This window comes from Sturnus vulgaris, chromosome Z, assembly GCF_052056855.1.
Source record: "Sturnus vulgaris isolate bStuVul1 chromosome Z, bStuVul1.hap1, whole genome shotgun sequence".
Lineage (NCBI taxonomy): Eukaryota > Metazoa > Chordata > Aves > Passeriformes > Sturnidae > Sturnus > Sturnus vulgaris.
In genome coordinates, this window is record NC_142283.1 from 56,450,490 (window position 1) to 56,738,847 (window position 288,358).

The following is a 288,358-nucleotide window of genomic DNA, read 5'->3' on the forward strand; positions in this document are numbered from 1 at the left end:
CTGTATTCTTTATACACTGCATTGCTCATTGCTAAGAGGTGTGGGGGAAGGAGGAAAACTGGGAAGATAGTGATAATGAGCAGGAGGAGGCCTGATGAAGGAGAGCTGACAGGCGATAATGACAGGTACCATCAGAGTATGGATGAGGGAAGAGGAAGGAAATGAGGGAGCGTCTGGAGATGGTCTGACACTTCTGCAGCAGCTGGGTGTGTGGAGTGATGCTGGTGTTTGTAGCTTGCAAACAAGGAGGCCGCAAGGGGCCACAGCATTCACTGCTGGTCTGGAGGGCAGGCGGCCTCAGGGGAGGAGGAAAGTGGCTGAGCTCTGCAATGCCCTTGGCCCAAGGTTCCAGCAGGGAGGGTTCTCTTTTCCAGACTTCTCACTGTCTGCTGAGCTTTCCTCAGGCCTGCTGGTTTGATCTTTCTCCTGGTGGTATTTCTGTTTACTGCCTGTGCTTGTTCCTGGCATGTTGAGCCTTGTGCCTCTTCTTGTGCTGCATAGAGGGTAGCAGCCTGCTCCAGGGATCCAGCTCTCTTCAGGCTGGTTCCTGGCACTGTCAACAGGGCAGACTGGGGAGGCTGTGCCGTGGGAGCACCGTGGTGTGCCCAGCCTCTCTCACAGCCTTCCCCAGGCACCCGTGCTGGCCTCCCTAAGAGGTGTGTTACATCACCTGGAAGGGACATCCGCAGCTGCTGTTGTCATGATTTTTAAGTAGGCCATAGGAATTAACTGAGTTATTCCTACCTCAAGAGCTTAACTCATGACACATCTTCAAAGGAAAAAAAAAAGGGAGTTTTGATATAAAACATTGAAGAGAGAACATTGGCCTAGAAAATGGCTGTATTGGTTACTGTTTTTTAAGCAGGAGAGGGTTTTTACTGTGAGTTCAGCTTCTTCTGCTTCTAGCCATTTGATCTTGTAAAGCCCCAGCCTGCTGAAGGGCTCTCTGTTCTTAGTAATTACCTGCCCATGCAGCATTTCCTGGACAGGGAGCAAGTTGCCTCTCAGCCTTGGCTGAATTGACTAGACTGTGCTTCTTCAGTAAATGGATTCTCCTGGACTTCCTGTCATTCTCCTTGTTTTGCTCTGACCTCTTTTCAATGCTGTAATGTGTCCATCACAGTGGCTTCCAGCAGAGGTGTGGGATTCCATGGTTTCTGTACAAATGCCACATACAGCTTTGAAATAACACATCCCTACTTCTTCTGCTAATAGTTCTGTGCTTATTGCTTGTTTTGTGAGGTATACTGGCAGGGCAGGGTCAGTGAGCTAACCTGCTTGACTTTGAACCTTTTTGAATCCTGTGTTTCCAAACTATTCCTGTATTTGTGTGTCCTAGCCCCTTCAATCTGAGATGCTATGCAATATGTTAGTATGAAATTGTCTTACTACTGCAATACAGAACTGACAGTAGACCTCATCTCTTTACCAGCCCACCCATTCTGCTTCAACTTCCAACTTTTCCAGCTGTATGTTTGTCATCATCTAAATGAAAATACATCAAATCATTGGACTGTGAACAGACTCCTTTGGCCCATCGGAAATGCCTCCATTTATCATCTGTCATTGCAACTTCAAGGTTTAACAGCAGGCAGACATCCGAATACGAATCTGCCAATCTGATACACAAAAGTATCTACAGACCAAATTTATATTGGTGGGTAGGGATCCAGGATCTGTGTACTTCTTAATTCATTCCAGTCTTCAGACCCTGGCCAGTTGGCTGTGGTTGATTAACAGTAATTTTCCAGGAGTGAAACAATGAAATATGTCATGGAGGCATTATTAAAAAGAAAAAAAAGAAAAAAAAAAGGAAGAAAAAACAAAAAAGGCAGTATCTGTGTTGGGTTTGGGAAAAACAGCGTAAGAGCTGTGGTGACTCTAAGCAAGGTGTGAAGACAGAAATGCTACCTTCCTAGGCTTTTATCTCTGTGCAAGACAGAGACACAGTTTAGGCCAGCTGGTCAGATGCCCTACTGATCAGAGCTCCTTGCCCAGCTCCTTGCATGGCTCACCCCAGATATCTGAGACCAGCAGTGGTGGTTAGTTCTGTCCCCTCTGCCCTCCAGCTCCTCCATATGGGCATGAAGGACCCACCCTGGCCCCAGGAATGCTTCTCCCTCTGCCTGCTACTTTCTGCACTGTGCACAGAGGGTGCAGAGGGCAACCTGCAACTTTGGGTGGAAGTAAAGGTTTGGTAGCTCTTGCAGAACTAAGCAGGTAAAAGTTTGCTTTGATGTAAGAAGGACAGGTGGCATATTGGAGAGTCTGAGGATGAAGAGGGGCTGGAAAAGATAAACAAGCAGCAATAGACATGGTGACAGTACTCTTTGAGGACTAGCAAAGATGCTTGAGCCTGTGTTGTGGAGCAGTAGGGCATGAGGCTGGGGGAGCAGGCTGGATTGGTGGAACAGGTTGTTTTGAGCTGTAGTGTTGAAGGAGTGGAAAACAACCAGAGAATCTCATTAAATAATCCTGTACTGCTGAATACGTAATTCTTTATTCATGCAAATGTCCCAAGAAACACTTGACAAAAAAAAAGGCTTTCACTGTGGGAAAAGAGGGAGCCCAGACAGTATACCAGAAACTTCTGACAAAAGTCCTCCATTGCTCTCAGTGAAAAGAAATAAAAGAAAAAACAATTTGGGAACTGAGAGGTGAAAATTTGAGCAAAGGCGAAGTTCAGTGGGTTTGTGCTATTGAATGATTTATATCTTCTCAGATCTGGTGAAAATAATAAAATAGAAATAGGTCACCATGGATTACAGAGAAATGATCACTCGAAGGTTACGTTTACTGTATTTTTCTTAATGTATTTACAGAGAGCTTCACTGACAGAAGGGATTTTGCACATATTGGTGCTTTTTATGATATTTTACCTTTTATGTGACAGCTCAATTACCTATAAAGTCAATGCAAACAGTCAGTGCTTCTTTTTTCTCTGTAGATACTGAGTTTTGAATTACTGGCCACCAAACTGGGAACGGCTGGACTTCTATGCACATGCTTTCTTCACTTCTCCTTCCCAATGAGCTGTGTGTACACAGCTATTTTTGTAGTCAGTTTTACTATACCTATCCTTCAACGTGAGCTCTTCCACAGTGATAAGATGTTGCTCCTAAAAGTGAAACAGACTGAAATGACTGTAATTTTCTCACTTGTGGAAATCAATTTCCAAATAAACCCTACCCTTGTACTCCATTCAATGGTGGAAAAGCAATCCTAAAGAAATAATAATAATTTTTTTGAAAAGCAACAAAAAACCAAAACAAAAGCCAATCAAACAAAAAACCCGAACAAAAAAAACAAAAACAGAAACGAGAAAAAAACAACAACAAAAAAATAACCAAACCCACACACCCACACACAACAAAGCCCATCTATTTGTTGTACAGTATATTCTAAAGGCAGGAAGTAAATACATATTTCTTATTAAAAGATATTCTGTGTCTCAGAAGCAACACAAACAGCCATATGATGTGGTAGTTTCTATAGTGACGGCTTGCTTTCCTTTGAAAGTTTGCTAAGCAGTCAGACAAAGCCAGAGCAACTGGCTGTGCTGCTGCGTAATTATTTCCCCTCATCATCCCCCAAAAATACTGAATACACAGCTTTCCTACCCTTGAATTGGAAAAGCCCCTCCCTGTAGAGCAGCCTTTGTTGCCCGAGAGAAAGGAGGGGGAGGTGTCAGAAGCAGCTCAGCGCTGCTGCGGGGAGCAGAAAATCGCTCATGTTGCTGAACTGCCTTCTGGCTCCTGGGGCGGCATGTGGCTGGCTCCAGCGGGACCCTCGGTGCGAGCGCTGCCCGGCAGGCATGCCATCCCTTCCCACCCCTTCCCATCCCTTCCCAAGCCTTCCCTGCCTTCCCAGGGGCAGCGCAGCCGTCTCCGCCGCGGGCAGCGCCGACAGCAGCGCCGTGCTGCGCTCGGGCTTCCTCCGCACTGCACTCCGCGCTCTTACAGGCCCTGAGAGACAGACACCTTCTGGTGCTTCCAAAGAAAAATAAATGATGGTAGTTTTTGTTCTGTTTTGGTGGGTTTTTTTTGTTTTTGTTTTTGTTTGGTTTTTTGTTTGGGGTTTTTTTTAATTTTTTTTTTTCCTCTAAGCCCTTTGTTCTCTTCCAGCATGTTTGCCCTAGTTTAATTTGATAGGTGTTTAACAGTGACACTTTTCTGCTTTGTGATATGAAGTGAAATCAAATTCTTGACTCCTTCTGTAAGTTTTCAGCTGACTTTTATGAATGCCTGGTGGAACACTAATTCCTAGAGAACAGAGAACCAGAGCCAGGCTCAGCAGAAGTTTAATTCTTTTTTCCCCCACAACGGCTGCTCCTTTATTCGTAGAGTTCCCCTTGATGTTGTCATTCTACATTTCAAAACCCACCAGACAATTCCCTGTGGCTGATTGACAAGAAATGAATATAAGCACTTAAGTCATCAGGAAAAGACTCAAACTACTTGGTCTCCAAAGAAATATTACTCACCTAACAGCAAAGACTGCAACAGCACTGAGTTTACCCTCCCTTTGAAAGCAATACTGTTCCAAATATGTCCTGGGTAGTAGAGTAAATAATTCAGCAGTGCACGATTTATTTTATTTCTTTCAGTGCTCCTTCTTCTTCCAGAATGGTAGTGACACAATCCTTATTTCCTATCCTTGAGCTTCTCAGTTAAACTTCCCCCTTCTTCCTGAACTCTGGATTTATGGCAAATATTTTCAGAATTCAGTGCTTAAGACAGAGACCTGTTGACTAGACCATCAAACATGTGGCCCTATTCTATTGTGTTTAGGGCTTCATGGCTTTTCTGGATGACTATAGTTCATGATGAAAAGCTTGGGAGATGCTTTCGTTTGGAGGAGGGTGCTTTGGGTATCAAACCTGTGAATTTGACATTTATTCTCTTCAAGTACAATAAAAACAAAATAAAATTGCACCAACAGTCAGAGAAAATTTGCACAAAGGTAAAGAGTATACTCCAAGGAACATTCAGAGAAAAATATCTGTAGTAGTGGTACTTTAAAAAATAAGTTGGCACACTGACTGTAAACTGTTATTATGACAATTAGTTTTATTTTTGCTGAATAATGCTCGGATACTAAAGCAGAGTACAATTATGCTGTGACTTTGGAAGGGCACTCATGGTGTTGATGTATTAATATTCTAATACTGAGTAAGACAAAAGCTTTGAAAAGGAAAAAGGGTTATTGCAGGATGAGTTTTTGGCAAGAGAAATATCACCAAAATTGTTCTTAACACACACTGAACTCAGATAATGTTTTAATTAAAAGAAAAAAACATGTGCTAGCAAAATAGATCTTAATTGCCTTTAAACTGAGGAGATTGAGTTGTGAATGAGATTATGGTCTCAGTAATTCATATTCAATCTGATGTGATATTTTGCTTCTGCACCTGTGACAAATCCAGCTGTTCTAGACACGCTTCATAAAGAGACACCATAAATGAACATGGTCCACACATAAATACTGAAGATATAAATACTGAAGAATCAGTGACGAGCTGATAATAATGGTGGTCCAGAAATTAGGAAAGCAGATTTTAATATGTCACTCTGCCATAGACTGTCTCTGACACCTTGAACAGGCCCTTTAAGCTGGGTCAACATGAAGTGATCTGTGGTACATGGTCTGAGCTGCAACACTCTCACTGATGAAGCCATCCATAGGACAGGGTGCAAAGTTGGTCTGGTCTAAGGTAATTTATATTTGAATGGCTTATTGCCTTCTCAGTGAGGAATATACCTTATGGGTAAGAACAATAATGTTCAAGGCTGAGATTCTCAGTATTTGCCAAAGCTGAACTCATTTCCTTCTCTGGGGTCAGAATCAAAGTAATACAAGCTGGCTTTGAAAGTCTAACCTTACAATGTTATTTGAACATTACTCCTAGCATCAACTGGTTTGTTTGCAACAGCAAAAGAAAATGCAGTACACAATATTTCTGTGATTTCTATAATGTCATTGTAAGAATGTTGGGAGAATAGAAATAAATAATTTCATAGAAAATTTTATTGGTTTACTACCTGGCAGGTTTTGTTTACAGACTGTAAGTGGATATGCTAAAGAAGTCGGCCTTGCGATTTATTGAAAAGTTTATCACCTCATCTGACTTCCCCTGAGCACAGACAGGTTTGTGAGATTTACATGCAGGCTAGAGAGGAGCTTGGACAAATCTTGTTTGGTTTTTTTTAATGCACAGGCAGGGTTTTGTGTGAAACAGCATGTTTGTTTCAGAGATCCCCTTCCTGATACATATCCAGTCTTCTCAGGAGACAAGAGCAGTGACAGACTTTGCTGCTGTGACTCATGTGACAGCTTTGTAACCCCATGCTTTCTACAACCTGGGAGCGAGCTGTCACTCCAGCATTTTCTGTGCTTGAAAGGAGTTGGGTTTCCTGGCTTCTTTCCTCCCAGGTTGCAGCCTGAGTCCCTCTCATGTAGTATAGTATTGTCACCTACTAGTCCCAGGCAAATGGTGGATTGTGTTCATTTTTCTCTTGCTATTTCACCCTGGCTGTGCTGATTACAAATGCAACTACTTATTTCTAACATATAAGGGAAGAGCATATCCCAAGGTCAAGGGTCTGTTTCATTCCACCCGAGGGTAATGACTCTTCCATTACATTTTCACATCTTTCATGCTTCATTTTGCACATACAAGTGCTCACTTTCAGTGAAAGCTCAGTTACTTCCCTGTTGTAGAATTTGATTTTAAATTCTCTGCAAGATTTTTTCATCATGTGAAATTAGAAGAAAGAAAAATTACAACAAGATTTTTCAACTTATTAAATACACCTCTGCATGTCACCCAGTGCAAATATGGCCTTTCACCACGGGCAATAAGTTTGCAGCAACCTTACCAGAAGGTCACATGGGATGCAAAACAGGCGGCACTTGCTTCAGGCAAGGGCAGATGAAGGTTTTATACACTCTCTTGACTGATTTATATCTGGCATCAGGGAGCAGGATTCATTATAAGAGTGCTTTCCTGAGATGCAGGTGAGCTGTTGGGGCCTCTCTGAGGTAATTGGTGTACCATGTTGTATGTCACTAGAAGAAGCCTGAGGGCTAAGAGTCATCAAATGATAAACTGGTAAGAGATAGGAGGCACAGTCACTGCTATGAATGTGTAGGTTGTAGGATATGGGACCAGCCTGCAGGTACAAATACCCAAAGGTATCATGTCTCAGAGCTCTCTTTCCTGAAGTATCACAAGAAAATCTGACACACCTGTTATTAAAGAGACAGCCAAGATGATAAGATACTCTGTGTGCAATGACATTTTCCTCATGCAAGTGGTTAAAATGCCCCAACCAGAAAAAAAAAATTCTTAGCATCAGAAAAAAGGAAAGCAGAAATAATTTTCTTAGATTAGATGGCAAGGTGCAACTGAAAATATCCTGGTAACATAAGAGGAAGTTCCCAAATTCTTGACAAGGTATTATTTGTCTCAGATGATAATACTGCCAAAAACTGTTAACACGTTGAATTAGCGAGAGTATTTTATAGCTAACTGTTGGTCTCTGTTGATACCTAAATTTTTTTAACAATGATGCAATACTGTTAGGTGTTGTTGGAGACATTAAAAATTCACCTGGACATGCTTCAGGCCAACATGCTGCCCCTGATCCTGCTGGGATCAGGACTAGAAGACCTCCAGAAGTTCCAGCCAGTCCATAGAATTTTGTGATTCCTTTTTGCCTGGTGCTAAAGCTGCTATTAATTACTCCTGTTCCCCTCCTTTCCTTGTCCCCCCTTCCCAAAATAAAGATTTGATAGTCACATCTGTCTTCTGGGTTTAGTGAGCAATTATAAATTAAACAGAAATTTTGAAGAGGGATAAGTAGCATCTCAAAAATATCGGGCCTGGGAAGAAAACCAAGGCTGAAAACAGTAAGTTAAAGCAAAAAGACACAAAAAGAGATTATTTATGCTTTGTAAAATGCATTAGAAAATTTGAACTCTAAGTCAGGGGAAAATGAGACAGCCCAGGATGGGCCTGGTTGGTAAAGCAGAGGTTTGGATTTTTTAAAGAAAGGCAATGTCCCCATGTGGACAGAGGGCATCCCACAGAGCCCCAGCCAGCTGCTTTGTTTTTTACTAGCCGGCCTCTGACATACTGACCTAAGTGCTTTGTTCTTTCTCATCAACTTGTCAGACTGGCCACATCCAGGTATGGGGAAAATGGCATGGCATCAGGGTTCCAGGGGAGGTTGACCTGGTTGGTCCTTGAATCAACAAAACTGCTGTTGGATGCAGGGATCTTCCCTCCAGTAAAGGCATAGTTGGGATGGCTGGAGAAAGAAAAGGTGAGTCCCACCATACCATCCATTAATGTGAGTTAACTGCATTGCTGCTCTGTTCAGTGCTGCTGCCAATGTTGGTTAGTATTTGTTGCAACTGTATTATGCCAGATCTTAGCCCATGTGATAAAGGCAACCAAGAGTAAAATCAAACATTGCCTTTAATTCAGCATTTTCAGCTGTCAAAAAAAATGCTGATTATAGGACTTGCAAAGGAATAGATTGCACAGGATTTCCAAGGAATTTCCTGATTGGTAGAGAGGCAAATTCTCATGGAACCACTTCTGAAGTTACTGAGACCAAAGTAGCTGGGGTTAAATGCTTAACTTCTTGTTAATGGTATACTGGTAATATGCGAGATTTGTCATTTTCTTGTGCTAAGAATAAAATACAAGTGGCTTTAACACTTTAACAATCTTGATTGAAATCCCACCCAGAAGCAAGTTCAGACATTTGTGATTTCTCCCTCTGCAATCTCTCTGAAAAGGCACTTGTTCTTTTATAATTTTTCAGTTTTCCAGCATATTTTGGCTGTGTTGGCCAAATGAGAAATACCTTTGCATGAATCTTCTGTATACTGAAAAGAGGCAGAACTGAAGTAGCTGTAATAACTGTAAGAAAACTTAATCTCCACTCATTGGAAATAAATCCATGACCTGGAATAAATTCTGCATAGAATAAAATTTCTGTGATAAACTCTCCACAGCAAAACAGACAGCAACAAGTCTAATATGGGATCATTCCTTGCAATGAGATTTTGCTGTGACCAGATGTCCACGCTAATGATTTTACAAGGAAGAATATGCAGGAAGAGGATAAAAATTAAAATGGCATTCTGTTATTCTTGATATTTACAAGATATTTGCAAGGAAAAAGTTATTTGTGGGAATTAAAATAGGAAACACTGAAACACATCATTAAATTTTAAAAATCAACACTAATAAATAGAGGAATGCTAAAAGGGATCACACGAGTGATTAATGCAGGCCTGGCACACCTCAGTTCTACTCAGATAGCAAGATGACTGGTAGACCTGAAACATGCTGCCAACACCACTTTAATTAATGTGCCAAATCCAGCCCTTCTCTTGCTCTGGCATCTGTGCCTACTCCAGTAGCCAGAGAGTGGATGCTGCTGCCATGGGAAGAACAGCACTGGAGGGTACTTTGAGGACTTAGTTTGTGATCATTCCTCCTGCACTGCAAAAGTCCTGCTTCTCTCTGAAGGGGTGGCTGGAAAGTGACGGGGGGGGGGGGGGGGGGGGAGAAATGAAAACCTCCATCTGTTCTGATAGCAAGATTTCTTGATTCTTGAGAATATTGAATTTTACAGGGATTTGCCTTTTCCAGTTAATACAACTTGAATCTGAACCTGGAAAATTTATGATGCTTTTTTAGATCAACACAAGCCTGCCCAGAAGTTTATCATTTATGCAGTGACCAAAAAATTGAGAAAACACAAGTTATGTATTTCGACTGCAGAGCAAGGAATAATAAATATGATTTGGAGATGAAGCCTGATTTTGCTATGGAGTGACCCAACTGTTTGAGACATCAAGAAGAGATCACAAAATATGCTGTAGCCTGCAAGAATTCCTGTGTAACTGCAGACAAAAATTTTGAATGAGAACAACACTGAAAAACAATCCTTAATAAAAAAATCAACGTCATTCCTAAGCAAGCGTTGGTCCTAATAACACAGCTGAGTCCTGAGAAAGAAATTTCAACATAAACATAAAATTTTCCCCACAAAACACATTTTAGAAATCCTGTTTTCTATTTATACCTTAATTGTTCTTTGCCAGTGGGCCAGTGTAGGTCACTTGCCTGGTCTCTGTCATGCCTCTCTTCATGCTCAAGGCTGTAGCTCAGGATCTACAGAGAGGTAAGGATACTTGTCCCTTCAAGGCAAGTTTTATCATAATTGTCTATTATGTCTTGCAGTGTTTTCTTTTTTCAGTGAGTGGGGTTTAGATGAGAGCATTGCCTGAGATGTCTTGCAAATTGTGTGCAGTGTTAGTCACCACAATATAAGAAAGACATGAAGCTGTTAGAGAACATCCAAAGGAACGTCATGAGGATGGTGAAGAGGTGAAGTTGTATGAGGAGCAGCTGAGGCAATCTGGCTTGTTCAATCTGGAGGAGACTGAGAGGAGACCTCACTGCAGACTACATCCTCTCCTTTTGAGGGGAAGAGGAGGGGCAGGCACTGATTCTTCTCTGTGGTGACAGTGACAGAACCTGAGGGAAGGGACTGAATTTGTGGCAGGGAAGGTTTAGGTTGGACATCAGGAAAAGGTTCTTCACCCAGAGGGTGGCTGAGCACTGGAAGAGACTCCCTAGGGTAGTGGACCCAGCACCAAACTCAAGAAGCATTTGGACAATGCTCTCAGCACATGGTGTGATTCTTGGGAATGGTGTTGTGCAGCACCAGGAGTTGGACTCAACAATCCTTGTGGGCTCCTTCCAATTCAGCATAATCTGTGATTCTGTTAAGAATTGTGTAGATGCAGCCCTTCAGTACTTAAAATAGTTTTATAAAAAAGATGGAGATTCCTTTTTTCTACATGGGCAGACAGTGATAAGACAAAGAGGAATTATTTTAAACTAAAAGAATGGAGATTTGGATTAGATGTTAGGGGGAAATTCTTTACTTTGAATATGGTGAAGCATGGTAATAGGTTGCCCTGAGACATTGTGAATGCTGGATCCCTGGCAGTGTTAAAGGCCAGGCTGGATGGAGCTCTGATCTACTTGAAGGTGACTCTGCCTGTTGCAGGGGAATTGGAATTAGATGATCTTTAAGGTCCACTCTAACCCAAACCATTCTAAAAATCCCAAGGGCTCCATATTTTTCTTTGAGTTCAATTCTTTTATTTCAGCAGGGTTTCCTCTGTCTCCCCACCCCTGCTTAACCTTGATCAGCTGGGTTGCTTGGGGCCTCTAATAAACTCTGATAAGCATGAATTACATGTTTTCCTAGAGTGAAAACTTAACTCTTAATTGCATGGGTGACAAACAAATGCCACTGTCATTTCCTTCACTGTGGTTCTCGACTTTTTTCTCCAGAAATATGTTCCAAACATACTGTCAAGCCCTAAAAGCCCTCTAACTTCAGGTTCAATAAAGATGCTGTTGTTCTGACTGGTGCCAAGATCATTAGAACTTGTGTGAATCGACAGTAATTGGCATACAGCTTGCATACAACCTAAGTACCATTTCAGTAGCCAGGTATATATAATAAGGCCTGTGCCCATTCTTCGTGTTTCAGCCCTTTGCCAGTCTTGAAAACTGTGCCCATTTAGGGGAAGCCACCACAAGGTTCCAATTCTGCTGCACCCAGAGGAATGAAGCTATCCATCTGTGGTCTGTGATGGGGCAACTGCACATGACCTTGCCACTGCACGCTTGCAGAGCATTACCAGTGGGGTAGTGGGTACTAGGCAGAAGATTTGCTTAACTGTGGTTGCCTTCCACAAATTACTTAATCCAGTTTCAGGTTCCACTTAAAACCTTGAAAAACTGTGAAGTGCCCTAAGTGGTGCTCTCAGCTCTTAGCTCCAAGTCTGGGTGTAAAGAAGTCCTCTTAGGAATATCTGCAGCAATATCTGCAGCAACAGCATATAAGTAGTATCATGTTCATCCCATCCTCCTCCTGATAAGTCATTCCCTTTGTCAGAGGCACTGGTGCAAAGCTCATCCTGCTCCTCTCCGAACACAAGATGCATGTATTTTTTAGACTATGGCATTCTTTAGGCTGCTAGTAAAAAATGCTGGTGTAAGATTCTGATTGGCTAGTGTTTAATGAACTGTTGAAATTAAAGCAAAATAGGTTTTTGCCTCTGCTTTGTAACATGCCATGTCCCAGCATTGCAGTGTGGACCTTTGTTGTGGTTTGGGTTCTTGTTGATGTGAAACAGGTGAAGAAACAGGAATGGCCTTTGCATGGGTTGTACAGGGATGTTTATTTCAGCCACACGTGTGCACAGTCCCGGAGTTCAGAGGCAAAGGCAAAGGCAATGGTCTGGGGCTTTGGGTTAGCTACATGGGGGTCTCACAAGGGTGGGGTTAGGATGTAGGGGCCAACAGGGAACCAGGCTGGGAGTGACCAAATGGCTGATAGACAGGGAGAGAGCAGAGGGCTGTCCTAAAGAACAGAAGAAGGGTTGTCTTGACCTGATAGAACATTATTTGTTATCAAAAGGAGATGACTGAGGCTTCTCCTATCTTTCTAACTGGGAGTGCCTTTCAAGGTCTCCACAGACCTTGCTGCCAAACACTGCTGAGTTCTGGAACTCGCCCAGTCCCCATCTGGATTCTGAAGCATTTCATACAAGTACCTAGGGCTCACTGAGGAGAACTGTGAGATACTAAGAGCAGTAAAGATATGAAAATAATTACAGAAATGTTTATAGAAGAGACAACAAGAAAATGTATTAGGAAAGCATTAAGAGAGTCATTCCTAACAGGCCTGTTTTTTCTCACTTTGGTGAGTGAAATGTGCTTGGCAATCCATAGGCAAATTAGGGTCTTCCAGAATAAACTTCTCATCTCAGGAATTTTATAGTTTTCCATCACTGCTTTCCCAATACAGATTGCAAAGCATTTCACAGATGCCAAGCCCCTGTGATTCAACCCTTTTGCCTGATATTCTGCAAACAAATGGTTCATTTTCAATAAAGGTCATAAGTTAAAGGGAAGCAGGAGAGCTATAAAATGAAAATGTATGCTATCTGAAACACTGTGACAGAAGCAATATAGTTCAGATATTGGTAATGCAATGTAAGCATTGGATGTAAGTCCAGTAACAAATCTAGAAAAACAGCATTTCAGCCATCAAAACCCTGAAAGAAGAACTGGAAATCTGAAAAGGGGTTTTAAGCTTGTCAGCCTCTGTTTTGCCCCAATGGTTTGAAATTGCAGCAGCGGGGGTTCTTGTTTACAAAGGACATCTTTCATCTCCATGCTGCCAGAGACAGTGAAAGGCACAACACACTCATTTTTTTTCATGGGCACTTTGAACAGTGAGGCAAATCAGAAGGGAAGGTGTAGCAAGGGCCTTTGTGAAAGTAAGGGTGAAATGCTATGGGATAATAGGTAGTGAGCTGAAAATGAGCTTGCAGGCCACTCTTCACAGAGCCAGACCTGCTGCATTTGTTGCTGCTTTGTGATGGAGTGGCATTTCCCCAGGGAATATCACATGTATGTGTATGCATGTGTGCGCCCTTGCTTTTCTTATTCAGCTTTCTCAGGAGTAGCCCACTGATGACAGCTGAAAGGCCCTGGTGAAGATCCTGATTAGTGTCCCAATTTTAATTGGGGATGCTCATTTGCCAAGGCTAGAGTTTATTAAAAATTTGATTGAGAGGTTACTTGCTGTTTATTAGAAGTTATTTGCTGTTGTTTAAAGGTTAGACACTATGAAATGTGCATTTAGACTCAGCTGAAAAAGTTTAGTATAGAATTATCAGTTGTCCTTGTTTTGTAAAAGAATGTTGGCAAATCTTCAGTTTTAGTTCTCCAAATGAATGCTAATTGTGTTTGCTGTGTTTCAGTTGGGATTAGTAATACTTTGTGTTTTCATCCCAAATCAATCTGAATTAGCTTCAGTCTCTCAGTGATTAAACAATTGCCTCATTTCAATAGTGTCATTTATTGCTTATAGATGGGATGAAAACAGAGACTCCTCTTATTATTATTTTTGCACATTTCTGCCTTTGAGTCTGAACTGGTGAGTGGAAAAGGTCAAAATGCCAGCAAGATTCAAACTAGTATTTGAGTTCACATGTACATATGCTCAACCCTCCTGTATATCTGCTTTCAGAATTAGGACTCCTGTATGTATGCAAAGGCCAACTAGGAAATGTCTAACAATGAATGTATGAATTTGAATGAATGAATGTATGAATGAATGAATACTCACTTGAATGCAAAAAAACAAGTCTGTATGTGAAACATACAGTTTTAGAGGAAGGAGTTTAAAAACTAGTAGTGGGAATAGAACTTCAAGGTAGGTGGAAGTAGCAAGAGGATCACAACTTAATGTGATGACTAAAAAGAACTGCAGAACTGTCATGAAACAATATCCATGGTACAAAATCTGACTTGCATAAAGGTGAGTGATAGAAAAATTACCACGGGTGGTTCAGTGTGTAATGAATTTCAGGTTTTTAATGCCGTGTCAGTGATGGAGTACATTATTACACGGGCAAAGAAGGTTGATAGGGTTGAACACTTATTAAGTCTTATGACCCTTCAAGCAAATTCAGTATTAGAACTGCAATGTGCCAAATCTGTCACTGAGTGTTACGCTAATCTCCCATTGACTTTTGTGGCAGTTTCCTTTTCAAAGTGATGGCAAAAGGCCAAGGGCTCTGAGGAAGGTGGCAATGTCCCAAAAAACAGTGTAAATGGAAAAATAAGGAAATTTTGTTATCAATGAACTTTAGGCATGTTGGGATTCAAACTGTTCTGCTATTGTTTAGTGTGTCTTTGTGAAGCATGCTCTCAGAAATATTCCAGTTGTAAGACTCTCCAACAGTGGAAAGTGAGCAAATCAAAGATTTTGGGAGATGACAAAAAATATATTGATGGAAAAAGAAATTAGAACACCAAAAGTTAAGCACAGTGCTTCTGAAGTGAGAGGGAGGAGCTCTGAGAAAACTTTAGAGGGTAGGGCAGGAAATAGGAATAATTGTCGTGTTGCTGTGTCCAGGCACTGAGTGAAAACTGCCTGGGCAATGTCTGCTCTGATCCCTTACCTTGGAAAATGCTGCAGCATCATCCTTAAGATTCTCCCACTTCATTATTTCATTTTTGTAGCTTGTGCTGAGATACTAGTTATCTGTTGGTTTTGTTTCATGCAAGTAGGGCCTCCATTATCTTGATCAGCTGATTCAGTAGATGTCGGGATTATTATGGCTTTATACCTTCAAAGGCAAGAGCAGTTGTTGTTTGCTGTATGTCTGTTTATTGTAAAGGCACATCAGTCTCAAAAGACAAAGAGTCACAAGTATTAAAGTCCATGCTAAAATCTTTCTGGTATAGAGTCTCGAATAGAAGCAACTCCCTGGTATAAAGTCCTGGGCAGAGGCAGGACCAGCAGCCTTCTGGTACAGATTCCTGAGCAGAGGCAGAAGCACCCTGGTCTTTCTTCTTCTGTTCTTTTCTTCTGGTTATTCCTCTTCTCCTCTCGTATGGTGGTAGTGATGATGATGATTGATGATGGAGGAAGAGAGAGAGAGCTCTCACTCCAATACACGGATTTTTATTTACAAATTACCCAATGAGCTAAAAACACAAATCTGAAGCATTTCTTCTAAACCTATTAGAATTCTAGTTTATAATACAAAAGTTTACACATAACTTGCACATATAGCCTATCTGTTCTATCTGAAGAATGTAAGCAATATTCTTACTATGTTTTTATTATGCCTAGAACTATGTTTTTGAGCTCTCACTGAAGCTTGTTTTTGAAGCTTTTTTTTTACATTAGATTCTAAGGCTTTTGCTTTTAAGGCAATTAAAACATATTTTTACTTACTTAAACTTACTTACGTACTTAAAACTTAAGCTTACACCTCTATTTCATGTATGAGTGGCTTAATATACTTTAATTTCTCTAAAGGTTTTTAATTTAGCTCCTGCATTCTGTTCTCTCTCTGAGGGACTTGGAGAGGCTTCTGTTTTCACGCTCCACCAAGTAGAGTTCAGGTGCTCCCCTCACACATCGTGCTTTGGTAGAGGGCATTGTTTCATTACAGCTCCGCTGTGACTGACTTCCGATTTCCTATTTTCTTGCACTTCTTCTGAGGACTGTGTAGCTGATTATTTAAGTGCCCTCTTATTAGCAAACATTATTTAGTGTTTTAAGCAAACAGACTTTATTAGATATAAATTGCTTTATAAGTTTTGGTAATTAGAAAGCCATTAGAAAGCATAGATAGAAAAAAAGTGTCTTAAAAAGCTCATTTAGCAAAATGGGAATATTATAATAATCATTACAAAATGAGGAGAAGAGTTTTGATCAATTTTGAAAGTCCCTGACAGACTAAAAACTAATGTTTTTTGCTCACATTCTCCCTAGAGTAAACATGCAAAGAAATAGATAGTAGTTGGAAATTATGGTGAAGACACTTAAAAGCGTCTAGTTAGGAAAGTGAACAGAGGGAAGAGAGGAACATGGTGCTGAGAGGATATGAAAGATAGATTGAACAAAATGTAAAAATCAAACACAGAAGAAAACAGCAGAGGTGAGGAAGATGGCACTTATAACACCTGAGGCTTTCCTGCAGGCAGAGACAATCTAGGAGGCTGCTGGAGCAGAGGGGGTGGTCCCTGCAATACATCACAGAGCTCACCTACTTATTTATATGCAAGTGATGAATTCTGCTCCTCTCTGTTGTTCAGTGATGAACAAGGGGACCAGCTCTCACCTGAAACCCACACAGGCCTGTGCAGATATTTTGTCTCCTGTAGTCTTTCAGATCTTAATATTTTTCCCACCCAGGATTTTAAATTAGATTTTTTTCAACGCGGGTGAATACCTTAGGGAATTAATAGTGTCAGGGGCAGGACACCTTTGATTGCTTATAACAAAAAAATTTGAAGCAGTATCTTTGTGACCTTATGTTTTGTGGGACCTTTGTGGACCTCCGCAAAAGGATTCTTGCGGAGTATAAATTAGCAGGGAAACATACAGATGGGAACGTTTCTGAAATGCAATAAAATAGGGGGCCTGAATTATTCAGCTCTGTGTTTTGCTTTTGAAGCTCATTTCAAAGCATCATGTTTGTTTATGAAAACCCTAAAGCTATAGAAGTGCAAATACAGAACTGAGATATCACATGTTCTTGAAGACCACTCATTTTCACTGCTGATCAGCTTATGCAATTGGAAACAAATCTGGGCTACCAAGTTTGGTTATCTGCAGGTCCGAGAGATCCTAACATGCTTGTGATCCTTCCAGCTCATTAATGTTTTAGGGTTTACAGGATGCTTCTCTGTGCTTGGAAACGAATAGCCTTTATAAAAGCTTGGAGAGGTGATAGAGACGTGGGTTGGCAGAGGGCAAACTGACTCTTCAGGGTAGGAAAAGCCCTTTCCTCTGGAAGCCAGCTGCCCAAGAAGCCAGGGGCCTAGCTCCTCCTGGAGTGTAGTGTGAGTCCAGTTCTGAAGTCTGAAAACAGGAGCTGTAGCAGTAAGAGAAAAAATGGCATAATCTGTTACATTTTTAGTCATCATTTTATTTTAAGCAGCTACTAGCAAATATAATCTGAGGGCTTAGTCAATGTATTTGTTTTCTTCTAATACAAATCCAAATAAGTAACTCATGCATTAAATATGTTAAGAATTTTAAATGAATCTTGTGAAAATTCTGTTTTCTTATAGACAAGCTGTTTATTGTAATAATTAATAACAAAGGTGCTGAAACCTGAGATTGGGTTTATATTGCTCCCTTTCTCTCATGAATGTCTAGATACACACTTTTAATATAGCTCTCAAATACTGTTATTCCTATGAAACTTTTACATGTAGATGAATGCATTAGAAAAACGTATAGTGTGTGTGTACACTTGTGCACACACATAAAGATAGTACATGAATGCTGATACACATATTGGTTTTTCAATGTAGCACATATATAAAAATATACATAAAGAACCACAGTGCAAGTGTACAGTGTTTATTTTTAGCATGGCTAAAACAAAGGCACCCTGATGAGACAGAAAGAGAACTGTGAACCAACCACTGTACAGGAAGCAGCAATTTCATCCACACACATCAGGAAAATTCTCACTCCTTTGTGAAACACAGTACTGTCTTGAACATGCAGGTTAGGAGGAGATAGATGGCCAGTTAAAGTGAGATTAAACACAGCTAATCTACATGAACACCCTCTCAGGTTACCCTTGCTTTATTCTCTTCCTCCTGCATCTATTTGGGACAATTGTTTAATTTGATTATTGGTGGAAATATGTTGGCCTATGTAACACCTTGAATACTGCACAGCTCATGCTTTTGTAGGAAGAGCCAGGACCAAGCCAGAGAAGAACATTTTCATCTGTGCGAAGTATTTGCTGGCTTTTTTGGTTCAGCTTTTTGCCACATCCACCACCAAATTGTTCACCCTGGAAGTGAGCTAATGGATAATGAAACAACACAAATGAATAATGATAGCAATCATAAAGTATACCTGAGTGTAAATGAAGCAAAACTGAATAATTCAACAAGAATGTGTTTTTTTCCCAAGGATGGTACATGCTTCTAGCCAGGTGGAAAGTAAACAAACGCTTGTGACCTCTGTATGAGAGTTTCCCTGCTCTATATAGCACAATGTGCTTGTTTCTTACATTAGTAAAACATATTTTCTTTATCCTGGCAAACTTCCTTGAAGACTGGGAAATTTAGAGGTTTATGATTTTTGGTTGGCTATGAACACAGACCGAATTTCACAAAAAATTTTTATTCCCAGTTCTTTTGCAATAGATGTATTCTCTGAACTTTCCCAGATCATGGGGTGGGCAGCATCCCCACAAATATAAACATTAGACTAGGAACTGTCCTCATGCCCTCAAAAAAAACCAGGAAACACTGCCTGGAAATGTTAGACTTCCAAATTCCCACTGACCCCTGGGCGCACAACCCAGGGAGTCTGCAATATATGATGTATCAGGCATCACCTCATGTCATGCCTGGCACTCTGTTTTTCACACTGTTGGAGCTTCAGCATGGGTCATGGTGGGGGGAAAAAAGGACGTTGTCCAGCCTGCCTGCAGCTGCAGGATGAGTACAAGGGGGATGGACAAGGGGCTGCACAGCCACTGGGTCTCCCGTGCTCCCAGACATGCCTGGGGTTGTGTGTGTGGATGTGTGGTAACACAGAGCATGTTTCCATACCTTCCCCTCCTCAGTCTGTACAACAAAGCACAAGCCTGACTTCAGACACATAGCAACTCAGAGGGTGGGGGAAAAGGGATAATCTTGAAAGGCTGTAGAGTAAAATGGATGTGCAGTGGGAAAAAAGTGAATATAGGACTGCCATTTTTTAATCTTTAGAATCACACTGGAACTGTTATAAGTGGGTATACTGTGTATAAGATGCAGACAAATTATCTCAATTCTGAAGGGGTTTTTTGTTTGTTTTGTGGTTTTTTTTGTAAATGAGATGGTTTCTGTGCTATAGAAGCCCCTTTGAAGTTAATCAAACTGCATATAAAAGGCTGGCACACTTTTCATTTCAATATGTTAAGCTATTCTGTATTTACAACACTTCCTATATAGCAGGCAGGATGCTGATCTCTTCTCTACCTGGACACATCCAGAATAAGTTCAGCAGCTTTGATGCCAATACATGGCAATGGCTATCTGACTGTGCAGTGCACTCATTTATTTACTAGCCATCACCTACGAATGCTTGGCTGCTTCTAAAATACTGTTTAGCCTTAAGAGCAGCAGGGCCATTCTAGTCAGTTCTGTGTCCTTGGGCCCAGGCTTTGCATATGTGCAGTGTTGTACAGCCCCGATGGGACCTCTGTGCCTCCACAGAGCTGCTCTGCCACCTTCCCAGGGAGAGCTGCTTCTGTGCTCTGCCTCAGCCTGAGCTGCTCTACCCATACCAGGCTCCTGGCCCCGCCTGCTCTGCGAGATGCAGCCATCATCAAAGCAAAAACTAAGCACATGCTGTAGTGCAACCTCCAGACTGTTGGGCGGAGGTTTTTTTGGGGGAAGGGTATGCACGGAAATAAGATGGTATGGAGTAGAAGAGGCTCCTTACCAAAGAAGAAGAGATTTTAACATAGCAGACAGCTAAATGCATATTATCTTGGTTCAAAAGGCCATTATTATCTGATGCCCTTAAATTCTGAAAAGCAGAGATCAATCACCTCTTCCGAAATCTCGGTTCAGAGCCTGCAAGACCCCCTTTTAAAAAATTCTGGCAGATGGATTTTCTCTGCCCTGTATACTAGATTTTTCTGAACCTCTTCTGGCAGCTCAGTGTAGTCTCAGAATAGCATCACGAAGTGGAAACTCAGCACTGTTTCTTATTTCATGAATAAAGATTTGACAAGTGATCTAGATATTAAGATCAAATCCAGTCTCATCATGATTCTTTCATGAATTTTCTGACCTGACTGCTACTAAACTTTGAGTATGCAATTAAATAATGTCTGCTCAAGGAATGGGATTAGTAAATAAGTATATATCAGTGCAATTAAAAAATAAAAAAGCAGTGGCCAGTCTCACACTGATGTGATTGGCTGTGGACAATAAGACAGTGGCAGTGGTTTTTTCTGGGAAAAGAAAGACTGCTCTGTAAATTGGTTTCATTCTAGTGCATCCAAATGCTCCCTGCCTCCTCTTGCATACATTGTAAAGCAAGTTCTTTATATAACTCAATAAATAAAAGATCTGGCCAGTATTTTGGAATCCAAACATTTCATTTATTTTCTATTACTTTAATCCAAACACACGTCACAGAAGCTGTAGTTGCAGTGAATCAGTGTGTTACTACTGAGACATGAAGCATATGTGCCTGTGCCTTGAAAGAAAGCACCACTCCTTTGTAGATGTTCTAGTTTTGCGAGTTAAAGCATAAAAAAAAAATGTATTAAATCTAAAAGGTAAACACCATTTATCAGTAAAACACATATGATCCTCCATTTTGACAGCCGGGTGATATCTCTTATTTATAGGAGGATCACTGTATGCATCCAACCTCTTTTTTTATTATTGCATTTCCAGCTTTGCCAGCTGAGGCAGGAATGTGAAAACCAGGGAAATTAAGACCTCTGAGTTTTGGCAAACTACATGAAAGGCTTTACTACATTGGTACTGAATAATGACTCATACCACTGAAGAGTCCATTAATGGGCTCCTTTTCAGTGAAAAAAACCAAGCCCGTAAGATAATGATTAAAGAAATAAGGAAAAAGGACAAATATTATGGTCTCATAATGGTTCAAATTTATAATGAAAAATGAACAAATAGTCTTTCTTCTTTCTTAAAAGGAAAGGAACAAAGGTACCCGTAAAGGCAGGAGTATAAAAATGTTCCTTTCCAGGACCTCAGTTCATAAGAGTATGACTGCTGGGTATAAAAATCAAAATTGCAAGGAGCGTTATGCCACAAACAAGAATTTCCATCATCAGCCTCCTGGGATATCATTACACTGATGGAGGACAAAATCAAAATGGTCTGGATAGTTTTTTACAGGGTTGTACTCGTGGCATCCATCCAACAGCTCCAGCATTACCCAGGATGCAAATGAAAGGGGACTGTCAAATATCTTATGGAATCTTAAATCATTGTTTTGTGTTAAAAGTCTATAACTATACAAAGTACACTGTATCTCACTTTATTTTTTTTAATGTTGTACACATATGTCAAGCATGCAGACAGCCTTAAACCATATTTTAGCTAGCTCATCCATCACCAGCATTTAAAAAGTTTGTTTGTTTGTTTGTTTGTTTTGCGCAGGGATGGGGTTTGGTCAGTTGAAAAAAAGGAAAAACAATTATGAAGGATTTAAGTGAAAGCAAAATGATGTCCATGGCATATGGCCCTTGTTCATAATAAAAGAAGGAACAGAATATTTCTCCTATATTTATATTGTTACTGTAACATAAATTCTATATTCTCTTCTATAAATGCTTTAACAGAAAAAGGGTTAAGGAGAATCTCCATCCTTTTTTGGATGTGGGGGAAAAGAGTTACAGCTTGAATCCTGTGTTCAGCTTTGGGCCATTCACTAGAAGAAAAGAGGTGCTGGATCATGTCCAGAGAAGGGCAGTGAAGCTGGGGAAAAGTCTGGAAAAGTCCTGTGAGGAGCAGCTGAGGAGGCTGGGAGTGTTTAGCCTGGAGAACAGGAGGCTCTGGGTTGGGGTGGGGTGTGAAATGTGACTTACCACACTCTACAACTACCTAAAAGCAGGTTGCAGGGACATGAGGGTCAGTCTCTTCTCCTAAGCAACAAGCGATAGGACAAGAGGAAATGGCATCAAGTTTCATCGGGGGAGGTTTAGATTGTACACTAGGAAGAACTAACTGAAAGGACTGTCAAGCATTGGAACAGGCTCCCCAGGGTGGGGGATGAGTCACCATCCCTGGAGGTATTTAAGATGTGTAGATGTGGCACTTAGAGAGGGATTTGGTTTGGCTGAGGACTTTGCAGAATTGGACTTAATCCTTCTAAAGGTCTTTTTCAACCTAACTTTCTACGATCATTCTATGTATTTTCCAGTTTCAGGTGTATATTTCACCAATTAGATGTAGACTACTAAACTGCTATTCTGCACATCGTGTGTCCTGACTACCAAATACTATGCTTGAACATATGCTTGGATTATGATTTACTGGATTACAGATTACACTGGAAAATACAAGTGACCAAACATGCATTTAAAACAATACAGAAACCATCTCCATCATTTATCTAATTAAAAAAAAAATCAGTTAATGACCCTTTGCAATGTCTCTGCCAAGCCATTTCAATCTGAAGCAAAATAATTGTATTGATCACCATGGCATCACTCATATTCTCTAATGGACCTGGAAATAGCTCTGGTCCTCATTTACAGATGTGCTTACCCAAGCCTGCAGTAACTGTTTCAGAAACTCAAATCTGTTATTTCATCAAACCTGATTCTTTGTCTAAAGTTAATGCATGAAAGAGATTGCTATGCTTTGATTAGGAAAATATAATACCTAGTAACTGAAATAATCCAGGATAAGAGATCAGAGATAGAGATATTATTCCTTCTCTTTTGGGGATGAAAGGGTCCATGACAGTACAAAACAAAGAAGCTGTATGGCTATTACTTTCTTTAATGTCTTGCCTCTTTTTCCTGATAATTTTGGTGGAATTTGGAATGCAGTTATCTTTTAAGTTCAAGATGCTACAAGAATATTACCTAAAAGAGATATATGCCCCAAACAGAATACTCCCAAGTGAAGGTCTGGGGCGTTATGCCTTTATTTTTTGGTTGGGAGCGCACAGATTTGACTTTTCTTAGCATGTTGGGGGAATTGCATGTAACCCAGGGCTTTGTCTGGAATATTAATCATTACAGAATGATTGGGTTTGGAAAAGATCTTAATGATCAAACTTAGTTCCAACCCTTGTACTATGGGCAGAGACACCTTTTGCTAGACCAGTTTGCTCAAAGCCCCATCCAGCCTGGCTGTGAACACTTCTTGAACACATATTTTTATTGCTGCTGATTAGCAATGCAGTCATGCCATGTCAAAGATGTGCCATGCCTCCTTAGGTATAGAGTGAGGGTCGCATCCTCTTGTGGGGCTGTTCCATTCCAAGACCAATTATATTGTTGCACACACTGTACAGGCTGTGTGCTTCACCAAGGAGGTGTTGTAATGATTCTTTCTGTCCTAGCTGCAATAATCCAAACTAAAGCATTCAGTCTAAAAGTGGGTGAAGATGCATGATATTGGGTTTCAGGGAGTAATATAAGAGTATTGGGCTAGAAATTCTAATTCTAACTGAGGACTGTTTAAAATTACAGGGTAAACTATTGTCAGCGTGCAGTAGATTACGAGAAGTGTTCTAGCTATAAAGAAAACAAGGAACAAACGACTATCAGGTTCTGTGTATGATCTTCGCGTCTTTGAATGTTCTTTGTCAGAACTCATGGTTTGAATTACCAGGTAAGACCCTTTTTATGGTGACCTTGATGTCAGGATTGCTTTGATTTTTCATAGGTGTTGAAATAAACAGATAATATTCTTTTCTGCTAGTAACGAAAGGGAAGTTCTTAGCTCCTTGTATCAGGCTTCTTAAAATCCCTTTGTCTAAGTTCTGACATAGAAAGATGACACTGAATTTAAAAAAATAAAGAAAAAAGGTAATTTTAATTTGGTAATCTTTACTCTTTCCTGAAAAATTATGCGAATTATTTGGCTTTTATTATTTGTTCACCACTCTGAATAGAGTATTTCTGTTCTCAGTTTATTGGTGACCTTACCCTTAGTCTGATTTCTATTTTGCCAGTCTGACACTGCTATGTTCAGAAGCAACTGTAGCTACTCTCCAATCTTAGATCCATACTCTGCTGGAGCCAATAAAATTTACCACTGTTGTAGCACTTCTAGAAGTTTTTTTACCAATGTTGAATTCAACTAATAGCACTGAAAAGTTATGACATTTGAAAAATCCAAGGGAAATTGCTAAAGAAATTGGCTCTTGCAGGAGAAAATCTATAACTCATGGCAAAGTCTTTTTGTCATCTGAAGTACAGGATAATAGGATTTAAATTATCATCTGGGGTACACCTAGATGCATTCACTTTAACAATTAATTTCACAGGGTTATATGATCTTTGTATGGACACGGATTTTAAGTTGGTTCCTGTGTGAAAAATACAGTGCAGAAAACTGATTGGGAGACAATGACAGTCTGTAGCTCATCAAATATTTATATTTTTCAGAACTACAAAACCAGTGATTCACCCTGTGGTACATCAGAAAAGAGCTGGGGCTCGGCTTGTAACACCTTCCAGGCAGTAAGTGGATGCCGACAGTAATCGGCAGTCGGTAGGGATCTTCTGAGCATGCCTGGTGCAGAGGCTTATTGTTTTCAAAGCCCAGTTTCTATCTTGAGAGAAGGAGGTAGCTGAGTTGTGCTGCATCACTGTCCTTGCAATCTGTTCTGGCACAACTCCCTGTGTGTGTGAGGGAGTTCAGCCATCCTCCAACACTGCCTTCGGATAAGAGATGGGACTAATGGAGTCTGAGGACTCAAAGCACTACAGCAGAATAAAGTGAAAATACAGATGAGTTTTTAGGTGTTGAATAAATGGAATTTTGTAATAGATAGTGTTCTGCTTTGTACAAGACTGATGCTGGAATGCAATACTAACCTATTTTCATAACAAGATATGCATTAGAAGTCTCAAGGCCCCCCATTTCTCTGGTCCAGGTAAAATGCAAGAAAAATGAACAAAGCAAAGGAAATCTTGCATGCTGCTTTTTGAGAAAAGCAATTTTCCTTACCTATATCAAAAAGACTACTCTCTGTCTAGCTGAGCTGATTGTTAGCTTTGCTTTATCATCACTGCTGAGGCTTCAGTTGGACGGAGTCCTAGTGCTAAAAGCCTGAAACTTCCAGAGAAGGAGCACATTTGGCAGCAGTTGCTGATGGTATAGCACCTTTCAAGGCAACTTGCTTATAATCAATCAAAGTGGAAATTTCTTCAGAGCCAGGTGGTACAGACTGTGCTTGTCATCTGCAGCCACCTGCAGAGCTCTGGTTTTAAACCAGCTCTTAAGCCCATCACACCACCAAGGAGAGTGGCACAGCAGGAATATCGTCATTTGTCTTTTTTTTTTCCCAACCCATTCTCGTATTATGTTTCATGGAAAACTTCATGGATAGCATTTCCCCTTAGGGTAACAGTAGCAAATTAAAACTTAAAGCAGGGAGTTTTGTCTGTCTCTCCACTGTTACACATTGTGGCAAACGTTTTGATAACAAAGAGAAGTCACATTGGGCTGGCAACAGTGTAGTTAGAGGCTGCATTTCTTTTAAGCTGTCAGGGAAGCAAAGAAGCAGTATAGCTATTCATGACAGGTCTAGAGCTGCGAAAAGGAGAGTTGTGAAAGCTCCACTTATCTTGTCCAGCTCTGCTCTTGGGAACACAGATCATAAGCCTCTGGTGATGGTGTTTCTACAGACATGATACCCTTTGCCATTTGCCCTTTCACTTGGCTGTCAGCAACTTCCAGGAATGAAGTTTGCCCTAAGATTTCTGCTTAGTGTTTTCTTCAAGCCAAGATGGAGAGTTTATATGGCATTTAAATATACATTCAGACACACTTCTTACCAATCATTACACAGAAGTTTTCCAGATTTACGATTTCCCAAACACCTTCTACAAGTTTTCTCTCACACAATTGATTTAAATAAGAGGTTAATACTGTACACCTCCAAGCTGCGTACAGGCTCACAAACTCTATGCCTGCAGCACTTACCTATTTTTCTTGCAACCCGGATATTGATCCACTATCTAAATTTTTTCATTTTAAAAATTTTATGACAGACCTTATGGTCACAGGTGAGAAATCAAATAGCACCTTCTGTCACCACGTGGTCCCTCTGCTGTAATCCACCAGACCAAGTCTTGTGCAAGAGAAAGCCATTGTTAGACAGCACCTAACCAGCCTACCAGTCAGCCAGGCAACTGAAATTACAACTGCATGTTACAAATTCCCTTTTGTGTTATAGAAAATGGCAAAGACTTGTGGAATTTGAGCTCTCCTTCCAGATGGGTTTCAAAGAGTGTGGGACTGTCAAGATCACACTGTCTGTCTGAATTTTGTGTTAACACATTTTCTGAATTTTCATTCTGGAATGTTGAGAATGTAGTACCAAATGATGTTCCAGAGGCAACACTTAAGGCAAAACTGCTTAAAGGCCCATCACTTACTAAGAACAGAGAATTGATTCTCCTTCAAACACCTTGTTGGACAGTTAAGTTTAGATGAAACTCAGCAATAAAACGACTGAACAAGTGACAAAGTGTTCATGCTCTTCAGTTACTGTCCTAGTTCCAGCCAGGACAGGGTTAATTTTTGCAGTAGCCAGGAGGGCACACGTCTAGGACTTGGGGGTTATTCCACACCACTTCACATCATTGCCAGGGGTGGGGGAAAGGAATTCTCTTCTGAGAAGGAGGAGGGGTTCTTTGCTGACAAGGAAGCATGGCAGAGGAGCAGTGGGGTAATGCTGGCTCCAAGCCACAGGAAGTAGTTGAGTGGCACTGGCTAAGAGTGGGATGGGACAGTCAAGTTGGTGTGGCTGTGCTCAGGTCAAGCTCTGCAATCAGCTTTTGTACAGTTTTGTTATTAATATTGTTGCTGTCAGTGTTTGTTTTCTTGTCTCATTGCTGTTTCCAGTAAGTTGCTCTTAGCTCAACCCTTTACCTTTTTTTGCCTTCAATTCTTCTCTCCATCCAGTGCAGGAGAGATGGAGGAGGAAGGGGAGCAAGCAAGAAGCAACATGGTTTGGAGCATCTCATGGCAGCACTAAACTAGGGAATATTATTCCTAAATCATGAAATGCACCAATGACACTCAGTATCTTCTAAGAAGCAATGAGTTATCATCAGCTGATCAACCAAAACGACTTCAGCCTTCATACAAAACTAGTAACTCAGTTGCTTTCCATATACAACACATAATTTACTGTGATAAGCTTAATTCTTTTTTCAAGTAACTTTTTTTTTTTTTTTTGGCATCTTATTTAGTGTCCTGAATGATTCAGCACCCTCAATTCCCACTATAACAAGTGGAGGAAAAGGGATGCTCCTGTGCTGGGCTTCTCACAGGACAGTTAGGCTTTTTGCTCTGAATACCATCTTCTTCTCTCCTGACAATACGGGGAACAGAACTTAGGAAGAATTTATTAGGAGTATATAAAAAAATTCCTTCCTTATTAGAAACCCACGTTTACTGTCTCTCTTAGAGAACATAACAATTCCCAATACTCATGGTGCAATTTCAAAGTTAAGCTGTCATGGCTATTGTTGGGAAATCATAGCATGTTTGTTACCTAATGTACCTGTATGCAATGTTAAATAGCAATACAAAAGGACTGATCATTGTGTTCTTAAGGTTGCAGTGAAGATAAGAAATTAAGTTGTTGTGGTCTGGACTAGAGAAATACTACCAATTTTAACCTGGCAGTATCTTGAAGCTGCAAAACACAAGAATTATCATTCCAGTAAAATAACTGTGATTTTTGCTGACTTTTGTGACTTCATCATGCTACAGGTTAGTCCCAGTGTGAGCAAAGGCTTGGAAAGGTACACAAATAAATTTGAAACTCAAGGTAATAATTGATTAAACTGGACATCAGAGGATGAAATATCTCTTTTTCTGGAAATGTAACCTTTTAAGATAGTTTAAGTAATTTGAATGAAAAAAAAGTGTTAAAATAAAGATTAGAAGCTACTCAGATAAATTTACACATATTTGCAGCTATGAAATGTTAAGAAAATTTACAACGTGTGATTCATACACACCTTATTCCTTAGGCATATCCTACGGCTATACAAAGATACTGCTTTTTTTTCCTCTTCCTTCTGAAACCTGAAACACCTGCAGCCAGTCTTAGCTTAAAACAACACCCACAGCTGCATCTGGGGCTCTGCCTGCTGACTAAGGACCTGTCGTTAAGCCTTGGGCCATGTGTTTAGCTCCATCAGTCATTAAGGCAGCAGCAATATTCACCCCTGGTCATTATCACTTAACTCAATATCAGTTTAGTGACTCAGGAGATGAAATCTTACCAGGTGATTAGTGTGTGATAACAGCAGATCTGCAAGCCCATCAGATCATTCCCTAACACTATCCACTATAGGTGTAAAAATAATTTTGCCAGGTGGTTCAAAGCAGTTGGCTGTGTGCCTAACAACTCAACTGAGGCATTGTGGAATTGCATAATGAAGTACTACTTGTCATGTAGTATTTTAATTATTGTTATCAGCTTCCAGAATTTCCGTAAACTGGGTGTACTGCATAATGACTTTATACTAAGCCAGAGGCATTGTATCACCAGTAAAAAGAGAGCTATGCTGCTGTATTTTACTGGATATACTATTATACCAACAGAGTAAACTTTTTACTCTCTCAGGAAAAAATAAAAAACCTGAGTTTAAGGTAGACTTTTCTTCAGCATGCCTGGACCTTAAAGTCTGTGCAAATAACAAACTCTCAATATGATAAACTCATTTTGTTACTATTATCACAGCCTGCTCTAGAATTTATCTGGAGAGTAGGTAAGATGACCTCTGAGGTTAGGAAACCGCAAAAGGAGGATGATCATGCTCTCATGTTACATAATTTCACCTTCACTCCCTTGCATATGGACATCTCCCAGCTTTGTCAATCAATGACATAAAGAGCATAAATGCTTAAGGTAAAACCCTCAAACAATTGAGTCATGTTAGCAGAAAATTCCTTAAAATCAAGATACACATGAAGGAAATTGAGCAGAAAAAAATAATGTAAACAAAAACCCAGAGAAGAAATACTTCTTTGCTGTTCTTGAGGAATTTATATCCGCCTTTTCAAACAGCTTTCCAAAGCCAAGAAAATCTGTGGTTTATAAATGAGAAAACAGAAGAACAATGAAAGCCAACTATATGATTTAATATAAATACATCTTTGTGACAAAGGTAAAATACATGGTTTCCCTTGGCAGGTGGGCTCCTTTAATTCTTTAAGAATTATTTAAGCATACATTGCACACTAAAATAATATTTTATTAATTTTTACTGCCAATAACAGCAGAGGGCAAATTCAGTTCTTGGAAGATCAGCTGGTTTTATTCTGGTTTATTTATCATTAAAAGAACTGTTAATTAAATACTCAGTGCAAAATATCACTATAGACGCATCAACCCAAAATAGCCCAGGTTGGCTTTCAGTATTTATTAGATTCTAGTATATCTTTTCCTGCTCATGCTCAGAAAAAAAACAAACAACTCAACCAAAACAGAACAAAACAGAACAAAAACCCTAGGAAAAACTTCTAAATAGGAATTTATGCTGTAGACACTGAAAACCAATTCTCATGGAATGAAAATATTAGTGGCTGCCCTGGTCAGACAGCAAGGCAGCACTAATTTGGAGATATGTTAGACACCAGTCATTAGTGCTTCTGCACTTGCTGCTGTGGCAATAGTAGATGTACAGGCTAAACCACCAGTGCCACAATGCAGAGATAGAGGGAGGCAGGGGTCTGCAAGCGATTTTGAGACATTTCTCCCCAAAGACATGCAATTCATGAAGATCACAGTGCACTCCAGAATCCAGAAATGCTTACTCACAAGAGCATCCCCATTAGCTTTTGGCCTTGGATCCAGAGCACATTGGCACTGCTTGAGGAGAAGCTGACGGGCAGCATGCTATACAGCAATCCTGCAACACGATGCTGTGCCCTTGCTTCAGACAACCAGTTCTGCTGGTTACAGCAAGGGCTCCTGACTCCTTTGTAGGTGCATGGGAATCTTCAGGTGCCCTCTCAGTGCTGGCTGCATGGCCAGTGCTTTGCTCCATGGGGAACACAGACAACCATGGCTGCAAGAAATCATTCTACTTGTTGGAGAGGATGCCAGTGCATGCAGGCCACTAGGGGATCCGTGGAGGTCCATTGCTTTGACCTGGAAAGCCACAACTTTTCCATAGAGAGGAATCCATCGAGGGACAGCCTTCCAAGGGGGTCTTCTGGCAGGTCTCCTAGCCGCCAGATAAACCTCAGTAAGCTGTGGCCAAGTGATCAGCTCTGCTCAGTGATTCCAGCTCTGCTTGTAAGGTCATTCCAGGCCGACTCAGGGACAGAGAGACAGAGGCGTCATATGCAGATTCCACAGAGGCAGCCTTTATCATCCTGCAGCTCTGTGAAGGGAGCCAGAGACAACAGCTCCCTGGAGAACTGGGGGTAAAACTGGGGGTTTTGTGGAGGAAAGCACGGGGGAAAGACCAATGGGTTACAAAGGATTACCATGGGTACTAGGGCATGGTGAGATCACTGAAGCCTTTGGGATAGCTCCCTATGATAAGGGAGAATGTGCCCACCTAAGGGACATCCCTCCAGGGCAGGGCTGTGGGCAGAGCTGTGGCAGGCCCATCAGCCTCCACAAGGGCACACCTTGACTCACCCTTTGTGCAATGCTCTGGGTTTTGCAGGGCTGAAGGGGAAATGTGCCAGAACCAACCTTCTTCCTCTTCTTCCCCAAATGATGAATTCCTATGCTAAAAAGAATGCATGCAAAGAGAAGTGACCATATTTAGTGTTTGTTTCAATGCCTACTGTATCTGTCCAAGTCTCTTCCTATACCATCTCATCCTTTATTTTTGTAATTACTTTCCAATTTCAATTGACAATATCATGGCCCTCTTGCTAGTCCTCTTTGCTCGTATTCTACTTTACCTCCAGTGCTGACAGCCTGAAAGGAGGTACTAATATATGTTTTAACATTAGACTGAGCAGAATCTGGGGCATCTTTTTCAGCCAAAATAAACATGACTCTTTCTTGATTTCATGTTGTTCTTATTCAGAAACTTTTTCCTCTAAAATATTTCACAGCCTGGATATTTACCCCTTTTATGTGCTGAATGCTAGCAGAACATGGGCTTACCCTGCCAGCAATTCCTTTTGGAGCCAGACTGCCATGCTAGCCTACTAACTAGCAAAGCCAATGGCAAAAAAATCTTACTATCATCCAACTCTGATTGTCCTTAAAAAAACCCCGAAAACCAAGGGCATTAAACCAAAACCTAGACTTCAGAAAATTATTCTGAGGAAGAAAATAACTCCCTGTCCATTTTGTTATAATTTCATCAGTGTTCTTAGCACTTCATCTCTGTCAGGTTTCACCCCAGCTGGCAACAAAGGCCCACACACCTGCTCATTCACTTGCTCACCAGCATGATGGGGGAGAGAATTGGAAGGGTAAAAGCAAGGAAACTCGTGCCCTGAGATAAAGACAATTTAATAGGTACAGCAAAAGCCTCAAGAACAAACAAAGCAAACCAAGCAATTAATTCACTGCTTTCCATGGGCACAGTGTCTTCAAGAAAAGCAGGGCTCCATCACGCATAAACAGTGACTTGGGAAGACAAATGCCATGATTTTGAACATCCCCCCATTCCTTCGTCTTCCCCCAGCTTTATATACTGAGCATGATGTCATATGGTCTGGGATATCCTTGTGGTCAGTTGGGGTCAGCTATTCCAGCTGTGTCCCCTCCCAACTCCTTGTACACCCCAGCCCTCTAACTGGTGGAGTGGTGTGAGGAGCAGAAAAGGCTTTGGCTGAAAGCATTGCTCAGCAATAATGAAAATATCTCTATGTTGTCAACACCGTTTTCAGCACAAATCCAAAACACAGCCCCATGGAAGCTACTGTGGAAAAAGAAAATAATTCTATCCCTGCCAAAACCAGCACAGTCTCCCAGTCTTTCCTTCCATTAATTCCTCTTCTCAGTACTTTGCACCGTAAGGGGGTAGCTTTAGCAGTTTTCTTCTAGATGGACATTTACTGATCCTTCTACCACAGCTTTTACTTAGTTTTCTACAAAAATGGCCATGGACGGCTGCTTTATGCACTCTACTGAGTTTGTTACTATCAAATCAGACTGAGACTTTAACTGAACCCAAGGAAAATGATGTGACTAAACTGGAAAACTGAGCCTATAGCTTGAGACGTCGAAAAAGCAAGAGGTAATCAGAGACTCCTCTGGAGATAAACCAACATTTTCATTGAATGAATCATCTATAATGACTTTAGTGATGTTAAACATACATATATAAGTGCAGGAATATAGCAATCAACAACTTCGTGACCCACTGGTCATGGGGATTTGTTTGAGTGCTTTCTCTCAGTGATGACAAAATTTACTGTGACTGTCTACTCAACACAAATCCTCCAAAGAAAACATGCAGAGCTTGTGGTAATGATACCCAGATAAATAAAATTGTTCTCTCAATTTATTAGTAAACCTATTTCCTTTTACAGACTTGACACACTGTGGTTTGTGGAACCAGGATTTTCTCAGGGAAATAGGAAAAAACAGTTCTGATCATGTATTGCCAAAATGCAGTATCTTTATATTACTCAAAAACGGAGACTACATTCTATCTATGCAATATATATCAATGACCTTGCCTTGAAAGGATATTCATTCATGCCTTTTCACAAAATTGAGTGCAATGGCACTTTGTGTTATCCCAAGAATAGCAGTATTTCTGTGCTGCTGTGGAAGAAGATATTCCTGCATGTAAAAAGTAGTATTTCCAGTATTACTAGGAAGAGGAAGAGGAAGAGGTTTTTTTGTGGATCTTTTAGGTGATATACACAAGTATATACTATTTTTCCACCTAATGACAATATAATAGCTACTATCTCATAAGTATGCCTGCAGGGTGACTGCAGTAAAATAAGTCAGGCTAACACAATCTTGCCTTCCTTGAGCTTTGAAGAATTGTGCCTTTCAAGTTTGGAATTCAAAATGGTTTTGGAACCAGCATAAGCAGAAGTTGGGAAAAAACCCACAATTAAAGAAGTTCAAGCTATCTTAGGGAAAACTGAATGGAATTTTTAATAGAATCATAGGATAACCTAACTTGGAAAAGACCCACAAGAATCATTGAATCCAACTCCTGACCCTGCACAGGACAACCCCAAAAAACAGACTATGAATATTTGGAAAAGAACATTTTAAAAAATGCTTTTTTTTCCTGCATTTTGTAATGTACTTGGTCATGAATCTATATTCGTGCATTGGAAATCATACTTTTCAGCAATGATTCTAACATTGTTGCTCTACTGCCTTTGCAAATAATGAGAAAGAACAAAATTTCTCTGTATTTCAGAAATACAACACCATTCTAGAATTAACCAAAGAGATTATAATGCAACTTCTAGCAAGAAAGATGCATTACAACCTGGATAATTCAGGATAATTTTTAGGAGGAATAATGGCAGACCCTGTCTATCCCATAGCATGGTTCCAGCTCCACAAGGACTCTTAGAGCACTGTCATGGCAGGACCAAAAGATGCACCCTTGGGCACAAAGCAAACACTGATGGTGAACCTTTATATCAGAATGCTCAGTGGTGGTGGTCTCTGCCAACTCTCGAAACTGGAGGCCTTTAGCAAAATTCTCAGCTCACTGAGCTCTCTGGGCACCCTTGCTGTACCCCTCCACTCAGGCCTCTCAGTAAATTCTGCAGTGCAACTCTTAGTCAGCACATCCCAACCTACTGCAAAATGCCAATGACTAGAATGACTTATTAATTGAAAGAGCACCCTTAAATCATCTTTACTTTGTGTCAGCCTATTGGAGTGCCTGGGGCAGACAAATAAATAAAAACAGAAAACAAAGGGAAACAAACAAACAAACAAGCCAAAATGATGCTGCAAAATCATACAAATGCTAATACTGTTATTAAGCCAAAATACCAAAGCGCACAAAAGGAGAAAGGAACCAGATGGTCGGTCATGTAGGTGGTCTGAGTGAACAACTCTGGAATTTGTTTTGCGATACATATAAAATTAAGTTAACAGTTTCTACTATTTATGCTGTTTGAGTATCAAGTTCTATTGAAAAAATTATGAGGCTTTGTGGTAGTTGAAACACTTAAAGAATGGGATGATTGTAACAGTAAGACTAAATGCTACATCAGTAGAATGGCTAAAAACTGTTTAGGCGGTATCAGAGTCACAAACTATTCTTTCAGAAACAGGACTCATTGTAACTTTCGACATAGTAAGAACGCTAGAATGAAAGGCTACATCAAGATCCTTGCCTGCACACAAACTCCTGGGCAAGAGTTCAAAATGATGTGCTATGCTGGTTGCAGCTATGCAATACATGAAATTGCTGTAGCCTTGAAGAGTTGTGATGCTTGCAGTGCAGGACCAGGGTCTGTTGGACCTTTCCAGTAGGAAGATGGAGCATTTCCCCAGATTCTGTGCTCAGAAGCCTGTCAGCTCACTGTATGAAATGATGCTTGCCTAGATTTCTTGTTTCCTTTTCTCTATGCAGTAGCAATTTGCTATTTCTATTGTAGTGTGCTTGAGAGAACAGGACTCCAGTAAAATAATAAGCAATTCTAAATCCTACAGAACTACCAGAGCTAGCAGGTAACCTCTAAAAAGTATTGTAATGCACATCTTAAAACTACATGACAATACTACGTAAAATATCTACTTGCTGTTTGGTTCCCAGAGGCAGCTTTAGACAATTCAGCTTGGAGAGAAAACAACAAAAACAACCAACCCACCCTTTTCTTTAGAGCACTTCCAAGTGCTTTTGCCACCTGAGTATCAGCATGTGGCCAACAGCCCATTGGTATTTCTCTCCTTTGTGCCTGTAGTGAGTTAACTAACACCTTGGCTGGTGGTACTCCTGATGAGCATGGACAGGGTATACTGCCAGGGCAGACAGGTCAGGTTTTGGGCAGCCTGTGGCCAGGCTGAACACGGGTGCCACAGCAGTCAAGAGACCAGTGCAGGAACTCCCAGCTTTCAGCTGCCCCCAAACTAGGCAGATGATAGTGTACTTACTCACTCTAAACCCATGGCTTGATCTCTTAAGTCAAGACTGAGCTCAAAAACCGGCTTGAAAGGAAGTACATGCGGGACTCTAGACCATAGGGTTCTTCAGGCTGGTGGGATAGGAGATAAATTGTATTTTACCCCTAACACCCAAATGAAATTCTGTAGTTTGCAGTCCTTCAATGAGAATTAAAACCCTGACAAACTCATGTCCTGAAACCCTAACTATATCCTACATCAACAGACTTTTCTGTCTCTTGTTCAGAAGGGTTGACAACTGAGCCCTGAGCTCAAAGGATGCTCAAAACTACTGCCTGATGCCAACCACTTTATCTTACCATTGTTTTTGCAGCTGATGATGTTTTAATTATCCACACAGCTTTGTGGTACAATGGGTACCATTGCCTTCAATGCTTTTATTATCATTTATTGCTGAATTTTAAGCATCATCCTAATTAGTAAACATGATCTAATTACTTAAAACTGCTGTATTTTCCCTCCAACAGTGGAGAAGCAATCATCTTATTTTCATGAAAAGCTACATGTTCTTTTCATAGCAAATGTCAGGATAAAATTATGCAAAATAATGATTTTTTAATTTGTCTCTTTTTAATAGTCCAGTGGAAAAATCTTTTTCTTTTCATTTAATTCTCATTGCAGTTAAATAAAGTACTTTTTTCTGTTTTTACTTCTACTTTTTTCCACTAAAGAAAAAGAGGGAAATTACTCTGCTAAAAAACAATTAGTGTTTTCACTGGGAACTATGGCAAAATGTTACTTGGTGTTATTTTACTCTCACCTCAAGACAAAAAGCTAAAAGTGAGAGAAAAATGTTATTTTTACAAGCAATAGTGTTGTTTTCTTCACTTTTTGTTGTTGTTGTTGTTAAATTTAACTTCTTTCTGTGGAGAAAGTGGAAGGAGTGAGGAACAGATGAAATACCAATTGAAGTGGATATTTCACCATAAGCAAATAAAAGCTTTATCTCCTTTGCAATTTAAAAAGTAATCATTAAAACTGAACTAATAGATTTAAAATACCTGAAATGAATGTTGGTCAAATAATTTTTATTTTCCCTGTAGTTAAAGATGAAGACTGCCATCGTAAAATGTAAAGTATTTCCCCAGAGTCTCTCACGAAGTCCAAGTCTCTGTCTGCTCATGCTGGTACAGTTCTCTCTGGTGACTCTGGCTATTGCCATTTCACTGCTGCAGGAGGAGCTCCTCTGGCAGTGCCAGCCCGAGGATGTTAGAGATGAAGATGCTTCTCTGCCTAAAAAGTGGGTGAAGGCAGGAGGAGTTGTCTTCATGAACCACACACCTGAGTGCTGGCAGGGAAGGGCTCATTACTAATCACACCACGTACAGCAGCTGCAGGGTGGCACTTCTGCTCTGCAGGGGTCAGGGTGACATGCTGACTGTCCCTCTGCACCTGTGCTGCTGCTGCTGCATGCTCTGCAAGCTGCCCCAAAGGAACAATGCACTGAGGAGACTCTGGGAGGTAAAGGCTGGACCACATGGGGATGGTAGAGCTTCTGATTGCAGGAAATGGGGGGTGAGAGGGAGTGGGGGTATTGAGAATGATGGTCACATTGAGAAGGCATCAGGTATGGTAGAAAATGTTATAGGTATTATCCGCTATAGTACTGGTTGTGCATTCTTGACTCCATATGCATCAGAATGGCAGTGTTCTCTATCCATGGAGATACTCAAACCCCGCTGAACACAGCTCTCAGAAACCTACTCTAGGTGGCTCTGCCTGAGAAGGGGAATTAGACAAAATTACTTTCAGAGGCTCCTTCCAACCAGTCATTCTGTGAATCTGTGACCTCAGGTCTAGGCTGGCAAATCTCCATTCTAGAACTTAGGCCTTCCTGCCTCTCCTTAAGAAATGCTACCCACCTGAGGAATGCTCTTCATGACATGTTGTGCAATCCTCAGAATGGCATTTCTCTGAATGAAGACAGCCTTCTGAGACACTTTAGTTTCAGTAAAGTTCTAATTTAAAAAATCACAGCATATCCTGAGTTTGAAGGGATTCAAGGGGATCATTGAAATTCAAATCTTGGCCCTGCACAGGACACCCCAAGAATCACACCATATGCCTGAGAGCATTGTCCAAATGCATCTTGAACTCTGTCAGGCTTGGTGCTGTCACTGCTTCCCTTGGGAGCCTCTTCCAATGCTCAGCCACCCTCTGGGTGAAGAACCTTTTCCTGATGTCCAACCTAAACCTCCCCTGACATAAATTCAGTCCCTTCCCTCAGGTTCTGTCACTGTCACCACAGAGAAGAATCAGTGTCTGCCCCTCCTCTTCCCCTCACAAGGAGAGGATGTAGTCTGCAGTGAGGTTTCCTCTCGGTCTCCTCCAGGCTGAGCAGACCAAGTGACCTCAGCCTCTCCTCATACAGCTTCCCCTCAAGGCCCTTCAGCATCCTCATTGCTCTCCTCTGGGCATCCTCCAATAGTTTTATATCTCTCTTTTATTGTAGCACCCAGAACCGCCCCCAGTACTCGAGGTAAGTGCAATCTGAAGCAATCCACATGGATAGGTATTTCTTTAATGCTAGGGATAACACTTGACTTGAGACAAAGGGCCAACCTAAAGGCTTGTACATCACTGAAACTTCACTTAAAATTTGTAGTTTGGACTTGAATGAAGCTTGAATATTAGTAGATAACAAACAGCATGTACTATCAAGAAACATGTTTTAAACGTCAAGCACTTTATTTAAACTGCCTCTTTATAAAATACAACACCTAACAAATACAGCTCTACATATAGTATTTGACCATATTAAACTGTGGGGCTCAAACTGAACATAATAAAACTACAAAATCAAACCAAAACAATCAAAAGCCAGATGGGTGTGGGTCTCAATCACTGTCACTTTGAAACAGTAAGTAATTCCACAGTCCAACAGTAATTCCATAGTCCATGAATGTTGCTGTTTCTTCTACTGAAGAGGCATATCTATGTGATAAAGCTGCAGACAGGCAGGTGGTATCACTCTCAAACAGTGAGGGTCTTAGGACATTAAGTCAGTTTTATGCAGCATATCTCCACATTTTACTCAGTAGTAGACCTGATGCTCCATATTGCAGAATATAAATTAGTTTCCAGATAGGGAAAGATGATGAAAAATCTACCTGACTGAGATACTGACAGAGCAAGTCACAGTGTGAACAGTGGCTATAGAGCTAAGACCCTGCAGCTTCCTCAGTGGTATGTTCAGGAGGATAAAGCACCTTTCTTGTCTACCTTCTATCTCAGATGATGCTTGTGAATAGACAAGGCCAGAGGTCTGCATCCTTTGAAGAGTTTAGCACAAAACCATTTTTTTCCAAAGAAAACCTCTTGTCCTTAGGGTTTTAATGTGTGACACATCTCCCATCACAAGACATTTTGACTGTAACCGCTAATCTTTTATCATACCATGTTCTAACTGCATGTTGTTTTACAGTGCAGTATAAAACAGAGGACTACCTGAGCAGGCTATTTCAAATGAAATTGTATTACCTACCTGTATGTAAGCATTTTATTCTCTGATAAAATGCATTCTTTTCAGCTCTTACTTTTCAAATTCATAGGCATCTTTTCAACTATGGATGTTTCCACTTTTCCTTAAACTAAGAAGTGCTTAAAAGCACATAGAGTGATTTTTGAGTACTGGTGTGCATGTCTCTGACTATCACATTTAACCTGCTGTGCTTGTGAGGCAAGTAATTGTTTTACCTTTATGTCCAGGAACCAGTATCTGTCTATTCTGCAAACAGTTGGCAAGTCCCCTTGACAAGTGCCTTCCATGCTTGAAAGACTAGCTGCTCTTGTTATGATTGAGATAAAGGCATATCCAAAACTATAGACTGCAATGATGGAAGCCTGAAGCTGGCTTTCTCCAGTGGGCACCACGTGGCAAGTCTTGAAGGTATCTGTAATCATATAATAAATTATTAGGAAGAGGATCATATAGAAAAAGGCCACAGGGGACGGACATTACTTCTAAGTAGGCACCTTCTTTATCCCTTGGAAACTGACAGGATTAGCAAGGAAACAGCAAAGTGGGGCCCAGATTAACAGGAGAATCCAAAAAGCAACACACTGCACCTTTGAATACTTTGCAAACCTTAAAACTGCTGCTAGTTCTTCTGCATCATGCCATTGTGTTTGTTCTCTCAGCAGTGTCAGCTCTAGTGAAGCATGAGCACTGCTGCCCTTTACCTCTGTGTCATCTCAGCCACCCGACATGGATGTGAAAACTCTTGCCTACACTCTATAACCTTCAGAATAACGGCAGTTCAGAAAATGTCTGCTTTGGATGCAACATCCAAACACAACACACTACGTAGGCCAAAAATCTAAGTGCTGTATTTATGAAGAGGAACTATTCATATCAAAACCACTGGGTGCTATAGACAGATACAACACTACGGATCGGCACTTATAATGATCCTGTTCTAACCTTTGTGAGTTTAAACTGTAGCCTCTAGGCTAATAAGACAAAAAATACTTAGTAGTGACAAGCTGAAATGCCTGCGAATTAGTCCACTGTGCCTTGGAACAAAATACAAAGAAGACAAGGCTTATGCATTGGTTCATCCAGGCAAGCACTCTGTTCCTTAGCAGTAAGCACAGAATTTGCACACCCAGCACTGTAAGAAGCTGCAGACAGAGGAAATCTCTTCTCAGTCAGGGACAAGAGATTATCTCAAAAACCAAGCTGTAAAAGTTCATATCTTTTCCTATGTCACATTGAAATTTATCCCACATCACTTGAGCCATATAAACAAGAAGCTTAGTGGAAACGAGTAGCTTGCTTATGTCAGTAAAGTGAGAGGAACATCTCACACATATTTAACTTCTCTATTGCACATTAGGAGAGAGTAATACACTTTCCAGAGGTGGTTATCACTGAGTATCGGGGTATAGATACTAACATCTATGACAAGAGAAATTAAACCTTTGGTTCATTGCATAAGTTTTCTGCTGTGATTGCTCCCTGCAGTTGCTTGAGCCTGGTCAACATTACTTACCAAAGCCCTTTGAACTTCAGCTTTGAATAAGCTAAGAACATGGGTTTCAGCATGTTGTCCAAAAACAGTATTTTTCTGGTGTTGTAAATCCATGGGGATTGAATATGTGCAGAAAGGCTATGTGTGAAGTTACATCTTATTAGATGAACTGCTTTAAAATTTAAAAAATTAGCAAGAATATTTATATTGCTGGGTGAGGGTGTGCGTTTAAGTATGACTCAAATTTTGCTGCAGTGCTACAGCAAGATGTAGGAGAGGACAACTGACTTTGGGCAGTGTCACTGCTTCTTGATCCGCGTCTGGAGTGCTGCTAGAGCCCCGATGCCGGCTTTCCCACATGAGCTCCCCATGTCTGCCAGGCCATCGTCACCTGCGGCTCCTCATGGCCCCGTTTCACGGCTGGGACCCGTGACGGGCCCCGGGGTGACCGGCCGGCAGTGTGACGCCCCGCACGGGCACGGGGCACAAGGGACGCGAGGGGCGCGGGGGTCCCCGGCCGGGGCGGGAGGCAGGCGCGGGGCGCGCTCCTCGGCGTCCCCTCGGGGCGTTGTTCGCCCCCCGCGTCCTTCCTGCTTCCGGGGGCCGCCGCGGGGAGGATTTGCCGCAGATGACATCAGCTGTGGATGCTGGAAAGGCGGCGGCGGCGCGGAGGATGCGCCGGCTCCCCCCCTTCCTCCTCCTCCTCCTCACCAGGTCCCTGCCCTGCACCGTCTCCGTATAAAAGCGCCGCCGCCTCCCCACCCGCCCTCACTCCCTCCCTGCCGCCTGCGGAGCCGTCGCCGAGCGGCCCCTCTGCGCTCAGCGCCCCGGAGCCGCGGGGCGGAGGCGATGGCCACCGTAGTGGTGGAAGTGGATTCGGAGCCCTCCTGCAGCATCCCCAACCCGACCTCCACTTCGCCCAGTCTCTCCCACCGCTTCCTAGACAGCAAGTTTTACCTGCTGGTGGTCATCGGCGAGCTGGTGACTGAGGAGCACCTGCGGCGGGCCATCGCCAATATCGAGCGAGGTGAGGCGGCGGGAGCCGGGGCGCCGCAAGCAGCGCCGCGACACCCCCCGCCGGCGCCCTGCCCCTCCTGGGCGCGGCCGGGAGCCGGGATTGCCCCCCACACCCATCCCGCCGAGCCGCGGTCTTCGGCTCTCTATTCCCCGGGGGGTCCCGCCGCAATCGCCCGCCCGCTGACCTTCCCCCGCGGGGTGCGGGCGCTGCGGAGCGGGGCTGCGGAGAGCCGCAGCGAGCCCCCTCCCCGCCATGGCTGGGCGGAGGGGCCGCGCCGGGAGCGCAGCGCCCGCCGCCGAGCCCGTCTGCCCGGAGACACCGGCGGGTGGGCGTGGCACGGTCCGCACTGCGGTCCCGATGGCAGCCCGGGGCGGACAAAGGGCGGCTGGCGATGGGGTGGATGGGCTGGGCTGGGGCTGCGGGGCGGCTGCCGCCTGCAGTCCCCCGTCCCCACCGCCGCGCCAAGCCGGCGGGGCTCGGGGCGTTTTCCCTCCGGGCGGCAGAGGCTGCGCGGGCGGGAGCGCAGCCGCGCCTTTGTGTCTAACTTTGGGCGCTGGGACTTCTCTGTCGTCTGGACAATTTTCAGGACTCAAGTTCTATATACGTGTATATATGTTCCAATAAAGAAAACCCATACGAGTAACAAGGCTGTTAGCCGAGTGCTCGCCCTCGTTATTGTCCGACTGCGGGCTGCTCTGACTCGGCGTTTATTTGTTCTTTTCTTAAGACGGCGATGCAGGCTGGTATTGCAAGTGAAATGACAGTTTTATAAGTTTTCGTTGTGATTTCTGATACAATAGATTGCAGTGTATATGCGGAGAGGGGGGAAAAAAAAGAAAAAAAGCCAAGCTGTTGCGGTATTAGTGGAATAAAGCATGAAGAAAAATTCTTGTCGGACCTTACAATTAGTTAAACTCAGTTGATACCTGATTTTATAACATGTATTTTTTGTTCTGGGCTGGTGAAAACAAAGATTTCAGGAACTGCCATTGTTAAGTGGAGAAGAGATCCTGGAATGGGGAATTGGTAGCAGCCTTGTCATGTAGGTGTGGTTCAGCAGACCAGCTAGGACTTCGTCTGTCTCTATTGTTGATTTCTCAACCGTTGTTGCTTTGGTTGCTTATTTCTCTGAATTCTTTTTCATCACTGCTTGAGGTAAAAGGCATTCTTATCTCAGCTAACCAGTTTCATCATAACCTGTTCATCTTTGTTGCTACCATTGTCTCTTGGGGAGAGCTACTGAGGCAGGTGCTTTGTCATTCAGAGCTTCTTCAGCATTGCACTTCCTTAACTATCTAATTTGTTGTGTTAGAAGAAAACTGGCTGCATTTTAATTAAAATGTCAAAGATTATAAAGCAAATTGGTAAAATTTCTTCCCTTAAGACAGCTAATACCCTTCCTCTGAAGAAAGGCTCTTCAGTCTCTTCTTGAATCTCCTATTGTACAGTTACTGCTGCATAGCTCAGTTGCTGCTATCTCCTGCCACTAAACATAACACCCACTTACAGTTTTAGGTGTTCAGAGGGAATGTTTTGCCCTTTTAATTCATCATTTTGGATTAGAAGTCACCTTGCTGCTTCTAGTGTCAGACCATCTGATTGAGATTTTTGCCTGCTAAGAAAACTCCTTGGTGAAATTTTGAGGTGCATTGTTCTGGATTAACACAGTGGGAGTCTGACGCTCTATCTACGTGAGGCAATTATGGGCTCAGCCTAATATTCTTCTCTTTGGAAAGTCTCTTGTAGTCTGGAAAAAAACACTTCTTGCTGTCTTTATTCTCAATAGAGCTTTAAATGCATTTTGGTTCTTGATAACTCTGCCTCAGTGTCTTCTCTGGTACACATCTCCTGAGTACCATCACTGAAAGCTGTGGATTCATGCGCCAAACTGCAGAGCAACGTGTCAAAGAAAACATCTGCTGATAACACATCAGTGGCGTGATGCTACGCAACCTGGTGGAATGCAGAGTCATTTCTTAATATATCATGGGGAGGGAATGGCGTGGCAAGACGCATTTTCGGTAATTACATTTTGGATGTGGCTTTGCTAAGGGGGCAATCCTCCAACCCACCGTCCACCAAAAGTGAAGAGGAGAGTGAAGAGAAAGCTTCAAGATTTTTCCACTGATGAAGCAGATGCTACTGGGTGTGCCCTGCCTGCTGTCTGATTAGTCCTGTGTCTAGTGGCATTGCACTCTTAAGACTGCAGAAAGAAAGAAATAGCTCCAGTTCAGCCATGTTTACAGCAGTTACGTGCACACTGCCAATCCATCATTGGATTGACCTTGGATTTTAGTTCCACGTTTACCTTTGTTCTGCCCAAAACCTGATTTAGTGATATCATTTATTTAATACATTTTGCTCCGCTGTAATACGCATGCATAATTTTTGCATCCAGATTGCTGAATCATGCAGTTACAAATTTTGGATAGTCTACCTAAATTCCAGCTTCAGCTTCTAGAACCACTGTGTACATAGAGCATCTAGGCTTTTTTTCCCCTTGGCTTTGTCGGCTTTTTTTTCCTATTTATTTTGTGTTGAGCCCTGCATTTTGGACATTGCCTGGCTCAATCAGGCGATGATTGAGCGATCTTGACTACATCTAATCAGAATTCTATCCATACAGTGAATTAGGATCACGTCTAAGGCAGCTAGGGATGGTGGAGGAGTCCTGCCATTAGCAGCATTGATGAATCTTAGGCCATGTTGTTTAGCTGGCCTCCAGAAACCGTTGCAGTTTCTCCACCCAGTTTCTCCACCCAGTTTGGTGTCGCAGGCTAGGGGAGCTGTTTATCTTCAAGCTTCTTGAAGTTCAGCACTCATTCATTCAGTGTACTTCAGCTTTGTGATCAACGTCAGTTTCATAGTTATTGTTTTCATATGTGCTCTGTGTGTATGGTATTATATCATCTTGGTGTTCTTGCTCTCAAATATTCCAACACCTGGAAGATATTAAAGCCTTTTTAGATGTGTTTGTCTGCCAAATCTTGTCCCAAAAATTTACCATATGGCCAAGAGCTTTCTGAGAAAACAAAGTAAGGAGACTTGCAGAAGAGTCTTGCTGCTTATGCCTCTGAACAATGATGCGTCAGTCAGGAAGTGGAGGTGGCTGGTTATAGCTCAGTTATTTTTCTCAAGTGGTTATGGAACACACAGGCAATTTCAAATTTTTCTAGAGATTCAAATGACAGCTACTTAATTGTTGGTAGCATGTTGCAGTAAGCTTGCTACTACCTTTACTTGGATGCTGACAAGGAAAAGCCTTGGATGCATTCTTCTTGCAGAGGCTTCAGGCTCTTTAAATGCAGATGTTCATATTTGCATGGAGAACCTACTCAGAGCTGGAATGAGAGACTGGCACTGCAGATCTGGTTTCACTGCTACTCCCTCTTCTCCTCATGCTTCATCCCTGCAACATGGCTTCTACCAGTCTACATTCTGATGTTTCTGCTGCCTTGGAACAGAAAATACATGTAGCATGGGAAGTGGCATTGACAGTAACATCTACAGCCTGAAACCCTGACAGAGTTAACAGAAGTGTTAATTCTAGACTCATTCTGAGGGGTTGGACACACACCTCTTCAGGCATCTTGTTGTCAAACCCCAAAGTGGTCTAACCCAATAATTCCATGCAAAGGCATGGCCATGTGGGGAGGGGCCGCCAGCAATCCATTTTATGTTTGCCAGTTCATTTGTGTACATGCAATCATGGCTTTTTAAGACCAAAAAAATGAGTGCAGTTTTGATTTTCAAAACTGCAGCAGTGCGTGGACTGACTTGTAGTGTTACTGCCTGCTCATTATATAAAAACCAGAAGATTTTCAAGAAAAATTTCAAAACAAAATTATAGAAAAATCTGAAGTATGTTTTATCTTTTTTTCTTTTATTTTAAATCTTATGGAAGAAAACTAGAAACTTGTCTTTTGTCTGCAATGACTTTTTTTTTCCCCCGGTCAAATTTCAGTCCTTAAAAATCTAATTTGGAATAATATTTTTTGTCACATGTCTCACTTTTTAAGTAGCTGAGGGGAAAACAGTAGGGAACAGAGATGCGTGGTTTGGTTTTTTAAAAAAAGATCAATTACAGCATTTTCAAATCTCAAAACTAGGGTTCTGACACTTCATAAATAAAAGATCACTTAAATTTTATTTTAAAATATGGTACCTTCAAAGATACATAATGAATAAGTCAGCAATGTAATGCTTTGTATTTAAATATTAATGAGCAACATGCTAGGTAATGCTGCCTTTTTCTTCTCAAAAGGGCAACATGACTGAAGTGTCCTCTGGGTGGTTCACTCTTCCATTTTTTGTAAAACTCTAAATTGCAATTTTAAAATCATGTCAGGGACATTGGTAACTTATTGTGAAGTGTCTCCTACTGCAATTCTAAGCTGGGGCCTTAAAGAATGGTCACCCTTTGGAAAGGCAGATTGTCTTTTTCTGATTCCTGTCAGGATCCTTCCAAAGGCATTTTTAAATACAGCTGTGTGCCTTGGAAGGAAGGAAGGCTGGGCTTGGAATTTAGAAATATGCAAATAGCTTGAATGCAAATAGAATAATACTTGGTTAAAACTTCCAGTGCTGATGTGTCAAGCTAGATGTGTTTTGTATTTTGAATTTTAGGAATCCGATCATGGGACACAAACTTGGTCGAATGCAACTTGGATCAAGAACTGAAACTTTTTGTGTCTCGCCATTCAGCTCGATTCTCTCCTGAAGTTCGAGGTGAGTTTAAGAGCAGAACTGCTAAATTACACTCTGAAATTGCTTGGCCCATTAGTTTTAGGGCCTTTTTAGAGTTAAGAAAACTCACTTTTTGATTGGTGCTACATGAAGAAACTGTTCAGTATAGTAGTCCAGTGACGGAAGCTTATTGTGGTAGGTAGACTACATACAAAACAGTAACTGGAAAGTTGTCTTTACTGGTATGAGAAACTGAGTTATGCTGAGTCTGCCTTCGCTCAGGAACTTTCTTTGGCTTATATGAGGAAACCAGAAATAGGGCTAATAAGACTAAATCTCTTTTGCTGCCTGCTTTTCAAGTCCATTCTTCCTTAAGAGGATTCATTCAATAAAGTGAAACATTTATTTACCAGTTGTGAAGTGAAAAATTTGGCTTTGTTCTGGTTTCTTGAGAATCAAGTGTTTGGTAAGTTTACTTAGATCTCATTATTTTTAATAGCATTGCTGAATGCGTATTGATGAATTTAATCAGGTTTCTCATGTGAACATATATGTGGACCTTTTCAAAGTAGTAGAAGTTTCTGTCATTGGTGGAGTCATTGTGGCCCTGTGCATGTTTAGTGCTGTCAAACAATACAGCCTAGTACTGACGAGTGTTGGAAATTCCAGCTTCTGGAACATCTCTCATGTGTGGTGTAAAAAGGCTATGAAATTTTGTATCATGCTACTAAATCAACTTCCTGAGATCAGTAGCTATACATTGTTGACAGAGACCCTGACGCCTTGTTAGCATGACAGCATTGACCCAATGGTTTGAATATACAAAAAAAGTCTTGTGTAACTATTTTTTTTTCTTCTTGCAGCATATGTTAAAGCAGTTTTTGCTGTATCTCCCTGTATCTTGAGAGAGTAAAGCACTGCCAGAGTTAAGAAAATATTATATACTTCTATCATTTGTCCTCTGATTTGAAAACCAATATAACTAATAAAACAATACATAGCATGAAGATTTATGTAAATAATACATAAAGTAAAGACATATAGCCTCTTATTTATGTGGATATAAACTGGGGCCTAGAATACTTGTCTTTCATTTCATTTTAATGCCATGAAGCCAATTCAGCTTCTCAGTGGCATTTGTTGATTTGCTTTACAGAGAGGGAATTTATGTTAAAGAAATGCAAAATGCAATGTATCTCATTTTTGACATATGTGTTTTACTTTGAAACGTAAAGATCCTATGTTACTCCTATAGCAAAAATATTACAGCATGAGTAGTATTTTTACTATCTCTTTTAGATGATGTGTTCTAATACCACTGCATGAATTAAAATAAAACAAATACTCTACTTCCATATTTTAAAGAAGATTGTGCATCCCTTTTGCAGCAGAAAGAATGTAGTATTGTTTAGGAATTTTTCTCTGGGAATTGCATTTTGGATTGATTTTTTTTTTTTTTCCCCCTTGTTTGTCTAGACTTTGCTGTTTAATCTATCATTGTGTTGAATTCCAGCTTAATTGCATGTGACTGGAATTCATCAACATCTCTGACAAGCAGAAATGAATGTGTTTTTCACTACTGCTCAATCATTGAACAATAAACTGCCAAAATCTCTGTTTTAAAGAGCATTAAGGGAGCCTGAAACTTGAATAAAGGCAATATTGAGGGATAAAGCTATCCATTTTGACCAACTTCTTGTTTAAATTTTATGGAGAAGTGCGTTTGTACCGCCAGAATCCCACTGTACAGATCAAAGAATTATTTTCTTTCTGTTTTTCTCTGATGTTGAATTCTGCATGAGGCTCCTTTGTATCCTCTCTGCTGTTTGGCAGAGGGAAGGCTTTTTTGTTGCCACATTCTAAGATTTCAGCATGCTTAGTTTCTGTTACAGCACTCAAATATTAAATTTTGGGTGTTGAGCCACTGAAACGGTCAACTTTGATACTAAAGAGATTATTGTAAGTATGTATTCCTTTATGGTCCTAAACTCAGAAATGGAATTTAGGTAACTAGGTGACCTTTGTCCAAGGGAAGTATTCATCCAAGGTGATGGGGTTGCCTGTGGAATGTAATTAAACAACCTTCTTTTTTCCAGCCCTTTGAATCTGAAGTCTCTGTACAGCTCACATATAGGGACAGTTTACTCTTGAGGAAAGCTCCTGTTTTTTTCGGGTCTGACTGCTGACTGGCTGGAGCCTATTTGATTATCGTGTTTAATTATGGTAATTTCAGTACATGTTTGTGTGCTTCTCAGAAGCTTGAAAGCTTGGAGGAAATGGGGCCAAATCCTGTCCCCATGCCAATACGCCTACTATGTCTAAGGAGAGATGTGCAAGAGATTGTCTGTCAAAGCATTTGTGTGTTTTCACTCAAAGTATTTAAGGTCTGATTCCCCTCCCTGTGTAGTGAATAGCAATGCATGTACTAATATTGCAGGGAGCGTGATTAGATCCCAAGACTTTTTTTTTGTGCTGTTTTCAAGGGGATGGGTTCTCACAGTGGTTTTTGTGCACATTGTCTTCAGCTGTTGGGCAATTTGAGTTCTTTATGATTCCTGAAAATTATTCAGAATGGAAATGCCAGCAGATCTTTTCTGCTACCTTGTAAAGCAGCTGAGTTAGCAGACTCCTTAATAATAACAGACCTTGGAGCAGTGATGTTGCCAGGTGCTGTTGAAAAATGAGTAACACAACTAATTAAGTGGTTGCCACAACAACAGGCAACATGAGTTTAAAGGGGTACTCCAGTGGTGCCTCTGTTTTCTTTGTCATGTACTGATAACTTCCATCTTATGGTAATATGAAAAGGACAAAAAAAATGCAAACAATGTACAAGCTGGAAAAGGAAATGTGCATCTGGCAGTGATGCAGAACAAGTGGAGAGTCTTGGAAAAAGCTCATTTGAAATTGCAGCTGTACCTACCAATCTTTGCTTAATTAACAAGAAAGTTTCAGCTGCGTAAAGCAGCTTCACAAAAGACCATGTTTTTGGATGGGGGAGGGTGAAGCTGTTGAGAACCCTTCTGTAAGACTTGTACACTCGTATTTTATCCCTCAGTTTCCATCTGGGCACACTAAACTGTTGCACTGGTTCATATTCAAGCCCTTGTCTAGATAAAATCCATTTTATTTAAACAGTTGTTCACCTCCAGCTTTCTAATAAATACTGCTCAAGCTATGTAATGTGGCTTCTTTTTACTTTGTCCTGGGGTTAAGAACATATATATGTATTTGCTGTCTGAATGGTACCAGGAGGCCTCCCATTGCCCATTAGCCAGTGCAGACAGCAATTGTTGACTTGAGTCCTTCCGTACCTGTGCCTAAGACTTTTTTTATTGCCAGCCTGCCTGCAGCCAGAGGGGAATCTTGGCCAACTGCAAGACATGTTATATTTCCTCTTGGCAGCCACCTGCATCAGCAGCAGCAGTGGGCTTGCCTCTTTCAGGCCTCCTAAAAAGTCTCTGCTCTATGATACTGTCATTAACCGTAACAACTTCCCTTCTCACAGTTACCATTTCAAAAGTTACTGTTCAGGACTGCTCATATCTTGTGGAGAATTTTTGGATCTGGGAATTTTGGTCATCAGTGTGCACAGCTCCATACTTCCACAAAGTGGTGTATAGTCCCATTTCCTTTGTCAAAGCAGACCTAAAACCAGTTATAACATCACACCTAGTAGCTTGCCATGTGAGCTCGTGGAGTCACTAATAAAATCCTGAACAGCATGGGTTTTGTGCTGATTTACTAGAAAACTGCAGTTCATCAAAATTCCTCAAGTCAGGACATAGATACTTGAGCTAAACCTGTAATTTGAAATGAAAGAAAGGGAAAAGAGACAAGAAGCCAAGACCAGATTTTTCAGGCGCTATTAGAGTGCCATAACTGCCTAGGAATTAATTTTGCTTAAGATCTCAGGTAGCCTGGTATGCCGATTAAGGGACATGCTACAAATATGATTCTTCAGATATTTTGAGACTGTGATGATAGCTGGAGTAGCTATTGAATGGAATCATTTTAGCTCATATGTTTGGAGAAGTTAATTTTAGTTGGCTACTAGACTTGTTTTGTGTCTCAAAGTATTTGCGCATTGAAAGAAAGAAAATGGAGGCAGACTTGAAAAGATAATTGAGCTGACTCACGCTGCAGTGGCTGCGAATGGTGTCCCTGCAGGGTGACCTGCAGCTGCCACTGGTCCAGGGCTGCAGCCGTGGAGCTGCCTAGCAGCACAAAGCCAGGAGCCCCTGGGTCCTGCTGGAGGATGCTGATGGGAGCATAGGCACTGGACTGCTCCCGAGCTTTTGTGGGGAGATGCTAGGATTTTGGTGGTGCAGAAGAGGATTACAGCCTGCAGTCTAATAGCCTACAATGTAATGTGTTTGGATACAAGAATTGTCAAAGGCTTCTTTTCTTAGTACTATTTAAAATTCCAGAGATCAGCTAATAAGTCTCTTTATCATCTCTTTTACAATGAGTAAGGTGTTGCACTTATGTGACAATCATTCTGGCACTGGCTTCCATTTTTGCTTTTTTTAGGAAAGATCTCAAAGAAAATTAGCATGCATTTGCATTGGTGCCAAAACACTGGTACCTGCTAATGCTAAGCTGTTAGTATGAATCAGCAACATTAGCGAGAGGTTATTTTTAAATGCCTTGTATCAAAATTAAATGCAAGTTCAATTAAGTTCAATTATTAAGTTCAATTATTCTAGAATAGCCCATGTTTTATGGGAACAGGTTTTGGCCTGTGTGAGGCAGCTACCAGAGGCACGGGATTAAGTTAGTTATGAATAATGATAGAATTTTAACCACATTATGAAATTTGAATCCTCATTCCTCTTTAATAGAATGAAAACAAAGCATACCTAATGGTATATTCACAAAGGTTACGTTGTTATGGGTTGTCTGATAGAATTATAATTCTTAATATGTTGCTTGAGAGATTCTTCATTGTTTTTCATAGTATTTTCTCTGTGTGGGATTTCTAAAACTGAAAACTTCAACAATATTTTATTTCTCACCTCTGCCCAGTATCATTTACAGATGACCTACTTCTTATCTCTTCCATCATGGATTTATGATAAATGTGTAAGCAGAATATCATTGCCAGTTTTTAAATCTTAATTTCTTTTTGTCATGTGCAACATTTTTGTCAGATGTCTGTTTTTCTTAATTTTGTTAAGACTTATGTACTTTACTTCTGTGGAATTTGTTACTTTCTCATCTAATTTATCAGTTACTCGAGAGAAACATTAAAGGTTTTAATTGGACTTTATAATGAGAAGAGACCTGATCCAAAGACCTATGAAATAATTGGATTGGATTTTGGATTAGAGAGAGTACTATCTATTATTTTGAAGTTAGAACAAAGACAAAAATACCCCATAATTCGCAAAAAAAGTGAACATTTTATCTTCCTTCTTGAAAGACAAAACGATTACTTCATTTGAGATTAATTGCCTACCACTATAATCAGCAGTAGAACCAGACCCAAGTAAGAAGAGTTGATACACTCCCTTTCTCCAGACTGGGTGGAATGGGGAGCTCATGTTTATTCCCACACTCTTCTGTAGAATGAGAGTTCCCACTCTGGCTACTGATACCAACCTTGCAGGAGCATGAAGTGCTCCAGCTGTCATCTGCCTTGTAGAGACAGGTACAAGAGGTGCTGGCTGCAAATCCATGTGATCCTGACTGCCAGGAGCATCCCACAGTGCCTCACACTCCCTATGAGTAGGGGAGTTAAGCACTGCTGTCAGTAATAGTCACAAATAGGAAGCTGGATAGTTCTGTAACAAAGGTGCATGTTTTGGCATCAACCCCCACAGGTGGTCCCACCAAAAAGACAAGATGGTTAGTTTGGGGTTGCAGTTGCTATTGGTAATCTGTTCCTTGAGCTGAGAAGAAGAGCAGTGCTCTTGGTGACCTGGATTTGTAGATTTTAATTTGTTTATGATTCAAAACCAGTTGCCGGTAAAATGAAAAACTGAGTGTAAAAATTATATTAAAATAATAACCAATTCATAAACAAACTTATGTGAATTTCAGTATTGTTTTGTTGTTGCAATTTTGTGTATTTTAGTATTTGAAATCTTGTCTGTAATGGTGAGATGAGTCACCATCCTGTGTCCCTCTGCCCCTGTCTCAAGTATAGCTTGGTGTGGGACATTATGCATTATGGGACTTGAAGTTTTATTTAAAACAAGCCATCAACCCTTCGAAAAACCCCACCAAAGTAAAACAAAATAAAACCTCTTGCAAAAGATTAGCCACGTTCTTAGACTTTTTAATCTCTAAGATTGTATAATCTAAGGAACCATGCAGACTTCCACTGGGAAATGTACTCCCTTCCATCAAAGGCTGCCTTTGGAAGCTGGACCAGTATTATGGCAGCTGTAGCTCTTCTGAAGAACAGACTGATCTCAGCTTTGGCTCCCATGTCCTGAGTCCAGCTACAGGGGTCTTGCTTCTGATCTTAAGATTTGGAAGTAGCACACATCCTGTCCTGAGTGTTATGGGCCTCCTGCATGCTTTCTTCACCTCAGACTGTCCTGTAGTTTTCCTGGTCTTCTAAAACTTGCACAGCACTTAGACAAAGTTTAAAAAAAAATTTGTATGTGGCCAGTACTTCAAATAGAAAGCAAGCCTTCAAGAGTATCTTGGGATAGGATTTCATGCTTGTCTCAAACTAATAATTTAATGGCATTGCTCATAGTAATTTATATAGTGCTACTGATTTTTTCAAACCTATTACTAGCTGCAAAGCTCAAATTCTAAAAGTTCATTAGACATGGAAGATTTAAATATTTTTCAATACTTATTAGGCTTTTGTACATTTATAATTTCTTAGCAACTTTACATATTTTAATCTTCCTGTCGACTGTTTCAATAACTCCATTATTTTTATGTTTCAATCTGCTATCCTAGCTAGCTAGCTAGCTAAAACCTGCTTGAACTTGTATGGGGTGGTTTTTTATTATGTCCTGCACTGTGAATTGCTGAATCAGATAAAAAACATGTCACCTTTCAACATAACACATGAAAGACATCAAAGTTACTGAAAAGAAATCTAAATGGAGATGGCATATTACTTAAGCGACCCCTTAAAATGTAGGGATGGGCATCTTTGATCATAGCACCATCTCAATGGCTTAAATAGTTGGCTGCACCAATTGTACTCTTGAAGTGAGAATACTTGCTCTGCACCTATCAACCCTCTGTACCTATTAAAGCCTGTAATTATAACAAGAATCACATTTTGTCTTCAGCTTTGGTGGGATAGTGTCATTGTATGTCAAGCAGTGGATTACCATGTGAAAGGAGACTTTGCCAACATACTCATTTTGTGATGAATAGCAGGATCAGATAGTATTAATCTGTTAGGAGCTGTTGAGTGGGGGAAGGCCATTTACTGGGTTGTGCTAATGGGTGTGGGTCATAGGCTCTCCACAGCTATTTGTAGACAGTAATCAGAGGAAGGAGACCAAGGATACCAAGCCAGCAGATTTCCTTAAACGTTATAGACTTACTATTCAGCCCCTTGAACAGTATAATACAACCATTCATTAAACCCCTGCAAACCTAAAAAGGTATTGTTTTCATTTCTGGACTGTTATATGGGCTGTATGCTCCATTTTTAATTAAATTGCTTTAAATTGAAAGTATATTCTGGGCCAAGGAATCAGCTTCTTGGAGAGAATCTGGAAAACACATAGATTCACTTTATTTTATGCATCTCTGCTTTTTTGAGTTTCACACAGCATATTACATACGTGAAGAGTCGATGCTCCTCTGACGTTCATTCCTAACTGGAGTATGTTTTCATGCAGTGTTGGAGACAGCTGGGCATCTATGTGTCCTCATGCATTCCTAGAGTGTTCTAAGAATCAAATGAGCTTTAACACAGTGCCTGCTGCTCTCCAGGGTAGCAGTAGCGTATTGTATTTAGTGTGTAATATTCAAGGCAATATTCCAATCCTGGCAGATTTAGCACTTTTTACCTTCTTGTCTTGATTTTTAGTCACAAAAAAACCCTAAGGATGATGTAAAAAGAAGGGGCCACCCTAAAATCTTTCCTTCACAGTTGGAAGTGAAAGAGTGGCATGCAGGGCAGTCCTGTGTAGAGCTAGCCTGACAGCCACAGATGAGCTGCAGCCCCAGACTTCAGTCCCTTGGAGAAGAATGATCTTACCGGCCTCTCAGAAGACCCATCAGGAGAGTCTCACCCCACCAACATTTACCTTCACCACAGCTCTGAGTTAACAGGGCTCTACTACCTTTTTTCAGAGACAGCTTTGGTATCCCTGCAAGGGCAGTTTTTGCATGGACACAGCATAGATCAAAGGCTTTATTCTGTGACACTAACATTTAAAACTACTTTTCCTATTTTCCTTATTTTTTTCATTTCTTGAGCTTATTTTAAACTTTGTATCCTGTTCCCTTCTTTCCTGAAATGGGTGAAATGCTGTTTTCAAATTAGCAGATGTTTTCAAAATTTGAGAGAAGCTTGTGTTCATCCAAGATGACACTTTTCTTCCTTCACCCATGCTCTTCCTCCTGGAGCCTTCCTATATGTCAGAATAAGTCATTGTAATTTAGTGGTAAAATGTGAACGGCATCTTGTCAGTATTGGATCTTCTAGGTGTGCTGCCTTTCTTGGAGCCACACCACAGTTGATAATAAATAAATAAGTATTTTCTAAGAGAGGAGTTTAAGAAAAGCTATGGTCAGGGATGACCTCTGCTCACAAATTATGTTTTGTAGTTTTTTCTTTTGTTTCTGCCTTCCCTCTCCTTTTAAATATGTTGGAGTTGACATCTGGCACTTCCAACTTTTTTGTTGGTCTTACTTTTCAGCAGATGGACATCTTATTGTCAATGATTTTTAACTTAGTCTAAGCAATAATCAAATTATATTTAGACCAAAGTCCTTGCTGAGCCCCACTAAATATTACTCCCATGTACTGTCTCATGTTTCTGACTGGTTTGCAAAGATGGGACACTCTCAGAAAACACTAGGGCAATATTAGACCAGTTGTTTTTTGTTAGATAATTTAGGTAACTTGGTTGGTTGTTGGCTGTGGAACTGGACACAATTAAACACCTCATCAATAATCACTGAGAAGAAGAAAAAGAGAAAGAAAAGAGCTTTGAACGCGGTATAGACAGTTCTGAAACCAGCAGAGATGTGGCTTCTGTGGATCTGCCTTGCTGTAGTCCTTTTTGTAAATGTGAGTGACCAGACAAGTATTGTCCACAATTTGTGGTCAAATCACAAACAGGCAGCAGAAAGCTAGCAATCACAGTTGTGCTAGATGATGGCACAATAACAAACAGATTGACTGCTGAGTTTGATTTTTTTTTTCTTCAGTTTTTACTGTAGAGATTTAGACTTTGAATGTTCCCACCAAATAGTTACTAAAATCCTGAGAATTACTTTAGAGATCTGTGAAATAGGAGAATCACAGAATCATAGAACTTCATGAGTTGGAAGGGAGCTACAAGGATCACCAAGTCCAGCTCCTGGCCCTGCACAGGACACCCAAGGAATCACACACTCCAGGTGTCTGAGAGCATTGTCCAAGCACTTTTTGAACTCTGTCATGCTTGGTGCTGTGACCATTTCCCTGAGGAGTGTGGTGGACACTGACCAACCACAGCCTGGGTGAAGAACCTTTTCCTGGCATCCAGCCTAAACCTTCCCTGACTCAGCTTCGTGCTGGTACCTCAAGTCCTGTCACTGGTCATGAGAGTGAAGAGATCAAGGCCCGCCCCTCTGCTTCCCCTCTGACGCTGCTGCAGACTGCAGTGAGGTTTCTCCTCAGTTTCCTCTGCTCCAGGCTGAACAAACCAAGTGACCTCAGCTGCTCCTCATACAGCTTCCCCTCCAGGAGAACAAGAAAGTACAAGCAATCTCAGTCTTTCAACTCTATTCATATTTCCTAGTTATGTGTGTCTTTTAAATTGTTGCTGTTTTCAAAACTTAGTCTCTCAGTGCAAAATAAAGGTGTTGTACTCTTCTTCTGGTTCAAAATCCACTCCCACCAAAGTTTCTATGTAAAATTCATCATATTATGCAGATACAGCTCCTTTATTAAAAAAACTTCACTACTACAATTTATTGAAAAAATTAGCAGTTAAAACTAACTAACTAACTAATTAACAAACACAAACCAAACAACTGACAATCCACATCATGTTTCTTAGCCTTTCCCATTTTCAGAAGTTGCCTTACAAGGAATTGTGCTCCCTCATGCTGCTTTTACCAGCAGATGGCATTCTCAATGCCCATGTTCACTGCTGTGCAGTAAATAATCACATTCTAAAGTCAGTATGAATACTTACGTAATGTTTTTAGGTCTTAGTTCTTAATGTGAGACATATGTTTCTATTTTTCTCTGAGATCTTGCTTGGAGTTTAAATTTCAGAGACTTCAGCTCTCTTGGCTGTGGAAGACGAATCCCTCAGTGTGAAATGAGCTCGGCAAACTTCAGTCCTCTCACTGTCAATAAAGGAAAAGCTCATTCAGGTCCAGAACTTTCTCAGGTTGCAGACCACAGATAGTGATCATTTTATGAAAATGCTTAACATTAACTCAGCAGAGCTAGTAGGGAAAAAAGCAATTACACAAGCTAGATTTGTGTATAAATTAACACATATCTAGATCCAGATAAGAAAATCAGCCTGACAGATCATGTGTTTTCTGTATTTTCTGGATATCTCCAGTGGGCCTCGGCTTCTCCTGTTTAGAAGCTGCAATATAAACCACAGTAAGACCTGGAGTAGTGCCTCTCTCTCTGTCTCAGAGCATAACATGGAATAAAAGATTTGAGACCTAAGGGAGTAGGGTCTGACTCACTTGTCAGGTTTAGAAAAATCTCAGGTTTTTCCTTTTCTCAGTCTGTGCTATGACTGTATGTTAGGATATAGGATATATATATTAGAATAAAGGAGTACAGTAGCAGGTAGTTTGACAAAAAAACCAGTATTACCTGTCTAAAAATACTTGTGTCTATACAAGTTAAGTCCCAGTGTGACATTTCTCCTTTCTCAGAGATGGCAAAAAAAAAAAAAAAAAAAATCACAGCCTTCTTTGTGACTATAGAACACATAGTATATCATAAATCAAGAGGCCTGAAGTTTACTTCTTAATTTTCCCTCTGAACTATGTAAAGTATAACTGTGGCAGTCATACTCAGATGCTGTGGACAATCCACGATTTGGATTATTCAATTGCAGTAGTGTAATGACATTTAATTCTTTTTGTCTTGCTTCAGCTTTCCATCAAGTATGCCAGTAGGGAATCTAATGTCAGTGATTTACGGAGTGTGGTTTTCAAAATTGAATTTAAAATTCAAAATGATGCCACCAACTCTCTTCAAGTAAACTGGTAAGATACTAGCCAGATGTTAATGTAAACACTAAAGGGATCACTCAAATTGATTTGAAAATAACAATAACAGAGATGAAAAGCTGAGATTAGCCATTCATGAAATTGTGTAACTCCTTCAGATTTCTGAGTTGTATTTAAAAAAAGAACATGTGAGGACTTTTTTGTGAAATGACACCTGCATACATCTGCATGGGCAAAATCTTTTCACATATGCAAATACTGGTAAATGGACAATCAAATACTTTTCATCTCATTTAACTGTGGTGGAGTAGCAGGGCTCTTGATGCTTACTGAAACCAGTTCTTTGTTACCACTCATTAAAAAAAAACCACAACTCAAACAACAAATAAAAAACCAGAAAATGCCCCAAACCATAGACAGCAGTTTGTCTTATTGTGATTACTAGAAAACGCTTCAAAAAATTCTGCTTTGAATGAGTGTAAATTACAAAGTATTTTACTGAAAACAGACAGGTCTCTCCAGATCTATCCTGTCATATGTTATACATTGGAGTGCTGTTGAAGAATTGTAGTTTGTAGATCCTAAGAATGCAGGTGAAGAACTGCAATTTGTAGATCCCATCTCTAGAGAGTTTGAGGGAAATGGCTGTGAGAACTCTGGTTTGTAATGGGTTTCTACATACAGTAATATGCAACACTGCTGGGTTGCTGTGACACCACTTGAAATAAAGTATAGCAGTTCTGTGGTATTCTTGCAAGTCTGCATGGTGCTGGAGCTAGAAATAAATGGACTTCTATTAGACTTCAACCTCTCTAGGAAGCTGAGTGTCTCAACACAAAAGTGTGAGCCAAGCTGGTGAAATACTGCCTGCCATCTTTAACAAAGCTCCTTGTCAAGTGGGAGTGAAATGCTTTTAAGTGCTGCCACGTGGCTGTGGAAGTGTGTGTTTTGTGATTGCTAGAACATTTTTGCCAGTCCTAAATCCAGGAGTGCCTATAAGGTAAGAGTTAAAATGTCATGGGGAAATTAGGTAAATGACATTTTGATTACCCCTGTGGGTTTTGCTTAATGATTGACACAACCTTCAAATCCCGAGGAGAGAGAAGTGGCAAGGAGTAGTCTTTTGCCTTTTGTCACTTCAGTTGAGCCATCCCCCTCCCTCTCTGCATGGCTGCTTATCTCATGGCTGTGGGTTAATTAGAAGAATTTGAGGCTGAGGATGTGGAATGGAATTTAAATTGCATCTGTATGGATTATTATCTGGTGGAGTTCATTAGCATGCAGGCACAGTTCCTGTGCCTTTCTGCCTCTCTGCCCGGAGCTTGCAACTTCCAGGCATTTCCACCCTCGCTCAGATCAGTTGTGCCTTATGGGCCTGGCCCGCATTTTCATATTAGCACAGTTTAATTAGGCAAGGAGAGATTGCTGTGACTCCAGAATGATCTAGGGTTATGATAGATCAATATTTATTACAGAGATTTTTTTCAAATAAATGCCTGCTCTGTTGGACAGATTTGCTCATTCAGAGGCCCTAGAGCCTTTTAGGAAACAATTAAATCCTCTCTGGTGTGATGTGGAATATTAAAAAGGATTAACACTGACATGTATTCTTTCTAGTTTCATCTGCATTCCTCTGCTTTGCTATCCTCATCTGATATGTAGGTTTGATAGAGGGAGCTGGGTTCAGGCACTGATGCCCTTTCCTTGCAGCAGTGCAGAGCCTAGTGCAAGGACCTCAAATGGGTCAAGACATTGGCTAAAAATTGTAAAGATCAAATGTAAAGCTGTAGAGTAATTTTCAAGCACTGTGCAGGGAAGAAATTTGTATAGCATAATTCCATTAAATTTATTCTGATTATCCAAATTTGATGTGAAAGGTAAGTGTGACGTAGTCTAGTATTCCAAACACTTAATGTGAGTGGCTGGGTTTATGGAGGCCATCCAATAAATGCCAAATGAAGAGAGCTTGCATGACCAGGTCATTCTTCTTTTTTTTTTTTCATTATTTTCTTCTCAAATTAATTTTGATGTTTCTACAAGAGAAGAAATTTTCCCTTTTGGGAACATGTTAGAACCATATGCAAATTCTGCTCATTTATGAACATTCATAAAGATCTTGAAACAGAAACCATAAATCAAAACTTTTTAGTAGAAAAAGTTAAAGACTTAAAGTTTAATGCATTTTCCTTATGTATGGCTTTATTTAATGTATGTTTATAATATGGTATATTGTAAATATTTCTATTTCTAAATTTTCATTTCTCAGATTAATGAGTTATGAACTGCACAGTAATGTAGCTTTGTGGATGTGTAGCCATTTCCAAAAAATACAGTAAAGATCGTAATCATAAAGTTAAAAAGGACGCTCAAACTGGCAGATACATCTGATTTAACTAGTACACCATACATTAATCTCTTCTTTGCTGGAGCCTTCAAATATGAACTGAATTTGTAGCAAGTGTGTAAAATATTTCCTTTTGGAAATCAGTCAGAAATTTGCACTTAATCCCAATGAAGGCAAGGTCAACCCTTCCGTTGTTTATTTCTCTTCTCCATAGGTGAGTAACTTTGTCGTAAGCTAAGAAAGAATACTTACAACTTGGAACTATCATCAGTCATAGGTCCATTCGTTGACATCTACTAAGAATTCTCCTTTTAAGTGTAATTCCCTTAGAAAATTAAGTGTGTCAGACTTAAAATGTATCATGGTTCATATGGAAAAAATTTAAAAACTGTAACTCTGCCTATAATACACAAAAGCAGAAGCTTCCAGTGAACTAATGGCAACATTTATATTACTTTAGTCAAGAGAAAATATTAAAAGTAATGAGATTTCTACTGCCCAAGAAAGAGAGAATAAATACTGCACTATTTAATTAATATTTGGGGGTGGGGGGGGGAAATGCAACTATGTTGTTACCGTGTTCCTTAAGCATGCCCCTGTGTTGTTCTTTTTTCAAATGATGGTGGTGATTCTAAAAGTGTACTTGAATTGTATTTATTTAATACTGAGAGGGTTAAATGTCTCACCAGTGCCAACACTTTGTCATTATAATGAAGTACAATTCACAAGTGCCTGTAATTACACAGCCCTGTGCAATCAGCAAGATTTCTAAAGGAAGTCCATCACATCTAAAATAATGCTTTCTCCATTTGACAGTCTTAATTTCACCTGACATTTTGCCAGCCAGGGCACAAACTTTCTACAGAAAGCAGAACAGTATCCCTGGTCATCGTTAGACTAAAGAAGGTGGAAAATTAAGTTATTATAAAACTGCTTCTAATTATGTTAATGAATTATTACATCGTGTAGATGAACCTGATGTAGATCTTAGCTATTTCTTTTGTTGTTTTAGCTATTTGCTGTATTTGTTGTGCATGAAAAATGTTTTTGATAACCCATGTTGATCATACTTGCTAATGAACCAATGCCTACAATTACTGCACTTAAGAATATATCTTCAGAACATACAATGTTAGATGGTTCCTAATTAGCTCAATGGTAAGACACTAATTAATTTGATCAGGGTTATTTTGCCTGCCAAAGTAGAAGGATGGATGCTGCCACTGGAAAATGCTTGAGCATTTATCCTGTGGCTGTGTTTTTAAGGAAGAAAATTGGTTGTCAGTCTGTTTCAGAACGACTGGTAATGCAAAATGTTTTCTTAGTTATAAAGGCAGTAGATATTTAGTAGCTTACTCAGATCAATTTATTATGAAGCACCATGACACTTTGTGCTGTGAATCTTAATAATGCCCAGAGGCTTCACATGGAAATTGCTAATTTAATTTTCTCTGGATTACTTTTTTCATTTAAACAGCAATAATAATGTAAAGTGAAGTATAGAGCTCAAACAACTTACAAGAGTCCTTTCCCAGTATTCTTAACCTAATTTTGAAATATTTATATTTTTGAAATGCAGCTTCACATTTCAAAGATAAATTTAATTTTATTTTTTGTGGGCCTTATGTGGAAAGCTGATTGTTATTAGTTCTCTTAGTCCAGCCAGAGCAGTATCCTTACCACCAAAGTATGTAGGATGTTATTTAAAGGAAAACTTCTGTCAATCCAGCAGCTTGAAAGAAAGAGGACAATAAACACAACTTGCACTATGTCAGTGATATGCAATGTGAAAAAAAAGGGACCCAGAATAACACTTAGGTCTATGTGGTTGGAAACCAGACATGTAAAAGATGTACTTTGTCATTGAGATGGATATTGCTAATGGAGTTGCCTGTGTTGTTGCCAGATAATGAATGGATGAGCTCTAGCACAGCCTCTCAGGCTGCAGACACCATCCTCTCAGGCAGAGTAGGAGTGATGTGTTAGTGACAGCAGTTCTCAGGGGAGGAAAACGACAGAGGCTGAGGAATATATCAAGGGGGAGATCAGTGGTTAACAGACAGACTAGATGGCCTTTACTCACCTTCTTTGCAATCTCTGGATGTCCCCTCTGGCTATAAAAGAATAAAATGGCAGAAACTTGCTGTCATATCATTCACTTCTACATGGGCTGAAAGAATGTCCTTAAGTTCCTTAAGGTTTAATTATGTCCAGTTTTTGTGGCTGCTGATGGAAGAAAGAAGGAGAGGGAGGGAGGCAGGCATGTTTTTCCTTTTTCCCGTTAATTTTCTGCCCGTTAGTGTGCTCCTCCCATCAAAATGCATCCAGGCACCAATCCATGGGGCTGGAGCTGTGGTCAGGCCTCTTGTGGTACCTGCTCATTCCTTCTGACAGGCTCAAGCATTGAATGAGGATGGCCAACCTCCTAAGATGGGGATGGCCAGAAATTCCCTCAGTTTTCACAGCTACTAGCTGCTGTCTTGCTCTCTCAATTATAAATACAGAACACAGAAGCCAAAGTAGACACAGGCATTAAAATGAGAGCCAATTTTGCCCACTACTTTTTTTTATTTACTGATTGAAAATCATCAAAGTAAGACTGCAAGAAAAGAGCTCCAGAATCACTCTGGATGTTGCAAAAAAGGCTTGGACTTGTTCTTGTGCAACTTTGTTTTCAAATTACTTTTAAAACAAGACCAGCCCAAAGTGGTGGACTTCGTACATCCATCCACCTTAGCCAGCCCTAGAAGAGAAGGTGTCTAATGCTGCCTGAGAGGAGGAGAAGCAGGTGATGTAGGAGACTAGAGGAAACTTTCTTTTCCCTGATATTACTCAAAGGTTCACTGGGCTTTATTCATTACTAACAAAAGTGGTTTATTGGTTATATCGAAGTGCAGTGTAACTAGTATTGCCTTAATTTTACCTTTTCTTTAATTATTATTTAAATTTTTTTAAGCCAGTAAAAAAATTCAATCTAGACTTTGAAAAAGCCCATTATTTTCTTATATCAGCCCAAAGGAAATCTTGCTATCTCCAAAGTAGTATATTTTTTCCCTTGAAGATAATTCTTATTAATACCCTGTGCTGAAATTCGGACTTGAAAACAGCTTTTGTGTTCCCATGAAAAGAAAAAAGTGCATTATATACTTCATGTTACATGTGCTCTTCACACATAATTTTGAGGTTAATCACTGCTAAAGGAGACTTCTTGCAAAGCTTGAACTTTTAAAATGTTGCCAGGTGAGTAGCTCCTCACTAGTCAACCTGTTCAGATCAGTCATCAGCATAAAAATATTTGAGGATAGAGAGGTTCATCATTGTGTTTCTTTATAGTTGGGTTTGGGGTTATTTTTGTTGTCTCATTCCTTTGTTAACAGCTCCCTTCTACAGTATGTACCTGATAACAGAGGATAAATTGCAGCAAATCTTAACATGGTCACATACTTCAGAACACTAATTAGTCTGTTAAATTACAAAGATATCTGCATTTGTAAACAAAGTAATAAAATGCACAAATACGAAATCAGTCCCCAAGTGGCAGACCACGTGTGCACAGGAATGCTTAGTCTGCATAAATAGTTACCAGTTTTGATGTGTATGTATAATTTGCATAAATGATATAGAGGCCAGAGTTGACACAAGACCCTTGTGAAAAATAATTTTGGTATTAAATTTTCTTCCTTTTTAATGGAACATAGAGGATGGGAAGCCATGCCTCTGTGCTTTATATTAACAGATTTCTATTCTGAATTTCTGTAGAAAGAAAGCTGAGAAAATTTTCATTAGTATCAGAGGAACTCATATAGTCCATATATTATCAAATATGACTAATCAGTGCTGCTGCAAGCCATTACATCTAAAGGTAATTCTGCTGCTGCCACATTGATTATATGGTCCATATGGTTATGTGGAGCACAGTGTAGTGCACACTAACAGAAATGAAGGCATAGACGGGAGCTAACTTCCTCCATGAGCATCCAGGTAAGCCCTTGTTCTGGATACATGGGATGCAGGGAGTCAGAGCTCCTGGTGTATGTTTAACCTGCTGGAAACCCTTGTTCCCTTTGTCACACTTGCTTGGACTTGCTCATGTGTTTCTTATGGCACTCCACATCTCTTGAAGGTTTCCCATCTAGTTAGACTCTAAGCCCATCAGCATAGGAAATACATAATTGTCGTAGAAGACCACTGGATTACTGTAAAGGCGAGAAATAGATGATTCTCAGGAAAATTTTAAGCTGAGAAGGGTAATTTTAAATGAGACTTTGTGGTTTATTGTGTTTATAGAAGAAACAAAAGCAATTTGAGCACTAGAAATGTAACTGAAAACCATTATTTTTGTGAACTTCAATTATTAGTTTCGAAATGGTACTATAGAATTTTAACTTCCCATACTTTTTTCCTAAAGGAAGCAAATTAATATAGTCAAATTATAAAATACTCAGAACAAGCTTATGAATAAAACCCTGAAAATATCTTATTTGTGTCAGAACTCCTGGGCCATTCCCATTATATGGTTATGACCTAGCTTTGACAGGTGTGCTGCAAATGATCTTAGAATGTCAGATGAACTCTGATTAGAATTTCCAGGAGGAAATAAAAGAAAACAATTTTTTGTCAGGATATTATATCATTTTTGTATCCATTCTGTTGATTTCCATTGCTAGACCACTTCACCTATATTGCCATGGACCCAGATGTTGTCTTATAGTTAGTTGTTCCTGCTCCACATAGAAAGCAGAGATGGCAGCTACATGCAAGCCTACGTACAAGCCTTACTCAAACTATCAAATGTATTGTTATAGAAGATAGCCAGGATTTTTTTAGAAGAATCTGGCAGAAATTTGATACTGAGTGAACATGAGATAACAACGTAGGAACCTCAGCTACTTCTCATCAGATTTGAGCTCCAAACCCTTCACCAGCTCTGTTGCCCTTCTCTGGATCTGCACCAGCACCTCAGTGTCTTTCTTATTGTGAAGGGTCCAGATGTGAACACAGGATTTGAGCTGTGGCCTCACCAGTGCTGAGTACAGGGGGACAATCCCTGCCCTGCTCCTGCTGGCCACACTATTGCTGGAACAGGCCAGAATGCCATTGGCCTTCTTGGCCACCTGGGCACTGCTGGCTCATGTTCAGTCACTGTCATCAGCACTCCCAGGTCCTTTCCCTGTCATTCTGCCCCAGCCTGTTGTGCTTCCTGCAGCTGTTGTGACTGAAAAAGAATGTCTGGCAATTTGTCTTGTTGAGCTTAACACCACTGGTCTCATCACATCAATCCAGACTGCCAGATATGTTCATAGAGCTTTCACACCCTCCAGGGGGGCAAAACTCCCATCCAACCTGGTGTCATCCACAAACTGACTGAGGGCGTACTCCATCCCCTTGTCCAGATCAGTTATAAAGGTATTAAACAGACCTGGCCCCAGTACTGGGCCCTGGGGAACACCACTGGTCACTGGCCACCAGCTGGATGTAACTCCATGCAGCACCAATTTCTGGGCCTGGTTCTTTACCCAGTGAACATTGCACTCATCCAAGGCACGAGCAGACAGTTTCTCCAGAAGAATTCTGTGGGAAATGGTGTCAGAAGTTTTTCTGACGTCTGGGTAGACGACATCCATGGCCTTTCCCTCATCCACTAAGTGGGATGGTTTGTCACAGAAGGAGATCAAGTTAGACAAGCACATTCCTTGGGGCACATTCCTTGGTTGGCTCCCTCACCCCCTGTGCCAGAACATTACTTTCCACACACTCCAGGAACCTCCGAGGCTGTTTTGTCTCTGCTGTGTTGAATTTCCAGCAGACATCCATTAATTTGATGTTCCCCGCAAGAGCAAGGGTCAGTGATTCTCCTAGCTGCCTATAAAGTATTTTGTCTTCTTAATCCTGGCTGGGTGTTCTATAACAGATTCTCACCAGAATATCTGCTGTGTTGGCCTTCCCCCTGATTCCTACCCATAAACACTCAACCCTACTGTGACCATTATTAAGCTCAGGATAATCAAAACACTTTGCTACTTGTAGGGCTACCCAAAAGCTTCTCCTCCCTTGCCTGTCCCTTCTGAAGTGTTTATAGCCATCCTTTGCAGCATTCCAGTTTTGCAAGTTGATTTTGAGGTAACCTGTAGGACTTGTCGCCTTTTTTTCTCTGTTGACCCTCAAAGTGTCTGAGAACTAGACTAATCACTGGTTGCCAGTAGCACTTGAGATGGTATTGCAAGAACTTGAGAGATGTCAGAAGCAACAGTATTCACCCTTAGGGATAAGAGTAGAAGTCTGACCAGGCAGCATCTTTATATTTAGCAAATCCCTTTGTCTGGTCTTGTAAAATATTTGTTATGCATTTATTTTTGTGTCAGTTGATAACCTCTGTGTGGTACAAAGGGAGATCACAAAAGACAGGCATGAATAAAATCAGACATGCTAGGAGGTAAGAGAGGGAAGTGAAATAACTTTGCTTTTCATCTTTCACTTGTCCTTAAGTCGTCACTGGATAAGTATCTGATATGATTGGATTTGTCTTCAGCAGCAGAGGAGAGCACAGACTAGAAGGTAGTGTTCATGGACCAAAGAAGGATGTAAATCTGGGTTCTGATTTGCACATACAATTAGAGAAATAAGCTGTGAGCGGTTAGGGTAGTGTTTTAAAATAATTAGCACCTTCACAAACATTTTTCCTTAAAATGCATTTTCAACAGTAACCTAAGGCACAATAAAATGCTAATACATGGGATGAATAGGTATGAAATCAAGAAATTGTCTTCTTAAAATCTTATAATAACTTTCTTATTGTAAAAATTGTAACCTTAGTAAAGTTCTACTACTACATGGTTGGATCTACTTCTGAACTTCTTAGGTGACTCATTCCATTGAAATTTGGCTGGATCCTTTGAAGATGTAAGCACTTGTTTGTATTTTCATGTTTGGTTGGGTTTGTTTTACAGAGATATAAAAGATAGCTCTTTTAAGTGTGCGGTTTTTTAGACTTCCCCTCTGCCTTCCAGTTTGTCTTCCTAGTCTGATTTTGTTGAGAGGAACTTGAAAGAGATGGTTAAAAAGGGCACACACATCAGCAGGTGCCTGGACCTAAATTAGTAGAATTAGACCTAGGCCTTTAATTTAACTTGGCTTTAAGCATTCTACTGAAATACTGTTTTTTCTTTCAGCTGTTTGCAACTGCTCTTAATCCATCTGGTACTACAACCAGAGAGGTTATTCTGGGACCACCACTGTACACAGAGGTCGTAGAACCCAGTCCACAGGCTGTTTAGTTTTTAAAGACATTCTTGAGCAGAATTTTTGGGGCCTCTTGCTAAGTGCAAGCTAAACATAGGATGTGAACCTACTGTTGCTGTGCCAATTTACATGAGATGGAATCTGTGCATGAGGACAATTTCCATGTAACTTGCAATGGGATATAGAAGTATATGAGAAAGGATTAATAATTTATGTCTGAATTCACAATATTAGACCAAGAACAAAATGACATTTAACTTATTCTTCAAATCAGAAGAAAATTCACACTGTGGTGCACAGTGAATATATAAATTCATCTTAACATCTGTCACCATTAAGTTTCTTTGGGCTTGCTAAGGAGCAAGTTAAAATACTTTCGGCAGAGTGAAAGTCCTGTATTTTTATCTTGTAAGACACATTTTCTAGACTGTTGTTTTTAATTAATCCAGTGAGTTTGTCCACTTCACTGAAGTCACTGTTGTCTAAAGGCCAGTTGGATCTGCCTTCATTCTGCAATTTAGGATGTTTCTTTGGTTTCTGGCATGATAGATGGTACATGAGAAATGTACACAGTCAAATTATTTCTGTATAAATATTGAAGGAGGAGATTGTGCCCCTCTACTCCACTCTGGTGAGATCCCATGTGGAGTATTGCATCCAGCTCTGAGGTCCTCCTTACAAGGGCATTTCTTGACGATTTTTACTGGAACAGCCTTTTGGGAGCAAGTCCAGAGGAGGTCACCAGGGTGGCCTCCTATCAGAGGGATGTCCTCCCTCCTGTCAGAGGGATAGAGCACCTCTCCTGTGAGGAAGGGTTGAGTAAATTGGGTTTGTTCAGCCTGGAAAAGGGAAGGCTTGGGGTTGACCTAACTGAGGCCTCCCAGTACCTGCAATAAAGATGGAGAGGGACTTTTTCACAGGAGCATGGAAAGTGCAAGAGCACAAGACAGTGAGGAGTGGGTTCAAACTAAGAGAGAATAGGTTTAGATTACATATTGGCATGAAGTTCTTTGCTGTGAGAGTGGAACAGGTTGCCCAGAAAAGTTGTGGATGCCACATCCTTGGAGGTGTTCGAGGTTGGACTGGATGGAGCCCTGAGCACCTGATCTAACAAAAGGTGTCCCTGCCCATGGCAGAGGGTTTGGGAAGAAGTGATCCCTAAGGTCCCTTCCAACCCAAACCATTCTATGATTGTCTAATCTTTCATTCTTTGATGATTATATAATCTTCTCTTTGTAGTACTTCCGTTATTTTTATTGCAAATCATGTACAGTAGCTATAACTGGAGTAAATATCCAGTTGCATAGGAAGTTATAAAATGCAAGTATTTCCTAAATACTCATTAATCAACTTTACTAACAGAAATCTAAACAGTAAACAGACGTTACCTTATTTGAAGAGAAACTGTTTGACAACTTTCATCAGAGCACTCAGAAAGTTATAACAAAAACGAGCAAATATATTAGCCAGGGAGATTTTAAGTAGGCAGAAGACAAATTGCTTCTGGATGGGAATTAATTCGTGACACAAAAATCTTCTGCAAGATGTCGAGATGCTATGTGGACAGAAGCTTGATTTTATGTCTCACAGAGTCACCACAGTCCCAAGTGCATCTTTATGAGACATCTGTAAAGAGATGACATGAGTAACTGCAGGATCTAGTGGTCCTTTGAACTTTTGCTATCAATAACTGGAAGGTAAAATAGCAATCTGCCACTTTCTGCAAAGATTATTTATCTAGCGCTATGTCAGCTCTGAAGAGGCGGAAAAAAAGGGAAGGAATCAAGGGAAGGACTAATGTTGAGCTGTTTGTACTAAGGTTGTGCTGTAGAACCCAGAGGTCCATTAAGAAACAAAGTACTCGTGCTATTAGTGTCCCAGCCATCAGCTTTAGAGGTCTGATGTCACACCCATAGGATCAGTGTGGCCAATTCAAATCCCAGTGTTCCTTCACTGCTCTGCTCACCACGGAATAGTGGTGGTTTGTGGTTTTTTGTCAGAAATGTTCTTCAGTATTTAGACATGATATATATCATTTGGAGGTACAGCAGGACATGGATGACAGTGCTGCTTGGATGTAGGGGAGAATGAACAGGATTAAATGTTAGACACTTGAGACTGTTATGGAGTGTTCCCTTAGACTTTTCCTGCCTTTTTCATTTCCCTGCAGAACCTGGATTTATAATTGCCTGCAGTTTCTCCATTATATCTGACACTAGCCTGCTAAGCAAGTTTTCAAATTGTGGATTGATGCAAGTGAGAAATAACCTAAAGGATATGGAAGTAGGGTTGAGATGGGTATTAGTCTGGGAACTGCAAATCAAACTTCCAGGCAGGAAATGCAGATTTTAATAATATGTGAAAAGCAGCATAAGATACTGGGGGAAGAAGGTGGAAAGAGTTATTTAGCCTCAATTTCTTTTCTATTATACTATTTTTGGAATCATAATTTAAAGTATTTAAGCTAGGCTTTAATCACATAGGTGATTACCTATTTAAAACTAGGTTACCATCAACTGTAGAAGTTTTTAAATTACAGTTTTTGACATATAAGTACTGTTGGTCTCGCCTGATAGAGTACTCAGTATTAGGGACTGTGCAGTCTTACCAAGTTTTCAGTCACTCAGTATTCCAGTGGCTGATTCAGGAAAAAAAAGGCACTCCTTTTCTCTGTAGAACTTTAGTTTGTTTTGTAGTTCATTGCTTCCATTGATTCTGTTGGAAATGCAAATAATGACAGAAAGGATAGGCCGGCAGCTGCAGCTGTGAGACATTCACTCCAAATGTAAATGTGGCACATACTGGGACTAGCCTCCTGTCCTTGTGGCCTGGAGGGGTTTTGTCCGAAATAATGCAAGCAAGTGCTCCCAGGAGCTCAGGGAGTGAGCTGGAAGGCACACTTGAAGGAAACCAAAAGTAAAATTTTGACCTTTGTTACTGAAAATAAAGATTACAAAGATGCTCAGAGGTTTTAGCTAAACACATTTAAATTGAAAATGCCCTTTCAATAGAATTCACATTTTGATAAAATGACCTATTTTTCTTCATGTGCAGGATTTTTCAGGTGCAAGCAAACATGTAAAATTTTACCTCTATTTTGTTTCCCCCACAATTTCAAAATTGAAATGGTGTAAAAAATTAATTCCTTTTAGAAGGTCTTCTCACCAGAAAGGCATTGTTTTCCGTCTAATGTCAGACTGGCTTTATCAGGAACATTTTCACAAAAGTCTCCTTTCCCATAGTGTATTTCAGAGTGGGGTAGAAGGAGGGTCTCCACAGCTAAGGCACGAGCACTTATGCTGGCCACAAGTTCTAGTGAGAGCCTGATGTGCTGATACTGCCCATGTCCACTCCACTGGGGGACGTGGAGACACAGAATGTCCTGACTGTCTCCTTAGCCTCAACACACCTAATGCATGCTGGGCTCATGGGCAGCTCATGCTGCTTTTGTGCTGCTTGTTTTTATTGCGTGTTTGTATCTGTCCATTTACCTCTCATGTGAGTTTTTGCCCCTGAAAATTTCAATTTGGACAGAAAGGAGGCAAGGATCAAGAAGAGAAAGGAATGAGCAAAGAAATGAGGGCAGTTTTGTAATTAATCAGCACAAACATATTCAACATTTTGTGATGCTGGTGGTGCAAAGGAGATAAAATTCCATGGTTTAAAGTCATCCTCATCGTAAGGTCAGAGAGCCAAACCTTCCCAGGCGATCTGCTTTCCTATTTCCTTCCAAGTCACCAGGGCTGCATGTATCCAGCAATAAATTTTGCCAAGCAAGCCATCATTTGCAAGCCATCAGACTGTACCTCAATGCTGCAATTTATGTGACCAGTGTTCACATCTTGGGTTTATGAACAAGAAATTTAAACACTGGAATTGAGTTGCTCAGAGCCAGAATTAAGATCTTTTGTGATTCAGAAGGGTTTAGAATTTACTGCCACACAAACTATGGAGCAGTACTGCAATTCATAATTAAAATTTAAATGAACCTATTGTTTAATATTTGATGGTGAGATAAGAAATGAATGTTTTTCTTGGAGATGAAAATAATAGAAGGGCACTGTAGAAACTGTAAGCATGCATATGGATGAAGAATGGCATATACAGTAAGTCTGATAATAGTGGAGTAGATAGTACCCAGATACTTGGAATGGGTAGAAAAAATCTGAGCATAATAATGTTGGCACAGATCAACATTCACAGAAAATGAGAGTGAAGACCATCTCACAGGTATGTTAATACATAGGAATGTTAATATACAGAAGTCAAATGAGGGAAAAGAAGCTGCATCAGTGTAAAAAAATTAAACATAAGGTCAGACCTACTAATTGATTTTTTGCTCATGAATATATCCTTCCCATGCACTTGGTGTGCATGTACAATTCATGTGACTTGAAAACTGACATAGGCTCTGGGGATAAAAATGAGCCCTTAATATTTTAAGAACTCTCATCTGACTCAGTTGAATATAATAAGGTGTTTCTGAGAGTTTCTTGCATTAAACGAAACATTGCAATTCCACTTGAATTCTCAGTATCCCTGACTAAATGAAAGCAATTAATAGAATTCAAAGGACAGTTGCATGGGATGTTTTGTAAATATTTTTAAATAGGAGCAAACATACTGTGTCTTGATGATATAAAGTATAAGTCCCCATGCTTTCCCCTTGGTGAACAGCAGGGGTTTGTTTAAAGTTGCAGATCAAGATCTAATACTCACAAACAGCAAATAGATTAAATCTATAAACAGTGAGAGTTATGCCAAAGAACACATGGTTTTGTTTTATAACAACCAGTCCAAGGACAATTTGCAAATAAGTGTGCCAGTTTTCTGGAGATTCTTTCATATTATTTTTTTATTCTTTGGCATATAAAAGAGGAACCTTTCCCTCAGTTGCAAATATCATTATGAGGTTGGTTTTTTTTTTTTGATGAACAAATCAAATATTAGTGTCAGGGGCTAATACTCATACCAGACAATATATTTGCTTAGAATTTGATTTGATTCTACCCCATGCTTCATTGTCACCTAAATTAAAAACAAAAGCACAGGCACTCTCTCACATTATTTGCAAAAAAGAAGTCAAAGAAGAACCTGTTGTAAATCCAGCAAACTTTCTGAGACCCTCAAAGTGTGAATTAAGGGATGCTAGGAAGGTGGTCAGAGACATTGTTTTGAAATCTAGATCAGATTTATTCTTACTCTGTTAGTGATTTCCTAAAGCGCTTGAAAGCATGGGTCTGGTCCACCAGGTTTTTCCTAGAAGCAATGGGGAGGTAAAATCACCTCAGCAAATCTGCTGATTGTCACAGAGGATGGGTCCCAAAACTGCATGTAACCTCCCCGTGGGTTCCCACTGTGAACTATCCTGAGAGTTCCAAAGCCCTCTCTTGTCTGGGCAGTACCTGCTCTTATCAAGGGTGATATTAATGTGTTTCTAAAATCCTCGTGACATGCAGATGAGTAAATGGGTCTTCTTCTGCCTCTGTCCTTTTAACTGTATACAAGCAGCTTTAGGATAAGCACTGAATGTTTCCAGCACTGCAGTCCTAGTGAAAGGATAAACATATATATTTTTTTCATTTTACCTTTCTTAGCTTTGTGCAGAGAATATATAAACCTCTTTATGGAAATATATAATCTCCTACCCCTTGCCTACCAGCAGTCATATACAGTTTTAACTTTAGCATTCATAAAAAATGAATGAAATTTTGCTCAATGACCTATTAAAAACTGAGTAGCAGCATATGGGATTTAGCCCCATGGCTAGGCTTATGTGGGGACAGCCACTGTAACCAATGGCTCTTTTTATAATCACTGGGGATTTACTTTTTCTGGGTGTTTAAAAATCAGCTGTTTCAGTGCCAGTTCTTTTGCAAATGAGGAAGGTACAGGTTATCTGGGTTGGGTGAGGTTTTCAGCCTAGGTAGGACTGCAGAGTAGTGACAGGAGTGGGATATGGAGCACATCCTGTGACAGAGTGTGAGCTAGAAGCTGAGTGACAGTAATTTTATGTATCAGCAAAGGAAAAAACAAAACCCAAATAAGAACCTATGCAGTGACTATTCTTTGAAGAAGAGGTCTCCAGAAATGGCCTTTAGCTTAAGAAATGCAGTCAATATAGAATACTCAGATAACACAGTGAAATCCCACCCTTTGAGCAAAGGTGATGTTTCCTTGTACCCTGCCACCTGTGCAGACCCCGTGCATACTCCTCACTGTAAGACAGAGTTTGAGGCACATTCATTCTGAATTTGTACAGTACGTGACTGCTCTGATGCTACTTTTAGACTTGACTTCTTTTATTTACTGTGTATACATCTATTCTTGGACAATACACAATGGTACATCATCACATCTGTATCAGGAAGATTTTTTCTCTTGCTTTTCCGAGAGATCTCTTTCAAAGTATGTTGAAATGGACCTCCTTTTATGCATACCTGTCTAAGGGCACACTATTAAAGCCTCTTAATATCCTGATGGCGTCTTGCCAAATGCTACGAAATTCCAGTTTTGCCACTTTAGATTCTGCAGAATTTTTGAAGGGAAAACCTGCAGGAATTTTTGAAACTTAGATAAATCAAAATGTAGATATTGGTTATTGATAGATAATTTATACTTTAAATTTTTCCACGAAACTACCATTTATCTACTGAATTTACCACAGTCCCTCATTCTCAACTCTGTGAGAGCAGAGCATTTTTTCAATGTTATCTGGATTTTCTCCTTGAAATAACTCCCAAGACCTGTTCTTTTGTCTGGCTCTTGTGTTCCCCATTTTATTTTTTTAATCAGGAGAGATAAAGCATCAAGATGATTTCAACAGTATGACCCTTGGGGCTCCAGGTGAGAGTCTCCAGACATCAGAACTTCAAGAGCAAATTTCCAGGCACAGTCTATGCACAAAGGCAAAGCCTGAAGCTTGCTGGGGAGAGGGGCCAAAAACTGTTCTAAATCCTCTGATTTAAATAGAACCTTTATATCTCTAGTATCCACTCTGTATTGCTCAAGAGATACCACTTAATTAAATTGTCAGTATCCTTATGAAATCCCTAGGTGGAATATGGATACCAGACATCTTTTAAAACACACAAAATGAAAGAACTATATTTTAATTGCAGTCCTCATTGCTGTATGCCTGTATCAGCACACCAGCTCTATTAAAAATACATTCCCAACACATTTATAGATTTCAGTTTTGACACTTAGAAATGTGTCATCTTGGCAGTCCTTTGCTGGAGGCTACTTGGTATCAATTGCCAGATGTAATTAGAAATCTGAAATTTGTTTAAAAGGTTGGTGATCACCATTATTTGTGCTTTAACCCTAAGATTTTTTAGGTTTCAGATACAGAAACAAATTGCCAGAGGTAATTTTTTTGACAGCATGATGTGTCATTTGTATGATGAAACCGGCTTTAATAATTCAGTGGGTGCCTGCAAACAGTTGTTTAGTGATTGTGTCCTTTCTGTTCAAATCTGCAGTAGAAAACTCATTTGTGTGCTAGGCCACTAGCTGTTTTGTCAGCGTGACTCTGCTGATTTAATTGGTATACACTGAGAAGACCTAGTTAAAAATACCTTTGTAAATTTAATACTTATCTTTTATGATAAATACAGACAAGACAATGCTGACCAATAAAAGAGACATCTCATGTGTTTTTCAGTATCCTAGTTTCTCTTTTACAGATGTCTTTATTTTCACTGATGGTTCTCCTGAAGAGTACTTAAAATCAGCCCTGAGGCAGCTTTACTTTTGGAAAGGACTAGGTGAAGCTGATCATGTAATGATGTGGTAACTCAAGAAGAAAAGCATACATAAAGTTTACCCTGGAAAGCATCACAATATATTAATTCATAACTAAAAATCCTTGTATTTGAAGCCGTGATTCTTTAAAAAAATCCCCACTGTTTTCACAAAGCTCTGTTGTTCACTTAAAAATGTTCAAACTGAAAATAAAAACACATGTTCTTCTCAGTGGGAGAGAAAGTGTCAGGAGACCAGAGCCATAGCAGCTTACAGATTAGTCTCCCAAGAAGAGCCTGGTCTGTGCATGTGTTATGGAAGAAGCTTTTTAGTCAGGAGGCACCAGGTGGTCACCTACGGTTGATCTAAGAAGCAAACACTGCCACAAATGCTATTAGTAATGTGTAATGAGATTAACTCCCCACAGTATTTGCAATATCCTTGAGGGGTTTTTTTCACTGAAGCAGCACAGGGCCGATAGCACCCCTTAGACAATGAAAGAGTTTAATCTTTCATTGTTGTATGCACGCAATTCTCATCGGCATTAACAGGAGTTAAGCATGCACAAAAAGGGAAGAATAAAGCTTGGAAATTTAAGCAATCGTAGTATGCTAGAGGTTTCCAAGAGTTTCACAAAGGACCAGGCCAAAATTGTATGGCTATTCCTACTGAGTGGTGTTAAATATTTTCAGAAATGTGCCAGTTTTTGCTGTCACACTTGCTGGTTCATTGATTTCTGGTTTCCAAGTCCTCTGACTTGTGTTGGTGGATATTTTTTACTTGTATCAGTGGATGTGGGCTATCACTGTTTCTTGTTTATGCACTGCTTTTTGTTGTTCCAGTTTCAACCACTGATAAAGGTAATTGGTTTGTGAAGTTTTAGAGATTAGGTATTCAAAGACATTGCCTTTGCAACATAATGTTTGAATATGGGTTTGTATTTCCTGAAGATAAGTGCTGGCTTTTTCCCCTCTCCCTGTTTTTGATAATCTAATTAGAGGATAGTATTGTCTTTTTCTGCTGTATAATGTAGTTCAATTGGTTGTACTTAAGCACATCATCCAAAAATTAAAGACCAAAGACTGGAGGAACTACTTTATGGCTTATTTTAATTGCAGAAATGAAGCCCAGAAGAATGTTCCCTTTGTGCTGAAACTGGTGTGCCCTCTCATTTTCTTCTCTGTAAAATCTAGCATTAATTAATAGTATTTGCCTATATTGTACACAATAGAGGCAATTGATTTCATATTACATTTGCAGTTTGTATGAAACCATCAGAGTGAAGAATTGCACACATGCAGTAAAGAATCAGCGGAGGAAGGTATTTGGAGGCTTTTAAGAGGCTCTGCCTTGGGGAGGAACAGTTGCTCTGCTCTTTCAGACCAAGAAAGCGGTTGCTGCTAGAAAGGGACAGTGAATTTAATCCAGAAATTGATTAGCAACACTGTTTATATGTAAAGCAGAATAAAAGCTTTGGGCAGGTTTTGCTATGGAGCCGGGTGGTTGCTGGGGGAAAAGCTTATACCTGGTTCTCATTAAGGGTTTACAAACAGCATCTTGTTATATTTCGTAGTGCTTCCAGAGACTCAGGGATATTCCACAGCTGGTGAATTAGTTGATACTAATACTACATTCAGTAGAATGCCAGTTTCCTAATATGCACAAAAAATAAACCCAAGTATTAAATAATATAACTTTTCCACTCTAATAGAGCTGTGATGATTCTATGATTTTTTTCAGGGAATAGCAATAAAGCTGTGATGTTACTTGAGAAAGAAGAACTTCACAGTTCTTCAAAGAGCACCACTAGGTAAATTATGTTGAGATACTTTGACAAACAACAAAGGGATTTTCTGGTATAAAACATTAGTGTACAGGGATCAAGAGTGGATTATTAACTGTGGGGTTTTTCCCCCAAGAAAATATGCTAATTGCCAGACTAAAGAAAGATTCAAACATAAGTAATTTTAAAATGCTGCAAAGTAAAGTGTCTGATCTGCAGTGCCAAGCTCCTGGAACAGTCTTAGTGCTTGCAAACATATCTGTCATTCATTATTCGTGAGCTGCCAAGGTGAGGAAATCCTCTCTGATTTGAACTAGGAGGAAGAACAAAAATTGTATCTAAACTGAGAAATTTTAATCAATACATGGCAAAGAAAATGTGCTTTAGGGAAAGAATGGATTTCCTATGTGTGAAGCCCTTATAGGTTGTATTGACTTGTCATATTTTCAACAGGAATGGCAGATGAACTTGAAACTTAATTGCATGTAAGGTAATGATACCAAGACCAGAAATATCCTCCAGAGGATTTTAATTGGAGCTTTGGTTTTGGCTTCAGCTGCCATAGTGATGAAAATCCATTAGTAAGAAGGCTGCAGCAATTTAGAAACATTAACAGAAACCTTCTGAAGTGATCAAAATTCAGATATTTCTCCCTAAGGACATATAAAAGACTAAAAATGTATTCAGGTAGAGATGTCTGAGAAGAGGAAAAGCAAACTTCTGAAATTATTTTTTTCTGAAATACTCCTTTCAGTATTTATCCCTTTGCACCACATTTTAAATCTACGTCATCATTTCCCTGATGCTGCTGTGCTCCATTTTCCTTATGAAAGTGGGAGTTGCAGTGAAGTGCAAGAAGCATCTGCAGAGTGTGCTGCAGAGGAAAGGAAAAAAACTTCCCTCCCCAGGCAGTCAGGATGTTGTGGGCTGAACAGCACAACCAGGCACTGCAGCACAGGGAGGTAAAGTGAATTGATGTTAAAAAAAAAAGGTTTTAGCAATGGCAACTTTTGTAAGAAAATAAAATAAATTTAACTGAGGTTGTTTGGTATTCTTTTGAAATACAGGAAGGGTCTTGGCAACTTGGTTAAATACCATTAGGGAGAACCATAATAGCTGATGTTTCCTATCTTGATTTCAAAAGCAGATCTTGATAATCAAAGAACCTTTTCCATTCTTCATTGACCTCAGTGGCAATATCCCTATGGAGTACACTTGGATTTGAGGTACATGCTAAGCCAGTTAATGGAGATTGGCACGATCATACTTCGTTAAGAAGTAGTTAAAAGAAATCCAGTAGTTTGGTTGGTTTTGGTTTGGTTTTTCCCCATAAAAAGCAGCCCTTGGAAAAAGCATGTTTGGTGCAAAAATCTGCTTAGCATCTTTAACAGTAAACAGTTTTGTCTGTAATGTGAATATACTGGTCACTTGGTATAACAAAAGAACGCTTAAGTTTCTGGCCAGTCCTGTGAATTTTGAAATGTGATGTGTTTGATTAACCATGAAGTATGAGATAGGGGTATTGAGAAAGAAGCAGCATTTTTCCCAAATAAGATTTTATTTGGTTATTTGACAGTTGAGATGTGAGAGATATCTTTTCTAAATAACTGACTGAAGTTCAAATATCACATTGCAAAAACTATTTTAAATAAATTATACTGGGAAGTGGTCTGCTCTGTCCAGGATTATTTTAATTCCTGGGTCCAAGATGTTTTCCAGAAGTAAAAGAAGACGTTTTCCTTCTTTCTAGACAGAGAGGGTCGTGGAAGCGGTCTGATGTTGTGCAGCTCTCCCTCTCTCCCTGGTTAGTAACCTTCCCAAATGCAGTTTCAGTTGAGGACTTTTATTGACCTTCGGGATTCGTGAGTCAGCTCTGCATTACTGCAGTCTCCCATGGCGGTGTGTGCTGGCTGCCAGTTTCTATGCAGTACTAGGACACTGTGCTGTGCTGCTGAAAAATAAATTCCCAGGTCTGCGGACCAGTTCTGCAGTGCATCCTAGAACAGGGCATTTTCTATGTAATTAAGATTTAAGGATAGGAGAGAGATTAATGAGAGACAATGAAAAAGTCTAAAAATACATAGCTGACCATGGTGTATATGCCATTAGTTTACTATCTTGCTCTTAAGAGCTTCTTAAGATTATTACTTCTGTAATCTAGAGATGTAACTCAAGACAAATGCTTGCAGAGAATCTCACATTTACCTACCTGCTTGCCTCAGTTTCGTGACATGCAGAATCTGTGAGGGGAAAAGATGGAATTGCTTGGCTTTTGCCTAGATAGTCCCAGACAAATTCCTCGCAAAATTCAGTGGATTTTGTTTTCTGTTGCAATTTTAAGCTAGGGTTTCAAGATCTGCAGTGGTTAAATAATATCAATATCTTAACAGTCAGGGAAGTAGTTCATGGAAGAATTTCAGCTCTGGGAAGTAGCCAACAGGGTCCAGTAAAAAAAAAAATCCATTATGTTTAACTTAGCTTCAGTATTCTCTAAAACACAAAATTGTGATGTACTTGCAGAACCGAAAGGGTTGTCTAGCTACAGCACTCCAGTGGGCTTCTAAAAGCTCATGTTTCTGTTTCCATATGACCTTGGAAATTGTTTCCATATATGTATTTTATGGGATTAAAATTCTGTCACACTTACCAGACCTGTTCTAAAGATAAAATAAATTGTGAATGTAGTTGTTTAGAGATCGCGGTGTCTGTAGAGTTTTATCTACAAAACCAGTATGTGGAAATATTCTACAGCATGATTAAGATGCATATTTCAGGAAGCCACTCTGAAACTGTGAATATTTTGGAGGAAGATCTTAAATTTTAATTATCTGGAGCATTAATACGTGCTATATGTTGCCTTGAAAACAATGGAAAATGCTATATAATACATGTGGAAAGGGCAAACGAGTTGATGGATCAAGCAGTCCTCTAGCATCTCTGAAACTGGCTTCAGGTAAATGAATTGCTGGTGAAAGCCCATGTCAGACACTGGAGTTGGAAAGAGGTGTTGTCTTCTCAAAGCTACACTGACTGCAGCCAGGATGTTGGTTAGGGCAGTTCTCATGACTAGGAACATTGCATAGCCCTCTAATAAACACCAATCGCTCTTCTCTTTCTGCCCTGATGTTAAACTACTCTGTTCTTTAAACACTTTTTTTTTCCCTCTTTCTGATCTTCTTCACAGAAGATCGTTTATCATATGAGTAGGATCATAAAGAAGCACTTTCCCTTTGGAGCTGCACTTTCCTTTTGGAAAGCGTAATTCCAGCTGCTCCAGTTCAGATTTATGTCCTGTGCTTGCCATCCTCTTGCTGAGATCACAGCGCTGCTAAATCCTGGTTTACAAAGCTTCTGGGATTTAAGCTTTACTTGTCATGTGAATTGTAAATGGCACAGGTCAATGGAAGAACAGAAATGACAGAGTTCAGAGGCAGCCATGCAAGGGTGTGGCATCATATGAGAAAGCAAAGACTGTTGCCAGGGATCTGTTGTCTCTACAACTGGCTAGGATATTGTGTCATTTCCCCAGAAGGATGGAATCTTATGTATTGGTAATAATTGTTTGTCATAGGATGGATCGGGAATGTTTGATTTCCTAATCCAGGAAGGACTCCAGCAATCAAAGACTGTCACTTATTTCACAAAGAGGCTGGTCTTTTTTCCCATTGGTATTCAATTTTATGCTCCACAGCCATAACTTGTACTGAACTTGTTGAACAAATTGATGCTGTTGACTGACTATTATTGACTTAAGCAAAGTCAAGGGTGAACCCATTTATTGAGAGCATTGGATTGCACTACTGTTGCAAGTTCAGCATCTAAACACCATGTGGAGGTTTTTGGGGTTTTTTTTCACTCTGATTTTATTGAGGTCTTCAGAAGCATTGGTTTAAAATTTCATTTCTGTCCAGAGACGTGGTGAATCAATAATGAAATCCCTAAGCTCCTTGGTTCAGTTTTTGTAGTATATTCCCTCTTTTGGGAGATAGATGTATTTTAGTAGACATTAAAATTATAATATGTAAACTTATCTTGTTATTTTACTTTAGACTGATTTGCTTCAGCTTTTCTTTTCAGGGTAGTCTTTGATTTTTAATGCTTTAGGAGTCCTTCATAGTGTCCTGAAATTGTAAAGTATCGAGAATTATGTGAAAATTACCATTTTCTGAAGGTGAGGAATGAGAGTTGAGAGTACTAATTTGCCCGACACTAACAGATGGGAATGAAAGGGCAGCAGTTTGCTTCTACTTGATAAATGGCTGTATTTTGACAGCAGATTAGATGGCACACAAAGTTGGCAAACACACAAGAGATCAATATTTAGTGTGAAAAGACGACAAAATTAGTCTTTTGATCAACAGGGTGTGAAAAAGGTGATGTAATGTCTTAAATTAACTTCAGGATGTTTCAGGGCGAATGGTCACGGAACAGTGAGGTCCCTGCAATCACTTGTAGTTCTTGCAACAGCTCCTAGCACAGCTGAGTTCATAAGTCTCCAAGTATTAGAGATTAAAATTTGAGGCAGAAAATATGAATCCAACTATGAAAATCAGTACAAACAGGTTGACTTGCCTTCTCTCACTGCTGTCCAAGAGTCCTGAACAAGGAGTGGTGAACTGGGTTCATGTACTGTAACTGGAGGCTTAATCTTGCTGTCACTGTTCAGGCTGCGTAATCATTGTCTGTCTAGCCTCCCACTTTCAGGCTTTGTTATTATCTGGAGGTAAAAACCCAAATGAGTTCTGACAGATAAGGACTTACACAAAAACAAAAATTAAATTGTATGCAATGGGTTTTATTTCATTATATAGTTGTGAGCTTAAAATGAAAAAATACAGAACAGGAGGATGCAGGACATTGCCTCTCAGGACTTTTATTTAATAAATTGTTCAAAATCAGATGTGGGTAGGAAAAACGTTTAACTACCACCAGGCTGCAGCTGAACCAAATTAAACTCAAATATCAATCCTATTTATTTGGGAAGAGGGAGACAATAGAGATTTATGCTTTCTGGAGAGTCACAACACAGTTCAGTATTCCAGCTGATCAGATGCAAGAAAAATTAACCGAACTTTGCAGAGATAACACATAATTCCCTATAAAAACCATGTAACATTAGATATGAATATGAATCTACCATCAGCAGGTTTAAATGATGGCAAGAAGAACTCTCACACTTTGCAGTTAGTGTCATTCTTCCACATCTTTGTCTCCATCAGAGGACTCAACAACTGTGAACTCATTATTAGATTTGTTCATAGCTGTCACATCAGCTTGGCATCCTAGAAGGATTTTATTTTCACCTAGAAATGTATAAAATACTCTGATATTCGTACATATATAGGAGTTATTGCTGGAAAAAAATTATTATAACTTCCTTGCAGACAGTGAAAATTTAGGAAGCCATTGGGCTGAATTGAGCCCTAGAGGCAGTGAATCCATCTTCTTTGGCATAAATTAAATTATGCCTGTGTTATGCACGCCCCATTGTGTCAGCTAGTTACAAGACTGAATGATTACCCTCCACAGTCCCTGGCATGACCTGCAGGGCTTTCAGACTTTTCCTGAATGGCGTTTTCTGAAGTCCTGTTCTTGTAGTCCAGTGCCTGGATTTTAGACAACCATTTCTCCATCAGGTCTGCAAATCTCTTTCTTCTTACTTGCAGTTACAGAACTCTGCAGTTTTACAATATCAGAATTTCAGTGACTCTGTAAAATCACTACCTTGCTCAGTGCTGGACACTTAACCTACTTCTCCAGCTTGCAGTTTAGTTCAGCAGGAAGCTTAGCATGCTTTAGTATCCCTTTCTCAACAAAGAAGTTGAAGAGGATGGAGTGCTCCATATAATTTATGCAAGATTTCTTCAGATAATTGATAGACTGCTATAAAAGGGGATCGTGTTTCTTTCTCTGTGGTCTGGAATTGTTGTTGCAATGTGGTGCCTCCAGGCAGACAGGATATTTGGGCTGATCACAACTGCAGTATTATTTGACAATTTATACCCATTGATCTTTGTATTGAAAACAAGGAAAAATATATTTATTCAGTTAGTACAACACATAGCAACCATCAGACCAGTTGTCCAGACTCTGAGTACTCTGTGGATAATATAGGACAACCATGAAGAACCCAAAGTTAACACATCTGGTTTTGAAGGACAAGTAAGTCCACACTAGAAATAGCAGATGAAATAGTGAGCAGTTTGAAGTTACTTAAAATGTATGAGATATTAGATTACTGTTGGCTATGCAAAGAGCTCTTTTTTTCCAAAGAAATTTATTGCTTCTAATGTATCATGTGCAAGGGATATGATAACATTCCAATAACCTTCATCAGACATGGTAAATCTGAAACAGATTGTAGTTGAGATAATTCTTGAACATCAGTTATTGCTTCCCAGCACAATGGCTCCAATACTCCAATGCTGTCTTTAAAGAGTCTAAGCGTCCCTTACAACTTTAGGGATGGATGTTTTACGGTTCATTTTGGAGGATTTCTTCCCTCGGTGTCTGGAAATTCCTCTAAAAGACGTGAGGCAGCTAGGGGGACCTAGGGGCAGCTAGGGCATTGAATCTACTTACAAGTGCAGAGCACTGGAGGTTCCTAGCTGCAGAGGGGTCATTGCATATTCATGGTGTGTGGGAAGTTTCATTAGCCAGCCCTGCAAGCTGTGCCATCTGTTAATACCACCCAGCAGGGTGGCTGACGTAACACAGCCCTCACGTCTCCTGGCGGTGAAATGCGACTTTGAAGTTCTTTACCACGAAAAATGAGAGATGTTTGAAGTTGCCAGAGAAATGTGTTTGAATACCAGATCAGTGTCAAACAGTTACCATCTTCAGGGAGAAGGCATACTTCCAGAGAGAATACTCCTTTCACCCTTTCTGCTGAAAATGACCACAGGAAGGATTTGCCTGCTTCCTCTCTGTTTATTTTGTGTAGGAATTGCATTGATAGGAAGCACATGAATGTTGATGTCTTCCTGGAGTGACAGAAGAAGCTGGTGGAAACCCCTCTATTGAGTCGCCTGTTACAGCAGGCACACCCATGGGCTGGGTTGCCCAGGCATGCCCAGGAAAAGGTGTGTCAGTAGTGATGCTTGGCTAAACAAACCTTGAATGACAACTTGATTCCTTTCCCTTGCCATTCATTTGCATTTTGTGTTTGCACAAATTTAACATAGTCACTGTCAAAAGTGTCCCTTATGTTCATGCTGCTTGATCGGCCTGAAAAAATTGACTGTATAAGTTAAGAAAACTGTTCTGTCACTTTTCTAGGAAATGTGACTAACACCATCCCCTCAATAACCACACAATAAATTTCATTGATATTTGGATGAGTAGGGGGGCATTAAGATCCTATGGCCATAGAAACTGGGTTGATGAGTGCAATTTTAAGCAATTTTCACATGCTATTTACTTCTCTCTGTTCTTATTCTGAATCAAACATCTGCCAGACTATTTGCTCGTATCAGTTTTTAATTTAAAGCTTTAATTAATAAAGTCAAAAGATGAGCAGATACTTGGATTTCTTCCAAACATAAATAATATTTATGTATTAAAAAGGGGCTTTGACTTGTTTCCTATAAGCAGGTAAAATCTATCCACCCAATCACTTCAATACAATGTGGAAGTTTATTCCTTTCTTCCTCTGTCAAACCACAGAAATGATTTGTCATGTGTAAAGAGAGGCTGCAAAAATCCAGTAAAGCAGCCCCAGATGTACACAAGTCTCAGGTTCTCCCACTCCCTTCTGTAATAAAATTAAAAATTTTAAAAACTCTGGCTGTAAGTCACAGTCTCTTGCCAATTTATGAGGTGCTGTTGCTGCTTTCTGCTCCCACACTATGACAGTTAATTTCTGTCTGTTGAAACTATTCCCATGGGAGACTTTCCTTCATTCCAGCTGAGCATCTCAGGATACCAATCTGGGCAGCAAGCCTGCATTACTCTTACACAATTGCAAATAGTTTTTCAAAGTCTTTCATATTTCTCAAGCGGTGACATGGGACCATGTTACCGTCATCAGCAAGGAGCTGCAAACTTCCCAGGTGTTCCATGGGATGGGAGCCCTCATAGTGACTCACACCCTGGCAGTGCTGGGTCCCCGCCCTGCCTGGTAATCTGTAACATGTTTATGCCGAGGGGTTGAAGAGGGAGACAGTCACAAATGCATCTCTGAGTGGACACCGTGTACATGGTGCCTGCCTCTGGAGATCAGTCTCGGGGCCCGTGAGCCCGCACAAGCACTGGAGCAGGGTGTCTGGTAGGATGTGAGTAGCCACCACTGGTGTTGGTCAGCAGGAGCTGTGACTCCTCAGGTCAAATCCTTCCCAGCTACACAGACAGGACTTGGAGCAGCTTCAGTTCAGTCCAAAGTATGCCTTGAGCCCGATGAAAGCTAAGCATCTTTGTCTGACTTTGCATGTGGCTAATTGCATTTCTTTTCTACCTGTGTTTAATGTGTTCATGTCTAATGATATATGAGCCTTAGTCTAGCCTGAAGCAAAGTATGTGCTCAGTGTCACCAACTATTAAACAAGAGATTTCAGTGTCAGCTAAAGGGTGATGATTCCTTTCATTTCCTTAACAATAAGATTCAATAAACTCCACCTAATCTCTTGATTTAAGGGAAATCTGACAAACAACTAAAATATCAGAGCACAGAACATCTTCTGAAGGAGTCTGTGGTAACAGAGCTATCTGGATGTTTTATTGACCGTAGCTTTATATGTATATTTCTGATAGGCAAGGAAGCAAAACTGTAAAAATAAATTGAATTGCAAAGGGTAATAGCAGAACTGGATGTTACAGAGGGAGTGAGACCTTCACTCTTCCACTTCTGTAATATATAATCTGTACCCTTCTTCCAAGGAAGTATAGCAGAAAGAATATATGTTAAGAAAACTAGGTTTCTTCAAACTAAGCAGATATTATCCATAAGTTTCTAGGCACTGTCATGCACGAGAGAACGGTCTACAACCCTATCTCACATTTTACTTGAGAGCACTATTTTCCTTCTCCATCACTTTCCATCATTTGGTTGTAAGCTCACATGCTTATAAATGTAGAGGTTCCCCAGAGCAACAGCAACAGATGGAGCACGGTGGGAGCTCAGGGGGCAAGGAGGAGGAGGAAGGCAGGACTGGTGCAGCAGGGCAGTGAGGAAGGAAGAGGGCATTGCTGGGGCAGGTTGGGCAGCACGGAGCCTGCCCCAGCCAGGGACACTGCGGGAATGGCTGGCTGCCCTTCCTCTCACACCGTGCTCTCAGGCATGTGGAGCTCCTTTCAGCCTGACTGTCCTCAGCCTTGCTAATCTACGTCTCTTTACAGGAGACGTTTTCTAAGTTGGCAAATAGGTCTGTGTCCCGTACTCCCTTTTAAGCCTAATTAATTATTTTAATTGATTAATATTGCGCCAAGCAGTTTGCTCAGAAGAGATAGCTCTTCTGGTTTTTTAGACTAATTACCAGTCTGGATTTCTGAATGACAATCCAATGCTAATTAATTTCACTGCAGTTCTCACAGAAAGAGACCCTGATAAGAACTTGCCAATTAACATAAGGGGGGGAAAAATCAACAGTCCTGTTTTGTTTTCCTGGCATTCACTCCCAGTCAGATGAATATCATTATTAAATACAGAGACAGACTAACAATGAAAGCCAGTAGGCTGCAAGGCTGCTCCAAACTTGCCCAGACTTTAATATTTCAGGATCTAGATGTTTTTGTATGACCTGTCATTCTTATTGCTTGACATTGCTTGCTACAGCTTTTGTAAGCAGGAGTGAGATAAAGTAGGGCAACATGGCAAGTGTCTAACCATCCCCATAGGGAACTTTTTGCAGTGTCTCAGTGTTAATCAATACCAGTGGAAGGCTGAAGGGAGCACTGTGGCAGTGTGGGTTCTAGTTTTCACTTGGTTTGTCAGGGCCAGATGCTCAGCTGATGGTGCTCCCTTACCTGCACTGGCTCTGTGGCACCAAGGTGAGTTACGGGTTCTCCTTCAGACAGGTGAGCCAGAGGATTGTCACACAATGAGACACAGCAAACTCATGGAAAGTCCTGGTTTATACTGTGATGGTTGAATTTAATTTTTCTTTTTTCCTCTCTGCACTTGCAGGTCAGAAGATTCTTCACCACAGAAGTGATGTCTTAGAAACTGTAGTCCTCATCAATCCCTCAGATGAAGCAGTTAGTACTGAGGTAAGTAAGAAATACTTTGTTGGACATGTCATAAAAGCTCCATTAAGTGGACATGATGAGGGCACTGAAGCAGATGTAGTTGAGGTGATTATGGAGCATCAGTCACTGCCTGCCAGCTTAGAGACTGACAAACCAAATACTATTTTTCAAAGCCTTAGCAGACACTGAGAGCAGGTCCTGACTGTGAATAAGAGTATATTTGGAATAAATATAATGAAAAATGTCACTCATCCCTTGATCTGTTCCCTGGTTTCCCAGACTCCTGACAAATTGTCAAAAGCATAGGACAGAAACATGCCTGTGATCCCAACATTCCTTTTCTCATAATGCATCTAGTTCTCTTCTTGATAGAGTGGAGGCAGCTCTAGGTAAGCTGCCTCTGCTTTTCTTTTTCTTTGCCATTGTTTGGTAGCTCTAGATGCCTCTTTCACATATGAAGAAAGTGTCTGAAGGCGCCCAGGGACAAATTTGGGTCTGGGAGGAATTACCAGCTATGTGGTGGTGACTCTAGGTTGATCTATCTGTCCTTCATAAAGTACATTACATGATTAGTGAACCCTGGAGAGCGCCTATGAGAGGACTGCCAATTCCTTATGAACTCAGTAGAGTCAAAGAACTGATTGTGTAGCTCAAACACAAAATTGATTTATTTAGTGAGTGAGACTGAAGGTTGAAATAATAGGGATAATTGCATTGCTGGTCTGTGCTGGGAAGGACTGCCGCAGTCTCATTTCTTCTGGGAGATAAAACAGTTCTGCTGGTGGTTACTGGTGAAAATCTATTTTGCTGTCAATTGTTAAATCATGTTGAATACAAATAGAAGAAAGGACTCCAAAACAAATGAAATTTCTGAACCTATAGAAGTTTAAAAGCCCCCTTAGTCAATGGGAACTTATTAAAATACGATGCATGAAAATCTCTTACAAGCCATTAGAGGTGCTTGGTAAGGATAAGGGGGTCACCAGGATAGCAGCTCTATGCATTAATTCTGAGTAAAAAGCCATCAAGTGTGTGCATGTGTGAAGGGGTGGAAGAGATGAAAAACTGCCAAAAGGAGGGAAATGCTATTTCTGTTACTGTTGCTTGTCATTCCTTTGATGGATGACTACATGGAAGAACATGATCTGACACCCATTAATGGATTTCTGAACCTTGGGCTTACTCCTTTGGCTGAGGGAATGTTTGGCTATGTTACTGTAAATTTCATCTCACAAGACTATGGGAGGCGATCTTTACTTTGCTTTAATTCTGCCAAACTGGTCGCAGTCAGACAAATGAGATTTAACTTGGCTGGCTAAGCAAGGCTCTGAATAGACACAGTTCAGGAAGAGATGATGAAAAAAAGTGGCAGAATTAAATCAGAGGGTGGAGCAGACATTCTCTGTTCGCTATGGCAAATAGAAAACTTAATTTCATATATCAGAGATTTCCAGAGTGCATCTGTGGGAGACAGAGATATACCATGAAGCTCTGACTTCACCAAAAGAGGAACTGGAATTTATTCACTCAGGAAAAAACCAAAACACTCAAAGAAACAAAAAACAAACCAAAGTAAAACAACAGGTAAAAAAAGAAAACCAAACGAAAGAAAGAAAGAAACAAACAAACAAAATAGAAAGAAATACAATATACCTGGTAACCTGACTGTTAATAGCATTGCCTGCTAGTAGTCTACACATGATTGTGCCTGAAACTCCTGTCACGTTCTGTCAAATGCCAAACACATCCCTTAAGAAGGAGGCCCAAAAGGAGAGAGATTGTTTTTTTCCTGAAGAAAACCCCAATGAACATTTACTTCCTTTTTAGGAAGTCCCCACTCTGTTGCTTTAATGTTCCTGTGACTGTGCCATAGTTTGGGCAAGCACCGATCTGCTGATGTGCCAGTCTCTGTTCACACTCCCTCTTGAACTCTGGTTTAACTGAGCCTACATCTTGCTGTGCACTTCCTTCAACCAATTTTGAACTTTAACCAACAGTTAAACTGAATGGAATCATCGCCTTGCAGTATTTCTTCTAAAATTGAGTGGTCTTGAAATCAGGAGACACATTTCTGATAGTCCTTCAAAAAACCTTATTGGTGCCCAGACACAGAATTTATGTGTCTCGTAAGGTCTTCAATGTGTACACATTATGATCTGTAATCTGCAAATAATTATTTACTTATTTTCCTGGCGTAGTTTGCTAACTCTGCACAGTGTACTTTATTGTCAATTAATAAAATAGGTTGAAGAGGAATTATATGACAGTCACATACCAGTGATTCACAAGTCAGGAAGTAGTTTTACTTTTGGAAAACCTGATGAGTTTACGCAAAAGCTGATGAGCACTGCTGGCAGCAACAAAAGAAAACTTAGAAGAGGAAGCCAGTTTAGATACAGTTTTTTTATGTTTTTTAGTGAAAACAAGGAAGATTTGAGTAATGCACATCAGACAAATGCTTGCACTTATCTATATTTTTGTCTGAAATAGAAATAGATACACTTAATCCATACATGATATTTCTGAATTTTTAATTATTTAGTGCAATTAATGGCAGGCCAGCATTAGTCCTACATTTAGTTAAAGGAACTTTCTGCCGCTCAGTATCAGGGTCACTTATTTAATAAAATAACAGTGGAGACATCACAGAGTCAGAATAATCTTTGAGACACATACTTTCCAGTGTGTGTTTTTGAGTTGTACTGAAAACGTGAGTTGTTCAGCAGAGATTTGGGTTATCCTTCCTGGCTCAGCCTCCCAACATTTGCAAGAGTTATTTAGAAAAATTGATTGCTTAACAATCAATATAAACCTTGGAAAGAATATCTTGCTAGGAGAGCTGAGTTGATTGTGTCATCTCCATGGAGATGGAGCTCAGATGCAGTATCATGTGGAGTTGTCCCAGATGGACTCTGCTCATTTCTCAATTAGTTTAATATGTGGATAGCCTTGTTCTGAAATCACTGTTCTGGTTTGATTTAATTCTTCCTTAATAGAGGAATTAGTGCACTTGAAATTCATAGCTTACCATAAACTGAATTGTTTTTTCAGTGTTTGGTAAGATTTTTAAGTATTTGCAAAGCATTTACTCAACAGTATAGAATCTTACATAGGTTTTGTTTAGTTTAGTTCCTAAATTTAGAATGTATGGCTTTCTCTTAGCGTGCACGTAAGTCTCCTCCTTGGGAGTGGTGAACAAGAAGAATTAATAGCTGTAGTGAAGGTCAAGTAAAGTAACAAGCATGTGCTGTTAAACAGTTTACTAATGTTGTCCTGATACAATTCTGTAAAAGTATACCAAGAACTATACCACGAATAAGTTTGCTGTTAAAAAAAATATTTCTTCATTCAAGTTGTATTCTCTTCTGCTCCTTGCTGTTTTTTCCATGTCATTAATTTGGTTTGTTCTTCAGACCTTCTTTTTAACTTCATCTTGCCCCTCCTTTTTTTTAACTCACGTTTTCCCCTTTCTGATTGTCTATTGTAAACAGCACTATAATTCCATAATGTGTTGGGAGTCCTGTTCCAGAGACTGGTTTTAAATTAGGAGAGATAAACTGTGTGTTCTCAGTGGACTATTGATACATGTGGTTACTTCCATTCTTGATGTATTTCTCTTCTTCACTCTAGGTGCGCTTAATGATCACAGATGCTGCAAGGCACAAGCTCCTTGTTCTAACTGGCCAGTGCTTTGAAAACACAGGAGAGCTTATTCTTCAGTCAGGGTCCTTCTCCTTCCAGAACTTCATTGAGATCTTCACAGATCAAGAGGTATGTTTAGAAAAGTGTCTTCCATGCATTGTTATGTGCTGACAAGGATTCGTAGAAGACTAAAAATGGCTCCCTGTCTTGGTAGAGTTACCAACAGGCAGCCTGGTGCTGCTGCTCTTTTACTCTTCATGATAGGCTTTCTTGTTTCATTTTTTAATCTTACTTTAGATTTCACTGCCTAACAAAATAATTTGTTATTAATTTGAGAAATTAAATTACAACTTTCAGAAAGATAAAATCAAGGAACCTTCGACAATGGAAGGAGATAGTGTTGTGTTTAAAACACCCAGGTTGTTAATCCAAGGTGCACATATGAAGCAGTTGAATAGAACATGACACCAGGTTCTTGCCTGCAGCTAATTAGCAAGTGGCATTAATAAAACAGAGGGTGGCTGTTAGAATAACTGTATTTTTTTTGCACCATCTGCCTGCTTAACTTTTTTATAGTAGTGGCTAAAATATGGCCAGTGAACCTGTAAAACTTGTGGTTTTTACATGCCAAAAAGATAAGCATGAAATATACCCGTATTTAATGCCATTTGTTTCATGACTTGTTACCTTGCTCTCTTCCTTAATGTACTGTGTCTGAAAGCTCCCGTAGGGCAGGAATCCATAGTAAACAAGCTGTCATACTTAATTTAGCTGCCATGTAAAGTATATATTTAAATAAACTGTATGGCTGTATCCATACGAATTTAGTTCCTACTATTAGTTAGGAGCATGTCACTAGACTGAGATTTGAAAGTTCAGTGCTGAAATAGCATAGTTTGCATGAGCTCTAGTTTGACCTTATTGTATCCATATGAACTATTCTCATATTGTATCCATATGAACTATTCTCAAAGCCTCTTTGTTCAGCAAATGGCTGGGGAAAGAGCTGGATTCCCTCTCTCTGGCACCTAAAATTCACTGGCCCTTCTCAGAGTTACTTTTCTATGAAATTACAAACTCAAGTTTCATATGTCTCTGTCTAATTAACGACATGCAATTACTTTATGACTACATGCAAAACTAGGGGCAAATGCTGCCATTACCATTAGGAAACAAAATTATTGCTTGGAAAGTGAAAGGATGGGGGTTGGCCGTGAGTTGCAGATGCTGTGGGATTGCTGCAGTAGTGGGTGTTCAGTGCACACTCCCATGGGCTGTAAGTGAGGCTCATTTGGCTCATCTCTTGGGCTGGCAGTGTGCTCACCAACCAGCTGGCATAGCTCTTGGCAAGTGTTGGCTTCCAGCCTATTGTTTCTGAAGTCTCGGGGTCTCAGTGTGTCTGCAGGCTTTCACAAAACCAAAGAAAGATCATGTTTGCCATGCTGCAGTTCATGTGTGCAACAATTTTTAAAAACTGAAAATAATAATTAGAAAAGAAGGTCTAGAAAAAGTGGTTAGTGGTTTTCTATGTGGTGATGAGATGAAAGAATTACTGTGCTGTCATGGTGCTAGTGGACTTGGCAGTGCCAGATTTACAGTTGTACTCAATGGTCTCTGGCACCCTAAACAATTCTGTGATTCTATAACCATGTAAGGTGGGAGTGTTTATGGCCTCTGCCTATTTTTACTTCACTGGGCCAAACCTGAACTAAGGTCAAGGAATGTGCTTGCAAATAAGTAAATACATTTTGGGAGATACTTATATAAAGTCTAATTCAGAAATCCATCTCTAGCACACAGAATTCTCTTCAGGCAAAGTCTGAAAGCAGGATTTTCAATTTCTCCTATGTGGGAAGGTATAAAATGTCCCATTCCCCTGCTCCTGCAACAACAAATAGAATAGGAAAATCCTTCTTTGCACCTTTGTGATTCAGGGTAGGAAGTAATAATTGCATGTTCTCTGAGCAGCCAACTTACTGTTTGTCCTCACTAGCTGTGATACCTTTAAAACTTAAGTATTCCTCAGCAGATGTCTTGCAATGTTTACAAAGACATTCAGGTTTACAGGTTTAAAAAGACATTCAGGTTTATTTATTTGCTCACACAATGGTTTTGAATTTGGAGAAGGACAAAACATGATGTTTGGCTACATCTTTTTGTTACTGTCTATTCCAATGGTGTCACCATTTGAAATTCAAATCCATTGATACTTTTTTCTGAGGCATGACTGAATTTGCTATTCCTAGCGGGTACAATCTGTGCCTGGAATAAACTTTCTTTAATTTTTCATTAGCCTGGGCTTCCAGTGGCTTAACACTGTCTGCATTATGCATGCTGACTTTAAGGAAGAAATAAGTCAGAATTTAGAAGTATGAAGCAAAAGTCCAAATATGGTACAATATAAACTGAAGAGGACTCACCCCAAACCTTGACACAGTATATTCATTAGCCCAGTATGCTACCATATGATTTTTTTTTTGTCCTGGCAGAAAATCAGCCCTTTATGAGAAACAGTCTGTACTCCAGTTTTATTTCCTTATGTATGCAACAGACTTGGATTTGTTTATTCAGAGGAAATGATTTTTTATTACATTTGGCACTCCCTAATAATGTGTTTTCAACCCTGATCAGGGACATATCATAAGGAGTACTCTTGAGATTCTAAATCTATTTCAAAGCTGTCATCCATGCTGTCCCTCTTTTCTTAATTCTGCAATAAACAATAGCGATGGTTCCCCTATTGTCCTTATCAGCATTTTCAGCCTTTTCTCCATTTATTCCTTCTGCTTTGTTTTTTCATTTGCTATTATTCAGACAGGGCCATGTCTGACATATGGGTGAGATTTATTTATACTCCTGTGAAATGGTTTAGGTACTCAGTAACAATGATATAGGAAGATAGAAAATATTTATTTTGGGCTTTATTTATCTTTTGGTTGGAATTTTTTTTAGTAACAGCTTCTGCGTCTCTGTTGAGTTCTATGTTTGGTAAATGCTAAAAATAAGATACATAACACAAAGAAAAGAGTGAGATCTACACACAAAGAGGTCTAAAGAGATCTAACACAATCAAACATCATTAATCTTTTATATATTAATTTCCTCTGTTGATACAGCTTATAGTCCAAGAATTTCTAATTATTCAGCTGTAGTGTTATCTATATCAGCCTTATGAAAACTGTTCTTAAAGCTTGATCTGACAACTGAGTCCCTCTAAAGAAGGTTAGGGTATTCTGCATGATGATGTGCTGGCAGGTTTTCCACTGACATTTTATATCTGAATTACTTCTTTATAGAAGTTTTTTGGTCTCTTTGTTAAGGGCAAGTAGAACAGAAATGAGCTACATTTAACTGAATTGTCAGTTTAAAAAAGTCAAATGAAGGTATCTGTGGAACTTAGATAAGGTAAAATATGTCATACTTTTTAAGTTTGTCTAGTTATCTGGGACCATCAAATACTGGTTTTTGGTTTTTGTACTAGAATGTTAACTAATACTGTCAAAATAATGGAGTTACTCTAGATTTCAAATTTTATGGTCCATGAATATCATGAATGACAAGAGCATTTTTAACCCTGTTTTTTTCCCTTGATCTTTCTTTGACTCTAGACTTTAGAAACTCAGAAGTACCAAACTTAGAATCATAGATTCATAGAATTGTTCAGGTTGGAAAAGACAGATTCACAGAATTGTTTGGGTTGGAAAAGATCTCGAAGATCATCAAGTCCAACTCTTATCCAACACTACCAAATTAAACACTGAACTATGCCCCCAGGCACCACCACATCTACACATCTTAAATACCTGCAAGGATAGTGACTCAACCACTTTCCTGGGCAGCCTGATTCAGTGTTTGACAATGCATTTGGGGAAGAAATTTTCCATCATACCCAATCTTAACTTCCCCTGGTGCAATTTGAGGTCATTTCTTGTCATCCTGTCATTTGTTACTTGTGAGAAGAGACCAAGCCCCCACCTGGCTACACCTTCCTTTCAGGCAGTTGCAGAGAGCAGTAAGTTCCCCCCTCCCCACCTCCTTTTTTCCAGGATAAACAACCTCAGCTCACTCAGCCACTCCTGGCCAGACTTGTGCTCCAGGCCCTTCACCAGCTCTCTTGCCTTTCTCTTGACATGCTCAAGTACCTCAGCGTCTTCCTTGGAGAGAGGGGCCCAAAAACCTACAGCTGTTTCCATTTCTGAAGTATTAACTCATTTCTCAACCACAGATTCACAGAATCTTTAGGGTTGGAAGGGATGTCTGGGGATTATCCAGTCCAAACCCCCTGCCAGGGCAAGGTCACCCAGAGCAGGTGACACAGGAACATGTCCAAGTAGATTTTGAAAATCTCCAGAGAAAGGCACTCCACAGCCTCCCTGGGCAGCCTGTTCCAGTGCTCTGCCAGCCTCAACATAAAGAAGTTATCCCTCATTTTGAAGTGGAACTTGTGATTTAGCTTTTGGCCATTGCTCCTTGTCCTGTCACTGGCCACCACCGAAAAGAATCTGGTACCATCCTCTTGACACTTGCCTTTGAGATATTTAGTATGTATTCCCAAGAACCCCTCTCAGACTTCTCTGGACTAAACAGGCCCAGCTCCCACATTCTCACCTCCTAAGAGAGATGTTCCAGTCCCCTCATCTGTATCTCATCAGGGAATATTATGTGTTGACATTAATTGTCATTAAAAACTGAATTTGTATGCATCTTCTTGTGTTTTTGTTTTATAACTCTAGATTGGTGAACTGTTGAGCACCACACACCCTGCGAACAAAGCCAGCCTAACTCTTTTCTGCCCTGAGGAAGGGGACTGGAAAAATTCCAACCTTGATAGACACAACCTTCAAGACTTTATTAACATTAAACTCAACTCAGCTTCCATATTGCCTGAGATGGAAGGACTCTCTGAATTCACAGAATATCTGTCAGAATCAGTAGAAGTGCCATCACCTTTTGACATTTTGGAACCTCCAACCTCAGGAGGTTTCTTGAAGCTCTCCAAGCCCTGCTGTTACATTTTCCCAGGGGGAAGAGGAGACTCTGCATTGTTCGCAGTGAATGGATTCAATATGCTTATCAATGGAGGATCTGAAAGAAAATCTTGTTTTTGGAAACTTATCCGGCACTTGGACAGGGTAGATTCCATTCTGCTCACTCACATCGGAGATGACAATCTGCCAGGAATCAATAGCATGCTTCAGCGAAAGATAGCTGAACTAGAAGAGGAACAGTCTCAAGGGTCTACTACCAACAGTGACTGGATGAAAAATCTGATCTCACCTGATTTAGGAGTTGTGTTCCTTAATGTACCTGAGAACCTGAAGAACCTGGATCCTAATCTTAGAGTTAAAAGGAGTGTAGAAGAAGCTTGTTTTACTCTCCAGTATTTAAATAAATTGTCTATGAAACCAGAACCTCTTTTCAGAAACACAGGAAATACCATTGACCCTATAATTTTATTTCAGAAAATGGGAGTTGGCAAACTTGAGATGTATGTGCTTAATCCTGTCAAAAACAGCAAAGAGATGCAATATTTTATGCAGCAGTGGAGCGGTAGTAACAAAGATAAAGCTGAATTCCTGCTACCAAATGGCCAAGAACTAGACATTCCATTATCCTACTTCACCTCAGTCTCATCCCTGATTGTGTGGCATCCAGCTAATCCTGCAGAAAAAATAATCCGAGTTCTCTTTCCTGGAAACAGCACCCAGTATAATATTCTAGAGGGACTAGAAAAACTCAAACACTTAGACTTCCTTAAACAACCAATGGTTACACAAAAAGACCTAACTGGGAACATTGCTAGTCCGGCTGTGAAACAAGCAAAATTGAAACAGCGAACAGATAGCAAGGAGAGTCTGAAGCCTGCTGCAAAGACACCACCAAATAAGCCTGTCAGAAAGGAATCTAAAGAAGAAACACCAGAGCCTGTGAAGCCTAGTCCAGTACCAGAAAAGCCTCAGAAGCTAGAAAGCAAAGAAAAAGTTCCAGCTAAAAAAGAAAAGCCAGCAAAAGTAGAGACCAAACCAATAGTGGTGGAAAAAGACATTGCAAGTAAGGAAGAACAACCAGTGAAATCTGAAATTCCTGAAAAACAAAGTACAGATGTAAAACCAAAATTGTCAAAGGAGAAGACAGTGAAAAAGGAAGTCAAATCAAAACCTGAAGAAAAGAAGGAGGACAAAGAAAAGCCAAAGAAAGAGGTTTCTAAAAAAGAGGAGAAAACACCCATCAAAAAAGAGGAAAAACCAAAAAAAGAAGAGATCAAGAAAGAAGTTAAAAAAGAGGTGAAAAAGGAAGAGAAGAAGGAAACAAAGAAGGAAATAAAGAAAGAAGCTTCAACAAAAGACGTGAAAAAAGAAACTAAAAAAGAAGAGAAGAAGGAAATCAAGAAGGAAGACAAAGAAGCCAAAAAGGACATCAAGAAGGTTCCTAAAGAAACAAAGAAGACAGCTACTCCTTCAAATGATGCAAAAAAGCCAGCAGCAAAGCCTAAACCACAAAAGAAGGAGGAACCTGCTAAAAAAGAAGCAGTACCTGCTGGAAAGCCAAAGGAAAAAGGAAAAGTTAAGAGTGTGAAGAAGGATCTCAAAGTCAGTGGAGCACAAGCTGCCCTTGCAGCAGTTGGAGCCACAACTCTAGCAGCTGCAGAAATTACAGCTGGTGGAAAGGAGCTTGAAGCAGAGAGATCCCTTATGTCTTCACCAGAGGATTTAACAAAGGATTTTGAGGAATTAAAAGCTGAAGAGGTAGAAACAATAAAAGAAACTAAATCTCAAGTTGCACTTACAAAGGATGATCTGAAACTCACTGGCACCGTACAAAAAGATGCCTTTGAAATACAAAAAGAAAAATTGGATAATGAAGGACCTGCTGAGTCATCTGATGAAGGCATAACTACCACAGAGGCTGAGGGTGAGTGTGAGCAGACACCGGAAGAATTGGAACCTGTGGAAAAACACAAGGTTGATGACAATGAAAAGTTTGAAGATGAGGGAACTGGTTTGGAAGAATCATCTGAAGCAGATTATGAAGAAAAGGCAGAGACAGAAGAAGCTGAAGAACGAGATGAAAGTGAAGGAGAAAAAACACGACTGGATGCCACAAAAACATATATGGAAGAATCAAGAAAAATTGAAGGTGGCTCAGAAAAAGTAATGACTCAAGCAGATGTTAACATTAAAGATGAAAAGTATATTGAAAAGGCAGATTATGAGGCATCTGATGAACGAGCTGAAGAAGACAGGGAAGAAGCAATAGAAAAGGCAGAAACTGAAGAAACTGAAGAAGATGAGGAAGACAAAGCAGAAGACATCAGAGATGAAGAGGAAACTGAAAAAACAGAAGCTGAAGAAGATTATGTGATGGCTGTGGTAGACAAAGCTGCAGAATCTGGGGAAGCCGAGGATAAATATGGATTACTCATAATTACACCCACTAAACGCTCAGAGTCTCAGTCTCCAGTGATTGAACCAGCTTCTTCCATCCATGATGAGACACTACCTGGTGGTTCAGAAAGTGAAGCCACCGTTTCCGATGAAGAAAATAGAGAAGATCAACCTGAGGAATTCACTGCTACTTCAGGTTACACACAGTCCACCATTGAAATATCCAGTGAACCAACTCCAATGGATGAAATGTCAACACCCCGAGATGTCATGAGTGATGAAACTAACAATGAGGAAAGCGAGTCACCCTCTCAGGAATATGTGAACATTACCAAGTATGAGACATCACTGTACTCTCAAGAGTTCAGCAGAGCTAAACTTTCTCCACTTCCAGATGCTTTTAATGGGTTATCTGAAGGATCCAAAACAGAGGCCACAGAAGGTAAGGATTATAATGCCTCAGCTTCCACCATCTCACCACCCTCTTCACTAGAGGAAGACAAATTCTGCAAATCTGCATTCCAAGATGTATACCGGCAAAGAGAAAGTGAAATCCAAGGCACTGACAAATTAGAAATTAAAGAACCCTATCAAGAAGATGGTGGAAAGGATAGTTCAGCCAAGAGTCCAGCTGACAGTTTGTCCCCTCCATCGCCTGTTGCCAGAACACCACTGAGTGAACGTAGTGTGAACTTTTCACTCACTCCCAATGAGATCAAGGTTCCTTCTGAGTCTGTCCCCACTGCTAAATTGCCTGATGTACACCAAGAAGTTGCTGAAGAGCACTGTGTAAGCCCTGAAGATAAAACATTAGAAGTAGCATCTCCTTCACAGTCTGCTGCTGGTAGTGCTGGCCACACACCTTATTATCAGTCTCCCACTGATGAAAAGTCCAGTCAGCTTCCCTCTGAAACCAGTGAAAAGTCAACAGAAGCTCCTGTTAGCTTTGAGTTCAGTGAAGTCAAAGATGAGTCTGCAAAATGCAGAATAAGCCCTATGGATGAGCCTGTGCCAGATTCAGAATCTCCTATTGAAAAGGTTCTCTCTCCTCTGCGAAGTCCGCCACTGATAGGTTCAGAGACCCCTTATGATACATTTTTGAGTGCTGATTTAAAGTCTCCCACCAGAGATTACGGAAGTCCTTCTGAGGGGAAACCTGAAAAAGACAAATCACCTGCTCAGATGAGCCCAGCTTCTGAAGCAAGCTCTGTGGGCCTCTTCCAAGATAAACAAGATGAAAAAAGCATGGAATTTATGGTAATTAAGGAAAGCTTCAGCCTGGAAAGGAAAATGGAGGATACAGAACCCAGCAGCTCTCAGTCTTCACTGGTCTTGGATGAGCGGAAGTTAGCAGGTGATCTCTCACCGACTCAAATAGATATCAGTCAGTTTGGTTCTTTAAAAGAAGATACCAAAATGTCAATTTCTGAAGGCACTGTCTCTGACAAGTCTGCAACTCCTGTTGATGAGGTTGTTGCAGAAGACACCTATTCCCATATAGAAGGAGTAGCTTCTGTCTCTACAGCATCTGTTGCTACTAGTTCATTTCCAGAACCAACGACTGATGATGTATCTCCTTCTTTGCATGCTGAGGTTGGTTCTCCCCACTCTACTGAAGTTGATGATTCCCTCTCAGTCTCAGTTGTACAAACACCAACAACTTTTCAGGAAACAGAAATGTCTCCATCAAAAGAAGAGTGTCCAAGGCCTATGTCAATTTCTCCACCAGATTTTTCACCTAAAACTGCAAAATCAAGAACACCGGTGCTTGATCACAGATCTCCTGAGCAGTCAGCTATGTCAGTAGAATATGGTCGGGAGTCACCTGAGCAGTCTTTAGCAATGGATTTTAGTAGGCAGTCTCCTGAATATCCTGCTGTAGGCACTAGTGTACACCATATATCTGAAAATGGACCAACGGAAGTAGATTACAGCCCTTCAGATGTACAGGAGTCTCCTTTTGCACGGAAGATTTCACCTGTGGAACAGTCATATTACTCTCAAGAGAAAGATATTTCAGAAATTATTTCAGTTTCTCAAATTGAAGCTTCATCCTCAACTTCATCAGCTCATACGCCTTCCCAGGTAGCTTCACCACTGCCAGAGGAAACCTATTCAGGTGGTGTTCCACCCAGAGAGATGTCACTGCATTCTTCTTTTACCTCAGAAAAGGTGCAGAGCCTAGGAGAAAAGCTGTCACCAAAATCTGACCTATCTCCATTAACTCCAAGGGAATCTTCTCCCCTGTACTCACCTACTTTTCCAGATTCACCTCCTGCAGTCACAGAGGCAGTGTCAGCTAGTCACACACCGTTGTTGTCACAGCGAATGTCTTCTGTCAAAGCCTTTGGTTATCAGGAGCCCCTATCAAAGCACAGTCCAGAACCTTTACTCAGCCCAGATAAAGAAGATTCAGAGAAAAGCAGCAGGTCACCAGAAGAACTTAGTTATTCATATGAGGCCAGAGAGAAAACTACTAGGTCCCCAGAGAATATTAGTTATTCCTATGAGGCAGTAGGAAAATCTACTAGGTCACCTCAAGACATGGATTATTCCTATGAGACAAGCAGAAAAACTACTAGGTCTCCTGAGACCACAGATTATTCCTATGAGATAACCAGGAACAGTACTAGGTCACCCGAGGATACAGACTATTCATATGAGATAATTGCAAAAAATATGAGGTCATCTGAAGTCACAGATTATTCTTATCAGATAACAGGGAAAACCACCATGTCACCAGGGGCCACAGATTATTCCTATGAGACAGCTGGGAAAACCACCAAATCACCTGAAGCCACAGATTATTCCTATGAGTTAACTGGGAAAGCTACCAGATCACCTGATACTATGGATTACTCCTATGAGACAAGGAAAACTTCTAAGTCACCAGAAGCTGTTGGCTACTGCTATGAGACAATTGGGAGTACCACCAGGTCATCAGAGGCCATGACTTACTCTTATGAGACAACTGGGAAAGCCTCCAGTTCACCTGAAGCCACAGACTACTCATTCGAGACAACTGGGAGAGCCAGCACTGGGAGGTCGCCCGAAGCTACCAGCTATTCCTATGAAGCAAGTGCACCTTTTACTCCAAGTAAATCGCTAGCAGAATCCCGTCAAGATGTTGACTTATGCCTTGTGTCCTCTTGTGAATATAAACATCCCAAAACTGAACTCTCACCCTCATTTATCAACCCAAATCCCCTTGAGTGGTTTGCAAGTGAAGAACAGTCTCAAGACCAAGAGAAGCCACTAACTCAGGCTGGGGGAGCTCAGCCTCCTTCGGGGGGAAAGCAGCAAGGGCGGCAGTGTGATGAGACCCCTCCCACATCTGTGAGCGAGTCTGCCCCGTCTCAGACCGATTCGGATGTTCCCCCGGAGACTGAGGAATGCCCTTCCATCACTGCAGATGCTAACATTGACTCAGAAGATGAGTCGGAAACCATTCCAACGGACAAGACAATTACATACAAACACATTGACCCACCGCCTGTCCCAATGCAGGATCGCAGCCCTTCCCCCAGGCATCCTGATGTTACCATGGTTGATCCAGAGGCTCTGCCGGTTGAACAGAATTTAGGTAAAGCTTTGAAGAAGGACCTTAAAGAAAAGACAAAGACGAAAAAGCAGGGCACAAAGACCAAGTCATCTTCTCCTGTTAAAAAAAGTGATGGTAAATCAAAACAAGTGGCCTCACCAAAGCCAGCTACGAAAGAATCTTTAGAAAAAATTTCCAGAACAGCTTCTCCAAAAAAGAAGGAATCTGTGGAGAAGGCAACCAAAAATATCTCTAATCCAGAGGTAAAGTCTCGAGCGGAAGAGAAAGATAAGGATACCAAGAATGCAGCAAATACAACAACATCCAAGTCGGCAAAGACTGCAACCACAGGTAAGGACGAATAGCAGTGCCCTAGTGTTACGATTTTCTTAGTTGTTGCAGTGTAATTAGTTTGCCATTATATCAGCTGAGTGTGGTTTGTGGCATATCCTCAAAGAAAGTTCAGGTTTGAGGTATAAATCCAGCATGTAAATGCCACATTTAAATGCATTAAATTCACTAGTTTTACTTCTATAATTTGAGAAAATTGATGTCAGTTTGCCCAGAGAGTACGTAAAATAGAAATAATTTAATACAAGCTGTCTAAGCAGTTAACCACCTAATAGAATTGAAAATACGACTTTAGTAGGTGAAGTAAAATCAGTAGCAAAGTGAAACCCTTTATTCATTGTGAGAAATAAGTAGATACAATTCTCTTCAGCATAAATTAATACAATTTAATATTCTGGGAGGCAAAGTCACTATCTCTTTGGATGCTCCTATTACTTTGCTGGATTGATTTTAAAAGCAGCATTTTAAAAAATTTAACATTACTAAAAGCATTTTGACTGAACTAAGCATGTAGGTCACGTAATATGGTCTTACGCCATCAGTGATGACTAAACATACAGAAAGTTAATGTAATTTTGAATGCCTGTTGTCCATTCTAAATAGCAATAAAAATATGAATTAGATTACTGAAGGAAGTATTGTGCTAATCTGTTGTTTCCGGCAGACCTTGTTAGGAACTATTTGGAGGATACTTTGATTTTTCTTCTGTGAGGACTGGTGTTCCATTGAAAGCTTCTTTACAAGGAGCTTTACTAGGATTCAGCACAAACAAACCAACATTCAGCTGTCCTTAGCTTCCCCGTTTTTGGCAGTCCACTGTTCCTTTCTCACACTATCGTTTGAGTCTCTCTGTTAGAAGATACATTTTAAAGCAGCAATGTAGTTATTCCTGCTGTGCATTTCTGCAGCACTTCAGCTCTACATTAAAGTCATTAGGCATACTTCTCAGGTATGTGCTGGAATAATTAGTCATTACATACAATTGTAAAAATGTAGCAACAATTATCTTAATCAGTGTTGGTATGCCCAACTAAAACAGACATCAGAGATCTTTCTATCATCAAAAATGCTAAAATATTTTGTAAGAAAACCAATAGAAAAACTCTCTAAATCGGGAAATCTTACCACTTCATTTGGCATTTTGCCCTATGGTGACAGTCAGGACATGCTAGACAACTCTAAGGCAGTTTGTTGACCCTTACACTGTTTGACCCTAAATTGATCGTATTGCTTAGATAATTGTTTACCAATCTTAATCAACATGAGAAAGTTAATAAGCCATAAATGTTGATCATCTGGGTAAAATTACTGGCTGAAGCCCAGTTTTTAGTTTACACCATGATTCAGTTTAGAGAAAAAGATGCATTATTTTGTGTAATATTTTTAATGTGTTTACATGTTGCACTTCATTTTGACTGAAGCTCTTAGAACAAGTACTATATATAAACTATGTACAGCAGCAAAGAAACGCTTCCCCCTACTTTTTGTGATAAGTGGCTAATTTCTGTGTGCAAAAAAGGATACAGGAGCCAGACAAATACTTCACTCTGTTCCTCGAATTGCTTTGCAGCTTTCTCCTTCCAAGTTCCTCCTTGACCCTCTTTGTGTTTACATGTAGTAGCCTCCTGCTACATCTCTAAGGCAGCCTGAGCATATCAATTGCTATCATGTCTCACTATGTGCCTCAGATTTTAGGACTGCTTCAAATTTTCATGGCTTCCTGTGTGATACTAGATTTTATAATCATTCATACCCTAGACTTTCAAAAAGCTGCAGTTCTTCATCAGGAAAATAATACCACAATTTACTGAATGGTAATTCACTAATCACAGCCCTGCATAGTAATTGCTGGGTAGTAGTGGTATATTTCTGGAAAAAGTTCAGACAACTTTTTGTTACATGATAGTGATTTCTTATTGTATTATATAGCTCCAGTTTTTCGGGTTTTTCCTCCCGTTACAATCATAATTGGAGTATAATAAAACTGTAACTTTCGTTATATGTAGGAGGGTAATTCCATAATTGGACACATCTCACCTCAGTGGTTATAACAGCAATTAACAGAGCATGCTTTTAACCAGCCTGTGATATATTCTTTTGTTGTTTGGTTTCCAAAGGACCTGGGAATACTAAGGTGGCAAAATCTACAGCAGTGCCTCCAGGACCTCCAGTGTATTTGGATCTGGTGTACATTCCCAACCACAGCAATAGCAAGAATGTTGATGTTGAGTTTTTCAAGAGGGTGCGGTCATCCTACTATGTGGTGAGCGGGAATGATGCTGCGGCTGAGGAGCCAAGCAGGGCTGTTCTGGACTCCCTGCTGGAGGGCAAGGCGCAGTGGGAGAGTAACATGCAGGTAGGCTCTTCCCTCCTATCTCAACCTGGAAATCTAACCTTTCTCAGCTATGAGAAACTAGAGCACCTCTGGAGTGGATAGCAGCTGCCAGAGGATGGAGCCCTGTCTTGGTTTGACAGACAGGTGTTTGCCAAGGAAGGCAGGAACCTCCTTTGGAATGGAGAATGTGAGGAAGGAAAGAGAGAGCTGGGACCTGCACCTAACACCTTTTTCCCAGACCAATTCTCCCGGTATCTCTGCCCTTCCCAGAGAAACCCCCAGGTAAAAAGAAAGGATAGCTAGGCACTCCTCCTCTGAGGTAGGGCAACTTCTTTTGCCTCTCCTAAGTCCCCGGTCGTTATTGTCTCCTAGCAACATATATGGGAGAAATTTCCGTGAGAGAAAGAAACAGAAGGAAGAATCCTAAACCCCAGCAGGGCCCCAGGCTGAGCACCAGTGAAACCATTGATGATATGTGAAGCACAGAGCTGCACTGCCCTCAGCTGCTCCCACATCTCTGACCCTTCACGCCAGTTCCTGGTTTTTAAAACAGCTGAGAACTGGCTTATATGACCAGTTGGCTGTTTCATAATTTTACTACACCACTCACGTGATCTTGGCATATTTGAGTTTGGCATTGTTGCAGTATTAAGTAGGGAAGACATGCTTCACACTTTATTGAGTAATTACATGCATTTGGAAACTTAATGTGCCTTTCCATTATGATGAATAACTAAACAAAACATTTGTCTATAATCTGAAGAGTTACCAGTGTAGATTACAATCTGAAGCTTTTCTAGAAAGCTGCATCTCAGCAGCTTAAAAAAACAACATTTTATTTTGATAAAGTACTTATTTGCAGTCATTCTACTTTACCTACATGTTGATTTCCTTTTATCCATCTATTTATCCAAGTATGTATTGCATAAAAATCCACTCTTTCCTAAAGGGAAACATACTTGTTGGCTGGAGCTTCTTAAAAAGGCATTTTGCATAACAGCTGTTTCTGTGGTCCATTCCAACAGGACTTTCATTTTGTGTTGCAGGTGACTTTAATCCCAACCCATGACTCAGAAGTGATGAGGGAATGGTATCAAGAGACACATGAGAAACAGCAGGATCTTAACATCATGGTTTTGGCAAGCAGCAGCACTGTTGTTATGCAAGATGAATCTTTTCCTGCATGCAAGATTGAACTGTAAGAACAAGATCGTGCATTACAAGACGAAACTTTGTTTCCAGAAATCCGTCAGTTTGAAAACACCTTATCTGAAAATTCAACTCATCTATTTCAACTGCTGAACTATATACCTGCCAAATGCTATACTGTGTCACAGTGATGCAAGTCACTAATATTTTTCAGTCTTTGTTGGTTGCTAAGGGAAATAACAGTCTTCCCATAGTAGAGTACAAATTACTGCGAAAATACAGATCCAGTTGCATCTCCACTGAACATTTTGAAACCATGCACTAGCAACCCTAAATGACTTTTGCCAGGTAGAGGCATTTGCCCTCTAAAGAAACACAAAGAGAGAAAGAGAGAGGGGTAGGAGGAGAAAGTAGTAAATTATTAGGTCTGCATTAGTCTCATGGCAATAGATGTATCGCTTACTACAGCCTGCTTATGTTCTCACATGTGAAGAAAGTTTTAAATTTTTATCAAATATGAGCTATCACTATGGGGATCCTTTTTTTAAAGAATTAAGTTAGCTCAAAAATATAAATAAAGAGAACATGGCTAGGAAGGGATGTATGACCTAATCACTCATCAGCAGCTTTCCACTTTAATTTGAACTCTGCATACTGACACACTGTAACAATCATAGGCCAAATATGCATGTAGTCTGCACCCCATCCAGAAGTCTAAAACCTTTCTTACAACATGCAGAATTATTGGTCTAAGGCATGCTTCCAGTGAAAGCCCACTCACTCCAGCCAGAACTGACCAGTCCACATGCTTGAACACCCATGTCCACTGTCGATTACCTGAAGCAAAATACCAAAGCGGTCGGGAGTACATACAGTAGACAATTTGCCTTAGAAAGTGACTTGAATGTACAAAGAAACTTGATGCACTTATTTTTTAATGCTGCGACAGCAATTTATAAAACATCTCTGTAGGATCATAGTTACACCAGTAAAGAAGTGTGAGTGTACACGTGTGGTATTAGGAACTTACCTGACTGGTCAAATGGTTTGGTGCTATGAATTACGTATATTAGCTATGTGAACGCTTCATTGATGCACCCGGACAGCTCAACAAGGCAAGATGAGCTTTTTTCTGAAGGCTCCTTTTGTACTGTGGAAGCAAGATTGAAGTGGTGTCCAGTATCAGAGTTACAAAACTTAGCGAAACATTCAGAATGATGGAAAAGGTTACCTGTGAGCCTGTACAGAGTTCAACCTTCCTTTGTCTTACCTGATTTTATTTGTTTAATTTAAGAGTGAACCTGGGAACAAATGTACAGAAGTCTTTCTCTTTAGTGCTGTGTGAACTTTTAATACATGATTTGTAACTAACATTTTCATTTACAGGTAAATGCAAAGAAGATTTTTCAGGTGAAGGCATTCTTTTTAGTAGTTTTGCAAGATAAATGAGTAGTGTTGTTTAAGATTCTAGTGAGAATGGATATTGAGGTAAAATTTATTGAAAATAGTCAACTGTCAATACCTTTTTGGGGAGAGGGGTATGGAAGGATACCCTCGTAGTAAAATTATTCTGTTGATGATGACAGAAAATGGGATTTGAGAAGTTGATTGCTCAATACTTAAAAGGTTGTAACCCACATTCTCAACCCTCACAAGATCTTGAAAAAGGATAGAACAAGCAATAAGCTAAAATAAGTCCCTTATCTTCCCTTTTCCTTCCTTTCCCTTCTCTTCTCCTTTCCTTTCCTCTTTTCTCAATTCTTTCATTTCCTTCTTTCCTTCTCTTTCCTTTACTCCTCTCTCCTTCTCTCATTTCCTCTTTCACTTCCTTTCCTCTTCCTTTTCCTTGCCTCTTCCTTTACTGTTCTCTTTTTCTTCCTTTCCTTTTCTTCTTCTCTCCCTTCTTTTCATTCTCTAGACTGCTTGCAGATGAACAACATTACTGCTCTGAGATTTGGATTTTTTAGTCTCAGAAGTTTTATCCCAATTTTTAAAATCTTGTTGCATTGCAGAAGGTCTGCAAATCTCAATTTAAGAAGGTGTAAAGGCCTCCAGCACGGAGTTATGTGCTGGTTGTATGAATCACCATTATGGCTGGTATCAAGATTTACAATGTAGTGAACTATGACCTCATTTTATTTTCTTTACTTATAATTTATTTCAATTTTACATTGTTAGGATATTTTTGTTTAATAGGTGTATGTTTGCACTCCTAATTTTTATGAGGGTTTTTAAATTCTGGTTTAGAGTCTTGTAAATGTGGGCTTCTCATGCCCATTTAATGCTGTGAATTACTGTTTGTCAGTGGTTGGGGTTTTGATTTATTTTTAATGTCTTCTTCTCTTTTTCTAGGTTTCTCTAGCAATGCTGTTTTATTTATTGCTATACCTTTTAAGTAGTTAAGAATAACTCAGAGTGACTATGGCACAAAAGGCAGATGGAAATGTATTGTGAAAACAAGCATGTTTGCTGGGCTCATGTCATTCACTTAAAAATGCTTTTGTAATACATATCCTACAAAGATATGGGCAAAATTTTTGGCAGAATAGTTGTACTATTTCTATAATTCTTTCTGATTTGTCTACTTTATTATATAGGTCAGAATTCAAACGTTTTGAGTGGGTGGGAACAGATTTTCTGCTTTTCTGACAACACCTGAAATGGTTTGTATCTCTGCTTTGGTAGAAAATTGTGTTAAGTACAGCAGTGGTCTTGTGACTAATCTCACTTATGCCACTTACTCCTGTGAATCAGGAGCAATTTCACTACTGTCAGGGAAGTTACAGTCATCTGATCCTACTGTAAATTAAATTGGAATCAAGCCTTAAATATGCCCAAGCAAGTTTATGATGGCTGAAGCATTTGTTTTACTTCTGAAATAATAATGATAATTAGACAGTTACAGTTAACCTTAACATGTACATTTGCTTTTTTTGCTGCTACAAGAATATTAAAACCCTGGTCTGGCTATTCTGAGGTATTTTAATGCCTATTCCATCAACCCCCTTCCAAATAGCAATGGCACCTAGATTCAACACAGCAATGAGCTCCTCCATTAGCTCCTCTTGCCCTTAATGACTTTCCTGCCTGTAGAACTAATCTACCTGTGCTAATCCTAGTACTACACAACTAGTTTAGTGTAACAGTCATCAAAATGTACTGTGTACATTAACGATGAGTGCTGTTGATCAGCATAGATTTCTAGGAGCATGGTTTGTTATTGATTACTCTAATTGTAAAGATTCAATATCTGAGTGCTAAAAACACTCCATTTCAATGATGGTATTACCCATAACAGCATTCCCAGTCATGATCTTTATGCTATTAATATAATGCTTCATATAATTCAATGAAGAATTAACTTTGGGGATCCCATCCCACTCTTGTACTTGGACAGGGCTTCTCTTGCATGCCTTTTCAAAGTCCTGTGGTGGGCCTGACTCATTGACCTCTATTTTCACCCCATCTTTCATAGAAATCACTTTTGATTTTTTTTTTACTTATTTTACATACGTGGTGAATGGAGATAACTGTGTATATGAATGTTGGGGTTTTTTTAATTGTCTATGATAGCTTATGCATTTTAGAAGAGTTCTGGTACTCTTTTACTAAGATTTAATAAATTTGTTAATTGAATTTTCAATCCCTCCCAACACAAGCAAATGAGCTCCAAAGAGCACTTGCTGTGCAATTTGGAACATTTCTGTCATGCGCTTCTCTTTGTTCATCTGTCGCCAGAGGTTCTTGCTCAGTAATGATGTTTTTGAGAGAAATAGTAATTTTCTTGGTCTGGATTTACTAGAATATGAAAAAATACAATGTTTACATTTGAAAGAAAAGCTTTCATCTTGTCACTTAATAATTGAACAAAAGACTAAAATCAACTAGAGGTGAGCATTTCTTAGAAGGCAATTATATTATTCACCTGGTTTAAAAATGTTTACTATTTAAAATTTTAAAAAATAAAAACCTCTTGTTTGTTGTGACTTTACAAAAAGAAAAAATTAGAAACTAAATAAAACTGGCATAAAATATAGAAAGAAAAAAATTTAAGAAGCAGCTTCTCTCTACTAGGCTAACTAAGAGCTCCAGATGGCAGGAGCTAACCTCTTCAAGACTGGGCTGTAATCTCAATGTAAAAGGCAAAATCTGAAATATGCTTTCACGCATTTGCATGCAGCCATTATCTTCCAAACTATGGAAAGAAAGTCTTGTGGCTGGCTGAGAAGCACCTCACACACCTCCTCTCTCTTGTTCTGAATGGTGTTTGTGTCAGTCTGCAGCTGTGTATGGTATTATGTCTTATAATCCTGCATCACTTCTATTCTATCCAGTCATATCTAATGTAGAAAATTAGTTTCCAGTGAAAGTAATATGTAGTGCTTTTATGATATTTGTGTGCAATATCCCCTCTTCCATTGAGGATATTTGATGTAAAGGAATCAAACTCAGTTCCACAATAAAATACAAAAGTGATAAAGTGGTGTTGACATGTTTCTTGTCTTTGTGTATGTATGTATTTTTAAGTTCTCCTTTTCTCTTAGTCATGATTACCTAGTATATGAGGGGTTTTTTCTGAAGACCAGTGATTATTTGATTGCCAGACAAACCCCAGTCTCTCTTTAGAAACTTGAAAATAAATGTGGAAGAATACTTTTATCTTGTGGTGCAAAACATAACCATGATGTACCATGACATGGCTTCCCTTTGTTGTTCTCATTTCTGTACTCCTCAGCAGAATGAGAAAACACCTCATTTTCAGTAAGTACACAGACATAGATGATGCCAAATAAAGTTACATCAAACTGAGCCCACCCTGAGGTCTTTTCCAAAGTTGTAGCAGTTCAGCAAGAGTGCAGCTTGTCTCCAGTGCTTACGGACCCTTCCTGACCATCACTACCCATTCATCTTGGTGAGTAGAGAGGACAGGGCATTTGGGGAAGCTGAGCCCTCAGTTCAGATTTTTAGTCTGTAAACGTTAGAATTCCCCTTCTGCTGTTGAGGGATGCTGTGAGATAAAGGCTTTCTGCCTTTGTCGTTCTTGCAGCTGCAATGCCTGCTGTACTAATGTGCAGAAGTCAATGATGATGGCATGAAAGCAGGTTAAGGCTGGGGCAGCAAAATGCAAGGCGTGCTCACTCCCAGGAGAAGCAGAGGTTCTGTGGGATTTCTTTCACCCTCAAACAGCAGTCTTCGTTTGCAGGCCTTTATTAATTTCCAAAGTCCAAGGGCTTATTTGTAGCTTATGACAATAAAAAATTCTGTACTTGTTTTGAATTGGGCTAAGCATGGTGAAATAGAGAAAAATTATGACTAGATGAGGGAAGTCAAGTGCTGCAAATCCTAAGTATAATTCTGCATATGTGTGCATCAAGGTTTTCGAAGCTTTTGAGGTAGACTCACTAACGTTACTTAAAATATATCAAAATGAGTGTACAAAGGAGACCATGTCAAGCTTCAGTCCCAGTCATTTACTTGCAGCTGCATAGCAAAGTTATGCATTTGCATAAGTGTAATGGGGGCCAAGCCAGCCTGGTGTGTGGTGTTTGGCTTGCTGCTGCTAGATGCCACATGAAAGCTCCTTTCTTCAACATAGCTTAACAAATTCAGCTTGTGAGGTCAGATTCCGTTGGAACATGAAGGTTCCTCAGACCTTTTCAGTCTATCAAAAATGGGGGATCTGTCTTGTGGCATCCTAGACCAGTAGACTGTTCATTCTTGATTTCTAGTGTTCTGTGGATGGGGGAAATTTTAGCTTTTCATTGTACTCAGGATGAGGCAAAAAAGAGGTGTTGAGAGGTCTCTGATTAACAGCTACAGTGACATGCTATAGATCCAGCTTACACTCAACTTTGCAACAAAACTCCTTGGCTTTCTAAAGCATCTCTGGGACCATAAGCATTGCCCATGTCCTTCATTCAGCAAGCAGTTCTTGACCACTGCCTGCTATTGTAGTCACTACTCATTTTTCACAGACGCGACTAGTCAGCACTAGCGTGCACCATCCTCTGTTCTGCTGTGTGCCTCCTTTGACACCATCTCCCATAGCACACTCCTGGAAAAGCTGGCAGGCTGCAGCTTGGACAGGTGCACCCTTTGCTAAGAACTGGCTGGATGCCAGGGCCAGAGAGTGGTGGTGAACTGTGCTGCATCCAGTTGTGCTCTAGTGGTATCCCACAGGGATCAGTGTTGGGCACAGCTCTGTTTAGTATTTTTATTGATGATCTTGATGAGGAGTCCGAGTGCACCATGAACAAATTTGCAGATGATACCAAGCTGGGAGCGAGTGTCAATCAGCTGGAGGGTAGGAGAGCTCTGCAGAAGGACCTGGACAGGCTGGATTGATGGGCAGGAGCCAACAATATGAGGTTTAACAAGACCAAGTTCTGGGTCCAGCACTTTGGCCACAACCCCAGGCAGAGCTCCAGACTGGGGACAGAGTGGTTGGACAGTGGCCAGGCAGAAAGGAACCTGGGGATACAGACTGACAACAGCTGAACATGAGCCAGCAGTGCCCAGGTGGCCAAGAAAGCCAATGGCATCCTGGCCTGTTCCAGCACTAGTGTGGCCAGCAGGAGCAGGGCAGGGATTGTCCCCCTGTACCGATTGAGTACCCGCTGGAGAGGCCATACCACCAGTTCTATGTCCATTTCTGGGTCCCTCACTCCAAGAAGGACATTGAGGTGCTGGAGCATGTCCAGAGAAGGGCAGTGGAGCTGGGTCTGGAGCTCAGGTCCCAATAGGAGCAGCTGAGGGAGCTGGGATTGTTTAGCCTGGAGAAGAGGAGGCTCAGGGGTGAGCTGATCACTTTCTACAACTCCTTGAAGGGAAGGTGTAGCCGAATGGGGGTTGGGCTCTTTTCCCAGGCAACCAGTGACAGGCAAGAGGACACAGTCCTAAGCTGCATCAGGGGAGGTTCAGGTTGGACATTAAAAGGCATTCCTTCACAGAAAGGGTGAATGGGCATTGAAATGCCCAGGAGGTGGTGGAGTTGCTGTCTCTGGAGGTGTTTAAAAAAAGACTGGATGGGGTACATAGTGCCATTGTCTAGTGGACATAGTGGTGTTAGGTCATCATTGGACTTGCTATTCTCAAAGCCTTTTTGTCAAATCTTTTCCAGCCTAGTTAGTTCTGTGATTCTGTGCTTCAGATTCAGCCCAAAACTACCAGAGGCTGCATAAGGCTGACTGCCCTCATGATAGCAGGAGATTTGCTGGTTTTTGACTGTTAGGTTCAGCATAGTTTCCACAAGATACGAAATGCAGAGGAAAACTACAGAACTAAATCAGCAGACACTATAGTCTACACAAGCATTTTCACTGGTCCTCACAGATCCTTACCACCTGATGTAGCTGCTTCTCTGCACTTAAACAATTCCAGCATTACCAGCCCCAGTATGAATTGCTGGCAAGGTGGAGGTTGACTGTACATCTTTTGCCAGCTTCACTGCCAAAACAATTGCATGCCATGATTTACACATTATACTGCAATTGGTTCATCACCTGGTCTTGTAAATCATACAGAAAAGATTATTGAAATACCTGGACCTTATGGCCTAATACAAACAATGTTAAACATACATAGCAATGCCTATATGCACTCGAGTTGCATCCTCTATACCTGTTAAGGTCCAGGAAATAATTTTGATTGAGCTTTTACAAACCTCATGTAATTTTACCTCAGCTCACCAGTGTTACTTACTTAACAGCTGAAGGTAAACTGAACCACAGATCCAATTAAATAATATGAACCCTCCTGAAGTCAGTATACCCAGAGTTTACAGTTTCCAAAGATGAAATTATACCAGCAGTTACCCTGTGTAATGATCAGAACAGGCTTGAAAATTTCTTTGCCCAAATCACATAAGGGAGGAATTGTCAAGATTTGCAATAAGCAAGATATACTGAGAGCTGAATTTTGTCCTGTGCTTGTCACTGGGGCTCTAATTCTAAGGCTATTTCTGTGCCTGGGACATTTGCAATTTGGAATGTGTAGAGTGGACTTGAGTTCATCAGAAAGGCTTAAGAGTAGCAAGACAGTACTATGCAATTGCTAGCTGAGTTCAGTGACAACTTTGATTTCTGTGGGGGATACTGATCTAGAGTAGGCAACACAGTTTTCTACCACATTAAGCATCTAACGTTACTTTTTAATTAATGCTTTGTCACTAATTTTTGACTTATACTTCATTCTCCACAGTTTTATTTTGAAAGAGTCACTGTCCCAAGTTCAGTTTGTCAGCAGTATAGCAGTAGCTTCTCTTCTACAGTTGAAGTCTTTTCCTCATCTCAGCATTTCCTATCATTAAATTATCAATACATTTCTGGAAAGGTAACTTTAACTTTACTCTCCACAGATGTGCTCAAACATTCAAATATATTTTGCAGGGCTGAATTGTAGTTTGTACATAAACCCAGGAACCTCAGCAAAAGTGGATGCTCTTTAGCAGACCACATCTTGCATCCATCTAAATCAGTGGTGCAACTCCCTTTTTTAACTGTTGACTCCAGCTTCCTGAAGAGGCAGGAGAGGACACTTGCTAACCTGTGCCCCAGGCTGTCTTCTGTCTGTCTCAACAGCACTGTGATGATGACTGCTCAAGTCAGGAATCCCCTTGTACAGGCCAACCTTCCCCCGAAGCTGGCAAGCGTCATCGTCCTGGTCCTATAGTTTAAGGGTGACCAGAGAACCCTGGGATGGGCAGGCAAGCAGCTGGGACAAGCCACTTAGAGAGGGAACAGGTGCTTGACACCAGCACTGTGTGTAGGACACAGCATATGACCAGGTCTGAAAGCATCTTGAAACCTTATCTTGGCAAGGTCAGGTGTTACCATAAATAGGGCCCATCTGTGCAAGGCTTCTGGCAACATTTATTTGAGCTGCAAGGGTATAAATATGTAATTTTCTTCTTGTGAATAATGGATAATGACCTCCAGTCCATTGCTGGAACTGTTCTGCCAGTAACACTCAAGGGAGGCAGAGTTACATATTTGCTTGCCTCAGCAGCAGCATATTTGGTGTCTGTCATGGGTTTGAATTGGGATTTTTTTCTCTTAAGAGCAGCCAAATTCTTACCAACATACTAAGTGGGCTTTGCATTTGTATTGGCTTCTGTTTCTTTTGGTTAGCATTGTTGAAGGGTCTCTCCCAGACTTGGGAAAACATGGGAGAGCTGTTAAAACTCTTCGGCATGTACAAGTCTGGCAATGCTGTACCACACACACTACCACAGTCAGGTATTATTTGGGCTGCTTGCCACAGCTCAGCGACTATGCATGCCAGCATACTACTGCTTACAGAAACGGGAGATTTTCCCCTGCCTTTAGCTATAAAAACACCAGAAGAATAAGTAGGGAAATTATTCAAAAACTAAGATGCACTCCTGTGATTTAGAAATATACTGACAAGTGAGAAACTACAATAGCTTTAATCCAAATCGCAGCTGTAGTCCAACAAAAACAGGATGTGAAAGAACATTTCTAGGAGAGATGTTCCAAAAATATGAGCTAGTGTTACTACGAAGAAAGATTTTGGTCTGTCCCCTCAAGGAAATATTCAGCCAGTCCTATTTATGTATAGAAAGGTCTAGACAGCTGTCTGGAACAGGATAGCAAGAACCAGAAATGTTTCAAAAAGCTTGAGAGCATCCTAGTGAGAAAGTGCTTATTGGGTTGTGAGCTTGCATCAAACATCAAGTACCAGGGAGCAGAGCTGGATGAAGTCAGAGCTTTTTGTGTTTGTAGAGCACACATATATGCATATATATATGTAAGCATGTATTTTTTATATGCATATATACATGCCTCCACATTCTTTCCTTAGCATCAGAGCTCACACTTAAGCAGGAGCAGATCAAAAGCAGCTGTATGACTGCCCTGCCCCTCCTCCTTCTAAATGTGGACAGCTGCATCACAGCAGGCAAGCACAGCACACATGGCTGCAGGCATCTGGACAGAAGGGCTTTTGACTACTTGGGGCCCAGTTTCACTCCAAGGTGCTGCTTCAAACTTCTTTTTTGAGAGTAATTCAGCAAGCAGGTAAAAAGTAAGTTCTACGTGCAACATGATTTATACGAGGGGGCAAATAATCAAGTCTTAGATATCTTGGAGTGGGAAGGAGAAAAACAGGTAAGTTAAGCCTAGTTAGCTGACACGGTGTTGATTTTTCATGATGTTGCATTCGGTACAGAGCTACTGTATGGTCTTCCTAGGGAAGATGAGCATATGTCTGAACAGCATTGGTCTCTGAATTAGTGTGTCTCACCATTTGTCTGTCTTACCATTGACCTTGTTCAAAGCAAGCAGGAAGAAGAGAGCACCAAAGAGGAGAGTAACTTCCCTCCCCTCCCTCAAGCTTCATTTGCTAATAAATAACTGTTTTGAGCATCTTAAGATTCAGCTGTATCCAATGGTCCTCAAACCTCAGGGTACCCAAGCACTTGGTACGCTAAGCTGCTTATAGCACTGAGATGCGGATGCAGGGCAGAGACATGGCTAGCCTCCTTGGAGAACAAATAAATGTGAGGTGGTACACAGGAGGAACTTGAAGGGAATCGCAGGCAAGACCAAAAAGGAAGCAGCAATGAGGATTGCTGGAGAATTCAGGAGGGTGCAGGTACACTTATTGGACATGTAAGGATTTGCTAGATGTGAAAAGTTTGGCTAGACAAAACATGAGAAACTGGTTGCTGTTGAGACCATGGTGAAACGTGGTGGGGAGGAGCAGAACAGCAGCTACTAGACCGTGGAGAAATACTTAGCTGGGGTCTAAATGGTAGAAGATCCCTGGTGTGCAGTTGGTCCAGCTGGTCAAAGTGTCAGAAGTGGCTTCTCATTCAGGGTGATACCAAGGCGACAGATCAATGAGAGGGCTTGGCTTTTGGTTTATGTCACAAATAATCTGGATCCTCTGCTGCAGGTCTTGGTTTTGGTGTCCTTCATCTGGCCCCATCAATATGATTTTCTGCCTGCAAAGCATTTTGCAAATAAATTGCCTTCTCCCCAGGGGAGAGGGTGATATGGGAGGAGACTGGGCAAAAAGACAGAGAAAGGCTATATTTAATGGTTTAAGTTTATGCTTTGAATTGTGTTTAAAGGATTCCAACCCACATGTCTGGAGTAAAACAAAGAGGTAATCTATAATATTCATTAGCAGGCTACTCAGCTCACAGGAGGATTTTTTTTCTCCTATTGGTGTAATAGTTAAGTCTAAATAAATGGAAAAGGGAGGGGTGGGGGTAGTTGTGGGGGAAGTGAAGCCAACCCTGTGAGACAGCGGGGACACAGCAGCTGGCAGCTTGCTGGAGCTCAATTAGCATTAGCAGCCTGGTGTATCTACCAGCAGGCTGAGGGAGGGAGGGAGGGACAGAGGGAGGGTAGAGGTGCCCCCAGAACCAGGCTCCTTGTGCTGCCAAGAGACCAACAATAACCAAGGAGAAATTTGTAAAATTGTAGTGTAGTGAAGATCACAAGAGTATCTTGCCTGTAGAGAGAAATTCATAGAGAATTTGGATGAAGGAGTATCATGAAACTTTTGGAGCTATAGCCCATGTCCTGAAACTAAAGAACTGAAGTAAGTGGTCAGGTAAGGGACACTACATTTTCCAGTGCCTCAATCAGGAGTGACTATGACCTCTTTAAAGCCACTAGTTTTAAGGAAATTGTTCTTAGCAGCATATTTGGCCTTCTACCCTTCCTTATGGCTCCCTAACTTCTCCTAGTAATCAAAAAGCATTTAGAACAAAAAAGAGAAAAAAAATTACAGGAGACTTTTCTCAAAAGTCCAGGAAACTCCACTGCTAGACAAACCACAAAATCATCCACTTATCCAGCTGGAGACAGCACTCTCTTATTGTTCTATGGGAGAAACTACAGGACTTGCTGACAAGATGGGGTCAAGGACCTTAGTATCAAGTTTCTTGGACATGAAAGAGCAATCAAGCTCCGAGTGTATTTGGTGGGAATTCTTAGAAAGGTATCTGGTGTATCACGTATGTTTTCTTACACTTAAAACAAGTTCACAGGTCTGCAGCATGTTCTCCCTGGATTTACAGTAAATTTGTGGTGGATTTGAGTTTTATCACTGCAAAACTAGACACACACACAAAAAAACTTGAAATGCTTATTTAGACCCTGTGGTAAAGTACAGTAAGAGAACAGTGCTGTTGCCTTTAACAAACTGCAATTACAGCAAGGCTGTTGCTCAGGTCTCTCTGTTTTAAAGGACCTTGCCCCACTATGCAGTCCAAAAAGTTTCTGTCTGCAGCTGACAAGATTCAGTGGCAATGTATAAATGGATGGATGCTGATGCATCACAGCCAAAATCAATGCACTACGATTCTTTCGTCCCTTGCCATTTCCTTGTGGTCTTGTGAATAGTTACATTGTTTTACTGACCTGAAGAATGGGGCATGGGACCGTGAAAGGAATTAGGTCAAAAACCTCATGAAACGGTGCCCAGAATAGAAAAGGAAAGTGCACCGCAGTATGAGGCTTCTTGGTGTGTGCTGAGGTGACTGCGTGTTTCTCTAGTGACTAGAAACAAAGCAAAGCAGCACCAGTAAATGCAGAAATTTCTAACGTCCTTGCAGTAAAGACATATCCGAATGCATGTACAAGTGATAACTCACTAGGCTGAAAGTCTTGTAGTTTTAAAAATAGCCTTAAGTTAGGCCTCCAGTTCCATGCATAGTAGCTTGAATTTTCCAAATGAGTTGGGAAAAAGAAAAAAATGCAATCAATATACGTTAATCCTCTTAGTGCCTGCAGTTCAGAATAGCAAAGGCATTCTTTCCTGTGAGAAACCCTACTGAAACTACTTGTGTTTGAAATTCTCTTTTCTTTCATTCCTTCCACCCTCTAGATCTTTCATTCCCAGGCAAGCTACTCCTTATGCCTTTGTTTCTTTGTGTTGTCTATATCCTATCTCTTGCTTGGCTGATGGTATAAGGAAAACACATCATATACAGGACAAAGATTTCTAAACCACATGTGCTTTACTTCAAGAAACAGACAAAATGGGATGTTTAATTTGCATACAGCAGTCACACCTGCAGCATGATTGAAGTGAAATAATAATAATAATAATGGTGAGCACTTCAGTTCACTGACGGAGGAGTGCATACCACTGCATTCCTAGTTCCAGTACTAAGCAGATGCTTTAGCTAGCTTCCTAGCTTCCATTTCCTGCTTAGCCTGTTCTCTCATCTCTCTTTCTCTCTCAATGAGAAGTACTTGTAGTTCTTCCCACTTCTTCAGGTTCTGCTCGTGTTTTGCAATGTCCTCTGCTTCACATTCTGGCAGTTTTTCCTTGACAAGCTGGGTGGTCAGAGTTAGCAGGCTTTCAGATTCAACTTTGCCAAGTGAATGCAGTTTGGAGTACAGCTCCTGTCAGAAAAAGAGATTTGGTAGGGTGTGTCAAGGAGAATGCCAATCAATCACAAAACAATCAACACAAAATACTTCTCTACAATCAATATATTACTGAATAATAGTAATTATTATTATTATTATTGCTGCTGCTATACAGGCCAGGTAACTATCACAGAAAAGTGTTTCAACTGTGGTAGTTGCTACCATTTCTTGAAATGCTAACCTCTAGAGTATTTGTCTTTTTTAGCAAAATCCTGAATCAATGACATTTCATTTTCGTTAACTACTCAAATTCTCTTCTTTTTCCAACTTCAGTTATCTGGTATTAGCAAAGTTCAGCTGACCAGTCAACCACAATAAATATAATTTAAACATTTTGGTTTTGTGTCTTGCCTCAAAACCAACTGCATTATTTCATCCACACTGCCTGTATCAGCATTCCTCCCAACAGGTGCACATCATTTCAAATGTTCTCTAACAGCATAGTAAGTAACTCCCATAATTTTTCTTCCCAACTTACTGTGTCTGGGGTGTGACTACACTTACACAGATTATACAACACTGCTAAAGCAAGGGATAGTTTTTCAGGGATATTCTACACCGGAACAGAGCAAAGCCTCAGTGAGGAACTCTGGTTTTCTTTCTTAAGCTTTACTTATCTAGATTTCCTGCAGCATAAAATGTTAACTCACTTAAGATGATGAATCATCCAGTGATACTATTTCTGGCTTTCTGTAATCTTTAGCCTGATGGCTCCTTAACATTCTGATTAATTGCCTTGAAAGTGCAGATACACAACCAAGGAGATGATACAGTACTGGAAAACTCTTTATCCCTTGTTCACTCATTAAGTAAAAACACATTTTCCCAATTCTTCTTTTCAATAAAACATTTTACTCAGCCCAGCACTTGCAAAAATGTTTAAAGTATCTGTTCTAATGAAAGGTACATCTATATTTTCTTCATTTGAATGAAACTTGTTTTGCATTGTAGTATAATGGAAAGAAGATGTGGGATCATTCTCCTCCAAACAAAATGGCAGCTCTAGAGCCATGCAGATATCCAGACTTCTAGTTATCACTGAAAGTTTATGCACTGTGCAGCTGGTCCACAGTGTTCCTCTTACCTGAGCTCACACTGGCAATAATTTGCAAATGCACGCACCCTCAGCTCCCATCTGGGGGCTCTGCCTTGTCCTTAGGCAGGAAACTACTATGTCCCCTCTGAGGCTTCTCCACTTCTCTCTCCCTTAGCCAACACAACTGCAGGTTTTATTGTGTCTTACCTTGGAGGTCTGAGCTGGACAGACTGCAGATTAAAGACTCATGCTAGACATGCAGGTCTGAGGACTTGCATAATTTGGTTCTGTCTCTTTTTTGATTTTATGAAAAAGAATGAAGACAAAGACAATGTATTCAAAGCTAATGGACTAAACCCAAACTCAATACATAGCTAGGTGTACTAGTCTCTATTTTGTTTGAGATGTCAGTACGAACACAAGGCATCAGTGAGAAAACTGAAGAGACGGTATAGCTTGGGTTTGGGGAAGAAACTTGACAACTATGCTCATAAATACAGAATTTAAATGTAACTAGTTTAGACCATTCACATTCCTCCTGTTAAACTCTATCAAAGATGTGCTGAAAAGGGGCTTAAACACAGGAAACTGAATTACAGAAAGGCAATAAACTGTAAACTAGCAGGTCTTGTCTCCTAAGCCAGTACTGGTTTCACTGGTATATTGGAATACTCCTCTCCTCTCCATTAGTAATACTTATTCAGGAAAGCAGCAGGCTGTATGTCCCACAGGTACCAAAAGGGCACATTCTTAAATGGGTAATCATGATTTTTTATAAGCAGTCTCCACGGCTCTGCATGCAGACAAGTTAGGGAAGAAGGTGCATAGCTTTTGAAGACGGTGTTCCCAGCATTTATGTGATAAAATGCTTGTCACCTACTGATCATTGATACAGATGGAAAGCATTGCCTGAAGAACACTACAGTGACCCATGAGCCTCAGCATACAGGATCTGAAAATAAGTAATTACAAAACAAATGAGTGTCAGAGTCTAGATTACAGCTCTAACAGCTTTTTCTGGAAAGAGCCAAATGCCCTCAGGTCCTCTTTGTTTTAGTGGAAGGAAAGGAGAAGTATCTATATCTGTTAGACTTCCGTGCCTTTTTCTGGCACTTTACAAACGGTTGTTCTGAAGGTTGGTATGAGACACAGAGGCCATTCCATGGAGTATCATGGAGGAGCATATGTATATCTGGAGCAAATCCATATGCTTTTCCTTACATTCTGAGGTGTATGATTTGTGAAACAGAATTGGGTGTGCAGGAGGCAGAAGCAGTTGGTTTTGAGCTCAAGAAGAAAGACTGGGACATACTGGCTAATTAATGCAGGGCTGGACAAAGTGCAACTGAATTGTTCTCAGTAGCAGAAGTGCAAACAGTCTGCTGGGGTTACACAGAAGGGGGAGATGATTTGTGCTGGGATAGCAGCTGCGAATGCACACATCACCAGGCTGACTCAGAGCTGTCACCTTCCCTCATTCTTGTATGAATTTCTAGTGCACTACTCTGTCCTGTGAACTACACCTGTAAGTGTCCCAGGGCTCAACTGGCAACAGCTGCTATTGCTGGCCTAATGGATTTGAGAGAAGGATCTAGGAACTCCTTCATGCTTAGCTGAAATGGCATTATAACTCAAGAGCTCCTTTTCTCATTTACACAACCGGGAATTTTGGCTTACTACAGTGGGAAGCCTAGATATCAGATGGTGGCTATGTCTTTCTTATATTCAGAGTCTTCTGATCAGATTTTAAACATTGGGACTACTTTTTTGGTCAAAAGTCACTCACTTCCACACCAGGGAATGCCTAATTGGGATTAATTATGGAATTTGTGGAAAGGTTGAGCTGAGAATAAAACTATGTTCTTGGCACTAGTTTGACACTCAGACCTCATTTTGAGCACTCTGCATTATTTTCTTCAAGGCTAGACAATAGACAGACAGTAAGAGACACATAAAAACGTCTCACTCCCTCCTTCAAAGGACGCTTGTGTTTACCTAATTCACTGTAATTCATCCAGGCATTAATTACCATACACTGAGCATCCACTGATTCCCGAACACTTCAATTAAAAAGTTTTAACAACACAATTTTAAAGATTAGTGGCAAAGCTATGTAAGTAAAAATTAAAGCAAGAAAAAGTGTGTGTGTGTGCGTGTATGTGAGCTGAAATCATAGCATACTAGTCTTTTAACTTTTGAAATTTCTTTCGAAGAGTCTGTATCCAGAACAACTGTCCAAAGTCACAGCCTTCCAGCAGAAACATTGGAAACTGATGGGCTACGGAAAAGCACTGCTCCCGGAATTGTAAGCCAGGCAAGTTTCAACCTGAAGTACTCGATTTTTACCACAGCACAAATCAGAGATGATAAAATAAAATTAGCTCATTTTGCTAATTTATAGCTACGAGATGATCAAATAAAATACACTTATTATATAGATGTGCCCTAAAGAACAACTTTCTGTGTTTCTTAATTATATCATCATGCTGATGATAACAAGATAAAAGGAAGCTAATATGAACCTGACTTAAATCTCCAGTCTGAAAGTACAAGATACAACATTCCTACAAAATTATAATGTACACAAATGGACAATATATTCAGAGTAGTCTCACACCCATTACAATTTATTTTAATGAGCAAGAGCCCACACAAGGTCAGAAAATGGGTCTCTAATGACATACCACTTTCACAAACAGGACTGGAGTTATCAGTTTGATGTATGAAAAGTGAAGATAAAATTCCAGTAGACAGACTAAAGACAAGTGGCCCTTGAGCAATTATATCTTTATAGGCTGCTGCTTCCTGTTTGGAGAAGTGAAAATGTAAGGTGACATTATTTTCAAAAATGCCAAACAGAACTCCTGATGCACTGAAGGGGTGTCAGTCTACCAGCCATAGCAAGTCAGCATCTGTATTTTCAAGTATGCATCACAGAGATCCACCACAGCTTAGAATATTCAGATAAATTAAACTGTTTTACCTTGAATTTGCTGTAATACTCGGATACTTTAGACTGCTCTGTTTCTTCTGACTCTGCACATTGCGACTTCTGCTCTAATTTCTTGGCTTCTTCAGCAGATTCTGGATCAGATTTGGCTTCAAGGACAGACTGCAAAATGGTCTCCAAGACATCAATCTGAACAATTAGATTTGTCATGGTTAGCATCAAGAGTTTGGAAATACAATCTAAGTAACACAATGTCATGTATTCAAACAACTTCATTAATTATACCTTGTATTTTGAGAGGACTTCTGTATATGCTAAAGAGAAAACCAAATTCTAAAAGGAAACGAGACAGTCTTGGAAGAATTTTATACTGTGCTTGGGATCTTGGAGTGTGCAGCTCCCACAGTCAACGCACTGCTTTTTGGGCTCTACTGGATATGTACAGAGATGCAGCATCAGTAAAGAATCAGCAAGAACCTTCTTTTATAAGTTCTTAGTTAATCACTGAACAAAGTAAAAAGTACCTCTATAGAGATAGCATTTCTAGGTATTAACAGCATTTACTATTTGTAGAGTTATCAGTATGCAGATGGATAGGATCTTCTATAGATCTACTGTACCAGAGAAATACAACTTTGTTCCAATACCAGGATGTTCATCTGCAACCCAGAGCAAGACGAAAAGTTCCTTAATTTGTCTAAGGTTTATAAGCAGAAAAAAAATCAAAAGTGTATTAAGCTGCACTCTTCAGACTTGAAGTAAGGAAGATACCTCCAACACCACACACCTGAAGAGGTAACTCAAAATGGTGGAAGTCGCAGATGTGACCTGTTTTGGACTGTCCAGCATTATGCTAAGAAGCTTCAGAAAATAGAGCAGTAGGTAGGAGTACCTACTGAGTAGTGCCCTAGACTTTTGTTTGTCAGGGGAGACTGCAAGTTCAGTAGTGACATAAGGAAAAGGGAGGCTCCCATCATCAGGGACACCTTCAAGAAAAAGTTCCAAGAAGAGGAGGAGAGACCTCAGTGACGTTTCTATACTCCAGTCCATCTGGTAGCAACATCCTAAGTTACTCCTAAGCTGTCTGATTCCAGGATCAGCCTGATTCCCCACAGCACTCCTAAGCCCTGAGTCCCCTAGTTAGTGCTGACCTCAAAAATGGACTGCATCTATCCATCCTCCCCGACTGAGGGGGGCACAAACCTTCTAGAAATCACTCTGTTGGCTTTTTGGACCAGTACCACTCAGGACATCATCTGAGGGCACAGAACACATACTTTTAGCCATGAGAACAAGAAGATGTGATAAGTAATCCTTACTGCTAAGAAATATGTCTCTGAGTGGTTTCAAAAACTTGAGAAACAAAGGTTTCTTCCGATCCCTGCAGACACATGTTTCCTGTGACACAGATGCAGGTGTCTATAAAAGGGAGGGCAAGGCTTAGAAAACAAACTTAAATGGTCTGTGGCAGTAACACACACTCATTGCCAAGGACATGCCAGTAGACATTATCACTGGCTCATCAACTTAAGCAGTGATTCTATTCTAAGCATTACTTCTGCTGTCTTGTAAAGACCTCTGAAGTTTGCAGGCCATCTTTTCAACAAAAAGGCACAGAACTCATAGGTTTTACTGAAGTTTGTTTGTTCAGGGGGTATAGCCTTTATACTTACAGCCTCTTTACAGATTTTGATGTCCCCTGGCAATGAAGCCACATTTTCCATCACCTGCAGGGCTCTATTCAAGTATCCAGGTGTCCACATCAATGGCATTAGATTGTACACAGCTCTTAATCCTTTTGTCAACTCCACCTTCCCTGTGATAAAAACACACTTTATTGTTAGTGCTTCAATGTCTGAATCTTAATGGAACCTGTATAGGTTGGCTCTAGTATCTAGCAGTGACAGTAAGTCCCGGTTTTAGTGGTAAAAACAACACACTTCTACAGAGTTGCTCTGATAGAACTCTCATCACCTTATTTTATTAAGGTGCCTTCTTTTTGCTCAACTTCATCTAATTATGTGCATGTTTCTGGTACCTCCCCATTCCCCCTTATTCAGAAATTTTGCCCAGATGGAAATCAGAATAAGTGGCCAGGTTTTCTGGTTGTCTGGCTTTGTTACAGCAGCCTGTAGAAGGATGCTTGAAGATCTCAGACAAACGTCTCCTTAGCTTTCAGCTGACTGTGGAGCATGTGTGCACTAAATCTGATTCTCCAGATTTACCTCTGTGGCCTCTAGGGTTTACTCACCCATAATAGCACGTTATGGCTAAGTGCTCAGCTTACTAGTTCTGTTTCTGCTGAGGCTTCCTAAGAGAAAATACAGGACACCTGCCATAAAGGGAATTTTGGTTCTTGATACAAGACAATCTGTGCAACAAGGTGTTCATTGATTTTAGCAGGACCTGTGATGTACTGCACCACTTACAATGTGGCTTTTCTTCTCACAGTAATTACTTGAGATCATGAAACTCCTGCATAATAGAGGAAACACACATCACATTGTAGTTGATGCAATTTACAATGATTGTCACTCTTGGGCTTTGATTTTGTTATTGTCAGCAGGTAACACCTCTTCAAGTGTGTCTTACAGGAGTTGTGTCTAAGTTCTCAATCCAATTTGCACTCTGGCTATAATGACACAAAACCATGAAAGACACTCTCTTTACATGGAAGTGAACAGTTTAGGAAAAGTAAGGTAATAAGTGCACAGACAAAGCCTATGGACCATGGCTAAATTAAAATAGCTGAGGTGCTTGAGGCCACTGTGCCCATAGACATCTTTAACTCTCTCAGAGGTCAGTTCCATCAGTGTTGGCAAGACTTTGGAATATGTGACATAACAGTAAATAGTTTCTGATCCACTGAATGTGAATGTCAAGGATGAAGCACTATTGCTCTCAGACAAGAGTGAAGTGCATTTTTGAAATACAGCCACTACTCCACCAATCTATATGACATTTAAAACTCCTCAAACAGAATGCCAACTGGATAGCAAAGTCCCTGTTTGTAGCAGTATCTCCACTGGATTACAAACAGTGCTATGAAAAATTCTGCTTTCAAATTAGTTTTCACATTTATCCCCCTTTTTGACTGAAAATGAGCTTTTTGTTTTACAGTCATGATAAATAAAAATCAGCATCCTAACTCTGCCGCCAGACATCATGTTTGGAGGCAATATTTGAAGAACAAATACACTTTTTATTACCCTCAATAATGCAGTAACGAAACAAAAATTTGCAATAAATTTTTGACTACATACTTGCTTTCTAGTAAATAATTATTTTGTAGAGAAGAAAAAGAGCTATCTGCATTATATTCCACTAAAGATTCAGAAAAAAATTCAAGAGTTGTTTGCCCATATCCCTTCCCCTCAATTCTGAATATACTCTGATCTAACGTCTCTTTAATACTATATAGCAAGTTATTAACAGTGAAGACTCCTTAACAGATACAGGATAAAGGCACTGCTACCTGCTATTCACAACCAAAACATTCACTTTACAGTGATTAGTAAAAGTTCTAAATACAGTCTTTTCCAGGCTGTGCTCTCCCATCTCATAAGGTTTAAAGATCATTTTAAGATGCTCATTAACCAGAAAAAGAGTCTGCTGTCCATAACCTTATAAAGCATGTCACAGAAATCTGTACTTTAGGGTATTTTTTTACAATTTGTTGGTCTACCAACCAACCAATCCCACTGTTATTTAACAATATCTTCTCTCTTTCAGCATCTAAGCCAAACCTAAAACTGGTTCTGAGGCTGTCTCATGAATCAAGTTCAAATCAGTTCTAACCTCCAGGTCTACAAAACAGATTCAGTCAGAACTCTCAAATTGTCCTTCCACTATTTCTTTTTATTTTCCCTTTGCCTCCTCCTTGATTACATTTCAGTAAAGCAAAGATGCCAATTTAATCCAGCCACTGAAGACAAGAGGGGAAAGCTGACAGTGAGGGAGGTAAAACTTACCAAGGAATGCATAGCCATAGAGCTGGGAACTAAAACCCACAGTGTTACTTTGCTTTAGACCCGTAAGCAATAGCGATGCTCCAATATTTCTTTCTTCTTCCCACTGCAAATAATGTATTAACTAAGTAAGTGTTCCTTAACAAACACAAATATAATGGCAGCAATGACAGCATGCATGGCTTTCATCACATCTTAGCAATAAAGAAAAGAATCATTAAACCTGTCCAGTGTTCAGTTATAGTGTATCTGTCCTGAGGAACAGTAGGAACAATACTTAGGAATAACTCTCTTTGCAGAAGACTGTAAAATGTGAGTGGCTGAAATTTTGCAAGAAAGTTTTCCTTATTATGTCTACCTCTTCCTCTTAAACCAAAAAGAAAACTGGTGTTGAGCATCATGAGGTGTTGACTGGTACTTTGAATGGTATATTCAAATAAAAATATTATTTCATTGCTGTTTTTGGATGGGATTACTTCAAAATGCATATTAAGTAAGTCACAGCTATACAAATAAGCTTGCCTTAAACATGTCTTATGTTCAAACCACCCTTGCTTGCACATTCAGCTTTCATGAAACACTACACATACTGACAAATGCTTATCTCTGCAGTACGGATACGCAAACATGGACTAACACAATGGAAAAATGAGATATTCATCCCTTTGTTTTTCATATACAGTGTGAAAAGTGCCTAAGCATACTTGATTTCTAGGGAATGAAGAGAATATCCAATAGGGTAAATGCACTTTTCTCTTCTTTAGTGAAAACTCACATTACGACTCGGGTAAAACCTGAAGGTACCTGTAAAATGCATTTTGGATGATGCTTCATATAACACAGATGGAGGCTTCAAGCATTTGCCATATAGATGACAACATGCCATGGAAGGCTTGTGCCAAACTACATTAAAAATAGCTTCCTACAGAGAGGATGGCAGAGCCCTTTACTGACTGAGCCCCTTCTGCAAAGGCAGAATAATGCAACTTCCAAGACCCTGCACTGTCATTTTGGCCTTAAGCAAGCAAGCTGTAAATAACAAATTTGTAATTCTTGGAGACAGGAGAAATGTAACAAATTTAATTTTAAAACAGGTAAGTAATAATAAGCAGTACACCCAAAGCCAAATGGGATACTAAAAAAACCTAGTAAAAACGTTTTCTAATTCTGCAATATCTCCATTATCAAGTTCTAATGGTGAGCAATACTCAGCTTAACTGGATCCTATACAATAGGTGACACATTTCTTTTGGTGGTAATTGATAGAATCTGCTTTGAACTGAAGTATCAATTCACATTCTTCAAATGGGCGTACATTACATCTGAAAATCCCTACACACCCTCCCTTTCAGAGAAATGAACAAAAAGGGTGACAAGTGATTTGATGGTTTTCATACTTGGTTGTTTCTTTTTTCCTTTCTTCCTTTCTTTTTTCTGCAGTTGGAAAATAATGAGAAAATGGAGCATTTTTTTCCCCAGGTAAACTTAGGGGAAATAGAATATATTCATGACTGAATGTCTAACTGACTGCACGACAACAGTTGGAAGCAGAGGCTCTGTGTATCATTCTGAGTGTGGTCAGCTTACCGTATGTTCAGACTTGGTTGCCAGGTACTGGTATAAAACATACAGAGAAAGAAGCTGTGTTGATAATTCATCAAAACTTTCTTGGAGCATGATCTCTGTTACGACTGACATAGCATCTATGGAGGAAAACAATACTTAATCAGCATAGTTTCCAATACATATCTTCCTTTTGCACTCACTCATGTTCACTGACACTTTATTGCTGTAGAATGCTTTGAAATAGTCGAAGAGAAAGTTAAACACTTCTTGCAAACAGAATACACCTATAAAATTAGTCTTATTCCCTTGGGTTGCTCAAACTCACTTCAAGAAGGAAGAATGGGTTGAATAGCATAGAACTACAGCCAAGGAGCTCTTAAAATCATCTTAGCTCTACAGACTTCAGTTGGCTCTTATTTCCTCAGCTCTTCAGTCATTAAAAGAATGTAAAATTTATTTCTTTATTCTTGTGTTTTGATTACAAACAAGAGAAGACTGCCTTAACTTCATTAACCTTAGAGTGACAAGAGAGTACAAAGGAGAAGAAATACTGTCACAGATCACCCACAGTGGTCTCTATTCAGCAAACAGTGCTCTAAAGGAGCTCCACACAGAATTCTAGTGACACTCACTGTGAGGAAGGATAGTTTGTAAAAAGGCCTTCAGTTTCACGTAGAAAAGAAATACAGATAAAATAAGGGGGAATTCAAAGATGGAGAGGGTGTGTCTCCAAATAAAAAAAATACATTTATTAATTTGCTGTTTAGCAAAATCTTTCAGTTCCTTTCACTTATCTGTTTTATAAGAGCTTGATGCAAAGGAAAGCTTACTGTAAGTTTACAGTACTAGAAAACCTGAAGTGAAATTAAAATCAGTCATCAAAATTATTATCCGTCATCAAACATGAGAAGATTTCACATCCAAACACTTAAACAGTCAGAAATGAGAGGTGGCCCCAGTATGGCAATTCAGCTGGCTTGTTCCAGTGACAGACAGAAAGCCTACACAAATAGTTTAGATACACAGCTTTTTGAACAGCTAAATCTATGGAAGATGAATACCAACATGTATTTTGATTCTGGTAAGACTCTAATTGTCATTAATAAGTCCTATCATATCATTAGCACATACATCAGACTTGTAACTGAAGATGATGGTAAACACTTGAAATAGGATTAGTAACAGCAGAAACTGTCAATCACACAAGTTTCAAAACCATAAAATTAATAAAATCCCAAGAAAAACGAGACAAAATCATGCAAAAAATACTTAAAGGAAAGTTGAAGCTGTGTTTTATGATGAATTCAGATAAATATGGCCACAAAATTTTAATTCAAAGAAAGAGCATACAACTATTGATATGTATTTTCTTACCTTCATATTTCTTCTGCTTTATAAAACAATCCAACAAAATATTGAATGTAAAATTATCTGGAAAAATTCCATACTGAACCTGAAGAAAAGAAGGAAAAAAGTTCAGTGTGCAAAATGTGCTGTTCAAATCTTCCCAAGTACAGTGCTGCAGATACCAGAAAGAGCAGAACCACAATACCACACACTGATGAATGTACAGTCAAGCAAATACAAGAGATTAGCATGGCTCCTGTGATGTAGGCCCTCCAATTTCCAATGCACTGGATTTGTTTTAGCATTTTATCTGTGCCTTTCAGACCAGGAATGCCACTGTCTATCACATTATTATGCCTCCCCTGCATTTAACATGTTTTGGACACCAATGCTACTTAAAACGAAAAAGCTTTTTGAGAAAAAAGAGGATTTAAAAGCTGTAAAAAGGCTATCACTAAAATTCAAGTGCAACACTAATTTGTATTGACAAAGAAACCTGAACTTAAAACCACAGTCTACAGGACATGTCTGAAACAGGAATTCCTGTCAAGCCAAACCTGAATCAAAAATCTAATCAAATATATTCATGTCTCTTCCTTGGTAAAACTTACCTTGTTTTGTATTGTGTATAAGGCTTTATCTTGAGCACCATATTTTAAGCACTGTCTGATCCAGCTGTGAATGGTCCACTCTCTCAAGTACCAGGAATTGGGGCTATGCCGAAACCTAAAGATGAAAAAAAGTTCTGATGACAAGACTCTATTATCACAGAAACAAATTCTGTAATCAACCAACTGAGTTTCAAAACCTCACCATTCATGAACTCAGACATAAATCTCTCCATGTTTGACTTTGCAGTCAATCACTACACTCTAGAAAGCTCCAGATAGCTCTTTCAAGTAAGAGAAACAGAACTGTGACATATTAATAGTACATATAAAGGCGAATCTGACCTTTTCATAAATGCATAATACCTAATCTTCTCACTTTCCAGAAAGACTACTGCTTTTTACCTAAAAAAAGAATACCAAAAAATAATTTGGTATATTTATGAAGGCAAACTGAGACTGGCGTAAATACTGTAGTATTTTCTGACCTTGTCCTTGTGATTGTGTAAGATTGTATTGTATAACATTTTGATGTATAATATTGCTGGTCTTGTCAAACAGCTACAACTGATGACATCATCAAATATCAGAACTACATCAAAATATAACTGCATCTGAAACTTTGGAGCTTGTGTAATCTGGTGTCTCTCACTCTGTCTAAATCATGCCTCACTTCACCAGTTAAGAATTTTATGCCTCAGCACAGGTCATCCCTGGGCTGCTGCATGCTCCATTTGTCTTAGAAATGCTTCATCAGTGAGGCATACCTCATGCACGGGGAAACTGCTAAAAAGCCTTTCCCTGCCCCTCTGCACTGGTTTAATCTATTCTGAGACAACTCATGCCATGACTTCAGCAGTCCCCCAAGGCAACCCACCCCAGTGCTCAAGCAATTTGTAAAATTGAATACTTTTAATTTATTTTCATCCACATGCACTTCACTCCATATTTGAAGAAATGGTGACAAAAAGCATGTGGAACTTCAGCTTTGGCAAACATTCAAATGTAAGTTAAAAGTTCAGTGGTAGGAGCTGCTGCCTTGGTCCTGAGCTGAATTTCACACCCCCATGTGAAGAGATACATGCAAGCTTTCTCAATTCAAACGAAAACTGATCTCAGTCCCCAGCACAGAAGTGACTGCCACTTTCTGTAAAGAACACCAATGACTGAGCTGGGCTCATGTGCAGATGCCTGCAGCCCCAAGCCAAGCTGCAGCACCATTTAGAGGCAGGGCTGACTCTTCCATCTGAGTGAGCATGCATTCCAGAACGTTTATCAGATTAATGTGGCCACCAACCCTCTTTGCCCCTCAGTAAATCTCCTGTCTGTCACTGAGGGCTACACAGATAACCAAGCCTGGAAAAGTACTGCAGCCTAGAGAGCCTCAAGAATGAAGAAAACAGCAATGCCAAAGGTGGAGCTAAACAACAACAGAGTCTAAATATACGCATTTGTAAGCGGCGTATGAAATCTCCCCATTAAATTAGAATTTAATAGAAAAAGTATGTTTTGAATATTAAATTACAAGCATCCATTCTATTGCTATAATTGCTTTCCATTTTCTTCTCTCTGGAGTATAAATACTGAGAGTAGCAAGAATGTTTATTTGCTTTCATTAAAGTCCTGTATCACGGACAAATGCTTTCCGGAAGTATCAATTTCAGGAATTTGGATTTAATCATATTTTGTTGAAAAAATTATCTAATTGCTACAGACTTTTTCACCAGCCATTTAAGAATAGTCAAGCTGCAACATTAGCACCCAGCAATAATACTGCCAACATCTTTTAAAGTTTCATTAAATGGTTAATATTTTTTCACAAGTGGAAAACAACACACCTTTCAAAAAGTGTGACATTGATGCTCTCAAATACTTGCTTTCTATTGACACAATCTTTGCAAATGAAAAGCAAATATTCAAAAAACAACAACAAAACCCCCAAACAGCTGTTTTTAATGTATTTGAATTTTCAACTTTATTCACAGTTTTCTTTAGTCTCTTGAGTACGTCACTGTGAGAAAGAGCACTCCAATACTTCCTACATCTTGGGATTGCTAAAGCTTACTGTAATGAAGCTTTTAGTTTCAAAGTAAAATTGGGCTTGGACATCAAAAGGCTTAACAGGGATGCAAAATAGCCTAGAAACAGAATGAAGCTGATCTTCAATCAATACTCGTTGCTGGAATCAGTATGCACAAAATCCAGAGGCAAGTTATAAAAACTCGTAAAAAATCTGCAATATCAGCTTTTACAGAGCTGGGACTGATTTTCGCGTGTGGGCGCATGTCTGTGTGTGACAACCACAGGATCTTTCAGACATAATTACTGTTACTGTAGCTGTATTATAGCAGTATGTTACCATTGAGATTTTTATGCTGATCTTTATGCTCAGATCAGGTCTTGCCTGTCCTAGGTGCTATGCAAATGAAAATCAAACAGTTTTTCAATGAAGTAATTTTCTAGTTAATTCTAACAACTAATTTCAATTCAGTTGCATGGGAATGAAGAGAGGGGACTGGTGCATGAATGCAATATATATGCATGGACAAGATCCCTCAACACTAGACACTTCCTTTAATCCATGATGTGATAGAAGAATTGGAAGTGAAAGGGAAACAACTACTCTGCAATCTTCAATTGTTTCTGATCCATAGAATCCTGGGAATAAGCTCTGCCTTTATTGTACTATCTGAGAAGAGAAACCAACAGAGTATTTGTTTTTTACAATTAACCTAGACAAATCAACCAAATGTTGTGGCAGGGACTTGTATTTGAAATGGAATCAGGAAAAAGAGGAGATTGCTCATCATTTTGACAAGCATTAACATCCTCCTCCTTCCCTTTGTCCACCAAACAGGATATAATTAAGCAAGGCAATATGTTCACGGACAGATGAAAAGACAGAAGGAAGTTAAAACTACATAAAAAAGAGGATTCAGAATGAATTAAATAAAGGAAGCCTCTAGCAACTGCTGTGTGTTTAATGGAAAGACCAGAAGGTTATCTTGCAGACGCCTGGCTCTGAAACTCATTTTTCTGAGAACTAATAAAAACCTGAGAAGCCCAAGATTCTTATAATGTGTTCAGAAAAGAGAAGAAGCAACTGTAACAGTGTTAGAGAAGCTCTCTGTTGGCACACTTTAATGCTAATGGCTAAAGAATCAATATGGTCATCCTTCCAGCCATTCAACTGAGAACATCTGCCTCCACGGGGAATAAAAATAGAAATATCTGTAATACAGGGAGATCCTGAAATATCAAGGTCATTGCCAATCTAACAGTACACAACGTAATACTCTAGAATTCTCTTTATTTTTAAAACTAATTTGTATTATGCAGTCCCAAAACTCGATTTTCACTAACAGTTGCTTTGTACTTGAAAAATGATTACAACTTGGAAGAGATACAAGGAGTGTACAGCCTAAGTACAAGGCAACCAGAACATTTTTAGCCAAGCAGAGTACACTCTCTTGCTCACAAATAGGCCAGCACATTGGGCTACATAGTCAGTTAACTAAGTTACTGCATAAAGCCCTACTGCTCATTATTTTCAACAGTGCTGGGGTATTCATGCTGTTTGAAAGAAACTAAATGATAAAACAATTTAACAGACGCTGACAGTGCTTCATGGGGTGCTGTACTACTACAGCAAGCATGACATTGGTGCCCTCACACTGCAGAAAAGCTGAATTCCTGCCCTACTCATTTATTTCAGTCTTGCAATTTTGTTTTCACCATCAAGTGGTGATGCATTCTAGCTGCTTTCACACACCCTGTCTTCTCAGGAATGCAGCAAACGCGAATGCAAACAGAGCCACCCCTTGCTGATCTGCATTCTTTTCCCTAGGTTAACAGAGGGGACTTCATTGCTTTGGGGACAGTCACAAATGAGGAAGATGGTGAAGGAAAACTTGCTGCATTACAGAATAGAAAGTGCTGCAGAAGTAATATCCCATGAGGAACAGCTCTGCTCTGCTTTTCCTGAAAGTATAGAAGGAAAGCCAGCTCAGCATATCGGTTCCCATTTTTTGGTGATCATGAGCTCCATTTTGTACTCTATGGCTTTCTTGAGGGCCAGTCCAATTCCTGGTATTCCCAGAAGCTATCCTTGTGCAAGACACTATTTTTCCTCTTCCCCATTCTCCCTTGATCTCTCTTCTGAAAGAAGAGACCGTTCCTTTCCCTACCTTTACCTGACCTTATGAGAAAGCATTTTGTAATGATCCACACATCCTACACTTCCTATCCTCTCTTACTTCTTTTAGAACTAGAGAGAAACCTGGGTCTGCATGTTCATATGTGTTCAACAGAGAGTGCCAGATTTCTTCTCATCCACTTAAAATTCTACAAAGTCTCAAAGCAAAATATAAAGAGACTTAAAATTAATAAATATAATGGGAAATAGCTTCGTCCTGGTTTGCAGAGATATCTCAATGGAATGAATCCAAAGCAACTCCACATTTTACATGAGTCATACAGGGCTGAGAAGCATCTTAGCAATGCCATGATTTTTTCTTCCCAGGCACATTTTTTCAGCTACAGTGCATAATGATCAAATGGATTGCAGGCAGGCTTAGCTTGGAAACTGGAAGGCTGTCACCCAAAACTCTCCCTTTGTTTGTCATTTCAAGCCACAAGCCCTGGGGAAAATCATCTACATTTTAAATGGACCCAGAGGCATTGCTCATACGTCAGTGTCAGAGAAAACAATCCTGGAAAAGCAATCATTTTTGACAGAAGACTCCTTTTAAATATGAACAGAATTTCATTCTTCCATTTCTTCTTTTCCTCCCATTTTAGCCTTCATTTTTTTTGTGTAAATCCTTTAACAATTTCATGTGTAAACCTACAGGTCCTGCAGGAAATACCTCTCACATTAAGTGCCTACACTGAAAAACAGAGGGAACAAATCGCTTTTGTGTTGAAATAAAAAATTCAAGTAGTATGTGTACTATAAGAATTCGATTATCAAAAGCAGTAATTGGACAGGTTAAAAAATTAGACATGACAACTGTAACAGAGTATAGTCTAAGGCTGAGGCAGAATCCTACACATGCAGAAAATTGCTTTGCGGATACCCTGAAAAAAAACCCCATATTCAGCTCCTATTCTATTTTAATTTTTATTGACTTTCCCCTATCTTTTATTTTCAACTAACTTAAGTTGATTGCTTTGATGCTAAAATTAGTTCGTCTAAATTAAGCTCTCTCCACCTCCATATGAATTCTATTTCATGCACAACTTTTTTTTTTTTCAAGATCTGCACAGAGCTCTTAAACCACTGATGCATGTCTGATGATGGCCCCAAAACAGACTTATATGATCAGATATGGAGAAACTACAGTACAGAACCACAGTCAAACATCAAGGCTGAGCAGGAGACTTTAAGGATATTTTTAGTATCATGTCTTGTTTCATGTTATACCATGTCCAGCTTTTATTTCTGTTCACTTCAACACTACAAGTTCGCCTGTTTCATAACCCTTAAGCTTAGTAATAAGACTAGATTTGGAAAAGGAGGTATTTTGGCTAGAAATACCTACTACACCGTTAGTTAGGAAGATTCAGGATATCACCTGGGTAACCTCCCTCTTCCAACAACTGAAGGGAGAAAATTCACTATGAAGTAGTTTCAGAGTAGCTATTGCATTGCTCAATTCATGCACAGAAAGCTCAACTTCACAAAGTCTCTTTCTAACAGTAAGTATCACCAGCTAGGATGCAGTTTATTCTTTATTGATCTAGCTATTTTGACAGTTTTTAGCCAAGTATCAAATGACAAACTGAATTTCTGATACAACAAGCATTTCTGCCCATTGTTGTCAGCCTCTTAACACTAAATGCTCTTCCTCCTTTTGATGAATTTAAGGCACCTTTGAGTGTAGAACATAAGGAACAAGCCTTACTAAAATAATAAGCAATATGATCAAAGAGTGGCAAGATCCTAGATAAATGTTATAAATTTCAAAATAATGAATGGACAAGCAGTTTACCACAGCATGAAAGAAATGCTTTGCTTATACATAAACAGACAAAGAGCCATCACAAAAGAAATAGCAGTACAACAGATAAGGAGCCTGTGGCAAAGTTTGAAGCAATTTATTGGTATTCCTGGTATTGCAATATTTTAAACAACTACTGGTATATCTGAAAAATATCTGAATTATTTATCAATTCTTCCATCCAGAAGCAATCAACATAACAGAACTGCAGTGGAGCTGCTCTTCCAACCTTCTGCCACCAGGTTACACCAAGCAGCCTTGAATTCCACCCCCCACCCCAGAATACTTACAAAGCACAAAGCAGCAATCCTTCAGACAACCTGATTAATGTCCCACAGGCTCACCTTAATGCCTCAAACTTTTATTCTAATTAGTTCAGACTGAAAAGGAAAGCCAAGGCTTAAACAGCATACACTCAGTACACTCTTTGTCCCGGGGAAAACTCTTAGAGGCTGCTAAATGTGTTTCCTAAAAAAGCTTCTCTGGGTATGTAGACTCAAAGTCCTTCAGAATTATGCATTTCCTGGCAGAACTCCAATAGAAGGACACTTTTAAAAAGAACTAGACTGTGTCAGTTTGGCTGAACATGCTCTGTTATGCCTAGCCTGAAATAGGATGACAACAGTCACAGGCCTCATCTAGCTAGAAGCTGAAGATCTTAACATTTAAAAATCCAGTATCAACATGATTCTTTGTTCTAGGCTAAAGAGAGTGTCACCAGCTAGCTTGCTAGAAATGGACATTTGAGGATTCTCAGCAGGACTTGTAGGTGAAAGAACATTGCTATCAAAAAAAGGTGGTAATGCCTGCATTAGTTTCATGAAGAAAGTAAATCTATCACATTCAGTTTTATTTCAAATGCAAACTATGAATAAAGCAACCCCTCTTTTCAACTTAACAAAATGATAAGGTGAACTGCAATGAAGAAAACCAAATAAACAGATTTTTGAATATAGTACTTGTACTTTTTTCTCCTCCTCCCAGGATAATAGTTACCTACCACCCTTCACATCTCCCACTCCTTTTTTAAAAAGACAATCAGGAAAAATCCAGTTTTCTTCTCACATACATGAAGAATCTGTATTATTTTCACCATAAAGATGAAATTCATTCAAAGAGCAACAATTAAGAAGAAAAGGTTGTGTCATAATAATAATAATAAAAAGCCCAACATCTCCCCAAATTATTGACTGTAAAGGACACAGCTCTCTGACAAATACTTCTAGAATTACAACTGAAATTACTGGTTTTGAATATAAATGTTACTAATACAGTACAGAAAATATCATAGGATGAGAAAATACACAGGGAATGATGAAGTGAGCTGTTGCTATAGTGATTCTGATAAAATTCTCTCAAGTGCCTTTTCTTTTCCCCATGCAACCATAATAAAGTCTAATTTAAAACCAACTCTTCCATTAATTATATCTTTTTCCGGTATCCTGGCATACAAAACCAGACAAATTAAGAACCATAGAAGGTACTACATTTCTTGCTTCAGGGAATTTTTTTTTGATTTCAGCAATTTCAGAGTGCATCAGGATAAAACTTGCTGTTTCAAAGCTCAACAAAGGGTCACTTCTGCTCAATTCTTCTACTTAGATCTCTGAAAACTGATTAACAAAAGTCTGTAAGAAAAGGAACATATGAGTAGAGCACTGATTTGATTGTTACTATTTTACTAACTCATCTATACCTGTCATTACTTCAACAAATTAAACCTGGCTGAAAGCTAGTACACAAGTTATCAATTTATTTCTCAAAATGAGAAAGAAACGTTTGTAAAAGCCTGCTTGCAATTTCTAGTTACTGTTACCATCTTTGCGCCCCTATTCCCTTTGCCAAGCGACTGCCCACTAAAGGCTGCCACAAAGTCAGTTTCCAGCAGAAAGGCAGCTCCCACTAGCTGTATTTCAAAAGTAAGTTTAAAATCCTTCGCGAACTAAATAGTACTTATGTCGTGGACATTCTTCAATCACAAATAACTTCATGTCATTTGAGACACTTAATTGCTTTAAAGCTCATAACACTTAATTTTTTAAAAACAAATTACTACAGATATTTAGAAAACCTCCTTCTCTTAGCTACCAACTACACCAGAGATGTCACAGTGAAGCTTGCTTTCCAGTAACCATTAACCAAGCTGACAGAAATGTAGCACCAAGGGCTTTCCATACAAACAAAACAGTAACTCTAAGGTCTGTGATAGTTCAGTGTCAGAGGAAAGTGCATCACACATTAAGGTGTTTCTGCCTTTTAGCACTAAGCCTCAACTATGACAGAATACTCCTTTCACGCCTTATTAAATAGGCATACTTCATGTGTATGCATAAAGACTGCAAGAAAAGCAAACAATGATTTCTTGATTTTATAGAAGGAAAAAAAAAATCTCAGCCTTTAACAGACATTGCTGTTATGGTATTTGCAAACAGCAACTTTTTAATAATGCCTAATATTCAGTGTAAATTTAACCTGGGGCAAAATCAACATAATTTTGTTAGAGACTTAATCACCGAGAGCTGCCGTCTACTTTGGAACTATGTTGCATTCTCCATTTATTTCACTCAAACTCTTTATGGTTCACAAAACAGCTCCCAGAAATAGATCACACATTAGCCTCAAACTACTGTAACATTACACCGACTGACATAACCCTTGACACTTTTCAATTTGATCACAGCTGAATTTGCACAGATCATAAATGATGTATTTCTGTCTTGTCAAAGGCAGCAATACAGAAGTGTACAAGCCAAACTGTTTATTTTGCAGTTACTCAGTTTCACACCACATGCAATTAGAGCAAAAAAGAGGTGCTGGGAAGAGGGTGCTTCAGGAATACAAATACTGAATGGATCTCAGTAACGAACCAAAGCAGGGGAAGAGACAAACCTTGCATTTGCTGCAGAACACTTCACAAACTGGATCTGCACATTTCAGGTTTCACCTTTTCAGATCTGCTGCCACAGCTACACAATTCAAGTTAGCCTACTTTTGACCTAATACCTGTGCTCTCTGTATTTTTCACTGCTACAGTCTGATGTCCTTGTGTATTGCTCTCCTTCTGCACCCCAAGAGTGAAGGGGAGGCAGACAAGAAGGTTTCCATATTGAATATAAACACCTAAAAAACAGGACAAAAGCCCTGATACCTTCAGTTTCAGCCACAGGCACTGTCCAAAAAAGCAACCATTTCCAAAACGCTGTCCATTGGTGAATAGGCTGATCTTGGCTACCAGGCAGTTCATCATTATTCTGTTTACTTTTCATGTCTTATCTCAATGAGCAACGTTTACTTTTTTCTTCCAACCATGCATTTTCCTAATAAAAATACTTATAGCAATAAGTAATAAGAAATGCTCATGGCCTTTACACATTTTTAACTGTTCTCTAACCACAGTACTTCTGAGGCATCTAGCTAGCATACCTCTTAGCATAACTAACTTCTGAGACCAGTGAGACCGAAACATCCTTTGCCTCATTGCATGTGTCAATCCCAAGGAACAGCAAGTACATCAAGGATAACCATGGGAAACTGGACTCAAGCATTTTGTAAGGCAGTTTGAAATTTGTGGGCTCTTACCAGCTATATGACTGTTTTATTCTTTTCAGAAAAAGACTGTGCCGTCAGATCTGTTATTTAAAGAGACAGCAGGTACCTCTCTTTAAGTACTGCATGTACTGTAGGACAAATGCTCCCTTGCGTAGGTAGCTGCAAGCTGCACAGTAAAATGAGATCATGCTACTCAAAACAGGCAGAGGATTTCATAATGCAAAAAGGCATATTGTAGTTTCTCCCCTTTTAAAACAGGAACACATCCAAGATTGATAGTTAGAAATATAGTGGTCACAGCAGCAAATCTGCTAGAATCCAGTAAGCATTTGGACAACGCTCTCACAGTGTGAGTCTTGGGGTGTTCTGTGCAGAGACAGGAGCTGGGCTCAATAAGCCTGATTGGTCCCTTCCAACTCAGCATATTCTATGATAACTCATTAATGCTTTTTGTTGTGCTAATGACTGGACCACAATGCAAGGCCTGGATGACTTGATATGTTGCCCTTTTACAGTGGCCTACTCAGACCTCGTATTCAGGCTCCAAACTGACATTTACAGCACCAGTTCCCCAGGACATGATATCGAGCTCTTATACACGTGGTACTACTCACTGCACAGGAGAACAGAGGAGGAGAAACACTACAGCTATGTGCATTTATGTACTACACGCCTTTCAGTCTGGGCAAGGAAAATCACAAAAAGAAGTAATCACTGCCACACAGTAACTTCAATAAAGACAAAAAAAATCCTTTTGCTGGTAAACTGGACTGTACCACTCCTGCTGCATTTGATCTGCTGTCATGCTCTCACAGTAGCTGCTACACTTTGTCCACCCCCAGTCAGACACACCAATAGCCAGTCTGGTTTGTCAACTTTGGCACAGAGAGTGTACACAAGGGGGAGGGAGATCGTGTCCATTTACACCCAGCTGTCTGCTGCCAAAGGCCATCTACTTAGCTTGCTGCTCAATTTAGTCCAGCTCTGCTCACTCCCTAGCGGAGCTTTGAAAAAAGAAGTATTTTCCCCCTTTTTAAAATTAAAACAATACTTACAGAGGAGAGAGCAGAATAAATGTCAATGTAAAGAGGATCATCATAAAATTGACTTTGGAGATTAAAGGCAGCTTTATATCCACACCAATTCTTGAACAACATGAAGGTGAAAATTAGCTTGCAAATCCAGATGCCAAAATTTGTGCGCTTTCAGCCTGACAAGCTCTAGAGTGAAGGGACTGGGGTAGGGGGAGAAATAACCAAAATCCTTGTTCACTTTTCAGCATGAGAAACGAATTATTATTGGTTGGGTCTACGTTTACAGCTGAGCAAACAGGCATTTCTATCAGCTGCTCTCTTGTATATCCCTTTCCAATTAAAAAAAAAAAATCCAACAAAGTATTCATTGCTGCTGCTTAAATGCTCTGTAAACTAGATCCTGGGTCTAATATTCACCTGGTCCCAAGAGAAAACACACAGCTCCTCCAAGCTACCAGGAACCTGCCTCAATCAGCTGAGGACCTGGCACACCACATAGGCACACAGTCATTAATTAGATGAAAGCTGGGAGGCAAGGACAACCCCAGCACCCTTCAAGGATGTTCAGCCCAGCATCCCACAGAGATCCATCAGTGGTGAAGATGGAAAATAACTGCTGAAAGCAGCCACAGTGTTACTTCTGAAACAATCAATTCCACATTTAAATGAGTCCCTCAGGCATTCAAACTGATGTAGCAAAGGAGTGACAGAGAGGCAGCTGAAAAGCCTGGGAACAGGGACACATCAGGATTTCAGGAAATAGGTAAGGAGATAAAATCCACTGACAAGGGAGGCTTGGACTTCTAAGTTTTTTCCAAACCCATACTGTTCTTCCACCCCACAAAGCCCTCCACAAAAAATCAAAAAAGAAAGGTAAGAAAGGGACTATGTCAGCATTAGTCAATCTAGTTGGGAACCAAGGATTTACCAAGTAAGTCTCAGAAACATAAAAAGGTAACAAGAACTATGGCAGAAGGAACAGTTGCAGGTAGCTCAGCAGAGTGCTTGGTACAAAGAAGCAATGGAAATGCAGAAAATGCAACTGGACTCATTCCAGCAGACAATTCAGATACGTTATCCATAGCATGCAGCTTTAAAAATAGTCCATTGTTAAAGCAGCATTTAAATAACAAAAAATACCCCAATCAACCAACCAGCCAACCAAGCAACCAAGATAGCAATCAATCAACAAAAAAGTAAGCAACCTGAATGACTGTTTTGGTTTGGTTTTTGGCTTTTTCTATTTTGCTACTGAGCATCTTATATTCAGAAATTTGCATCTTAAATCAACTTTTCTGGTAAACAATAAGCCTAATAACCAAGACCTTTGCTTACCTACTGATTCAATACACCTCCATTCAATTACAGCTAAGCATTGTTTTGTGGGTCCGTCTGCAATCAAGCTTCTTAGGGTGAACACTTTTTCAGAGGCACAAATGTACATGCAGAAATTAGCAGATACACAAGCTGAATAAATCTACCTACTTGTTTTCAGTTTTGTTCTGAACTCTAATCTTTTTGGATATTTCTAAATATGGAACTATTTTAAAAAAATGGAAGAGTAACATAATTTACTTTTCAAATTTACTACTGGAGCCAAAAAGTAACCTACAGTCTCTGTTGGATATAATCACATAATTATCTACATGTTTTTATAACTGAATATTGACATAACATTTTCAGTCCTACAAAAGCATAAACATCAACTTTTTTAAAAATAAAAGGCAGCTACTTGAAAATTAACATGCCTAATAATATACAAGCTAAAGAAAGACGCATGCCAATGTAAATCTACCTCCTCCCCATCATAATAATTTTCATTTGGTTATAAAACCATTTTGTCTAAAATGGAGTATAACAGAACAAAGTAAGATCAGATCTGTAACTGTGGTGCAGTAGTCCATCTCTTAACATGGTCATCTTAAATATTCTTTCCATTTCCAAAGGCTTTTACCTTCTGGAACCTATATCACACTTGCTATCTATTACTACATATTGTGCAGCAATGTGCATAAAAAACACAGATAGTCTGAGCACAATAGATTATATTGGATCCACTCTACTGTATCATATAACTAAGATAAACATCTTCACTGTTACCTACAAAGCACAGAACACTTTTCTTGACTATTAAGTCCACTTAGATGGTATAGTCCCTTTTTTATGTACTTGATCAGACCATAGCTGTCTTAAAAGCCTGTGAAATAAATCAAGATTTTACGTAACAATGACTTAAAACTAAGATCATACAGACTTTTCATTACATATAGCAAAATGAAGCAATGTCCTCACTGAAATATTGCATAAACCTTGTATTTCATAGGTTGGCTGAGGTGTGACAGGAAAAAATTTCCTAATGTCTTTGTTCTTCTCTCCATCAATCTACCCTACAAACTAGCACATGACTTGCCACCATTCAACCATACTGGCAGTTTTCTTAACAAGTGTGGTACAGAATAGAAATTCTCAAGCAATGGAATGTCAGAGATGCTTTGGTCCCAGGTCTGCTTCCAAGCAACCTGCAAGAGCATATACTGTTACCATGGTAGAAAACAAAAAAAGTCATGAAACTGCTTGTATAAGTCTTACTAGCACTCACATTAGTTTCCTGAAAAAAATCTTTCCTCAAATATTGTAAAGAAAAAAAAATAGAAAACCAGATAGACATCCCTTTCCATGTTGAACTACCCTGTGGCCCTGGAATGTTTCAAAACATTTCACATTCTTAGTGGATGTCCAGTCCCACTTTCTTATAAGCCTTCCTTTAGTTAGAAGTCAGAGAAAACAATTTTAAGAAAAAATACAAAGTGGCTCAACTTTACAGCATGTACATTTAACCCAAGATGCATTTTTAACACAAAAGCTGTGGCAAGCAATGCAACTCCTATTTCCCAGACTGAGGACACTTGAAAGCCAACATTATTTACTGCCTATCTTCAGCCTCCAGCTCCTAACTTAGTTTTTACCATATAAAATTAACACAACACATCCTGTTCTTAAAAACTGATGTTCAATAAAATTATTGCTCTCATAAGAAGCTCATTGACAGCTGCTTGCAGAGTCCATTTAATCCAGGAACAAGCTGATTCACTCCTTGGAAAACCACCTTTAATGGCAACAAAATAACATCTCAACTTATCTCAGAAACTACCTTTACTCTTTCTTTTACTACTGATGACAGTAAAAATCTTGATCACTGACATTCCTAAGACACTTCCTGCCGGGTCTGGAAACCTTTTGACTTTGTATTTGGCCCTCTGTTTATGACATTTAAACTGTTTAGCATTTTGAGTATGCTGGTTTCAGTAGCACAAAAACCTGAATTTCCCAATATATAGGAAAAATACTCTCTCATTTTTAGCCTATTTTATTATTTTATATGTGCTGTGTAAAAACAAATGAAGATAAAATTGTCAAATATTTTCATCTGAATTGCTACCCCACAATCAAGTGCTACTCAGCACTACAATTCTGTAAATTAAAGCTAACCAAAAAATCAATAGAATTCCTATTTGTAAAAAGTAAACCAGCTCACATGCCCCACAAATAAAAATCTGTATGAAATTTGTTTCCCCAAGAAAACAGCTAGCTCTACAAGCAGCGTAACACAAATTAGAGTAGGTTACTAGTAAAGCAACTGAAAACAGAATTTTTAATAACTATGTCCCCTTCTACAGCTGCAGACACAATATATTCCTTACTCTTCTGTGTTATGTTTAGTTTAGCCCCAAAATGAGTATGTGACTCAAAGAAGCAAGAACGCATGCTTACCATATCTATATTAATATAGGAATAAAAACTAGTGCCTACAAATACAAAAATCCTGACATACTGAGAATCTTTTCACCAAATAAAAAACAAGATTTCCTAAATTGCTATGTTTGAAATGGAAAACATTTTCTAAATGCTTTCCATGTTGTATTTAATATCATTAATGTTTACATACTCAATAAAATGTGAACATTTGCAGAAAAGTAATACTTTCATTTAAGGTTCTTTCTCAAAGGCAGCTATCCACATCAGGAAAAACAGCATTCTGGTAAACATTTATCTCTCTCTTTTTTTTTTTTTTTAAAGTAAAATTAAATATATAAAACAAAGCTGTAAAGAAATACCCTTAAACCATGGAAGTATCTACATAAGACTGTCTCTTTGCTCAGGAAGAAAATGGCTCCAAACTGAGTACAATCCTTCGAAAGAAATTAAACTGGTTTGAAGAAATTGTTTTCTGCTGCCAGAAAACAGCAGTAAGGCTTTCTTTAAGATAATTTAAATTATAAACATGAAACATTATTAAAAGATTTTACTTGAATTACGGTTTCTTGCTTGCTGATTTAAACTAAGACCAAGTCAACAATAAAATTATTCTAATTCTAATCAACCTGCCTGCAGTAAGACAGTCCTGGCCTACATCATGTCAAGATTATTCCATAACAAACAGTTCATAGTTATTTTTTCTACTGTATTTATTTTGATCCCAAAAGGAAAGACTTGCACCACACAGAAGAATTATTTAGGTTTATGGATACAATAATCACAAAGTTAATAATTCCTAAGGAAGCAACCATGGCAGCTCTGGTAATGGTTGTAAGCCTAATAATTAACGAGTTTATGCTGGTAGCTGCCACTTTCAACATAAAAGAAAGTGAAAAGATTGCTGTAATATTCAACACTATTTAGGAAAGTTAAAGGACAAGGAACTTAATAAAACACTAACTTCATATGTTATTTTTTTTTCTATTTACATGGGATTGGAGACTGGCTTTGACTGCTGTTGCTGCTCAGGGGCTGTAGGGGAACCAGGAAGTCCTTGCAGGAGAAGCCAAATGGAGTTAATTCTCCAGTATATCTTTACTATTATTAGTCATATTAGTCATTAACTAAAGGTAGCAAAGGAATAGATCTTTGCTTGCACTTGTTTTAAATTCTGAAGCTTACAAAAAGTTTTAGTCTGTCCTGGCCATTTGTACTCACACGAACAGCTCGCTCTCTACATTTTTGGCTGCATTTAACCTCTGTCTGGACTTTCAGTATTTCTAAATCATAATGCAAGATCTGCCTTCAGATTGGCTTTGTGCTGATACAGAGATTTACTAAACAACTTCTGGAATGCCACTGGATATAGAAAAACTGACCTTTAAGGATGACTATAGGTCAAATTCTGAGACAACATTGCCCTTTGACCTTCAATATATGAGTGCAACAACTGAGGTATGGTCACATTGTACCTTTAGACTATTTCCAGTAGGAGCTAATAGACAGAAAGCTTTGAGCTGTTGGCAAGATGCTGGGTGAAAGATACAGAAAGATACTCTTTTCTTCCAAGAATTAAAATGAAACCCTGCCTTCCAATACTAAATGAAAAATGTATCCACATGGAGTGTGGACCAAGTAATTTCTGTCAATTTCTCAACGTGACTGGCTTCATCTTTCTATTGACTCCACAAATACTGTGGATGAGGAGGAAGACAGATTACCCCCAACACTGACATTGCATCTGTAGAAGAATCCTTCTTTTCCTCTTGTTTTAAATATAAAGCTTTTAAAATCAAAATGCTTGTCCTTCTAGTATTGGCAACACACACAAAAAAAATTAGTGTGCATGAAAAGCCTTCCAACTTTTTGTGCTTTTATATGCAGTGCCTAGAAAATTCTTGACCAGTTTCTGCCAAGTTTAAAGAAAACCATATATACAAAAGGACAGACGAACTATGGAAATCAGACAACTGAAAAGGCATGTAATACAGGAAAAGATTCCTCTGAATGCTTTTCAATATTTTATCTTTACTGATGGTTCTCCTGCACTTCACAGCATGTTACAACTAATGTTTTTTTTCCAAAGATTCCAGCACTTCAGACTGTGACAAACCACGGACAGGCAAAGACAACAAACTGTGAAAGATGAGAGGGAGAGCAACGTGTGCCCCTCTGTGCACAAATGAGTGAACGCTGGAGTCAGAAGCACAGTGGAGTCCCTACGGCCAGAACGCCAACATCTGACAGCACTGGCTTGGATAGTGACCGATATTTCTTCACATAAAGCAGCATCACACACTGGCAACCATAGTGGAATAGCACTAAAGCCTCATATTTCTATCATTCACATGAAAGTAAGTAAATATTCTAATGAGATACATCTCTCTGGTGTTTCCCTTCCTTGTGCCTCCCTACCTTCTGAAAAGACGCCCATATCTTTTGTAAATGAACTTATTTTAGAGCACTCAGCCTAGGCTGGTGTTCAAACTGGTAAAACAGACCATTCTGCCAACAAAGTGTATTTGTCTCTTTAGATGCTTCCACCACTTCTCAATATCATTTCAAAATAACTGCTGCATAAGTCGAATAGCAGGCAGCTATTTCCAACTCATTTATTTTTATACCTTTTTTTTTAACCCGTACACTTCTGTGGAGGCATTGAGAACCAAGATTTGATCTGTTAATGAAGTCCATTTCACCTACAGCCTTAAGAGAAAGAAAACATCTCAAAGGAAGAATTAAATATGTTACAGGACTTTGTCTACATCTCTTCTATTTGTGCTTGATGGTATTCATTATGTACTGTAAATTTATATACAGAAACAAAGCAGCATACTAGTGAGAATGAATGCCACACAAGTATCATTCAGTAATACATTTTTTGGTCCATTGTGAAAATTTATTATAAACTACTTTAGAGTAACAACAATTTCAGACGCTAAGCTGGTCGACTAGCATGAAAGTAAATGTGCAACCTCTGTACCCATAGAACAGACATGTAAATATAGAGAGTACAAGTGAAACTTCTTCTGCATGTAATGACACACAGGTATTATTAGGAAAAAGCACAATTTCATATGTACAGAGATGACAGAGCCAAAATTATTTAAAGGCTAAAATCTGGCTTCAAAATTGTATCTTCCAACGTAAACGATTCTATGAGTCTATAAAAGATAGTACATCTAAGAATAACTTCTAATAATTTGCTATTGTCCCATTTGTGATTATAATCAAGTATAGACCCCAGGTAATAAATCCTGAAGTCTGCTGAAACAGCTCTGTTTAAAAATAAAAATCATCGATCACAGAAAGTGTCACAGGAAGGTAATAAGAAGATCTAGGCAGATTGTGAAAGAATTTGAAGAGCACATGCACATACAAACACGTTCTCCAGACATTGTGTATACTTTTGTCTACACTGTGGGTCATGGGTTTAATGCAATTAAAAATTCTCTTGAGAAGTCCAAACAGAAAAAAACTTCACCAATTCTTTTCACACACATTGAAAAATCTTTGTTGGCATAAAACCTACATACAACATCAGCAGTTACCTCATCACAAAACCTCTCCTCATTATGCTAATGTTTCAATCATATGAAAAACACCCTGATGTGTGAAATACTGACATCTCAGTGAGACAGGACAAAGTACAGCGAACTGCAGACCTTTGAAGTGCTCTGCATTCTGATGAGAATTTCTGTTGGGATCCTAGGAGATGAAAGGATTTTTCAAAAGTCTGACAGTTAACAGAGGGAGGGAGGTATTCAGAAGAGAACAAAAAGAGGAGCACTGAAAGCAGATGACATCATGCCTCAAACTGGCCTTTACCATCTTACTGACATGTACCACAATGTAGCATAGCAGTTTCCACATAGCTATTCTTGAGAGCTCAAGATCCTCTGTGGAGACAGTATGGCTGGAGACCTACTGCTTTAAAAGGAGAAAAAATTGAAACAGGTCTAAATATAACACATATATTTTATTTTGGGATTCTAAATGCATTAGGGTAATGCTCCAGAATACTACTTTTTGAAACTATGTTCTGCCTCACATTATAGACGGAAAGTCTACAAAGCTAACAAATACAAGATCTGTCACTCCTGTCTCCAAGAAAACACAACACTGCAAGCATGGAAATGCCATTGCTTCCCTCTGATTCTTCCCACAGGCAGTTCGCATTTTGTACCAGGAACATCTTCCAACGTTATAGGGGAGCTGGAACTGATTACCCTTCCCCTCAGGTTACCAGAGGCTCCAAACACTGGGCAGAGGTATCAAATTCCCTTCCTTATACTCTACAAGCAGCTAAGGGGAAAGCCACAGGACTTTGGAAATTGACTGATTATTTATGTTCAGGCAAATGCACATACAGTCAACTTACTAGGCCATGTACACAACATTTGTTTGCAACTTGTATACCTCAGAAGATATAAAATACAAAAGAGACATAAAACCAGCTTTTCTCTGATATTGCCTTTCTCCTGTTCAGAAGTTTCATCTCCTTAAATGAAAGAAAAATTATACTTGAAGCTTTTTCATTAAGACAGAAAAAGAGAGACTTCTTGTCAAAGCTTCTCTGCTTTTTAACTTCCCCTCTCTACTCCCCTCATTTATGCTTCATGGTGTGGCCATTTACACTGGACATTTTCCTGTGTCAAACATCCTCACAGCTACAAAGACCTGTCTTTATAAAAATGTCTTTCATTTTACCTCCAGCCTAAGTGCAAAATAAGACCAACCAAAGGGTCTTACAAACAGCCACATTTCCTATGTCCCAAAACTAGAACACTTATTTTCACTTGGCAGAGAAAATACTGTTATAATTAGGACTTTTACATGAATTGCAGACCTCTCAACACTTTTGCTACCTGCATACATATCCATTTTGAGAATAGTTTCACAGATCAATGCTAGAATGAAGTCTCCTTAAAAATTGATGCTAGTATCACCAAAAGACAGCATTTTGCAACACCAAAACAAAGCTGCAACACAGGGACACACAGAAGAAAAATTGCACCTAGAGCATGTGTGACAAGCCATGTGACACACCAATACTTTTCTTTTTTCTCCATATGGATGATTAATATCTGTATCAATGATAAATTATTATATTTGACATGCACACAGCTATACTCTCACCAGCCATAGTGGAATTTCATCCCAGGAAAACAGTAAATAACGATGATTGGTTTTGAACAGTAACTCTCTCTACCAGAATGTATTCTTAAGGATAGAAATATCTTGTGGTTTTACCTGAGGTACTAACCAGGCACATATTAAGACTAAGGATATTTACATATTAGAGATTCCCATAATGGACCATTTTTTATGCTTCTAACTTTTTATCACTCTTTCTGAACTTCTTTTTTTCAAGAAGGAAGAATCTGTAAGACACATTACAGACACCTCAATATCTGGATTTTATCTATGCCATTTGGATACTTTGCAATTAAAACTACCCCACTTTCCTTTGCATGTCAGGGAAGTCAAAGGCCTCTTGGAATCCCTGACCCTAGAGGGCCTGACTTTGTCAGAGAGGACTTAAAGACATGTGGCAAAATACAACACATTCAAGAATGTTACTAAAAGGTACTAGAGGGCTCGCATTAAATTGGGTTTACCTCCTTCTGTTTTCCTCTCTGCTTTTGCAGGATGGAAAACTGAATTCTGACCACAAATTCTGGTAAGACTAGTGAAATCTTGATCAAAAGGAATGACAACCACTAACCTCCCCTCCCATGAGATTATTTTTCCTCCTTTTATTTTTAAATTACAGGATATTGCTAGTATTAACCCATTTCCATCCTTTCCTTCCATCTTGAAGTTCTAAGGTTCAGACACTGTCCCAACAGTACCACAGAATCAGGGACATCTGAAGTTTAATGCAGTCACATACTTAAAACTGTGCGTATACTAAAACCAGCTATCTAGAAAACATCTTAACTAAAAAGAAATCAACCTATTTTTATGAGTAATAACCTGACATTATTTGTAAGGATGCTCTCTCATGCGCTTTGACAGGATGTGTTACTGTCTCCATCATAAAATTTAGTTCTCAAAATATGTGTGCAACTGTCATAAAATAATTAATTTATTCTAGTGATCAGCAATAATTGCTACCCTCTTAAAGTCAATACTGAGAGGTATTGACATGAAGCAAGCAAGCATTCAACCTGACAGGGTACCAGAAAAGGTACCCTCTACACTTCAATCAGCACTAAAATAGTTGCCCAAAACCCTAAAAACCCGTGCATGAAGTGAACTACACTGCTTATCTGAGAAACATACAGGTACTAAGGGGATAATATACTTAATTCAGCCTTGACTTGATCATTATCACACAACGCTGATTTTCAGTCTTCCATGTTCTAAGGAAAAAGCTTCCTTGAGTCCTACACTAAGACATCCAAATATCATGCACTCAATTCAGATAAATAATGACTCAGAGAACAAAACAAAGTATCAGAAGGAAAAACTGTGAACAAATATTACTCCTTATAATTTCATCATCTCTAACATAGACCACAGCTCGAGGTTGCATTAGCTGCTAGTTCAGTATCTCAGATTAACATGCCTGACAGAAGACAATGCCAGAGGTCCAGAGAAGGCAGCCATAACCATGGAGAAGTTGGCAAGAAAGTGCTTGGCTGTGAGTTGTAAGACAAGTAGATGTGCATACATTTCAAGAGAGAAATCAAAGCCAAGGAGCTGGAAAGGTTCAGTCTTCAAAGGACAAGACTTCATGGTATTTACTCGGATGACTCAAACTTCATGTTGGGGGTGAAAAGATACTTACTTGTAAAGGTAGTATTCAGCTTGATCCACTTCTTCTCGTGAAGAAATATTGTCAACAAACTGATTAAAAAATAAGAAAGAAAAGCTTAAAAAGGAAGCACTCACATAAAGCATATTAGAAGAAAATGCAATAACAAAACACATTTGCCTGGAATATTTAGCTGTCTGACAGTACTGGAATTCTTCGAGAAATCTTTGCTTGCTCCAAATTCTGGTTTCTTCTAGACTGCTAAAACTCAAACCTTTTTAAACTGAGGCAACTCCCTTCCTTAATTCTGAGAAACTTTATGCATCTTGAAAGCCATCTGAGGATTAAACACCTATAGCTCAGTATCCTGTATTTTTGCTGTTCCTCTAAACCTTCAGATCTTTAATCATACCCTTATTTTAAGCATATATTCAGTTCCTTACATTTTTTGCCACAATTGAGTGAGTCTTGACATGCCTCATTGCTTTTTCAAAAAAATATTCTTTTCCCTATAGTTTGCCTGTTGTGCCTATTCATACTATTACATATATATATTCTGAAGCACAGGGACAGCAAAATTTTGTATTTCACTATACTTTATAATGGTAGGAAAAAAATCAACCCCCATGCAGTACAGCACAATTGTCCTCTCATTTACAATCCTGTCTTCTTACAGAACTCCCAGTTTATTACTTAAATACAAGCCAAGTTTTCAACCGGACTTTGTCTTATGGTAACAGTGAATCCTGTTTTCCTGTATGTTTTACTAACGTAAGCATAAAGGTGCAGGATCACTACAGCATCTTTATAATATAATACCTTCAGTTCATAATAAACAAACATGTCCTCAAGGTAAGTACTTCTCTTTACCCTAAGCCTAAGCTAAAAAAAATTTAAAAAAAATTAAAAAAAAAAAAAAAAAAAAAAATCAGCTGACTGGTATTTCGTTTCCCATTTCTTAATTTTCTTTGCATGCTTTACATACAGAGATCTCGTCTGCTGAGCATGGCAGTAGCATGCCTGTGTGCTTTGCCTACATTTCAGAAAATAAGAATCTGATGTTAGCTCTAGGTATTGAAAAGTGGGGCTGTTTGACAATCTGAAAATGCCGTTTCTCCAGGGAAGTCAACCTAAGCAGGAAAAGAGTAAATCTGATTCATAAAAAGGAGAGGAACACCCATTTCCCTCGTAGATACTGTCTCAGAAGCCATGGTCAAGAATGCTTGATCTGTATAAATGCTTGCTCTTGTAACTGAACAAAGCCTTCTGTGACTCCTCAGTTAGGGGTGCAAATTACCCTAGTTAGTGATATTACTGAGATAACTCAGCTTCTCTGGATAATTTTGAAGACTGAAATTAGTTTTTGTTTTTTAAACAAACGACATACTTATTCTCCTTCCTCATTACAAATACTCATTTACACAGGGTATTTAAAAACACGTATCTCTGCTCTTCCTTCACCTTTCCAGATTAATCCATCCAGAGGATGGAACTGGTTACTAATCTCAGTAAAAATAATGGCTTTGCTTAACCCATGTCAGCATTTGTTCTGCCTCAGTCTGCTGCAACGAAAGAAAGCCATAAAAACAAAATATGCCCACCTCCACCTCACTCTGAAAGAAGCCTGGAACTGGAGGAAGACAGACAGTGCAGTATACGAATTCAGTGCATTCTCTGAAATGCACCCAGCAGCCTGGGTTCTTATACAGTGCCTGAAGAGGTTTTAAAGTGCTCACAAAGACAGAAACTATAGGAAGGCAGGAAACATATTGGAGAAATACACAACCCAATAAGAGTGAAGTCCAATTTTACTGAGAAAAAAAATTGTTTCGAAGACCCTATGGTCTGGGTAATAACTAGTAAGTACAAAGTATCAATAAAACAGGCTTTTAATCTTACGCAGCAATTTAATAGTATAACAAGATATTTATGACCCCAGAACTCCTAACAGAGGTGGTATCATTTATGGCCTCTCAGCTCACTTGACTACACAAGCATTCCACAGTCACTTCTACCAGTTTATGGATGGTATTTATTTCCTTACCCGGGCTACTGTCAAAGAGCTGACAGGCAGTTTTCTTTCATAGGTTCTGTCCATTAAGTGGGCTAAGTCAGCTGGAGAAAGCAGAAAAAGCATGCGTTTAATCAACTGAAACATCAGGAAAATCTGCAGAGCCATCATATAACCTAGAATAGAACCTATGTCCATGAAATCAAATTCTGGATTCTTAACATACAATTTAAAAATTGTATGAAAACAGTACTTTCAGTTATTGTTGAACACTTTAACAGAAAATAATACACGATGATCCTAACTTATTACAAAATAAAGGCTAAAAAACCTACTCTACGAAGTGCTGGATGAAATTAGTATAAAAAAGTCATCTACAAAAAAAAATTAACAGATGTCCTTAAAATTCCCACTTGCTTTCAAGTCTAGGATGTGCTGGACAGTGCTTTAGACATGGATTTTTATTTTACGGTAAAACAATGAGACACAGAAACATGCAGTACCATACTGATAAACCTTACAGTCACAAACAGTAATCCAAAGAAATCCTGTTAATCAAATGGGGCACTGTGCCAGTAACAAAGTAGCTTTATAGCATTCTGCTTCAGCAGTTGTATTAACAATATTAATCTGACCATGCCAGAATTTAAACTTCTGATTGTAGATAGATAGCGATTGCATTTAATGAATTAATTGGAAGTTAAATTAATTTAGTTTGGAGTTTTAGCTTGGTACTGTTCTTGGAAAATAAAGATTACCCAGAAAGAGTAAGCTGCTCAATATATGCTTAATGTCATCTATTTGACCATAAACTGAAGATACCAAATCTATAAGCTTTGGAGACTTCAATCACACTCTTTCTTGCTATTCTCTCCCATCTCGAGGACCAGAAATCTAACGCATTCCCTCTGCAACATCTGGAACTTGCTTCCTCTTTTGCAACTGTTACTCAGTGAGTCACCGCTTTGACATCTCTCAGTAAGGTCCGCCTGCCATCCTTGGAGAGCTGATAGGTTGGCCCATCTTACAATTAATTTTCCAGAAAGGTCAACCTGCCTCCACATCTGTCACAGAAATGTGAGTTAAGCCAATTGCAGCACCACATCAGAACAGACTAAGCCTTCTACTCTTGCAAAGTTGTCAGGGGCAGGAAACAGCACTGCATCAGTAACATGCTCTGTCTCTGAAGGACGCTGTCCAAAAAACAAGAAATATCACTATTTATTACTTTAAAAACACCTGTACCACAGTGAACAATGGAGGGTGAAGTTTTAACAGAACATTGCTATTCTGACCTTATAGGTAATCTGTCAAATTACAGCACATGGATGAAGTTTCCAGCAAAATAACAGAGTCTTGAGTTGGAATAGACAGTTGACTCCTAGTCTGTAAAATGCTGCTGTCTGCCACATAGCCGTATTCCTTGTTTACATAACAACTTTCCTCCTGAGTTCTTCAAAACACAAAATAAGTATTTATCCTCTGGCTGAGGGAAGGCAAACCATATTCATGACCATGAAAGCAAAGGGAAACTTGTGGCAAAGTTAGTAAGGCTAGTACCAGCTCCTACAAAAGACAGCGCAAGACACTGAGATGATGAGGGCTATCAAGGCCATGCTATACAAGATAACCACTACAAAACCAGATGCAATTTTTTAATGGTAAAGAAATTTATATGAGTATATCCTTACAAGAAGTACCTATAAGTGCCTTTGATTTTGTATTACCCATCTCTCCAGAAGTCACAAAGGTCATGATGAAACATGTAGGTAAAGGCACAGGGAGCATTCCCAATAGTGCCAGAAGCTAGAGAGAAGGGATGCTGCAACCAACTCAGCTTATCCAGATCAAAGCACCAGGTAGGTCTTTGTCTAAATTAAATCAACTGTCATCCACCATTCTTAATCTCCATTTTGAGACAGCTGGAAAAAAGCATTTGCTTCAAAATCTTGTATCTTGTATCTTTGATGATACAGTAATGTGGAGCTGAGACTCAGAGCTCATTTATTTATTCCAGAACTGGTTTTATTATGCATCACCCTCCTGAATCTAGAAGGTGATCCATTCTGGGCCACACCCAAGCCCTGAGCTTGGCATTTCTTTTGTCAAGGTGCTCATGAAGATGAAGAGCACACTAGAAAACCACTAGAGTGACTTGACTACTTTAGTAGCATATAAACCAAATGAATACAATGCCATGAATACAAGATCACAAGACTTTTAGCCATTATACAACAGCATCCTAAGAGATTTCACACATAAAATTTTAATGACTGACCTTTACTGCTGCCTACAAAGCTGAAACTCTCCATCAGATCTACAGTATGGAAAGCACTTATCTATGAACTCCATATATACATTAAACACTTATCTCTCATCTCCAGTGTAAGAGTCACTACAAAATGAGGGCTGATAAAAGAATAGCAGACAAATGAAGACAATGGGAAATTTAGCTTTGTTTTCAGACAAGTTGTTGTTCCGGTAATAGTCATATTACAGGAATTAATTGCAACGAGTAATTATTTCCTAGCTTATTTTCAGTGAAGAACACCTAAAACTAGACTTTTTCTCAAAAGCATAATTTGAAATAATTCAGCCACCTTTTGTAAATCAAATTTGCTTCATAAGCTGCTACTCAATAATCAAGATTAAAGTTTCTTCTTAGTTAAAGCATCCTGACAGCAGTGCTAGAACGCAAGCATGTGAATGCCCAAGTCTCCTAGCATTGTTGGTGGTAAACCTCAAGAGTTTACACTGGTGTATAATCAAACCAATATTTTAATAGTCAAATCAAAATTCTATGCACATTTTAACAGATACATACTGCATATGCTTTTATCTGACTCATCAAAAAAACGAGTAGTCTATACAATCTCTCATATATATGCTACCTAAAAATACATTTCTACAAGATTAATTTAATAAATTTAATTTCTCTAAAAATACTCAAGAATTAATTAAATGAACGAAACAAACCATAAATATAAGCTTAGGTCATTTAATTTCAGGCCATGACTTCACAGAGGTCTCTGTAACACTGATATATGAGATATCATGTTCACTTATATTTTCAGTTTTTTATAGAAACTCAACGTCTTGCTGCCTGCAACAGAATAGTTCAAATCAATGATTCGAAAAATACTGACCCTCACCTTCCAAGCCAGTGGTTATGACTCCTAACATCAGTTTGCAGGCCTGGGAAATGATCGTCGTTTCAGTTTGATTCACAGTGTGTATCCACCCACAGAATGTAGCCACATCAACAAGTAGCACATTATCAATAAGTGTCATATTTGGCCACCATATAAAGTCACTTTTATAATACTTACACCCTTGTATTCTTAGAAGTGGTTCATTCAAGACAGAGTTCTGATGCAGTGGTGAGAAATGGCAATACAACTGAGATGCAAAGTTTACCTGTCCTGGGAGTGATGGGCAGAGCTAATACCTTAATTCACTAAGGCTAACTGGCGCTATAAAGAAAGTCTTGCTTTATTTTAAAGACCCAACTGAAATATAAAGGCTGAGGCAAGTATTTTGCCTTACAAATTTATTTGTTCCTCATTTATCCCTATTTCCACATAACTGGAAAGAACAACAGGTTTGTACTGAACAAGGCTTTGAATGGAAATTATTCATGTCTGTAAGGGCAGCACTGCCACCTGGTGTTGCAGATGAGTCAATTTAGGCATTGTGAATCTTTCTAACAAAAAAAAGAAATTTCCTATCTCACCTGGATTCTGCCATCCCCTAGGATTCTGGTTTCCTTTGTACTTCATTTTTAATAAGTGGAATCCAAATTACATCTAGACAGGTATGTTCCTACCAACAAATAATTTGCAAATTCGAAATTAACACATTTTCAATTCCTATCTTCCTGAACAAAAGCTTTTCGGTACACAAAATCTAGTCTTGCTCTTTCCATACATTTTTCAGTAGTGAAGTTTGTTAAACTCATTCAGACCTGGATTCTAAACTGAGATTACGGAGAAGACAATAAAGCATGGACACAGTACATGAGTTTGTGTCTGTGATAGCACATCATTGCAGCAGAGAAATGGAACTGGCTCTAAATCAAGAAAGTACTTATTTTGCCTTTAAAAGTATCCTCACAACATGGTTTTGAATAACAACAGTTCTGAAACAACGTTTGAAACACAAAAATAAAAGAGCATTTCCTCAGCACAACAAACTCACTCTCTCTATAATCACCAGTTAGTACAGACAAGATTGTATGTGCAACCATACAACTGACAGCTACAAAGCAGACGTCTGCAGGGCTGTCTCCTCTCTGAAAATGCTAATACAGCTGACACTGTGTTAACTTGTTTTCTCTTTTCTGAGAACACAAAATGAAAATGCAAAGCAGTTCTTTGAAAATCATGGAATAGACATCTGCTTTGGCTCAAGACCATCAGCAGAAGAGCAGCAAGAACTGTGCCTGCCAAACAGCCACAGAAGGTCTTGCCAGGCCTGGAGAAAGCCAAACATGGACTGTACCAGCACCAGCACAGTTTTTTCTACAGTGGATTTCTATTGGCTATGACATCTGTCAAAATAAGAAACCACTTCCACCTGGAAGTGACTAGTTCAAATGCATCCCAGGACACAAATCTGTGGCTCCAGCCCAAAATACACTGCATGAGCAGTCCTACTGACAGCAAAGTGTAACAAGGTATTAACAACAGTCTCAGCAGGATGCAAGCTGCAGGCATGAGGACCCACTCACTGGCTGTCTCTCATCCATGTACAGTACATGTTTACAATTCCCACCTAAATGCTCATAGGCAAAAAAAAAGAAACAAATTAGTGCATAAAACACTTCAGTCTGATCATTTTTCTGTCCTTCTGCCTGACAAAAGCCCCTGAATTACACTGATGATTCTTCTTTCAGCCTCATAAGCTGTGTTGCAATTAACAATCACAGTTCAAGGGTCCAGTAATGAAAGCAGACTATGAATTAAGGAGTCTCCAAAACACCTGTGGTACAAAATTAAAAGGAAAAAAAATAAAATCTATCTTTAGCATGGAAAAATGCTTTGCAAGATCCTTTGTATTTAACGTAGTCACCAAAAATGACAGTGGAATGTCATTTCAAATGCAATCTAGAAAAATAATTTAGCTATAAAATCTGCACAGGAGATCTCAGTACTATGTGCAGATACAGTCAAAAAATTTAGCTTAATTCCCCATCCCCTCCTAAAAAAATCTATAATTCAAGAAGAAACTGCAAAACCCTGAGTAAAACATCCTCCTTAAAAAATGTTCTTAAATATGATTGTCCTGTAATACGTACAGAATAGCTTTTTTTCACACTGCAGTACTGTCAAAAAAATGTCAATGAAGACATCAGTCAGAGAGAGTCATACACTTTGGATTTTGTGAAAGAAAAAAAATCAGCTTGTAGAAACTGAACATTAAATAAACAGGCAAATTTTAACTTTTTTCTGCACTACAGCTTTTCATACTTATGACAAACTTTTAACATATTGACTGCTTTTTGACACAGAAGCTCAGAAGCATATTGTTTCATAGCCTTTTTATTTTGAAGGGTTTACAGATGGTAAGGTAAGCAAAAATGTGCTCAGGTTGCAATTAATTAAACAAAGTAGAGGGAAGAAACAAACTTTTCTCACCCAGGCTATGCTCCTCTTTTTTTCTCTTTTCCCATTTTGAGTTATCCACATAGGCTGAAGAAAGAAGAGATCTTCGACCTAAAGAAGAGAGAAATCACTATGTAAGGTGGGTTGCTTAAACAGCTCTAAACAAACATTTTATTAGGTACCACCTTCTTCTGTCATATTCACCAATGGGATGCATTAAACTGTCTTTCTGTCAGTAGCTGCTACCATAACAATTCAGATCCTTTATATGTGGATCAGATATTACACTGCAATATTTAAAACCGAAAAGCTTACCCCAAGGTTTTTACCCAGCATGAAACAAGTATTTCCAAACCTAAACTCTGCATTCAAGAAAACAGCAAATTTGTAAAGGTAGAAAAGACCTCAACAATAAAAGCAACTTCTTTGTGCACAGAGACCTTTTTCATCAAAAGCAAAGCAAAAAAGCAAAGCATAAGCAAAAAAAATGGCTCCACACAAATAGGCTTTTCTGTTGTTGCTGAATGGTTATCATTTCCACCTATAAAAGCATGTCTCACTGAAAATGCTTTCATTTTTATAATCTGTATTCTTTCATTTTCCTATGAAACTGCAGACTCACTGAAATATTTCTGAAAGCTTTTTCCAAACACTCTTTGTACCACCAAAACCGCTCAAGATGCTGTGCTAGCTTTTGAAACAAAAAAGAAAATGCTTCAGCTGGAAGAATCTGTGTATCAGTCATATATTATTAGGTCCTGAAAATGCATGAGGAACACCTGGATAAAATTTGTTGAAGGAAGATAAAATAGATGTAGAAGGCTGCAGGAAGCAATGTGATTAAACACTTTAAAAATAGACACTATAACGCCACATAGAAATCTTAGCAACTACTTCAAAGCCTTGATCTAAATATCTACCTGCTAGCATTGAAAGTTTCATTTCGGTTGTGAAACATTCTTCCTTCTTATCACCCTTCTGACACACAATTATGCCCACACATCCAGCACTGAACGCCTCGGGAAACTCGTCAAAAATACTCAGAGCACAGGACTCCACAGTTAAGACTTCAAAAATATGAAAGTATGTACAACTATATCAAACAGAAAATTAAAGAAAAAAAAAAGGGGCATTTCTGGTTGGTTGGTGGCGTTCCCTTTAGCAATCTTTTTCATTATGTTGATAAAAGAGGCACACAAAAGATCCGGGGGGTTTGGTGTGGCGGGTTTTGGGTCTTTTATTGTCGGCTTTTTCCTTCAGCATAAACAAAAAGGCATTCATTCATTCATTCATTCATTCACAGCTAAGGAGGCCACTAGGAAGCACGAGGCTTCCCGGGACTGTTTTCCGCAGCACAGGCCCCGCGGGTGCGAGCGCTGCGCTGAGCAGCGCCGAGGCCGGGCCCAGAGCCAGGGCCAGGGCCAGAGCCAGCGCCAGAGCCTGGGCCAGGGCCAAAACCAGGGCTACAACCAGGGCCAGGGCTACAGCCAGGTCTAGAGCCAGGTCTAGAGCCAGGGCCAGAGCCCGGGCCAAGCTAGAGACAGGCCAGGGCCAAAACCAGGGCTACACGGCCGGGCGGCGCGGCTCCAGCCACTAGCACGCAGCACAGACACACGCTCGGCTAGCACGGAAGGCGCAGCAGCCGCCCATCACCGCCACAGTGTACCCATCGCCACTGGTCTCAGTTCTTCCCAAAGGTCACATCTTTGGCTCTCCCAAAACATCAGCCTTAGCGGCGCCTCTGCCACCGCCGGTACCAGTTTTGCTGAACACGCACTGCCGCGGGTCTGGCAACCTCCCGTACAATTCTGCGTGGCATTCCCTAACGCAAAAAGCAGGTCCTACCATGTCGAGCAATGACATCGGCACGGGGTATTATTTATTAAGAAAACAAATTGCGAACAGTCTCCTGCACTACATACTAGCCATTAAGCGTCTTCTGAGCTACCTCCAATTCGACACGTGCACACGGAGAGAGAGGAAGAGGGAAAGCTGAGTCAAGTCCCTACAGCATCCCGTCCCTGCTCATGCTCCCCACCGCAGCCGGCAGCAACCACAACGACCAGCGCAGCACCCCCGCCCCGCCAGCAGCGCACCGACCTGGGGCCGCGCCGAGGGCGCTCCCGCTGCAGAGCACAGCGCGCCGGAGCACGGGGGCGGCCATGGCGCCGAGGCCGGAGGAGGCGGGCGGCGGCGCGGGGGGAGCTGCGAGCGCCCCGCCCCGCGGGCCCGGCCGTGAGATGGCGGCGGTGCTGGTGGGCGGCTACGGGCGGGCGGTGCGGGAGGCGGCGCGGCGCTCGGCGGCCCGCTCGCCCGCTTCGGGCGGCTGGGGCTGTGCGTCCGCAGGTACCGCGGGTTGTGCGGCGGGGGTGGGCGCCGGGGTGCCCGGCCGGTGTACGAGGCTTCCCGCTGGCTGGGGAGCTACCGGAGTACTGCAGCTCCCAGCAGGCCCGCCGGGCGCTGCCAGCTGTGTGCCTGACGGGAGCTGTAGTTCCTGCGGGAATGCCCCTCTCGGCTCAGGTGTTGTGTCGGGGAGCTCCGCGGTTTGCGCTGCGGTGGACAGGCCGAGCTGGCGCGGCAGAGGTGCCCCCTGGGCAGAGTCGACGTCACAGAATCGGTGAAGCAATTACATAATGACCTGGGTTGGAAGGGACCTTAAATATCATCCTATGCGAACCTCGTGCCGTGGGGACGCCTTCTGCTAGACCACATTGCTCGGAGCCCGTCCAGCTTAGCTCTGAGCACGTCCAGGAATGCTATCCACAGCTTCTCTGAGTAACTCACATCACTGTCCCAGCACCCTGCTGGTAAAGAATTTCTTCCTTGCATCTTACCTAAACCTATTCTCTAATCAAAGCCTTTGACTCCAGTCGAAGGCCATTCCCACATGCTGTTGTGCATGTTCCACTCCAGCTCTCCTGTAGGCCCCACTGAAAGGCTGCAGTAAGGTCACCCCAGAGGTCAGTGTTAGTCAGCATATCTCCTGCTTGCTGCTGTCAGGATATGACATTTTTAAAAAAATAGCCAAACAAATGAACATGCAGCTTCATAAATGTGTATTTATTCTGGGAGGATGACAGCCTTGCCCAAACCCTGGGATTCAGAGGTAAGGAAAAAGGGGCGCATGGAAAAGAGGTGTATGGCAGAGAGCCCCCCAGCCTAGGTGCCAGCTGGGCTCCTGATCTGCTGTGCCAGCAATGCTGAAAGTTTGGCTCAGGTTACACCTCTCTTATACCCTTCAGAGACATGAAGACCCCTTTCTCTGAGTGGAGCTCTGCCTATCCCCTTGAGGGGCTGGCCATGTAGAGGGTTGCAGTGTGCCTGATGCTAAGCAGGTTTGTTGGTTCTCTGGGATAGGCTGAACCACCTGCATATGCCAGCTCTCATATCCCTCTCTCTCCTTTTTCCTTGGTAGTCCCTTTGGTTTTTGAAACGTTTCTATAACACTGTAAGGTATGAATCTAAGGAAGAAGTACAATTCAGCAAATTTAATTCAAGAAGGATAAAATTCTGCCTCTCTACAGTCTCTGTTGACATTATGACCACTGAGTGTCCATGATGTGTGGTGTGCTAGTCCCACCACAGGCACCAGCATGACTTCTGCACCAGCTTTAGGGAGGCCCATGACAAGGAGGGTCTTTCAGTGCTGGACCAGCAGAGGCCTGTGGGAAGGAAATGGCAGTGTAATGCAGGTCAATTTCATGCTGAATAAAATGTATTTGTTTACCCATTGGCACTGTTTCAATTAAATTTGATGGATAAATGTGCCGCTTAATCGATTTTTTTCTTTAGGTTTTATGAAGTGTGTCATTATCATGCTTCACTTGCTTAGAAAACAAGTGTTTTTATTTACATGGCCAGTTACATTTTCCTAGGGATATGCAGAATGAGAATAAACAACCTAACTCGTTCATACTTGCTCCTGTCCTTTTTCATGGTTACAATAATTCTTTATAAGCCAAAACCTTGAAATATTCTATTGTAACAGTGTAAGCTGTTACAAAGTCAGTAATTGCAAATAAAAATTCTCTAGACACCTGTTTTTGTGACAGCAAAAGCTTGTTAAATGCCTTTTGCATGATGCTTATTTTAAAGGAGCTTGCAACACAATGCAGTTAAAGTCAGCACCCAAAGTTAATTTTGACATTCTAGACTCAATGACTGTCTTATCTCTGATGTCTGTACTGGAGCAGAACATTACGAGGTCTCCCGAGTGTTACTACAATCCAAATAATACTCTTGCTGTTTTTATACATTAAAAAAATTAGCTTTTTGTGTCTTCCTACTGCATTTGGAGCTTACAGAATGATTCATTTTATACTAGCAAGGACTGCATTTGTGGGGTAAGCAGGTTGTGCCACTGGTGAATTGTGGAAAACAAAGGAAAACAAGACAAATCCGTATAAAAGTTTAAAGGAGGGGGCAGGAATTTTGTGCGGAATCTTATTGTACCTTGGCTTAGTGGAGAGGAATTTCACCTCTAGTTTTTCTTTAGTACATCCAATAACTAGATACTTCTTCATCTTTGTCCATAAGCTCTGGAAAAGTGTGACATATTTGGGTTCTTTTGGCAGTAATATGAGTAACTTCAGTTTTTGCAGTCTGTTTTTTGGTGTCATATCCCAATGGTCTGGCATCACACGGTTGTCAGGAATTCCGTACTGTTAAATCATACAGTGTAACATAAAACTCAACCTTCCTCTTTTTTTTCTTATGGCAGGGAAGCGGTATCTGCTAACAGAAGAAGATATAAAGTTACAAGAATTTCAGCAGATGAAAGTGGCAATTAGAAATCAGCTTCATAGTAATAAAGGTATACCATTTATTTCTTAATCACCACTTTAGCATGTCTTAAAGAAACAGTCAAAGTCATAATAGTATGACACCAGTTCACCTCATTTAAAGAAAAAAATTATGTCTTCCTCTTGCAAATATTTTGTACTTAACATTATTGGAAGATCTGAAGCTTAGTAGAATGAAATGTAGTATTAGTTATGCTGTGCTGAGAAGCTTTCATGTATGTAAGGTGTTGACATAAGACCTGAAGTGTTTGTACCTTCACTTTTCCAACTTTGTGAGATGATGTAATAGAACAAACTGTTTCAGTCTAAAAATCTTGCTTCAAGTATAATATCAGCACAGAAACTTAACACAAAGCTAAGTAGTTACCCTAATATCCAGAATAGGGGCTTTCACAGATTTTTTTTTTATTTGCTCCCTAAATTTTGTTAGCGTATTTTTTAAGATTTTTTTTGCCTAATGTGACTTCTCAGTTTTATGCTCAATTCCAAATGATATATGCTACTCAGAACATGAAAAATAAATTCTTGTTTTCCAAATTAATGTAGGAGCAAGATCAATGGATTTTTTCTGATTTTGTCATGCTATTTAAAATGAATACAAATGCCTTTCTTTAAGAAACATAAATATAAACATAAAGCTGCCCTTATTGTTTAAGAAAAGCAAGGTAAAACTCCCTGTTTACCATGCATAAGTGTGTTAGTGATGCAAACTGACAACTGTTCTAAAGGTTGTAGTTAATTTTAAGGCAAGAAGAGACAAATAATCAGATTTAATTTTATATAAACCACTCTTCTCAGATATAGAGGGAAGTAAAATCATCCTGATGTTTTTTCTATATTAAGTAGAATTTAAATTGTGCAGTTGTAAGTCATAATATAATTATATTTTGCTGGAATGATATATTATGATTTATTCATCCTGAACTTGAGAAACGTTGATTTTATTGCAGGGGGTCAATCATTCCTGCTAAAGCAGGTTAGTAGAAGCCAGATACTTTGCTTTGCAGATCACAGTTCACCTTCTGGTTTTGTGCAAACTGTATCCTTTGAAAACTAATGAAAACATTGTTCCAAGCACCTATTTGTCTGTATGTGTGCAGTTTCTGTATTGAGTGTTTGATGTTACACTTGAAAGATGAAAAAAGGTAATTATGGCTAGTAATAAACTTGATTGAGAAAGTTTAGGGAAAAGTAATAATAACTGTTATACAGAATATATAATTACTATTGTTTATTGTTGTTATGAGGCAAGTATTAACTACAATTATTTTACAGTAGTTACAATAGTTATACTACTAGCTAAAGCAGTTATGCAGTTAGCTGGAATAATGTAAATACAGTTCAGATCCCAAATATTTTTGAAATTTCTGCACACTTTTGAACACATCATAGCCATTATATATGTATAGTTGTACATATGCGTTTGTCTGGCCTCACAGGCTTCAATTCTGCACCTCAGTCTTGAGTAAGGACTTGTATTTGCATGTTGCAACAGATTTGTATTAAGTAACTGTGCATATTGTTCTCTGTGATGCCTGTTTTGCACGTCTCGTACAGGTTACTAGTTTAGGAAGAGCAGTGACCTAGCAACTGCTACAAAAAAGTTAATTTCCCAGCCCAAGATGGTGGTAGCACCATGAGAGGAACTCAGCTGCTAGGTGGTATATGTGGTTTTAATCTTGTGTATATCTGAATCAGAGGCTTGAAATTACCAACTGAAGGACTAGCTTTTGTGCTTGCTTTATCATAGGAAAATGTGCTGCATAGAGAACCCTCTCTTTTGGAGTAGAAAAGTAACAACTCCAAGTTTATGGCTGTTTAAAGAAATAGGTAGATTATGTATGAAAGTCTTTGTGTGTTCATCGGCTGTTAAGGAATTTAAGTCTTCTTTATGTACAATATTGAGTAGAAGTTCTTACAGTCATTTGAATGCTGAGTGGAAATTGTTTTGTTTGCTTGCTTGCTTTTTAGAAAAAGAACAAAGAATGTCACAAAACTTTGTTCCTTAGATGCATTAGCTGATATGCTCTGTAACATATATAGTGAAATTAAGTTCACAGTAAGCATCTCCTTGGTTTTCTAAATCTGACGTGACTTCATGGGGACACGTTGGCATGCTTGCCTGTTAGAAGTTTTATGGCGTTTTCTTGGTGAAAAAAACAAAAGTTCTGCTTCATTGAGTCTCCATGTTGCGGGTACCAAGTATGTAACTCAGGTAATGGAATTGCCTATAGACTGCTGCTGTATATGTTTTCTTTTCAGATCAGTATTTTAAAAATATAAAGGAAAAACTAAAGAAAAATGGAATAATTCTCAAAAATGAATTTAAAAATTTGCTGCATTTGTGCCAGACTTCATCTGATGTGGAACTAGCCAGAAAAGTTATTTACAGGTATTTTTAACAGTCCAGGTAACACCCTTTTCTGTCTTTGTCATTTCGCTTTTATTAGATCATCTCAGGTTATATCTGCAGTTGAGGTCTTGCCTTAATTCAGTTGAAATATACATGGTTAATCCCTTAATTTAAAACTGTATTTTTATTTAAATACTTTGGATCTTCCAACCCTTTAGAGACTCTCAGGTCAGAGGAGAGTTAAACTATGGAAGCAAAGTGGTGTCCTATGATATGGTGAACCAAAGAGAAAAGTTATCCCACAGCTGCAAGGCAGAGGTGTTGTGGGGCATTCCAGCCAATACAAGCCTGGTTATAAACTGGCCTGCAACCAGTAGTCATTAGCATGAGATTTTGTGAATGGAGACTTTCCCAGTAAATACGATATAGGGGCTATAAAGAAAAAAGTGAAATGCTTTATCTTTTTGTTGAGGTATTTTAGCAAGTACTGCTGCTAAAATAAACTGCTGCAATTTCCTTTGCTGTTGTTCCATGAATAGAAGGTAAAGTAGCTTGGAATTTTCAAGGCAGAGACCCATTCTATTATTTATCCAATGAGGTTACTTTATTGGTAATAAAAGAGATTATTTATTACCAGTTAATTTATTTGTTTGATCAAAACAATAATTTTCCTTTAAATTAATTTCCTGTTATTTAAATATCTTTGGCCGGTGCAGCTAGGAAAGCTTGCCTCTGTCATTGCGCCTACCCTACATATCTTGCTGTCTATTTAAAGCTGTTCTCCTTTGACAAATTCCATGCCCTGTGTGATTAATTTTTTAATATTTCCCATAGGTACCATGAACAGAATGGAATCACAGCCTTACATAACTTTAAATTTGGGCCACTCTTTATGAGGCTGTGTTATGAGCTAGACCTTGAAAGACCTGCAGTAGAACTTATTAAAGATCAGGTAAATCCCCTATATATATTAAAAATATTGTTCTTATTATTAGTCAAATATGAGTAATGGTAAGCTACACGTGAGCCTTGCTGAGCTGATAGACTTGACAATGTGTTGCCGTATATGACATTAATGTAGGTGTGCAGATTACATGGCTTTTATTTTAACACAGTAGTTAAAAGGAAATTAAATCTTAGTTTGATTGGTTATTTTATTTCAGTATGATTGCATCATTTGATTAAAAATTGAATTACAAGTATTGATGAAAGAATAATTACTTAAATTATTATAGCTGATGCATGTTTTCCTACATCCTGTGTTGCACTAAGTCTTGGAAATGAGCACTTGTGAGTTGTTCTGTGGTAGTCCTCTGAAATTCCTTGGATTACTTGCACCAACATTCACTGTGTTGCTCTGTACTTCAGTCTCTCTCTGAGCCCTATAGAGGTGGTAGGATACTCATCAGCTCAGGAGCTTGGCCATTTTAGTGCTGAAGAAACTGAAGGACTTGTTTCTGAACATCTCTAAAATCCTGTGTGCGCTATTATGGCAAGACAATAATCAGGTCCAGTGTGTGCAATAATGTTGTGACTTCAAAAATCTCTGACAACCAGTGAAAATCTCGCTGATTTTTATTCATTAAGACATAATATATGTCTAGCCAGAAATGGGAGAAGTCTTGCTACTATTCTGAAGTTAGGCATGTGTAAGAAAGGGTATATGTCGTTTTTATTTTGGTTTGAGTTTTTTTAATTGGGATCTGTATCATTAAGACAGGAACTGCTGTACTTCTAGGATGTTATAATTGTTGGATAGTAAAGTACAGTGACACTTCTCCAGATTCTGCTGCAGAAACTTGATTGACACTTCTCCAGATTCTGCTGCAGAAACTTAATACCTCTGATATTTTAATTGTCTATTGCCAGCACACAGTGTGGTTGAAGTGAAACATAAAATTTAATTCCTCTCTCTTCTGCTGGTCTTGCCATCATCACTGAAGCTCTTGTGCTGATGTTTTGATATCGTGATTAGCAAAAAATTAATTCAATTTTATGGTAGTGGTACTTTACCCCAAAGATATTGTTCATCAATTGGCAAGCTGTCAGCGACTTCTGCTTCCATTGACTTAGAGGTCATTAAAAAAGTGATAGTGGGACTCTCTGGGAAATTTCCATTTAATTTTAGTGAGCTTTTGACCATAACGAGTCACTGGTATTTTAGATGTCATTTGACAGAGATAGACAGTCAGGGAACACAGAGAGTTAAATGCTGAACATGTAAAGATGAGACTTATTCCGGTAGGAAGACCTGCTAAATGCTTTGCACAGTAAGACTTCACTTCCTGACTTTTTTAATGCTTTCTCTATTTCGTCTCCAGAATTTGCGTGGTTTTTTCTCAGACAGTACATCATTCCATATTTTGATGACGATGTTGTTTAAAAAAGGCCATTTTGAAAGTAAGTACTGTATTTGCTAAGGCAAATTAATTTGGGAAGGATGCTTCTCACTGTAAGTGATGTATGTGGTTGGGTGTATATATATATATATATATATGTATATATTTGCTGATTGGCTATGGTTTTAGATGGCCAAACGTTGTGTAAATAACTGTAGATGTGAATGAGTTGCACTATAGTGTGTAATAAAAATGGAAGGGTCTATTTATTTCATACTTCCCACAGAATTCTTGCCATTCGGGTTCCACAGAACTGTTGTTATCTAAGAGAGCTTTTTCCCCAAACTCTCTTCGCTAAAGTGTTACTTTTCTTTGCTTCGTAAAGATTTTAATATAAGAATAATAGAAGAATAAAACCATGTGCTAGTGTAAACTGAAAACCTCCTTGCTAAGTTGAAAGGAATCCAAATGACCCTGCGTTAAACTTTTTGAATTTTTCAAATAACAGATTTCAGTTTACATTCATATGTTCAAATAAACTTATTGAACTCATACCTTACTGAGTTGTTTCCTCTTTTCAATTGTGAGAAGTACAGCCTTAAATTAATGAAGTGAGTAACACTCATATATTTTTAATAGGTGCTTTGGAAGTTCTGGTAGAAATGAAAAAACAAGGTATACCTTTCAACAAAGAAACCTATCTACTTGCAGTTGCAATATGCTATAAACTGGTAAGTATTATGAATGAAAAAGTGATTGAAATGCCTTCTCTATCTCTTCCTTTTTTGGATATTAAATTTTATATTTTTTGGGTGGTTTCCATATTTTCCCTGTCATGATTTTATATCTAGTGCAAGTATTTTAAACATAGGTAAATCCTAAGGTGCTTCGTAGTACGTGATATGGTGCACACACATTGTTTCCCATACAAACTAATGTCACAAAGCAAATCTCTGAAAAGTTGCATGGGCATTGAGGAACAAATTTAGTACAATTTGAGTACCTTAGAGTATTCTCCTCTATCTGCATCTCTTCAGCCTCAGTATTGATTTTATAGTCTTGTTTTCTTAAGGCTTATACATGATATGTTCTTTTTGCCAGACATCCCCCATCCATTTCTCCCCTCCCCCTACAATCAGTCTTGAACCATTTCTATAATTGTACACAAATTTTACAAGGAATAGAGTTGCAATCTGTTCCCTACATGCCTGATGAAAATAGGCAGCTAAATAGAGAAAAGAAATGTAAATGAATTCCTTTAGGTAAACAGGCAGCCCCTTGAGCTTACCTGTATGTTTAGCTCAAAGAAAAAGAGCATGAGCATGGTAAGAAACTAGAATACGTCAGTTCTATGAGTGTTTTCTTAGAACTGTTTCCCTTTCATAGCAAAGTGAGATCCCAGAACATTTTTTATTTTGATCTTTCTCTCCAGATTTGAGTCAGTTCTGCCGTTTGAATTTTTAATGTGAACCTTTCCCAAACTCATTCGGAAACATTTTTTCATCTTTTATAAAGACCCTAGCTAATGAAAAAAGTTATATCACTAGGCTAAACTCCCTCGGGTTTCTCAGCTAACAGTACAATGAAACTGGGGCATATGTGATAACAAGGACTTAGCCTAAAATGGTACCTCAGCAGTAGTTTATGTGGTTTTTCTGAAATTTTCAGTTCTAATGAATTAAGCCCTTAGGTGTGCTGTAGCTTCTTTCCTAAAATCTTTACAAGTTTTTTTAGCATGGCCCACTGTTAGAACACTGAGGTCCAAGGATGTACAACAGGAATAGGTTCCCGAGTCTTCTTTTTCTTCTACTTCTGGCCCTAAGTATATTTTCAGTGAGAAACTGGCCCATTATTCTACAGAGATGATTCTACACTGTCACCTGATTGGATTGAATAGTCACAATAAATTTGTGGTGCTTTTACACTAAGGTAAAATACTATCAATGGGAGAGTAGGTAGTAACCCTTTATGCACTGAAGAGGATTAGGTAGAGATCTTTTAAAAGCTTAATCTGTTGAGTCATCTCTTAGGAGAAGGAGGAGAAAACATGAAGCACAAAGTTGCTTTTTCTCATGATGCCAGATAAGACATGTCAGAAAAAAAACTTGAAATGAAGTATCTTCAAGGTGCAGTACTCAAATAATAGAAATAATGATACTGGTATCATTAAAAGTTTTACTAGATTTTTATCATTCTTGATTTCTTTCGAATAACCTTGCCAGTACAGGAAAATGTACAAGACTTAAAGCTCAGTTTATTTCCAGTGGATAAACAAAGGAATTAATATTTAATCTTTGCACAGAGATATATTTGAGGTCAACTCTAAAACACTTCTAGGATGGTTTAAGTCACTGTAAGGCACTGATATACACTGAGGTAACAGATGGCCTTTCTTTTAGTACAGGAAAGAGATATAGGCCTTTTCATGATAACAAAGTATTTACATAATAATAATCAGTCTTCTGATGGTCAAAATGTTTCTAAATTTTCAAAGAACATATTTTAAACCATATTTTGCAGGAATGACACTTTGAATACTATGAACAGAAATCAACACCAAATCTGAGGACTCTTATCCATATTGGTGGTACCATTTGTTACAAAACCTTCCTGCTGCCAGCTTTTAGGTTTGACAGATACTATTTTGTTTGGGTTCCAGTCAGTTCCACTCATAATTTCCAGGGTGAGCAGCATTGGTTTGGAGAGTTGATAGTTTGAGAGGTTGCACACAGCTAAACTCACTGTCTTTTACTATCGCCTGTTGAAAATTCCCAACAATAATGGAAGCCTTCTGTGTTGGAAAAAGGTAAATGTCGAAGCTGTAATATTAGAATATATACTTTGGAAACATTTTTCAAGAATTAGTCCTTAAGAGAGGCTGAATGTTCATATTCACATGTGCACAGATTTCTTTAGTGGAATGGTACTTAATAGTTCAAAGCTTAGAAAGTGTTTATTTTCAGTAACTATCTACTGTAGCTTTTAGAATAAAGTAACAATAAATTCCTGATATAATAATATAATAATTCCTGATTTAGAAATTATTTGAAAGTGAAAATGTCTGTTAGTTTAGTATACTGCTGAGGCTGTTTAATCTGTTGCAGAAGCCCAGATGGTTAGGGCAAGGTGTAGTTGTTAAAATAATAGAAATTTTTTTTACCCTCCTGTGACCTCTGTCACTTTGAATATCGTATTTTGATGTTGTGTTTCTCGAAAAGTGCTGCACTGAATCTGCTTGGTTGGGTTCAGATACATACTGCCTTGTGATTGTATAGTATGCTGACTTCTGAATACCTTCTGAATATGATTGCAGGTGTTTATAGTCCTTCCAGATAACCAGAATAACAAGTAGAACTTCCTTTTATATTTTTATGCAGGACAGCCCAGAGTCTTCCAAAATCACAGTGAGACTGCTTGAAGAAGCACAGCTAAAAGGTGACACGGTACCACTGCGAGCATACTGCATTGCAGTGGCAACTGCTCTCAAGCAGGTACAGTCTCATTGTTTTTGGATGTCCCTGGGTCTCTGTAGAGAGAGAGATGGTCTCTAGTTTTGTTGCAGATAGTGAAAAGAAGCTGACATGGAGAAAATATAACTCCGTAACAGCTTCAAGTACTGGGGCTTTTAGGCTCCTGAAACAACAGGATTATAGACAGTGCTTGCACAAATGGAATAGGGAAGTTTGTAAATTTAAACACATGTCTTCAGTCTAATGCACATGTATTTTGTGACAACACCATCTAGAATATTAAAAAATTAGACAGGCCAACAGGTTAGGTGTCACCATCGATCTAGTCTTGCAGATACTGCTATTTAGTGGTAATTTCCCTTAAATAGAACTAAAATTATAACTTAAAGTATTTGCACAATCATCTCTTTTAAATGTTTGTGTTGGGAGGCATACTCCAAGGCTTTGATGTGTCTTTCCCTGCTGCCGGGGCAGTGGACTTTCTCCACAACATGTTTCTGCCTGGGGAGGTTTTGCTATACCTCATATGCCTAACTACTGCTATAAAGAGGCTCTGGGGCAGCACAAGGTGAAAAATGGAGCAGGAGAATAACTATTAGGAAATTCTAATCTTTGGGATAAACTGTAGATTTCCTCTGCGATTTATTTGTTTATACAGGTTGGGTATGCCTGAACCTTCTCTGTTTCATGTTAAAACACAGGTCAGAGATGCTGGAAGTGCTATAAATTTGATCTTACAAATTTGAATTAATGGAGTGGAATTGTTAGAAGTTTCTGTGCACTATGTGGCCTTTTATGCTTTGTCTCTGTGAATGGAGACACTGAAAAACAGCATAATTGAAATAAGTTTATTCATGTGTACAATGGCATGATGAAATTCTTGTTTTGCAAATGGAATAATGCTCCACATTACGTGTAATTGTTCCTTAAGCTGAATTCATTTTGACAGCATTTCTTTCTGTAAATAAGATGTTTCTTGATCCCATGTAACATTGCTAGGTCTAGTAAATGTCAGTGTAACATTTACTGTCTATACAAATCAACTGATGACATAGATACAGTACTGTAAATGTGTATGTCCAAAAGGTTAGAAGGGCTGGGCAGGACAAATACACAGAGTAGCATATGCTTCACTTCATTACTCTGACATGTGTTGAACTGAGCGTGCGTGTATACCTTACATCTTTTAGGTGATCTCATGCTCAATGGTGATTACGTGTGACAGACACACACACAGAGTACTAAAGACCCAGATGACATGGGAACTCCAGCATGGGATATTCCTTTTGCAGGCTGGGTGCTGTTTGGTGTCTATGGGTCTTGGTAAAGGGGTTCTAGATGCTGCGTTGTGATTTATTGAAAAGTTGTGAAGGACCGTTGCTTTTCTTTTTATCATGCAAGTTTTTGACAGGTGTATGACTATTGTTTTATTATTTATGATTCCTTCCCAGAACGATGTAGCACAGGCTAAATTTTATTGTTCCCAGATAATGAGAACAGAAAACAAACTCTACAATAATCTTAAAGTAAGTATGCTTGCCTTCTATCAAAATCTTGCAGAGTATGCTACACTGGCCAATAAACTCCCAAGTGCAAAGTAACAGAAGACCAGCCTCTTACTAGCACAGGCATGTGCTTGTAGTGTTGCTGAACTTGTTTTTGAGCCAACAGATAATTTCTGTCTGTTGGCTTACTTGCATTCTGAACTGTTAACAGTCTCCACCTACTTTTTAAAGTCACTTCCTACCATAGGTGGGAATGTAAAGTAGACCAATCCTACATTTGTGAGCATAGACCCATGAACAATTTATAGTTATGATTTCTGCTTTTTAACTCTTAAAGATTTTAAAAGCCCAGCTCCAAGTAAATGCTCTGCCCACTTCAGGCCTCCTTCAGCCCTGCAAACTGTATCCACATGTTGTATATACAACAATTTTTTTCTCTAGTTGTGCAGTCTACAGTTTGGGAGAAAGTCTGCATGTGCCATGTAAGTGACCTCTAAACTATGGTGAAAACCACTTTATTCAAGAGCAGGTAGTGCAGTTCCATCAGAGGAGCTTTACCTCAAGCCTCACCATTCCTTTTCAGGTCCTAGCTGGTAAAAAACCCCAAACATTTGATGAAATTGATCCTTCCATCTCTCTTTGCAATGGATGTTTTTTTCTCAGTGCAACATCTGGAAATGTATTTTGCCCTGCTTTACTTCATGTCTTCTTCAAACGTTTTAGTAAAAATTTGCTTTCTTGTGATACATGCTATTTGTGTGGTGTGTTTTTATATTTTTAAGGTCCTTGTCCAGCTCAGATCTGGTTTGCTAAAAGAAGTAATAAATACGTTAGAGGCAGCAGTGGAAGTAGATACTTCTCCCTTTGTGAAAAGAACTGAATTTTCTGAGCAGGTGGTAAGTATGCAGTCATGGTACTGGGCTGAGCCATGACAGTGGTGGTTCACCTACAGAGCTTTAGGTGTCTGAGTTCGCCCTGCTGTAGTTGTTTGGGTTCTGATGCAATCTGATGCCAAAGCAGCTGGCTGGCTTCCTCTGCTCTTGGACAAAACACTTAGCCCTTTGCTTCATTTTTTGTTGTGGATCTTGCTTCTCTAGAAGCTCATATTGCATCTGAATGTAGATTACACTGTCCCTAGTGGCATTAAATGATTTAATCCCTTGCCTCCTATGCTATTTTTATTTCATGTGAGATGAGAATAAAATTTCTGGTTACAGCGATATTGTTAGGTTGGTAATATATGAAAGACCTGTGATGCTATAAAGGGAAGTGTGATATGGGAAATAGTAGCTTTTGCTATTTAACTGTATTTTACTTTGAAAACTGTTTTTTACAGTCTTGAACAATAAGAAGGCTTCCTTCAGAGCACATCTGTAGCCCGTCTCAGTTTGTCAGTGTTGCTGCTGTTCCTAAAGCTTATTTAGTATATTCATTTTGGATGTGTCTGTAGAACAAGACATTTAAGACTGTGTTAATAATTAACTACTTAGTCTCTTACTGCTGCCTATTAAACAAAATTAATAATAGTATGCAAAATAATAAATATTAGGAGAAGGGGAGAGCCAGCCTTTCAAAACATGGCCCATATATATTAATTGCCATGTTGAAAAGGAATTCTTTAAGCAGCATTTCTTTTTGTAAAGTCGTTGCCATAAATGTTGCAAGTGTTAGTGTTGTATTTTGACTCTGGGAAGTTTTTAGCTGCCAAAAGAAGACTAAGTATTAGTCCTAACTGTCTCCTTCCACAAAACTTCATTGATAATAATATTTTTAAAGAGCTCATACTCTTGTGGATGGCGAAGAGAACTTCTCAGTCTTCTATAGACTGAATTTTAAGGATTTGTACTATACTGTGCATTTACGAAGATAATAACAATAATTTGAATTGTGCTGATCTGGAAAGTAGATTCCAGGAAGCAGTAATGTTTCCTGGATTTAAATAGAAAATAATTGTGTTTGTCTCTAGGACTGAAAATAGAATTGTACAACTTCAAGGAAGTTTTAAATCTAATAAAATCTCTAATAGATAACCAGTGCCTTTCCACCATTTTGTGGTGACGCATAATGTACTTTTCATAAAATCCTCATGAGTCATTGTCTTAGCTACCTGTCTTACACTGTGTACTTTTTTTTGAGTTACTGTTTTTCTTCATTGTGGTAGTAGAATGAGAACTCCACTCGCTAAACTGTAACAATCTGTGATTTTCTCTTCCTTAGCTGGCTGCAGTCAGGGAAAAGATGGAAGAAAACCCTGACCTTTCTGTCAAATTAGGAAATATTTATACGAAACTACAGGCTTCAGGACGGATAACTATGTGCACACTGGAAGACATGCTTTTCCAGATTCCTAGTTCAAAGAAGACCACTGCAAAGCTTTTAAATCAGAAACAATTGGGCTATCAGGGTGCTAATCCACTTTGGTCAAATCTGTTGTTAGAATAGTTCAGTATTTGATGCCAAACTGAACTGCTGATAGCAGTTCAGTTATCTCTTATTATCCAGGTTCAAATAAAATGTCTTCCCTTTTTTACACAGTGAGCAGTTTTAAGATGTTTGTGTAAATTTCATTTTAAATACAGATCATGTAGCTTCTGTGTTTAAATTTTGATCCTAAAAACAAGCTGCAACAGTGGGTATTTGTGTGTTTTTCAGAACTGGGAGTGATGGAAAGGTTTGGCTTTTTCCTTAGGCTCTTGTATCAGGATTTTCCTATGCTAAATATTATGTAAGTGAAAGGATGGAAGCGAGCAAAGCAGGCAAAATAATATGAGTATCTGACCTGACTGGGGATCATGAGAAGAAAATTTGATGTTCATCGGATGTACTGTTCTGACTGAAAGGATAGAAACAGGCAAGAGTCCAGATAAAAGAGCATTGAAGTGCTTGAACTGTTAATTCAAAGTCTGTAGATCTCAAGACAATCAGGGGGAAGCAAGCATCTTTTGTTCACTTTAATATCTTTTTCTTCTAAAGAAATATATTAGTATTTTTTTCATATCAACTGGGATCATGGAAATGCTATGGGGGATTAGCATGGTAACCAAGTGGTTGCTTACTCACTTGAAGAACAGAAGTCACTCTCAGACGTCACAAATTGCTTCCTTCTCATTTTCTGATATTAAGATTCCTAGGATAATCTTGATGCAAATTTGCAACTAAGTAATAAAAAGTTCCCTAGAGCAATTATGATCACATTTTTAGCTATAGTTAAACCATCTGCATAGTTTACACTATTTTTTGATTGAAAAAAGTATAAAGAAACTTCACTTTGTCCATCTTTAATGACTCAAAAACAAATGTGCTTGACTCTAGCCATAAAAAGTTGTTTGTGTCTGTGAGTCCTGTGTGCCCAAAAATCTGAACTCGCTCACCATCTGGAATAGAAGGAATTGGAAACAGGTATACCTTGGCTAGCATTCATGTGCCTTTGGGTGACTTAGCATGTGAAATGATGAACATGTTGATAAGAGAACTTGGCAGTCTTGGGAGCGCAAGACTAGGTTGAACTCAGCTTGGTACTTGCTAAGTTGGGCTGCATTATCTCTCCTCTGCCTTCTGTTTATTTATTTTGTCTCTGTCCCACTCAAGCAAATGTCAGAACTCAGAATGTATTTTCTGTGAATAAATACCTGCATCTATATCACTGTAGCCACTGAGACACAAGAGACAAGAACTCATCCATGTTCTAATACAAATGTGGCTACAGCTGTTGGGATGTTTCCTTCTGAAGCTCTAACTCTGTAACTTATTTCTTTCGTCGCAGTGTGTCCTGTTAATATTTAATATGTACAAAAACTGTTACAAAGTAGATGAAATTTCATGCAAGTGAAGAATAATTTGAAGTGTGTATCATACTTCTGTGAATCGTGTGTACTCTTTTTATGATTGGTGGCAGAGACTAAAGTACTACATACATTAAGAACACAGCTATTACTTTTTCTGTAATATTGTGTAGCATGTAATTCCACATGTAATTTTCCCTTCATTGAAAATTCTTTCAGCATTTCTAGTACTATATGGACTCTTGAGAAGTTCCCAATCTTTTCTCCACAAATAAATTTGATATGAGATTTATAAAGGCTGCTTGCAGTGTGGCAAGGATCAGTGGCAAAAAAATATAAAGGAATTAATTACTATTCAGTTTACTTTGTTGTCCAGTGCATTTGGGACAACTGTTTGGTGTTAAAAGTGTATACATGCCATGTTTTTAAAGGCCATCAAAGACAGTTTGACCCATTTAGCCTTACCTAGCAAATACAAAAGGTCAGTTCTGTTTTTAATTTCCTAACTTCACACTTTAAAACTTGTATTAATTGCAAGATGTTGCTGCATCCTAGGACTGTGCATGTGTAGTTGTTCATTCTAATCAGAATTGTTTAGGTTCCTAAATAAGGCTGCATCCTACCTGCAACTGAAGTAATCATAACTTCTATTAAAATTGTCAATATACTTGATGTTTTCTGTTCTTTTTTCTCCTGACTCCTTTTCTCCAGAGGTTTATTTACTCGAGAGTGCTAAGTAGATGTTTTTAAAAAAGAAATAACATCTTTTTCTTGCGAAAGAAAGGAGATGCACTTAACTGACAGTACTTCAGTAGAAGAGGAAAGCAGGGACTTAAGATTAAAGGATAGGTTCAAAGAAACATAAGATTCAGACAATTAAAATTAGAATATTGACTGTTGCTGTCGAAGTGTTGTAGAAGACTGCTAACATTTTCCCTTAGGAAAAAAAACTGGGAGAAATAAGCAAGTTCTAGTATTTATGCAGCTGATTTCCACCTAAGTCTAATTTGTGACATAAAAGTCCCAGAGGCTGTTATTTGGGTAATCTTGGATTTGGGTGGTTATTTATGGATTCATCTTTTGGTGCAGCAAGATTCTAAGCACACTGGCTTTTGTGTTGAAGAGTCTTCAGTCTTACGCCTAGTTGAGTGTACTTAGGTAGTGTTGACTCCTGGTATCCCAGCACTCAAGATCAGGAACCCAAACTTGTCTAAAAATAAGCAAATACTTAGGGGTGTTGCTGGATTAGAGTGGCTGGAATGTCAAGGGCTGAGTTGCTAGACAGCTCTCATGGAGACAGCCTCAGAGAATAGGAGGTGCACTGTTACTGCAATTGATACTCAGTTTTTATCAATGTTGAACCTTGAACTCAAATTTATGCTGAAAATAAATTAGCTTTTATTTTAACAGTCTGAAAAAACCCCAAGGCATTTACATTTCAGAGTGAAGTGATGCATTTTTTTTCCTCTAGGTTCATAGCAAGAGATTCTGTAGGAAGTGCTGCTTAAAATTTTATGTGTTGTAAGCAGCTGTGGTGAGGATCTTTGCAGTATTCTTGTGTGGAAAAGGATTGTTCTTTATCATACTCTTCGTCTTGTAAAGTGATACATGAGTTTTGTGCATGCCCTTGCACTGCAGCAGCCTTTTGGAACAGTGATCCAGGAGACAGCAGGTGGCGTTTCTTGACCATACTCTCGTGCCAACATTATTTCTAGGGATGGCCTGCAGTGTCACTTATGTAAGGGCAGGGCAGAATTAATGGTTTGCCCTATGTTTGATGTGTGCCATCTTAACATGGAAAATCCAGGCAACAGAAAGCTGCCTCAAATTGTTAGTGATGGTTGGCAATGACAGAAAACCTAGAGATTTACAGCACTTACTTTGAAACTTACAGCATTTATTAAAATAACTCATCTCTGTCAATCATCACAGAACGATGTTTACAGCATTCTGTGGAAATCCTAATCAATTATCTAGATAACAGGCTGTTGGTGTTGCTTCTTGTACACCAATGTCAATTACAAAATCTAACATTGCTCCTAAGAGAATTTACATTTCTTACACTGCTATTAAGAAAAAGTTGGACCACAAACTTTCTTTCCACAAACATCTTGTGTCTTGGTGAGGAAGGTTCACCTTTTTCTTTGTGCTTCTCTCGACTTAATTTTCTTCTTCAACACAATAGAAAGGAAGGTGAAAGGCTTAGTCATTACAGGAGAATTCAGGAATGCTTTCAGGCTTCAGAAAGAGCATTCACATATTTAATGAACCTTCTAAACAACTCTAAATAACATGAAACAAGTTCTGTTAGAAGTTTGCAGCAGTATAGAAAGGAGGCAGACCTACCATGCATAGGTCTAAAGATACACAACTTTCGGGTTTTTGGGCTTTTTTTCAAGGCTGCTTCAGGTTTGCATCCTTCTAAAAAAATTTGATTGTGAAATAAGAGACTTGTTTGTTTTTAAGCTACATCTGTTTTGGCTCCTTGCATGTGCTTCTGCTGTCCCATTCTCCATAGAATATGTTATTAAAAGAAGATGTAATTTACCACCTTCATCTTCTGTTTCTTTCAACCTGCTGCTTATGAACAGCATTTTCAACTTAGCAAATGTGTGGTTGCCTACTCACAGACTACTTTCAAGTAATTTCATTTTCATCTGAATGATAAATTTAAGCAGCGAGATGAGCTAGAGAGACTTAAAACTGCTGCTACTGGTACTACTGGTCCCATGTTTGGAAAAGTGAAATACAATGCTCTTTTCTTACCTGTCTTGGCTTCTGCTGTTGAAAATAGCTGGCTATAGACCTTCAGGGGCTTTTGTTGTGACTTTATGCAGTTGTCTGGAACTCCTTATAATTCCAGAAGCATGTGCAGTAGATAGTCTGAGATAGTCTGACTTCAACTTCCCAAGCGCAGATGCTGGTTTTTTTCCAAGTACAGATGCTCTAACTACAAACCCTTGTGTATGGTAACCTTGTGTATCATCAACTAAAGTTAGCTTCGAAGTTCTTGTGCCAAGCAGCAACTCAAAATAAATGCAGGAGCAGTGATATTAGAGGGAAGTTGAGTTAGGGCCCTGTGCACAAATCATATGTATGAGATCAAAGTCAGCTGGTCCTGAACCTTGTGTCTGCATGAAGGGTAAAAGCCCTCTGTTAGTTAAAGGAGACTCCTTCCTATGGAGATTAAGGCAGTGATCCAGCAGCCAGTCTACAACATGTGGAGCTGCTGCCCAGCCTTGTTTATCCTTTGGATTTTTAGCCTTTGCACATCTTCCATGTAGGCACCTGCAATGCTGCTGAGAACAACCTGGAATGCATTAAGGATGGCTACAATTGAGAGAAGGGTAAAGGGCAAATGGAACAGATGATGTCCATCAGATCCTGACCAGGAGAGAGGAAAAAGTCTAAGTAGACTAAGTGTGACAGAGTGTGGAAGTTTGGCTGCATAGCTGGTCTGACAGATAGGCCTTTGGCTTCTGTGACCAGGCAGAGCAAGAGCTGGTGGTTGGGTTGCAGTATGCTTGACAAAGCAGGTCTTTGCAATCAAGCTTCCTAACCTATTGGGGATGGCTTTGCATAAGGTATGCCAGGAAGGATTTCCTCAACACGGGGAGGACTGAGGATACAAGAGAGAAAGTGAATCTGAATGTGGCAAATAGCATGACAAGAAAGGTTCTCTCACTTCCCTGTGAAAGCAGTGCAACTTTGGACCCATCTCGAATGCTTGTACACAAATCTGTGAGCATAAGGAATAAGCAGGAGGATTGTGAATACACAACTGGAGATCTAATACCTTGTTATCCTTGGTAGGATGGATCTTATGACTATAGCCCATCCCTATAGTGGAGGGATGCAGAAAAGACAGGATGGGTAAGGATGGCAAAGAGGAGAGGTTGAGCTGTGTATAAAGCAGCTGTGTATAAAGGTGCAGGGATTTTGCCTTGGGACAGGTGATGAGTGAATAGGTTATGAGCTTTGGGTAAGGATCAGAGGACAGATGAGCACAGGGATGCTTCAATGGTGATCTGCTACATCGTGCCTGATAAAGAAGGTGTGCATAGGCGTGCACACACACATGGAAACACAGGTGAAGCATTCTTTAAGCAGCTGGAGAAAGTCTCAGTCACAGACCCTAGTTCCTATCTGGACCTTAGTCACTCTGCTGGGAGGACAGCATAGCTGGACACAATCAGTCCAGGAGATTTCTGGAATGTACTGAGGGTAATATCTTGGTGCATGTGGCAGAGTAACAGGTAAGGGAAGATGCTCTCTTTGACCTGTGACTCATAAATGCTCAAAAATTGCTGGATAGTGTAAAGGGCAGCATTGTTTGCATTGCTGCAATAACAATAACTCTTGTGGAATCAAGAGTGTGAAGATCCTAGGAAGAGTAATCTAGACCCAAAACTTCAAAAGAGTAGGTTTTGGTATGTTCAGGGACTTACCTGCATGTTCCTGTAGGAAACTGCCCCAGGAAGAAAATATCTGGGGTGAACTGGTTGATCTTCCGAGGCAACATTATCAGAAAAATGGAATGATCTGTCTCAATGTTTGTAAAGTCAAGCAAGCTGGCAAAGGATCACAATGAATACAGTGCTCCTGACTGAGCTCAAACACAAAAAAGATGTGCACAGAAGGTGGAAGCAGGATAGGCTACCGAGGAGGAATGCAAAGACGTTGCCTGTGTGTTCAGAAATGCTGTCAGTAAAACCAAAGCTTAGTTACACTTGAAACTAGCAAAGAATTTGAAGGATAGCAAGAAAGACCTTTTCTGAGGATATTGGCAGCAAAAGAAAGTTTGAGGATAATATGGCCCTACTGGTCAGTGGGACAGGGGAACTAGTGACAAGTGAAAGGGAGAAGACTGAGGCATTCTGCCTTTTTGCCACCAAGCTTGTCTGACAAAAAGAGGTTATGAGAACTGGATTTGCTCAGCCTTAAGAGAAGGCTTAGAGAAAACCTAATTCCTGTCTACAGAATCCTGATCAGATGACAAAGAGATGGTGGAGCTAGATTATTTTCAGAAATGCATGATGATATGATTGGGCACAATGGCCACAAGTTGAAACATGGGGCATTCTGGTCAAGTACTGGGATAAAAGAAGTTATCAGGAGGGAGATCAAATACTGAAAGAGTTTACCCAAAGAGGATGTAAAATCTCTATTCTTGGAGGCCTTCAAGACTCACCTTGAACCTGAATATGGCCCGAAGAAACTTGACCTGATTAGACCTTCTCTTGTGAGAAACAAATGAACATTTCATATTCACAAAATGCCATGATGCAGCTGTCTTCTACACCACTGAACAGAAAAGGTTCTCTTTTTAGTCTCTTGGATGCTCAGACTGGTGATTACCTATCCTGGCCCCAATGCTCACTTGATATATCAAGGTTGTGAGTTACAATAGAAGTTTTGGACTCAAACCTGGCCCTTTTCTACCCAGAATATAGCAATGCAAATTCCCAAATCATGTGACAACCATGTGCTCGACAAATAGTCACGATGGTAGCTAGGCTGCCTAATTCCATCACAAGGGTATATATGCTTGCACCAGCCAGTCCCCATGTCCACTCCAGCACCTGGCCCAGAAAAGAAATTGCCATCTTAGTTTACATGAAGCTGTTTTCTTCAAGGTTTGTATTCTAGATAGACTGTAAGTTGAACCTTTTGTCTCCAGTTTCCTAAGTGGTAAGCTAGTCCTGTGAAGTTGAGGGAAGTTTGTGGGAGTCTCACTCCTGCTGACCTGTCTGAGATGCTTGAAGAGAGATTAGAGCCTTGCCTGTATCCAGCAGAAACTGCAACATCAAAATGAAATATAAAATCACCAGTCTTGTGGCTGCTAGGCAATTCAGGCTAGAAAATTATCATGTCTACTTTAGGAACTGGACATCTCTTGTAGCGGGAGACTTGGCAGCACCAATCTTAATGGAAAATTTTAGAAAATAATATTGGGAAAGATAACTTAATAGTAACTCTTGAAACAGTTGAGTGAGAATAATCGGAAGGATGAAAGCTGGAGAAATCATGGGCTGAGAAAAAGAAGTTTTATAGGGAAAGCAAAGGCTGTGCACGCAAGCAAAGCAAACCAAGGAATCCACTCGCTGCTTCCCATGGGCAGGCAATGCCATGGCAGTTCTCTAGGAGAGCAGGGCCCCATCATGCAAAACGGTTACTGGGGAAGGCAAACCTCCAGGTGTGTCCCCACTCCTCCTTCTTCTCCCCACTTTATACTCGGAGCTGGGTGCCACATGCTCTGGAATATCCCTTTGGTCAGTTGGGGTCACCTGTCCTGGCTCTGTCTCCTCCCAACCTCCCAAGCACCCCCAGTCCCCTCACCAGTGTGGCAGCACCAAAGCAGAAAAGGCTTTGGCTCTGTGCAAGCCCTGCTCTGCAATAACAAAAACATCTCTGTATTATCAACCCTGTGGTCAGAACAAATCCAAAACACAGCCCCATGCTAGACACTGAGATGAGAATTAATTCTACCTCAGCCCAAACCAGCACACCAAGTAACAACTCCCTTGAAATTATTCCACCCACAAGCACTCTCAAGTGCTCTAACACTTCTTTCAGCTTTGTGACAGTCAATGAATCTTACTCTGGATGACAAGATTTTAATTTTTTTGTTGTTGTTGTTGTTGCTGACTTGGCTGTTACAAAGAGTGGTCCTGCAGTCCTTTCAGCCACCATGTGCTGCAGAATTGGAGACAGAGAGTCCAGCATAAGAGTTTATAACAGGAAAAAGAATCGGCTCACAAATTCACTTTACAAAATTTTAAAAGTCATAAGTTTATGCTTAAACATGAGCAAAATTATTTGGGAAACTTCTCATCCTCCTTCTCTTTAATACCATCACTTGGGGAGGGGTAAAGGGAAGGGAGGAATAAAAAGGAGAAATAAAAGGCAGAGACATTGTTGAGAACTTCTTCTTTATGTTTGAAGCTTTATCAGTTCTCATATCAGAATGACAGAAAAAGAGAACTATGATGGAGAAAGGATGATACATCTACAGAATTGCCATAGTGGTTAGGTACTTTCAGGGGAAATTCAGACCACAAAACTTGCTCTGCTGCACTTTTACTACCCTTTGGAAGGGTTTAAGATTTGTAAGCATTGGCAAATAAAAGCTTTAAAAAATTTCTCACAAAATGCTAAGAAAAGCGTATGCTTGAATTTGGGAAAGAACTTGCAGTGTCTATTACCCTAATACAGCTCTTTATGGCCAGTCACACAGATGAAAACCTCAGCATGTCAAATTTCAGACCCGAGAGTTTACACCACATGCACCTTTGCATGGGCTCAACTGGTTGGACTGCAAGGCATTTCTCACTTGAGAAATGTATCATGTATCTCTACCTTCTGTGCATTTCCAGACAAAGTAGTTTCCTACCTTGAAAAATGTGATTGGGAAAATGTGATGCCTTGTAATTTACATTACCGAGGACAGTTTTAGATTTTTTCATTTTTTTACACGTGTTTTTAACTATCTTAGTGACACTTCTATTTTGGATTGATTTTTATTATTTCTTACAAACTAAGAACTGAACTACAGAGTAACTTACAACGGGAGAGATTTCTGCAGGTCATCTTGTCCCACCCCCCCATCACATATCAGCACAGAATAGCATGAAGCATCACCAGATAAAGGAAATTAAAAGCGTTGCCTGTGCAATTGTAGCCATGTGCATGTAGCTCCCTTTTCACCAATAAACCGTGTTCTTTCACTTCTTATTCCTTTTAAGAAACATGAATTTTCAGTTAACTCTCTTTCTTTGTACATGACTACAGGCAGCTCCTGTTCTTAACCTACTCCTAAAATGACTGTGAGAGTTTTAAGTATGGGCTGAGAACCACTCCAAATTAGGGACTGAAGTAGTAACTAACTTTAATTGTTTTATCCCTAAGTTGGGGTGCCTAAAACTATCCTGTGATCTCCAGAGAGTGAAGAGCTATTCTTGCACTGACAGGTGATTTTTAGTAACTCACCACTGCTCCATTCTATTCTGCCCACAGACTATTTCTTACCTACTGGGTAAATATAACCTTCTGCTACGGGTGAATCTCTACCAGAAAAATGTAGAGATTCAATACCATTTGGAGTCCCATATACTTCCTTAATGTTCTTTTTATATTTACACTACTCTTTTAAAATATATTTTCCTTAGGGTCAGAGTATACAACTTCCTGAACCAAGTCAATACTTCCCATGCCAGTCACCAAATGGGATACTTACATAGTTAGCCACTTTTTTTCCTTTAAGTCCTAGGGGCTGGAGTGTTCATGACGTTTTTCCCAAGGATATTTATCTGATAAGCTTTTTCCAGAACCTGATGACATATGTAGAAATATCCAGATCAAGAAAAGAATTTGCACACTGCTGAAATAGCATAAATTAGAAGCAGTATCCTAGTATGGCTCTGACTATTTGTGTGTAAGGGTATGTTATAAGGCTTATATGTAATACTGGTCTTGCTGTGCTGTCTCTTCTCCTTCATTCAGGTTTGGACGTCCAAACAACACTTGCTTTCTCTCCCAGTCTGAGCAGTCTTAGGTTTGCTCCATTCCCAAAGTGGCATGTCAGAGCATTTCTTTTCTTTCATGCTCACATATAAAGCTAGCTGTGATTATGTTCCTCCACTGTGCTATGCTTGGTCCTATTCCTGCCCTGTAATTTAGCAAAAGGTCTAGAACTGTATTCAACTTGCCAATTATCATGAGTGTTGCTGTAACATTTTGTTTGCCCGCATGCTTAAAAGCTGAAAGTCTTCCTGTTAGCTGCAGAGAATAATTTACACGTGTGGGTTTTGTCTTTCAAATATTCAAGGTCATTTCTATAAATAGTGAGTCAGGCCATTAGTGTGTTTTTTGAGCAAGACTGCTCCCGTAATTGGTATAGACATTTATGTAGGCAGCCTGGGAGCAGCAAGTTCGAATTATACTGTTCTCTTCTTCTGTTTGGTTTCTTAATATTTCTATTCTCAAATTTGCATGCTCAGAAAGGAGACTCATTAAAACAGGGTGTTGGGGGAGAGGAAACAAGATTTGCTTCTTCATGGCAGAAGAAAAGTACATCATTGTGTGTTTATTTCATCAGAGCTGTTTTCCTATCATGGCTACAGTCATAATTCTTGCTGTGAATCAGGGCGAATAGAAGAAATGAGGAAGAGTAGTAACAAATCATCTGGTTTGTTTATATGCCAAGAATGTTTCCCACTTCTTTCAAAACCCATGATACCCTACTAAATAGCCCAGTATGCTTCCAATAAATAAACACATTGAAAATTATTGTAATGCTTAATAATTGAATCAGGTCTACTATGCAATACCTTATAAAATTTCTTGTGAATAGCATGAGAGACTGCCATGTCTCTCTGATTTTGAGTGCAAGTAGAGGTGCATTCTCAAAATGATGCTGTGACCATAACCAAAAACTCATGTGAGAACTGAAATCTGCTCCTTAGAAACCTGAGATAATTTAGCCATCCTGATTCCTCAGCTTCTAGCCAGAAACACCATGGATCTAAGAAGTAACATTCATGTGAAGGAATTATTCCATGTATTTTATGGACAAATATGTACTTACAGCCAAAATGTTGGCATTTGCCTCAATTTTAAAGAGCCCATCCCTGGAAATTTAGGGACATAATTTCGGATACTGTTTCACATGGATTTTCTATGCTGCCTGGCAGCTCAGAAAATTTAACAAGGTAAGGGGTCCCAGGAATGAGGCAGTTCAGACTGGATGCGTTCCCTAAAATTGTTGTCGGCAGTTTTGGCTGGCAGGTGTATGGTATCTTGGTGACTTCCTGCTGTGAACTTAATTAATAGCTCTTGACAGTCAAGTCACAGTCATGTCACTCTAAGTGTACTTAACCAGGGTGGTTTACTTCACAAGCCCTTTCTTGTGCCAGAAATATATGTCTGTAAGGGTAATGGGAAGCAGTGTGTGTATTTTTCCTACATGCCTCATAAATCCAAAGATCGTGACATCTTGACAATTCATCTGAAATCTTCCATAAAACATACATTAGTTTGAAATAGAACTAATTTTGTATTGCAGTATCTCAGATGATTTCATTCAGATACATGAAACATCTGAACTTTTGTAGAAACTCAAGAAAATACAGAAGTCAGACCCATTGGTGTAAATTACTGTGTACCACTTTGCTTCATTTCAGTCCACTTCTGCTGTAAGACAATTTTTCACTGGGTTCCAACACCAAGCACCCAGTCTGTAGACCTTGCAAATGTGTTTAAAAGGCCAGCTCAGCAAATGCTATTGTTTAAACAATAAGCAGAAATTTAATACATGAAAATACTTCCTGTTTCTCTACATGACCTCAAGGGGACAAATGAAAGCATAAAACTGAGAATATCAGACATTTCTAAAAACTGAATTTTTGAGTAATAAAGACAAATTCAATCCAGAAGCATAGAAAAATCCACAGCAGATTTGCAATTTATTGCACAAACCTAATTTTGGCCAGATCTAATCTAACTTATTTTCCTCATTGTGTGAGTCAATAAATGTCACTTCTTTTTTTCAAGATTCATGCCTCATCATTGGCAAGGTTATTTTGGTATGCACTGACCTTCAAGGAGGCAGTTCTCCCTCTATTGATCTTTATCTGTGCACATAGATTTGTCTCTCTCTGTGGGGGCAGTATTATTGCTCAGCACTTGCCTCCTGCTCTGCAAGGTAAGAGAAGAGGCAAAAACTTTTACCTCTGCTGTAGAGGGATCTTTCTAAATGCATTTCACAACTGCAGCTGCTGCTGCTTGTAGTGCAGCCATTCTTTGTTTCTTGTTCCTTTACATATACGGACTAAATTGAGACTCTGAAATCACCATTTTTACAGTAAAACAGTGGTAAAGGTGTCTTGCTACATCTGAACCCATCCATGTCTTTTTCTGCAAAGCTACAGCAAGACTGTAATTAAGTTTACTGATGGATTCAAATGTTTGGAAACTAGTAAGGCCAAAGGGCTTTCTGAGGAGAAAGAATAGTCTGCTTGCATACTCCACTGAAGCCAGCTGGTGCTTTGTGCACTTCCTCTCCTTAATGATGGATGTGACACTGCTGTTCTGGCATAGAACATCTTTTTGTCTGTGTAAACTTTACACTGTGGCTGTAGTCTATAAATTTTGGCAGCATGGACAGAAACTGGGCAAATCCACAGAATGGTGTTTTGCTGTTTCATGAGACAAGGTAATTGCATTTTGAAACATGGTAAATGAAAAATTATGAGATCAGCTCATGGTATTACAAAGCATTTACATCTGGATTCAGACCTGGCAATACAGATAACATGACCATGATGAATCAGCAACAGCAGAAGGCAAATGAAGGCAAGACAAAGCAAGAACTTTTCAGGCAATGAAACAAGAGCTGTATCTCACAATCTTCTATGTCACATAGAGAGTGACCAGTTAGAGCAAACTGTATCTACACAGGAGAATCTTTCTTCAGCTGGGGACCCAGAGAGCAAGTGCTAGTTATACTGGATATTCCACAGAACAAAATCTATTCATACAGTGAAAAAAACCAAAACTAAACAACCCACCCCCCTGGGAAACAAACAAACAAACAAACAAACAAAAACCAACAAAAAACAAACAAACCAGAAAAACAGACCAAAACAAGAAACAAACAAAAAACCAAATAAAACATACAAAACACAACAAAAACCCAAACAAACAAACAAACCACAAACAACTAGGATACCATGCTTCATCTGGGCAATACATACTTAAAATTTACTGTGTCTATTGCATGACATATAAATAAAATTAGTTATTTATAAACTTTGGATGTAAGGAGGAAAGTAGTTAATATTTCTGATGTGCTAGCAGGACAACTGCAAGTTTGTCATTGATCCAATAAGCATGGTTTACCTAAGTCAAATTACTTGCTGTATTTTAGGTGATGTATTGGATTTGCAGAGCCTGGTTGTTGGTATTAGGTGGGCCATAGAGGTGTCTTCTGTGAGAAGCTGCCAGAAGCTTCCCCCATGTCTGGCAGAGCCAATCCCTGATGGCTCTGAGGATGGACATGCTGCTGGCCAAGCCTGGGCCAATTACAGATGTTGGTAACACCTCTGGGATAACAGATTTAAGAAGAAAGACAAAAGCTGTTATAATTGCACAGTTGTAATTGCAGCCAGAGAAGAGCAGAGTGAGAACATGTGAGAAGAACAACCCTGTGGACACCGAGGTCAGTGAAGAAGGAGGAGCAGGAGATGTTCCAGATTGCTAAGGTTCCCGTGCAGCCCATGGAGATCCATGGGGAATGCAGGGATCCACCTGCAGCCCATGGAGGAGCCCACGCTGGAGCAGGTGGATGCCTGGGAGGAGGCTGTAACCCCCGGGAGACCTATGGAGAGAGGGGCCGTGCTCCCAGGCTGGAGCAGCCTGTCCTTGGGGGACTGCACCCTGTGGAAGAGTGAGCCAGGCTGCAGCAGTTTGGGGAGGACTGTGTGCCCGTGGCATGGACTCACACTGGAGAAGTTCATGGAGATCTGTCTCCCATGGGAGGGGACCCACAGGGCAGCAGGGGAAGGACTCCTCTCCCTGAGCAGTGGCATTAACAACATGTGATGGACTGACCATAACCCCCACTCCCTGTCTCCCTGTGCCACTGGGGGAGGAGGTAGAGCTGGGAAGGAGGGAGGGGTGGGGAGGAAGGTATTTTTAAGGGTTTATTTACTTCTCATTATTCTGCTCTGTTTTTTTTTTAATAATGAATTCACTTCATATCTCTAAGTTGAGCCGTTTTTACCTGCGATGGCATTTGGTGGGGGATCTTTCCCAGTCCTTGTCTCAACCCATGAACACTTTAGTAAATTTTCTCTCTTCTGGGCAGTTTGCAGAGGGGAGTGAGTGCCTTTGGTGGGTGCCTGGCACCAGCATCAACCCACAGGAGGTATTTTCAACACTATTGTTTTCTCTGTTCAACACTTGTACAAAAATATTGCTGTTATGAATACTTTACAGGTAAATACAAACTTTGGTTTGTATTTCGTAATTCTGCTTTCTGTACTGCATTTGTTGATAGAACAGGCATCTATTGGCTACAATAAACTGGTAAGTACTTAGAAGATGATCTGCTTAAACCCCATTACTGCTTTTGCAACATCATGGGGCTATGACCTTAGTTTCAGCTATCAGAAGACAGAGCATTGAGGAAACACATTCTTGTAAAAGCTTTTGTTCACAAAATTAGAATTTGTCTTACTGTGACATTGATAAAATAAAAATACGCCCTCTATCATTTAGAGTATGAGATGTTTACTCTACAGAACTTCATAAACTGTTATTCTGGCAAAGTGATTGCATTTTTGGAATACTTTCAAGCAGTAATGGCAATTAGAATAATGCTAGAAGTTATTTATGTAGGGTTTTAAAGATACCCCAGAGGTTATAGTGATCTTCATCCATCCAGCTCTATGTAGAAAAGAACAATTAGAAGAATTTTGTGGTTCAATATATTTACTTCTCTTGACTCACAGTATACACATTACCAAAATGCTAAATGAAACCAAAAAAATCCTGTCATATGTACTAAACATGATGGGGGTTTTCTATTCTGAATACGTGTTATACTGTTTCGTATTGGTGCCCCAAATTTGGTGTGCATGGTTCTCAGCAGCCAGGAATCAAATATTACATGAGCAATATTGTACCTCGAAAAGCTCCTGAAATACCTGAAAGATGCTCACATGCTGTACAAACATTTTCCAGTGGACAAAACTGAAGCTTTATTTTCACTAAATGCAAAATCAGAGTTCCCTGTTCTTGCACCTTGTCTCTGCAGCAGGACTAAAAATAGACCTTCATACATCCCCTTAGTTACTAAAGTTTCATCACTGAAGGAATTATGTTCTTAAAGTTTTCTCCAAGGTCTTATATCATTGTATGAAAATGCTATTTTTCCAACATATTTAGGATGCTCAGCTACGAAGGCTGGTGTCATATGAAATCTGCAGCTTGTCCAGAGAGGTACTGATGTTCTCACTCACATTTGCTACAGAGGGGACTAGAGATGCTTTAGACTCCACAATAAAAAAACGTAACCATTCCAATAACTTTCTACTGATACTTTAAAAACAAAATTTTTGGAAGTTATACTCTTAAAATAATTTCTCTGTTGTATGTCATTGGAGGGACTGTGGATTTCCTCAGAATAAGCAGCTGTGCAACATAAATAGTCACCCTTTTCCAATTAAGAGGCAAACTGACATCAAGACACATTGACTTCTCCATGCTAAGTCATTTATTATTAATGCAGTTTTCCAATATACATTAATGTAATTTCCTTTACTAGGTGCCCACTGTGGATCTTCTTATTTTCCTATATGGGAGAACAATAGCAGGAAGGAGAAATATGTGCACGTTATTTAAACTAAGGAAAGGACAGGTGCAAAATTAAGTGACTTTAAGCTGAATAGCGCACAATGTTTACACAAGTTAAAATGGGAACTACTCAGATATGTGTTAATAAGGGATTTGCAAGAACTGATGTCATGCAAGGATGACACAAGAGCTAGAAATCTAATGCTTTGCTGCAAAGTTCAAGGAAGTAAGTTCAACATCCTGAGAGAGAATGCAATGGAGATTTATTAGAGCACATCAGTTATTCATGAGGTCACATGGATTTTGGACACATCACACAACAATGTTAACTTCTGTAAATCTGTGTTGGTCTCCTTCATTGTAAGGATTTGTAAGGAAATAAATAGACCATGCACACTATTTGATGTGTTTTAAGACAACAACAATGACAATAATAATTATTATTATATACTATTATATATTATATAAAATATAATATCATTAAACATAATTCTATTACTAGATAATAAATATATAGCAACAAATTATTAAGTTTCTATAATGAATATATAATAATATAACAATATTATTATTATATATTATAAAATATTATTGCAATAATTATATTATTATAGGTTATTATTATTATTAATGTTGGGTGTTTAAACATGTACTTGAAATATTTATTTGAATAACTGCAATGAAAGTTTCAATAGTAGTCTTCAAGAAAACATTTTATTAGGAGCTCTTTGGGGCTTTACAAAAAGGGTACATAAGAGTCATCAGTTCTATATTTACTATTAAAGAAAGAACATGACACAATTTTCAACCAGCTTCTTGGGACTCACCACACCTAGCCTCAGCCAACAGATTGAAAATATTTTCTGGCTAAACTGGTCTTTGGCAGAAAACTAAATTTTTAAATTGAAATTTTCACCAAGTACATTCTGTCTTCCATGAAGAAAAACTTAATGATTAACCGTTGTTAATCATTAAACAGAAGATATGCTGGAGGACATGCTGAGAAAAAGCTGAAATTCTCAAAAGCCTGTAGAAAAGAGGTGTCAGAAGCCTCAGAGAGTTTAACAAGGACTAGTCCAAAATACTGGTGCAACACTGCAGAGAATGGGATGAGTGGTTGGAAGTTATCTTTGATAGAGCCAAAGCAAAACCCTTCGTGGAAGTGCTCAGTCACAGGACTGGAGGGAACAGGAACAAATCAGAACAGAGGAATAAGAAACTGTTTTCATTGGAGAACTTCCACTGCACTGGAACAGATTTCCCTGAGAGATGATGGAGTTTTCATCCCTGGGAGATATTCAAAACTCAACTGGCATCTTCAGTCACTTAGTTGGATCCACTTTGAACAAGGTGGACTAGATGACCTCCGGAGGTGCCTTCCAACCTCACTTATCCTGTGATTCTTCAGCTCCGTAAATACTGTGCTCTCTTCAGAGGCTGCAGTTATTAATACAACAAATCTATTTTCCTTTGTCAGTCACACAACTGGTAGTTTCCACGGTAACAAGGGGAATTCCTATATCTCAATTTTTCCCACTTGTTAGATTGATTACCACTTTAGGAAGGTCTAAGTGAAGGTGAAGGAATTCCTGATTACCACAGAGTTATCTTTTTTTTTCACTATGCCACTTCTTTATCAGATGGGGATTTTGGAAGACAATGTTCAGTAAATTGCACGAGGCTGTTGGTGCCAGTAAAATATGTGGAGAGACATTTTACCATCTGCTTATTGCACAAAAGTAGCTAGTGAAAAGGAAACTACTCATCTCTTTTACCAGAGTTTCATTAAGAGCCTGTCATGTTAGAAAAACTCAACATTAAATTATTATTCCTGGTTTAAACCATAAAAAAAAGGCAATGAAGTTATATTCCTGGATTTAAAGGTATTAAGAACCAACAAATAGTTAAATGTTTACTTGCTTTGGAAGGGAGCAATTAGGTATCCACTACATATCCACTGAAGTCCCTTATTCTGTTTCTCTGATTTTGTGTTGCTTTTTAGATGATTTAGAAATATACTCAGTTTCAGCAGTATTTGCAGTGCTGTAAAACTAAGTCTTTTTGCTATTTACCTTAATAGTTCTCATATTGCATCCCACATAGTTACAAAAAGGGAAACATCAGCTATATTTACAATGTCAAGAATGACAACTTTTTTTTCCTTAAGCTTTCATCTTGTTTGCTCCCTTAAAAGCACTAAAAATGAATAGAAAAGAATTTCCTGGGGAAAACCCTGAAACACTTAGATAAAATAGAAGGAAATGACAGTGAAAGAGAATGACAGGCCTGTGTGTCATGGATGGGGGTGGGAGAGTCCAAATTATGAAGCAGAGGGTAAGAAGCAAAGTCTTTCTTCATAGTCAGTGGCTAAAGAGTCATGACATTATTAATCATTTATATAGTACAAGAAATGTGCATGTCTCTGTGCTGTCAAAGATAAACAAATAGAAGGGTCTGTCATGGGTTTACATTTTAAAGGAAGGGGAAAAGTCAGAGGAACACAGTACTGTACATGTAACCAGCACAGTTTTCAAGTTTTAGAGAACAGTTGAAGGTTTTATAAGGTCAGGAGTAGTTACAATTGAAAATTGCTTTCTGTGTTCAACAACAACCAACCAACCAAAAAGTTGTTTTAAATCAACCTGTACTTCTCCTGCAAAGCTGTACAGGCTTCAGTGAAAATTTCTTCAGTCAGAAAGGTTTTTAATTCAGAAAAGCTTCAGACAGCATTTTGGAACCTATTCTGAAAGAAAGAAAGTTACTACTTGAATGTAAATTGTGCTTTTAGATGTTTCTGAGCACCGAATAGAAACATCAGTAGCTCTTTATTTGTAGTGTATGCATGTGACTTAGATTTGCATTGTACTGAAACATTTTGTGGACAAGAATCTGGTATATTTGCCACAAAATTTTACCCAGGTAAGTTGGGTGCTCACTAGGAAGAGTGTCCTTACACAAGCAGCAGAGAAAGCGAGGTATGTGTCTGTGTTCTCTGAGGATGAATCACAGGAACAGGGAGAGTAGATTCGGAGACTAAGACAATTACTGCCGTCCATTTGCTGAAAGGAAATTCTAGAAAACCTTGAGCTCAGAAAATATTTTTCTGAGGCGATATTTCAAATTACTCTTCAATTACAGTAAAGATTTCAGCTAGCATTAGGACCAACACACCAGCTTACTCATGCCCCTTTCCCATTGATGGATTAACTAATTCTCCTATTTGATTCTGGACTGGGATAGCTAGGGATATGTCGCACTTCCAAGCAGCCAAGCGTTTACTAATTCGGAGTGGTTTTGACTCCTAGCTAGTAGCCATTGCTGCTAAAAGCAAATTTGGCAGAGGGGTCACATTGTTAAAATTTGTGATTTGTATATCATCAGCGGGAGTAATTTTTCAGAATAATGCTGCATGCTTATTACATACGGCTTCAAGCATGCAGTATATATTAATATTACACTGAGCAGACATTTCATTTCACAGAAGGAGTCAGGAAGGTTTAGACATAAAAGATGACACTCAAAGATATGAAACAAAATAATTTTAAAGTACCTAAGATAAGCTGCATTTAACCTTGTTGTGTACTGTTTTTAAGAATCAAATTTTTATCTAGTTTAATTCATATTCAAAGAGAATATAATCAAGTCCTATTCACAGTACTGTAGCACTTAATTATCTAAATCTGTGAGAAGGCTCCTCTTTACATAGGTACTTGTATATAGTTCATATTAATCTTCTCAGTACCCAACCTGCCAGTTGAACTCCTGCATACGTAAATCAGTTTTCTTTTAAAAAATACAACATTTCTAGGCTAAAATATGCTGGTAACTATCAGGGTTCATAATTTGACATACTGGTAGTTCTCAAACCTCAGTATAGCTGGCTAGTAGATTCTCATATAAACCTCACTAAGAAAATTAGATACCTTTTTTGTTCAGCAAGAGATGAAACAGCAGAAACTGCTATCCAAGTCACAGAGCAGCAAGGTTCTAAAGAAAGCCTGGTCTGTACCAGTCAAAAAGCTTTCTTTGGGACATTCTGCAAACACAGATGACTGGTTGAGACCATATCATAACAGTGCATATGTGTGAGTGTGACATGAATCTAACAAAAAGGCAGTCAAAAAAGAGCCAAAACCAGCCAAGGAAGTACCAGCAGCATGGATGGTCCTGGAAAAGATCCAGACTGGGAGAGAAAGTTCTAATTTTGGACAGAATGCTGGCTTAAAACAGATCTGATTTTCTGAACAAAGAAACTGCCTCCTGTTGCTTGTCTCTGCTGTATTCAAAGACAGAGAATTTTGTGTACTTTCTTTGTAAACAGAGAGCAACACACACCCCAAATTGCAAACTTCCCAGATTTAACATGTTTTATGTAAAGGTGTAAAGGCTCTTAGCTGAAAGCACATATATATGCCTCAGGGTACCTGATGTTTGATTCAAAGCTACCACTTTTCCAAAATTCACTGCCTTTTCAAACTGTCCTCAGCATTTTTTTTTTACAGTTACGAGTGATTTATCCGAGGCAGATTTATTTATTTATCCTAGGCAGAAAAAAGTAGGCAATTCAAGGATCAAAATGAAACTTGTTTTTTTTCCTCCATGGATACTGTGCTTTGACATAAATAGCAGAACATGTCACTGTATCTTTCTCTCCTTGCAGTGCTCCCTGGTGATGTCAAACACGCCTCCAGAAAGGCATAGAATCACAGAATCTATATTGGAAAAGACCTTTAAAATCAAGTTCACCACTAAAACATGTCCCTCAATACTATATTTTAAATACCTCCAGGGGTAGTGACTCAACCACTTCCTGTGCAGACTAGTTCATACTTGACAACCTTTTCCACGAAGAAATTTTTCATAATATCCAATCTAAACCTTCCCTAGAGCAACCTGAGTACCTCTTCTCTTATTCTATCATTTGGAAGAAGAAGCTGATCCCCATCTGTGTACAAACTGCTTTCAGGTAATTGCAGGGAGTAATAATGTTCTCCAGAGCTTCCTTTTCTCTAGTCTAAGCAGCCCCAGCTCCTTCAGCCACTCTTTACAGGACTTGTGCTCCAGACCCTTCACCAGTTCCACTGCCCTTCTCTGGACATACTTCATCATCTGAACATTTTTCTTGTCATGAAAGGCCCAAAACTGAACACAGGATTTGAGCTGTGGCCTCACCAGTGCCAAGTACAGGAGGACAATCCCTGCCCTGCTCCTGCTGGCCACACTATTGCTGGAACAGGCCAGGATGCCATTGGCCTTCTTGGCCACCTGGGCACTGCTGGCTCATGTTCAGCTGCTGTCACCAGCACCCCCAGGTCCTTTTCCTGAGGGCAGCTTTGCAGCCACTCTGCCCCAGCCTGTGGCACTGCCTGGGGTTGCTGTGACCCAAGGGCAGGACCCAGCACTGGCCTTGTTGAACCTCACACCACTGGCCTTGGGCCATGATCCAGCCTGCCCAGATCCCTCTGCAGAGCCTCCCTGCCCTCCAGCACATCAACACTCTCACCACTAAGGCTGGCAAACACAGTCTTCATTCCTGAGGAAGTTCCCTAAGTGCTGGCCTGGGCTGTTTCAAACCAGTGTGGATCCACATCATACTGTGCAACTTTGTAAGAATGTCCCTTGCCTTAATTCACCTTTCTGTTTTCTGGGAAACTGGTGGAAACTAGTGGAAATGATCAGCCAGAGGTAAAAGATTCTCAAGGAGTCTTGACTCAAAAATGCCATGGTCACAGTGATGAAGCAACTTGGAGGGAAAGTTATTCTGCCTTCTATGACTAGTCTTACCTCAACCCTGCTGTGGATTTCTTATCTCTCTGGCTTAGGCAAATTGAGAGGACACTACAGAGCCTGTAGCTGGATATTACATAATTCAAATTATTAAAATTTTCTTAAAGTCTTTCTTATCAGTGACTTTAATTTCCAGTTGCTCAGTTGTGCAGTAAAAAATGTAAATGTTAGGGTACAGGCTGTAGCAGATCTTTTTTGTTTCAGCTGGAGGCTAAAATAAACGCTTCCCATTTATTTCCTGCTGCTGTTCCAAGCTTCTCCTTCCCCTAAGGAGGACCTATGGAGATCCTTATTCAAACACATGGCTTATACTGATGTCATGAAGTTCTTAGATGGAGCAGATACTCCTTCTAACTTGCTGTCCTCCAGGAGGAATACTGTATATCAGCTCAAGTGACAAGACTATTGAAACCCATTTGTGAAACCCTTTGCAAGGGTTTCTTTAATAGGATTAGGAGTTTCCATGAGGACAGAAGAGGAAGAAAGTGATCTCATATAACTGATTTAACCAACACGTGATGAAGCCCTTCCTACTGGGTTAGTATTCCTAGCCAGCAAGATAAATGTAATCAAACTCTGCAGTGGCACCTTGAATTCCTGTTTTGATTACCACCTTTCATGATCCAATTTTTCCCAAGGATTTGCAGGTCACATGTGAATATGGACTAAGTGCTTCTCTAGGAACTGTAACAGTGATTCTCTATTGCAAGAACTCATTTTTTTCTTTTCCGGTTTGCCATGGGTAATGATAGTTTTTTCTGCTGGCTAGCACAATAAAGCTGAAGTAAAGCCTTGGGTCAAGACCCATATTTTATAGGGTCAAATTGTTCTTTATCTAGCTCAGCATCTTTGACTGCACTGCTGCTCAGGCAGAAGAAGAAGGAAGTTTGCATGTCAGGAAGATTGCTTCCTATTGCAGCATGAATAGCCCAACTGGTAGCAAGTTGGCTGTGTGCCATCAAAAATTGAACAGCCAAGTCAAACTGGGTCAGGTTCACACTTTACCAGGGTAATGCTTTCTAGTCAGACACCAGCACAGGAGCATTTTCAGAGCAGAGTCTGCTCAGCCATGGGAGAATGGAGAGAGAGCAAAGGAAGTTTGGCTGTCAGAAACCTTATTTTATCTTCTATTGTAAATATACAACTGGCAGCTGGTCAGGCATTCAAAGTTGAAAGGTCTACTAGCACCTGTTTTACGTACAGCTCTTCCTTAGTAATGGGCAGAAAATATAAGCTACAGACAGCAGCCTCAACTGAGAGCTAAAGCTGTTTTCCATCTGAGCTGTGGACTATGTTTTCTTGTAAGTTCTGCCTGTGTGCCTTGCCTAAGGACAAACAGCTCAGGTTGGTATCTTTATTGTTCTTGCATGAGGTGACCACTGCTCTGGCTATCAGGCCCAATCTGCTGCCCATTAAAGACAGGAGGCAGACCTGAGATGCTGTTTGAGTATGCTGAACTGTCTCCATGAAGTCCTCTTTACTCTCACATGGTTTACACTTGGCTTGTGGTAAAGCAGTTAGTTCTGAAAATCAATTCAACTTCCCCATAGATCACTGTTTTAAAAATTACCCTTTAAAAATCAACATTAATAGAATGGCTGAAGACAAGAGAATTAAAATTTGCATTAAGACATGGAGATCCCATGCAATCCCATCCACCACAAATATGAAGATACTTTCTCATACAGTGAACCTTAACACCCTTTGGAGCAGCATGCAATTTTGCTCTATATTTGGTCTTACAGTCTCACTAACATAACCGCCTACATCTTCACACTTATTAGGAAGAGGATGTGCCAGTAGCAGCTGCCTAGAGGAAAGAATAAGCAAAAGGAAGATAGAGCAGAAGGGGAAATAAATTGCTAGAAAAGACAGCTGATGGCACTTGAGGCAAGCAATGCTATTCCCTCTCACAAAGGAAAGCTCCATAACAACTAAGTGCATATCCATAAAGGACATTATTCAGGCTGCAAAGTCAAACACAAAAAGGCTGGCAGAAATAAAGGTGTGAGGAGATGCACAAGAAATTGGTTCAAATGTCTCCATCAGCATGGAAACCAAGAGAGCTCACATACTCAGTGAGGGAGAGTGGTCAGTCACCTTGCTGAGGGAGCAGCAAGATGGAGAGAGGCATTCAGGAGGGCTGAAGGGAAGAAGTGCTGTTTCCCCAGAACTTGCAGCTAAAGCTGAGGGTGTGGTATGTTTGCTTTACAAATGTTGGAAAGCCATAACAGTAAAATGAGAAAAGGAGCACAAGGACTGAATATCCTTGCAGGATGGCTGCTGAAGGTGTTATGAGAGTGGCTTGCAGAGTGCAGTCGTGAAGGACCTGAGAAAATGGAGGTAGAGCTAAGTGAAGGGAGGAGCTAGAAGAAGTGAAATACACAGATGTGTCTCAGTTATGACTGCATTTTTCTCCCCTGATTGAGCTGTGGGCTGTTTTTCAGCCCAGTTGACTGCTTCTGAGTGTATTCATGCTCTCCTGAAAGGCACCTTTCCTAAAAGAATTCCAGCCACTGCACAGAGCGGATCTAATGAAGCCCCTACTTCTTGCATCCACTCAGACTGAGCTTTATGGGAGAAATTTTAAGTGCGGATTCATGGTAGTCATGGTGTACAGATATAGTTGTCTTTTGTACACTTTTTCACTCCTTTTTGTCCCTAGAGCAAGGCTGACCCCAATTTTGCTGTGTTGTCACAGGGCAGCCCTGACCTCTTTCTCCCTGGGAGCCACAGGGTCTGAAGCTTGTGACCCTCTGTCACAGTGGGGAAAAGCCTCACATCTTTCCCACAAACCTGACTTCAGTGGCTTATACCCCACAAGACCAAGATGAAAAGGTTTTACTCTGTAACCAGCTTGTAAAACCCAGGAGACTCTGGCTGGAGAGGATAAGGTTACAGGATGAGAGAGATGTGGTTCTTCTGGTGGCCTTGCCTCCAGGCGTCTTCTTGTGTAACTGACTTAGAAAGTGGCAAGAGAGTCAGAACTGAGAAAGTACAATATAGCAAAGAAAAAATGCAGAGTAATTCTTGAAAAACTACATATTTAATTAAATGGTTTTGAAAGGCTTTCAGGTTTCAATAGTGTAGGACAGTTTTCTATATGCTGAGTAAACAGGCCTTGTCTTCATGTTAACAACATAAAGCAGCTCTGACACAAAAAAGATTTTAGGGATGTTTACTATAGAGTTTGGAAGGCATTTAAATTGGTAAGATTATCTATTTTATTAATCAAGTAGACCTCCAAAATTATTATGCTGTCTTTCCCTGCTTCTTTAACTCTTTTTGTATGGCTTACAGCTATTTGGGACAAAATTTTAAGGTGAAAAGTTGAAGATGCTTGAAAACAAAAAAATCAAAATGGAGAAATTTTCTGATATACAAGCAATTGCTCCTCTCCTTTACACAACACTGGAATTGAGGTGCTTGAGCTGCAGAAAAGAGAATCACAAAATCACAGAATCACTAGGTTGGAAGAGACCTTCAAGATCATCAAGTCCAACCCATGCCCCAACACCTCAACTAAACCATGGCACCCAGTGTCACATCCAGTCTTTTTTTAAACACATCCAGGGATGGTGACTCCACCACCTCCCCAGGCAGATCATACCAGTGCTTCATCATTCTTTCCATGAAAAACTTTTTCCTAATATCCCACCTATATTTCCCTTGGCACAGTTTGAGACTCTGGTTCTGTCAGTTGCTACTGGAGAAAGAGACCAACCCCACCTGACCACAACCACCTTTCAGGAAGTTGTAGAGAGTGATAAGGTCACCTCTGAGTCTCCTTTTCTCCAGACTAAACAACCCCAGCTCCCTCAGCTGCTCCTCACAGGGCTTGTGTTCCAGACCCCTCACCAGCCTCGTTGCCTCCTCTGGACACACTCAAGTGTCTCAAGGTCCTTCCTAAACTGAGGGGCCAGAACTGGACACAGCACTCAGGGTGTGACCTCACCCGTGCTGAGTACAGGGGAAGAATGATCTCCCTGCTCCTGCTGGCCACACTGCTCCTGACACAGGCCAGGATGCCAGTGGCCTTCTTGGCCACCAGGACACACTGCTGGCTCATGTTCAGCTGGCTGTGGGCCAGCACCCCCAGGTCCCTTTCTGCCTGGGCACTTCTGCAGAAGACAGCAGATAGTTTTTGGCAAACAGATCTTTAACTGTACAACAAACCCACATATATGCAAAAGCAAGTGTAGATTTTCTGACCATGCTGCTTTATAAAGCTGTTGCTTAGGGTTGATAGGAACAGGATAAGACCACTCTTAATAATCTGATTGTAAGATTTTATGGTTACTGTCAATCCAAAGGGATTTTTGTTTTCATTTGTCTTTGAAAAATTTCACATATGGAAATTGGTGCATTAATAAGTATACTCTAGTTGACTGTACTGTTAATTCATGAGCTCTAAAAGTAAAAGTGAGATTAACAATTCTGACTGCTCCATGCAAATCTGTATGTTCTGACTGTGTGCTCTTACACACAAACTCACTCTTTAATCTGAAAAGTGAAAACCCTGAAACAGTTTTTTAGAATTAATCTAAAATTGATTAAATTTAATCTAAAATTGATTAAATCATTGTTTTGCTTAGTAGCAAGGACGGTTGTACTGCACTCACAGTATTCTCTCTCGAAAATGGTAAGTGCACCTGTGCTAGTCATTCTGTCTGCTCATCCACCACACTGGACTGTTCTTTTTTCTTTCAAGCATTTCATAAGAAAGTGATAGAAATGGCTCTGCAGCAGGATTCTCAGAGATCACTCTGATAGCTTAGAATGCCTTGTAGAAAGGTGGTTGGTGGTCTAAACACTAGGGTCCTAAGGAGTTAATGAAAACAAGCAAAATGAAAAGGGAAGAAACTTTTTTTATAAATAAAAGAAGAGCAGAAGAACAAGAAAATGTATTTTGCTATTTTGCCACTATCTGTCAAAAACATATGCCATTAATCTTTCATACTCCTCTACATGCATAATAGGATCTACACAAAAATTGGCTGTACATGAAATGCACAATTAAAGCCTTAGAATAAAATTAATCTGTAAGTATCCAACAGGAATGAGTAGTGGCACGGTTTCATGCTGTACAGGTATTGGATCTGCTAATAAAAGTCAGGTAGGAAGACCACTGATGTCACTGCTGAAAACAGGAATGCTAGTGAATGTCCTCAACAGATGTTCAGTAGTGAACTGCGTCCAACTATTTAAAATATTTCTGTCTTACAGCTTCATGTTGCAAAAGAGTGGGTTAAACAGGCAGCACAAGCATGCCTCATCCCCTTCAGAGTGAAAATAGGCAGGTTTGCTTAACCTGGGCATAATATATTTAAAATGAAGTAGCCAGAGTGTAATGGGTGACATTTGCACCGTGCTCCCTCATGATCCGTTCTGCCAGCTGGCTGGGGGTGGTTCCTCCCACAGAGCTGCTAACAAACGTGTATGAGCCACCGTGGTCGTGAGCAACCCCAGACGTTTCTGTAGGAAATATTTCAGTGGAATTAGTTTTGCTGGTGTCTGCTCTTGACTGTTCATGTGAAGTCTGTCTCATGCAATCCTTTTAGAACCTGCTATGTAGTAGCTTTAATAAAAACTCCTGTTAGGGTATGGCTTTCAATGCTTTCCACCAAAGTTAGATCAAGCTTCCAGGCAGTGTCTGCATGCATGTTTATCAGACCTATATAATTTTGGACCTATCTGATCTTGGTGCTGCTCTCACAGGTCTCCAGGATAGATTGTACTAGGCTCAGTACTGTTTCAATTTTACTGTAACTTTCTTCACAGCAAGACTACACCACTGTTGTCAGTTGTCATTATTTTTATGTTGCTGCCTAGCTTTATAACCTGATTTTGAAAAATTATCTTGGCCTTTGAAGTAACTAGAAAAAAATAATGATTTACTGTTTCTAGAAAATCTCTCTAATTTGTAGTAGAAATTCTGTAAAGAATAAAGCAACTTGCAGAATTCCCTTGCAACATATCACTCTGTATTGTTAAATATTCTTCTGGATTTATATCTGCCACTTATCTTGTACAACTGTATTTCTTTAAAAAACATTTATGTGACATCCTCTCTGACATTTTTAGACAGTTCCTATCTCCATTAATTTCATAATAGTTCTCCACAAGGTAGAAATACCTTTCTAGTTTTCACACAACTCCATCATTGTCAGTTTTACAGCAATCCATTTTTTGGCTGGCTAATTAGTGTCTTGAACATAATTTATTCCTCAATGATTTTCCCTTCAGAAGCGTAAGGGTATTCAAGTACTGAAAAAAGTGCACTACAAATGCCCTTTTGGAATATTTGAGAGGCTCCCTTTCTCTTCTATTTAATTTCTGATAGTTCGAATATGTAAGTGAAAACTTAAGTGAACATGCCTCAGTTTTGAACTAAGTCGGAGAGGAAGTTTGTGAAAAATACCAAACATATATATTCTAAATCATATTTTTGTGACTGACAAAGGAGAAATTTTGACATTCAGTGATACTGAGTCACATGGGAATGAACTAGGTCACTCTTCAACATATTCTCATCCTCTTCATGTAGAGGAAATCTATAATCCTAATAGTAATTGCTACCTACCTTCAAAGCACCAGGGAAAACAAAGGAAATGGGGAAGAAAACAAAGGATTAGTTCTGGGGGTTTTTTTAGCCCCCAGCATGTATTTCTAGTGTTTGCATAAGCCTTCTTCCACTTTTTAAGGCATATACCTCAGAGAATTAGAAATGGAGTATCTGCCTTTGTTACTATTTGAGTTATCTTACAGAAAACATTCCATTTGCTTTCTCTATGCTCAAAAAGCTTGAAATGCTCTCTGTGAAGTCTGGTGATGCCAATTCAATCAGGATCTGTTTTAAACAAACAAATTCAAAAGGTTAATTAATATTTAAATGTGACCTTTCTGTTAGAAGAAGTAACTAAGTAATTCTCTTATTCCAATCTTCTGCATATTCCCTAAACTGTAATGGTATTTCTATTTTCTTTACTTCAATTTTGCAATGCATCTGGCTGTTTTTTCCTTTCTTTTTACATGATGCTATTCTTTGAAAAATCTCTTAGCAAAAGATCTTTCTCTTTTAGCTTGTCTGAAGCCAAGTTGACAAATACCATAATCACTCCAGAGAATATTTCATGTCCTCCATGTAGTCTGTAATAATAAAATTATCTCTCTGCATGAGAGGACCTGGCAGCTCTTCTGCTCTTGTCTAATAACTAGTCCTCCATCGTTAATTTAGTCTTCCCTTTACAGAAACTACTTTTCAGTGGTGCTCAGAGAATGATCTTGTCAGACCAAGCCCATGCATTTGCCCTATAGAATACCTAGAAGGCCAAGGACTCCATATCTGTTTCAATACGAGGTACAGCAGGTTCTCCAGTACATATTTATTTGCTTAAATTAATACAATACAACATACATGCTTTTACTATTGAGACAGAAAGTCAGAAACTAAAGATCCACATATAGTTGGTTCACTTCAGGAGCTGTGGCTTTAAATAGGAACTCGATGTCCTACATTAAATAAATACGCAACACATTATTTGCAAAATCTGTTAGGAGTACAAAATGTTAGCTCTGTTACATCTTGTTCAGCTAAGCAGACATGACATTTTCAAAATTGTTAATAATTATTAAAACTTCTAGGAATAATAAATACGGTACTTATATTACTTCTTAACTGTACACTCCAAACAGCAGAGTCCAGCAGCACCATATGAAGAGAGAAATCAAAGAATAGATAGTAGACAAACACAGAGTTGTAAAAACGTGGGTGCAGTAGCGTTCATTACTTGGTCTTTCCAGTAACCTGTTTTACAGGAAACAGCATAGGATAAACTTTAATTATGATATTGCTATAAAGTATTTTACCCTTTGAGCTTCTGAACACAGAGCACCTGTCTTTGCTGCCACAAACTGAAGGCTGTCTGGCAGCCAGGAAAATTCAGTTTCACAAGGAGACGGCTGAGTCCTTATGGCCAGACTGAAAGCACCTTGTTCCAAGGTCACCTACAATTTCGCTTTCCTTGTAAAGGGAAAGTTGTCTATCTTCACCCTTAAACTTTACAAGCCCAGATTTCGGCTTTTCCTCCCCATATTCTGTGCTCCAAATTGTCTTGCAGAACTCTCCCTGCTACCCTTAACATCAGAAAAGCCTCTAACTTAACAAACCACATGCCTTCACTTGCCAGACTCATTAAGGGAGAGCAAATTTATCTTTCCTCAGCCTGACTTCTGGAAGCATCTCAGCTGTGCAAGTTTGTAGCCACTCTTACTTTCTGTAATGCTGTTCAAAAGGATGAAACATGGCTGCATAAACAATGCAGGGAAATTATATAGCTGTGCTTTTATACAGAGGTGGTGGAGACTGGGCTTTAGTTTCATGTGTCCCCATAAACTGAAAACCTGAATAATAGTAAGATAAAGACTTTTTTTCCCCACAACATAGCTAGAAGACAATAGAAAAACTTACATTAGGAATAAGAAAAAGAAGAAAATATATCCCCCAATGTCCAGGACATAGGCAATGTCCCTATTGGACTTCTGAGCCTCTACACAAGGCAAAATAAGGAAGCTAGTCCCTTGAAAGTTACAAATGGGAAATAGCTTCATTATGAGAGCAAATTTCTATAAAGCATTTTCAAAGCTATTAAAAAGCAAAGGCTGTTACTGTCTGTTCCCAAAGCAGTGCCAATGTAAATAATGTGAAAATAACTTATGTTGGAAAAGCAAGGTGCTTCACAATGAAGGCTGTTATTTCACTTTTAATTTGACCCTTGAGGCCTCTCTGTAACAAGTGTCTTAGACCCATTTACATTACGTTCTACAGTAGTAAAAACTGTCATCTCCTTACCCCTTTGCTTGGATCTTCTTACCTCAGTAATAATTTTGTTTGTAATTTGTCGTATTGATAATTTACAGTTTTAATGAGGGTTTTTTTGCTATTCTAACATGAATTAGACTTGTGTGCTCGAGAATTGGCTTAGTGTGACTTTGTGACTGGGCAGAATCTCAAAGTCTCATTGTAAAGAACTATTCTGGTTGCTAGAAAAATGTGATGAAAAGAGGTTCACATTATGAATTGCTTGCATGTAGTATTGCCATTCTGGAACTCTTTTCCATCTTTGTATGTGGTTGTTAGGTGCTTCTGCTCCAATGAGAACTGCAACTGTAGAAGTGTGTGAATTGACTGCAGTGTGGTTGAAGGAGTTAGGATTAACCATTTAGACAACCCAGAGCTGTCTGCAGCAATTTCCTTTCCTAAGGACACATCTGGCACATTGTCTAACAAGGTCAGTAAGGAAACTCTGGACTGCATGCTTCCAGTAGACATAGTTTTTGCAGTCGCAGAATCACATAATCACAGAATCATTTAGGTAAGAAAAGACCTCTAAAATCATTAAGTCCAACCTTTGACCAATCACCACCTTGTTAACTAGACTAAGTGCCACAAGCAGTCATTTCTTGAACACCTCCAGGGATGTTTTCTGGCTTGCTGCCCTTCTCTGGGCACGATCCAGCATCTCAATGTCTTTCTTGGAGTGAGGGGCCCAGAACTGAGCACAGGATTTAAGGTGTGGCCTCACCAGTGCCAAGTACAGGGGGACAATCCCTGCCCTGTTCCTGCTGGCCACACTATTGCTGGAACAGGCCAGGATGCCACTGGCCTTCTTGGCCACCTGGGCACTGCTGGCTCATGTTCAGCTGCTGTCACCAGCACCCCCAGGTCCTTTTCCTGAGGGCAGCTTTGCAGCCACTCTGCCCCAGCCTGTGGCACTGCCTGGGGCTGTTGTGACCCAAGGGCAGGACCCAACACTGGCCTTGTTGAACCTCACACCACTGGCCTTGGGCCATGAATCTGCAAAGTGAATGAAGGGACTCTCCATCCCCTCATCCAGATGATTAATAAAGATATTAAACAGGGCTGGGCACACCCCAGAGAGCACCCTTGGTGTCTGTCTTCCAGCTGCACTTAACCCCATTAACCACCACACTGTGGGCCTGCCCATACTGCCAGGTTTTTACCCAAGTGAAGAGTACATCTGCCCAAGCCATGAGCTGCCAGCTTTTCTAGAAGTATGCCGTGGGAGATAGTATCAAAGGCTTTGCTGAAGTCCAGATAGAATACATCCTTTGATATTAGTGGCTGGGCACTGTACTCTGCTGAAAATGTCTCCTCTGAACTTAACTGAAGGAGTTGCTCCTGTTTCTGAGGGACCATTTAGTAGACCATGCTGAATTTCTATCTGATCATTCTCCCTATAGTATAAGAAAGAATACAGTTACACTCGTTATTCTAAAAAATTTCTACTTTTTTTGCTTGACGGCAACGTCTTCCTTGAAAGAAAGGTGGCTCTTTTTCCAATGGGCATTGTCTTACAGCTAAAGTAAGGATGAGGAATGTTTATGATAGAACAGTTCACCCCTGAAGAAACATTACTATATACCTCTAAAATACACTTCATTTTCAGTGACTTTTTAAAGTTTAAAGTGACCTACCTTCCAGTTCACTTTGGCATAACATTTATATTTGAAAAATTACGCACATCAGACATAGAGTTAATTTAGTAGAGTCACCTGGATGTTATTCCTTCTTTTATCAACAGCTTTTTCTGCCTGAGCTTCTGCATGTGTTATGCCACATTTGAGCCTTGAAAAAGGAAAACACTGCCTGCAGCTTTGGACTACACAAATGTAGTTTTATAAGAGGAATAAGGACTTTACCCTGTGAATGCTGATGAACTGGTAAGTGTGAGGATCATTAATTTGAAATGTGTGTGTCTTCTTATAGAGGCAGAGAGCTGCGGCCGTATGACTTGTCTTAGCAAGCCATAAGTAGGTGACTTTATTTAATTATAACTTGCTATATAGAGAGCGTGATTGCAATGCATTTCTAATCAAGAACATGGCAGGTAAGTGAAGAAGGTAGTAATATTTGGAAGAGATGTACCATATATACGGATTTTAACCTTTTGAGCTGGGATGTCCAAAGGACAAATTTTATGATTAATTAATTTTTTATTTCCCTGTAAGCAATAGGATGGTGCAGGGCTGCTTTTTGTCTTTCTTGAAGATGCAGGAACTAATATGCTGTTCAAAGTATTCATGCAATTAATGAAAAGTTTAATGGAATATGCTTTCTCCATGTTTGTTATGAACTTATAACTGTATGGGAATCAGAAGGTGAAAAACTGAGTTTGACTCCATAAAAACAACATGAGTGAAATTTATCTGAAAGGCCTGCAGTTTACTGCTCAAGATGTGTACGAGAAGATTTCTGACCCAAATAAGAGGATGGTTTTCCTCTGTGAGGCACTACTTGTTCTGTGAGAGTGATTTTTACTTTCTGAAACAAAAATTTATCAGATCTATGTATTTCAAAAGTATCCTTATAATCATGATAAACTGAAGAGAAAAATGGCAAAGCTGCATAATTTTTTTCAATTAAATTACTCGCACCGTGTTATGTGTAACTATGGCAAGATTGTGAATGCTGCATGCTGATGCTGCCCAGTAAACGTATTGGTCTAAGCAGGCAGTAGAACAAAATGTCAATGAATGCTATTTCACTTCAAGAATTTCTAAATACTCTCATACTGGTTGAAATACAGCAAAGCATGAACATTCCTTGTGCCAGAGGTCTAGCTTTTGTACTAAATTCCAGTCCTTTCAAAGCCTTACAGAATTTTACTGCCTCTCAAGACATTAGTATTTCTATTAATTTGTTTCCCATTTTTCATTGTAAGTAGTTGAACATAGAGTCACTTCAGTAAATCAAAGTATTTGCGCTGTATTAGTTCTGAATGTTGACAGCATTTTCGTGCATGCCATTTTTAATAGCACTCTGTCTTATAATGTGAAATACTTCATATTTTCAGATATTTTTGAGGCATATGGTTAGAAGTGTTCATATATATTTAGTCAGATAATAAATCAGATGCTAAAGTATGGTGCTTTTTGCTAAGTAGAAAATTGCATGTAAGTATCTATCCCCATATAATAGGAAGTAAACTTCTGTACCCAACCCATTGTCTGTTATACATTAAATGGATAAATATAAAAGTGTTATTTTTCAATATCTATTGCATTTCTTGGTGACCTTGAGTTGCTTTATTCTTGTAATGTATGTGTTTTATCCTAAATTATTTTTAATAATTTGGCTTATTTATTTCTAAATACTACTACAGACTTCCAGGCTTTAGTAGCTTACAATTCATGTTAAAATTTCTCTTGCTACCATTTTCCAGCTGTTTTAAAATGTCCATTTTAAATGCCTATAAGCATTGTTTGTTTTTCCATTTTTCTTTCCAGCAATTCTTTCAAACTCTTGTTCCTGTGCTTGAAATACAAGTAATCAGAGAGAGAGTGACCAAGTCTGGCCTTTTCAAAGGATCTAAAGCTGAGATGTTCTTTGTTGTTTGCAAGCTCTCCCTCTCCACATCTCTCCTCTTTGTCTGAATTTCCTATTCTCTTCCCCAGTCCTCCCTCACTTAACGCCTCTTCCTTCTCATTGCAGTAGGACTCTCTGAAGTCCTTCATCATGCACTCAGGTTTGCCAGAGAGATCTTGAGCCATGTACAGCTTGTTGTCATCATGGTGGTACGTGGCAGGGCTGTACCGCTCTGCCCCATAGCAGTTGTCTTCTTCTTCTTCCTGGCATGAGCTTCCCTTGGCACTCTCACCATCAGAATGAAATGAGATTCCCTTCCCTTGGCTTTTCTGGGAAAGATCAAATGGCTCTTCCTGTTCCAAGCTTCTCAAGACATTGCTCTGGGACAGAGCAATCCTTCCTCTTCCAAAACCTTGTAGCGGTTTGAGGGGAGGAGAAAAGGGAAAAAAAAATATAAGGCAATTTTACTTCTTGATACATGGCTATAAACAAAATCTGAGGTGTCTTTGTATTTCGTATTTTACCTTTTTCTTCCATCCAGCTATTTTCAAGTACTTCACTGTTTACATCTCATGGCATCTCCTTCGAGATGTTGCAAGAAGGAGTGCTATTGCATACACTTCACAGCCAGGTTAGGACACACAAAACATTGTTTTGTACAGCCAGACTCTGGATGATGCAGCTGGGAAGCAAAGTGAAATGGTCTGGCCTTTTGTAAACCGAATTTTGCCAATCAACCTACTCACTTCCACCTTCATGTTCTTTTTTATAAAAAAAAACCCTTGGATCTAAATCATCACAGTCCATAATCAGAGGAGTTCAAGAGGCTACATGCATGGTAATGTATTTGTTCTATGGACACTGTGGTCCAAAGTTAATACTTTAAAAATGAAAAGACAACAGTCTCAGCAGTCCATAAGTCTCCTTAATTTTCCCCCTTTCATTCACTGAGAAACAATCAACTGAAAAGTTCTACACACTAGATAGTGCTTCAGCTTGAGGAAATCATTATAAACAAATGATTTTGAGCAGTGCATATAAATATGCATATAATCCTGGATGTGGTTTGTCTTTGTATTTGTCAGTGTCTCCCCTCTTGCTGGAAATGCAGATTATCCAAGAGGAATTTGTGGTCTCAAAAATGCTCCAAACATCATCAGGATATATTTAAAAGAATTCGGATACTGCAGGCATATGCCAGCTTCATTAAAGACTAGTGACAACACAAGGTGAGGGTTTCACCCAATAGCAAATACCTGTGAAAGTCACTATTTTACTCACTTCCAATTTTTTCTTTTTTTTTTTTTTTTTAATTTTCCACTCAATAATTGAATCTCGTTTCTGAAGAATCTATGCTGTCTCACTAGATAGCAGATGTTATTTTGCTACAAGGTATATTTGTTAGAAGGATTCACAAACAGGTATTAGGCCTCACAAATTTTCTCATATCTGGTAAGCCTCAAGGGCAGCAGAATCTCTGTACAATGAAAAGCTCTTAGGCAATCTCCAATTACAAGCAATTGTTTAACTAGCATGATGCTGTGGGATATTTACAGAAAAAAAACACTTATTTCATTAGCCATTAGGGTCTTCATAAATTTTACACCAAATGTCATTAATGTTTTAGAAGTGTGCTAACCTGCCTTAAAACTTGAACACCAGGAACACCAAGAAATCTTACCCATCAAAGGATTATTTATCTGCAAAATCTTAAAAAAACATATATTGGACACCCAAACCCTTAAAAAATTCTCCCTAATTCTCTCACTTCTTTAGATAGCATTGATCTGTGTACACCCATGAGGATGACTTCAGAAAGTATATGTGGTAGGCAGACTGGAAATGTTTTGCAGGATGCCCTCAGTAGTCAAAAATCCTTATGCTGTGAGATTTATACTTTGAGGAATATCCCCTCCTGTCCATGTGCTTCCTTGTAAATGGGATCTTGAGCCTATAGCCTTCATCTGACAACAGCTACGCCAATACAGTACAGAATGACCAAGGCTTCTGGATGTAGACCCATAGAGAATTCCATCCCTGTCCCAGACTGGAACCCAATAAGCAGTGAGAAAGGACCATAGGTGTTCCAGATTTTCTTTTTCTGTCAATTTAGGATTTTTAGGATTAATTTATTATTTATTCGGGACATATAACGCTATAGTTATATAGCAAATAACTTCACAGGCTTATGGGATTCTATCTCTTGCAATAGCATTGGATCTATGATATAAGTTTGTGGATCTGTAGTACACAGCCCATTTGTGTTTACTGATATGCATATTCAGATCTCACAGAGAATAATATTGCTGAAAATTATTACCTTGAGAGTGAAATCCTCTTTCCATGACCCCATGTTTGACTTTCATGTGCCGGGTTAGGTTCCCCTTCAAGGTGAATTTGCTGGGACAGTAGAGGCACTTAAATGGTTTACTATCTGAGTGCAAGTGCATGTGTCCCATTAAATTGTGCATTCTGTTAAACTCCTTTCCACATAGCTGTAAAAATGGTAAAAACGAAAATTATTAGTTTGAAGCAGTATTTTCAAGGTCAACATTTTCAAAGGAAATAGGACCTATGCTCCTCAACTTAAACCCTGGCAGGTTTTGGCTGCAATATTTTTCAAAGTTCCAGGCAAAAATCCTACAGGCAAAAACATATGGTTGAGTATTTAAGACATTCTGAACTGCTGACATTTTTTAATATTGGTGACCAGCACACATAGTCAAGGATTCCCCAAAAGCAGTCAGTGTTGTTGAAAGGAGGAGAAAGACTTAAGGGAGTAATCTGGAAGGCTCTTAAGTTGAATGTGATTCAAAGTACAAGTTTCTGCCCTGGTGAACCATTCCATTTGTAATTTATACATATAGCCTTTACTCAAGAACAATATCAGGCAGAAATGGAATTATTAAACCAATTAAGGGTTTCTGTAAAACTCTTAATTCAAGTAGAATATTACTTCTCTTTAAATGGAAATTAAATGGCTGCACATTTTGCTTAAAGTTAGAAAAAGGAATTCCTTGTTTTTCTATGTTTCTTTCTCACCCATTTTTTCCCTCATTCTTTCATCATTTGCTTATCAACCCTTGTGCTTCGGTGTCTCTGGTGAGTAAGCTGCAATTTAAACAGTCATGAGGCTGCAAGAATGACTCAGCTTTCCCTGAAGCATGTTCCTGCCAGCTCAAGCCATTGATCGTGCAATATTCCTTTTGATGGAACAATAAGGGTGAGTTTTATTCATTGTTGTTTATTTAGATGAGTCCTTTTGTAGTCTGGACTCTTATGCATTCTTAAGACACTAGAGTTTGACATCACTATTACAGGCTTCCAGTCTTAATTGTCTTCTGGTCTTTCCTTATCAGGATTTATAATTTTATTCACATTCAAGTAGTCATTTCCATCCTCTGCAAACTTCTGTGTTTGCTTTCTACTTTTTTTTTTTCTGACTTGTTTTACCCTCGGATTTTAATTTTTTAACATTATTCTAATTACCACATGAACCAGAGTCACCATTACTGAGTAAGTGAAACCTTCATTTGACAGACAATTACTAACTAGAAATTACTAAGACTCCACCAGATTTTTTTGTTTCTCTTTCCTCATACTGAAAAGATGGAGCTTGGTAAAGGATAGTTCTTTATAGCATAAATGTTCTGTGTGTCTGAATAAAGTTGACAGGTTTTCCATTTCCCAGAGTCAGGCACATCTTAGAGATGTGGAAATGTATTCTTGTCCTGAAATCTCCTCTGGGGACATGAGGAAATGGTACTAGAGTGCAGAGGTGTGGCAGGAAAGTTAAAGAAATGCAGATAGGAAAACTGTTTTTCTGAATTATGAGTCTCTGTGGCATAATCTCTGTTTTACTGGTCATTTCAAAAAGGCATGAGACACCTTTCAGATGAATACCTATGATCCAGATGTAAAAGAAAGTAGATTTCTCACTCATATGCTGGAAGATTGCAACTCAAATCTAGCTGGAGTACACAGCTAACACTCAGTGAAGAGCCTGAGTCTGCAGATCAAATTAGAACATTGTACAAGATTTTCTTTCTCTCTGACATGACAGGCTTGTGAGCACTGACGAGCAAAGTGTGAAAGACGACAAGTTTGTAAGAGAACTTGGGATAACAGAACAACATGGTTTACTTGTGGACTTTCTGTTAGGCTGTATACTTTACAAAACAAAATTAAAGTCCTGAAGAGAGCACATCAAGTCTGCTGAACAGACTTTGTTGTCCTAGCTGGTGAAATGGACTTTAGTATAGTTTGCTCTAAAAGTCTACATTAGTTCTACCCTAGATTTTGTCCTCCTAAGCCAGGATGAAGTATCATCCTTCTAGATTTGTCACCTGTTTTGTTTCTTCTCAAAGTACTTCTCTCTCACATTTTCTTTGATTTTGACTCCTGCTTAAAACACACTTTGTAGATGGGGGGAAAAAGTGATGTTCAAAACATCTGTTGCAGATATTTGTCTGGCCTGAAGAAAAATCCATTGCATCTTTTATTGGATATCTAAAACATTGATTACTTCAGCACTAAAAGCAACAGTAAATTTCATGGAAACTTTCTCTATAACTCTAGGTTAGTACTGCTGCACCAGTTGGTGGAATGCCTTCATAACCCATCAGGTTTTTTTTCTTGAACAGAAATAAAAAAAGACACATGGGCTCAGGCCTTTAAATGCTACAGAGAAGTTCACTCTTCATAGGAAAATCAAACAGAGATCCAGGCTGCAGCTGGATGAGGAAACAGAAGGGACAACTATTTGCTACTCCCTCACTTTTGATAGTATGTGCTTAGCTGTGATTAGACACATAGGAAAGCTCATGTTTTCTTTTGCTGTGAGAAAAAGGTAAAGAAAACCATTGCATGTGGTGAAGTATAAAGGCTACTGCTGTGCTCTCTTTCCCTTGCATTCTTCTTCTTTTTTTTTTTTTCTTCATAAGAAGGGTGTTCCTTTCCTCAAAGAAAGAAGGAGAGGGAGAATGACTGTAAACTGTCCAAAAGGACCGTGAGAAAACAGGAAGCTTTGAAAAGTACAAGAGAAAGCAAGATGAAATCTATTTGCAGGCGGTTCCCCGGGGACATGTGAGCCATTGTTAAGCAGGCTGTTCATACAGCTATATCCTTCCTTCTGCTGAGGAGGAGCTTGGTGCCAAAAGGCTGCTATCTGGTCATTGCCTTAACCCTCCAACTACCAGCCAGAAATAATTGCTTTCAAGAGTCTTTGAGGGCTCTGTCAGAGAGGTACTGTTAGGATGTTCCTAATGCAAAAAAGCAATTCCTGATTCTGCCTCTGCTTATTGTTGCACTGCCAGGGGCACTGATGTTGATTCATATCCCTTCAGCCATATGAGAAACAGATTCACTGTGCTTACTTGTTTCTTTCCTCATAGGAACACTGGGTGGGGACAGAAAAATAAAAAAATAAGAAAAACAGGTGTTCCTGTAGAGCTTTTGTTACTATCTGGAAAACACACCGGTGATACTCCTTTTCCCAGTTTCAACTATTGCCCTCTCCAAACTTCAGTAGTCTGTCACCATCAAACACTGAGCTGAACACAACCTTCCAGCTAATCTGCACGTACCCAAAAAGTCATGTGGATCCACATACTGCACCCACAAAATCTGATCCAAAAATTGAATTTCTTTTCTGAAGTTTGGGCAGTCAGAGGAGGATTTCAACCAAATGGGAACAAAAGGGCAGGTTTGCAGATGTTTTCAAATAATTAAAATCTCCAGCAGACCTGACATGTTACACCCTAAGAATTTCAGCAAAATAAATTCTTTTATCAACATAAAATAATGTAAGCACTATTATATAAAATATTATCTTCATAAGACATAACTTAAAATAAAATACTGAAGTTAGACGACTTTGCTGCTAGTTTTTCAAAGTAAATGTTTTTGAAGTTAACAAAGCAAAATGATTAAGTCAGAAGGATTAATTTTGACATTTTCATACTAAAACTAACACTGAATATATAGGAATATATCATATATTCCTATGGCATTTTGAAATTATGCATTTTTTCAAGAAAAATAATTAAATTTAAAATTTTTCATCCACCTCTGCTTCTTCATGGAATATTCCTTTTAAGAAAATATTCGATAACATAAAGATGCAGGATGAAAGAGTTCTAGAAATTGCTTCCAAATCAGCCTTCAGTTACTTATGCATAATAATATGGGTAATATGCTACTCTGTATTTACAGCCATCTTAGAGCAATTTAAAGTGGGAAAAAACATCTACGACCTTTCATTTCATAAGGTATGACTACAGTAATTAACCAGATATGCAGCAAAAGAACTTACGTTGCATCCAATACTGAGTAAGAATATAGATATTAATAATTCATAAGGAATATATTAGAAGTAAACACGGTCAATAAAGTCTTAAAGGTTTATGGGGAGGGTGGAGAAAAGGGAGTATCAGCCTCCAGTGCTGCGGGGAAGCAGCAAACTGGAATTTGCACAGGATTGTAGAAAGGCCAGGTGGTCTCAGAGGCTGTCTTGTTAGCATACTGATATCCTGCCCTGAATTTCAGTCTGGTAATTACACGTGGCCCGTTCAAATCCCTTCTGTAGTTTTATTTTGCTGTGGCTTTTTCTGGCTCCTTTCTTGAATTGTTGCATAGCATCACTGTGTGAAGTTGTGGCTGCTACTTTTGCACGATCCTCTGCAGAGTGCATTACTTAATTTCTGCTTTTTTAGTGTTTCAAACTATTAAGCACTTAAACTTCTATTTGGATGGTTGTACTAAACAAATGTCAGATATGTTTATTGTCTTCAAACATTTGTGGCACATAAACGATCACAGGGCAAAAAAAACCAAAACTGTGTGAGGATGAATGATACTGAAGGGAAAGGGAGTAAACCACAGTCCATTATTTTGTGCTACACAAGCAGAACCTGGATAAAGAAAGAAAATCAGACTGATTTATGCTAATTTTTGAATGCAAGTGCAGTATGTGTTAGCAGGCTTTGTTTTTCTATTCTATCATATCATAAGACAATAATATCAGAGAAATGTACTATAGGTTAATACCTCTGCCACCAAATGCACTTACCTTACATTTAAAGGGTTTGACATCAGAGTGAACAATCATATGGGCCTTGAGAGTCTGCTTTTGCACAAAGCTCTTGAAGCACAAATGGCATTGATAGGCTCTGATATTGGTGTGAATCAGGACATGTCGCTTCATGTTGGCCAGCAGGGTAAATTCCCGGCCACAAATTCCACATTTGTGCTCTTTCACACCCTGAAAAAAAAGAAAAAAAATCTGTAGATGGAAAATTTTCTTGGTAATTCAATTGTCAGTACAGCAATTTATGAATTATTCATTCTGCATTAGCAGAGTTGATAATAAATTATTTAACTTTCAACATTTTTCAAGGTACCTATGTATTTTCTCCTGACAAATTCTTGCAAGCTTCTGAGAAACAGAAAAGTAAAACAAAATGTAAGCTTAATGAAATAATGAAGTCTGTTTTCAAATCAGACATAATCAGTGTCAGAGCTTCCCTTTCCTGCTCTGCTGCTTAATTAAAGTATTGATCAAACTTATAAAGTTACTGACGAAGAATAAAAGCCACAAGTTAAAAGACCAAAGCAATGCTTGCCTTTAATAATAGAATGTGACTGGATTATGAAAAGCTCTGTTTTGAAGAAAGTTACAGAAAATAATCTGAAGCAACTGAGACTAGTCAAGCAATATCACCAAATAAGATTATACATCTTACATTTGTTGCAGAGAGAAAAAACCTGTTCATTCTTAGTGGGATTTTCAGTAACCTTAGTGGAATTATTTCATTTTATATGAGATTTATAGAACATTTCTATCACTTCTTATGCTATCCACTCAATTTAGTACTGCATAATTCAATATTATTACTCACACATCTGTGGTCTGTCAGCTTCTCAAACAGTGATTTAAATACTATGAAAATCAAAGAATTTGTTATTAAAGAGCTTAAGCGTTTCACTTGCTGAAGGTAATAAGGATTTACTAGTGAGGTGCTGAGAGCAATTACTCCTTCTTCAGGCCTTCTTTAAAAAGATGTGAAATGACTGTTGGTGGTTTTCGCAGTTAATTACAAAACTAAAACTGAACATCACCAGCAGTTTCAAGTGTCTGCTCATCTGATATGTGGCTGCATTTAGTCAGCTCAGAGCTATAAATTATATTCGCAGCTGAATTCACCTGAGGCTGTCGACAAAGAAGCAGAAGCCCTCTAAAGACTATGAGGCATTTCATCTCCTGTGACAAAAAAACTACCAAGTCTTCAATTAGTGGAATCTTTTATGGTAAATCCGAAGACCAGGGAATCTCCAGAAAGAACAGAAATCATAAGCATGAAGCAGAAAAGAAAAAGCAAATGTGGAAGTAGAGGTTGTCTGGTTTTCAAAGAATACATGACTATAATACTCAAGTGCTGTAGCTTTCTGTATTTTTAATGTTTTTCATTAAACGTGCCAAAAGTCAAATACTAATTCAAATGCAAATCTGGAAGCAAACTTTTTTTAAGTGAAAGATTTTGATTTGTCTTATTATTTTTGTAAAAGTGGATACTCTAATTCAGAGCTTCTTGAATAGAACAATTGCATTTTTCCTATTTTTGAAAGCAATATTTCCAGAAATGTTCCAAAGCATTCTCCTACCCTAATCCGACTCTTCTGTCACCACTGTAGGCAGTGGCAAGATTGCCCCTTGATATGAACTGCCTGTGATTATGATCCTACTTGTCCATTTCTATTAACTGGCATCCTGGATAACATATGTACAAAGGGGAATTTTTCTTAGGGTTGTTTAGTTTTTTAAATGTCTCATTATAATGATTCTTCAAAATCTGATGAGTAATAACATACTTTTTTTTGCTGCAGTCCACTACAAACCCATGTACTTCCTAATTAAGGGAACAAAGTATCAGAACTGGCTCCCAGTAAAATAATCTCTTAAAATTACGGGATAAGGGGGTGATTATACAGCTCTGCAACATTTTACAGAAGGCCACTCCAAAAAAAAAAATAAAACCCAAGAAACAGAGACATATGAATCCAGTTTGGGGAAGTGATACAGGGGGTTTAATTGAATTCCTGCTTATAACAAATTTGGGTTTGCGTGTACTTTCTTAAGGCTGACAATGACATATGGCTGATACGACTGCCAGCAATGCTGGGGTTTCTGCATAAGCCTCTGCAGCTGACAAGAGGCCACATTTCTGAGGAGGTACCTATACGTATCTTTAGTAGCCTGTAATCCTTGTACTACCTTGTACTACCTTGTACTTCACTTCTTCAAAGTGAGAGCTGGCTTACCTTGTGAGTCAGGGAGTGTTGCTTCAGGTGGTGAGGCTGCACAAACTCCATGCCGCATTCAGTGCAGATGTATGGGCGGATGTCTTTGTGCTTCATCATGTGGTTTTGCAGCTGGCTTGGGTATTGGAAGGTCTTATCACATTCGGTGCAATTGTACTGTATAGGGCCACGGTGAGTGGTTAGGTGTCTCTTCAGCTGGGCCAGAGTTGGAAAGTCCAGACCACACTCCACACAAATGTTTTCTCGCCCACTCTCGTGCTTAGACTCGTGTGCTTTCAGCTCACTGGGGTAGGCAAAACCCCTGCCACAGATCCTGCAGTTGTAAGGTTTGATGTCACTGTGCTGCATCATGTGTCTCTTAAGGTGACTGGTTTGAGTGAAAGCCTTGTGGCACACCTGGCACTTATGTGGCCGGGTGCCCTGGTGTGTCAACATATGTGTGTGCAAGTGGCTCAGCTGCTTGAAAAGCTTGCCACACCGGGTGCAAGCATGTGGCTTAATGCCACTGTGACCCAAGATATGGGTGACCAAATTATACTTGGATGTATAGGATTTCTCACACATTGGACATTGCCAGCGTTTCTGTTCACCCCCCACATCAACATAGTAGCTGTCATCTATCTGAAGGTTGACATCTACTCTTTCCACTTTCTGTTTGTTTTCACCACTTTCTTTTACTTCAGTCCTCCTAAAGGGGGGTTCTGGAGGTCTTTTCATTTGAAAAGGGTTCCTGAAATGAAAGTTTGGTGGTACAATAAAAGGAAACATTAAGCCAGGGTGGACTTTAGGATAATAAGGGTAAGGAGCCTGCATGAATGCTGGGCCACTGGGCCATGCCATGTTAGGCTTCACTGGTTCTTGCTTAATGGGCTTGGCTCCAAAATGCTCCAGAGTTCTGTAGAACTGAAAACCAAAGTTGCAGAGGTCAATCATCTGGGAACTGTACTTGGGCTGAGCTGGCTGTTGGAACACCAAGGGGAGACTGGAAGAGCCTATGTCATTGTGATCTTCAGCTCTATCTGGTGATGATGAGGAATCCTCAATGGTGATGGGAGGAGGCATTTTTGTTGGCATGCTCTTGCGTTTACGAGACCCTCCTTCCAAGGACCCCGGGAATGTTTCCATGTTTTCAAGAGGAGGAGGACCATAGCGGAAATGAGAGAGGTGTGTCCTGAATTCTTCATCAAATTGAGTTGTTCTGTGTGGCTTTGTAATGGGGCTGAGTGGCTGCAGGCAGTGAGAAAAGGGAGAGGCTCGGGTATTGTCCACATTAAAACTTGTTTCTTCGTTCTTCATCATATTCAATTTTCTTCTCTGTGGCCAAAATTCCTTAAAATAAGCAAAAGAACCCCAAATATGTTTATTTCTTCCTGTTTTTCTGGATTTAACATTCTATTGACCATTTTATTGTTTTGAAGGTTGCTGGGTTTTTAAAATGAATAAAACTAAGGATTTCTTAGGTTCGTATAAGACAAAGGGCTTTTAAAGAAGAATTAAATAGGTAAGCAGAAAGCAAAAACGCTTTGGTCTTCCTGCAGCAGGTCTGACCCACACATTTTTACAACACAAACATTCTGTACTGCAGCACACTACTTCACAGATGAATCAGTATGGCAATGTTTCTCCCTAATTTAATTCAGTCAGTCTGTTTGTGGGCAAAATTCTGTCCTTGGCTGCACATGAACAGGCTCTAGAAACTGGCAGTGCATCTAAAGGATATGGCAATACAAACAATTATATACACATTTTTTATGGTTGTGACATGAAAAGCTAAAGCCAAAAAATGTTAAACTTCTTTGTATCATTAACATGTGCTGCTGTGAGAGAAAACAATGGCCAAGTGATCTAAGGACACTGTGTACCATCAGGTTTTGAGCCATGTTTCCTGGCTACTCGCACTTTGTATTGTAATAAGAAGGCGGAGATTAATTTATTTTCTTTGTTATAATCACAGAGATATTTGCCTGGCAGATCTGGGGGAGGAAAGACATTTGACAACTCTCCAAATTACATTCTGTTTAATAGGCTTTATCTAAGATTTTTTTATTTGTTTGTTTGTTTCTAAACAGGTGGGCAAAAGCACCACTATAAAACTAAACAAAGAACTTTGATGTCAACAAAACATCTGGGACTCCAGAGTAGCTGACACCTAAAAATGCTCTGAGCATATCTGATGATACAATGTGATGAGGCAGATTAATAATTTTCTCCTGGCAAAACTTTATGTTCCACTGATCATATGGGGAACTTCATCTGAATTTGTGTTCATCTAAAACATTGGTTATAAATTTCATAAACAAAGCTGCTACCTTTTCCCTTGTCCTTCTAGAGTCATAGAATCAGAAAATTTTCATTAGAAAAAACCTTTAAGATCATCAATTCCAGCCATTAAATGCTGAAGCCACCACAAAAACATCTACGTCTAAGTAGCACATCTACACACCTTTTAAATACCTCCAAGGATGGAGACTCAATCACTTCTGTGGGCAGCCTGGTTCAGTTCTTGACCACCTTTTTTGTGAAGAGGTTTTTTCCCTGGAACAACTTGAGGCCATTTCCTCTTGTCCTGTCACTTGTTACCTGGGAGAAGGGGCAAATACCCACCTGGTTACAACTTCCTTTCAAGCAGCTGTAGAGAGTGATAATGTTACCCTGAAGTCCTTTTCTCCAGACTAAACAACCCCAGCTTCCTCAGACACTCATCACAGGACTTGTGCTCCAGACCCTTCACCAGTTCCACTGCCCTTCTCTGGACTCACTCCAGCACTTCAGTGTCCTTCTTGGACTGAGGGGTCCAAAGCTGAACACAGGATTTAAGGTGTGGCCTCACCAGTGCCAAGTACAGGGGGACAATCCCTGCCCTGCTCCTGCTGGCCACACTATTGCTGGAACAGGCCAGGATGCCATTGGCCTTCTTGGCCACCTGGGCACTGCTGGCTCATGTTCAGCTGCTGTCACCAGCACCCCCAGGTCCTTTTCCTGAGGGCAGCTTTGCAGCCACTCTGCCCCAGCCTGTGGCACTGCCTGGGGTTGTTGTGACCCAAGGGCAGGACCCAGCACTGGCCTTGTTGAACCTCACACCACTGGCCTTGGGCCATGATCCAGCCTGCCCAGATCCCTCTGCAGAGCCTCCCTGCCCTCCAGCACAACAACACTCCCACCCAGCTTGGACTCATCTGCAAATTTAGTGAATGTACACTTGATCCCACATTCATCAAAAAAGATATTAAACAGAACTGGCTCCAGTACTGAGCCCTGGGGAACACCCCTGGTAGCCATCTGCCAGCTGGATGTAACTCCATTCACTACCACTCTCTGGGCCAGTGCATCCTGACTTTTTTTTTTTTAAATGGGAAATAGTGTACACACGAAGCCATGAGCTGTCTGTTTCTCCAGGAGAACTCTGTGGGAAATACTGTGAGAAGCTTTGTTGAAGTCTAGGAAGACAGAATACATAGCTTTTCCTTCTTTCACTAAGCAAGTCATAGAAGGAGTTCCTGCTGGGGAAGTAGGACTTGCCTTTCATGAACCCACGCTGGCTGAGCTTGACCCCCTCCCGCGCTGCTCTGTACATGCTGTGTGATGGCACTCAGGATGAACAGCTCCACAACCCTCCTTCAAACCCTTCCTGTAAGTGGCAGTCATATTTGCTAACCTCCAGTTGACTGGGACCTCCTCTGGGATATCCAGAGTGCTGGTAAATGATGGAAAGTAGCTCCGTGAGCACTTTCACCAGCTCCCTTGTACCCTTGGGTGGATCCCATCAGTCCTACAGACTTGTGCCAGTCTAAGTATTGTAGCAGGTTGCTATTTCCCCTTGGATTATGGGGGCTTCATTTGGTTTCCTGTCTCTGTCTTCCAGTTCAGAGGCCTGAGCACCCTGAGAATGACTGGTCTGACTATGTGAGACTGAAGAAAAAAGGCACAAAGTACCTCAGCCTTTTCTTCACCATTTGACATTAAGTTTCACCCAACATCCAACAAAGAGTGAAGGTTCTCCTTGGCTCACTTTTTGATGTGAATGTATATATAGAACTTTCTGTGTTATTTTTTGTGGCAGTAGCTGGATTAAGTTGGAGCTAGGCTCTGGCCTCTCCAGTTTTCTCTCTACATAAGCTCGTGACATCCTTGTAGCCCTCCTGAGGGATGCACTTACATGAATGTGTTTGTGTGCATGTATCTAGCCAACCAGGCAAAGGTTGGGTTGGAAAACTAGACATATTTTCCCTCTATCATCTGTGACATGTTGATTCTATTTATACCATAATTCTTGGAAATGCTGGGTGGAGAGCATGAAGGTGAGTGGAGCACTAAATACAATCCTATTTCTATTTCAGGAAGCTCCATGCTGGATAAGCCTTCTTCTAAAGATAGATGAAAGCACATCTCTGTGACCTAGTTAGGCCATGGGCAAGAGAAGGCACTTTAAAAAACTTTCTGCAAACAGATTGTTTCCTTCTAATAGTGTAGACTGAGTAATTATCTTTGAGATGAAAGTGTGAAGCTAAAGGCTCAGTGACAAAACTCTGAGACGGAAAGTTTAGACAAAAGGATCAAACAACTCACAAAGGAGGACTAACTGAAGGAAAAATTGAAGGATATCTAAACTTATGACTCAAAATCCACATTGGATATAGGGAAAGGATAAAATAATTGCTTACAACTTGGACAAGTATCTCCTAATTATACCATGATATTACTTTCAGTCACTAGTGCACTGACTGGAAATAGTGCACATATACATACACAATATCAATTCAAGTGATCATGGAATGTCCTGATTTTGAAGGGACCCACAAGGATCATCCAAGTCCAACTCCTGGCCCTGCATAGGACACTGTGAAACATTATACCATGTACCTGAGGGCGTTGTCCAAATGCTTCTTGCACTCTGTCAGGCTTGGTGGTGTGACCACTTCCCTTCCCTGGGAGCCTCTTCCAGGGCTGAACCACCATATGAGTGAAACACCTTTTTTGATCTTCAAACCAAATGTCCTCTGCCTCTCTATCAGGCTGTTTCCTCAATTCCTGTCACTGGTCACCAGAGTGAAGAGATTGGTACCTGCCCTGCCTCTTCCCCTCATGAGGAAGTTGTAGACTGCAATGAGGTCTCCCCTCAGTCTCCTCTTCTCCAGGCTGAACAGGACAAATGACCTCAGCTGCTCCTCATATGGAATCCCCTCAAGGCCCTTCACCATCTTCATTTATATCCTTCATATAATGTGGTCCCAAAACTGCACACTGTGTCTGTGTGTATGTGTGCATATATATGTAATATATGTGTGTATATTCCACTGGACAGAATTTTTACTGGATATTCACCCTAATGTTTCCTTGTCACCCTAGCTCCCTGGTCAGAATAAGGAACAGTTAGACCTTGGAAACTCTTTGGGTACAAAGGTTTGGCTTATTTAAAAGGGAGAAGGAGAAGGGAGTCCCCTGAATATTGAAAAATTCTCAACTTCTTTCCAAAAGAAAAAAAATTTCTTTTAAGAATCCTTTTTAGCAAAGTCACACAATTTGAACATAAGGCTTATAGATCAAAATCTTCCCGATAAAGTATGTGCCTCAAACATCTTTCAACTTTGTATCTCATTTTTCCCCAGCAATAAGGGTATAAAATTCTTTAGAAAGCCCATAGCAACTGAGGACCCAGCTATGTTATTTACTGCTTTTGTTGGATTACTAGAATGCTGCCAAAAGTATACAGAAATGACAGTGAGATTTTCCTAACTGCTCCCTTGTTTCTTGGCTGCCAGTTACTCCCTTCTTCATACAGTTTTCTGCAAAGTTTCACTCTTTCTGGAACACAGAGCTGTAGAACTCCTTGAAATTACTAGAAAGAAGCATTTTCTTTGCACTACTGACCTTTGACTGCTTTCACTGAGCATACAGATTTATTCCACTGGCCACAGCTACAGGCATCACAGGACCAATCCTACAAGGGAAAGTGTTTATAGTCAGTGACCAACACAATCAGAAACATGCTGTATAATCAAACACAAGAGGACTTAAAAGGAAGAAGGAAGTCTAAATGTGGATGATCTTTTTGGTTTTTCTCCCCCTGAAAAATCGCCATGATATATATTTACGTTAATTATTTCTTCTTTCATACTGGTGGCAAAGCCTTGCTAATTTGAATGGAGGCATGCTCTTAAGTATGTCCAGAACTTAATTCCACAAAAACATGAGTTCTGAGGAAACTATAGATGAGACAACAGATTTGACCCCAATGCAAAATATACTTAGGGAACAGTCCCTTGTTCTTTAAATAACTTCAGCAGAGAACTTTGAAGTTTTAGTAGAGGTCCACAGTGCTCTTTTTCTACCTCACTCTGGAGTAGCAGATGTCATTTTGATACTCAGCAAAAAATAAGGCAGAGAGAGAGTTTGAATTTCAATTTTTTGGCATTATTTTAATATTTATTTTTATTTAGATATTTTTGTTTTCAAATATCACCTAGGGGCCTTTTTGTTTCCTATATAAGGATTTTGAAACTCCTTTCTTTCTGCAGAACTTATTATTTTAAATGTAGTGCTATGTAGTGTGATTCTAAACATTGGACAGTCATTGAAAATTCTAGCTTTTATCAGTAATATGTAAGCTACTAGGTTTTGAGAACTTGGTCTGGAAACTCACTGAAACAGAGACTTCCATGCTGTATTGGGCCTTAAAGATAAGACTCCCCCCACTAAACTGACCACTCCAGAGCTAAAGTCAGTTTCTGTGGAAGAGACAAGCATCTTCAAATTCTATTTCTTTATGTAAATAGAAATAGAGTATTTTGAAGAATAGGATGACAAATTAACTCTTCCTGTCCTTTCAAATCAAGAAAAAAAAGTTACAGTGAGTTGAGATAGTTGTAGGAATTACCGAAATAGAATATCTATGCAGCAGCTAATAATCTTGTTGACTTCCATGAAGGAGGAAGAGATTTTAATTCAGAATATAAATCACCATTTACTTCATGTCCACTCATTTCTCAGACAAAGGATTAAAGAAAGTATGTAAATGATGTTATTTATTCACTGTACAAGCAAATATGTTGTTACAGTCTCCAGTTAATACCCAGTACTGGAGTCAACAGCTAATTTTCTTAACGATTTAGTAGAATCAAGATTCTGCTTCCTGGATGAAAGTACTTTCTGTCTATAGACTAATAATACGTCCAGCCATAAAAATGTGAGGTTATGAAGTTTCTCAAATTTAAACACTGACTACAACTCTTCAGATTTTTCTCCTGGGCACCACAATCATAAATCCAGAAATAAGGCTGAGTGAAAGAGATATGACAAAGGTAAAAAGGTTGCTTTATTAGGAGGTTTGCACTTATGTTTGCTTTTTCAGAAGAAGATGAAACAGACAAAAATGGAGGAAGTCTTAATGGGGCCAAACTGGCTGAGCAGGTTCTTTTCTCTGCAAATTTCATGTTTAATCGAATGAAGGACTGTAGAAACTATGCCCTTTAAGAGTGCAATTCTGCTCTCCTTCTGAGGCCTGAAATATGGGCATTTACATGCAAAAAATTAAAACTAACAGCTGTTTCTGTTGGATGTTGTAAGGATTACTGACAAAATTAACACTATTATGTTTCTTGAGCTAAAGTTCAGCAGTTGGTGAGCTTCAGCTTTATTGAGCAACCAGCTGGGTTTTTTTCAATCACTGATTCTTGTCAACTGGTATTATGTCAAAAATTATCATTATCTTAATAGGTTTAATGAGCTCTTAGTCTGCTTTTCCAAATATGTTTTGGTTTAAATTTATTCGGTTATACAGCTGTTGAGCTTAGCAGCAAATTATTAGCACAGTTTTCTCTCATTTGCTATTTATGCAAAACTTGCATCTGTCTCAAGATCTGGCTGAAGGACTTTATTATACTGAATAAGTTTTATTTCAGCAGTGAAGTGCTCCCTACTGAATCTAGACTGCTTTGACTTATTTGTCAGATTTTGAAAATGCCAAGAACACCTGTACTAAGGTGAAAATGTCCACTACTGGTAACCAAGTATTTTCGAGTAGTATACATCTGGTCCCTCCTTACAATTTTCCTTGTTATTTTCCTTCAATGAAAGCATGAATCCTTCTAGGCAGAAGGTAATAAAACACGTAAAACCTACATCAGAATTTCTCTAAAATCAGTGTCAAACCTACCATCCTATTCTTTAGAGAAGCCAGTGCAAAGTATACTCTCCATCCATGTTATCCAGGCATAAATATTCAGATTTCAAGCAGAACATTTTGAAAAATGACCCCATTAACATATATGGAGTGTATGGTAATAAATTCAATCTGAGTACATAAACTGTGTGCATATTATATATAAACCAAGTATTTATTAAGACACCCAAATCAACCTTCAAGTTTCTATGCTACAATATTTGAAGCTAACCTAAAAAATTATTTATGTTTTAAATGAAAAAAACACTTCTTCTGCCATAGTTTGGAGCTGGGAGAAGACAAAAATTTGGACTACCTTGTGAAACTTGTATTACCTATATTATTTATACCATAAATAAATATGGATTTACAGAAAGTATCCAAAACCAATGAGTGGAGGTGTTGATGAGGAGACACAAATAGACTGCAAGCTTTTAGAAAAACAAAACTGAGCTGGGAATAATAGTCATTGCACTTAGTCAAATCCTTTTCAATACCACTTCTACAAACACTTGATTTCTCAGTCTCACATGCATGTAGACCCAACATCAAGTGAAGTCCATGATTTAACCATTAACTTAATTGTCTATGGAGATAAGGTTTCTTGCCCCGTGCCTTTTACAAGGGATATGTCTACTTAAATGGAGACCACTATCAAGATGAAGATATTGCCATAAATATTCCTCTTCCCTTTTTGGATTACCATCACTGATGGAACTGGAATTGGAAATAAGTAAACAATTGTTCGTGAACATGGTTTGGAATGACTGAAAATGAGAAGTGGACCAGATCAGGTTTTTTCTTCCTACATTAGTATTATAGTACAAAAAAGATTACTGTCTTTTCACTTCTCCCTGGGAAATTACCTTTATCTGCTGGTAGTAGGCTTCAGGATAAAACTTCTTCTTTCATCAACAAATGTGGGGTTTTTTTCAGTGAATGCTTGGTAAAAGAAAAGTGATAACCTTTGTAATTCTTCATAGGACATGATCAGACCTCACTAAGGCCTGTGGGAAGACTTCCAATGACATCTGAAAGTCCTTCTCACAGTTTGCCTTATTATTTGTTATGGGTTCCGTTGCCCAGTGAGATAGGAACACATCTACTCCTCAGACAAACGAAAAAACACTTGTATCTACAGAACATGTGTCAGCAAGTGGCTACCTTTGCAGACAAGCTTAATGAAAATCAAAGAGTTAGTTGATTAAAATCTGGCAGCTTGACATGACAGAGTAAACAGATACAACAAATAATGAACTTTCAAGGGTATCTTATTTATTATTTTTTCCCCTTCATTTGCTATTTTGGTATCATCCTAGCTTCATGTTCGAAGTTCAGTCATTTTAGAAATTCCTTCTGGTCTAAGGGCTTCCTATCCAGCATAGCTGCATTAATATTGTCTAGGAGGTGTCACCAATACAAAGAAATGGGTCTTCTCACAGAAAATTGTACAGTAGAAATAATCTCCCTGCCTTGTCTTTGCTCCTCCCAAATTTTAACATTTTAACTTGCATAATTTTTGTATATTAGCTGAGAAATGCAGAGGTTTAACATAACCATTTGCCTACACTGACTACAGTCTTTGAACTCATCTTGGATTTGTGTTTAACTTGTATTCATTTGTTTCTTTTTACTCATTTTTAGAGAGCTAGGCACTATGAGAACTTCCACAAGAGTATAGTTACATTGGTGTTCATTATAATAGAGAAAATGCCTTAAAATAGTATCACAATGATACATATTCACTTTTCCATAACTTACAGATCATTTTTATTTTGATAATTACTGAAAGTATTAAACTAGATTTCCAGATTTCCTCTGAAAGTCTGGAGCAGTCCCACTGTGCAGCCTGGCAAAACTAGGGTGATATTTGTGGCATCAGATGTGTTTATAGGGTTTATGGCATAATTTGTGTTCCATGTTTGCATTGGTTAGATTTAAACCAAAAATAAGTTGACAGATGCTGTAGCGAGGTAACTGCAGATATATTTCTTCTCTCCAATGTGAGTGCTTAGTTGTCAGTTTAGCAAAATGGTTTGCTATCCCTCTTGTTGCTTTTATGTGTGCTTATTCTAGGGACACCTTTGCTATCATTCTCTCTACTCTAACCAGGGAGTGGCTGAAGGTGGCAGAGCAGTGTGTCTGGGTTACCCACAGATCATCTACCCTTACTGGCTTACTGGTAATGCTTCTAGCAGTACTTAGCCCTATGGACCTCTCTAGTCATTTCAGGTTATGAACAAAGTAATTTTTGAGTATAATTTAGGCTGCTGTTTTGGTTCTTTATTTTTCTTTTTCTTATCCTCCTTTCCCCTTTTTTTCTCTTTTTTGCTTCCTCTTTGTGAGTTTTCTTGGTCCTTCTCTTACATGTTCTTCTCTCTTCACTTCTGTATTCCATCTGTTGTTCACTCCCTCTCTACTTCTCTATTCTGTTTGCTAAAATGATCAGCAAGACAGGGACAACCTGCATAAAGAAATTAATGTTAAGTCAACAGACTCTGAAGTGTTATCTGCTTACACAAAGTCACCTCAAACCACAGCTACACATGATGGGAGCCTGCAAGGCACAGCAAATTATATGGTCTAAAAGTGTGTAAGGGGACAAAGATTTTATGTCTTCAGCTGAGCACCTGCATCTGCCTAATTTGCTGGTACTAACATAAAATTCAGAGCTGCTTTGGTGTGGGACACATATTGAGAAAGTAAGAAAATTACAGCCTGAAAAATATTCCAGGCTGCAGCTTCTCAGCTCTGTTCCCAGCCGATAAGCTGGTCCAGCTCAAGGCTAGGGAGAATTTCTCCCAGGGTGATAATTTGGTCAAAATAAAAAGGAATTAATAACAAGATAGAACACCTGTTGTGGTGTGTGACCAGGCCCTGGGAATGGGGTGTCTTCTCTCTGAACCAATCACCTTTTCTCTACTCTTGGAGTTGCAAGTCATGCTATAAAACCAAGTGTGTTTCTGAATAAACTTGTCTCTTTCTTCCTTTCATGAAAGACAACCATGTAGCTGTGCATCTTATTTCCTCTGCACTTAAAGGGTTAAAACCCTTTTCCACGGCTACACTTTAGAGTGCAAGGGAGAGGGAACAGCTGTTTGCTGGCAGACCTCTGGATCCACCGTGTAGCCCTTCCCCATCCCTGCCCACAGCAGAGTGGGCTCTGCCCAACCTCTTGCCTTTTGCTGTTCCTCCACAAAAACCTGCAAAGTGTAGCTTAGAGGAAACAGAACCTCTGGTGAGGCACGGGAGGATGTAAAACCAGGCATGTCAGCTCAGGCTAGCAGTGTAGCTAACCCAAGACACTGCTCTTGTGAAGAATACAAGAAACAGGAAGGCATAATATGTCAATTTTCCAGCCTGATGTTCAGGCATCCTAAAAAACTTCCTGCAAACAGATTGTAACCTGAAGTTATACCTGGGAGCAGTCGGACTCCAGAGGGTTGGAGTCCGCAGCCACTAACAATCACATCTGTCTTGCCTCTGCTCCCCACCTCTAGGCACTTGTACTTTTATTAGTCTAAAGGTCCAGCTCCAGCCAAAGGAGACCAGAGTCACCAGTACAGGCTTCAGCTAGGGCACCTCCCTAAGAGGTTAGAGATGTGGGTCCAAACTTCTTGGGAGGGAAATTAATCAGTCTCCCATCTTGTGGCTGTTGTATTTTTCCCAAAATTTGATGTTGTCAGCATATATTCAGTTACATGTAAGTATTCTTACAGGACTTGTTTCGTGAGAGCACTTGGGCATAGGTATCCCACGTTTTCAGACCCTGCTCAAAGCTCTGGGCTGACAGGATCAGGTTGGCCATAATGGTTACCTTTGCAGCACTTGTAGTAGAAGAGTTCCAAATGTGCAAAGTGTAACTGGTGCCAGTAGACAGGGTGGAAAATGCAATTTGATCTTACCCTTACTAGGCATTAGAATTAATGATGGATTGGCCAGCTCAGTTAATTACTCAATTAAACAACTCTCATCCTAAGCAGCTGACTTAATTTTGTCTCTGACATCATCTATGTTGTACTGAAACAATTATGGAATATCTGGGGTGTAGCTGAGAACAAGATTCGGGATTAGACTACTGTGAGATGATGACAATTAGACAAATTTCTTCCTTTTCGTAAATTGATAAGGTGATTTCATGTCATAGGCTGGAAGCATGGATGTGTCCCTGCCTTTATGAAGTATGTGGAGTCACTTTAATCACTGTTTATAGAAGTCCTATCACTCCATTCCTGTTTCCTCTCTATCCCATATTTGCCATTGCAAATTAAAATAATACATTTTTGGCACTGTAGGAATACTATGTGTTAAATACTTTTTCCTCTGGGAAATTCTCAAATAACATCCATGAAGCTTTAGGATTTTTTTCTCTCCATACAAATATAAAAAGAGATAGAGTGAAGAAAAGAACAAATGAATAATATAAATATTAGGAAGGATTTTGTAGTAAAATAACAATGTTTGATAGAGTGTAGAATCCTTAAAGAACACTTTGGGTATAATCTTTCCACCTACAATGCACAATCATCAAACACTATAAACAGAACAGAGAGGGTTTGAACTGTTATTTTAGGAAAAATAACAGCACTATGAAGAACATCCAAAATTAGAATGATCAAAAAAGCATGCCCTTCCATAACCCTCCTATTTGAGCTGTTATTTTGAAAGCAAACCTTTCACTGGCATTCATGACCTTTAAAAAGGAAATACACTGTGCTTTCCTTCCCACTGTAATCCCAATGTCCTTATCACCTATGTGGAGGCCAGAGAGATGGTCTGCTCTCCTCCCATCTCTCTGTTGTCTTAAAGGGTAGCTAAGGGCCACCTTCAGCTTGGTTCTTCAAGCCAGACAGCTGACTCCCCCATCAGCAGTTAATGCACCTTATGGGCGCCACAGGTACCTCAGAAAAGAAAGGATCAGATAAAATGTGCACACATGATTGGAAAAAGGGCAAGGGAGAAGAGGATTGTATGGAAGAGATTTCATTTAAAGGTTCAAAACAGATAAAGTTTTAATGAAAGGCTATTTTTTTTAACATGGAAGAGTATTATTAGTCCTCAGCGGGACCATTGCTTTTCGTACTTCTTCTGTGCTCAATTCCTTGTTTCACACAATTCAAAACTCATAGTGAAACTGAAGGTTGCTAGAGCAGTAGGTACCATGTGTTTCAGTAAGACATGTTATATCCTACAAAAACTGAAAGAAGAGGATTTTACCCAAAAACTGACAGAAGTGAGTATATATTTATGTGTGTATGTGTGTATGCATGTGTGTGTGTGTGTGTGTGTGTGTGTGTGTGTGTATGTGTGTGTTTATAAAAACTTATCTGCTACCAAAGAGATACCACTTCTCTTGGTGTCCAGTTATTAAAAGTAATTACCAGATAATGCTTTCCTATTCATTTTAGAAAGATGAACAAATTCTATTTCAGCTAAAGACTGAGCAGATTTCTTGCTGGAAAAGCTGCTTGGCTGTAAAGACTGATTAATCCTCATTAGCCTCTATTACTCACTTGTAATTAAGCTGGCTTAGTAATGACTTTGATATTTCCCTCTGAACCTAAGTACAACAGAAAATACAATAAAGGAATTAGACATATCAGTGCTTCTCTTAGGACACCACTGTGTTTATTTTATTGAGACTCAACAAGAAAAAAATAAGAATCGTATCAATAAGACAGCACGTAAAAAGGCTCTTAAGGCAAATTGCTGAAGCATTGGAAGGAATTTCTTTTGATATATCTGCCTTGTGATTAAGGAGTTCTGCTTTCCAAACTGCCAGAGCATAAAATCTCTGTCAAAGCTTTGAAACTGTGCTGAATATGCATTTATTGCCCAGAAAAATTATTGCTTGCATATATATCTTAAAATTTCATTCAATGAAGGTTCATTTTTTAAAGATAGTTTTGCTTACTTTGAAGAGAAATATGTTTATTTCTTCAGTTCCAGCATAGAATGGCACTTTTATCTGATCATATGAAGTACCTGCAAGAAGTAATTTAAGATACCTTCCTCTCTGCCTTTGCCCTTCATTTGTGGTGCCAAACTCAAATCTTGTCCTTGACTGAACAATAAAAATACTTTCCCTCTCTGATCCCCAAAACACATCCTGCATATCGTTCTTAATGATTTTGTTAACTTATAGAAACTTTTAAAAATAAGCACTAGTTTGTTGCCAAAACTGCAGAAAATCTGAAATTCAAAACAAATTTTATCTTGCTTCTGCTATTTTCATAAATTAGAAAACAAATTCCTTTGGTCAATATGAGGAAAAATTCTTGAGGTTAATTATTTTAAACTGAAACAGATTTCAAATGCTAGTTTTACTGAATTCAATACATTAGCATATTGAGTGGGAAAGACAGCTCAGACTTAGCCAAGTATCACCAGTGGATACTGGAACATTGACTAGAATCACAAATAAATAAGCAATTACTTTTTGCCAAAAAAAAATCAGAAGTGAGAAGAAAATCAATGTTTTTTGAAACCTGACATTCTGAACATTTCCCACTCTAATACTAATCCTTCACCATGAGTACAACAAAGACTTGCTCTATATATTAACTCAGTTCAGATTTTCATTGCAAGGAAAAGGAAACCAAAAAAATCCCATCAAACCACTGTGCCTCTACAGCATGACTAAGAATGGCCAACTAGCATTATAAAGTGAAATCACCTTAAGTAATTATATAACTGTCTCTACCCACACCTCCACAACCCCACCCCCAGCCATTCTAACCACGACCTTTTCCCTGGGAAAAACAAGTATCACATACAAAAACCTGGAAAAATTAATAGGAATTATTAGTCTTTTAGGAGGAATAGCAGGTAAGGCTCTTGTTTGAGCATGGGAACATTACCCAGTGAATTCTGCCATGACTTACTCTTCTAACCAGATTCACTGCCTTCCAGTGGGAGCCTGTTCACTGTTTTTTAGCAGGAAACACACTAGTCAAAATTCTTGCAGGAAGTCATTAGGGTGAACCCTGAGTCCTGATCATTGGCCTGCAGAATCCAGTAATAGCCACTCAACTGTGTTCTTTACCTATGACTGAAGTTTAGGTGGGATTCACTTTCTGTTGGATGTGAAAAAATTAATTAATGTGATTTAGAATGAAAAATTGGTATTTCCATTTTTCTGGCAGAGGAAAGAGGAGTTGGTTAGTATCATTTCTCTGATATATGTGACTCCTTCTGTGGCATCCTGACAAAATGCTGCCTACACACATAAAATTCTTCCAGAAATCTTGGTGACTTCATATTGTGAGTGCAGAATTATGCAGGAAAACTGTTTGATGTAGCATTCATACTGGCATGATTCCTTGCTCTATGGTTCTATAGAAAATATATTTTCCTGCTCATTTATAAATGGATGGGCTTAATTTCTGGTGAGCCTATGAACAAATTGTTGTCAGCTTGCTCTTCCAGGACATCCTCTACAGTTTTCTGGAATTCCTATCATAGGACAATGGTTTTGGAAAAATACAGGATGATCTTCACAGCTTCAGAAATCTGCACTAAGGAACTGACCCAGCGTGTGCTGGTGCCTACCAGATGCTTCAAACAACTTCTTCTGTTCCTTAGAAGCTGACAGATGCTCTAAAAACAGGTTTCTTCCCTTTCCACCTCCTGATATTGTTTTCATTTCACATGTATTCTAAATACTTTTAAGAAAAAGCAGACTAGTAGAAACATATTATGCTAACTGGAAGTATTGTATGACAGACGCCCCCTTTTCAAACAATGCCCTCAAATCTTTTTTATCTGGAGCTGAAACACCAAGTTGAAACACTACATGCCTTAGACAGCAACTCAGAGAAACAATTAAACCTGAAATAGTCACTACATCCCGACATATCCATCCCGGTTACCTTTTGATTTGGTTTAAATCCAGTGTATTGCACGTTGGTAATAGCACATAGTCTTTCCAGTTTACAAAGTCTTTAGTGGCAGATCCAGCACAGAGCCCACCGTGAAACAGGAAGTCTTTCATCACTGCAAAAAGGGTCTAACAGTTACATTGCAACCCTAAAAAGGGAAGACTGAAGTATAAGTGGCTCTTTCACAACTAGGAATAGCAACAAACGAATTAAAAGGAAGACTAGATTTCTTCTTGTCCTTCCCAGCCAACACACTTGTGGCTTATCAGAGGGGTTGGTGTCAGAACAGGAAGGGGCAAAGCCACATGCTTCTCTCCCAGAGCCACCACATCTGGTCCTCTGTTGTGGGAAGACCAAGATTCTTCCATGCAGGGAAATTAGGTGGTGTCTATTCTTCCTCAGGCCTTCAGACAGAGGATTGTGTGGGTGATGCCTACTTGCTGTGCCTTAGCTTCCATTTTACTGCAGCATCACCCAAGAAAAACTGCTGAAAATGTATGCTCCTTCTCACAGCCTTACTTTCCATTTCAAATTGGTTGTACCTGTCTCAAGCTCTCAGCAAAAGGTGATGCTCAGTATAGGAGCTCACTTTATCTTGTCACTTTTAGTAATTAAGCCAGTCTTCAACTTTGTATTTTTCAGTGTTCTCTGAATTGTAGTGCTTCTAATAAGCCTATGCAGATGAAAAGTTGGATGTTTCCAGGTTTACTTTTTTGAAGATTGACAAGGGAAAAATAGGTGTTCAGGAAACACACTTTTTACCCCAAGATTTTTCCTTTAAATCAAATTAATTCCTGCACATCCACAAAGTAGAATGAAAATGTGTTAGTGTTTTAGCTTTCATGGTAGAAGAGGGTGGAAGTGAAGAGAAATTAAAAACAGGATGGTATTTTCATCCTATATTTAAATAATTAATAATGGTTTTTTTCTAACATAAAAAGCAGGAAATTAGAAATGAAAGTAAAAAAAAAAAAGGAATTATTTACATAATTTCTTCCCATAACCTCCAGAGCACAAAAATATTTTCTTTTACTACATGATTACTTAGTTTAATTACTACCAATGACATTACAAGTTTTTACAGTACATTAAGAATTGTTGGTTGAGAAAATGCTGTGTTTCACTTATCAAGAACAGAGTAATATATATAAAACCATTTGTTTTACAGAAGCAAGTCAAAAAGTTTTTACATTTGGAAGGAACTAAACCGAACATTAAGTGATATTTTTCACTGGATCATTAGTATTTTAGAAGTCAAGCAAGAAGGACTAGTCCCTGTTAGGTAGATATAAACAAAAAATGCACATCTAGAAATTCAATGCATGTTTTAAATAACTGCTGAGGATTAACTTAGGCCTCTTCATTAAACAAAAATCTGAATATCATTTATAAACTGCCAATGCATTTTTACAGCAATGGAAAGCTGCAGTCTCAATTTCAGAATAGCAAATTTTCAGAAAAAAAGGAAGAATCCCAACTAAATTTTTGTCTCTTTTTTCCCCCCCTTGCATTTATTTCTTTCTTTTCAAAGGCTTTGCATTATTTATGTCTCTATAATTCTTTCTTCTACAAGATGACATTTCTTTCTTTTTAGTGATCTTCTGAGATCCTAAGTTAGATCATGGAAAACTATTGCATTTAAGAAGAAAGTAACTATTTGGTTTTAATAGGTGGTTTACTCTTAAAAATTTTTTTAGTTATAAAATTAGTCCATCAAGCAAATTAATAACTTGATGACAACCTGTAGCAGTCTAACAGCACTTATAAGATCTCTTTGAAGGAGAAATTTAATTAGATCAGTCGAAGAACATGCATTGGTGCTCAGAAACTGTGGATCATTTTTTATCAACTAGTAAGAAAGATGTTGCCTTAGACACAACTGATTTGTGTCCTTTAACCACAGCCACAGAAAATCCCCATTACCCTGTGCAGCCTTTACTGCTTTTGTTTCTGATGTGCCATTCTGCTGACATCGGCAGAAGAGTGGAGCAGTCCACTTAGAAATCTTTCTGCACCATTGAGTCTGTGCAGTTTCAAAGATTGAAAACAATCCAAGTGCTGTCTGAGATCCATACTCTTCTGTCTCAGTGCATGGGGCTTGTCTTGGGTCGCTTCCATGATTCAACCCCTCGTGCTTGTCCTGTTCTAAACCCTGTGTATCTCTCTCTGACACTAAAGGAGCAACACCTTAAAGACATGATACTGCATTTATTTGTGACAGGCACATCATGGGATTCAAACCACCACTATCTGCTCTGCACCCAGATAGTCCTAAAATAAGGCCCTTGCTGATGCACTTGTTTGTAAGAATGAGAAACAATTTAAAAAATAGCAAAGAAACCTGCTTGAGATTCAAAGCTCCGAATTATCTCCTGGTAAAAAATGTACATTATGCGTGCCAAAAGGTTACTAGGAATGCGCTACTATTCTGTATCTGAAAAGTCTCTAGAGTTTACACCATTAAAGAAGCTGGTCTTAAATATAAAAAGGCAATTGACATTTACAGAAAGACTTCTCTTGGTTTCTATGCTTTTTTGTACCAGACCTGTTAGCTTGACATTTCCATGGGTTACAAATTTTTTCTGTAACCTCTCTGCCATTATTAGTATAGCTTTATTTTTCTATTTCCAAGTAAAAGCAATATTCTTCTATATTTTATTTCATTATAATTGAGAACACATCAAATGGAAATAATGGCTTTAAATAATTCTCTAAGGAAATACATACACTGACTGACCATTTACTTATGTTATATACTTAAATATGGCTATTAGCAGTAGAAGCAGTAAAACTTTAAGCAAGATAAACACAAAGTGTCTCTTTTTATTCTTGGCTTCTTTTGTGAATATTTTTTGTAATTTTAAGAGTTGAGCCATTAACCATTAGCAGTCCAGTCTCTACAAACATTGGGATGAATAACTGAAAATTCATTGCACAAATATTTAATTTGTACTGTAAACTAGTAGCAAATCTGCACCCAATACAGACTCAGACTGTACCTTTCTCTACTGTAAATGTCTCAGTGATGTAGGAATAACATGTCAGCCAAAAAATCATCTTCCTGACACCTCAAGGAAGGTACCAGTTTTGTTACAAGCTCCTGTTGTACTAAATCATGTTACGGTGGTTCTGGCAATAAATCATGCAAATTGAAAATAAATAAATTCCAAGGGATTGCAGAGATGTATTTTTAAAGGAAGTAAACCTAACAGGTAAAATATAAGAATGAAATTCAAAATTCGAGCTCTATTTTTAACTGTCAGATTACTAAGCATTCCTTTTAAAAAGCTCTTTCTCTGTGCTTATTATTGAGAACTGAGTTTTAAAATCGTACACTTTTGTTCACCTACTATATTCACCTGCTTTTGTTCACCTACTATGATTTGAACAAATTTATTCATATTTATGTATTTCAGACAATGTCTCAGAGAAAGGATTTATTGAAGAATACACAAATGTTTATCATCTTCAGAAATAAAATCTGTACCTAAAGGTTGCAGCTTGCTTTTACCTACATAGCAAACCGAATTTCTGAACTAACCAGACCAAAAACTAACAAGTGATTGCAATCCAGAGTAATACCCTGCAGTTCAAACAAAATACCACCACAAACCCAGGACTTATGCAATTTTCTGTGCATGTTTGGAAGACTCCTATACATCTCACTTGATGTAAAAACTGGTATTCCAGGTGTTTGACAAATAACTGTCAAAATAGCTGTCCAAATCATGTCTTTAATTTGAATCAGTATATAGCCACATAAAAATAAACCCAGATATCCCAAGAGGAAGATGTGGCAAATGGTTTTCACAGCAAGGCCAGGCACACATTTGTTATTAACAGATAACAAATTGTTTGTGAGTTAGTATAACCAAATAAACTATTAACTCGTACCAAACCAGAGTGGCAACATTAAGCTAAGGAGAAACAAGTTATTTCCATTTCCTTTGGCAGAACCCCCTTTGGCTGCTCCCAAAGCAAAAGGAATCCACAGCTTACCCAGAAATTGGGCTGAATTTGTGGCAGATCATTCCTTCTTATGGAAAAACCCGCAGAAAGACACCAGATAGAGGGAGGCAGAAAGTCCTTTCCACTAGTTGTTCCAGCGGAGGGTGGGAGCAGGAGGCTGTCCCAGGGCGGAAGCACAGCCCAGGTACCCTGGCGGGAGCAGGATTTGGAGCAGGGCAGCTGGAGCTGCCTGCCAGCCCTCTGCAATTTCTGCCCACCATTTGTAGCCTCTCTGTCTGGGCTCTGGGCATCCTGCAGAGGACCCTGCACTTCAGAGAGCAGCAGCTTGAAGAAATTCTTAATCATAAAATGAGCAAATTCTCCTTATGCAAAGAAACGGATGCCTGTCCTATTTCTTGCCCCACCTCTGTATTCTGCTTCAATAAAAGTATTCAGGGGAAGATTTTTCTTATGCAATATTTGAAACATACTCTTGTATTCAATCACTCATTTCACATAGCAATTCTGATCATTCTGATGCTTTTATGATCAACATGAAAAACATTATTGATGTCTACAAAAATGTAAACAAGAGATACACAATTGAGTCCATCCTACTACTGATGTGAATATTCAGGCTCAGTGTTGTTATGTACAGCACAACATGAAAATTTTCTTTTGTTTTGTTTTTTTCCAAGTGAGATCCAGGAACCATCTCACCACCTCTTAAATGTCATTGTTCCTAGACTAATCATATACACAGATGAGTAGAGATAAACATGTGTAATCCTAAACACAATGCAGTTGGAAGGCAACAAAAACAGCCCCAGTAATTCTTCTCCCAACAAAGCACAGGTTGGTGTGCTGGAGCAGACTTCAATACTGGCAGATGATAAATTAAATACATTGATTCCCTTATGACATATCTCCTCTTTATATTTGAGCAATGGCCCGGTGAATCTTGCTGAAACTGTTGGGATAAAGTTAGTAACAAGATTCTGGTAGCAGGACTTACATACACAAAATTCACTGTAGATTATATTATGAATACTATCAGCCTTATTAGAAAATACCTTCCTATCTGCATAGGTTAAACCATATGGTAGAAGTACCAATATCTGAAAACCAGACTACAGGTATCTCTAGCAGACTGCTTGTTAATGCATATTGTTATTATTCTTTTATCAGTTAAGCATGTATCTGATTAACGCCTTTTCTTAATACAAAAGCAGATATATATATTGCACTTCTAAAGAGTTAACCATAAAAGAATTTTACTTAACTTACCAGTTGCTGAAGCTGGAAGGAGTCTTGCCCTAAACACTACCTGCTCTCATGTTTGTAATATCTGTCTCTCTCTCCTGCTGTCTCCCTACCCCCTGTGCAGAGATTGCAGTAAACTTAGAAAACTAGCAGGGACAATGTTTCAAATTACTTAAGAAGGAGAACAGGAACAATCATTTCGTTCTCTTTTTTTTTTTTCAGATGAGTACAGTACCTTCAGAAAGAAGGAAGGAAGGGAGGGGAGAGGAAGTCAACAACCCTTTGCTTTCCTGAAAAAAAATAAGGAAACAGCAGATAGCAATCTCGTTTTCTCTCAAACAAAATGTTTGGAAAAATAAATACATCCAATCCAAAAGGAATTCCTCAAGTATTATATCTGCATTATTGGCTTCATAAAACCTTCTTTACAGCTCATTATGTGCAACCACATGAAATGAATTTCTGAAGTAGTAGGTAGGAATAAGACACCCATATCTTATGCAGAACAATAAGCTTGCATAGATAATGAAGGCTTTTACTCTAGAGAAAGACTAATCATATATGTATACATAGATCTTGTTTCCATGGTGATATAGGTAAAAAAATGCCTAAACCCCCTGTTTACAGTGATCACAAGAAAATAGCACATTGGGTATTTACAGAGTGCTGTGGGGCAAAAGAAGGACAATGAAAGGGGTCAGAAAAGTGGCAAGGATCATTGCTTGGTACTGCTTGGTACTGGCAGTGCAGTAAGGAGTAACTGATCTCAAAGAATGACATTATGGAAGGAATACTGATTAATCCAAACAGAACCAGTGTACTATGTTCTAGAACTGATTCTATACTTTATTTGTTTCTTTCTTTCTTTCTTACCCCATTAAACACATTTTGACAACCAGATACTGACCAGCTGGCTGGAGATATACTTGGGATAAGTTTAGCCCATTGTGCTCCATTGTATTTTTGTTTGCTTGTATCTTTCCCCCTAACTTTATCTATCATCCAAAGGTCACTTACAGTGATTAGATGCTCCCTTTTTTTCCCATTATTTTTTTTCATTCTAACATACTTGCCAGTAAACACCTTCACACTGTCATGGAGCTATGTGTTTAGTATGTCCAGTAATGCAATAGTGAATATGGAGCTGCTTCTCAAGCAATTCAGATTGATTTCTGTGAAAGACTTCTAAAAAAAAAGCCTTTTCAAAAGACTCTCTCCTACATATTCTGCCATAAGACTTTGCTCTGGAAGCAATATCTAGATCAATGCTGCTGAAATAATTTAGATTACTGCTGTAAGTCCAGTTTTAATGGAAGAGCAAGTTGCTGTTATCCCATAGAGATTAATATTTCATTTATTGTACAATAACCAGAATTGACAGGCTTTAAACCAACATAGGAAGTAGTTCCTTAGCACCTATGTTCCTTCATGTGATTCCTGGTGCTATTTCCTGAAGATACCTAGCCATTATTTGGTTGGAGAGGCTTTTATCTTAATATTCAGAAAATTAAATCTTTGACAATGGACATCAGCATTTGACAGAGCAGTGTAGGTGCTATGAGTGATCTCTGGTCTTACAACACCACCAGAGCTTTCTGAAATGGGCATGATGCCTTGAGGAGCTAGAACAGAGGCTGCACACAGAGTTAAGGAGAATAAAATGGGTATTAATTGAGAACTACGAAAGGCCTACAAAAGCCACACCCCAGCAATACAAGTGCCACAGTCATGGCCCCTGCCTGGATGGCTCCAAGATGGAAGCAAAGGAGGGGTTGGTCACAAAATCTTACACTTTTATAGGTTTTGGTTAATTTGCATGACCCACCCTCCACCTTCCCATGTAGTTTGTGCTTAGGGCCTGAAGTCTGGAGAAACTGTCCTTGAGTTCTTACCTAGAATAGGACTGTTTTGTCTTCCTCACCCTAGCACATCAGAAAAGCACATCCAAGGAGAATAAGAAAACTTAATACTAAAGGCATCAGGCAAACCCATAACATGAGGGTGAATTTTAAAAGCAAAAGTAAGCAATGCACTTAGATTATATAATGGAAGTGAAGTCCTTAATTTTCCCTTGAGAATGGAGACCGTAATCAAAGAGATCTCCTCTGCATACTGAGCACAAGGAAAGTAAAGAGGCATGGAAGGCCACTAAAGTAATGTATTGTCCTGCAGGGTCAGCCTAATAGCACAAAACCTAATTTTGTTTTGAAATTGTTTTTCATGATCTTGAAGATAGTAGCAGCTTCCAGGCCATTCCAGACAGTTTAATTTATTTATTTTCCAGGCACAGCAGCCGAATGAGACCCTGTATGCTGCCATTATGTAGCACTTCTGTTTCTCTCCATTGAGAACCCAGTGCAGAAGCCTATTTGAAAACCTATACTGATAAAGTTATGAACATTTTTAAGAAAGTCTCTGAGCATGTGTGATAGTCTGTGTAGTCCTCTATGAAGGACTTAATTGTCACAGCTATCCTGTACTTCTTCAACGAGCAGCTTCCCTTTCCCTGAGGACTGCAAAGCTAAGGAGCTGGACACAAATACCTACTAAGTACCTTCAACAGGTTATGAGACTTTGCTATCCTGATTAAAGGGGACTGTGAGAAACCCCTACTTCAGCAAGGACAGCAGGACATGTAAGGTCTTCCTTCCCTTAATTCTACCTCATCTCCCATTGTCAGCAGCCCTTCCACCATCCAAGAGGTCAGCACTTTAGTTGCCCTAACCAAGACCCAGCATGCAGCTGCTGAAGTGCTTCATCTGTTCTTATTTTTGCCAGTTTCTCCCAACTGCTCCCAGAAATCACAACTCAATGAGGTAAAGGCACTAAAACTGATTTTCATGCCAGAAAAATACCTTGCAAGGTCATGTCTTTTGCAATGCATGCCTTTTGCAGGTCAGATCAAGGTGCAATTACCAACTGTGGAGAAAAAAGCACGTATAAAATCATTAGTATCTAGAGTCATGCAAATCAAGTAAGAAGGCATGACACTATGATATTTACCCAAGTTTTAAGTGGTAAGTTGCGTGGTTTTCAGAACATTTCTGGAAGAAATATTTGCCTATTTTTTTGTTGTTTTTATTTTAACCTTTTCTCAGTCTACTGTTATTGAAATTAAGGCACTGATACAAATTCAGAGAGATACAGTGTCAGCCTCAATGCAGATAGATGAACACTATCTGTATGTAAATACTTCCTGGGTACATTATGTCCTGTAAGGAGTGGTCGTGAAAAAAGCCAGTATTGTGTTCATGGTCAAGGTGAAAACCAAGAAGATTGCTCTAGTACCCGTCTGCACTAGACCTTTAATTTGATTAGCATACATGAAGTTAAGGCCCTCATTTTTTTATTTTCTTTTTTGCTTCATTGAGGAATAAATAGTGTTTTACAGTCTCTTTCCAAAGACAGCAAGAATACTTTCCTATATGTGAAAAATAAGAATGGAATAAACAAGTTCAGCCTCTATCCAACATAATAGGAGAGAACACAGAGGTAATAAGTGCACTAGTGCACTAGTAATAATATCCCACTTCATCCTGAGAAAATGAAACCAGAGTCAAAGCCTGGACAAATTTACTGGTTTTCTTCATGGTTTTAGGACAATAATCATATATATCTGAACTGCCTGCAAAAAATAAGATTAATATCTTCCTTCTGGTCTAAAGCACACCTGTGGCAATTTAGCTGAGTAAAAATAATACAGTTCTCATTCAGAGATAAAAGTACTGAAGGACACCTAATTGTTTTGCATAAATCCCTCTCTTCAGTGCTTTCCTGGTCTCTTTTCTGTATTGCATGTTGAACACAGATTGTTCAGAACAATCTGGCAGAACACTAATGGGACCAGAGACAGGTACAGGCTGAGTCTAAAGAACTCCTGAGTTACAGCATGTGGAGGACATAACTCTAGTTATCAATATTAGATAATGTTTTGCAATGTATTGTATTGTGACACAATAAACCTACATACACAGATATGCATTTGATTTTGTTTCTCAGCTTATAATATATTAGAATGCTATGAGATATTCCAAAAATTTTATGCTACTGCCTATCTTTCATGATTATAGTATGGCCAGAGTATTCTCATGAGTATGTGTTTGCACAGCCAAATTTACTACTGTTTTATCAATGTATTTCTTACTTTTGAGACAGGTAACACTCAATTACCACTTTAAAGAGCAATTAACATTTGCAAACTATAACCTCTGGACCAACCACTTATATGCCAATTGTTTTGGGGAGAGAAATGTGGAAATTTGTATTGAAAAAAGTAGTGCTCCTGACAATAAATACCTTACTATAATTTAAAGTGGCCTTTACAACTTATCCTGGGCCAAAATAATTTCTGGTAAATGACATTGGCTGCAGTCTTTTAAAGGCATGCTTTTCCTGTACCCTGTATGTAATCATCACAACTACCTTTACTAAAACAATACGATCAAAAGCTATTTTAAAATTTGATAGTCTGATTAAGAGGATGTGTTTTCGTCTTTGAACGTGCATGAAGTTATGAGAGCAGGGTTGTGAGCCTTATTCAGGTCAGAATAATGGACAAGAACTTGGCTTTGAGCAGTATGATTGAATTTGGTGTCATATTGAAGATCTGTAACCTGTGCAAATTGACAAAGTGTCCGTCAAGCTTTTGGTGGTTTCTCAAAATGGCCATTTGACTGCAGTTTTACCTGCAGTTTTATATCTACTTAGATTGGGAAAGAAATCCAGCATTTGTTCTGGTCTTTCTTGATTATATTGCCCAATTAAGTATGTTCATGGGCTCTGATATCTGATTCATGTACTGTAGTACTGAAATTACTTCATATGTTTACAGGTGAAGGCTGGGCATCTAATGTTGTAAAATGTGTGACTCTCCCCAAAGTATGAAGAAAAGGCATGTTTGCATGTTCTTCCCTGTATAGTGATGTTTCTTACCTTGTTAGGTCTGATAATTGAACTATTTCTTCTGGAGGCCTGATAGTCTATCTCAAGGTTAATTTGAACAGAGCATGAATTTATCTTTTCTTTTCTTTTTTTTTTTTTTTTTTTTTTTTTTTAAATCAGCTGCTGTATACTTTTTGTGCTTTAGTTTCTTTTCCTAGACACTTTTTCCAAAGAATCTAGTGATTGTGCTACAGCTGAAGTTCTGTGGGCACTTCACAAAGGCCCTTTCTGAGAGGAAGATGAAGAAGTGCTACCTAGTGGTACACCTCGGGTTTATGGCTGCTAGACTGTAGGGACAAAAAACTGTAGAGAAATCTGTACTCCATACCATGAGAGACAATGAGAGAATAAGACAATAAGAGAGGAAAAGGAGGGAGGGAGGCAGGAAGGAAGGAAGGAAGGAAGGAAGGAAGGAAGGAAGGAAGGAAGGAAGGAAGGAAGGAAGGAAGGAAGGAAGGAAGGAAGGAAGGAAGGAAGGAAGGAAGGAAGGAAGGAAGGAAGGAAGGAAGGAAGGAAGGAAGGAAGGAAGGAAGGAAGGAAGGAAGGAAGGAAGGAAGGAAGGAAGGAAGTTCCAGTTGGAGTTAATTATCTCATTATTTCCAGTGGAGATAATTGTGTTGTCCCCATACATGTATTAAAGACTACAGCCAGTCATCACAAAGTACATTAATTGACTGTGATAGAGCATATGGATTGACACATGAGGTTACAGTATTTCAAAATTTTTATCAATAAATAAAAAGTGTGTGTTACAATACGTAGCCAAGAATAATTAGGGGAAAAGAAAAGCAGACCTCTTAGGTTTGTTGGATTTCCCCTCTTTTTCCAAAACTTTAAATGGGTTGTGTTTCCATACCTTATTCTTTTTTATTTTGACAAAACACTTTTGCTGAGACAGCTATTGTTTACAGAAAAGCATTTGGTTACAATTTAAAGCACAGGGGGAAAAAAAAGCCTTACAGGAAAAACCTCAGACTAGACTAGAAGTCTTGTTACTAAGATGTCATCAGCTCTACATTCACCTTTGGTTCATCAAGGCCACTTGCTTTGGCTCATACACCATAAGCATACCCTGATACAACCCTGCTTGTTATCATTGTGTATGAGCACACTGCCAGAATATCCCTTCTGAGAAATTACCACTAACAGTGGTAACTTATTAATGTAATAATTAAAATTTAAAATCTTCATAGATTATGAAGATCTTTTTCTTTCCTTTTCTTTTAAGTCTCCCATGTCTGCTTGAAATTTTATAGATTTCCTTTTTATCTTCCTTGCCAACAGCTGTCACTGAACCAGATACATGGAGAGAGAATCACACGAAGATCATCTGTGTGTTAACGATAACCATTTGCTTCTGTAACCAGCTAAGCAAACAGTCTTCAGTCTCTGGTGCATCTCATTTTCACATCAATGCAATGTCACTGAAAGATAAGATTTAAAGCACTTTGCAATTGCAAGACAGATCACAACCTATAAACATTTTATAAAAGTATCACCCATTCTTAGAAAAGACAAATATGTTAATTTCGTAGGTTTTTTATTGCATCCTGTATGTCTTTCACATGACAGCCCTAGCCTCATGAATCCCTTTGCCATTCCCTTGGGAGAGAGAAGCAGCTCAGGCATGGCCATTTATGTCAAAGGGGTCTCTTGGAGAGTACTACAAAGAACATGTGTGCAAGCACACAGCAGTGCTTGCTAACAGGGAGCCTTCCTCATGCCCAGACATACCCCCAGCAGGGACTGGTCCATCAGGAGAAGAAATGCCGGGGAATTTTTGCTCCCTGCATCAGCTAGCAGCACCTGCTGCTGGAGTTCAGTAGAGTGGAGCTTTTGCAAATGGTCTCAATATTTTGGACCACTTTGAACTTGTAACTGCAGGAGACAATGCAGAAGAGCCTGAGGAGAGCCTGGGTGCCTGAGCTCAGAGTTAATGGAGAAAGAGACAGGACTGTGCAGAAGACTGGTCAGAGCATATACATTAAATGTCTAAAATTAAACAGTGTGAACATCTCTAAGGAGTTTATGTTGCCTTAGATAAGCTCTAATTGTCTTATGAAGCATCCTAAGAGCTGATCACAGCTCGAAGGAGAAATTGAATCCACAAGAACCCTCACTTTTTTTTATGGCTCTCTCACTTCCCTCTCCATCTAGCCCTAAAATGTCTCTATGCCCTGGGACCTGTTGGAATATGAAGAAGAGCATGACAGAACCTGCTATATGTCTGTGACCTCCCTAGCAGGCTCCCCAATGCTAGCAGTCATTCTTGCAGCTGGGCTGCAGTGGGGCAGGAATGAGCTACTGGTGACGGAAGAAATGAAAATTTAGGACAGACCTGCAGTGCATTGGGCAGGAAGTGCTGAGGTGCAGAGACTGTGTGCTTAAGAGTCATGCCTGGAACAATGATTCATCTGTCCCAAACTAAAGGAATAGTCCCTTTGCTAGGTCACTTAGACACTGCAGCACTGCCAGACAGGATGCATGTAGGGTTGGGAAATCAGGGCTGCAACATCTTGAGCAGGTTCTGCCCCCAAAATGTCATGTCATGAAGCCACAGATGCATGAATCAACCACCCTCTGAAAGGTGCACGAGGAAGAAAGTGGAGAGGTGACATTTTAGCCTCTCATCCCAAGGCCACCTGGCAGCCCTGCAAAGTTCTTGGATCAGCAGCTCCACATCTACAGCAAAGGGAGCTCCTGGGACAGCCAGGGACTCCCACCCTCCCTTTCCCTTGGGCAAGGCTAGAGTCAAGAGTCTTTAGTTGTCACTTTCTTCAGCTGTCTCGCTGGTTGGCTGCTATGTGTCTTGGGGCAGCTCATAGAGATAGACTTCCTACTTTTATATCCTTTTTTGCTACAGCAGAAAAATAATATTTGGTTTAGATGTACTTGGGGTATTCCCCGAAGAATCAGTAGAATTTATTTATGTGCTTTGGATAAAATCCTAAACAAGTAGATTGCAGCATATAGGCCTGGTTCTTACAGTATCAAAATTTTACTTTCTGTGTGCAAAATAATTCTCCAGCCACAATTTACTGAGGGAAGATTTTCTCAGCCTTACACCAAATTACAGCAAAACATAGCACTGTAGTTCCTCAAACATAACCCAATTCTTGCAAGGTGCTGAATTCACCGATCCTCATTAAAAAGAAGAAGTGTGGAAGTTCAGCCCCATGCTTTGTAGGGGCCTCTTCTATTCCCACCAGGGAAACTGTGATTTGAAGAGTCAAATAGTGAAGCTAGAATTCCAAAGATGAGTCACTCTCTTCATTGTCACAGAAAATGTCCATGCTTCAGTGTTTTGCATAATCTGTTCCCAAGCTAAATCTTCTCACCAGCTTTTAAAAGGTGTCTAACTTGTGATTGGAAATTCTAAATTCAATATTTAAGTGCACAGGTTTTGTTTATGTGATTTCCTATTGGAATTCATAACATATCAAGTAGAGGTGAATCTAAGAGTCTGGCATAAGAGTCTCATGCTAATTCTTCCAGCCTCTGACCTGCCTTTGATGAGTTGTCCCATCTGCCTTACTATAATACATCAGGTGTTCATTTTGTCCCAAAATGACACATTTGATAAAAATAGTGTTCTATTGCTATTGGATAGAAGCTCTGTAGTTTAATATTTATCATCCTCTTATAGTTTTTATCTAATCATAGAAATGGATTTTGCTAAAATAAACATAAACGCTCAATAAAATAATTTTCTATGTAGTATGGGGTGGAGATCCTACAGTTAAAATTTTTGAGGCTGAGATGTAGCAAAACACTGAGCTTCTAAAAGTCTGTAACATCTTCCTTTTTTGAGATTACATTTTCCAGAATTAATAGGGCACTCCTTGGGATTTGAAATGGGTCACAGTGATAGACGGCAACAAATTGTTTAAAACCTACCAGCATGAAAATACTACCAGTTAAGCTTTGTGACAACTTACGAAAAGACTCTTTCGGCTACCAGCCTCAGCCTTACATGCTTATCTTGTCACATCGCACACAAGGTAAAAAAACTATGTTAATATATAAATACTACACCTGTTTTGCACACAAAGTGTCTGTAGGCCTTTAATTTGTTTTTAATTTCACTGCTTGGTTGGCTTTACTCCAGACTAGGCCCTTTCCAATTGGCAAAGCAGAGAGCAGGCTTTCCACCTGAAATCCACAGAAGTGCCCATTCCGAGTAGCCATGATCCAGACATGGGCTCTCCTTATCCACCCTGACATCAGGGTCAGCAACATGTTGCTGACTGTCCCAGATAAAATCCACCCTGTCAGGATGAACTGGTAGAGGGATAGTTACCCAACGCTCTTTGGCATGAGTTAGGGTTGGAAAAAAATCCACAAATTCAGCTATGCATGATTTAGGAAAAACCATGTTTCAGCAATTAGTTGTGTGGAGCTTCTCTGTTCCAAGGTGCAAAAAAGAATAAAAATAACACAATTTTTGGTATTTCAGTTAATAGAGCTAGGACTCAATAGCTGGTGTTTGGTGTGCTTTTTAAAAACCAATCAATTTTTTAGGACTGATCTCTCCCCAGAGATCTTAAAGAAAACAAGGCTATTTTAAATGTTTGTAATTTCATTTGAATTGGAGCATTTTAAAAGATTCTTTATACTTCTGTTGTTAATTTACTCCTTTTGAGTCTCGGTTAATACCATGCTAACTTTTCTGCAATTGAATCTGAGATAAGCATGATATATGGAGCACACTGTGAACAACCACATATTTTAACAAAAAGTGCCTATACTGGTAAATTTCCGTATGAATAGATCTTTTTGATTTCCCACAAGGTATTTAGAGGTTGAAGTATCTCACCCATGATTCCACTCGGTGTTGAGGCTCAGTGTAACCAAACCAGCTGCTATGTACTAGATATGCAGCACAGTCTTTTTTGAGAAGAGGTATTAAAACCCAGCCCTTTTTGAAACTACAGGAAAATTTAAAGTTTACACGACAGAGGTAAATCAGAATTTAACCAGGACAACATGGAGTAATCTCTTGTTATTGGACAAAATGCTGATGACTTTTAGCCAAAGCTCTGAATTCAGGATTTTTTACCACCTTGCTTGTGTGCAAATCCTTGCTTCGACAAATAATCTATTACTACTAAGTTATCAGCAAGAAGGCTTTGGAATAACTTTTAACCACTTCAGAAAGTTGTACTGGTCAGGGAGTTTCACAAGAAGCTCCACAAAAAAGTGGGGATATTTAAGTGTGGCAATACATTTTCAAAGAGAGATTGAAAGACATGTTTTTGACATGATATGTTTAGTATGAAAGAGCAGTAAAGACTTCTTAAAAACCTTAGACCTTCTATTTTTCTTGAACTGCTTATTTATTTTCAGTTCTGTTTCATGTTTTCTACAGCATCTGAGCTCAAAATAACTGTATATATTAACATATTCATCACTTCAAATTTGAAAGAATATTGTTTAGAGACTTTCTTGGTGCTAGTTTTGCATTTATCTTACAGGCAAGGCGAAATTCAGATTCTCTGTTTCTTCTTTGGCTTGCACGTGCATGAAAGATCAGCCATAGTCCGGCTCTAGTTGTGGGAAGGAATTTTTTACATAGGTGTTTAACTAGGAATAGTGAGATGAAATTAAGAGAAGGAAATTTTAGGATGGATGTCAGGAACACTTCTGTGACAGCACAAATTTTTAATTATGAAATAGTGTTCAAAAGGAAAAGCTGGAAACTCCAGCACTTAGGACTTTTAAGGACAACTACGTAGTGGCAATTTTAACACAGGAAGCAAGCAAGCTCTGAGGGCAGAAAGGTGCTACATCTGAGATGACTCTTGTCTTCTATATCTGCATTTCATTGCATGGAACTGCAGCAGCACAATGATGCGAGCATAGGTCTACCCAGAATTATGACAAATCATAACAGCATGAGCACATAAGCCTTCTGCAGCCATTGGGGAGCCATGGCACAGCTGGGGACAGAGGGAATGACAAGACACACACCAGGCCACTTCTCACCTTTCTTGCTGGATGTACGAGAATACATCTGTATCTCATTACTGGTAGAGCTTCACCTCCATAAATGCATGTATCTCCTTGCTGTCTCCTCCCACTGCTGCGAGAATGGTGGAACAATAACATCGAGGTACTTTGCTTAGAGCCAGTTCTCTGGTTGTGAAAGTTAACTACAGGAAATGTGTAAGTGTACAAAAGCTTAGTAACACTGATGAAAACATCGGTGCTGCTGCCTCTGATTCTGGCTCCTAACTGAACTTTGCAGCTTTCCCCAGAGCACTTTGTCTCAACAACAAAAATTTTGTGCTCCCCTCTTCCTGCACTAGAACTATTGTGGTACTGAAAATACAAAAGCAAAGACAGGGGCAGTCCCTGTTAGGGAGAAAGAGAGCTCATCTGATGCTGTGAGCATGTTGTGAGCCTTCCCATTTTGTTTCTCAGCTCCTGTCCAGAAATACAGGAGTCAACCTAGCACTTCATAGCAAACCAGCTATTGCCCTGTGTACTATGAAAATCACTGTGGTTTCTCTGGAAATTGTCTAAAATTCATAGGTCTTTGATGAGTGAGTGGTTGTTTTTCTCCTGGATGTGCTCTGCAGTATGTCAGTGGTTATCTAAATATGACCTCTAGTGTTCAACTTGCATGACAATAATTTAAGAAAATTATTGCCCTTACTAGACTTCCCTTAAGAAGAGGGTCATCTTTTCTGGTTATCTCAATATCTTACCTGAAAAAAAAAAATTACTAAATTATTCCTGATCATAAAGCAAAATTTTTTTAAGATACTGCTTTCAAAGCACAAAATACTGGAGATCCGCTTGAGGGTTTTAGAAATAGTTATTACAGACTGGGAATAATCTACATTGAAAAATTATATTCTCATCTGCATGGAAAAATATTGTTAATGGTAGAGCATCAGTGGAAGCAGTTGTACACTTCTATGCATTGCATTTAAGGACAGTAATGAAGACTCTACAGTACAATGGCTGGTACAAGATGGTTGCTGAGAAAGGGCTTCTTTATTTTTTGTTTTGTTCTTGGTGCTGCTACTGATTTTCTGCTATGTTTTTCATTGGTTATTTAACTTCTGTGTCCTTGTGTTTTCATCTTGACCAAAAGCATAGACACATTTTCTTGTATGAGGTTTGTGAGGTTCAACAATTTTCTGTAAAGTTACATGAAATCTGGATAAAAAGCAAAATAAAATTGACTGGTGGTCTGGTACTTTTTTTAATTATAGGAAGAGTCTGAGAGAAGCTACATATGTTCTATTTGCTTTAAACAATCCAAGATACAACATGGGACCATAGGCTGCGGAAGAGTTCAAGGCCGCTAGATAACACTGTGGGCTGCACGATGTTAAGGGAGGAAGGGGAAAGGCGCAGTGCTTCAATGTCCAGGCTGCAGATGTCTAACACCTGCTCTGCTTTGAGCAAGGATTGACGCAGTTAAACTTCTGCTTTAGCGATGTTTCTTTCTTCCTGCTCTGATACTTGCACTATTGCCACATGTCCTTTAGAAGGACAAACAAAGATAATACGGTCAAAACAGAGGTCGCTGAAAGCTTGGAGAATCAGCAGTGACAACCTGCTTTGCAATGCAATCCTTTGCTGATTGTTTTACAGCATGTGAATCTGTGGATACAAACAAACAGTTTATCACATCATGGTAGAGAGGAATATGTATGACATGTATTGTGAAAACATGTAATAGAGCCTCCTGCTTCCTGATGGTGTTTGTTAGCTCTGTGCACACAAGCGTCTTGCAAACCCTACTACTTTGCATGGAATAGCTCCAGCAGGCTTGTTTCCCATCTCATCTAAGTGCCTTAAGCAGTAATGCATATCTTGGATGTGCTCTCAAAGCCCTGTGGTTTATTTGCTTGAGTATTGCTACCACCAGAAAAATCGATGTCACTTCAACTCTGGCCTACAGATCCCTTTTACAGTATCCTGTGTCTTGCAGTCTTGTAAAAAGCAGCACACTTTGTTGTTTTATGTAAATGTTTATTTGTAACTGTTTACATTTGATCTCCCTGGTAGGAAAGCATGCATCTCCTGGGGGCAGAAATGTATTTTTTTTTATTTCAGTGCCATACACCTCTTCATGTTTTTGAACTCAAAACTGGAGTGCTATCATTTCCCAGAGCTCCCATCTTACTTGCCTACGTCAGTGAGACAGGAAACAGATACAAATTGTTGCTTTGAAAAGTCGGTGGTGGATGTTGTAAAGGCTTTCTTCCTTATAGCTTTTTCCTTGATCCCTCCTGCCACAAGAGGGGAGGGACCACAGCAGCACACACATACCTTGATGTGAACCAGTTTGTGCTTGCAGCCACGGTGAGCACGGTGCTCAAGGCCGGAGTTTATTTTTCCAGTGAACATAATCAGTGTCCTTTCTGTCTGAGGATAAAACTCATTCTGGGTGCACACACTGCGAGAATCTTTTGCTTCCTTACAGCATTCACCTCAAGGTCGCATCCTCAGACAGCAGGGAATTACATGATTTTTTATTTTCCCTGCAAGGAAACATCTAGCTGCAGGACCAGAACCAGAGGGTAAGCAAGGAAGATAACCAACCCACCCAGATGATCTCTCCTCCCTGACCTGGCACAGTGCTGGTACAGATAGTCCTGGGACCCCAGTGTGAGTGCAAGTGCGAAAGTGAAAACCAAGAAGGACCAAGACACAACTTTAGAAGGCACAGAGCCACAGACAATGGGGGCATTGCCATCAATAGGACATCCAGGGTTCATTGTGATGGGTCATATTAAGTGGGGAGCATCATCTGCATGGGGTGCCAGTTCCAAGGCCAACCCTTATGGAGCTGTGGGATTATGGCTGGGACCTATGACTGAGATTAACTTTTGGGGAAATGCCATCTGCTGAAGAAACACAAAATTGTTTGGTCAAGCACAGGTTCTGACACTTTGCTATTGAAGGAAAACTTGCTGTGGGCTTCAAAGGGAGCAGTAAAAGGTCCCTCCTGTCTTTCTCTTGCTTTGACCAAGGATGATGAAAAACACTGAAAGCAGCAGCAAAATTAACACATTAGGATGCTATCAGCAGAATCTGCAGTTCTGTGCTCTGTCTCCCAGGCAGAGCGGCAGAAAGCCAGCAGGGGTTTTCTGCATGCCAAGCATTCCCAAACATTGTGGAAAAATTTTCCCATCCTTTTTTTTCCCAAAGCTGCCTGTTTTCCAAACAGTGATTGAGTGCTGGCAGCTTGTTTCTGAGGGCTTGGATGTGAGCAGACCTGTTTGTGCTGATGTACTTACTGCCAGGTGAAAGCTATATTTTGTTTTCAGAGGATAAAAATTGCAGAGTTTCAGTTCTCACCTTCTCAGCCCGAGCTGCTATTGCTGACAAGTGTTAAACAGACTGTGGGTGTACCTGTAACTATTGCAATTATTGCTGGGTTTTTCCAAAAGGTCCTAGATTGGCTTCTCCTACACACACGCCCATAGAATTACTAAGGGGGTTTTAATCTTTTTCAGTCTCCTGCTATAAAGTGTAGAATTTGGGAAAGATTTGAACACACCTGCGCTGCTCTCTTTTTTGCCTGTGCCCTTGCCCACATGCTGAGCTGCTGTGAGGTTCTTGCCTCAGTAGGTCACAGGCAGTTTGGTCACAGCAATCACAGTATGCTTACCCTTGCCAGTGCCTGATAATGGTAATAATTTTGACTCCACATGATTTCGAGGCAGAGTGGAAAATGTTATAGCAGAGACAGGTCACATAATATCCCATGCTGGCACTGCACAGCCAAGTTCTCTAATGTTCAATGACTGGAAGTGCCTCTAACAATTACCAAAATTTTGCTTCTGTCATCACGTGTCTGGTGAGAATCTGGCCACGTTATATCTCCATTGTTGGATGGGTTGTGAGGTCTCTGGGTTGTCTCAACAATCTGCTGTCCACAGCAATCTCCCTGCCTGTCCCTGAGACTCTTTAGCACATTAAAAAATGAAAAGACTCAGTTCATGCATTAAATTTTGGGGACCGAAGATAAAAATTCTGCTACAGATGGAGTGAGTTAATGTTTGGAAGTAGACAAAACACAAAAAATATAACAGAAAAAATACTTAAGGTATATCTGAACTTCTTTTAAAACGTTTGGTTTTATTTGTTTGCTTGCTTTCCTGCTGTAGTGCTTTAACAGTCCCAGAGGTTTTAATACAACTTCTGAAATCTGCTCTTTGGCCCTGCAATTAGAAGAAGGAAAAGATAACTTGAGTGGATAGATTCTTTACTCTAAGTTTGATTGAAGGGCTCTGCTCATAAAAATTAAGCTGCGCTGACTTATACCAGAATATTTGGCCCAACAACTCAGTATAACATCACAGATGGCATACTATCTGTGATCTGACAGTCATTTGCTATTCCATTATGGTGCGAACCACAGTTCGTTAAATAAGATATAAAAACTAGATTTTTCTCAAGTTCCAGAAGAGTGAACAGATGAATTCTGAAAATAATGAACTACAAAGATGAAGTGGTTATGTTCAGCATTAATAATAATAAAAAAGGAATTTGCATCCTAAGTAGAGCTTCTGCATGTCTTTTTTTGCTAGAGATTGATGGCACAGGCAAAAACCTAATGTCAAAGAGAACAGGATTTCCTTGAGCAATACAAATGAGAAAGACATTAGAGCAGCATTGCATTCAGTCAGAAGTTCAAATTCAGTGTAATGTTTTCCATTAAACAAGATCAGAAGTTATTTAGTCCTGAGCCTGTACATTTCACAGTGTAGAACTTCATTGGCATGTATTATCTATGCCTGTGTATAGTGTACAGCCTGGAAACGGGACAAATTCGGATTTTAGGAGTCTGAGGACTTTGTGGTAAAGCTTCTGAGATAGTGCCAAACCTGGCTCTGAGCCCAGCAGGTACCTGGATATAAAAGTGATGGAGATGTAACTACATGGAGAGACTTAAAAAATGAAAAAAAGAGGGAAAGGAGCTCAGGCACTCCAAAGCAGCAATGTTTCCCATCCGGTCACAACCTGAGATAAGCAGTGGTAGAAGAAAAACAATCTCTGAGGAATCAGAGGCTACTGCTGTTCCTGTCCCAGGTCCCAGAAGTGGTCCTACTAACCATAATAGTTTTCAGGCAGGCCACCATAAAGTTCCCCTTTCTCACCTGGATGTTACAGAGCACCTTGGTCAAAGAATCTCTGCACAAAATTGCAGCAACAAGTTAAGATGAGTGTAGAGGAGAATGAATGCTTTCCCTATCAGATGAAAATATCACTGATCAAAAGGACAAAAAAACTGATATTTTGCTGAAAGCACCTCAGATCACACATCCTTCTGTTGGCTAGAGCACGTTTAGCATAAGTCCATATAAATCATCACTTTTCCTGGATTAACTGGTTTGTAACCAAAAGAGAGGAAATTTTCCACGTTTCTTTTGCTTCTGTTATTTTTTTCTTCTTTTCTTTATGACTCTCTGCTGTTCTCTTCAGTTGCTTGACCTTGCTTGAATCCTTTGAGTCTCTTCAGGCCCATATTAAGACAGAATACTCCAGGCACAAAAACTGAGATCTCACTCCCAGAGTGACAGAATGAGTGTTTGCTGAGAGAAGCATCTTCATCTTTCAGATCACGTCTCCTGTAATCACAAAATATGTTAGGCATGAAACCATCCATCAAAAAACCCAAATGTGAATGTTATAAAATTAGCCACGTGAGGAAATATGTATACCTGTACCTGGGTGTGCATGCGTACATTTTACACCAAGAGAGAATTACCAAATTTGAAGCTGACCATTTTATTGATCATTATTGAACCTGTTTCATTAGTACTTATTGTTCTGAGAAAAGCTCTGTATCTCAAGCTCAAGTAATAGAGTGTTCTTATTTTACCCCCTTTTTTAAAAGGTTGTTTAAACTATAAGAAGAAGAAGAAAAAAGCTTGAAATTAGTTACCCACCTAGCTAAATCTTTTCAGCCATGTCACTCTACTGGCTCCTCCCTCTCTAACTGATAGGAGAGAAGTTTTTAAGAGTGAAGAAGAAAATCTTCCTTTTCATAGGCTTTCTATAGGCCTCTCTGCCTCCCATTCAGTATGACAAGATCAAGTCTAGATCTGATCACTCACAATGATCCTACAGAGCTCCGTGATAGAACTTCAACACAAGCCCTTTTCTTCTTGTTCTGGTTATCATTTAAACCCAGTTGGCAATTAAGACCAACTCATCTGCCCACTCAATTCCTCACTAGCAGGACTAAGGAGAGAATCAGAAGAATAAAACGGAGAAAACTCATGGGCAGAAGCAAAGACACTTTAATGGGTGAAACTGAAAGCCACACACAAAAGCAAAGCAAAACAAGGAATTCAGTCACCACTTTCAATGGGCAGGCAGTTGTTCACCTATTCCCAGGAATGCAGCACTCAAGCATGCACAATGGTGGTTTGGGAAATGGCATCACTCCAAGTGTGCCATCCTTCCTCCCTCTTCCCCCAGCTTTATTAGCTGAATATAATGCCATATAATATATGAAACCCCTGTGCTGAGTTGAGCTCAGCTCTCCTGGCTGTGTTCCCTCCCAGCTCTTTGTGCAGCCCCAGCCTTCTTGCTGCCAGAGTGGTATGAGGAGCAGAAAAGGCTTTGATGATGTGCAATGGCTGCTCAGCAATAACCAAAATATCCCTGTGTTATCAACACTGTTTCAACACTAGTCCAAAACATGGTCCCATACTAGCAACCATGATGAAAATTAACTCTATGCCCAGGACTTGGACACTGCTCTATGTTTTGCTGCTCTTTACATCTCCTAGGGGTTCTCCTGCTCTGCCTCAGATCAGTCTCATCACCTCCCGTCTTGACACCTACAAAAGACTGTATCTTTCTTAGGGTTAAGTTACTAAGTCTTTGGCTTATCAAGCAGTATCTTCTGCCTTGTAGTTCACTATCTGAGAGTATGAATTTGTCTGTCTCACGTTAATTGTCAATTTTTTGTTAATGAAGTCTCTATTTGTATGTAGCTACAAGTTTTGGAACATCAGCTTGGTTTTGATTCTCTAAACAGGAACATTACCTCCATGCAAGAGAACTGGAGAAGAGCACCACAGCTGAAGAGCTATCACTGCTACTATTTACTGAAGAAACAACACACAGCAAGGCTTTGGGAAAACCAGTGCATAGTTACACTGTGGAATGCAAAGAAGAAATAAACAAATGAAAGGAGAAAAGAGAGAAATAGGAACAGGATGGAAGAAGACCAAGACAGTACAGGAAAAAATGAAGAAATATGAAACAAAAAGGAAAGAGTAAAGCTAAAACTAAAGTAAGAACAACAGGGAAAAGGCAATATGAAAAAATCAAGTCTCTGCACTCTCTGGAAGCTCATTTCACTGATGCACCACTAATATTATCAAGTTGAGCTGATGGATGTTAGACATTTTGCCATGGTTTTTTACTTCCCTGTAGAGACTCAGAAAGCTATTTCCATCTGCCCATGGGCATGGCAGCCCAGCCTGGATCCTCTCTCACAGTAGCTCTGTCCTAGGAGACTGGTGGAGCTCAATGCCAGATCCTCCCATGTACCCCTGCGCTTCCATCCATGCACTCCATCTACTTCTTGGCACAGCACAGCTAATTTTTATGACACTCTTTAGTCTGGATGTTCCCAGTCTTTCTTCCCCCAATTTTCCCTGTACAAACAACAGATTGCATTGCATCTGACATATTGGTTTGCTCTACAAAGGGAAAAACAGACCAATAATCCTGCTTTTCTGTTCCTTCTGTCAGACCTCCCATGCTTCCTTTGCCAGATGTTTTTTCTTGGACTTCTTCCTAAAGATTTCTATTTAATTTTCAGTACAGCTCTTTAACTTGGCTTTCTATTAGCTGTCTGCATTTCTTCTACATTCCTTAACACCCTGCTAGCTCTTCCATTCTGCTTAAAACAGTGAGACATTGCTCCCATTTCAAATACAGGGAAAATGAAGGAGGGACGTTGTGAAGTTCATAGAAAACACTCTGCCTGCACCAGACCACAAAACCACAGTATGATGTCTTATTAATACTGTAACAAATGTTCTGTATCAGCTTCTCATTCCCAGATTTCTCCTTCTGAGTACCATGCACACAAAGACTTCAGTGCCTATATATTTTGGTCATAAACAACTTCCTTTGAGCCTGGAGTGCAGGGACATTCCTAAGTTAGGAGACACTCACTGAACTCCGTATTGCCTGGCAATATGAGTACAAAATCAACTAAAAGTGCTGCATCCTGGGGCATTGAATAAACTGTGTTGTTTCACTCTGCCTTTTTGCAGGAACAATGCAGTCTTGAAGATGTGAAAGGCTCAGGCTGGGGGCTTGGGGTTTTTTGTTTTTTTCAATTTTTGTACTCTTTGACCAAATGGAAGTGGAGAGAATTTTCAACAAATAGCATAGGAGAGTATAAGCTACTAATTCAGCTTAAAATACTTAAATATAGAGCTGACTTCCATAGATGATTATTTGAAATAGGAATACCTGTGGAAGTACATATCTGTCAATCAAATAACATCAGCTCATTTTTTGACCAAGTTGGGTTCCAAAAGGCTGTTGTGACTACTATATAATTAATTTGCTTCACCCCTCTAAAAAAAAACCCCAAATAATTCACATACTTGCTCCCTTCTACGTGAAATAAAAAATTCTGTAATATGTTGATTTCATATTCTCTCTTCAATTCTCTTTATATGAGCTACTCCTATTATAGCTCACAAGTAAGATTGCCTTTTTGCATGCTTAACCAAAAACTGAATTTTATAATTGCTGTCAGAAATGTTGTCACATTTGGGAACAGAAACAATGTTACTGCTATAATTTCACTGTTTCATAAAAACTGAGTAAAATGGATACGATTTAACTTAATTATGAGTAATCCTTAAAGTAAACAGCACAAACTGAAATTGGCTAAATAAGTTTGAAAAAGTCCATTCTTGGACATTTCAGCAAAAGGAACTAAATCCTCTGATTAAATTGCTTCGTCTTGTTGATCTTTTACTAATAATATATTCTGGATGGTCCTTAAATTTTTGGGAAGCACACAATTCTTATTCCACTTACAGTAATGTAACATTCCATTCTTCTCTGAAATTATCTATACAAAGAATAAAATGTTTGCTCTGTTGCAGCAGTTTTTTTAACAGAAGAATTTTTTTTAAACCTTGTTTGTCCTGCAGGGTGCTGGAAAAGGCTACTTTTTCTCAACAAATATTACAAGCACTTGGAAGGCAGATTGTTTGATCAGATGAAGGGTAATGAAGTACATGTTACAAGCAAGTTGGGGGATATTTGTCAGCATTGTTTTTTCACTTAGACTATTTTTGCATTATTAGAAAAGAAGCAGTTAAAGTTATCACCTGCCTGACAATATATAACTGAGTCAGTCCTGTAGTAAAATCACCATCATCATTGTTACTGGTGATCCACTGATAATTTCTTTCCAACAGTAATGAAGAATATATTTCATTCATCATTGTATATCTAAGTACTCACTTTTTTTTCTGATTCATCCAGACTTTCATGACATACATATCCCTAAAACACAGAACTCTTTTTGCCCCAGGCCTTTGAAGGCGAATCTATAAAACACTCACGCAGAAAAGCAGTATCGGATTAAATAACCTGAAAGAAGGTCATGTGTTTCTCTTAACACAGCTCTACAATACATTGATGTACAGAGAGCCCAAAGTAACACTTCTGGCAATGGAAGCATATTGGCACAAAATCTTGGTGCCTTTCAGAGCTTTCCTGAGATTAAAAAAAATGAAATAAGATAATTAACATATTTTCTAAATTAACATGTAATTTCAAAGATTTTTAAAACTCAGGAAAGGACCTGAAATCCCCTAATAGTCCTTGTCTTAGTTGCAAATGCATCTACTTTTCTATCTGCCTCAAAGCAATTAACTCTATACATAACTCCAGTGGTCCTTATAGGAAACACATTTCTTCTTAACATTTTCTGTGGGAATAAATTAAAATTACATCTGGCTCTGAGGGATTTCTCCTGTATATAATTCCTAGCATTGCCTGGATCTATGTTGAAAAAGAGATACTGTGATTATCACCTGCTGATTATTTCTGCGGCAGGAGTGCTCTTGCAAATTCCCACCAATAATTTGACTGTATAATAACATTTATACATTTATTTAATGAGTATTCAGACTAGTTCAGTCCTGTAAAGTCATTGCTTTGTGATCTGCTTGTATTCACTCTACTGGAGCTCATGTTTAGCAATATTCTCAGGTTGCTCCAAGAGTGAGGGATGCTTGCTTAGACTGCTAATGTATTGAAATTGGTATACTGATGTACTACAAATGGCACAGACAAAGACTTTTTGGCTAGGTTACTCATCAGATGCCTGTGTTCTCGTTCAAGAATCTAAGCCTTCATTTCCTGATAAAGACTATTGTTTTTCTCATTCTATTTTACTTAAGTTTAGAGTAAAAATCCCACCAATTACTTGCAAATGTGACCAATGGTACGTAGTCCTTCAGAGCTGTCTGCCTAGCTGTTTGGTATCGATGAGCCAAAGCAAATGTTTGGTTTGTTTGTCTTTGTAAGGTGGGCGTGCATGTGGGTCAGCTGTCTCAGGTGGGAAGGTACCAGGATGGTCGTGGTACTTCAAGAGGTGATGGTCTCATTGGCATCACATCATGGTGAGACACACTGCCAGAAGGTAGCAGTGAGACTCCTATCTTCCCAGACCCTTCACAGTAAATCCTCTCCCCAGCACATCTGAAAAACAGGCCATAAATGTTTTTCCCGTACATTATTTCCTTTGTTGTATTCACCCAAAACAAAATAAATACATTCACATCTGCAAGACCATCCATCAGCAAACTCAGCTGTATGGGGTAGTATCCCCAGAGGTTTAAATACACATTGTTCAAAGCTTTATTTAAAGACCAATATACATAATAAATACTTCAACTATTTTTTTTCATTTCTAAGCCCCTGTAAGGCAGCTGAACTGAGGGTTTCCTGTATTTCTAAAAAGCCCCTCTCTCTCACAGTCAGTATTCCTCTTCCCTGAGGCTTCAAGTTGTGAATATATTATTTATAAAGAAGCTCAAGGATCTCTCAAACAAACAGAAGGACAGTTCCTCACATCAGGAGTTCACAATATAAATAATGTAGCCTTGGGGTCAAACCCACTGCTGACAAAGACTGCACAGCTCCACTTCATTTAGCTGACTTGCACTTGCACATTCTAGCAGCAAAAGCTTAATCCTGTGTTCAGGATTAAAATCAGGTGTTGCTACTGAAATGTTTTTGATGCAATGAATTTGATTAAATTAATTAAGTGAATTAAATTAAATTCTTTACAGCAAGAGGAAAAGACTGCTTATCTGCTGAAGTGTCCTCGTTTATTTCAATGAAGTTCGATAACTAAGATCTGAAATAGCATTTTTTGGAAGCTAAACAATTATATACTTCATCAGGGGCATTTAACTTAAAAAGCAAAGTGTTTATATTGTTCTTCTTTAAGTGGAAAAGCAAGGGCTACAGATTTAAAAGATATAAGAAAATTAAGCTAAAGTAGCACCCAGTTCCAAGTGCGTATGTGACAGATATCACTCAGTGATGAGCTGGAACTTTCATTTCTCTTGAACAACTTCAACCATCTTGATCTTTCAGCTTATACTTCTGCCGTTAACCTCAAAGAAGCAAAAAGGTTTTACATTCCTTATATTCCATCAATTATCATTACATCCTTAGTACTGCAAGTATAAGTACTAAACTTTGAAATGTGTTGTGGGAATTAATGTCTTCTCTGTATGCATACCACAGGCAAATAACAGATTTTAGACATTTCATACTTGCAGATGTCATTTCTGCAGCCAATAGGCTTATGTATACTCCCAGCATTCTCTGGAAAATTTTGAGGGATCCTGAAACTCTGCCCAGTGAAACCGCAATTTTCCTCCTATGCCACATCAAAATTAGAGTATCTCAGATGAGGCATCAGAAATAAATAGTGAAATAATTCAAAGTTTGAATTGCTGGAGGCCCCTTTCTTTAAGGGGCAACTCTGATCAGGTTTGTACAGGTGTAAAACACATCCAAGTACCCAGGGATGTAAGCAACCCTGCTCAAGGGCAGTGCAGTAAGTTCTTCCCCTGCAGATCCTGCCGGGACCCTCCCAGCCTCCAGGATGCAGATGAGGGCATCTCCTGCTTTCCCAGGGCCCCAAGCCCCTTCTGCAGGCTGTACCTTCCCAAGTGCCTCCCTCGTGCCCCGGAGAGCAGAGGGCTCAGATGCTGGACACTGACCTGGGGGGTACCACGCTGAGACCACGGTGGCTAATGGGGTCTCTGTCCTGACAATGGGGTCTCCCGTTCTGGCCATGGGGTCTCTGTCCTGACAATGGGGTCTCCCATTCTGGCCATGGGGTCTCCATTCTGGTAATGGGGTCTCCATACTGATAATGGGGTCTCCATTCTGGTAACGGGGTCCCTGTTCTGGCAATGGGGTATCCATACTGATAATGGGGTCTCCGTTCTGGTAATTGGATCTCTGTACTAATAATGGGCTTTCCGTTATGATAACAGTGTTTCCATCCCGATAATGGGGTCTCCATTCTGGCAATGGGATCTCCGTTCTCTGCTCACATATGAGACACAGGGGTGCCAGCTCTCAGTCTCTCATGCCAAGTGTGCCAGCAGCATATGGTTTTTGTATTTCATTTCAGCTGTGAGTTGCGTGGCCTGGCCAAATGTCAGAAACTGTGTAAACAAATGCACAGATGATTTTTTCCCTCTTACGCAGCAGAACTGTAACAGCTGTGTCCGTGTTTGCTCAGCAGGAGCATGACTGTTTTGCAGTGACTAGAAAGTTTGGGAGGGTTGGTTCAATTTTCGTTTCACTTTCCTTTTTTCTTTTTTTTTTTTTTTTTTTTTTTTTTTTTAATAAAGAGGAAAGAATGATTTTAACCTCCCTAGGAACACAAAAGCCCTTCTACACCTTCTACACTCCTGTTGACAATGCATCACTGTTAGATTTTTTTTTAAGCTTCTTGAAGCACATTGTCAGATTTCTAAGAAGAGGGTATTATTTCATCTTATGCACTTTTCCGAAACACAGCAGGTTTTCCCAGTGTCAAGAGATGGGATCGGTTGCTAGAAAATGTGTTGGAAAACCAAAAAGTGTTTCAACTAGAGGAGGGAAAATTCATTTTCCTGTTTATATGTGCAGTGAAAAACTGCAATATTTTGACGTAGTCTGATCATTCAATGATAAGTAATGAGGGCAAAAATAATAAAGTAATTGCCCAGAAAGTACTGATTAATTATTTAAAAGCTATTTTCACTATGCAAGTTCAGAACAGGTTTACAAGAGGAAAGCCATTGTCAGTAAATTGTGATATTCCAGAAAAACTGGCTAAGGGAATGATCCTCAATAGTCTATCGTGCAGCAAAATCTAGGACAGGTTTGAGTCCTAGAAAGCTTTTAAATTTTTTTTTTTTTTCGGAGTTTCAGTTTATATGTAACTGATTTGTGTTGCCATAAGAATGCTGTAAAGTAACTACAACCTTAAATTTCCAAGAAATCGTTTTATTTGTGAATTTTGTTTTAGGCTATGAACTACCTTAGCAAAATATATAAAGTCTGGCTAATCCACTTAACACTAATCTGCAGAGAAAATACTGCTGCTGGTTACTCACACTATAGTTTGTATCTGGTGGGGTTAATTAGATCTCCACGCTCTCCACCTTGTGTGCTTCATACAGAGAGCTCGTCCACAAAACTTGCTAGCCTTGAGAAGACACTGTGATTTCCAGTCCCCTTTGGCAGAATGAGTTAACCTCTATAAAGGTGAAGCTTTTGGTGAGTATAAACGTGGCCACAAGAGGATCCGGAGCACAGAAGCTGCTCAACCATTATCACACTGGGCTCTTTTCTTTAGCACGGCACCGGACTGAGCCTTACAGCTGTGCAGCCAACACAGGAGGTGTGCTGCACCTTTCCATGGGGAGGATGACCAAGAGGAGATGAGCAGGGGTCTGCACAATGGTGTTCTATTGATCTGAAAACTTTGCCAGTGGATGATTCACAAAGTGGGTGGGGAGCTTAGAAACCGAGGCACCTGTGGGCAGCTTTGAAAGCACTCTGGCTCTGAAGCAGGTGGCACAGTTATGTTTCCTTTCTGCCTACTTTTGTTGCGCACAGGGCCATGGCACTGTGCCATTCATACTAGGATCTACTGTGTAACCTGTTATGCTGGTAAGGCTCTGAGACACGAATGGGTTGAGCCTAGGCTGTGCACCTGCTTCTGTGCCAGATTCATCCCAAGCTGAATTACACATCATCACCATTGGGGCACTGGTGGATAGCAATGACAAAACTCCTACTGGCCTTCATATTTCAAGCATTTACATTTTCTAAATACTGGAAAGATGGGAGTGTTGTGATCTTTATGAGCATTAGCAAGACAGGAGAATGGAGTGACTGGAGGGCATGAGGTTAATGGGAACATGAAGACCACTCAGTAGCAGCTTTGTCAGGGCTGCTACAGCTGTTCGTATCGTTGCTTCTGCTCTTTAGCTGGAGAAGAGCTTTCATGATTAAAGCTCTTCATTCTTCCCTGGTGGTGTAGTCAGCCTAGCAGATATTCTTTCATAACACTCCAAGATTTACAGCAGCAGCACCCTTGCCTATCACTGGACCAAATCCAGAAAACAACTCTTAAACCACTCCATGTAACAGCAGCAAATTCCATACCAGTTAGAAAATTCACACAACACAGAGATCATCCAAGTGCTTGAGTGTTCAGATATTGACAAATATATTCAGTTATTCCATTTTAATTTGCTGCAGAATCTTGGCAGAGCTTGAAATGTATTCACTTTGAGACTTAGAGTCACTAGAGCCTGGGGTAGGCAGCAGATAAGGCTCCTTTTGCAGGATACCGTTAAGCACCATCTGTGCTTTTCTTTGGGTTGTTGAGATCTGACTACTACAGTTTGAGGAGAGCCTATCGGTTTTAAGTATTTATTGGATTGTTTGTTATGTTAGGAGTAAGACAGATTTTTCTGCTCTTATTTCACTGTTTTCATGAATTTTTAAAAAAAACCCCACTGCTGCTGATGCAGCTAACCTTAATCAGAATTTCATTTTACACCAAATCTGTACTTATAATTCACCGATTTCCTGACAATTTCCTTAAACTATAAGCAGAATATGTGTCTTGTGAAATGCCTGTCTTGCAATTACAGAGAACTCCGAGGCTATGATATGCAAAGATTGTTATGCAGGCGGACTCACAGTAGCTGTTAAAGACTTAAATGTTCACATTTCATGACTAAGAAATGTTGCATCGTGTTATTTTACTGCTGTTTTCCTTTGTTAGATGGTTTGTTCCGCTGTTTGTATCCCCCCCTTTGTTGTAGTTTAGTTGCCCTAATTCCCGCCTTTTGATTGATTGATCAATCAACCCTAGTCCCAACCCATTTCCAGACTGTTCCCTGTCTGTCTCCCTAATCCACACCCACACAGTTGTCAATCCCCTCCTAGCCCCGCCTATCTTTCCAGTATTTTCTGTATCAGTCATTCCCTTCTTGGTATATGATTTGATGTTACATATGTCTCCCCGCCATGTTTCCCCCTATTGGTTGTATGTATAGTTAGTCCTGCCTTATGTTACACCCCTAAGTTGTAGCAACTGGTTGCTGTATTGTACCCGCCCATGGGGGAGGACCCCTGTTTAAGTTGCTGTCACCCTCAGATCCTCGCCTTTTGTGCTATTCTCGCGTCAGTTGTGGTTGTTCTGTGCTCCTTCCTCTCGTTCCCTTAATAAATCCTCTCCTGGACCCACAAAAGGACTCTCCCTCATCCTTTGCTCTTGCCCGGATGTGTGGATTGTCAAAGGGTTTCGACCTGTAGTGGACGAGGCCAGAGCTTTTAGATGAAAGTAACCCAGTCTTTTAAAACAGAGTAACAACTTTCTTGTAAAAGAGGCACTCGTTTATTAAAAGCAGCTGTAGAAAACGGAGGACCCGAGATAAGCCCGAGTCCCCTCGCAGCAAGCTGGAAAACCGATACAAACCGGGCACTCCCTCGGAAGGAACTCCTCAGGAGAGCAACCAGCAGGAGCCTGACAGCCCCTTTTATACCCCGCTTGGGTCCAGGATTGGTGGGGTTTGGATCCCCGTGATAATTGGTTCGTTTTGGGGGCTTTTATTGGTCCTTATCACGGCTCATTCCTGTCCAACCATTCTCTCGGGGCGTCGAGTGACTGGACCGCTCCTTCCGCCAATCTCATCTCGTGGCGCTGATGTCGCTGCGCTGGCCTCTCTCTCAAGGTGTTACCGAGCCCCTCGGGAACAACCCCCACGACATCCTGGACCCCTTTAAACTTTTAACAGACATTAATTTAACTTTTTGTAACATTTCGACTAACTTGAAACATAATGAACTTCTTCATAAAAATCACCACAGGACAACAGTTAACTTAGAAAATTAACAACCTAAACTTGTAACAAACTAACTAAATTTTACCCATAACAGACCCTAGCCACATCCCTAGTTCTCGGATCCGGGGAGTGGCCCACTCTCAGCTCTGGTCTGCCTGTGGAGCTAGCCAGGGCGAGCCAGAGCAGGGTGGAACAGACAGCCGCGTCAAAGAAAGACTTTTTTATTATTTTTGTGTCTTCTTGACCATGCAGTGCAAAGAATCTTAATTCAATGTGCAAAGTACTATTCATTTCAAATCAGATCTGTGCATTAGCTGTTTTTAAAAAGAAAATGGTTAGTCAAACCATTGTAATGCAATAGTTCATGGAAAGACTTTATTACACCCTTGTATTTGTTAAGACCAGAGGAGAAAACTGTGCTGTGGGGCCACGTATTTGGGAGTCAGAGTGTTTAAATGATAAGTCAGATGAAACCATTTAACTAAACAGTCACCACAAATACAACTTAAGCATCTTGGTGCGCGTTTTTACTATACATTATACTGTATTGCCACTTAAAATCCTCATTTAAAAAGAATTGTGTGTTGTAGCACTGCAGGAGTCACCTAAGGCCTGTTACATTACAGAAAACATGGGCAATGTGATTTATAGTTACATATATATATATTTGTAATCTTAGTCACAAAAGAAAAATGCTGCCTTCTTAAGCTCCTGGTAAGAAATCTGGGACCATGAAAGTTAAGACAAGCCATTGACATGGAAGGGATTTGACAAAATATCAAACAGCTTCCTGATCTGTTGTCCGCAATTGTACCTCAGCTATTTTGAAAACTGTATCCCATTACATATGATCTACTCTTTCAGCTTGTTGGTGCCTTTCTGATTTATTCAGCTCTGTGAGAGACAACCAAGATGTTGGCATTTATTCCAAAGCCATTCAATTCCCTTCAGAGCTGTGAAAGCCAAGGCATCTCTGCTGAGTCACAAAATGGTTGAGATTGGAAGGGGCCTCCTTCTCAAAGCAGGGTCACTGTCCTGGGGTACAATGCAAAACTGCGTATTCTATCACCATCTGTTGAAATGTGGGAGGGGTGGTGATCCTTATCTCTGTGGGAGATATCCTCTGCTGATGTGCCATCTGATAAGATCAGGGGGATGATCATCGTTATCTATTCACAACCCATCCTTCCTCCAGAAGATATATTCCGTTAATGGGCCATTAAGTCCTATTGTGCGACTGATAAGATTACATCACCCCATTGGGAGATGCCCCAGCCAGGGGCAGGAGCCAAGCCTTTCCTACCTAGATAAAAAACTGGGGTTTGGGACACGAAGGCAGACCTTTCCACTGGATCCCAGAGGAAAGTTGGACCTTTTCCACATCATCGCTGGATCTTCGGAGGAAAACTGCACCTTCTACAGGAGCACTGCTTCAACAGAACCACATCTGTCATCCAGGAGCACTGCAGCCACCATTTAATGGGACTGCTACCAACACCCTGACTGACAGGGTGTCAGGTTGTATTCTGACTGTGTCGGTGGTTTTTCTTTTGTATTATTGCATGTATTTTATTTTTTCTCCTTTTTCCTATTAAATTGTATTACTGACTTGGAGTCTCTCACTGATTTTGCTTTCAAATCAATACAGTCACCAAGAGGAGCCTGCTGGGGCCATGCAGAGTTTGTGTTTGTGTTTATCCAGAGATGGAGAAGCAACAACCTTCTTGGGCAATCTGTTCATTGACTTGTGTATCCCCCACAGCCTATATTCAGAATAGAAGATTCATTGAAGACACCAGTATATTCACTTTTAATCCCACAGACCTGAGATGGGAAAATATGATGATAGCAAGACAGTTTGAGGTAGTGACCAGCCATCTAGGCAGACAGCATAGTCTCAGGCAGATATATTACTAAAAAACCACAGCAACTAACAGCCAATGTTAAGTGCTTAATATGAGAAAGTTTTTTAAAAAGGTTTTGTGGGAAGAAGCTATAATATATAAAGGAAAAGTATATTATTACTATAATCTCGTTTGACTGATAATTGCATTACAGTTGACCTATAACACTGGCTTTAACCCTTTAATCACTATATTTAGTGTTGTATATTTTCAGAGCTGTTTCATCCTCAGTCCAGCTGGTCCTTGGTTAGAGATCTACAAGGCAAAAATGTGAACTGTTTTCTACTAAAAAGTATGTAATATGATGTATAAATACTCTATCTCTTTCTAAATGTTCAGCTTTTATAGCTGTAAAAGGGATCTTCTAGACCATACAAGTGCTTGCATTCTTAAATTCTCTGTCTATAAAAGCTTTTCAAACCAAATTTTTTCTAGTATTATCATCCTGGAATTTGATAGCACTTTGCAAAAATAGCAACAGAACTTAACATATATATCTCAGATTTAGGAAAGGAAGCTGTGTAAGCCATCACTGTAATCCTCATAACAACAGCTTAGTAGAAAATATCAGTTTTTCCTCTACATGCGTAGTGTTTGGGGTTTTTTTAAATGTAGCAATTTTTAAGTGTCATTATAATTGTCTTTCTGGGGTCTTTTTGAGATTTTCATCTCCATTTCTAGTGTCATTCCCAGTTATGGACCAGTTATTTTTGATACAGCTGTCTTAAAATAAGGTTTAAATTAAATAAAACATCACCTGCTATGGATTACCAGAAAATAATTCCTTTGAAGTAAAATAGAATTTTAATGTGACTGAGAAAAAAAATGTATTTTTTACTGAAAAATGATGTGTGAAAGATTGCCGACATTTTCTGGAAAACATTGTTTTGACGTAAAATTCTCAGATGGCTAAGCTAATTAACACTTCCTGCTAATGTTTTCTAAATCTGAAAAGAGAATGACAGCAGAAGAAACAGCAACATTCCTTCTAAGCACAAGATGTAATACTGGTATCTGAATCCACTTTAGCTGGAGATATATCTGAATTAATATACACCTGTATCTAGATCACTGCTCAGAGTACAAATGTTTCTCTACAATAAGCAACTTCCACATGAAACGTTTTCACCTGTACTAGAAATAGGATCAACATTGTGTCTATCTTCTGCTGCAGATTGTAACAGCCCCTTGTAAAAGGCCTATTTGTCTCAGCAGAACAGACCTCGCAGACACAGAAAGCAGCAGTGTCTCAAAAGCAGGAGGCATCAGCCATAAGTCACATAAGTCATAAACCATGTAGCGTTAAGCCATACCTGCTAAATCTATATAGCAGGAGCATCAGAACAATAGTATTTCAGTCCAAATTTCTACTCCTTGAGGGGCTGAAGCATGGCCTTTGGAGCATGTGTTTATTTGGTGTGATATTCAAACTCAGCTTTTACACCTGGAGTTTCAGTGCTCATGTCCATTCGAATCATTTATGGTCATCTGCTATTGCTTCAAAAAGCCTCACAGGTCTTCTATCTTTTGTCAGCTTCAGAAGATGGTGAGGTGTCAAACCTAATTCTTCTCACAGCTCCTGCATGCCAGTAATTTGCCATAAGAAGAGATACTGAACTTAATTACTATTCAATTTCTGCCACCAAAACAATAACAATAAAAAGGTGCTGTAGGGGTTCTTGTCTTCAAATAGATGGTAAAGACATGCAAAAAAGTGTAGTTCAGCAGCAGAGGGTACTGCAGAGTTTCATGGTCATTGCTATGTTTTGTGCTGGGAAGCTGTACTTTGTTGTCATTGATTACATAAAAATTCCTCAAAATTTTAAGTCAGGTTGAAACAAAATAGAAGCTTGTTTTGTACATGGCTTCAATTTGCCAATTGTATGTAAACTTCTATAAGCAATTCTGGTAGGTGTTGGCTGCTTTACTGCTGACATCTGAACATTGGTACTTCAAAGATGGTGAGCTTCATTTGGTGGAGACCCACAGCAGCAGAAAGAACTCATGAGAAAAATGTTCCAAATGCATACCTGAGTACATGCATGTGCACATGCACGTGCAAGCAATCAGGGCTCCCTGGACATGAGTCTGCTGAGAGGTGGCTTGGCATTTCCTCCTGCAGGTTTTGGCAGACCTGGGCCAGCTAGATAGATTGTTGGTTGCCATCAGTTGTTAGCCAGCTGGTAGATTGTTGGTTGCCATCAGTGGTAGGGAGCCACACAAACATTCATCCCTGCTGATGGTACTCCAGGTGGCAAGTCTCTGGTGCAGGGACAGGTTACAGGGCTCAGGGCAGAAAATTCTGACATTTCTCTGGCGATTGTTGCCATGGACCACATATGAAGGAATCCTGCTTCTAAACATCTCTCTGGAAAAGGAAAGAACTTGTCAAAGTTATTTGGAGAAGAGTAAGACCTCTAAAAATGCAGCCCTTGGTCTCACCTTGGGGATGTGCTAATAGAAAAAACAATTTTAAAGACTTCTTGATGATACAGTAATTGGAGATTAGGTAAATGCTTAAACACTTAATAGAGCATCATATTGAATGGTTGAACAAACATGCTCCGTAGCTATGGGAGTTTATGCACTTTCAGCTCATTAGTATCTTTGTGGGCCCTTCAAAATCGGTATGTGCAAATCCGCCTTTGCTCAGTTTCAGGTGAAAGACGAGAGGCAGGGCAAGAAGCTGAGATGAGAGGGAAAACATGGAAGGGGGACCAAGAATGTAATTATCCTTACAAAAACATGAATATAGTTTTCCTGTCATCACACACCAAACAGATCTCCAGTAACGGCTTGAACACCCATAACTGAGGATTACATAAGTACTTGCATCAGGACAGATGTGAAGTGTCTATATTGACTGTCCCAATTACAGTTTTTACAACACTAGGCATTGTTTCCCTAATGTAAATAACTTCATATATGAATTGTCAAATTATATATTGTATTTTATGTACTGATATTTCATAATTGGATTTTTAAGGCATTGTCCAAGGATGCAAATAGATACCTGATTTTCTTATAATTTTTAAAAGTACTAATATAGTAGTTCAGGTATTCGCATGCCTATGTATCTTGGCAAGGGCAGTGAAGTAACCTCTCCTTGTGTAAATGATTGTAGTATAGTGCTTTGAGCCTGTGTAGCATAGTTGAAAAAAACAGAGATCGAGGTAAGACAAAAATCATGCAGCTATGTGATGGCACTAAATTTGCCCTTGAAGTGTTGTGGTTTAGATTTCTTTTTTCTTTACTATTTTACAGACAACAAAAAGACAAGTGAAGTTACTGAAGCAGTAAATAAACAAGAAATAGAAAGGATTTTAAAACCTCACCATTTATCCTGAAAGGACATAGTCAATATATTTGTGTTTCTCATAAAGTCAAAGTTTACAGGCAAAACAACTCATCTAAACAAAAAAGCTTAAAAACATTTGTATGGAAATACGTAGGTGTATGTCTGCATACCTCCACATGCACACATAGACACACACATCTAAAGTACACGTAGAAGTTTCATGTGACAAAATGTTAGCTTCATCTACTTATATTGATGAGATCGTGTGGGAAATGAAGTCATAGAAAACAAATTGGAATAAGAGGTTTCTCATTCACAGACCTGCTACAAGGTGTTTTGAAAGTCACTGTGTTTTCCTCCTCCTCTTTCTTTTCTATTTAGATACTAACATAAGCCCCAAGCTCTCGACAGAGCTTGCTGCATAGCCACAGAATGCTTTACTCCGTGGAATCCCAAACTAGTGAAATCTCTTGGCTTTGCTGTAATAACAATAACAGATAAACCCGTTTTACTATTTTCATAAATGCAAGTGCATTTTCAATAACTGAATGTCACACTCCTGGATATTTTGCAGATGAACTGCAGTATAACACCTGAATTTAACCTTATGTCAAATTCTGCATCCTTGCAAGACTGCTTGGGTACTGTGAGAGGTTCAAGCAAATTAATAACTAAGATCCCTTCCAAAACAGGCTGATTTATGATGCCATGATTTAGCAAATGAAATTTGGATCTCTATATGGAAAGTGACAGCAAAGATTGAACAGCTGGCCAAGCTCATTCCTCAGGCGATGGATTTTGGTGGGACTGTAGAACAGGTTATTTTATCCAATGTCTTTGGCTATAACTTTACCTATTTTGTTTTACAAAACATTCAGCAGGACCAACTAGAGGATTTTACCAAGTAACATATCACTGAGAGAAATGATGGCAAACAGAATGGAGGTCATCACACCAGGTTAAAATTTTAATGAAATGCAGCTTCTATATAAATGTTATTTCTCCTAATAATTTCTCTTAGCAAAATGTAGTGATAAAATTGAAAACCTGAACCGATTTCTGGGCCTTGGGAATTTCATTTTCTGAATTAATAATAAAGAGAAATTCTGTTTGAAAGTGCTTGTTGCCCCTTAATATGACATTTGGAAGGCTAAACAAGGAAATGGGATTAAGTACCAGACTGAATAAAAAGGAACCAAATAAATTTAACTAATGGAATGAGGAAAAAATAAGGCAATAGGAATTCTTCTGTGGCTGGATCTTCCTGATCTTCCTGGATCTCCGAGTCTAACTTGAGATAATGGTACTAAACTCTCAATCATCCTCAGGTAATACCTTCAAGTTGGTGAAAGGTATTGTAAAAGAGATGTTCAACACTTCAAATAGCAGACTGTTTAAAACAAAATCCACATGTGTAATTTGGTGACTTGATAAACTATTTGTCTTGTTTTTCAGATGCATTGAAAAAGTACCATATCCTTTCACAAGAGTTAGCAGCCATGAAATTTTGAAAAATAAGTTTAAGAGAAGCTCTCTAAATCTGTGCAGTCGTTTCATTGATCAGGTTTAACATGTTATCTGCAAATCAGGATTCAAGCAGTCTGTGTTTGCATTATTTCTTTGCATGGGTTTTCCCTCTGAAAAAAAGCATGTTTCACAAAATGTTGAAGACAACTTCAGTTTATGATCTCAGTGAGGGCTTGGAAAGCTAAGAATGCCAGACTTCCTCATAAAGAAATGCATTTTCACAGACAAACCAATGACTACATTTTCAGGAAGAAGCAGAAGGAATAATAGAGGAAATTGTCCTACATGTTTCTCTAACATGATACCTTAATCACATCCCTGTTTACTATTACTAGGCAAATCCAAAGGTTATCACCACTGCACCTGAAAGCTTGACAAATATCCCTTCTTCTTCTTTGACCATAATATCTTACCTGACTGGAGACACATGACCCATTCCCCATACTGTCTCTTTGCTACCTAACAAGGTACGTTTGTTACATTCACAATTTCAAGTAATGCAGAGCACAAGTGTGTCCACTTGTTTACATCATGGCAAGGCTGAGAGGTCCTTCTGTCTGCAGAGCCCCTGGCTAAGTTGTGTCAAGTGGTATCTAGTCAGGAATCTGGCCTCCAACCAGAACACTGGTCGTGTGCCACTGCCCAAATACGAGGCATTTTTCTGTATTTCTACATTGCTACATGACGTTATTGAGCATTGCTTGCCCCCAAGGTACTATTCCAGTTGGTTTCATTCTGCAGGGGTTATCCTGCATGAAAATTGTACTTCAAGGTGTGCCTTAAATGAGTGGCTCTGAGCACATGCATGTGTGTTCAAAGGGTGTGCTGATGGGTTCAAGTATTAAAAAAGGTTTCTATTTCTATACTTCTGGTCTACAACACCACAAGCTTTCTTTGAGAAGCTCACCTAGATGATAGACTGAACTCCATGTGTTGCACGTGCCCTGAGCAGATGACACCTGCTGCCCCATAAGCTCAGGCCAGAAATTAATATAACTGATACATAAATTTCCAGGTCTGAGCCATGCATTGGGAAACACCTGGCACAGGGAGTTAAACGTAGGCTGGGTAAGCAAGACATTACGGCAGATTTAGACAGGCCGAAGTTCCTTGTACCTACAAAAGGTGAACATGGCTGTCATCTATGATAGTGGTAGAATTAACTGAGACAATTTGGTGTTTTAAGTAATTTACTGCTAGTTGTAATGATTCTTCACCGCCAGTGTATTACCAGATAAGTGACTCATAACTTATGGTACAAGCAACTGGCTTTTCAAGCCACTCTTTCAAGTGGGCAGAAAGCCAGATGCTTCGACAGGCATGCTGTAGTCTCTGACTCCAGCATACCACCCTAGGAGCCTCCAGCTGAAATATGATGACCACAATCTGCTTCCAGTTAGTCCTGATTACAGATAACCTTCCGTTACATTTTTAATATAGCTCTTCTACAGCACTTTGATAAAGGAATGAGTCTTCCAGAGCACAAACTGCCTATTGATTAAAATAAAGAATTGGTCACAGCTGTACATTTCACCTCTAAATGAAATGTGGGACATTTCCAACCTCAAAGCTGTACTAGGTTGCATGTTCTCGTGATTTGCTACTGTTGGCAAGGCTTGGTGATCAGTGCAGCATAAGCCCCTGTAAATGCCAAGGCTGCAAGCTGATTACAGGGCTGGCGCTGTTGAACTGTTGCCAAAAAAGTCATGTCTCTACAACTATTGCACTGCTGTGCACTTGTTAAAAGGTTTGGGATCAACAAGACAAACTGTTCATTCCTTTTACTCACATACTACTTAGCTAAGTGGCAGTTTTTTCTAAAATTTTTCTAATGTTTTCAAGGGTCACTCAAGAAGTAACTACTATTGAGGATGACTAATAGCAGTACAGTTTGGGGTTTTGCTCTCAGTGGTATTTTGCAGTTTTAGGGATCTCTCCTATTAAAATCATGTGGACATTTTGTAGCCAATTTCAGCATGACTGTGTGAGTATTAAAGAACTCAAAATTAATGCAGTGATAGAGAAAATTCTCCATTAATACCCTGGCTATCTAAGACTGTTCATCACAAGACAAGAATTGCGTACAAGAATATTGCCCAAGGGTGTTTGAAAATTTTGTCTTTAGAGAGCATTACCATGTATGTTTTGAGTTACTTTAGTCAGCTGCTTCTTGAACCAGTTTTGACAGACATACAGCAAAATTTGTTCTTCTGCTCAGAATGCAAAATAAGTTCCAGTTCTCAGACTAGCTTTCTCTCAATCCTTAAAGATTTTTCTCTTAATGGTTGCCATTATAGTACTATACCTAACTTTCTTGTGTATCTACCATCTATCATATGGAAGGTTTCAAATCAAGGTTTCAATTTGTATTTATATTGTTGGTCTGCTTCAACTGAAATTGAACAGGTATTCTACTATTGGAAGGTGTTTCATATGTTTGCTATCAAAAACGGTCTCCTAAATAATTCCCTGTATCTCTACATAAAGCACTACCACAGTAGTTTCATGGTTTGTAAGAGCAATCACAAAAGGAAAATATATAAGCTGTGACAGGGAGAGCAGTTGTTTTGTTGCTTAACTTTAAGTAGAGTGACAGAACTTTCTTAGCCCTTTCAGAAAGCCCTTTAGCAGAGGATTTATTTCACAAGATTTTATTTCTTTGTGTAAAATAAACTTGTGTTATGTATTTTTAGATTAAATAATGCCACATTAATATGCTATTAACTGACCTGCTGATGACTTAACTGCAGGAAATCAGATTTTTAAAGTGACATTAACAAAATATTTAATAAGCAAAATAGCAGTTAGAAAACTTCAGCACTTACACTGACATTCAACTTAGTTTCTAGTTTTAACAGAAACGTTTGAGGTATAAAAATGCAAAATTTCTGATAAGAATTGATATGAATGCATACTCTTACATGCTTGTATAATTCTTCTTTTTGCTGAAGACATGTACAATACTAAAAAATCCTAATCCATTCAAAATACTGGGGCCCTACAGTGGTTCTTCTTGTATACATTAATAGCTCATATATGCAGAATTTTGTATTTCTGTTTTGATCCTCATGGGTACTGCCATGAAATAAATTACAACAAAGTGAATTCAGCTGGAGAAATTCTGTAAAATGATGGGACTGGGGAACAAAGATGAGTGCACAGAACTTTTCATGTCCAGTTTTTAGCTGGCTAACTGCATATGCAGAATTGCTTTGGTTGAGACTAAACATTGTAGCAATACAAATTGATAAGACTAGCAGCTGCACTATCTTTTCTGTCTGTGTTTCAGGAATAAGCCTGATATTCAGGATGCTTTTATGTACTGGTCAGATGCCTTACTGCATCCAGAGTCAGGATGAAAACCATGTTCATCCTTGAGACAGAGAAAATAATCAGAGGGTCAGTTTTACTTTCCTGCTGGATAAAATGAGAAACAAGAAGGAAGAATTATCCTTGATATGTTCTCAATCTCTTCCTCATTCTGACTCTTGAATTTCAAAAGCTATAAATCATAATCAGAGCTTCTGAGGTATTTTTCTTTTGAAGAGTCTCCTTTAAATACTCATAAAATATTTAATAAATCTTCAGTCTGGGCAGTGAGCCAAGAAAACATCGCTAGGCAATGCTGCAGTCCAGTGCAAGACCTCAGCATAATGCCAGTAGATCACTAGACTTGGGTGATACAGACCAGGGCACTGAGCAAACGGTGGCAGATAGGAGTCTCTGTCCCAGGGGAGGAAGGGACACTGTACCTTTGCAAGCATATAAGCAAAATTTACAGGATATTATTGAGCCACAACGCATGATGCAGATTTCTAGTCGGCACTAATAACACCTGGTGTTTTCTGCACAGGTATACCTTTCACTATATTCCTGTAGGAAAATTGTTCTAAATGACCAAATTGTTTGTTTTGTTTATGCCACATATCACATGCACATAACATAGCATCCCATCCCACAGATAAAACATGGCTTTGGATTAACTTTCTAACGCATTGAGGTATTTTCTAAACTACATTTAAACATTAATCTTCTATTCAGCCCCATCTTGTGTTGCATTCACTCTTACCCACACTCAGTACAGAGCTGTTAATTATGGCAGTGTAGCACCAGCTTATTTCCTCTCCACTTTTCTGATTTTGTCTCTGTTCATACTGCCTTCTTGCCTTCTTTCTATTTACATCTTTTTCAGAGACCCAGTTTATTTATGATCTCACAGACACAGTAATCAGCTGTCTTCACCACTCACATATTTCAGATGAAGAAAGTGAAAAGAAAAATGGTGACATTAAGGGAGTGTCAGAACATTCTAACTTGTCTGCATTTATTTCCTAAATAGCTCAGACAGAGACAGTTGGGTTTGGTTTGTTGTTTGTTTTTGTGTTGTTTGTAGGGTTTTTTTAATACAGAAGTAATTTTAAAATAATAATAATTATATAATTGCTATGTATTTCAGAACAATACAGTCTAAAAATTTGTGTACTCTATGCAGCATTGATGTTGTATTGATATATGTTGCATAAAATATATATTTTTATATCCTGTAAATATAGAAAGGAATTCTTGTCATGACAGTCCCTGGTTTAGAGAGTTTATAGAGTGAGGCTTATGGATGCATATTTTTCTGTTATTTCTTTATCAATACACATAAAATCCATGGTTTTAGTGCCAGTCTAAGAAGGTTTTTCTGGGAAATAGATAGGCTGAGTTGGTTGAGGCAGTGAGGACTCCCTCATCTAAGCCCTTAAAGAGTCTGAGGAATTCTGTGCATTCAAAGCCTGCAAGTCATAGAAAATCTCTCCACTGAACTAGGGCATAACTTGTCTTTTTCCAGGGAACGTTATCACAGTTGCTAAGGACCTGCTGGGAAGATTACTATCAGTGAAACAATCAAACACTGGCATGAGAATATATTTGCCACACCTTCTGCACTTCCCTGCAACTTTATTTCATTGTTTCATCAGTATCAAGCATCACTCTGCTTTCTTACCTGCTGGGGATAACATGAGCCCTTTGGAGCCAGTTGCTTCTTCTGACAGTAAGGAGGAGCATTAATATGTAACTTTTCCTGCTGCACAACGCCAGTTATGACTGCAAGGACAAGCGACCCAGAGTTTTAAACCATGAAGTTGCTAACACAGTAACTTACTTTCTGCTATAGCAAGAACACCATGTTCTATTCTGGGATATGGCTGTTTCCCCAAAGTGTTCTGGTTTGCCTAATGCATTTGCTGAAAGAAAGATAGGACATTATTAGCCTACGCAGAAAATGCAGAAGTGTTGTTATTTCTCCAATATGCATTATTAATTCAGAAGGAGAAAGCCTTTCTTGTTAAAAAGAAGTTTGTTGCGCTGACTTGATGTGTCTATTATTAATAAATAACTGAAAGATTATTTTAGTCATCTAAACACAGAATAATGCCTTTTATTTGTTTAAAATCCAGAGCCAAGAGAATAATCAAAAGTTAATTTTTGTAAAAAAGAATACAGTAAGTTCTACAGAAAGTTTTGTAACAACACATTTTTACCTGCAGAAAGGGAAGGGGGGGAAAAAAAGGAACAGAGTTCTGACAGTTTAGAGTACTGAAATTCTACGTTTGAAACTATTCTTTGTGAAAACAAGAGGGCATAAAAGCCTGGTTTTTAGGCATAAAAGGCAGGAGAAGGCCAGGATCAACCAGAAGAGCATCATAGAATGGTTTGAGTTGCTATGGGTAGGGATGCCATTCACTAGATCAGATTGCCCAAAGTCCCTTCCAACCTGGCCTTGAACAATTCTGGGAAGGGGCATCCATGGCTTCTGTGGGCAACCTCTTCCAGTCTTTCATTGCGCTCTGAGTAAAGAATTTCTTCCTGACATCTAATCTTAACAAGCTGTATTTCAGTTTCAAACCATTACCCCTTGTCCTGTCCCTATCTCCTCATATAAAAAGTCCCTCTACCTTGCTATTATAAGCCCCCTTAAGGTACTGATAGGCTACAACTGATGCCTCCCCAAGCCTTCTCCCTAGTTCCAAAGATGGAACAACCCAGACATTCTCAGCCTGTCTTCATAGGAAATGTGTTCCATCCTTTGGATCATCTTTCGTGCCAGCTTCTGGACCTACTCCAACTAGTCCATGTCTTTCTTCTGCTGAGGACCCCACACCTGAGCACAGCAGGTATGACTTCCAGGTATGGTCTCATGAGAGCAGAGTAGAGGAAGAGAATCCCCTCCCTTGCCCTGCTGGCCACATTACTTATGGTGCAGCCCAGGACAGGATTGTCTTCTGGGCTGTGAGCACACACTGCTGGGTCATGTCCATCTTTTCATCCAGAGAACCCCCAGGCCCTTCTCCACAGGGCTGCTCTCAATGAGCTTCTCCCAGTCTGTACTCATATCTGGGACTGCCCAGCAGCACTTCACACTAGGACTTGTTGAACCTCCTGTGATTCCCATGGGCCCACTGCTTAAGCTTGTCCAGGTCCCTCTGGATGGGATCCTGTCTTTTCAGTGTCTCAGCTTCGTGTCATCTATAAACCTGCTGAGGATACACTCAATGTCACTCTTGATGTCATTGATGAAGATATTGAAGAGCACCAGTCCCCAGACTTCTGTCTGCCCTGAGAAACATCACTCCTCCAGGAGTCAGCCTCCACCAGGAGAGTCCACAGGAGCCACTGACCACAACTCTCTGGCTGTGTCCATCCAGCAAATTCCTTATTCACTGAACAGCATATCCATCAAATCCATGTCTCTCCAATTTGGAGATAAGGATGTTCAGTGGGACTGCATCAAAGGCCTTCAGAGGCATAGGTAGGTGACATTGGTCAGTCTTCTCTTGTCCAACGTTGCAACCATTCCCTCACAGAAGACCACCAGGTTGGACAAGTGAAATCATGTTGAGTGCCTCAGATCACGCCCTCTTTTATGTGCCTTTATACATCTTCTAGGAGGATCTGCTCCATGATCTTCCCAGGCATAGAGGAGAGGCTGTAGTTTCCTAGATCTTCCTTGCATTTTTAAATATCGGAAAGCTGTTTCCCTTTTTCCAGTCATTAGTGACTTCGTCTGACCACCATGACTATTCAAGTACAATGGAGAGTGGCTTGACAAAAATATCAGCCAGTTTCTCCAGGACCCTGATACCTCCCATTGAGTCCCATTGACTTGTGGCTATCACAGATGAGAGCCAGGCAATGGGCTGCAGAACAAGCTCTCAAATGTTCATTGTTACATCCCTTCGTGTTGGACTGCAGCAGCAGCCAGATCCGCAGATGTTCTATACATCTTTCATGGTTTAGAAACAGCACTACAGTTGTCTTTCCTCTCCACCCCCGTCCCGTCGAGACAGACAAAAGACAGACATTAAGGATTGAGATAAGAACAATTCACTGAAATCAACAATGAGATAAGCAAATGAACTGGAACAGCAAAAATATTAACAAAAAAAAAAGTGTACAAAGAGAGGGTGATTTACATGCAAAATATTTTCACCCTGACCCACTGTAGTACAACCTCGAGACAACGCGCAAAATGGTGAACCAACCCTCCCCGTCCACGCTTTTCTCTCCAACTGCAATCGACACACCCCTCCTTCTTGGAAGTGAGAGTCCCTCAGTTCCACCAGCGTGTTCCTGGTATGGAATAACAACCCAAACGTGGCCACATGGCTGCAGGCTACACCCTCTCGCAGTTAATGTGGAACCAAAACCAGGACAGTGTCTCACAGGACTGTGACATTTGGCACTGATGGGTTTAGCATGTGAAGTATTTTTTTCACATTTTGCAGAAGCATAATTTTAGTGTCACTCCCCCGTCACAGGAAACCAACTGCATAAAAATTAAATGCTTTTCTTTTTGTCATGCTGTCTTAACAGCATTTTACTAGTCTATTTTTCTTAATTAATTCATAGTTAGAGCTTGAAAGCATGGGAAGAAATATTTGAAAATACAAAGTGAATCTCTTCTCCAACATTATTTAGCTGTGGCTTCAATGGGAGTTCAGAGAAAGTTCAGGAAAGGCTTTTGTCTCCTCACTTTTACACATTCAGGTAGTACAAACCTCCTGTCTGTGGTGACACTGTTTTGTGCTACTTTGAAGACTGCAACCTAAATCTCTCTGTCAGTTTCCCTCCAGTAGTATCAAAAAAAATATTTGTGGTAATGTTTGATACATAAAGACATAAGAGAGCTAAATGAAGTAAATAAAATTATTATTTGATATTTAAACATGTGAGTTTAAGGTAAACTGTGTTGGTCAAGAATTTTGTTCCTAACATGTCTACCTGCTGTATTTCCTACAATCTGGTGTACGTATGTGCTTCTGTAGCTATAGTTGTAGTGACATGTTGCAGTGATATTATGCCTGTTAACAAGTCGTTGTGTCAGTTTTTACTGTCATGGCACACATGACAGTAAATGAACGGAGAGATTAACAGTCTGCCTAAGCCTACTTGCACCAGCTTTTCAGCTGCAAGTCCCTTCTGTTTGGTATTAATGCCACAGTGATGTACCATGGGTTTGATTGTGGCTGTGAATATTCAGGTGGTATTATGTACTTCAGAAAGTGCTGAACTCATGGACTTTGAGGATTACAGATGACTGCACTTTATTTCTTTGGGAAATCTGGGAAATCTATTAAGGGACGGAGCAAAATACGTGATACATACATAAGAATTCTGCAGAGTATGGCCAACTTAAGCAACAGCTTAAACAAATAAAACTGAAGTGCATCCAGGAATTACACACTCACCCAAAACATTAAGCATAGACACTTCCTTCAGGGTGGTATTTGACAATTAATCCTTTTTATGAGATGCTTAAATTAGTGGGTTTTCATTATTCCCAAAGCACACATAATTTCAATGCATCAAGTGGAAATAAATTACTAAAAAGTAACTTATTAAAAAAATTAAATAGTACAGTACAAATATCTTACTGTCTATACATTCCAACACACATAGACATAGTCCATAGACTAGTGGCAAGTCTAACTCAAAGGTACACATAGCCCATTCCTTCTTAGAAAAAAAAACAGCAAAGACAAACACGGGTATGTGAAAACTCATTCTCACAGTAAAGTACAGGTAAGCGTTTCCATCTCAGCAGAAGAAACACCTGTGTGGTTTCTGTGGCATCATGGAGTTTCCTACCTCACAGCTGGTAATTTCAGAGGACAAGAGAGCATATTTACTTGAGAGAAGCCGCTTTGCACACCACAGGCAAGCCACTATAAATAAACTTTCTAATCTCGTTTTTCCTGTGGTTTAGAGTTTGGTGGGATTTTGTTTGTTTCTGTGTGTTTCTGGTTTGGTTTGGGGTTTCGTGGGGGGAAGGTTTCTTCAGTGTACCAATTCCAAATATTCACACATACTTTTCATGTTTTAGACAGAGCTTCACTTGTCTGTAACAATCTTGAGTACCAGCTCTGCATATTAGATTTTCTTAATTAAATGCATATTAATACATCTGCCTGAGCAGCTGACAGGGCAGCTACCCCCACTATATGTGATGAATAAGACCTGAAAACTCAGATCCCAGATGAAGAGGAAGAAAATGCTGGCCATGAGCTGTATTCTCTTCTCCCACATACTGTGTTATTTGAGTATTGCTGATCTTTTCCTCCTCCTTCTATTTCATTAGCCTTGGTATCTTATGAAGTTTACCTGACTTCACTGATGTCTTTTCTTTCATCATGGAGACTGTTTGGTACATCATCTTTGTAGCTGCCTGACCTTCAGCCTTACTGACCACAGCTCCTGCACAAATTCTTGGAAAGGTGCAAATCTCTCAATTCCTTTACCTACTGGCTTCTGGAGATCTCTTGACCTACTGAGCATGTCACTCGTCACTAGCTATGTCTGCTGTTATAGACGGGTAATGAGATGGTTGGCTCTCGCAATTAAGAGATTAATATTTATATGTACATTAAGAGAAGCTTTATTGATGTGTAGTTATGTTGTTGTAGTTTGTTGTTTAGATATTCTCCCCATACTCCTCTTCCCCCTCCTGTTTGGTTGCCACCAGACAGCCTGGGTTGTCTGGGACATTTGGAGGGAAGGTGTGTACCTGTACGCCTTGCATGGGGCATTTGGGAGGAGGACAGGCTTGTTACTAGGAGGTGCAGCATGACAACACCTGACCCCCAATCAAGGTGCAGAGAGCAGCCTCCACTAATGGGCAGTGAAGAGGAGTTACCTGACGGACTTTGGGAGGGGCCAGGGTTGGCTGATGCAGCTCCAGGGGTACAAAAGTCGGAGCAGACATTTTGTGGGTGGCGTGGCAGACAGTCATAGGTCCCGGCTCCATGCCTCTTTTCTTATTCAGTCCTTTGTTGTATTTGTTAAGGTTCAAATAAATTTTTGAAAATTTTAAAGTGAGCAAGCATTTCTCACATCTGCCCTTATCAAAATAAATATTACCTTGCAACAGCAAAAAGGTAATAGTGTTATATTTTCCATGCTGAAAATGAAATGCTGAAAATGCTGTCTGTAGTGAGTGCTTTCACTCATTCCTTTTTCTTACATAAACTTTCAGCTCAGTGTAGCCAAAGAAGTCAACTGCTGGGGCATCAGACACAATGTGAAATTAAATGTGATTTTTCACAGGCCATGGAATTGTCTGAACAAATATGTTTTATAATACACCTCCATACTCGTCAAGACAGAGTGGAAGTGAGATACCTTTCATCACCATCAAAGATAAAAATCCTAAAATGGTAGTAGAAACAGATCCCTTGTTGCTGCAGCAGCTACTACCCTTCACTGTCTTTTCAAACCTTTCACACATTTTTGGTGAGAAAGAAATTAACAGAGTGAGAAAAGAAGGTAGATAAGGGTGGTAATTCTGGCACCAAGTGAGCAAGCAGGCTTTCACTTGGCTATAAGCACAGTTTTGCAGGGTCTCTAGAACAAAATTAGCTTCCAAGAAGTTTTTGAAGGTAGTCTTGCATGCCAAATGATAGATGCTTTCATTTTACCCGCTCTCTGTTCTTCCTCACTTAATTATCCTTGTCTATCATGCCGTGAATTCTTAAAGCAGTGAATACAGTGAAATATAGTGAATATAATCCTTGAAGCATTTTGTAACAGTGAGTGTAAGAGACCAGAGTCTTATGAATTTTGTCTTCACTGACTACACTAACCTCTCCTCAAAGGAGCAGAGCAAGTCTGTGTCAGAAAAATTTCTGGGATAAGAATCGCATTTACCCAGCATGAGGCGGACTTGCCTGACAAATGACTTGAACAGCTATAGCCAGGGTTAGGCTGATTCTTTCTTCCTTAATTTGAATAGATAAAGGTTATGTGTCTTGTAAATGCTCAAGTTGCTCTGTCAAAGAGAAGACTAATAAACCCAAAGAAGTCCTATGATTTATTAATAGAGTCTAAAAAAGCTAATTTAGTGATGAGAATGGAGTGAAGGCTGAAAAGTAAAAGTCTTCCTCTTCTAGGCATCTTATGTAATGCAACCCTGTACATGAAGAGGAAGTAAAAATTCACACTACTGGCAATGTCATACACCATTGATGTGTCATTGTTGACATTCCTAGAGAATTAATTTTGCCTGCTTGGGTGTGTCAGCTGTAAGGAAATAAAATTTGCATTTGCTATTCTGGTTATTGTAAATAGAGATCTTTACTATTGGAAGGCAGCCTCCTAAATACCCACCATTTGAAGCAGTAGCTCCTTTTCTGTCACAAAGCAGACTATTTGTGCTCTTCAGCACTCTTACTTATTGGGATTTTTTGGGATAATTTGGGAACCCTTTTGGAGATGGTTTCCCCAGCATTATGCAGCATTACAGGCTGCCTCAGAACTGACCTCTTGAAGTTCCAAAGGACAGAGAGAAAATAGGGGATACATGGAGGAGGTAGAAAGGGCATAGATATGTATGGGGAAAAGGAAAAAAAGCTGAAATAATTTTTTAGGAAACTAGCTATACCTGTAGCTTTAGTCAGTCCCTGGTGTCTCATTTTCTCAGTAATGCAAATACATATCTTTTTGTTCTATTGAGTTGATGTAATTATGTACACCTGCATCACAGTCTGTCTAATATAATTCCCAATGATTTCTTTTCAGATGGAACTTCCCACAGTTGAAGGGTACATAACTTTGAAAATTTCACTCTGGTTACATTCAAAACCTCATCAGCTCATTCTTGATTGCTCCAAAGCGTCAAATAATTCCTTAGCACAAATCCAATGTAAACTTTTTAAGCAAAGTAACTGGAAAAAAAAAAATCAATTTGCCAATTTGTCTAAAACTGCTTTTTTTCCTTTTTATACTCCAGAGAAACTCCTGCAGAAGATGCTATATTATAATTTTAAGAATTACTGGGTCATTTTAGTATACAAGCTTGCTTTAGTTGCCACATTAATTACCAGATAGGTATGAATTAGGAAAAAATTTTTCTTAAAAGCATTTACCATTTCAGCAAACACTTCATGATTACTTACATGATTACCAGCACTGCAATTTTATACCCTCAAATTATTAACTGGAATTGTATGCTGTTTTATGTCACAAAATTATGCCAATATTCAGGCAAACTGTCTCCTACATTTTTATTGCATTTTTATTAAATTTATTTCTAAAGTATATTTAGGAATTTGCAAATCCAAACATCATTTTTAGTGTCTCAGATTTGTTGAAAAAATTGCTGAACTGTTGACCTAAGAAACAAACTACAGAATAAATTTGTCAGATTTGATTAGACAACTCAGATATTTACTTGCACAGAAACAGCAGAGTACCTCGAAAGATAAATTAGTTATTAAATTGCAATTTCTTTAGTCATAAAATAATGCAAATTTCTTATATTAAACTAATGGCGGTTCTTCTCTTTCTTTACTTTTTCATGTTCATTACAATGTCTATAAATACAGTCTAAAAAGTTAGTTTTAGAATGTAAATGTCATTCATTCTATTATTAGGGGCTAAAACATATCCAAGCAATTAGGTCAATGTGTTTGTATGTGCTAAAACAAGTTAATCTTTAGAAAGTGAGGCAATTTCTTATCCTATGGCCAAATAGTCTCTTCTGTGACTCAAAAATTAGAAGAACCATTAAGTAAGAAAAAGATACTTGAATAGGCATTTTTTTAATGATAAAATGGAACAAGGGGCTCTGTCATAAATAAAAGGCATCAATACTGTTATGCTCCTGTTGCTGTCATCTGTCTTTCCTCATAGGCTACTTTCAGCCTTTATTTCATTAATTTATTATCAGTATATTTTAATTTTTTAAAATTGTGATGTGGAGTTGTGCCTTTTTATTTATAGTAAAGACTCTTCTCTTAATTACATTGTTAAAAATAGCTTCATGAATGGACAGGAGCACAGAGTATAACACAGTGCAGTCTGGGTTAGGGTCATCAACAGATTATCTCCAGATTATCAGGATTACGTGATTACCCCTGTGAAATGTAGGTGCACTACAAATTAAAAATTAATCAGACTTTTACAAAAACTATTATTAAGTCAAGATAACTGTTGGCCTACATGTATTTAAGTCATGATGTATTTTAGGGTGGATTTGATCAATAAAACAGTGAAGCACAAAAAAAACCCTCACATTTTTAAAAGGTTTTGCACTGACTATACTGAGGAGTCTTGGTATAGGGGTTTTGCTGTTATTACCCTTTCTATTCCTAAGTGAATTTCAAATATGTCTTTATCTTGACCATTTCCCCCTCCTACAACATTCTTCCAACTCTTTTAACAAAGCAAACTTCATTTTTTCTTGGCAAGTTGGAGATTTGATTCACCTTGGAATACAGAGCAGAAAAGGCTCAGGCATTTCCCCAGCTATGTGAAATTCAGTGTAATGGATCAAAAGTGTTGTGAAGTGGAATAACTCCTTTGGAGTTCTTGTGAACCAAAATGCCCCTTCCATAAGATCTCATGCTCTGACCATTGAAGTAAGTCCATTTCAAGAGATTCTCTAGGAAGTCTGGCTCATAAAAAACATTCTATTCAGCAACAGCTGAGTGCAAAATTCACTGATCCCTCTTCTTAGGAGGAAGCTACTTGATGAAATTGTGGTGAAGACAGTTCTTCAGTGTGCACATACCTTAGCATTTATACCACAGACACTGAAACCCCTTCTGCACCTATCATGTAAGAGAAGTTACCTTTTTAATAATGGTCTGGAAAATAAATCAAAACACACCTTCAAAATTAAA

General features: G+C 39.4%; 4 protein-coding genes and 1 long non-coding RNA gene across 13 annotated transcripts; 2 read left to right on the plus strand and 3 right to left on the minus strand.

Annotated features, from left to right (window-relative positions):
- Positions 1–38,110: 38,110 nt before the first annotated feature.
- Positions 38,111–41,501, minus strand: LOC148219857 (uncharacterized). Its single transcript, XR_015799246.1, has 2 exons — positions 41,372–41,501; positions 38,111–39,334 (listed from the first exon to the last, which is right to left on the minus strand). It is a non-coding gene; the product is annotated as an uncharacterized LOC148219857 (long non-coding RNA).
- On the plus strand, positions 41,186–109,644 carry MAP1B (microtubule associated protein 1B). The gene is made up of 7 exons (XM_014882736.2): positions 41,186–41,441; positions 46,059–46,160; positions 86,700–86,782; positions 90,392–90,532; positions 95,137–101,680; positions 103,798–104,036; positions 105,062–109,644. The coding sequence occupies exons 1-7, from the start codon at positions 41,264–41,266 to the stop codon at positions 105,215–105,217; spliced, it is 7,443 nt and encodes a 2,480-aa protein (XP_014738222.2). The 5' UTR covers positions 41,186–41,263; the 3' UTR covers positions 105,218–109,644.
- An 8,495-nt stretch (positions 109,645–118,139) lies between these two features.
- On the minus strand, positions 118,140–161,005 carry MRPS27 (mitochondrial ribosomal protein S27). Of its 2 annotated transcripts, none has more exons than XM_014882860.2 (11): positions 160,870–161,005; positions 158,803–158,880; positions 153,200–153,270; positions 151,189–151,247; positions 130,055–130,169; positions 129,471–129,549; positions 128,118–128,233; positions 126,534–126,636; positions 124,236–124,378; positions 122,596–122,751; positions 118,140–118,549 (listed from the first exon to the last, which is right to left on the minus strand). In XM_014882860.2, the coding sequence occupies exons 1-11, from the start codon at positions 160,931–160,933 to the stop codon at positions 118,310–118,312; spliced, it is 1,224 nt and encodes a 407-aa protein (XP_014738346.2). In that variant the 5' UTR covers positions 160,934–161,005; the 3' UTR covers positions 118,140–118,309. The 2 variants fall into 2 exon arrangements, with proteins under 2 accessions (XP_014738346.2, XP_088012134.1); XM_088156008.1 differs by lacking the exon at positions 160,870–161,005 and adding an exon at positions 160,718–160,842.
- Positions 161,005–177,692, plus strand: PTCD2 (pentatricopeptide repeat domain 2). Of its 2 annotated transcripts, XM_014882980.2 has the most exons (10): positions 161,558–161,576; positions 163,490–163,582; positions 165,834–165,963; positions 166,759–166,876; positions 168,246–168,324; positions 168,903–168,994; positions 171,641–171,754; positions 173,185–173,259; positions 174,021–174,134; positions 175,456–177,692. In XM_014882980.2, the coding sequence occupies exons 2-10, from the start codon at positions 163,543–163,545 to the stop codon at positions 175,678–175,680; spliced, it is 987 nt and encodes a 328-aa protein (XP_014738466.2). In that variant the 5' UTR covers positions 161,558–161,576; positions 163,490–163,542; the 3' UTR covers positions 175,681–177,692. The 2 variants fall into 2 exon arrangements, with proteins under 2 accessions (XP_088012135.1, XP_014738466.2); XM_088156009.1 differs by lacking the exons at positions 161,558–161,576; positions 173,185–173,259 and adding an exon at positions 161,005–161,115 and having other exon boundaries at positions 175,456–177,316.
- Positions 177,693–208,266: 30,574 nt separating this feature from the next.
- ZNF366 (zinc finger protein 366) lies at positions 208,267–240,272 on the minus strand. Of its 7 annotated transcripts, none has more exons than XM_014883260.2 (7): positions 240,142–240,272; positions 224,737–224,806; positions 221,312–221,448; positions 218,869–220,197; positions 216,620–216,811; positions 211,871–212,045; positions 208,267–209,962 (listed from the first exon to the last, which is right to left on the minus strand). In XM_014883260.2, exons 4-7 carry the CDS (start codon positions 220,165–220,167, stop codon positions 209,427–209,429), a joined length of 2,202 nt encoding a protein of 733 aa, XP_014738746.2. In that variant the 5' UTR covers positions 220,168–220,197; positions 221,312–221,448; positions 224,737–224,806; positions 240,142–240,272; the 3' UTR covers positions 208,267–209,426. The 7 variants fall into 7 exon arrangements, with proteins under 7 accessions (XP_014738746.2, XP_014738824.2, XP_088012162.1 ...); XM_014883338.2 differs by lacking the exon at positions 240,142–240,272 and adding an exon at positions 238,906–239,033; XM_088156036.1 differs by lacking the exon at positions 240,142–240,272 and adding an exon at positions 234,898–234,961.
- Between the last annotated feature and the right edge of the window lie 48,086 nt (positions 240,273–288,358).

Coding starts and splice junctions, on each gene's coding strand:
- ZNF366 (XM_014883589.2), bottom strand. CDS start 220,167: ATGATGAAGAACGAAGAAACAAGTTTTAATGTGGACAATACCCGAGCC. Junction 216,812..218,868: donor AACACTCCCTGACTCACAAG/GTAAGCCAGCTC, acceptor CTTTTTTTTCAG/GGTGTGAAAGAGCACAAATG. Junction 212,046..216,619: donor TCAAACCCTTTAAATGTAAG/GTAAGTGCATTT, acceptor CCATTTTTACAG/CTATGTGGAAAGGAGTTTAA.
- PTCD2 (XM_088156009.1), top strand. CDS start 161,010: ATGGCGGCGGTGCTGGTGGGCGGCTACGGGCGGGCGGTGCGGGAGGCG. Junction 161,116..163,489: donor CTGGGGCTGTGCGTCCGCAG/GTACCGCGGGTT, acceptor TTCTTATGGCAG/GGAAGCGGTATCTGCTAACA. Junction 168,325..168,902: donor TAAAAAAGGCCATTTTGAAA/GTAAGTACTGTA, acceptor TATTTTTAATAG/GTGCTTTGGAAGTTCTGGTA.
- MAP1B (XM_014882736.2), top strand. CDS start 41,264: ATGGCCACCGTAGTGGTGGAAGTGGATTCGGAGCCCTCCTGCAGCATC. Junction 46,161..86,699: donor ATTCTCTCCTGAAGTTCGAG/GTGAGTTTAAGA, acceptor CTGCACTTGCAG/GTCAGAAGATTCTTCACCAC. Junction 90,533..95,136: donor AGATCTTCACAGATCAAGAG/GTATGTTTAGAA, acceptor TTATAACTCTAG/ATTGGTGAACTGTTGAGCAC.
- MRPS27 (XM_014882860.2), bottom strand. CDS start 160,933: ATGGCCGCCCCCGTGCTCCGGCGCGCTGTGCTCTGCAGCGGGAGCGCC. Junction 124,379..126,533: donor CTATGGCTATGCATTCCTTG/GTAAGTTTTACC, acceptor TTTTTATCACAG/GGAAGGTGGAGTTGACAAAA. Junction 118,550..122,595: donor AGTATTACAGCAAATTCAAG/GTAAAACAGTTT, acceptor TTTTTCTGACAG/GAGCTGTACTCCAAACTGCA.